Raw genomic sequence first — 285,828 nt, 5'->3', positions numbered from 1 at the left:
TATTACATGACTGTGCAGGGATGCAATATCTATGTAACAAAGTTTGCTTATAGACCCTATTCACAAATGGCTGCCAATTCAAAATTCTTTTGTAAGTATTTAAATTAACCCAACTAACCTTGTTTTTGAGTTGTTAATTCAAAAGAAATTATACTCTAATGAGGTTATTTGGTCTAATTTAAATGCATACAAAAGAATTTTAAATTGGCAGCCATTTTTAAACCAGTCTAAGACTTACTGTGTTTGTTTGATCAAATATATATATATTTAACAGATACTCTCTTTAATTTTGTTTTGGTTTTCAGTTGATTTGTGAGGCTTATCATCTCATGAAGAGTGCCCTGGGCATGTCCTCTGATGAAATGAGTCAGGTATATAATTGTGCCTTTTTGCACCTTGTTTTTAAGTAACTTTCAAAACTGTTTCAATGAAAGTCCTTGATATGTCTATTCCTTTCAGACTAAACTGCCAATGCACACAGATCTCCAACAACAGGTGGAAATCTGAGCCAGAATGTAGTTGTTTGGCATTAGTTTGTGCCCTGTACTAAGCTGACTTAGGTTGTGTTCTATTGGGATCAACTGTTTCAACTGCAACTAGTTTCGGTTGATACCACTGACATTTCTCAATAGAACACTTTTCCAACCATTTCCGGTCAAAATGCGGTAACTCCAGGGAATAGTCCTCGCGTACAATCACGCAACATAATCACCCATTAAAACAAATGCTTTTTCTACTGTTTCACGCTGGTTTGCGGCCAGTTGTAAAAGTTGATCAACCAAACCAACCGAAAATGGGTTTTCCCCAATTATAGAACATGAAAATGCCCAAACAACCAGAAACGGTTGATCCTAATAGAACACGACCTTGATGACACAGTAACTGTTTTTTTCCCTTGAAGGTGCTTGCAGAATGGAACAAGGGAGAGCTTGACTCATTTTTGATTGAAATTACAAAAGACATCCTTGCATACAAGGATTCTGATGGTCTTCCTCTTGTGGAAAAAATCAGAGACTCTGCTGGCCAGGTATGAAGGTTATTTTATTTTTTAGGTGTTGCTATTAAAAATATTTAGTGAGTAAGATCTTGAAATGAAACCATTTTCAAATGTTGTAGATGCTTTGTGCAATATCTAGAATGGTGTCATTGTGAAAGGTTTTAATTTGTTGTCTTAATTAGAAAGGAACTGGCAAATGGACAGCAATCTCGGCATTAGAATATGGAATGCCAGTCACTCTTATCGGTAAGGAATATGCGTTACACTATGATAATAAGTCGCAATGACGCAATCCCACAAAATACTCTACCGTAAGCTGATAAGACTTGCTCATAAGCTGAGTGCAAAAGCTGAGCTCAGAGCAAGAAAAATGTCTATAACATAACAGCACTTGTGTGTAAAGAGTGCAAAGATTACCTAGTCCTATTTACAACCACAAAGAACTTTGAGAAAAAACTTTCACACTGATATGTGTAGTCCGGCCAGATGAATTGTTGTAAGCCAGTCCAGAAAAAAGCCATCCTTTCTCCATCTGTAAGAAATTCATTTAGCTACATGTATTAAAAACAATAATATTCTTTACATTCATCAAACATTTTCACAGCATTCCAACAAAATCAGCTAGTTTAGTCTGGGTAGATCCAAGTGTTTTTCCTGTCCAGCCCTCACATTAAGCCCTCAATAAGTTCAAAACAGACAGTATCAATTATTTAAAGAACACTTACATGTATACTTTACATTTGTCTTAACTCTGAAATCTTTTTTTTTTCTTCATTACCTTTAATTTTGTGTTTTGATCTTTTTAAAACATCTTAAGAATTTTGTTATTTAAGGGAGGGCATCAAGTTTACCAGTCTATGACTGTAATGTGTTTATACTCAGGCAATTAAGTTATTATTATTATATATTATATTAATAGTGGGACATTTTATGAGTTTTAGAGAATTCACACTTATTTTAGTTGATGAGCCCTATGCAACATAATTTATTAAGTATAATATGGCTTCAGTCTTGAAGTTGGTACAACTAGATGAAATCCTAGTCAGGGTGACTATTTAAATGAAAGCAATTCTTCCATGTGGCACATTATGTTGTTAAAGGTGCTTCTACCTCTCACATTTGTGACTGAAACATGAGTGTGTGACTATTCAAGAGAGACCTTTTGAAAAGTGCTATATGGTGCTGCTTGTGTGTTTTTTTTTATTGTTGTTTGTTGTTGTTTAATTTAAACTTTACCAGTGAAAGATCAGTGGGTAATTTATATCACTCTTTGTGTTATATAACTACACCCCCTCACTGACAACTTTCTCCTTGCCCACTCCAGGTGAGTCTGTATTTGCACGCTGCTTGTCCTCACTCCAGACTGAGCGAGTTGGTGCCAGCAACGAACTTAAAGGACCAGCATCTACAAAGTACACAGGAGATAAAAAGGAATTCATTGAGCATATTAGAAAGGTAATGTTAGGTAAAAAGTCCACAGGGTGCTTGACCCATGTTTGGTTATAGATGTGCCACTAAGGGTTGGAAATTCTGACCCTGTTTAGGACAAAAATACTCTAAAAACCCTATCCTGCTTTGGATTACACCCTGTATTTTAAGACCCTGTTTAGTACAAATTCATGAAATTCAATGCATACATGAAGTAATATGTGTAAAGACGCAAATAAGGGTATAAAAATTTTTCGCAAGACATAATGAAATGGAAGATAGCTTTATAGAGACAAACAAGCAACCATTCGCTGTTTAGGACAAGTGCCGACCATATTTAGGACAGAGGCAAGTAAAATTGTACACCCTGTTCAGGACAGTGAGGCCAAAAAACCATACCCTGTCCAGCAGCACGTGCCCTTATAAGCCAAATATGGGTGTAATCCCCCTCCCCCAGGGTAAAAAGGTAAAGGTAAAGTCTGCATACAAGCCAAGAGGCTTAATAGGCCGACGCTTATCTCTGGTTTCTGTAGAACGAAGTGTCTAGGAGTATTTCTACTCCCCCCTGGATGGGGTGCTAGTCCATCACAGGGTTACCCCCAGCATAAAATTAGCCAGTACCCATTTATATGCCTGGGTGGAGAGAGGCACTGTGAGAGTAAAATCTCTGCCCAAGAACACAATACAACATGCCCCGGCCAGGGCTTGAACTCAGGCCGCTCAATCCAGAATGTAGCACACTAACCATGAGGTCACCATGCCCTGAGCTAATGTTATCACTTGTAATTTAATGAAAATGGACTGGTTTAGTTTAATTTAAGCACTATTTGATCCCTTTGAATTCTTTTAATAGGCTCTATATGCATCCAAGATTGTGTCATATGCTCAGGGCTTCATGTTGATGAGAGAAGCAGCTAAGGAGTTTAACTGGACTCTGAACTATGGCGGCATTGCGCTCATGTGGAGAGGAGGGTGTATCATTAGAAGGTAGGTAAATAAAGTGAAATTGCGGTACAGTATGTAAAACAAGTTCTTTCAGTAAGTAACTTGAAATGAATGGCATTCAGATGAGGGAAGATGTATCTCAAAGGAGTAGTGAGCAGCACCATTCACCCAGTAGACTTCAAGTAATCCCTCTTTCTCTTGGTCCGGCGAGCGTGACCATAAATAAACATCAAGGTAAAAATATGGCCACATGAATCCTGGGGGAGAGAAGCGCGTGAAAGGATTTAGCGCAGACATTTTTTTCCTCAAGGTTTTCTTTCGCATCACGCATGACGGACTAAGCGAAAGAGGAACCACTTTATAGTCTATTCACTTACATACGTACATGCATACATGCATCCTTTATTATCTTTCCCCATGGGGGCTTTTCGAACTGACTCAGTTCAGTTCACTTGGTTCTTGTTGGCACTGATCTAAACAAAAGCGGATTAATTCAACAAGAACTGAGGTTGGCAGTCTGACATAATCATATACCAAAATGCATGATTACGTTGAAACTGTTCAAGTAATAACACAAGTGAAGTTAAGATGCCTCCGGGTTTAGTGAACTTTGCTACTCCCTAAGCCACCTTAGATGGCTGTTTTCAAAAATGTTTTTTTGGCTATTTTGGTCGTGGATGCATAAAACATTGACATGAAATATCCAATGCGTGTTAGCCTGAAATGTCAGTCATTTCCCGCTGACATTTCAGGCTTAATGCATGTCTGTCCAACTTGTTTTTCCCTTTTTACTGCCAATTGTTTGTTTGTTTTTGTTTTGTGTTGTTTTGTTTTGTTACCTTCGTATTGTAAAATGTAAAGAAAAGGACTTATTAGTTTGCATCTGTTTTTGTAGTGTCTTCTTGGGCAATATCAAGGATGCATTTATTAAGAATCCCTCTCTCCAGAATCTGTTATTAGACGATTTCTTCAAAAATGCGATTCACGACTGTCAGGTAGGCCACTAAAACTAAATAAAGTATTCCGTCCGTGTCATTAAAATGAGTCTACTGACCAAACAAGATGGAATTCAATTAAAGTTAGAACACGTGGTGAAACTGGTGCTAAGACTTTGATTGTTGTAAAGAACTGTACGAATGTATTCCTTTATTGAGGTTTCATTCCAATTTATTCAGTCCGTCTGTCTGTCAGTCAAGTCAATTTAGTGAGTCAGTCTGTCAGTCTGTCAGTCTGTTAGTCAGTCAGTCATTTTCATTCACTTGTCTGGACTTTGAGCAACCATGTTTTTGTTTATAGAGAGACTTTCAACGTTGGCTGTACGTGCCTTTGACGGCTTTTGGTACATTTCTTAACCGCCCTACTCTTTTAGTACAAGGGTCTAATTTAATTATTTATTTATTTATTTATTTATTTATTTATCTATTTATTTATTTATTTACATTACTTTGCTTTTGCGTAGGATTCTTGGCGTAAGGTTGTGGCTGCCGCAGTGACCCTTGGGATACCTACCCCAGCATTCAGTACGGCACTCGCATTCTACGATGGATACAGGTTAGAGACGCGCACCTATGATGATGTTACTTGATGATCAGGCTATAGGTGGTTTGCAACCTTTCGCGAGAGATACAAATGACAAAGACCTTTGCGGCCATGTTGGATGACAGGAACAATAAAACTTATTAGAATTCTTTTGACTATACGTTAACAGCGTCTAACATGATGGATGAAGAAAAGAGTGTTATTTCAAGAGAGTAGTGTACGATTCTTTGCACGGCAAAATGTGATTCCAGACCACTATATAGCTAGACTACGAGTAGTCGCTCTTTCGCTTAGTCCGTCGTGCGTGACGCGAAAGAAAACCGCCCCCAGGATTTCGCGCGGCCATTTTTTTCTCGCGGTTTTCTTTCGCGTCACGCACGACGGACTAAGCGAAAGAGGGACTACTTGCAGTCTACTATATAGCTGATTTAGGTTGGTGATATTTCATATTTGCACAACTGTGAGATATAAAAGACTGGCAGCTGAAGGAATGCCCCCTTCCCCCCTCCCCGTTCGTCACCCAAGTCTCGGTAGATTTATTCTACAGACACTGGTGGTGAACTAGTAGTAGTTACTAACTTCAATTCTGTTTGCAGGTCAGCTCGTCTTCCTGCCAATCTCATTCAGGTAAGATGCAAAACTCTGTTAACTCGTACTTATGAAATGATATTCTCGGACATTGATTACTTTCAAGCAGCAAGTTGAGAGTTTTTGCTAGTCTGAAAAAAATAATAAAATGTTATGAATGCGTTCTAGACAAAACAAAGCTGTTCTCTAGAACGTTCTAGAATTTTTTTTTTTTGTTCCATCCTTAACGAGTTGTCAAGACTGTCATTTACACGAATTTCTCATTCCTTCATTTAGTGGTTCAAATTGAATCGTAGAGTCTGAAAAAACACTAAATGATTATCAAGACCGTATTAAGTGAATGATATCTAGCACAATTTTCTTGTAGTGACACAGTTAAAATTAAAGCGGTTTTCGATTGACTGTCGTAAAACCAATTAGACTACTCAAACCTCCCTCAAATCGTAGTAAAACCAAAACCAAAACTAAAGTAAATGGCTGATTACTTTCGACACTCAAATGGAAATCTGCCCAGTATTTATCTCCTTTCTTAGTTTCTTTTTAATTTCATCGCAGGCTCAGCGTGATTATTTTGGTGCCCATACCTACGAGCTCCTCAGTAATCCTGGTCATTTTGTACACACCAACTGGACTGGGCACGGGGGCTCCGTATCCTCCACCACATACCAGGCCTGAGCAGAGATGGACCAGGTCCAAGGAGAATACGATAACGACCTGTGATCTTAATCCAGTGCACTGTTAGTTTTTAATCGTCTGAGTCCAGTGAATCTCCAGTTTCTTACGTGTACGTTGAAACAATATAAGAATGGAGTATGACAAACAATTCGTAGATAGGTAATCGTATTGTAAAACAACATTTACAGAGTAAAAGTAGGGAAAAAATCGGCTAGTTCTGTGGTTCAAGTCCAATTAGTATTAAAACAATAAATGAACCCGCATTAAAGAGAATACATGATTTAACTCTTGTATACTTAAACGAGAACATAGCAAGCGTTTTGTAACCACGGGGCTTTCTACTACCATCGAAAACATTTGGGTCTCAATATAATAATTATGATATGGAAACTTTAGTGCAAATATGAAACGCCTTTTTTTTTTAATCGCACTGCCCGCCCAGTAACAAGCACCCTAAACTGACCGAAAGGCTGACCGCAAACTGGCCCAGTAAGGCTGACCAAAGTTACTTCAAGAATGATCCTGCTTTGGATTGTTTTTTTGATGCCTCAGTCTGCAGGTACTTTGTTTGAGTATTTCTCTCGATTCTTCTTGGTAGAAGAAATTCTTGTTTGTCGCGAAAGGTTGACCTGAGAACCGACAACCCCCAGCGTTGGCCACAGATTTCTGTTGCCGTTATAAAGTTAGCAGTTGACTGGTCTTTGGGCTGGTGGGGGTGGAATCATTCGCTGGTTCGCTGAAATGAAATACTCTGAAGAACAGCACCTCCAACAGACAAGAACTGATTTTTCTCACGATTGCAATTTCGCCAACAGGAGCTGTCAAGACAAAAGCGGTATACAATGAGCATAATAAAGTGTATTTGTATCGAGCTTATGGGTTTCAGTGATGGTTGCTTTGGAAATTTTATGCTTCAGAAAGGCAGTTAAGCAGTGAAATCGAAGGAATATGTTTCACGTTACGTACAGCACGACCAAATTTATTTTTTAAAGTAAAAAAAAGTGTGCATTCCATGACCAATGCCTGCTCCATTTTCTCGAGTGTCCCCATGCTTCATATGTTTTGTGCCCATCTTTCACATCTAAATAAACCGTCTTAACAACATTTTCGAGCACCTTTAACTGAATGACATTTTTGGGTGATAGTTAACTGGCAGTCATAGGGAGTATAAAATCAGTGGCGCTTCCCATTCGATGAAAAATTCCGGTTTGAATTTCCAGTGACGAATGGAACTGCATTTTACGGCCGGAAGTTTCCACAAACGAAGACAACCTTGCAAGGTATACCGAAATTTTCCAACATTTCTTACCAGGAATTTCTGTTCCATTTGACTTTTTTCCTGGAATTCCCTAAATTTTAGGGTAAATGGTTCACTTTTCGAAAATTCAACAATTTCAAGATATTCTGGAAGCTTTCCGAGGAAATTTCCGTACCATATGTCCACGTTTCGAAATTTTCGGAAGTTTTGGTTTAATGGAAAGCGCCCCAGGGCTTTCTTGCAAGTTGCCAATAACCCTTTTCTCGCTTCAATTTCAAGTCGGTAACAAAACAGTTTTGAATCATTTTTTACTGGGCCTTTAAATAACATGCGGACGCTAAAATTCAAAGCTCAACCGACAAACGCGTTTTTCGCTACCGAGTAGGGAAGGTTTCTAGTTGCTTCCCTCGAGCGTTCAAGAGGTGCAAGTTCTACATGTCAAACACGCGCCGCGAATATTCGCGAATGTTAAGAAGATTAACGGCCTTGAAAATGTTATTAAACAACAAATCTTTTCTTGCATATTGTGGCTGTTGTCATCATTCTATTCCGCGGAAAACCCCGTTTAATAACTTTTAATATAAAGAACAGCTACTGAGATTTTTTTTTGTTTTTTTTTTTTTAGTTTAAAAATCCCGTTTCAACTGATAAGACTCGACTTCAGCCAAATAGTTTTAAATTGCTTCGTAATGCACGGCGGGTACAAATCTAGGATTCTGGTCTCACTTAAGGTGTTGATGACGAAACGTCACCATTTTTAGCTTTCAAAGTATCCTTTAGGGTGCACTCGAGAAAGTAATAATAAAAGAAACGCTGTCATTTAATTTCTGTTTTCAGGCTTGAATTCCGCTGATCTCTCGAGTACGCGAGTCGGGTCTACAGGTGCGCGCGGGATCCTTTCTTGAACAGTGGCTAGTGATCGAACCCCTTTCGGTTCAAGTGGTATCTTTTAGGGGTCTAATGAAGCTCAAGCAATGTCCACATTAGTCTCCCTTAGGAGTTAAATTCATATTTTCCGACGAGCATCCCTTGCCTTTTCATATGGGAGTTCCCCCCCCCCCGGTTTCCAAATGTCTAACGGGAAGTGAAGGAGTGATCAGTGGAGTGAAATCGTTCCGCCTCTACAACTTGGACGGAGACGGAACAAGCTAATAGCGCGTGAGATCTGGGGAGAGGATAAAGCAACAGGACCTAGTTTTTGTCCCCCGTTTTTGGTCTCCTCAGTTATTCAAGAGGGCGACTCCGCTACCGGACAAAGTGGTCTATTGATTTGAACGCACAAAAAGAGCTGGGTTGTTCGTAGATTGTCAGGTTATTTTCATTGTCTCATGGTGCGGAGCGGGACTGAAACTAACGGTGCCCCCCGCCGATGAATAATGTATGAAAAACCAATTTCAGTGTTTCCACGGTATTTGCGAGTTACTTAAGAAAAATCTCCTCGGTCTCCCGAAGACTAAACAAGAGAGTTATTATGGTCGGACCTCTTTGGTGAAGTCATGGAAATCTTTCAGGGTTTTTGTGGGAGGAGAGTGATCTTTAAAGAGAAGCGCCTGATCACCTGTTAACATGTCAAGGAAATGGTTTTACTTGGGGCTAGCTTTACAACTTACCATGCTTGTCTTACTCTATCGGCTCTTCTCCGAGGAACGCACGATTATTATTCACAGCTCTGCGTCCGACAAAACGTTCCCGCGCTTTCCAGACATTGTCATCCCAAAGGGGTCCACAGTTAACGGCAAATTGCATCAGCGAACACAAAATTTAACAATAGCGATAAACTGGAACGAAATACCACGGAGGTCTTCTCCTCCAGTCAAGGAAATGCACGAGAAATGGATTGTTCTCACGACTATAAATGCACCGACAGATGATGTGAAGAAATTAGCTGATATTGAGGGTTGGAAGGTTGTTGTGGTTGGTGATACAAAGACCCCGGGAGATTGGAGGTACGTTGTATAGAATTCAACTACATTGCTTGATCATTGTGCCGGCTGTCGTTTTAAAATCTTAAAAGACAAAACGAAAATTACGTTGCTAAATTTTGTAAGAGCCTCAGCAGAGACTAGTGGACTTGGCCGAGGGCAGCCAGTAGGTTTAAGTTTATACATCTACTGTCACTTTCATAATAGGCCCACGTGGCGATACGAATATTATAATGTATTCATTGTAACCTGTCCACGAAAATGATTTATGTCACCAGTCATTTTTTCCTCGTGTGTCGGAAAAAGGGCATCTAAACCTTGTTCCAATTGCCAGCTGTTTTTTATTCCTCAAATTATAGATAATTTATTCCATTGACGATACAAGATTTTAATATGCACCTTCTACGGTTTAGGACGTTTCTGAATTCATTTAATTTAATAACTATTTGCGTCAGTCTCTGCCCGTGGTCAAATATATAAGTTCTGCACGGGTTCCCGTACAGATTTTTGCCTTGTGCAGTTCGACATTTCACGGTATTTCTACCGAGTTTAGGACCATTTCCATCTCAAGATATGTTTATTTGATCTTCAACTTGTCTTGTCTGGCCTCAAATATCATGTTCCATGCAGTTACTTTAACGCCTCAGGGTATACAGATCGATACGGAGGTTTAAACGACTACTGGAGTTTGTTCAGAGGACCAATCACTAAATCAGCCAATCAGATTGCTCTATTGCGGCCCAATATTTTCTAAGTAATGGACCGATCCCTGTTTCAAAAGCGGAACCCGTGCAGTTTTGTTGCTTTTTGTTTTGCTTTGTTGGAAGAAGTCTTTTTTTTTTCCAGCTTTCTTTTTCTTTTTTCGTTAAACGGCTGGACCGTAAGTAAACAGGCGGTTTGTTCGCTCTCAACCCGGCAGAATTGCATGATTGAAGTTTTCGATAATTCTTTTACTCCGCGATCGTGGGATTTTTTTTCTAAACATTTTGATATCGCGTAATAACTTCTTAACCACTGAAGCTTGTTCGAACAGTACGGAAAATATCGGCCCTTGGTCATTTTTGCATGGACCTCGTTATGCTTCGGTCTGCACTGTCAAGACTTCAGATTCTCGCAAAGTACGACTCTCGCGCTCTGCCGAGATTAGTCCAGTTCTGGCCCTCTCTCTGTCGCAACGCTACCCTCTCTCCGTTGCACGACAGAGAGCAGGCCAGAACTGGACTATGGCGAGATAAGTAACATAAAATATCTGGAATTATAAAACCAGTGTTAATGAAAATTCCACCGCAACTCAGTCTGAGCGCTTTTTTCTCGCCAAGAATCATCTGTGATGATTGTTTAGTGGCATAATGAGACAAACTAGCAATTCAAAAAGAAATTCCTCCTTTGGAATTAATAAAATAGCTGGAGCAAATGAAAGGGTTTTAACTGCAGTCATTTTTCTCCCCAGTCATCCCAATTGCGTTTTCTTGAGTGTTGAGAAGCAGAAATCCTTGGGATACCGCATCCATGACTTTCTCCCTTACAAAAGTTACGCTCGAAAGAACCTTGGCTACCTCTATGCTATTCAACATGGCGCCAAAATCATCTATGAAACAGATGACGATAATTCTCCAACAAGCGGAAAAATAACTTTCTTCCAGCAAGAAACTGGCGACTTCTTTGTATACAGAACAGATTCTATTGTGGTTAATCCGTACGAACATTTTGGACAGAGTACAATATGGCCTAGAGGGTACCCGCTAGATCGCATTGCTGATCCCCCGTCACACAAGTTCATCAAATGCCAAGGGGTGGACACATCGATACAGCAGGGAGTGGTTAATGGTGACCCGGATGTAGACGCCATCTTTCGGTTAACAAGAAAAGACAAAGACGTGGATTTGAAAGTTGAGTTTGACGCTGATGCACCATCCGTTGTTCTTCCTCCAAAAACAATGGCTCCGTTTAATTCACAAAACACGCTGTTTATGAAAAAGGCATTGTGGGCCATGTTGATACCAACCACTGTAACATTTCGAGTCTGCGATATCTGGCGTGGTTACTGGGCTCAGCGGTTACTGTGGGATGTTGGATCACAGCTGTCATTTTTCCCGCCAAACGCCGTTCAATTTCGAAATTCACACAACTATCTCATTGATTTCATCGACGAGAAAGTGCTTTACCATGATGCTGGGCGATTAGTTGAGTTTTTGATCAATTGGAAATCTGACAAACCAGATCTCTTTAGTAGAGCCCTGGATTTAAGTATAGCAATGGTTGAGCAAGGTTTCTGGCAGCTGAATGATGCCATGTTAACAGAAGCGTGGCTAGCTGATTTAGTAAGTGTTGGATATGAAATGCCAACTATTAACACTGCTCCGCAATCGTGTATAAATGTATTAGGTGGGGAAGTTGAGCTTCTACCGGAAGAAAAACCATCTTCATATCTGCGAGCAGGCTGAGAACTGAAAAATTTAGCTCTGTCAAAGATGTGATCGGACGTTTATAATGTAAAGGATTTGTTGCAAACTTTGTCCTCTTTTATTGAATCCATTTCGGCTTTACAACGGAGTTTATTTTCTAACTGTTTTTGGTAACATCTAAACAGTACGTTATACAGATAAAAAAGACAAATTTGTTGAGACTGTGAGAAGCGCGGTCGCTGGACCCGTTTCGAGGTTGTAAGGCTTTCTCTCAGGCTATCGCTTTTTTCGTTCAGACCACGTGATCCGAAACGGATTGATCGGACTACGGAATTCTTGAGTACAGGACTCAACTCTTCCAACTTCACCCAGGTGTATAAACAGCTGTTTCGACAAAGGTTGGAGAAGTAATACTTCTTGTTTTTATCATACTATTCAAATCGACGTTAAATACCGGCAATAGTGGTTTCTTTCGGAATATATAATTTTCAGCGTTATTGGTAGAATCACACAAATGAGTTATTACTTTACACCTGAAAGAATACTGATTGTGGGTGTCTATGGTAGTAGTCTTATAATATTGCATTTTAGTTGGACATTAGTAATTTATTGTAGAAGAAATTATATGAAACCTAATAAACAGTCATTTAAAATCATGTTAGGCAGTAACACTTTGAATTTTGTATTGTAAAGAATAATAAGAAATTGTTTAGCTTTGTACAAAGTTTGTATTTCGAGGCGGTTTATTGATAAAGAACTTGACGTTTCGTATTCTAGTCCACACACATTTTCAAAAGTGACCGTTACAAATTTTTGAAGATTGTTCAACCTTCATAAGAAGTGGACGCCTATGACGTTTTGATAGCCATTTGACTGTTTGCGTCTAATTGGCTTTTGCCTCTGTTTCGCAGCCATGCCTGGTGCAAATTATATTTATGTTTGATGCTTGTGGCTGAAGCTGCTCCTTTCAATGAGAAAATTTTCATTTTCCCCCGATCACCCGAATAGAACGGTGTCCGAGCCATGGGAGGAACACCATATGATAAGGAAGGGGTGTTCGTCGAAAATTTTGAAAAGAACCCCCAAGAGGTACCAAAACCGCGTTGTTAACCCCTAAAAGGTACGACGAGTACCCCCGTCCTTTTCATATTGGAGTCCCCCCGGGTCCAAGCATAAGACACTAGGTATGTGTTTGAAGCAAGAACCACTTGCTTGCCCCCCCCCCCCCCCCCCTCTCTCAATTCCGCTAGTGCCTACCAAGGTCGTATTCACTCTGTGTTTCAAACAGTTTTCAGTTTACAACACCACGAGCTTTATGAGGTTCTGAAAGAGAGCAAACTTCCCTCTTCACTGTTCACATTTTTTCTGCATTTCAAAACAAATGGTCCTCTTAGTGCTATTTTCAAGTTTAAGCTCAATTCCTTCGCAGATATTCAGCTGTTTGTATCAAGCAAGGCGCTGCTGAGACAGCGAGTATACTTGAAAAGCAAAAAGCTAAATTTGGGTGATTAAAGATTTAGAACTTCTTTTATGAGCTAACAAATTGTAAAAAGTCTGACTACCTTTCGATCAAAAAGGATGCATGACACTCACCAAACGATCTGAAATGTGTTTCAAGGTCAGTCATTTTCTTGCAGGTGTGTGTACCTTGCCTTTAACTGACATCAGTCGAAGTTCTTTAAAACACGGAGAAATCGTCAAAAATAAGTTTGCTGTTTCATTGCTCACTGTCCAGATGTATTTCATTTCTTCAAGGTCAATCAGAGGTAAGCCGTGAAAATTTCAGGTGTCTTCGTTGACTTCGTTGCTAGTGGCTATTGAAGCTCGGCATTGCCAACAAGCGAAGCTCAAAGATTTTAACTCCCTCAATTTCCTTTCTCAGGGCAGGTAGACTAAGGAAAATGTTTTCAAGTTAATATATTCACGAAGCCTTCTTATAGCCTACAGATCATTTTTTTTCAATTCGTTGTATAGGCAGCGAAGTCGGGGTTAAATAAAATTTGAGCTCCCAAAATAAAATACAAGCATCCCTGGCGGCCCCCTGCTCCCTACCTCTTGCCCGCCCCGCCTTAGATTGCGAACGGTCTCTCTTTTTCCCGAAAGTCTGCGGAGAAGAACGCTGAAAACTGAGCGAACGAGCAGCGGCGACTGCGTCTTTCACTCGTCCGTCGCTACTCGTCGCTGTTCGCTGCTGCTCGTACGCTCAACTATTTGCGTTCTTTTTCCGTGGACGGGTTAAACCCCGCCTGGACGCTAAATGGACTTGGTACCAACTAAAAAGGGCTTAGCTTACAGCAGGTGAGGATAAATGATAAGAGAGTTTATCAATCCCTCTTAAGTTAATCTTAGATCACTTAACACCCCAGTTATATCCATACAGTTTTACTCAAAACACCACTGACCCTGAAGGACTCCTGCGGAAATGTAAAATCTTTTATTTTTCCTCTGCGAAAACCGAATTTGAGTAATTCTGAGACGTGTTTTCCTTTTGCCTATTCAAGTTTGTAGATATATTTAATATAGCTGGATTCAATTTTCTCTATTACTGTATATAGGTCTTAGCATAGAAGGGCCATGCCCAGTAAACTTTATCATTATCATTATCATTATCATTATTATTAATGTATCATCATCATCATCATCATCATTATTATCATCCCAGCGGAAACTCAATGGCAGTAACATTATCCGCGTGAGGACTGGATACACTATGATCTCACAGGATGACGTAGTCTTAGCGTTTAGAGTACATATCGTGCAACGTACATGATTTATCTGCGGCTGGTTTACGCACAGGCAGCCCAAGCTCTGTCTATGAACCACACAAGCAACACAATATGGCATCGAATTATAAGGGTTTATATGGGATTTTCTACAAGATATCCATGGAGGTAGTTAAAAGTGAAAATTCTCAATAAAAATGGCTTACCTTATTCCAGACGTGTGTTGTTTGCTCCTGGTGTGGTTATTTTACCGATTGAACTTGATTTAAGCGACTTTTTTGAATTCCGATTTTCCCTTTATAAAGAGAGGACAAGGCGAAACACCTCAGTCGGAACAGCCTGCCGAACGAAGTCAAAAATCCCAGGCTAAAATGTACCCACGGCCACAAATCCACCGCAGAATTCAAGGGCGAAGGTTGATCTTTCATTTCAACCCTCTAGCCACACAATCGCAGCCATGCGAGCGACGCCAGGCGGCTTTTCGTGTCCCCAGTGAAACGACAAAACTATGGAAGAGCTCCGTGTCGTTTGATCCGCGACCCAACGACCGTTGAAATCGGCTTGATAACCTCGTCATGTTGGCAAACCAAGACTCGCGGGGGTACTAGACCGCAATTTGTCAAATTTGTCAAACGTAAGATCAACGGCGAAAGCTCCGTAGAAACTGAGGAGATCATTTTTGAAGTGGAAGTCATGGTAAGTTTTCACGTTTACGCACTTATGAGTTACTTGGTCCTCGCCTCACCAATTTAACTTCATCTCCCCATAATTCGTTAAGAATTCTCCCGAGCAGAACAGAGTTCAATTTGCTTACGGCAATTTCTTTCTCTTCGTATGCTCTAGACAAAATTTTGCTGGCTTCCATTACAGTTTCCTCACAATATTCGTAATTCCACAATACCCTAAGAGAAGCAAATTTAGTTTATCAGCTCGGGAATATTTTATACAAACAAATCAAAGGTGCATAAACGGGAAAACTTACCACGACTTCCACTTCAAAAATGATTGTATCTCCTCAGTTTCTACGGAGCTTTCGCCGTTGATCTTAAGTTTCTTTGGTTTTGAAGCCATTTTGCAAAAGCGTTCTGTACGATTTTTATTTTGCATTGTAAATTCGACCTGAGGGGATTACAAGAAGTTTAGTTGACAAATTGCGGTCTAGTACCCCCGCGAGTCTTGGTTTGCCAACATGACGAGGTTATCAAGCCGATTTCAACGGTCGTTGGGTCGCGGATCAAACGACACGGAGCTCTTCCATAGTGTTATCGCTTCACTGGGGACACGAAGAGCCGCTTGGCGTCGCTCGCATGGCTGCGATTGTGTGGCTAGAGGGTTGAAATGAAAGATCAACCTTCGCCCTTGAATTCTGCGGTGGATTTGTGGCCGTGGGTACATTTTAGCCTGGGATTTTTGACTTCGTTCGGCAGGCTGTTCCGACTGAGGTGTTTCGCCTTGTCCTCTCTTTATAAAGGGAAAATCGGAATTCAAAAAAGTCGCTTAAATCAAGTTCAATCGGTAAAATAACCACACCAGGAGCAAACAACACACGTCTGGAATAAGGTAAGCCATTTTTATTGAGAATTTTCACTTTTAACTACCTCCATGGATATCTTGTAGAAAATCCCATATAAACCCTTATAATTCGATGCCATATTGTGTTGCTTGTGTGGTTCATAGACAGAGCTTGGGCTGCCTGTGGAGAAACATGACTGCAATGTCGAAAACATGGATTTCGGTAGCGCTAATTTCGCAGTTCCTCCTCATTTTAATGGCCTATCATCTCTTTTACAGTGAACCAAGTAAGACTTTGGAGACGTCGTCGGTTCCCAAGGATTTTTTAGTAAATTTGAGAGATCTCCAACAGTCGAATCAACATCAGTCAATTTCAACTGATGAAACAATGGAGGACGCAGCGAAGTTTATCAAAGATATCAACTGGAAAGAAATACCCCGAAAACCAGCGCCTCCAGCAAAGGAGAAGCACGACAAATGGATTGTTATCACCACTATAAATTCACCAACAGCAGATGTGAAGAAGTTGGCCGGTATTGAGGGTTGGAAGGTTGTCGTTGTCGGCGATACAAAGAGCCCGGCGAACTGGAGGTAACTTTAATATTTGTATTTGAACTTCAACTGGTTATTTAGCTGTGAATGTCTCGTTGTGTTTCTCCCAAACATTCTGAATTAAAGTTTGTTGCGCTAAACGTTTCTACTGATAAAAGTGATGCTTTTCGATTCTACATGCTGTACATGCCGGAAAAAATACATCCTCACCACATGAGTTTTGTAAGATACCGGCAGGACTGTAGAAAAAACATAGCAACGATAGGTAAAAATAAACATTTGAAATAAGGCATCTAAAAATCTAAAATCTAGGATAATGAATGAAAGTAAAATAGATAAAATACTGTTGTTTAAGAAACGCTGACAAATTGGAATTTTAAGAGTCTAGAGAAGTTGAGATTACTATCTCCTCTTGGAGCTACCGTCGCTTCCATCTAAGCCTGAACACATGGTGCTGAAACATGCTCTAATTGGTTGTCAAATGTGGCATGATTGGTCATCAAACATTTGAAGTTTAGCAGACCGAATACCATCTCTTTTACTTGGCAAAACGTCATCTGAGTGTATTGCCATCTGAGTGTATTGCCTCTGAGAAATATTTGTTTCCTTTTCACTTGAAATAAAAATCGTCTTATTAAACCATTGGCTTCCAGAGCTTTTTGCCAAAAAGGCATATTTTGGGCATTTTGGATATTTTCAGCCTCAATATGAGCCAAATTAGCTCCAATTTACTCAAAAAGGCATTTGCAACATGTCAGTACTTTTCCACCAATTCCAACTAATATTTCAGCGAACAATAATTGACCGGATAAAGACTGAGCTATCTATCGCGACTGGAAATAGTCAACAAATGCAATCAGACTTTCCCATGGTTAACATCCCAAAGCCAAGGTGATTCAGAGTCATGTTCATGAACATATAAAATAAACTATAAACCACGAGGTAGTCTCTAGCTTTAGAAATAGGCTTTACAATGCTCAGGCTTGCTCAGACTTCTACAAAAACCACAAGGTGTGCGATAGTCTTTGCGCATATGACATATGATGTATGACATTATTCAAAATGTTGCTGAAAATGCAGACATTCAACAAAAAAGTCTCAAAAGAAGTCACCCTTGAAACCACAGGATACCCAAGATTATGAACTGCATTCTGCAAATGCAATGATGCCAATTTTGGTTGAAGGTGTTGACATCAGAAGTAGAACAAAGGTCAGCATTCATTTGACAGCACAGTCGTCATTGGGTTAATAAATGAAAATCGATCATTGATTAGCCATTGATTAATACGTGTTAATCAATGGCATTAGCTAATTAATACCAATTCTTAGAAAATAGCCCAAATAAAATATGTGCATTTCCACTATTGTTTCTTTTTATCAATGAGATTATAAGCTCAAGATTTTTATCACATGATAGTTGATGAGGGCGTAGCCCGAGTCCACTATTATGCAGGGCATCAAAATAACGGCCGGTCAAACTTCACTCACTGGTCATGTTGACCAGTCACGTCATGTTGACACAGTTAATACATAATTCATTCTCGAGTAAACAATCAAATCTTCAACTGCAAATCTCAGATTTTATCTCTGTAAAAATACAATGATGACCTCTCACGCTTAAACACACACTTAAGATCATTCGCTTGCCATTTGTCATGTGTTCAAGATCGAAAGAATGCCATTTGAGTGACTGGGGTTAGCGCCACGTCGCACTAGAGCAAATTCAAATATTTCCACTTTTTGGTGAGGAAAGAAATTGGCAAAAATTTTGCAAGTTCCAAATTTTGGCAGTGATTGCATCAGACCAACATGGTTGAACCAAAACATTACTGATTGAAGTATATGTCACAAGATCTATATTTCCCAATTAAGTATTTTATTAGATTTTATGTGAGCGTTCAACTCTTCACAGATTTTTCTCCATGCTGCATGTTCTTGACTCTCCGCTTTCCAACAACTGGTGATTTTTGGCCCAGAATTGGACGAGCAGTTTTGGCTTGGCTTGCATTTGTAGCTTGCGCCTCTTGCAAATTGCTGCCAGTAACCAGATCCAAGGTGTGAGTCATAAGAATTTGAATAAAAACGCCGCTCATAGTCCTCTTTTCTATTGAAAGAACTGTAAAAAGTGTCAGATAGACCAGGTAAAAAATGATTTTGTCCCACCATTGCATGTACCAGACTGGACTACCTGACCAAAGTTATTTTCTCGCCGTAATTTTATCCAGACATGTTTTAAAAGATATGACAGTTTAATGGTTACAAAAAACAAAATTGTTTGCTTTGCCAAAATTTGGAAGCCTCCGAGGCAGCACTTTGGCTTCTCTCAAAATTGGTGAAATTTTGGCAAACTGCAAAAATTTCTTCATGAACGAAAACTCTCTCTAAATATGACTATAACAGAGTTTAGAAATTTTTTATGGCTTACACTTAAGAGCTTAATCTTAGTTACATCATTAAGAAACTTGTGTAACTGTAGCCATATTTGTAGTAACCCAACAATGCGTTGTGTGTTGGTGTGGGCATGGGTGAGGCTCAAGGAAACAGGAACTTCTTCAGCTATATTTGTTTACTCAGTTATTTTTGAAGGCCAAAATTAGGATCTGTTGATGCATGCTTGGTTTCAATTATGTTTTGATGGGCATAAACACTTTGTAGAACATGTAAACAACAGCTAATTTGATTGAGTACAACGATCACAAAATTCGAAGTTTCATCCAATGTCCATCCATCTTTGGTAGCTGGCAAGAATTTCACTGACAGTGTGCCACTTAATTGCCCTCCTGAGCCCTGTGAAGGCTATCTTTGGTTAAGTTTTAGGTCGTTCTTTGTACTAAACCACTTTCAAATTATATTCTTGGGTTTATAGGCCGTCATTACTTAACTTCTTGACTGGTCAGAAACGAGACATGCCTGAGCTAAAATTACTTTGTCTAGTCAACATGATGGGCCATGGGTCTAAAATTATTTTGAGCCCTATTTTGCAGAGGAATCAAGAGCGAATAATCTCATTGTTTTAGTGTAAATTGTAAATTCTCCAGATTTAGCGGTCTGGGTTCGAGCCCTGGCTGGGTACATTGTGTTGTGTTCTTGGGCAAGACACGCTACTCTCACAATGCCTCTCTCCACCCAGGTGTATAAATGGGTACCAGCAAATTTAATGCTGGGGGTAACTCTGGGATGGACCAGCATCGCATCCAGGGGGAGTAGAAATACTCCTAGTCGCTTCATGGTACAGAAAGTGGCATAAGCTCTGGCCTGATGGACCACTTGGCTTGTTTACAGACATTACTTACCTTACCCTTAGTGTAAATCTAGTAATTGTTAAAAGTTTGATCTAAATCCCCTGCAAAGAAGCAGCCCCCAGTGCACACTGTTAGGCTACTCACTGTCTACAACAGAATAGTCTCACACTGAGTCTGATAGTGAGTAGCATGACCAATCAGAGAATCGCATTTGTGATAGCACACTAGTAGATTTATACCAAAACTCGATAGAAACACGATACATGTGTTCTATTTCTTAACTAGAAGTGCCATTTTTAACCAATCAGTGCAAGTATTTTCTCTGGGCTATTTCCCAATGGTAATTTGCCATTAATCGTTATTGTATAACCATCTGTCAGTTTTGTTACAATGTACATTACACAAGTCATTATATTTGTTGTGGTCACTGCATAATTAGAGACCTTTACATGTAGATTGGACTTCAAGTACAAGATTGAATATGAGTACGAATGTCCATTTTCAAACCAGTGACATTTCTAGAGCCTTTGCTCTTGATGTTGGTTTTAGGTAGAGAGGGTAGCTCATGGGAAGAGATGGGTATGTGATTTGATGATGTGAAGCCTGCAAACTAGAATTGAAAAGTCACTCTCGTGCTTGTACTCAAATCTAAAGTTCCCTAATAATAAAGCTCTCTGCACGCATTGCAGGCCTATGATGAGGGACCATAAGGCTCTCTGCACGCATTGCAGGCCTATGATGAGGGAGCATAAAGCTCTCTGCACGCATTGCAGACCTATGATGAGGGACCATAAGGCTCTCTGCACGCATTGCAGGCCTATGATGAGGGAGCATTGAAGGGGTGAGTGCAAAACCATGCTAAGTGACGATTTGGGTGAAAAAAAAAATTTTCGCGAAAGGGCTTGAATTCTTGCATGTGGTCTTCAATGTAATAGAAAAACGTGGTCCTGTATTTTTGTCGCTGGTTTTTGCTTCGTTTATAAAGACGCCGCTAGGAAAACTGAGTGGTTTTTCTGCATACGTAATATCTCGAAAACGAAGCGAAGCTTAGCGGAAAAACTACGGGACATTGTTAAACATACCTAAACAAAACTGCATGCGAAATTTGGAGCGTTTTCGACAAAGTTCACTTTTGATTAAAATACCTAGCGCCCTTTTCCCGGCGAGGTCTTCAAATAAGCGAAGCCGGGCCTGTTATGATAAACAGAGCCGATTCTTTGTTATAATAGCCAAGCCAAGCCTTTGTTATTAGTCGAAGTCTCGCCTCGGTTTATCATAACAAAGGATCGGCCCGCCGCGTCCACAAGGACTTTGATTTCACTTAGAAAGCAGCAAAATGTCAATTTCACGCAACGTATAAGCTCAAAAATGTTGATTTTAGGTCAAAAAAGGTTTAAATGTTGATTTCACGTTAACGCGTGACAGCAAGGAGGTTGATTTCTCTTAGAAACGAGCAAAATGTCAATTTCACGCAACGCGTAAGCTCAATAATGTTGATTTCGGGTCTAAATAGGTTAAAATGTTGATTTCACGTTAACGCGTGACGGCAAGGATGTTGGTTTCACTTAGAAACCAGCAAAATGTCAATGTCACGCAGCGCATACGCTCAATGATGTTGATTTCAGGTCTAAATAGGTTAAAATGTTGATTTCACGTTAACGCGTGACGGCAAGGATGTTGGTTTCACTTAGCAACCAGCAAAAAGTCAATTTCACGCAGCGCATAAGCTCAATGATGTTAATGTCAGGTCTAAATAGGTTAAAATGTTGATTTCACGTTAACGCTTGACGGCAAGGATGCTAGTTTCACTTAGAAAACAGCAAAATGGTAATTTCACGCAACTTATAAGCTCAATGATGTTGATTTCACGTGAAAACGCGCTATAAATAGGGCTGACAGATTAACAGATTAACCCTTCTCCGCAACGTACGGGTCTCCATACATCTGCATGTCCGCTGATCCCAGAAGCTCAAAACACTGCAAATCATGCCGATTTGAAATAAAATCAACGCAACCTGGATCACAGATCTATGTTACAATCGATTGCTACTTGTTGGCCATTCTTATGTTTAAACAATCTAGTTACCAGTTCGAGAAACGTCCGCAGAACGTGATCGCAATGCATGCCGGGAAGGGTCTTTACACCTCGTGCGCGGGAAAACATGGCGGTCGATACAAGACAAATCTTGTAAGTCTAAAACCAGTTCTCGCTTTCCAAACTTTGACGCTAGCAACGCTTGGCAAATGGGCCACGACTCACCAGAGGGTATTTTTCTTGGGCAAGAACTGCTCTTGGACTTTGCTGCCTGGCTCGATCTGACTTCGAACGCCGATAACACGATTACGGTATATCAGCTGCCCTCGAAGTTTCAGAACACATTTTGATTCTTTAAAACCGTGCTGATGACTTACGGGTTTATCGAGACTTTATGATGCCTCTCAACCACCAGGCAGGCATACAAGGTACTTTAAAACAATGCTTAAGATATTAATTGACAGAGCTCTAATGCGGCACGTCTCTTTTTTGTTCGATGAATTTCGTTTGACACTCGATCGATTCACGTGTTGTGCTCACGTCACAATACCCGACGTAAACAATCTGTTCCCAGATTTCCGCTCTATATATGCTGTGAGATTTGATTTTGACTTCATACACTATAAACAGTCTGCCTGTTTGCTGTTCAACAAATGAACTCCTAAAGACATGGCTAGGAAAAGCCAAGTATTTTTGCATACGTTATAACTCGAAAACGAAGCAAAAACCAGCGACAAAAATACAGGGCCGCGTTTTTCTATTACATTGAAGACCACATGCAAAAATTCAAGCCCTTTCGCGAAAATTTTTTTTTCACCCAAATCGTCACTTAGCATGGTTTTGCACTCACCCCTTCAATTGGTACACAGTCTGGTCCACTTACATATGTGAAAATAATTTACAAGGTTGTATTCATTTATCAAAATGTCTTAATTAAATGTAATTATTTATCCAGTTTTGTTGCTTTGAACTCAAGCGATATGAACAAAAGATCATGTTATTTTCAAAACTTTTTTGAGGATGACTGAAGATTTGAAATGCAGAAGGCCAAACTAAAAAAACAAGAAATCTGAGGACGAGAATGATATAATAGTTCTCTGTATGCAACTACACTTGTCTCAAATCTCCTTGTATGTATGTTTTCTATACGTCTTAATGAATTCTATCAATGTGATTTTCCTAAGAAATTAGTATCAAAATAACTTCACAATTTGTTCTCTATTTAAAATTGCAGCAGAGGACCGTGTCTAACAGTTAAAATATTTTGAAGGGGAAATAGCTTGTGGTTTTCTGTAATTTTTGAAAAAAATAAATGAAAACCTCTTTGTCTTTTTATTATCAACCTGGCCCCAGTTGTTCAAAGGCTGGATAATGCTATCCACCAGATAAATCGCTATACAGTGGATGAGTTTTAAAAAAAAACAAACCAGGCTATCCTTTAGATAGTGTTATCCGCCTTTCGAACAACCCAGGCCTGGTTCACTTCCTGCACCATCTCAAAGAAAACAGTATTAACTTTTGTTGTTTTGTTCTGTTATTTTTTATTTTACAGCCATCCCAACTGTGTTTTTTTGAGTGTTGAGAAGCAGAAATCCTTGGGATACCGCATCCATGACTTTCTTCCTTATAAAAGTTACGCTCGAAAGAACCTTGGTTACCTTTATGCTATTCAACATGGCGCCAAAATCATCTATGACACAGATGACGATAATTCCCCAACAAGTGGGGAAATAACTTTCTTCCAGCAAGAAACTGGTGACTTTTTTGTATACAGAACAGATTCTATTGTGGTTAATCCGTACGAACATTTTGGACAGAGTACTATTTGGCCAAGAGGGTACCCGCTAGATCGCATTGCTGATCCCCCGTCACACAAGTTCATCAAATGCCAAGGGGTGGATACAGCAATACAGCAGGGAGTAGTGAATGGTGACCCGGATGTAGATGCCATCTTTCGGTTAACAAGAAAAGACAAAGGCGTGGATTTGAAAGTTGAGTTTGACGCTGACGCACCATCTGTTGTCCTTCCTCCAAAAACAATGGCTCCATTTAACTCCCAAAACACGTTGTTTTTGAACAAGGGATTATGGGGCACGTTATTGCCAATCACAGTAGCATTCCGAGTCTGCGATATCTGGCGAGGTTACTGGGCTCAGCGATTATTATGGGATGTTGGATCACAACTTTCTTTTTTTCCACCAAATGCTGTTCAAGTGAGAAATGCACACAACTACCTTGATGATTTTATTGATGAGAAAATGCTTTACCATGATGCTGGGAGATTGGTGGAGTTTTTAATCAACTGGAAATCTGACAAACCAGATTTCTTTAGCAGAGTCCTGGATTTAAGTATAGCTATGGTTCACAATGGCTTCTGGGAGATGAAGGATGCCATGTTAACAGAAGCATGGCTAACTGATTTAGTAAGTGTTGGATATGAAATGCCAGCTGTGAAAACTGAACCACAAGCATGCCTGAGAAATACTGTAGGTGGAGAAACTAACCTACACTTTAAGGAAAAGCCGTCTTCATATTTAAGAGCAGGTAAAGAGTTGAAAATTGTAGTGCCGGTAAAAAGTGCCGGGCAAAAGTGAAGTGGACATTTATCATAGGGAGGGATGAGCCAGGTGTGTTAATTTAATTTGTGACTCACAAAAAAATTACCACAATAATTTGATGCATATTGCTAGGAAAAGATGACTGAAACACCAACAAAAACAGCAGTCATTGAATAAACACCAAGCAAAAGCTTCAATTGTCCTCTGCTTTTTTTGTTGTTTTAGTAAAAAACTGAAAACTTGAAAACTTGTTTTAAAACTGAAACTTGAAACATCAAATTTGATATAATAATTATTATTATACCAGAATAATGACAAACTAAATCAGCATTGCTTCTGAACAGAAATGAATTTTCTCTAAAAGGGATGTGGTAATGTATGTTCCAGGGCAATAGTTCTGTCTCCTAACAAAATCGGCATATTTGCAGTATTTTAAACAATAATAATTATTCCAGCCCAATGTCAAAACTGTTTTTTTTTTTTTCTGGTAATATACTCATAATCACTCCCAATTGAATAAAATGAACAGCTTTAATCAGACCTACATAAGTTCACAAACTCGTTCGCCATGTGCTTTTTTTCTCTTTTCCATCTCATAATGTTTTGAAATAGTTGCCAGCCCCCACAGGGCTATGGTTAGGGACGCCTGACCAATCTTACGATTCGGCTTGCAAAACAAAACCATGTGGCTTAACATAACATACGGTATTTTCTTGATTAAACGCCTGGTGTTTATTTTAAACTTGACTCACGGATCAGGCGTTTATCGACTTTTGCAGTTTATTCAAGCCTGCAGTTTATTAGAGTTTTTATTCATTATTTTTAGAGATTTAAAATATCTGATAATTACACCTAAAGCTAACATTTTGAATACCGGTATTGTAGTCTTCACTTGGCAAGTGGTTCCATGAAGGGGATATGAGTATCCCACATCCTGTTTATTCGTGGCCTAAATATTATATCCAGTGAATTCCAGTTGCAAAAAGTAACAGTTTTCTACTTGATGTCCCATTTTATTATATAAGCATCAGTGAAATACCAGGTGAGCTTTTGCACATAAACATGATATCATTACACGTGAAAATAACATGTTATTTCACAAGTGAAAAGATCACCATTATTATGGTTACATAATCGCTTAAAGAGTACTTAGATGTGTTGCTGTATGATCGAAACATCATCAGTTCTTCCTCGGACAATTTCGGTTATCTTCGGCAATCTTTGGAAATCTTCGGAAATTTTCAGAAAATGTTCGGAAACATTTGTCTGGCCTTCGGACAACTTTTGGAGAATCTTTGGAAATCTTCGGAAAGTGTTGGGAAATCTTCGGAAAATCGTCAAAAAAGTTGTCATTAGTATATTTATATAACAAAATAATACATGGCTGCTTGTAGATATGGAAATTTCTCTTCTCGTGTTCAACTTTATATATCACTCGTTCGCTGCGCTCACTCGTGAGATATCAATTTGAACACTCGAAGAGAAATTCCATATCTACGCACACCCATGTATTATCCTCTATTCATCTGATCTTAATATCCCATATCCCATTAATTTTTCTCCAAATATCACGTTAATTTGTTACCCAAATATCCGCTATCCTGAAAACCCTCAAGGGTAAATTTGACAGGAAGGCCATAAACAAATGTTCGTATTGGTTAGCTCTTCACATTGTTGTTGAGAGGAACAATGGCTTTCTTTACTATGAAAACCAGTTACGACAATTTTCTTGAGAAAAAAATGTCGCTTTTTATCAACTATTATTCCTAACATAACCTGGTAGGTGACTGTTGGTAAACTTGTATTCTGACTGGCTTTGCTGGTACCTTCTATTGATCATTAGTATAAATCTCCTAGCGTTCTATCACGAATGCTGTTCTCTGAGTAATGAGTAGTGAGTAGTCTGTTGTAGATAGTGAGCGTCTGCTGGGGGCCGCTTCTTTGTGTTTTCAGAGTGTCTTTGAAGAGGATTTAGATTAAAGTTTTGAACAGCTACTAGATTTATACTAAAATGATTAGATTATTCGCTCTCGATTTCTATGCGTGATAGTTTACTCGGGCTGCACCCTCGCCTACTATCACGCGACAGAAATCTCGAGTTCATAATGTTATTGTTAAGTAGAGAGCGGTTAGGGCACCCTTGCAGTAATGTGTGTGCAGTTTACTGAAAGTATTACAGAAAGCAATGGAAAAAAACCGTTTCATTGTCATTCTATATTGGATTTTGTGAAAGCAATGATTGCAATATAATGGCAAACCGTTCCAGGGTGAAAAGGAGATTTTTGATTGGTTCTTGAGCAGTCCAAATTTTCCAATACAGGCTGCCAAGAACGTTTGTAGAGATTGTGAGAGTTAAACCAAGGCCTAGCAGCTGCAACATTTGATGCAACATGTGAGATGTTACATTTGTTTGGAGGTATTTATTTGGCTTTCGTTTCCGTTAGCCTTCTCTCTCCAAGGATAAAAATCCTCCTGGGTGCATTTATTATTGCAAGGGGAAGTGTTTGTTTCAGCATCCACAAACTAGCTATAGAAAATTTCAAGTTGTTATCAATTCTGTCAGTGTAAAATTTATAGAAAATTTCAAGTTGTTATTTGTGCTGTTGGTATAAAAGTTTTTTAAGGGCTGTAAAATAGTTTTAATCGTGATCAACATACATATTCCCAGTGAGTAGTGTAAAAAAGACAAGACAATCGAATTTGTTCATGCATTTCTTGAGAACTTTGAAACAGCTAAGGAGGTCTTCAGGGACAGCACCCGCGTGGTCGTTGTCATAGTGCTTGCGTACTGAAGATGACGTGCTTTTATGGCCATCCACGCGGGCATATAAACGCCCGCGCGTGTAGCCAACATAGCTCCCTGTATCACACAGGTTACATTTAAACTGGTACACTACGCACTGTTGATTAACCAGCTGCGGTTTGGTCTCACATTCTTGAAGGTCTTGGCCAATTTTCCGACTGACAAATACGGGCTGGATTGTGGTTTGGAGCTTAATGCTAAGGTCTTTCAACTGCGTCTTAACAATGTTAGCAGAGTCTTGGTCCTTGAAGGGTATGACTACTCGGGTCACATCATTTCCCGCCATTAAGCTCCAAACCACAATCCAGGAGATCTACACATGAATCGGACATCAGGAGTTAACATTTGGGAGGAATGAATTTGTTGGAGCTCTTCCTCATTTAAAATAGCACTGATTATTTGTGATGACTGGAAATTCACACAAATAAAACTGTCTAAGATAGTTCTAGACACCTTGTGTGAGAAAAGCATTCCCAGAACGCTCTGTCCATTGTCTCCTTGGGCCAACTGTGGAAACCTTATCTTAGTGGGCGTGTCATCAAGGGTTGACATACCAAGAACTTGAAGAGCTGCAGCAACAACTCGAGTTTCAAATTCAAGGATAAAAAAATCTCTGCATTGAGTGTAGGCTTGATGGACATCCCCTTTAACATTGCGTCTGTTGATTAAATTTCTGTCACTAAACATAGTGCACAAATCTCCAGCTGACTTAGGTGAGTACAGCTTTTGGAAGATGTTCTACAAAAAAGAAGGAAAGGTCTATATTATACAATTGTTATTTGTATAAAGTAGTCTGAAAGGAGAGTGGTCTCCTCCGCTAAATCACTTACAGTTTTAATTAGACTACATGACTTTATTAATTTTTGTTGCCTTACAAACGATAGGGGACTCTACTAGTGAATTCAGATGTAAACAGGATTCAGTCTTGTATATCCATTTCTACTGAGTGTTGCATGCATAGCAAAGATGGGTAACTAAAAATGTGTAATCAGTAAATTAGCTCTAAATTGTACCTTTCATCAAATGACCTCCCCACTTGTCTATTATAGATAAATGGAAATGTTGAGACAGTCACAAATAGATTGGTTAATTCTGAAGTTGTTCATGCAAGGATCTGATAATTATATTGTTTGACATTTCTGAATGGTGTACAGTTGAATTATTTACACAAATTATGACAATCTACTAACACCCAAAAATTTCATGCCAGCATGCCAGTCAGCAATACGAAAGTGGAAGCCTTCCATGCGTTCCTCTGGTGTGTATCCATTTGCCATGGACTTCACAGCATTGACAGCTCGTTCAATGGTCAGTTGATCCCCGACCAGTCCTTGCTCCAGAATAGTGATGTTTTCTCCCTCGCCATCTTTTGGAAGATACTGCTGCACATGTTGGAGCACCTTCACAATACCTTCATTGGAAACTTCAGATTCAAAAATTATACCCATCTGCATCTGAAACAAAAATCAAACACAAAAAAAGGAAGAAAATAATTTTATGGCAAATACAATGCTGTGAGCTTTCCTTACACTGCTTACATGCAATACCAGTAACCCAAATTTCAAACTTATAAAGTTCTTAAACTCTAAAATTATAGTGGAGCTTGTTTTAGTGTTTGAATGTAAGAGAGTTCAAACTTCTGCTCACATTCATCCTGTGGCACTCATGTACATGTATTTCTTACATCACTTGACTAAATAAATACCTTTTTGCTCTTTTTACTCATTTCTTCTGAGTGTTTATGCTTAATGTGTTTTGGGACATTACTTGAAAGACCCTCCAAGGCTGGAATCCTCTTGGTCAAAATTCTCTGAATGTGTACAAGGTAATTGTTGTACAGTTCCTTGTGGTCAGCAATGGAAGGAATTAGATCTTTGTTCTCAACATCCATAATGTTCTTCACTGGTTTGTCATCAGGGAGATGATTGCCACTAAACCGGTTCTCCACAATGTTATGATTAACCCAATGGATGTCAGTGTTTTGATGGTCTGAGGTCATATGCCGCACCTCCTGTTTCAAATCCCAGTTGTCCACAACAACACTGAATCCATTGGATGGATTTATAATGGCTGCATCCATAGGTGAACAGTCTTCACATTTTTCCTGTGTTACTGCCTGACTAGGATTAATGGTATTCAAAAGGGTGCTTGTTTGATTACTGGTGGGTAATTGAGGATCACATGGATTTTGTTGAACATCAGATAACACTGGAATGGTTGTATCTCCATGAGGATGTTGTCTTGCATTGAGAGTCTTTTTCAGCATTTCAGAACCTTGTTGATTTCCTTTATCCAATATGGTGTCAAATGTTTCTGCAAACTCATCCATTTTCTTTAAAAAGTGAGTGCTGGACACTGTTAGCCTCATGGCATTCAAGCGGGACATTAATGCCTAAAAGACAAAACAAAGAGATAAGGCAGTAACTCTGCCTCTAAAACATGCTGATTTTTTTGAAACAAAACAAATTGTTTCCCTTGGGACCAGTCATAAGTGTTCATTATTTTTTCACTAGCCTAGAAGTGATATTAATGGATTATTCAAGATACAGTCAAGAATTGTCTGCATTTGTTCATCTGCAAATCATGCAGGCCCATTGTGTTTACTTGCCTGTGAGCGAGCTCTCAGAAATACAGAGTGCTTGCTCTGGCAGGCTACGTGCTTATATAATGGATATACTGAAGAACAATAAATTAATGAGTTATCACAAAATCCAACAAGCATGTGAGTGGTGCATGTAGGGTTATCCTAACAGAGCCTACACAATAACAAAAAAGGGGAAAAAAAACATGCAAGTATCTACCTGACTGCCACTTGATTTAATGATTGTAGTCACCAACAACTGCATAGCATTCATGCCCCTTGATCTTTCCCTCAAAAGAACTGAGCCAGCCAAAGCAACACTTGGAAGCCAGGTCACAGTTTTCACATCTTTTCTCCTCCCTGACAAGGCGGAAGACATAAGAATGGAATAGAACAGAGGGGCTTTTTCCATCCACTCTTCACAAAGGGCCTCTGGGTTGAATTTTAACATATCATCACTGCTACACCTTCTTAACATGGAGGCCGTTTTGGTAGAACAAATGTCTGAGCATTCTGCTGCAATTGCACGGAGGAGGTATTTCACAAGTTCCATCCTAAGAATCTTATGTTGCCACATTTTATGGGCCATCTGCTGATAAGTCCCTCGTAGCATTGCTTTGCCTATGTGTGCCATGTCCTCAGACAACTTTCTTCTTCTTGTTTCACTTGGCCATACAACTTCAATCTTATAAAAGAGTGAAGACCATCGTAAGTTTATATCTTATTTCAAGAAAATTAAAGTGTCTTCACAATTCATATATTAAAGCTGAACAACTGTGCCACAGATATTAAGTTGTCAAACTATGAAGTTAATGAGCTAATGAATTGAACTTAGTATTAAACTAATATAGTTGACGAATCGCAATATATCACTACTGTCACTCGCATTTTTCCTGTTTTATTTAAAGATACATAAGATTAAACGCAACTCAAATTAATATGATCTTAATGTTTCGATTTCAATTTTCAATTCCAATTTAAGAGTTAGAGCATGAAAAGTGACACAACACAAGCAAGTTTTTCATAGAGCGAAATAAAATTTCTTAAGAGGAATAATAAGAAAATAATAAAAAACGAACAGCCTACCGTGACACCAGGTTCAGTGTCTTTTTTGTGTTGAGGTGTTGGCTGAGGTTGCAAAAACGTGCGTGGAGCTGAAGAAGTACAAGTGGTAGGTCTAACGATGGATGTATGCGCCGATTTCGTAGGTGTGCTAGCAAACGAAGGCACAAAGTCCGTGGGTTTAATATCTTTTCCATAATTTCGCATAATCTCTTCCGATGCAGCGGCGAAATTTTCCTCTAAGGGCTTTTTCTTCTTTAGCTTGCGCAGACAGGGAAAACAAAACGCCGGCAGATTGGAGGTACTCGTATATTTAATTCCTGACAACAGTTCTTTAGTTTACGTTTAATGTTTCTTCTCCTCGATGCTATCTTTTTGTGACTAAATCTAGCGAAAAACAAACCAAGTCTTTTTGACTGCTGAAACCTGACGTGGATTTTATGCCTATATTTGGGTATCGATGTTGCCTAAGCTAATGAACCGTATGTTTAAATAAGGTGGCTCAAAACAGTTTCCAACACTTAGGCCCAGTTCAGACGTCGTGCTTCTGCCGTGCCGAACTAAATTCAGGAATTAAGTTCGACAAAAGCACGGCAGAAGCACGGCGTCTGAATCAAACTTTTGAATTAAGTTCGGCAAGCAATTAAGTTCGACAAGCTCTGCCGTGCTACACGACTCTGGCACGGCAGCGATTCAAACGTCGTGCTTCTGTCGCGCCAAACTAAATCCATAAATTATGTCAATGTGTTTTGGCGAGATTTCGTTCCCTCGGGGAGTTAGGAGGAGAATTGTTACGAGGCTTCAGTAAACCCTGGATTTGATTCGACTCTGGCACGACGTCTGAATCAGAGTTGATTTCCTGCCGTGCTACAGTCGAACCAAATTGCAATTTAGTTCGGCACGGCAGAAGCACGACGCCTGAACTAGGCCTTAGATTTTGATGGGTGGTTTATAACCACTCATTATCACTTGATGCTACAATCGTGGAATCAAAAAGCTGTACAATCATTGGTGAACACATTGTTATCATTTTTGTGACGCAATAGGTTACCATAGCAACAGTATGACCTCCTAAACGTGCCCTTAATTACAGCTTTAGGGGCTTATAATTCAAAAACGGCACGGTGAAATTTTTTTATATTATCAACTTTTGGTAAGCACGATAAGACCCAACTTTTGGCAAAGTTAAAAAAAAAATTGTAGGTAGGGTTCAGACCCACCTTAAAGTTTCAAAAATTGGCTGGCCAGTGGTTTACAAAATGTGTTGATTCTTTTTTCGATTTTCGGGTGACAGTCATATAAGGAGGAGGATCTAGAAAGTTACTTTTTTGCCAACTAAGTCGACAGTTCAGAATTCTGGTGTCACAGACTTGATGAATATGTATATGAGCAAACTTTGAGGTTGTTGTTAACTGATGTGGAGGAATTATGCCCTGATCAAATAACTTTTGTGAAACTGGAGATATGGAGATCCTGCTAGATACAATGGGGAATCTTCAAGAAGCTCTTGATGCTCAAAGCCTTCATGGAGACTGAGATTGACAGGTATGATCCTCCTCTAAGTCTCTCCACTGTAGACCGAATCGGAGAGAACTCGTGAATCTATCATAAGAGTCAATCCAATTACTACAACTTTATGAAATACTAGGCGTGTGGTAAGCAGAGCGTAAACATATATTTAATAATACATACTGAAGGAAGCCCCAGGAATTGAATACGTCTTTGATAGGTTTTAATTTACCATAATGGAGTGGTTTGAATGAGTTGAAATGGGGCGTAAATTTCCATATGCATGTTGCTGATATCACTGAACATATGTATGTAACAACATATGAGTCACTGCCCCAAACAAGGTTGTTGATGCTGTAATCTAGACTTCAAAGCCAGGATGCCACTATTAGCATTCTCCAGAATCCAGTGATCACCAAATAGAATGTAAAACCTGGAAATTGAAATCTAAGGTATGGCTCTACTAGGATTAATTAACTGGCAATTTTTTATGTTCTTACCCTAAAGTATTTGGATAGGGCACATTGAAGCTTCCACTTTTCACACCTAGCATTTTGCAAAGTTGTAGTAATTGGATCAACTGACTTATGATAGATTCCCAAGTTCTTCTCTCTGTATACGGTCTACAGTGAAGAGACTTGGAGGAGTTTCTTACCTGTCAGTCTTCATGAAGGCTTTGACCATCAAGCGCTCCTTGAAAATTCCCCATTGTATCTAGTAGGATCTCCAAATCTCCAGTCGAACAAAAGTTTATACTCGATCAGGGCTTAATTCCTCCACTCTAGCTCACAGCAACCTCAGAGTTCACTCATATTCGTCAAGTCTGTGACACCAGAATTCTGCAATGTCTACTTGGTCAGCAAACAAGTAACTTTCTGGATTTTGCTTCTTGTATGACTCTCACCAGAGGCATCAGAGAATCGGAAAAAGAATCAATACATTTTGGAATCCACCGGGCTGCCATTTTGTCTGTAATTGATGTGAGACAATTCATGAGCACTTACATGTAGTACTTACCACAATATATGTATATTTATTATATATTGTAATTTGGACGTAAATATGGAAACTCGACATATATATAGAGGATATTACACGGTGGCGAGAAGCAGCGAGAAGCTATGAATTTTATGTTAGAGTGGCAAGAACTATATCTCACGAGTTCGCTGCGCTCACTCGTGAGATATTGTTTATGCCACGAGAAAAACAACATTGACTAGTTAAGTCAATGAAGGACAGAAACGTCCATCGTGTTTCAAAGTTTACTCTCAGTTTGTTTTACTTGCCGTGCCGAGAGAGGTTCGGGGCCGAACCAAGGAAAACAAAATAAAACTAGATTAGGCCCGAGGCTTCGTTCTCCAGTTGGCACGGTCATTAGGCTGCAGCATTTTCTCTTGGCTGCGGCCGATAGTTCCGTATCAGAATCGTTTATTCATTTTCGCAGCGTCAAGATTACGGCATGTCGAAAACGTGGATTTTAATCGCTCTATTTTTTCAGTTAATACTGATTATTTGGGTCTATCACCTGCAAAAACATGAGCACAGCAATACTCGGGAGGAAATTACAAACGACCAGCACGCGATCGCTGATGACGAGAAGCCCTTGACAAACGCAAAACTATTACAACTACCAAGAACAGAATTCAACTGGGAAAAAATACCTCGAAAACCAGTGCCTCCAGCAAAAGAAATGCACGACAAATGGATTGTTCTCACGACAGTAAATCCGCCAACAGCAGATGTGAAGAAGTTAGCCGGTATTGAGGGTTGGAAGGTTGTAGTTGTCGGTGATACAAAAACGCCGGCAGATTGGAGGTACTCGTATATTTAATTCCAGACAACAGTTCTTATTTTACGTTTAATGTTTTTTTCTCCTTGATGCTATCTTTTTGTGACTAAATCTAGCGAAAAACAAAACAAGTCTTTCTGATTGCTAAAACCTGACGTGGATTTTATGCATATATTTGGGTGTCGATATTGTGGCCGGGTCGCACCAGAGCGAATTCAAATATTTCCAATTTTTGGCGACGAAAAAAATTGGCAAAAATTTCGCAAGTTCCAAATTTTGGCAGTGGTCGCATTAGACCAACATGTTGGAACCTAAACGTTACTGATTGAAATATACGTCACAAGATCTATATTTCTCAATTAATATATCTTATTAGATGTTTTGGTGTGTAGTATCGCTGTATATTTTTACGAGTTGTGTCGTATTTTGACGAGCTCGTAGGAAGAGTCAAAATATAAACAACGAGTAAAAATATAAAGCGATACTACACACCAAAATATCCAATAAAAGATTTATTATCCGGCTGCTGTAGTCAATAAATTTATCAATGAAAAGAGGGAGGGTGTGACAGTTTTGCGTGCTTTCTACTGCACAAATAACTGTACAATATCGCTGTATATTTGTACTGTTATTTGGACGGTATTCGCTGCTGTTGGATAATAAACTATTTTATTAGATTCCATGCGAGTAGACTGTTCACAGTCCCCTATTTTTCCGTGAGATCGTAGATGTCGATCGTTGAGCTCGACGGGCCGCCATCTTGATCTCTTGATGCGAGTGAAACTGGAGAGAGTACAAAATGCCCGTGGGTAGGGGTGGTGGAGGGCACGCCTGGCGGAAAAAATAGGGAGACTGTAACAGCTTCACTCTGTCTCGTGTTCAAGGGGCGCGGCCGCCAGTTTGGCGCCTCTGTTAATCAAATCAATTAACAATCTCCTCCCCTGAGAAAAAAGCCTGTCAAATCAGGGATGATGATATGAATACACGTTACTGTGTTGTGAATTTCGAGACATTTTGAAGGTTTTCTAAGTTGAGTCGAATGAATGCGGGACGGAAGAAGTCTTCTCTGACTCCAACAAAAGCGGCAAACCCGCAGAGAATTCCAATTATTCAGATGCGTGCCGTCTTTGTGGCATTAACTGTAAAATTTCAGTCGGAAATAAGAACAACCAACGGAGCTTTTAGCCATTTCCTTCGCCAAAACGAAACTTTGATATATTAAACTCTTGCCAAAACCAGTTGGAAGAACCGCCAAAACATCTTTTCCTCGAGTAAACGAGAAACGGCCTCCTTTTGCTCGCGCTTTAACACCAATCCTCCAAGACAAGAAGCAGACAGATGATCAAAATCAAGACATTCTCCAGAAAATCGATGCCATTTTGGCCTGAGCCGCGAAGTGATGAATGTTAGTTTCTGTCACTCAAGTTGTCAAAGCTCTGCTACGCTCTGATGAACTCTATTGTCCCTTCGACCAATCAGGTGTTGCTGTTGCTGGAGCAACTAACGCAGCGAACACCACACAGAGTGAAGCTGTTACAGTCTCCCTATTTTTTCCGGCCCGGTACCCCCACGCTATTAACGCCAACGCCACTACCCACGGGCATTTTGTACTCTCCCCAGTTTCACTCGCATCAAGAGACCAAAATGGCGGCCCATCGAACTCAACGATCTACATCTACGATTTCACGGAATTATAGGGGACTGTGAACAGTCTACCATGCGAGAGTTTAACTTTTCGCAGATTTTTCTCCACGCTGCATGTTCTTAGCTCTCCGCTCTACAGCAACTCGTGATTTTAGGCCCATAATTGGACAAGCAGATTTTGCTCGGCTTGCGTTCGTGTTGTTGCTTGCGTTACTTGCGATCAAAGAAGATTGTCTCGCTGATGCCATCTCTTCAAATTGCTGTCAGTTAACGGATCGAGGGTACGAGTCATAAGAATTTGAATAAAAACGCCGCTCATATTCCTCGTTTGTAATGAAATAACTGTAAAAAGCGTCAAATGGACCGGGTAAAAAATGATTTTGTCCCGCAATCGCGCGCGCCAAACTGGACTAACCGTCAAAATTAATTTCTCGCCGTAATTTTATTCAGACTTTGCGGCCTTATGCGCAACAGAGCGCAAGGAAGATAGGTGAGGTTAGGTGAATTTTATTCAGACATGTTTCAAAAAATATGTCAGTTAGACGGTTAAAAAAAAAACAAAATTGTTTGCTTTGCCTATATTTGGAAGCCTCCGAGGCAGTACTTCGGCTTCTTTGAAGACTGGCAAAATTTGGCAAGTTTATGAAACTGGGGGTCGCACTTATTTCACGCCACTTATTCACTAATTTTTTAATTATGCAATTAAAATCGGCTCTAGTGCCCCCCGGGCCGTTAACGAACTGTTGTGTTTACTGAAGTCACCAGAATATCGCTAAAATTTAAACAGTTTTTGATAGGTTGTCTTCGTTCCAAGTTCATAGTAGCTAAAGTACAGGAATATACGTAACTTTCTATTCAAATATGCACAATTGGTAAAATCGTGATCTTGCCGAACGATTTGACTCACTTGCAGCATCGCAAGTCTAATATTCAAAGTTGCAGTTGGAAAAAGGAAATCGTCATGCAATATTCAGTGATAACTTAACCAGGCGACTAATTAATTCTTGCCATTTTCTGCCGTTTTAGTCTATCAATATTTCACGTAAAAAAAATGCTTACTTTTGTTTGACTGTCAAGATCGAAACAAAGAGCGCGAGCTACTTTTCTATGCGTAAAACTCATTTCACTTAAAACTCTCTGAACAACTCTTACTTGGCTTCAAGGAGATCTGAGTCTTAGACATTACCTCGGTCATTAAGTTCCTATTACCGGCTTCAAAAATAAAATAAGTTTAAAAATGTTTACTTGCGCGTCGAAGCAAGAAGAAGCACTTTGTTCAACGGCAGTCATAATATAACGTCACTTGGAAAAAAAAAATTGAAATATCCGGCGAAGAAAAAAAACCAAGGGTCTGAATGTTCGAGTAAAATACTAGAATCTTAAGTAATAATGTCAAATTGCATCCAGGGTTAACAGCTGTTAATGTTTCACTCATGATATCATCTAAAACGTCTTCTCATTTGTCTGTGGTTAAGCCAAGCTTTCTTTCGAGCCTTCAATATCTGATTGTTTTAAGGACGGTGCCTACTAAAAACAAAGGTTTTTGCGCCAGGTTAGGACCATGCGGAAAAAGTAGATCTTTCCAAGGGCTAATGGAATCCACAAAGAAAACTGGGGGTAGCCACGCATTTTTTCGAGATAATTAGCCTTGAATCACAACAAAAATGCTGACATCAGTATTTTTTGAAAAAAGAAGAAAAGGATGTTTCCTCAGAGATTTCCTTAGAATTCGCCTTTGCATACGGAAAAGCAAACACATTCATAAAGACCTTAAAACTGCATGGTAAATGGTAACATAAAAAACATTTTTGATATGTTTTCAATATCAAAATCATTGCAACAAAGCTCTTAGCGTCTCTGACAGCCTTCCTCGGGTTCAGCTGAAATACAGTCTAAACACCTTTTGCTCACAACCAGAAACTAATCACGCGTTGAATAGGCTTGCAACTTCCATTTCATAACATAAAATGTGGGGGTAACCACGCGTTTTTAAAAGTCATTCATCTTTTTTGAAAACTTTTACGGTGCCCGTTACATTTTTTCCTGTCACCTCCCTAGTAAGTAAAACAATTGCGTATCTCGCACTTGTTTTGCGCGCGCACTAAGTCATCTGCAGTTACGCGTTTATAGTTGGATTTCAGTATAATTTTCGAGAGATAACGGATCGTTTTTCAGCCGGAAGACGGTAACACTTAGTGCTTAGCGATATGCTACTATTGTGGTGTTCCTGGTGTAAGGTAATTCCTCTGAAATAAAAGTGACAATAGATTTTTGTTCAAACTTTGTCCACTGAATATTTGTCATATGATAATTTCAATTTTGAAATAAGATAGGGGGGTGCCCATGCTCATTAAGGAGTAGTGAGGCATTGAGAATGCCCCATTTTGGCATTATTTAATGCTTATTACAAGAACGCATTCCCAGTAATTGTAAAATCTCTATAAGCCCAGACTCATAAGAACACGCATTAAACTACAGTCAATACATTGTGTTGGACACAAATAAACATTTTAAGTTTGATTCAGACAGAAAGCTAAATGTTTGATTAAAAATTCGAACCAAATTTCTTGACGTGGTTACCGACTGCAAAATAGAAAAGACCACAGTGTATCTGCTATTTTTCTTATTTATTCAATTTTCAGCAGAAGAAATTAGATCAGTCTTTTCTCACGCAAAGCTTATGATTAGTTGATTGCAATGACTGGAAAAAAAATTGGGGTGCCCGTGCTCGTTGGTGAGCTAGAGCCATTTTTCAACTGACAGAGCTCAATATCAACGCAAATCCGTCATGTTTTCAATATGTGCGTGCACGAGCGCGCGCTAATGACGCCATAAATTATGCGCAGTAAGAATGGGCGATGCAAATGTGAGGAATGACCTTAAGTACAGGTTCATTAAACGAAAATTTGCGCTTGGGCTGAAAAACAGGCTTACTTCCGGTGAAATAGTAAACCTGTTTACAGTGGTTACGTCATATGTCATGAAATGTCAAGCGGCATGAGTGCACATATGTGGCGTAAGCTGTCAAATTGCAAAAAGGTGAGACGACCTACTTCCATGATTTAACTGTCTGATCCCAATAAACGCCGGACTGGTTACTGGAAATGCGTATACTTTATCAGAACACGAGACAATTTAGAATTAACTTTTGAGACCATCGTCACTGAAAACGGATTTCAGAAACAAATCTGAAGAGCCGATGAAAATTGACTGAAGTGGTGAAACTCAAAGAAGATAAACAATTAGGTCAAAACTTCATTGAATTGAAACATATGGCAGTGGTAATCTTGTTAAATTATTTAAAAACAAAGGAAATGCTTAGGAATTGCGAAGCTAAATGACTAAATGACTGACTGCCAATTTATAGCGGACGGAAGCAGAACGGAAAAGGGCGGGAGGCGGGAGATAAAGGTACGGGAAGCGGGAGAGCAGGGTACGGGAGGCGGGAGGTTCTGACCCCGTGTCGCCCCCCCCGCCCCCCCTTCCCCACTAAATCAGTGAATTGGTATAAGTTCAGTGTTCTATAGTTTAAAAATTTAAAGCCATGCCACATAATACTGTATTTGAAATAACCCTTTGTTGTGTCGTGATCTCTGAGCATTTTTTCTAAGGCAGCAGTTGAGTTATTTGGGTTTAAAGTAGTCTTCAGTGAACAGCACGTGTTTACTTCAAGACGCCATCTTTAATGACTAGCATGCATCTCGCGCGTAACTAACTTGAAACCAAACAGAAGTGTTAGACTTCGACTCAAATGCCGCAATGAAGCAAAACTACGGTGCAAAAGTATTGAGAGCAAAATTTGTCGAATTACGTTATTTGTTCTCGCGAATTTTCGTTCGAAAATTTCGAGCCAACTGATGCGCCCTCTTATATTAAACGAAAATTCGATGAAAATTCTAGAAGGAACAATAAAATCGTTTTACATGAAATATATATTCAGAACCCGTCAGTTTCATATTGTTAAACAATGAAAATGCAAGCTAGAATGTATTGGATATATTTATCTATTATTTACTAAATTATTAAGGGAACACTTGTTTCTTGTAGCAGAAAGTATAAATTATTGAATCAACTATAATGTAATCGTGGGATGTTTCAGGGTGTTAAAAAGTTTACTTAAGGCTAGGTTTCTGATTTATGCTTTCCTATTTCGATGCTGATCAAATTATACCCTTTGTTTCAGTAGCATGCCTGTAAACTAGCTAAGCCAAGTGCTTGAGTAGCTAAGTGCATGACCACTAAATAAGATTTACATTACATGTTTGCATTATGCCTTCTCCTTATATGTATTGTGTTATTAACTGATACTTTAGAGGGAAAACTTCAGTTTATTCATAGTCCATTGAGCACCATCATTTCAGCTGTATTTACCGTTGCCTTGGTTAATTTTCTTGCGGGCGCTACTCGAGATAATGAAATAAAATTGAGATCTAGTTTTTAAACGCGCTCTTCCTGGAAATAGTGATTTTGGATTCCATAACTTATCAGGACTTTGTTATCTAATTTTCTAGCCAAATCTTGGTCATTTTGTGGACCTTTTTGGACGTCGAAGTATGGTTGTTTGATTGAAATTCACATCTCGATCACACTTCATACAAAGTGGAAAAGACACGTGTTCATACCGCAAATAGCACAATGGTTTCTCCTCGAATATTTGATTATTAGCGGGCCGTATTCTCCTGTACGACCCGCTAAAATTTAAAGTTGGTTTTGTTGCCAAACTGTTTCGTGATTTATCGATAAGTGTTCTTAACTTTTATAGCAAGTGAAAGTTTAAAACGTTCTTATACCCTAAATTATGTAATAAAGCGTGCTAACGACTTAAAAACAGTTTCAAACTGACTCGTTTTGCTTTCGAGGTGCGTCAGAAATTTGAAGCCTTTCCGAGTCCGCGTGATTAGAAATCGTTTCCGATCCCGTCAGGCATACAGTAGAGATATAATAAATATCTTACTAACCTCGTCTTCTCGGTCCGTACTGTAAGTTACGGATCCTCGATTTTTCCCCTTCGATTTATGACCCGCGCGCTTCGGGCTTGGGCCATAAATCGAAGGGGGAAAAACCCGGTCCGTAACTTACAGTACGGACCTCGAACTGGGTTAGTACGAGGTATATATGAGAACACGTACAGTTAATGATATGGAACTAGGCGGAGCCAGAATTTAAGAAAGGTCAACCCACGAAGTTGGAATTGTGCATTTTTTTTCTTGTAACACTTCTGCTCTAAGAAATTTTTAACAACAACTTTTACTTTTACTTAGTATGATCCTTAAGTTTTAATCAATAGGAACAAAGATTGCAACTTTTACGTTACTAACGTTACTTTATTCTGGTCAACCACATAGGAATACTTGGTTAAAATCTCAGTAGAATATCTTTTTGTCACTGTGTATAGCTTTGCGCGCAATCGCAATAGTACTTAATGGGAACTGCGCATGCTATAACGTTAGCCTCAAATTAATGAGTTGACAGTTTGACAGTTTGACAGTGATTTGATGGATCATGTGGTTGTCCCTTTAAAAAGAACGTGCTAAGTGAATTGTTCGCAATAGTAGTTGTTGTAATCAATTGAACTGTTGTGAACTAGAGAACAGAGACTGAAATAAAAAGTAACCAAACTTGACGAGTGTGTTGGAGTAACAACTTATTCTCCTCAAAAGTTGCTTCAACAATATAGCTGGAAAGGTAGCAAGTTATAACTGCACTCTGGCGCAAAAAGTTAATTTGCGAAGTTGTATTAAATTGTGTTAGTCTAAAAAAAAATTGCACTAGTAAAAAATATGATCCACATCTGAGATTTCTATATTTCTCGGTCTCCCAGCAAATAAACTACTCCATAAATCTCGCATAGCTCGCTTTCCTTTTCTGGCATTTCCAATCAGCTTTTAAATTTTAATTGATGTATAAATAAATTGACGGTTGGTCGTATCAGTATTGCTAAGACAGTGATGAAAGAGTCACTACAATGCAGTTGTAAAACTCCTTACTAGCTAGCTGACTGAAGTCAGTCAGTGTTCCTAGCTTGTTCCTGGAAGCCTGCTGCTTAAAGTCTGTGCGAAACTTGTTCGTTAACACCAGCTAACAAGGTCTGATTCGGATAAGAAACAATTTCCATGTGATGTGCACTTATTCTTCCCCTAACATTTAGAACGGCGACATCGAGTCAGGTCAGTCAGTGCCCTCCGTAAAACACGGTTAAACAGTACTCTTTTTTAATTTGACTCAATTTTTCGTAGAATACAGAAGCTTGTCATGGCCCTTTCTTTGTACAGTGCGCTGTCAGTATATGTAAACAGTATACACACGTACACATATGCATACTTAAAAGAATGTCAGGTCCAGATATTTAACAGATTTTGTATTAAATCTTGCATATCTTTTACTTTCACAGTCATCCCAATTGTGTTTTCCTGAGTGTTGAGAAACAGAAATCCTTGGGATACCGCATCCATGACTTACTCCCTTACAAAAGTTACGCTCGAAAGAACCTTGGCTACCTCTATGCTATTCAACATGGCGCCAAAATTATCTATGAAACAGACGACGATAACTCTCCGACAAGTGGAAAAATAACTTTTTACCAGGAGGAAACTGGCGAATTCTTCGTCTACAGAACAGATTCTGTTGTTGTAAATCCATACGAACATTTTGGACAGAGTACGATTTGGCCTAGAGGGTATCCCTTAGATCACATTGCTGACCCCCCATCACGCAAGTTTGTCCAATGCCTAGGGGCGGACACATCTATACAGCAGGGCGTAGTGAATGGTGACCCGGATGTAGACGCCATCTTTCGGTTAACAAGAAAAGACAAAGATGTGGATTTGAAAGTTGAGTTTGACGCTGATGCCTCACCTGTACTTCTTCCTCCAAAAACCATGGCTCCATTCAATTCCCAAAACACACTTTTTATGAACAAGGGATTGTGGGGCATGTTGCTGCCAATTACAGTAGCGTTTAGAGTCTGCGATATCTGGCGTGGATACTGGGCTCAGCGGTTACTGTGGGATGTTGGATCACACCTGTCATTTTTCCCGCCAAACGCCGTTCAATTTCGAAACGCGCACAACTATCTTGCTGATTTCATTGACGAGAAAATGCTCTACCACGACGCTGGGCGATTAGTTGAGTTTTTGATCAACTGGAAATCTAACAAACCAGATTTCTTTAGCAGAGTCCTGGATTTAAGTATAGCGATGGTTGAGCAAGGCTTCTGGGAAGTCAACGACGCCATTTTAACAGAGGCCTGGCTAACCGATTTAGTTAGCATTGGGTATAACATTCCAGCAATAAAACCTGTGCCGAGGCCATGTAGAAATACAATGGGTATGGAAACTGAACTAAACTTCAAAGAAAAGCCATCTGCATACTTAAGAGCCGGTAAAGAACTGAAACACGTATTATCCTTGCCAAAAAAATCATGAAAAAGAGGCCGAAATTGATCCAAAACAATATTTATAAAACTCATCATCACATGGATTATGCATAAATCATTTTAGGGATGGATTTTATTTCAGTTACGAAGCAGTCATGTTATTTGTTCATATTGTAAATCGATGGCTTTTTTTATTTGAAAGTGTATGTAGTGTTAACATAGGAATGTCTCCAGATTGGTGCATTGGGGCTTTTAGTCATGTCCTTCTCCATACTGCGCCCCAACTAACTGAACACCTGGAAAAGGTTACAATTTCCTTATCGCAACATGGACACGATATTCCAGATTCTTTTCCTTTTGACCCTATTGTTCATAGTCACGTGTTGTTTGGAGTTTGAATTCATCTGAGGTCATTACGTACTCAGCGCATTAAGTAAACAATTGGCCTTCATAACGGTTGCTCAATGTTTTGAGTTCTACAACGCGCTGGCATCTTGTCTTTTAGTTTGGACTGTGTCATGTCGTTGTCGCGTTACGTTTTCTACATAGTATCAGCCGTGCCTAGTGATAGCTGTTATTGCAGTTATCAGTGGCTTGACACACAAACGAGGCGAAAGGGTCAATTCTGCATTGTATTGGCTCTTCCGCCTCGTTTGCATGCCTTTTCAAACAAAAGAATATTTGACCGCAGACTCAACTGCAATAACAGCTATTGGCTGGTCAGACCTTTCACACAGTACTTGTATCAGCCGAGCAGCATTTTCGTTTACGGTCCCTAGGTAGCTGCATATGATTTGCTTTATATATATAGTGCAGATATGTGTTAATTTCTAACAAAACTAAACCATTATTTTAGCTGGTTTCGTCTTGGCCATCAATAAAAATATGCTTTTTGGGTTTTGAACTTTTGAAGTCATGCTCATCCTAGTGCCCTCTTACATGTAATATAAATTTTAAGAGAGCAAAACTTACTCGCATGTGACTGAAGTTTTGTAACTCTAAGCTGATCACATAATATAAAATTCGCGACACAACACTTACGACCCATAGGGTGTAGTTGGAATTTACACGAAACAGTCTGAGGAGGACTTGAAATGCTTGACTCCCAGCGATGAGTCGATATAGTCCACAAAATTAAATCTGCAAAATCTTTTGCAAATACTAAGAATTCTTTCATAGACTTCGAGCATTTCAATAATCTCATTTTTGTCTGCGATCGGAGTCCCCGGCGTACCAACACCGTATTGCTCCCTTCGTTTGCCTTTATCTTATATTTGCTCCCTATTTTATGGACGGTTTATCACTTAGAGACGCGTAGTGTTAGGGCAACGGACATTTCGAAGTAATCCGAAGAAATTAAAATAGATTGATATCGTTCTCGCCACGAAAAAGAGTGGTCAGGTTTGTGTAAATCGTACTTTTCCTCATAATTAAACTTCATACAGACGTAAGTGGACCCCACGAGCATTTACCTTCCGAAATAAAGGAAAAATTTCGATGAGTTCTTCCCGGTCTTTGCCCGCCTCGACAACGCAACAATGGTTTGGAATTAAGCCTGACTCGATATATGAAGACGGCTGATTTTGTCCTGGGATAAGGAGTTCACAAAACACAATATACTTACCTTTGGCGGGAAAAGATTACAAGTCAGCACGTGCTCGTACGTGTCAAACCCGAGCAAGATAAAAGACATAATTGAACTCGCTTCAAAGCTTTTACTGAAAAGTAAGTTGAAGCACTTAGTACGATTTTAGTAACACTGATTTCTAATGCCCTGTTATTGAGTACCATTTTACCATATCGAGTTAAGAAGATATTATCAAGACATATAATTCATTCTGAATTTGACTTCCCCTGAGGTTTTGGAAACGTCAGTCCCCAGTAACTACCCAGGCGACCACGCTAGATGAAATACTGACACCCCTGGTGACCGGGCCATTTCCCTTTTAACGTAACATCCCTCGCAGGCATAAGTCAGGCATTTGCTCCCATTTCAATCCTGGGGATGGGGCATTTGAAATTTTGGTCGTGTGCAACATGGGGGCAGGGCATTGACCTACCTATGGGATACCTTATTACATGAAATTTTCGCGACACGTTAATTTCGCGAATTTCGCGATTTGAAAGAAATCGCGAAATTTTAGTGACGCGAAAATTAAATGTCGCGAAATTAACATGACGCGAAAATTAAGTGAGTCACATTACGTCAATAATTAAAAAAGCGACTTTATTACCATGACACACGTTTATAAGAATCATTTTGAACTATTCCGTGGTAATTTTCTGGTCCTCTTCATCACTACTGCTTTCCGTCCACTACAGGTAGCACTTCCTTTGTACAATCCTCAAACTGTTCATTTACTGGCTCCTTGTAGTGCTGTTCCACTAGTTGCTTAAACCTTTCAATTGCCTTGTAGACACTATGAGAACATCTTTCTTGTTACTGTTTACATAATCAGTTGCGTTTCTGTTTATTTGGACGTTGTTGATTACGTTGTTTGATCAAATTCAGGCACATGTTAAATAACATTGACAAAGAAATAAAGTGTGTCTCACTCAAAAACGCGAAATTAAAGTGAGTCAAAATGCAAAATTTTCGCAAAATCGCGAAATTAAGGTGTCGCGAAATATGCGAACCTCAAAATCGCGAAATTAACGTGTCGCGAAAATTTCATGTAATAAGGTAATTCCAAAGCTTTTGGCATCATAGGTTTTGTCCTACACTTGTCAGATACCCCATGCATTTTTTTGCTCAGTTCTTTTGACCAAATATCAATCAAATGGAATTAATTTTGATAGTTGATTTCTAAAAATATGACCTGAGATGATGATGATCATTATTCCTTTACAGCCCTGGAGGACCATCGGGCACCCACTAGTACCCTGTACAAGGTTCCTTGCTTATGCTTTGGGCCACCCACTTGAGTAGCCCACTTGTTCAGCTCCTGTAGCGTGTCCAGGGCCATCCTTCTTCATCTCAGTTCACTTGCCAGCTGGTTGAGTTTGCTTGCCTCAAATAGAGTCCATGCATTCCAACCGCTATTCCTTGTCTTCAGGACTTCAGCTGGAGCAAGTTCATTGACATTTAGGTGCCCAGTTGGCAGGAGTTGAATTCAACTCAGTGGCTTCATTTTGAGTGATGACTTGTGCCCACCCTTTTCCACATGTACTGTACTGATTTTGGTTTCTGCAGTGTGCTATTTTATAAAGAGCTCAGGTTGCTAGTCTTATGCCCTACCACCAAGAGATGATCTTTTTCATAGAAATCTCTTGCTTTGTTTAATGAAGGTGAGATCAGGCATCTTTGATTCTTCAAATCGTACATTTAAACATTTTTTTTTTTGAAGAACCTTGATGACAAGCTTTAATATTTTAAAAAATTAAATGTACACTGATGAATGAATTACAAAATAATAAACCTAAAGCGAATTACAAAATATGAAACCTAAAGCAACTGCTGGTTAGTGTTGTCTGGAGAGTTTTTATACGATAATTGATGCTTTGTCAAAAGTAACATTAATGTATTTGAATGACAGATGGACAGACACACTTGTAAACAAAACAAGCATACAAAATAACTGTAACAACCTTTCTCATAGTGATTACTAAATCTTGTGTAGAAAAATTATTAATGTCACCCCTCAGGGAGGTGACAAGCTTAAAACAGGGGCAAGGGGTGAGGGGTGGGTAGTCTGAGTAACACTCTTGTTAGCCTCAAGAGCTCTCCAGTTAGCCTGAATGATATTCAGATTGGCCTGTTCACAGTTAGCTCTCAGTAATTGTTAAGACAACACCCCTCATCCCATGCCCCCTTCTCCCACCCCCATTTGACCCCACCCTGTGAAATTTGCTAATTCTTTTACAAAATACTAATGCCAATGGGTTGGTCCATGGGGCGTGGCACTGCTAGAATTAATTGATGCATAGAAGCTTAAAAAATTGACGTTAAATTCATTTTAAAGTACTACAATCTATACGTCTGGATTAAATTGTCTTGAGCTCTAGTCAAGCACTGTAATTTCCGTAATTTTACTAGAAGCGGGCGTAAAATGATAATTTATGAGTTTTGACACCAGAGTATTGGAGAAACGAAGAATCTTCTTGTCTTTAACATCATAATAGACTGCGTTTCCTTGGTGAATATTTCGGCCGCAAAATACCCAATGTCTCGTGACCAAGTTTAGCAGCTGGTAATGTTCGCACAAATGTGCTAATAATTAAACATTCCCACAAGTCTTACAGCAGCGTTCCTTATTAGTCTCCACTGCACATTGTTCACTTGTCTCGCAGCTGTTCTTTTCCTTGTGAAGGCTAGAGACAACAGACTGAAACTCGAAGACGCCACGACAAGACACGCCGATGACCTCTCCATAAATCCACACGCGATGAAGGACCATAAAACGACGGCCGTTCCACAACTGACCACTGCCACGGTTAACATCAATCTCAGCAAAGGAGCAATACCCATTATTATTAATATTATCTTGAAGATTGGAGGCATTGTAAAAACCTCTTTGTGTATTTGTTTTGATCCAAAGTCCCGGACAAAGCCTTCGACACCTCTCTATTTGCTTTGTCTTTGTGATCTTTGTGCTCTAGTTTATCGGACTTCGATCAAGCGTGACTAACAACAACAACTTACATGGTCAGCGGATGTTTATAGTATCACGTGATCACATCGCACATGCCGCGGGAAGGATCCAACATGGCGTCATTCCATTCTTCTACTACAACTTTTTACTTACCGAATTTGAAAGCTGGGCAGAGATAGCGCTGAAAGAATTACTTAATATAAAAGAAAAATTATCCAAGTAAAGGGATTTCACGATGATGTTTCAGCAACCCCACCAACAATTGCAAAAGTTTGCCCCAAAGCCGCCAACTACTACCCCAGCTCAACCAGCAACTTCGACCGATTCGCAAGATGAAAAGGGTTTCCGACAGCCCATCACCTTTGATGGAAAACGGATGAGAAAGGCTGTTATGCGAAAAACTGTCGATTATAACTCTTCTGTTGTTAAACAAATCGAGGTACGAGTGCTTTTACTGCCGTTGTGTTGACATTCGAGAAAGGCCTCTGATCAAGGGCCGTGATAACTTTTTCTGTCAGATTTGGACTTTCTTTACCGAAGGGACACATACTTTCAGCTTGTCTGTCTTAAGTTAAGTTTTAGGGTTTTTCTTGACATCCGTTCAATGTCATTCGTACAAGCCCTCCTGAGGTACACAGTTTAATTCCCGGATTAATCGATCTGAGAATATTAATTGGCTTCACATTGAAACCAGTTATCGTTCCACAACTTGTTTTGCCCATGTTAACTACTTATGCATGTTAATTTCCGTGGAGAGATAAAATTTTGGAGTTACAAGGCTGTTTTTCGAATCAGTACCTGGCGGTGAAAACATTATTGACTCTAAAGGGTCAACGAAAGGAGTTGATTTCGCCAGTGGAGTCTTGATTACCCTCATATCCGCCATGAAGTCGAGAGTGTTTGGAGGGGATTTTCTAATTTGATTCTATCGAACATTTTTTGTTGACCTTTCCTTTTGGAAATAATTGACCAGTTTACATCCATTTATTCAGAACAATAGGCAGCTAGTGTGCAGACTGATATTTCTATAAATGTTTTGATTGATAAGTTATGTTTTTAAATCTGATCTGGACAGTGTTCTGCTAAAGATGAAGTACTAGCAGTGTTACCTTCTAATATCAACAGATTTTATCAGACTTCTAAATCCAGGGATTAAAATAGTTGTTCTCTTTATTGATTTGTCATAACTTCTACAAAAATATCAGTTCAAAGTGTCTAGTGGTCCATCAAAACAATGTCTATGGTTGACGATATTCTTTTCTTATCGTTTGTGTACCTGACTTTGCATTGATTTGTTTGGTTAGTTATTGTTTTGCAGAGCAGTTACATATAGGGATGGTTTTACCAGAAACAGTTGCTTAAGTTGTTTGCTTTCCTTTTACAGAATAGAAAATGGTTTAAAGATTTAACGAGGAGGAGTGGAATGCAGCCTGATGACAGTTTTTCCTCAGATGTAAATATAAACTAACATGAAATAACAAACCCTGGGCTTACGTTTTTCTAAATGTCTAAAAATTGTTTTTTTTTTTGGAGGGGGGGGGGGGGGGGGGGGGGCGGGCGGTATTTTTGTAAGGAATTTAGCATTCCTAAAATGTTTTGGTGTGGATGTTGCATCTGGGAAATTTTTATTGCATATCCGTATTTATGTTAACATGCATGATAAAAGTCTCTGAACACAAGTTAGGGGGCTGCTAGTGAAAATGCTATATCTTTCTTGTAGTGCAGTCTATTGCTAAAACTAAGTATAATCCTCTGGGCATATATTTGGGTGATGTGGAGGTCGGGGGGGGGGGGGTGTGAATTGATCAGCCTGGTCCATTGCTCATTCTGGGCATTTAATCTTGTAAGATACAGGGCTGTCATTAAGTTTTGAGTAACCTGTAGCCTTGTTCTCCACACCCGTAACAAACTTGTTACTTTGTGGTTGAATTCTATCAACAACAGGCAATATTACCAGTAGCATCTAGGGAAAATCAAGCATACTCAGCCGTAACAGGTGTTACGGTTTACTGCCCTTAATGATAGCCCTTAGGTGTTATGTTTAAATGTTTGTTTCTTTGGTATAAATTTATGGTTTTTTGTTTCCTCTGAAGGTTTATCCACCGGGATGTCTCTTGGACAATCCCATCAACGCTGTTACTACAAAGTTTGTGAGAACATCTACTAATAAACTGAGATGTCCAATATTTTGTGTTGCAGTGAGTAAAATATTGTTTGTCTATTTGAGGGGGGAGTTGCTGTGAACTCATTTGTTTTATAAATGCATGAAAAACAATAAATCTGGTGATCAAATAATCATTGACCAATGAAAGTATTTCATATATAATTTTCATTCTAAACTTAACATGCATCTTACAGCCAATATGATCACAGCTAAACTGACCAGTCAGTTCAAGCAGGCCAACGTCTAACAACATTGACTGACAAACACTTTTCACCTTAGTCGGAGGATTACATCTGCTTAGTTTGTTGAAACATCAGTCACTAACAAGAGTTCTTTTCAGAACTGCCTTCATCCATAGGAGAGAATCTAAACCTGAACATGGCTGTGCTTTATACTTGGTATCTGAAACAGATTTTTGTCCTAGTTATCAGTTTTCATTTATACTTACATGTATGTTTGTTTTCCTGACAGTGGACTCCAGAAGGACGCCGGCTAGTGACGGGGGCCTCTAGTGGTGAATTCACTCTGTGGAATGGACTAACATTTAATTTTGAAACAATATTGCAAGTATGTGGTCCACGATCATACAATTGTTATTGAATTTAGGTTGGGATATTGTGAACTACTGTTAGAATCCCCTTTCAGTCATATTAATTTTCTTACAGAGCATAGCAAAATGTATCTGGACGAAGTCCTGAAATAATGTGTAACAAATAAATGAAAATGTGCATTCTATTAAAGAGCTTAAATTGTGGATAAGACTTTCAAGTGCTTTTCGTTTTGCTGTTGTTCGGTACATTTGGAAAGCGTTATTATCAATTTTGTCAACTGTTGAAATTTTTCAGACTGCATAATCCAGTTTGCTTTCTGCATAATTGACACATTTTTCCGCATTTTCCCACCGAAAATTTCTGCCAGTAATTTGTTATTTTTTGTGCACCCTGTCAGATGGCATGCCATGAGTTTCATCATAATCATAACATATTTTCCAACTGGAAGGAGACAATCAAACCTCGAGAGGAGGCAGTTTGTTGAGCCGGCAACTGGCTGATTTTGAGAAGGCTTTAAGGGGGGGGGGGGGGGTGCAGGGAGAGAAGAGGCATAACTGAAAATGGCTCGTTTTACTTCTTGTGAAAGTAGCAGCACTTCTCAAAGTTGTATCCAATGGATGTTAGAGTTAATCACTGTCAGAAAATTCTGTAAGCTAGAAGCAGGAAATTTTCTTACAGAATTCTCTATACATGGTAGCTCTGACAATAATGTTATGATGGAGTGTCAAAAAACCAAAACCAAACCAAGTGCATTAGAGTCTGAATGTGGTGTGGATTTTAACCCCTGCTGGGGCTATTGAGTTGTGTTCTTGGGCAAGACACTTTATCTCAGTGTCTCTTTCCCCTTTTGGGAAGTGCAGTATATCTAACTCCTGATGTACATCTTTTTTATCATGATAGTTTGCATTGCAACAGCAAGTGTTTGATAGTAAAATCAACTATCAATATCAATAATTGTGATCGCTTGGCGTGACTATCAGTAGTAACTTGCAATAGTGGGCAAGAAATGTTTTCACCACAGTTGCTACTAATCTTGCAATCTGATTGGCTAATTTGCTGTTGTCCATAAGAGTCCAGACAGCACTGCTCGCATCAATGTGTCATGTTCTGAAAAAAACAATTCCTCTGACATTGATATTGTGGTAAAAAACAAATGGAATGTGGTTTAGTGTTGTCTGTATTCTTATCAACAACGATATGCGTCATCCCAGTGGTCAAAATTTGATGTGCACGAGGTGCAGCTGAGTGAGTCCACCACATTTTGACCACTGTGATGATGCGTATCATTGTCGATGAGAATACAGACAATGCTAAACCACATTCGATTTGTGAAATGCATTTTGGCTGCATCATTCCTTTGTTATCCGAAACAGAAATACCTAATGAACGACATGAAATAAATATAAATTCACTGTTAACATGATACAATGCTGCAAAGGGCAGAACATGCAACAGAAATGAGTGACAAGGATAAAAGCCATCTTGGACAATGTTTGTTTTCATACATTCACTGTTGTGCACTGTATGAAGGTTACTTGCATACATGTAAGTGCTCTTGACTTCAATTGCTTTTTTGTGCTAACTGAAAATGGCGATCAAGAACAGACACAATACTTAAATGTGAAATATGTCTGGTTTTGCACCATGGCAACACAATCATAATACAATGATGCACTAATCCCACCTTTTGCAACTTGATTGCAATAATGCCCCATTTAATGTTGCAATAGTAAAATTTTACTCAGTAATCACCCATGCTTTCCACCCCAGAGTATATATGCAAACTAGCCAATTAAATACTTCAGGGTAACTCTCTGATCCTTGCTCTAGCACCCACTCCAGGGAGACATTACCTTATTATTCATTTTTATACTTTGTGTGTTGTCTACAACAAACAATTTTTCCACAGGCTCACGATGGTCCAGTACGTTCAATGGTTTGGAGTCATGCTGATAACTGGCTATTGTCGTCCGACCATGGTGGTTTCATAAAGTACTGGCAGTCCAACATGAACAATGTGAAAATGTATGAGGCCCACAAAGAGCCCATTAGAGGATTAAGGTTAGCAACATTGGTTCCTGGAACTCAACAAAATGGACAGTTTTTAGCAGTTCTTGTCGGTATAGTAGAACTTATAAAACTTTTGATAGAATTAGCACTAGTGCAACAAATGAGCAATGTTTTATCCAGCAGTGGTTGCCAAGAAAATAGCAGCAAATTTGCCAAAAGGTAATATAGAGCTCTGCAGGACATTGCTTGAATAGGCAATTTGCATGATGGCGTCATCTGACTACAACTACCAGAATCCTTCACTTTTTCTGTTTTTTATATGCTAATTGGGGCAATTGTTATTTAAACCCCACTGGGAATTCAAAATTTAAATAATAAAGAAAAAACGAAAGGAATTCTGGTAGTTGTAGTCAAATGACAACATTGTGCAAATCTGCTATTAATGCATTAATAAATTATTTTTTAAAGAAATATATTACACAGGAGTGATAAGTTATGTTAGCAATGTTGATTGCTTTTATAGGTCTTCAAACAATGTCCTGTAGGTGGTTCTGGTAAATGACAAGATATATTAAAAATACAATTTTTTGTAGTTAATGCTTAAGCTACATTAAAAAAGAAAGCATGGCTTAAGCATGGTTTTTCTAAACTTTATAAGTTCTTGATAAATAAAGAAATAAATGAGATTCATTTCAATAAAGAGGGCATGGCTGACGAAATAACACTTTCCCAGAGAAAATAAAAACCATCAATAAAAGTTTTACCCACCAAACCCCTAAACCTCTAACAGCAACCTTTGTCATAAAAACAACCTTTAGCTTTATCAATATTCAACTCAGTAAATGCAAAACATGTTGAGTATGGAAGCATCAGCTTTTCTTACATCATGCCAATCTATTTTATCAATTTCCCATGGTATTCAGGGCTGACTTTCCATAAACACTGTATTCCCCCCTGCCCTCCAGACACACCCATAGACCAATGTACGAATACCACATTACAAATCATGTCTCCGGTAAGAGATTTACAGATGTGTTTTATTCCTGGCCAAATTAATCCTCTCAGGAATCTACCTAATTGACTTTAAATGTCTGTTGATTCTAAACAAACCTGTTGAAATCTCATTGGAAATGTTTCGAATGTAAAATGCGTAAATTGCCAAATCAACCCATAGAAGTACTTTTGGGTGAAGAGTTTTATCTGTTGAACCTTGTAATTCTCCTTTGAAATAACTGAAAAGCAGAAACATTGCTTTGCTTTATCAAAATGTAGTCAAGAATATCACGATCTTATTAATATCTGGAAACATCGTTACTGACATTGTAATGGTGCCACTAATTTCCAGCCTTAAATTATCAAATTTGCTGCAAATGAAACTGAAAACTGTGTCATAAAGCTGCAGGAAAAAAAATTGACAGAAGCCCATGTAGCCTAGAAGATTGAAATGCTAAAGGCGATTATTTTTGTTTCCAGAAGAAAATATTATAAGAACATCAAACTATGATCTGACATCTTACAGTAGCTTTGCGGCAGGTATAAAGGTACTATTTATTCAAACTTGCTACACCTTATGGTATATATTTGATGACAAAAGGAAGGTGATTTTAATGAACCATTTATTTCATCTGAATTGAAAGTTGCTCAAAATAATAATGAAACACTCTATAGTGACCGGTGTAAAGCTGCTGTTGTGTTTTCCCAGAGAAATGATGATGTTCTTGAAACTTAAATCTAGTATGAATAATCAACATTGTTTGTTTGTTTTTTTTTCATCAATACTTGGTGAGAATTGAGTCAAGTTTCAAGTCAATAAAGAGACCCAATGCTCAGGTCTTGAGAGAATTGAGTTTCTAGTGTCCACTTAACATAGGTAACATAACTGAAGCCATATTTGAAGGATATTTGAGTATTTCAATGGACAATAACAGTTAGTATTTTTGGTTGCTTTTGTTTGGCATTTTGGGGAAATGTATGTATGTGTGCAGTTGCAAGGAATGAAGAAATTTTGGTCGAACATTTACCATTTTGAATTAACCAGTTTGGATCACACAAACATTCAAGAATTCTGGCATATAGCATGATATTATGAGAAGAATAGCAAACTTTAAAGGTAGCATGTCAGAATGTTTACCCCAAAAATAATTTTTAATAAGGTACAAATTATAATTTTTTTTTGTCAATTTATTATTTACCAGTGATTATTCCTTGTAGGAAAATTCAAAAGTTCATCAATTGACATTAATATTTTAACTTTATTTTAGGCATTCTTAATAAACTGTGAATATCAGGCGAAAGATTCACAATGCAAGAGAGAAAAACTCCCTCATTCACAAATACTGTGGAATATTTCTTGGTGAACCAAGATCATAATTTTGAAAAAATTAACTTAAATTGAACTTAATGTAATATTTTTGTTCACCCTCATCATTTGTAATGAGTTTGTTTACTTATATTTTCTGCCTCCCTGTCCAAATGTTTCATTGCCTCAGCTCATACCAATCAAAAGGCACTTTTGGCTTGCCTCGTGTCCCTTATTTTAGAGCACGGAGAAGTCCACTGCTAAACCAAACAAGTGTAAAATGCAAGCATAATGCTAGATAAACAGGAGCGCATTTTCACTTCTGATTTTTTTAGGAATACAATTTGATCTGACTTGACCTGGCCTGGTCTAACCCTTAATTCTTGTGATTGATACCTGTTTGTCTATTCTTGGAAAGTGTGCATGTTGTGATAGTTTTAAATCAGGCCATTGTGATCTCTTGATTTTTCTGATGTTGAGATTGCATCTAGTTTTTTGAGACTTCAGTACTTAGGTCCCTTTATCAAAACAGATTGTCTTACAGGTTAGAATGCCATCCCAGGAATGTTCACATGCCTCTTTGTCAAAGTCAACTTAAGGTCATTCCCCCAGTATTGCATTGCGCATCCTTACTGCGCATAATTTATGGTGTCATTAGTGCGCGTTCGTACACACGCACATTGAAAACATGGCGGATTTGCCTTGATATTCTGTCAGTTGAAAAATGGCTATAGCTCACTAACGAGCTCGGGCACCCGAAATTTTATTCCAGTCATTTTAATCAACTAATCATTAGCTTTGTGTGAGAAAAGACTGATCTGATTTCTATTGTTGAAAATTGAATAAATAAGGAAAATAGCAGCTGCGCTGTAGTCTTTTCTATTTTGCAGTTTGATAGCCGTGGCAAGCAATTTGGTTCCAATATTTTAACAAGGATTCAGCTGTCTGTCAAAATCAAACTTAAAAAGTTTATTTGTGTCCGACACAAGTATTGACTATAGTTTGAGGCGTGTTTTCATGAGTCTGGGCTCACAAAGAGTTTACAATAACTTGGAATGCGTTCTTGTAATAAACATTAAATAATACTAAAATGGGACATTTTCAATGCCTCACTACTCCTTAATGAGCATGCACACCCCCTTTTTTATTTTATAATTAAAGTTCTCATATGATAAATATTCGTTGGACAAAGTTTGAACAAAGATCTATGTGCAGTTTTATTTTAGGGGAATTACCTTAAAGTGTTAATCTGTTGTTACTTGCCTTATTTCATGGATAGAAATGATACTGATACCAGAGGAATAGAAAACCAGTCATCAGGGCTGAAAATTAACTCCAGCGCTTCATGGCCAGCCAGGCCAGTTTCCTTGCTTTCTTAGTTGCACGGGTCAAAATTAAGTGGCCCTGGATTTCCACTGTATTTACAGGAATGTACGTTTAACAGATTTTAATGGTAAAAGAACTCAAAAAATTAAAGTGCACAGAAATTGATTAATCAGTAAAATGTCTACAGCTGCCACTTCCTTGCAAATAGACAAAACATTGCATCTTCTTCGAAAACCAGCCATGGTCTCCCTTTCATTCAACTGTTTTAAAATGTTTGTGATCTTTTGTTTGTTTCGTAATTCCTGTTGGATTGCTGCCCATTTTCATTATTCCTAATTTTTTGTTGTTGGAGGTGGCTCACAACCAGAGAGAAATCGCCACATTTTGTTGTCCTTTGCCAGCCGATTTAGTATTCCAAACCTGTTGTGCACGTGGAAACAACTATGTCAAAAAAAGACAGCAAAGTACTCTGGGAAAGACTGGAGTCATGTGATAACAGTAAAATCAAAATGGTGTCTCACATCAGTTCTAGAACTCGGAGAAATTAGAGTCAGGGAAAAGAAAAGAAATGTAGTCCAACTAAACTACTTTCAAGTTCGTACTTGCAATCGCAATAAATCAGGCTGAATTTATATTTTGTATTGTAGTTGCCCATCGGGTGGTTCAACCCCAATGGCGACTGCCAAGTTTCATCCCTGAATCAGGGCAAATCAGTTCTGGGCAAGGATCATAATCTCTCGGTTCCAGGTGATTCGTTCACTTGTTTCGATTAATGAAAGTATGCTAGAAGTGTGACACTCATACTATACCTCATGCTTTAAATAAAATGCAAAGTAAACAGAATACAAGTGCTACACTTCCCTTATCATTACGAATTAATTCAGTCTGGCGTGATGCCCTGATCTGACCCATGTAGATATATCCACAGTGAGATATCATAATTAATTTTTGTGATTTGTACCTGTTTGTTTATTCACAGAAAATACAAATTAGTTGTTAGTTTTTAATTCACTCATTGTGATATTTAGATTTGTCTGCATAACTAAAACTCATCACTTCAATGTTTTAACCTGTCATTTGTTGCCAAAATTGATTAAATCACAAACGAATTTTGTGAACCGGTGTACTGTGGGCTTGGACACAACATAAAATGTTAAAAGCAGCCTGTCACAAATGACTGAGTCTCCAAGGTTTTCATGGTCTTCATGCCAGTCCCCGTTAAAAAAAGAAACACAAAAAATCAAGTGTCTTGAATCTGCACAGTGTAGTTGCCAAAGTCAGTAGCACAAACTGCCATCAATTCAACGTTTTTGCCTGTTTTTCATAAACAAAATTGATTGTAACCCGCAAGTTTCCAGAACCGTCCTTCACAGGAATGTTACATTAGGAATGCAAAGAATGGTTACACAGGAATTTAGCTATGGCCCACATATACCTCGTGTCCACATGACTTTGGTCACATGGACACAAGGCAGAAACATCCCTGCACAGCAAGAACAGGTCTAAAAGACTGACATGTAAAGCAAACTTCAAAAGATAAAAAAGCCTATTGCACAATTTATTCCCTAAACATCATAGAGTAACCTGCAATCAGGTGTTCTTCTTTTCCACAGCAGTGGGAAAGAGGAAAAGTAAGGAATGCCTGATACAGTTGTCTGACAAGTCATGTGCCGCCCCCAAATTGAATTCTGTTTATGGCACTATCACCAATATCATCTATAAGGTAAACAATCAGAATTGACCAAAATTGTATTTCCTATGGTGCAATTACTTTGATAGGAATGCACATTTTCTTGTAAGTCCTTTTTCTGGGATTTTAAAGTGGGGTTGATGTCACTATGCGAGACTGGATTTTTTGTTTTCCACTTGTTGGTGTTGACTTCTTGCACTTGTACTGTATATATATAAAACTGGCCTGTCTGAAAAAGAAATGTGCAGATATGAGTAATTGGCCTACATGATTCCAATGTTGCTGACCTTTCTGCATTTTTTGGCTGTTCTCTGTTCAGTCTCTGACATATTTTGTTTCACTCTGCTTCTTCAAAAGAGCATTTGTATGCTGTATCTTTCGGGGGAGTTGCATAGAGCCATCTTTAAAGTTGTCAAAGAGCTACAACCCCTTTTCTTGTTAGCTGTTGCATCGTATAATTATTTGCTGAAGCATATGTGATGCTGTTTGTGCTCATTTCTATTGCAAGATTTGTTCTAAGCTCTTGCTATGGAAGTACAACCCAGAAAATACTCCTTGAAGATAAAACATCCTTACTCAGAAAAAAAGCTTTCCAACCCACCTGCCGCTAAAAGATAATTATAGTCTTTTTCTAAGGGAACAAGTGATAACTGCTGCTCATGCTTAAAATATGGAACTCAAAGGCAAATTTTTTGATGTACAAAGTCATGACTCATTCACCTGCTGTATTCTGGAGTTCATTTCATCGTACTTCTGTTCAAGATTATGTTTTTAATTTTTTTTTTTGTGACATTAGGCCACTAATGTATTACAAATTCATGCCTAACTTACAATATGTTATATATGTACAATAAACTACTGCCATTCAATGTACCTGCACTTGTTAAGAATTTGGCATATTTGCATTAGTATTTGGAGAGTAAATCAAATGTATTTAGGATGAACTTTTGCAGAGTTTTCAACACCCCTTCAGGTAGGTGTTATGGATAGTCAAATAATTTTACAGCCAAAACAAATGGGACAGAGTTTAATGGGGTTTTTTCCTCTCTTTTTTACACTTATGTCCACAAAAACACAAAGAAAATGTGGTGGATCAGACAACTTTAGAAAATATACAGTTACCTCAATATATGTTTCTCTTGGCAAGTTAGTTGGCAAGGGGAGGAATGGTTTTTAATCATTGACAGTCTAGAGGGTTCAGCAGAGGAGGCATAGTGACATGGGGGCTTAGAAGGGGATTTATTTATCACTTTTATGGTGAGACAAGTTCCTGTTGGGAGACATTCAATATGGTGATCATTAGGGACAGACCATTAGTTTTTTTTTGGGGGGGGGGGGGGTGGGATTGGGCAATTGTCTGGGGCATGATATTTTTTTCTCACCTTTAGGTTGTGCATTATTTTTTTTTTGGTGGGCAAAAGGGTATGCTCCCCTTGCACATTTTTTTCAGCGGTTTTTGCTGTCCAGAATTTTTGGGGGGGTGATTGCCTAACTTCCCCCCTCCCCCTTCAAAATAATAATGGTCCATTCCTTACTTCCATGAAGAGAAATTAGCTGCTGGTTGCACAATTAAGAACTGGCATTAAAGCCCCAGGGCCCGAGGGGTGGCGAATGGTAAATGCGAGACTTTGCGAGACGGCGAGACACGTTTTTCTTTGCGAGCCCAAGACATTTTGACTTTTTAGATTGCGAGACCGAGACTTCAAAGTGTTTTGAGTGCAAGCACTAGACGTTCAGACTCTTAAAATTCGAGCCCCAGATTTAGTTGAGAGCTAGAATGAGCTTGTACAGCCTCTCAGCCAGCTTCTTGGAACTGACTGGAACTGGAAATTCAATTATAACACACTACGTTATGATATCCTAGAGAAAAATAACCGTTTTTTCTGGTGCCAAAACGGACGTTGTGGTAGGTTTTGTACCTTTTTGTGGAATTAAGACAATTAGGAGAAGTTAGGATTAACTTTCTCTCAGAAAATTTGTAAGTTGCTTCATTGAAATTCCATATCAAGTTAAGAGAAGGCGTCATTTATAAAAACAGATAAAGGAACGAATTGGGACTTAAAGACCCTTAGCTTTGCAACAAATCGAGACTCTGAGACAGCTTCGTAGAAAAATCGAGACTGTGAGACGCACATAACCGCTAAAAAACGAGACTGCAAGGTCCGTGAAATTCAACTAAAATTTTACAAGACCAAGAGTTTTTGAAGGACCATTCGTCACCCCTTAATCAGGGGTGTGCACTGTTGTATGAGATTGAGTCTAGCCTGGGAACTGGCTCCCTACTGAGGCATAAGGTGGGAAAAAATTGATGGGCGGAGTGAACCAGGCATTATCTGTGAGAACACACTTTTCCCTCTCATTTGCTCTGTTTTCTGAAATTCTTTTCATCCTTGACCAAAATCGTACTAAGGATTTGGGTCACAAGCTACATTGGGCAGGGGTTAGAAAGTCCTTTCTGGGCTGGGACGGGCATTTAACAAACCTCTGCTCTGAAGTGGGAGTCATCTAACTGTTTGCAACTGGAGGAATCAAACTCTGTTAGTGGGGGTTAAGGAACAGACCCAGACGATTCAGATACAGGGGACTGAAGAAATTGCAGCAGAGGTTAAGCCATTCCCCCCCTCCTATCTCCTCAAACTGAATGAAAATTTCACTTTTCCTGGATATACTGCCTATAGTATTTTGGGAGCATATTATTTTTGTGACCAAAAGGTAAGGCTTCAGAAAATGGACTTTGAGATAATTTTTGAAAATACAAGAAAAAGCAGGGCCTTACACCCCCTCTCCCCTATATCTGCCCCTGGGGTTGGGAACTCTTTTTGCTGTTTGGTTCATCAGCAGATAACCAATACTTTTGTGAGGCTGAAGCAGTAAAACATGCAGTGAAATGTGTTAAAAATACTGAGGAATAAAATATTTGAAAGATGTCCAGGTTAAAGACTTAATGAATGAAAGTTTTATTTTATTGACGGCCAAATGGGAAAAATTAACAGATAAAGTGGTAAGAGGGACGATGAAAGAAATGTGAACAGAAAATAGGCTGGGTGCTGTGTCTGGCCCAAAACAAAAACTGAGTTTTCAATAGAGTGAGGCATGACCTTGAAAAGAGTGTTTTCGTGACTTTTTCCCTCCATTTCACATCTATTTTGAGGTAATTATAACACCTACCTTCCCATTCATTTTGATCACTGAAAACTTGTCAGTTGTTAAAGGAAAGTACTAAAGCTGGTTTCCATATGATCGCAACAATCTTAGCGATCATATGGAAACTGACAGCCTTAATAGTGATATAACCATGTGCCTTGGCAATCTCACTGTTCATTGCACATAATGGGATGGCATCCAAACGCTGTCCGAGATAAGTTGTGTAAGTAAACTAAGTCATTGCTTGGCTATTCCAACATTCACTAAGATGACAGTTTGATTTCCTTTTCTTTGTTTGTCTCTGGACCTCCGCAATCTGGCTTCTTTTAAGTGAAACTTCTCGATTCCTGCTTCATAAAATCGCCAAATCCAATGTCCTGTTCAGAACTCACCCCCCTTTTCCATCAAATCCTGAACCCAGCCTTCAAATAAGCCAAATCCCTGGAAAACCCATTAAGGACCCCTATATGTTACTGATCAGAAGTAGTTATGCTGTGGGCTTTTTGATATGTAAATCTATAGGGTATGATGAGCAGTTAGAGCAGCACAATGTTGTCAATATTTAAGTAACGAAGGTGGTCTGGGAAGTTGTGTCTTTTAGATTTGTCAACACACCCACCCTCTCCCTTGTAATATATCTGGGAGTTTTGTTCACGAGACTGATAAAGAGAGCTCAATGGACTTGTGACATGAATGCCTAGGAGGGAGCGAAGCTGCTCGTTTAGAAACGTAAGGGGATCTGGGGCCAAATTCCTGAAGCAATTTTGAATTTTCAAAATTGTATTAATGCTATCTTGGACATTGGACAGGCAGAATTTGTACACACCATTCGCCGTTGTTCACCATGTTATTCTTTGCTGCTCCTCACACTTTATTCAAAGTGTCCTGCATCCCCTTGACTTTTAGTAATTCCTCCAGCTGTAGCTTGCACGTAAGCAACAAAAACGTACAACACTCCCTGAAATGCCAGATCAAGAGGTCTGGGTTCAAGCCATGGCCTGGGTCATTGTGTGCTGGAGTGACACACTTCACTCTCGCAGTGCCTCTCCTTTTCTAGGTGGATAAATGGGTTAGTGGCCTGGGGGATGGGGTACTCCCACATATAAGATATATGCTATAAGGGTATGGTTTTCAGGCAGTTTAGTCTGGGATGGGGTATAGAAATGCGACAGTTTGGTCTAGAGTAGGGTTTGATTTGCAGTCAGTGTATAAATAATGTAGTTTAGAACGGGTTTCTTTTCCCAGGGTTCCATAATAGAAATTGAAACTCAGAAGTTACTTTGTAAGATATTGGTTTATCTAGCATATGTTGGACTACGATCGTGATAAAGTTTCTGCATTGAGAATAGCTAGTCTGGGATAGGGTAGGGGATTTGGATCCTAGTCTATAATAGGGTTGAAAACCAAGCTGATCATGGCCTAGTATAGGGTAAGGGATTCAGTGCGCCAGTGGCACACCCCTACCCAATGATTTACAGAGTACCCCGTGGGTGGTTAGTGGTGAAATGTTTGGGTAAGCAGACAGAATGCTGCGGGGGGGATGGGGTAACTTGTGGCACACTAGTACCACATCCTGAGGAAAAAGAAGCAATACTTTTCAATATACTTTATATTGCACACACCAGATATGTAAACAATACCCTCCACTTGGTGCAAAAATATGCTCGGATATTTGTCTGCTGACATTATCTGTGCTTGAGGCAACTTCAAGTAAAACCTCAGAGTGTACATTCCTTGCGCAAGTTTTACTGCTACATGTGGCTGAGAAGATTGTTTCCACCCTGTGATATTTAACAGGTATTGTATTTAAGTCGTTTTAATCCTGATGCCAAGACATTTAAAACAAACGTAAGCAAAAATCTGACTCCACATTCTTCTTACAAGTTTTACTACTAGCTCAAAGATTGTTTATTCCCTGTCAGTTATATTTCGCAGAGGAAATCTGAACTCTTTTCAATCCATGATGCAACAAAAACTGTGAGCTTTGAGGGACAGATAATGTGCAAGGACAAATTCCTTGTACATACATAGCCAAGTGTATTTTTGCACCAAATGAAGGCTATTGTGCTTATTATCCTTCAAATGTTTTGCGCAACACATGCAGTTTGGAAAATTGGGGAATATCACTGGTAGAATCCCCAGTTTTAGCTGGGGCATTTTCAGTCATGTGAAGCATTCAGACCAATCATGCCCATTTTCACCATTTTCTTGTTGGAAATATTCTTGCATAAACCAATGGATCAGTAAATTTTGATGCTTGTTTCCTTCCCATTTCATGTTTTCAAACCTTCTCTAGGTAGATGGCCCACTCACCTAACTTGGTTTGTCATACAATTTACTGAACTTACTGAAATATCACAGACTGGGTTAAAACCTTTAAAAGACATAAAAAAACACACAAAGTCCAACAGTGGACATGGGTGGGAAAATTTGGAGAAGATTGAAACATTGTATTGAACTTTGAACGTGAGTTTTAATATTATTATGTTGTCTATCATACAGTTACAATTGTTTGCCCCCACAACTAGTTCCAGAACTTGTCGAGGCAGGGGCAAGAATTTATGTTGTAAAGGAAAGAAGGACAAACAGTAGATAATTTACCATTAGGGTAAACTTGAAAAAAAATATACCCAGCGTTCTTCAAGTTAATGTCAAATTAGAAAAGTGGTATTTTATAATGCTTAGAAATCATCATTGGTTGATAAAGAGCCAGGATTTTATAAATAAAAAACAATAATGTTATGCAGCCAATTTCAAGATAGAACTCATAACTGACAAAAATAAACAATTACCAAACATATTGTGACCAGAAACCCCTTTAATGTAATTGCATAAATTTTGAGAAATATGCCCCCTCCCTACTGCCTGATTTAAGATACAATAAGTTCATTGGTAAATCCCCCACCCCTCTTCCCTTTCACTCCAATGTGCAGTTCATGAAAATATCTATACTCCCCCTCCCCCCACAGAAGGGATTGGAATTTCCTAGGGACAGGGGCGTGAGGATCCTGTAAGGCCAAAACATTCAAAGCAGTGTAGGAAGCTTATTTGGAATTTCCTGAAGGGGGTGTTCTTGGAAAAAAAATCCCTTCTGTGGGGGAGGTATGGATATTTTTTTTGTAACCACACAATGTAATAAAAGATGATACAATGTGTGCTATTAATATTTACTAAGGAATTGTTGGGACAAGCTAACAAAGAAGCAGAGGAAGGCAATTCTGGATATCTGTCTAATAATAATAATAATAATAATAATAATAATAATAATAATCGCATATTTACTCAGGATGACCCTTCAGTACAAAGTACTGTTATCAATGGGGTCCTGCTATTTACTGAAATATCCCGTTTCTCATCCCTTTCTTGTTATTCCTCAGCGAACAGAATACTTTGTAAGGGGGTGGGGGAGAGGGAGCTGGAATAACCTACAGTGAAATAGTGTAAAGTTATTCCACTCAGGGAAAGTAGCCTTTCCATCTAGTCATGTCATGCCACAGACACAGCAGTGTCCTGAGCTGGTTATGAAGAGCTACACTGTAGATAGGTTCTCCTGTCCTTAGGATAGCATCTGACATATCACAAAGTTAACATTATTTACTGTTATATCTTGTTATGATGTGAACCTTATCATCACGGTTAATATTTTCAGCCTCGATATGCATTTAAAATGTACATGATGTACAGATGTGTTACTGAAAATAGTCAATTGTGTAGTTCAAGGAGATATTCTTACCCACACCAAGGTGGTCATTAGAAATTCCATGTGTAGGGGGTGGGTGGGGGATCAAAAGCCAAACATTTTAAAGGAGGTTGTGAAGCTAAACTGGAATTTCTAGAGGGGTGGGAGGGTTCAAACTGAAAAACCCTCTAGGGGGGAGGGGTATGGATTTTTTCCAAGAACAACACATTATAGCATCCTGATTAGATTCACCCACATTACAAAAGTTTGTATTTTACTTTTTTTCCTTCATGTTCATTTCATTACTAAAATAGGTAAAATACTTCTTGAATAAGCAGATTGTTTCCAGGGGGAGATTTTTAATAGGTTTTATTTTTTTTGGATCATCTGACTATGATATTTGCGGTCAATTGTGGATCAATAGCCTTGATCGACCCTCGATTGACATGCCATCGACATCTTGATCAACACTATCAAAAGTTGATCGATATCTTGGTTGACAGTTAGTCAACAGTCGACTAATTTTTGCAGACACGCCATTGAGTGTCAATTGATGCATATGAGTCGGTTGACACTCTGCCAACTATTGACCACTGTCAATCGACAGTCAATTGAGATGTTGATCAAGTGCCAATTTAGTGTTGACCAAGTGTCAGTCGAGTGGCGATCAAGTATCAATCAAAAATGAGATTGAGGGTCGATTAAGGGTATCAATTGACACTTGACTGTCAATGCCTTTTGTACACATGATCCATTTTTTCTAAGTTGTCAAACTTAATTAATACACCATTGTGTTCTTGTTTGAACTTCTGCAGCTCACTGTTTCCAAATTTCCTGAATCTGCCCTAACAAGCTTAGGTTTGACTTACTGATTTGATGATTAATAGTTATTATTGTTTGGCTTTCTCCTTTCCAGTTTTTCGCCAACTGATAATAAGTTTGCCTCTTGTTCTGACGATGGCCTAGTGAAAATATGGGATTTTTACCGCTGTGCTGAGGAGAGAGTACTTAGAGGTAACCGTCCCTTAAAGCAGACATTTGTGCTTGTGTCCAGTATATCTTTTGACACAGGGAGGATGCTGGATGTCTTTACATTGCTGCTATCAGAACTAACTCTGTACTATTTATTTTTCCTTTTTATGATTAACCCAGAAACTAACATTACTAGTAAATAAAGCATTTCACTACATTGACGTTAACTTTCTAAACTTTTTTCAGGGCATGGAGCTGATGTAAAATGTGTTGACTGGCATCCTACAAAGAGTCTTGTTGTGTCTGGCAGCAAGGACAGTCAACAGCCCATCAAGCTGTGGGACCCCCGCACGGGATATGCACTAACAACTCTGTAAGTTTATACAAGATTTATAATGCTGGAGCTGTAGAAACACTTATTCCAACCTTTTCCTCTATTAACTATGCCTTAACTTAGAAAGAAGTCGTTCTTGCCATGCTGTCAGTATTTGTGCTCAAGCTTCATATGACACTAGAAAAAGCCCAGTCGGGCATAAGAACACTACAGTCAGTTTTCTGAAAGTTGCTTTTGCATCATTTAAATGAACATAGAATGTGTAAGCTACTCCTCTGTGAGCTGCACAACAACTGAAAAAATCCCCAAAAATAAAGAACTCAGTGAAGAGAATAACATGTAATACACGTACTGGAAGAGTATAAAACAGTTTCAGGTGTTTTCTCCTTTATCTAATGCACTGACAGTCCTTACATACTTAGCATTTCCCTTGAATTTTCTTCCCTTTCAATTTAATTGCTTTGGTTTATTAAAGACTCTTTTTTTCTTTAAGTCACGCTCACAAGAGCACAGTGATACAGATTAAATGGAATCAGAATGGGAACTGGTTATTGACAGCATCACGTGATCATCTGTTGAAGTTGTTTGATATTCGTATGATGAAAGAAATGCAAACTTTCCGAGGCCACAAAAGGGAAGCTACAGGTAAACATAATCTGAGTTTTTGAAAGCAATCAAGAATTCATGGGCTAGAGTTGATCAGGACTCAGCCTGACCAAGGATCGTCATTGGACACTATTCAAAATGACTGACTTGTTTTTATCATTTTATTGACATAATTTGATGATGCCAACATATTTATTGGAATTTACGGCTGAATAATAATTGTTGTTCAGTTTGATCCCTCTGCCAAAATTAATAAACTTGGGCTTGAAATATCTTGATGCCAAAAAATGGCCATACACTGTTCCTTTCTAAGCAGTGTTTACAGATTAATTTTCTCTGTGCTAAATGAACATTGCGTTTTTGTTTGTAGCAATCAGTTGGCATCCTGTTCATGAATCTCTTTTTGTCAGTGGTGGATCAGATGGCTCCATGATGTTTTGGGTGGTTGGGTATGTTCAGTGCACAGAGAACATTGTAATAGTCCCTACTTTATTTTCAACTCCTCTCTACTTGAATGGAGTGTCTTAGTATGATATCCAGTACTGAGATGGCTGTTGAAAAAATGATGTATGGAAGAGTTTGATAAAACTCTAGTTCTGCCCTGAGTGTTTGATACATCTTCGTGTACTAGTTATAAGGCAAGCAAAAGATGAAAAATCACTCCATTGTCTCTAGTAATTACAGCATTCAGGAAAATCTGGATAATAGTATTCTTCTGGGCTACATGTTGTTTCCTTTAACTGCAACAAGATCTCAGTTACTTTGCTTTCAATATTTATTATGGTCTGAAATGCCACTTTGTTCCTGGTTGTTTTTGTCCCTAGTTAGTTGCTAGGTAACTTGATGTATCATCAGTGCACTGTGCTGGTGTATCAACTTCTGGCATCGTCATTACTAGTAGTACATACAAAGAATGTGAAACTTGAAGTGCTTCAAAAACAATCTATCAACTGCACTTAAGCCTGTAATAATCAGTTCTGGTTACGTAATGTTTAGCCACTTCTGGTCGCATGATCAGGGGTGTGATTAGTTCGTGCAGTGTAAATTTTTTGCATACCTGTGAATTTGCTTGTGTATTAACATATTATTCTAGTTTGTTGAGTCAATGTAACATGATTTTATGATCTCATCTCTTGCCTGATTTTATTGGTTCATAGCTACAACAGTGCCCACAAATCTGTTTGGAAATCTCAAATTTCTGAAAACTGTTGTTTGAATTAGGGCCGAGAAGGATGTTGGTAATATGGAGATGGCTCATGAGGGAATGGTGTGGAGTTTAGCATGGCACCCTCTGGGACATATACTGTGTTCAGGATCTAACGATCACTCCAGGTAAGACAGCATGAAGTGTAGCAGCTATCATACTAGTAGGTGTAAAGTCTGCATACGAGCCAAGTGACCCATCAGGCCGGAGCTTATCCCAGTTCATAACTAGGAATATTTCTACTACCCCCTGTATGGGATGCTAGTTCATCGCAGGGTTACCCCCAGCATTAAATTTGCTGGTACCCATTTGTATACACTTGGATGGAGAGAGATAAGACACTTTACTCTTATGTCCCCGGCCAGGCCTCGAACCCTGACCCGCTTGATCCAGAGTCCAAGGCACTAACCATGAGGCCACTGCGCCTCTACATACCAGTAGGTGTGGGTTGAGTTAAATGTTGCGACTTGGTCATGAATGTGATTGTGACCCAGTTAGGGCAAATATAAACATTCACATGATAATGTTTTCATTCCTTCTAGGTTCTGACTGATTTATTGTAAATTCATTTTGCTGTTATGGTGAATGAGTTCTTTGATTCTTTTTGGTTGACATTTTTGATCATCAAGCAGAAAACTGGCTTAAGCAAATTTTATTCAGGTTTGCTTTCCATATGCTGGTCTTGTAAATTGTTCACTCTTTAATTTGATGTTTTGTTGACTCAGTAAATTTTGGACTCGAAACCGACTTGGTGACAGGATGAGAGATAAATACAATCTAAACATTCTGGACACAGAGGATGACACTGGTGAGTTCATTCTGTTTTTGTTGTTGTTGTTGTTGTTTGGTTGAATGTATGTTTATTTGTTTCTCGTTTGGTTGCTGGTTGTTTTCCAGAAACTTTTGGGTTATACTTGCATTCTTCGAGGTTTTCTATAGGAGAGGGGTGTTAACTGAGTAATATGTATCTCATGTTTTAAATATGGTTGTTTGAATTTGGGGTGTTTTGAAAAAGTTGAGGTTATTTAGGCATTGCATTTTTCTTTTGTGTGTTTTGAGGATGCACAATCATGGCTTCATTTGTCACTTCCTAGCAATTTTCCATGATAGAAATAATCATTTGGCCAATGATGCCATCTACGATGATGGTTAACTGATGTGAAGTTTATATGAAATAATTCATATATGAACTGCAGTTGTAGATGAAAGTGGAAAATGATCATCGCAGTAAATTTTCCAATTTAAGCAATTGGAAAGAAGAAGCCTGAAAAAATCAGGGCTTCAACGGGATTCGAACCCGTGACCTCTGCAATACCAGTGCGATGCTCTACCAACTGAGCTATGAAGCCACACATTGGGAGCGGCTTGGTAGAGCATCGCACCGGTATCGCGGAGGTCACGGGTTTGAATCCCGTTGAAGCCCTGATTTTTTCAGGCTTTTTCTTTCCAATTGCTTAAATTGGAAAATTTACTGCGATGATCATTCTCCACTTTCATCTACAACTGGAGTTCATATATGAATTATTTCATATAAACTTCACATCATTTGACTCTTCACGGGAAGATATGAACTCAATAAATTGACCTCGCTCCCAATGTGTGGCTTCATAGCTCAGTTGGTAGAGCATCGCACCGGTATTGCGGAGGTCACGGGTTCGAATCCCGTTGAAGCCCTGATTTTTTCAGGCTTCTTCTTTCCAATTGCTTAAATTGGAAAATTTACTGCGATGATCATTCTCCACTTTCATGATGGTTAACTGTTATCATTTTTTTTTGTATACAGAAGGTGACCACCCTGGTGTTTTAAGTACAGCTATTCCAGGAATGGACACAGCATTAAACCCTGCAGAAGAGTTGCCAGATATTGATAGATATGACTTGGGAGAAAAAGGCTAGAAATGTTTACATTCTACCTGTCTTATCTTTTAAGCAGACTATTTTCTCCCCTTTATCTTGCCATCTTGACCTCACGCTTGATTTACAATCAAGTTTAACATTAACAATGTTAAATAATGATGAAATTTATGAGACACAGTACAAATAACATGAATGCCTGTTCCTACAAAGTGTAGTAAGGTAACCCAAAACTCTTTGTGGGTCCTAGAAAAGTCTTTCTCACACTCATTAATAATTTATCAAATGAAAACAAAGGAAAATACAATCGTGAAGGAGGTTTGGATGCCCGGTCTTAATTAGCGTAGATTTTGACGATTTTACTTCTCTGTGTACTCCTTAGTTTTTGTTTCGATAGAGAATATATATCAAACACTCGAGACAATGTTTTATTGGATATCCAAACACCTCACATTTCGTTAAAAATACCCGTTTGCATGTCATATTTTCAACTCTCTTCCCAGTGTTTAGATATCCTGATGAAACACTGTCTCTCGTGCTTGATATTGTACTTCTCAAACTCATTAATAATTCATTAAGTTTGAACAAAAGAAATCATGACTGTGGCGGTGTTTGGATATTTGATCTTAATTAGCATAGCTTTTTACGATTTTCTTTCTCCATTTTCTCCTTAGTTTTAGTTTTGATTGAGAAGATTTATCAAACACTCAAGACAGTGTTTGACCACATTTCCAAATACCTCAAAGTTCGTCAAAAACACTCCGCTGGGCATCGTATTTTCAACTCTCTTCGCGGTGTTTGTAAATGTGGTCAAACATGGCCTTTCGTGTTTGAAATATTACTTGAAAGTCAGTTTTGACCTAGGGTGCAAACCTTGCAGGAGACTAAGTTAAGAAAAACATGATATTTAATAGTACTTTTGTGTTACTCTCTGTGGAATCAGTGGTAGTACTTCTTAAGTATACATAGGTTCCTGGGCTGATGAGAAGATAGATTCATAGAAAGCTGATGTGAATATGGCAATGATTTCTGGCTTGGTCTATCATTATTAAATTACTGTATAATGAAATTTCATGCTTGTTCTTCTGTTGCAGGTCCTTTATTTGGACTCAGCAACTCACCAGCAAACAAGACCACACCCATTCGCCCAAGGCAATCAGAACCACAAAATCCAGGATTCACTCTGCCTAATTTTAAAAACAGTCCAACTATTCCAGGGTTTGGCTCACTTGGAGAAGTTAACACAACCGTAGAAAATGGGAACTCCAATTTAAGACCAGATGCTCCACCATTCAAACCTGGAAGGCCAGGAGAAAGGAATCATGTGGGGCAATTTGAGCCCCCAGCCCCTCAGAGACTTATCCAGCCCAACAGCTTTAAAACTGAGAAGGGACCAAGGCCCTTTGATACACCTCAAGGAGACCAATTTACACCTGGAAGACCCAGAGGCGACTTTGAAACAGGAGGACCACGGAGAGAGTCATGGGATGAGCCCAGGGGTCCTTCTGGGGACTTTAAACCACCTAATTGGCGTGAGCAGGGTCCTAACGATTTTGGACATGGCAGAGATTTCAGGTCGGATGATGGAGGGCCAAATTTTAGGGGACCTCCTGGAGACAGGTTTCATGGACCCATGCCTGATAGGCAGGGCCTTTTAGGGTCACCACCAAGGCCTCTTGATATGGACTCACGGCCTGGGTTACTCGGTGCTCCACCAACACAGAAGCCTCCTCAACTGATGCAGGGACCACCTGGATCCCAGGGAGGTCCCACAGGGCCAGGGGGAAATGATTTCCTTCATCAAGGTACACTGACATGATGAACCTCTGTGTTAAAGTGAAAATGATATTTTCCCTTTTGACTGGAATTTTGCAATGTGTAGTCTAGCTTTGCAGATCTACAGACTGCTAACTAGATTGGAAAATGAGGAGGGTCTTGTATATAGTGATGTCAAGTCAAGGTCTGGCCCTCTCTCTGTCACGCAACGCTACGTTTTCGGGAGAGAGATACCCTCTCCCGAGAACATAGCGTTTCGTGACAGAGAGTGGGATAGAATAAGGGCTACTCAAATGATCCGCAGTTTTGCCATGAAATCGTTTATACACTAAACCACTAAATATTCTCTTCCGTTCAATTTTCTGTAATTCAACTTCCTAATTTATTTTGTCCTGTCCGTTAACGTTGATGGGATTCATTACATAGGTTTACTACCGAACAGACAGACCCTTCCTCCTCAGTGGTTTAAGGGTGTATCAAGGAGGGCAAGCTATTTGTATTATAGTACATCTGCTTCACTGACGTAGAAACATTGTGTTCCCGTCTTTGTCTGGTGGAGTTTGGGTTAAAGTTTGTTAGGGCAGGGTTGCTTAAGTAATGATGCAGTCAGAACAAAACGCGGGGAAGCTTAAATGGAGTACTTTTGTTTCCTTTTTTGTGCAGGTTCTGGACCGAACAACGACCCCAGGCAAGACCCGGGATCTTGGCGACCACATCCTAATGAACGTGAAGGTGACAGGAATGAACTATCACCAAGATTTGACATGAACGATCCACGCACTAGGCATCCACATGACCTCAGCTCAAGGGGCTTTAGAAGGGGTGGCCCCCGTGGACGGGGCCATGATTCCCCTCCACATCATGGCCCTGAGATGGAAGGGCCCAACCAAAGGTCCCATCCATTTCTTAACAAGCTTAGTTCAAGAGGTTTCAAGAGTAGTACTCAAGGGATGCATGAAAATAGGGATCCTCGCTGGGGAGGATCCTCAAATGAGCCCCCTCAAGGAAGAGGCCCTGAAGAACCACCTGGTGAGGAGTGTTCATATTGTAATGAAATTGATATAGTGATTGCACGAGCTATGATGCGCGTGCTAAGATGTATAACGGTTGTATTTGTATGTATACTCGCACGAGTTCTAAGACTACGAGACGGTTATATGGCGAGTACACGGAATGCGCAATATACTCGTAATACAGGATATATAAGGGACTCACGTTATGTGGTGACCTGTGTGTGTGAGTAGAGTTGCTGTGTACGAGTAAGCTAAACGTTAGGAGTCGAGTAATTAAGCCGTTCGCTGTTGGGCTCTTAGAGTGGAAGTTGTTGTCGCTCGCGCGTTACAATATTATATCTTTGATCATCACATGTTTCATTCCGTTTAGTTGTCTAGTACGTGAATTTATCACAAAAATGTTAAGTAAATTTACACATTCTTTACCAAGGATTCAAGAAGTCTAAAACTCTTCCTTTTTACAAAAAAAAAAAAACAAAGAAAAAATGGTTTCTTTGCGTCTGTTGCTTTGGTTTCTTGACTTTGGCAGACCTCTGTCTTTCTGGAGAAAGTTTTATGATTATTTTCAACTACTAATGTCGACGTTGATTCCTTCCCATTGTAGGGCTTTTCGATCGCCGGGATAGCTGGGGATCTTCTCACGATCCCCGCGGGCCTCAACGGGAAGATCCCAGGGATCCCCGGATGATGAGGGGTCCTCCAGGTCCCCCAAGGCAGGATCAGAACCCGCCTAGCACGAACGAGAACAAGCCAGCTATACGGCCATTAATGAGCCTCAGTCCCCCACCTCTTCCAATCGGCCAGCAGGGCTTTGATTTCAATCTGGATCTTGATGATGATTCTTGGACAGGAGGAGCTCCGGACAGGCGAGGTAGAAAGCGGTCTGGGGAGCAAGAGAGTTTCAGGGATGGGGATCGAGATAGAGGGCCTCCAAAGGCCTTGCGACCAGAGGACGAGTGGAGAAGGGGCCCAGGTAAGAAAGCCTTCGTCTACCAAATGGAGCTGTTGTTAATTGTGTTTATCTTGCTTCTGCGCCTGTTAAGTTCGCTGTAGAGTACTCTTTTGTTAGTAGGCGAAAGTACATTTTGTGCAGCTTGGTATTATACTATTTTCCTTAGCTCTATTATTCGCTTAAATACTATACATCATGCTCTTACCACCAAGAAAAATCCCGTACTGTTTTTACCGATTCGATACAAAACCAATAGCAGTAATTTACGCACTGGCAGTGATAGAGTCATTAGGCAATGAAGAACATAGCGACTAGCCAGAAGTACTTTGGTTTCGTCTGTACTAGGCATTCAAAATTTATGTTGTAGTTGGACCTGTAGGTTCGTGTTATCTCAGACAGACCTGTAGAAAGAGAGATAGAAGCTATGCATTTTGCTTCTCCTTTAGATCAAGGTCCACCAGATGGTTGGAGAGGCCCGGAAGAGCATTCGGATGATGGGGCCTGGCACGAGGACTTCCCAAGAGGCGACTTTGGGCCTGGGCCTGAAGGAGATGGCGCCATGAGAGGACGAGGAAAGCCAAGAGGAGGGAGGAGAGGGCGGGGTGTAAGGAGATAACACCTGCTACTAACTACCACCCTGCCAGTGAGCGGGAATGATCTCTATCGTTGATGTTAGCACAAAGGATCAAGACATCTACACCTAATTGCCCTCCTCTGTTGTGTTTTACGCAATGCACACGAGGAGATAAAAGGGACTTTAAGGATAACTTGGACTATATCTGGGATGACAACTTCAGTAAGACTTAACCGTGTTGTAAAAAGGCTCTGATGTCGAGAAAGGCTACAGCCGTAAAGTTTTAAATATTTCATTATTTTATAGATTATTATCCTTGCATTTCTTGTATATTCCATCTTTCTTTGGCAGATTTTGTTTTTCAAAACGCTTCTTCACATGTAAATTACGCGATTTTGTTTCAATGCAAAAAATGTGACATGGGTGCCCCGGCTTGGGGAAAACTCGAGATTTATTTGTTGCTTCTTTCTACAAGCGTAATCTTAATTCTCAAGAGTAGTCAAGATGTCCTATTCCTGAACAACACCAATATTATCAAGGAGACAGATGTTGACAATGTTTAAAGATCGTCAACCAGGGGGATTTTGTGTTGATGCGTTGGCAATTAATATATTATCAGGCTAATTTTCTAACTTGGCCCAGAGGCTTAGGGGAATAGAACAAAGGAAATTGATCATTTATCCCTCAACCTCAATGTGATTTCTTTTGTTTTATTCCCCTAAGCTTCAGAACCAAGTTAGAAAATTGGCCTATTTTCAGCACTATCATTCAAGGAGATGTACAGCAAATTAGTGAGGGAAACCGAGATTTTAAGAGGGACAGGATAGTTGCTGCTGAGTTCCGTTCACTGTATTCTGCTTGTGATTTCTTTTATATATGATATATTCGAAATATACCACTAACTATAAAACATCCTCTTGTAACAGTGTGTCCTATTATTATTCAATTAAGAATTATCTCTTTTCTGTTCCCTGCCCTGTGGTGTTCACTGATTTACTCCCTTGTATTTTCCTCGGTATGTTTTCATTCTCGTCCCCAGACGGCGCGCTCCTTTTGGTCCACTAAAAATCGAGACCTCTGGAAAGGTCCAATTTTCTGAGCATGCGCAGAGTAATCGTATTGTACTCTCAACCAATCAGATTTGTCAGACTTGACTCTGCGCATGCGCAGAGTGACGGGAAGTCCGTGAATCGCGGACTTCCGGTGTTGGACCTTCCCAGAGGTCGCGATTCTTGGTGCTGACCAAAGGGAGCGCGGCCTCTGGGGACGAATATGAGTATGTTTTGTGAAGTTTTCCCTTTCCTGTTTTTTTCTGTAATATCAATGAATATTTAACATGGCCCGTAAAACAATTCATTTGGTGAGCAAACCGAGTGACTTCCATTAGTAAAGTAAAACAAGGCGAGTGGGATGTGAGAAAAAATAAACCCCCGTGGCAGGTTGGTGAAGTGGTAAGATTTCAGCCAGTTAATTTGAAGTTGGCGAGTTCGACCAACGGTTTGTGTTCATATAAGTATTGGAAAATAAACATGTTCAAGTCACTAACGTAATGTAAATTTTATTACGTCACTTAACTTGAAGAATCAGGTGTCTTTCTGAAATAGCCTTGCGGTATGACCTCGCGCTAAAATTAGATTGAAAAGCAAAATCATTGGAAGAGGCCCATGTATGGGGATGTGTTCTGTTGAAACCAAAAATGTAGTGCTGTCATGGAAGTATTTATATGTGTTGTGTTGTTATTTGGTAGAATTTATACACCCGACTTTATACAGGTAACCTTTGTAAAAACTATTGATCAGCATTGTTTCGATAGTAGGTTCTTATCCCTTTCCTTCTACTTAGACAAAAGCTGCAGGTCCTGATCCTTTCCTCTACACACTCCACAAGTCCTTGATAAACCTCCTCAAGTTATAGGCTCTCAGGAGCGTAACTAGGGGGGTGGTCCTGGGGTGCCCGTGACCCCCCCTTTTGTAAGCGAAAACGACATGACAATCTGGTGAGTACCCTCACTTTGACACCGTGTGACCCCCGCCCCTCCCCTTTGAAAAGTCCTGGCTACGCCTCTGGGCTCTCGATATAGCAAAACTGCAGCCAAGCCCCCTTCCCTCTTCGACGTACAACACTGCGCAAAAGGAAGGAAATTCATCTTCTTTGTTCTCCGCAAACTGTCAGCAGAGTTCACCAAAATTTTAGAACAAATTAACCACACGATGCCTTTTCAGTGGAATTCGCGAACGCAGCAGTAACAAATATTCACCTAGACAAAAATTCAGAAGAACAAAAATTCAGACTGCTATATAACGAAATTTCAGTCTAGTTGAATTTTGTACAAACAAAATGAAGCAAGTAAAAAATCGTAGTACAATAGTCATCAACGGTTTCAAACAATTGATAGAGTGCATCTAATAATATAATGTTAAATACATTGTGGTCTATAGTTTGTATCCAATGCGGTTGAGAAGACTGCCTTCTTATCCGAGGGAAATCTAGTTCAGGCAGCTAAAATGCGGATAAAGTTTTTTTAAATTATGGATAAAAAGAAAGGAAATGTCTTTTTCAAACGTCCAAAACAGTTTTAATGTGTGAAAACTGCCTCGCGGCGATTAATAGGTCATTCCAAGTTGCCCTCTCCTTCTGTGTCAAAACGAGTCTGCGAAACCATTCATATGAAAATGTGTTCCACCTACAGGTTCATTGTTATGTCGTTGAAAACTCATTTTCATATAAAAGGTTTTGCACGAGGACTCGGTTTGAAACAGAGGCAAAAGGTAACTTGGAGATTTACTGCTGACCACCTGTTTGCTGCAGCCAATTTAGTTTTGCTCTGTTGTTTGTTCTGTTATGCAGCAAGGATCGGGCCTAAAACACCACACGAGTACATACGAGTAATATACGAGTACATACAAGTAAATACAAGTAACGTGCGAGTACATACGAGTAACATACAAGTACATACGAGTAACATACGAGTAACATACGAGTAACATACGAGTAACATACGAGTAACATACGAGTACATACAAGTAACGTACGAGTACATACGAGTAACATACGAGTACATACAGAAACATACGAGTACATACAGAAACATACGGAAATGTACAGGTTATAGACGAATAAATGAGAGCAACATACGATGGCAGGAGGGTAATAAACATTAAACGTACCATTTTTCTCTTTACATTTCATTTTTTCTCGTGCGCGAGTCATGTCTTGCACACACACGCGAGCGCACAAAAGTACCATACACGTGCGCGTACTACCCCATGCCCATGTGCCACATACCTGCGCGCACCACGCCCATGCCCTGTGCCACATACCTGCGCGTACCACACCCATGCCCATGTGCCACATACGTGTGCGTACCACACCCATGCCCATGTGCCACATACGTGCGCGCACCACACCCATGCTCATGTGCCACACACGTGCGCGCACCACACCCATGCCCATGTGCCACATACGTGCGTCCGCCATACGCGCAACACACACGCACAAACAAGCCTGAGCGCTGATGTGATATGATGCGACGTTAGCGCGTCAAATAAACGAAGATTACGATGATTGCACACAAGATTTCGCGCGCGCAAGTGTCTCAGAATTATTTTCCTCGAAATAATAGCAAAGTAAAAACTTCGAGGTGTCTGTGTGGCGTGCTGTTCAATGAATTGAACCCCTCTCCCTTTCCTCAAGTAAGGGGTAAAACTTTCAAATTTGCAAATTTTGCTTACTCTTTTAACATATCTACATTCAACGGTAATCAATCGTTGAGCATAGTTCAGACAACGAAACAGTTCTCGGCAGTAGTCGTTAGCTGGGAGGAGCCGCCGAACATTTGATTGACGGTAGCGAAAAACGCATTTGTCGGTTGAGCTTTGAATTTTAGAGTCCGCATGTTATTGAAATTAAACGCTCGGTAAAGTTGTGTTAAAGCGTTGCATCATGGATTGAAAAGAGTTCACATTTCCTTTGCGAAATATAACTGACAGGGAATAAACAATCTTTGAGCTAGCAGTAAAACTTGTAAGAAGAATGTGGAGTCAGATTTTTGCTTACGTTTGTTTTAAATGTCTTGGCATCAGGATTAAAACGACTTAAATGCAATCTCTTTTTTAAATATCACAGGGTGGAAACAATCTTCTCAGCCACATGTAGCAGTAAAACTTGCGGAAGGAATGTACACTCTGAGGTTTTACTTGAAGTTGCGTCAAAACACTGCATCAGGGACTGATCTTTTTTGTTCCACCTGTCAGTTGTAGGAAACCCTATTGATAAAGGTTCGGAAACACCGCGGCCCCCCAAAAAGCAAATGCAATCCTATAACTCTAGGGAATTCAATGAGCTGATTTGACACTAACATGTAATGCGCACTTTTAAGAGAATCAACAAACAGGTATAAATCACAAAGAATAATTGTCTTAATCGTCTTTAAGAGCCAAATCAGGACAGATCGAGGCAGAATTACCGGAAGTGAAAATGCGCTCCTGTTTGCTCTACGTAGCGTTACACTTGGATTACACTTGCTTGGTTTGGCTATGGATGACACTAAACAAGTGACACGAGCCAGCTCAAGACAAAGGGCCTTTGATTAAGCTGGTAACCAATATGCAGAAACAATTAAAAGAGTGGATCACCCTGTGCAAACGAAGGCAAAATAAACACAAATCTTTGTAAGGATAAGCAAGAGGCAACAATGGACTTGATAAACAAATTTTATAAAGATGTAAGGAAGACCTGAATTTTTTATTTTGGCTCAAAACAAACCGTCATCAGCTCTGAAAGCTTTTATCGCAAGTTCTCCGTGCGTTCCGCTATTCGCAACCCTTCTCTTTCCCCTTGGAATCCCGGCGAGCTTTTTCCATGCAACGGTACAGTGATAAGGAAAGCCGAAGCTTTCTTTTTCATCATAATTGTACGCAATTTCACCGCAAGCACGTGACTCTCTACGCCTAGGACTAGTTACGCAAAGACTGACAAAGTCACGTGGACAAATCTTGCATTTCCCGCCAAAGACGAAATACAACTAGCTTTAGCTAAATTAAAAACAAGGATCGTGACTTAGACAACCTTGCTCTTTGGCCATTTTTTCTGAACTTAAGTAGTGACCAGCCATCCAGCGGTTTTAGTGTGGCATGAGATGAACGGATCGTGGCATGCGAGAAAAAAAAAATTGATATAAATATTTGAAAAATGCCTTTTTGTGATTACACAGTCCATACTATCCACTATACGGGGCAGCCTGGACTCCATTTAAACAACGGAAATCCAAATCAAAGTTCTAGCAAAACAAAGCGTGCAAAGGGTGTTGTTTGTGAAACATTCGTGACGTATTTGTTAGCTGATTGGTCTAATCTCATTTTGCATATTCATGATGACCATTGCTGACATGAGGTCCTTGTTTGTCATTTTACGATGTTTGCCGTCGGAGTAAAATGTGTATTGTTGCCTTCCACACGAGAAACAAATCTGACTTTGAAGAAGAAATGGCGTCGACGTTTGGGAAAGACAAGTCGGTTGTCACCCATTTCTCTCAATGGTTAGTATCAATTTCTTTGCACTCTCCCTTCGCAAGTAATATTTCAACCACGTGCGCTCGCCGGACATTGTAGGTACACGTTTCGTGTTGAACTTCAGAACAACCGTTTGGCTTTAGAAACTGATCTTAAAGCGTACATTAAAAGCTAGTTCAGGAACCACACGAGACGTTTAAGTTCTTAGCGGTTTTTTTTTTTCCACGAGTGTGTGGCTTTCTTTGTGAAAGTGGCGTTTCTTTGTGATACGTTGCCGTGTACTTGTCAACGCCCACTCATGCTTAACAATTCACTGTGAATTTTTTATTCCTCATTTACTCGTTTGTTTCCACACTTGGGTTTTTTCGTTACGCAATTTTTATGTTCTTTTTTCAGAGAGTAAACGAAAGCAAAAGGACATCAACAGGATTCAAGCAGGGAGGATGAAGACAAAGTTGAGAATAGCATTGGAGAAATTGGTTAAATTGAAACCTCTCCGACAAGAAATAGCAGTTTTGAAACTAGAGAAGATACAATCGAGTTCAAAACTTCGTTGTTTAAAATCGTTCTGTTGGTTGAAAGTCTTATGTTTTTTCTTGGCTTAAACATTTGCATTCCTCGAATGACATCCGGGAGCGAAAGAAAACAAATTCGGTAGTGATTGCTAATTCTGCCATGACGGAAAGGTTCCAACCGTTTTCGAGTTATCATTTAGCACATGTTTTCAAATTGAAGGGAGTTTCATTCTTTGCTCGAGTGATCTTCAACTTGATTGAATTAAATTTTTTCGGTCAGCATTTGCATGCTTTACTACGGGTATTTTGTCGAGGTCGAGTATTTTATTATTTTTTTTCGTTTGAAAATTCCAAATTGGTGTACAATCGCTCAACTCCCCTATTAAGTTTGAAAACCTGTTACTAGGCGATAACTTTTGTAGAGTAATTTAAGGTGGCGCTGCATGTTCAAATCAAACCGTAGAAGTAACTATAGGTTACGTGATCATGTCAATCATAAAAACTTCTGTTTTGAAATGGACTGGACAAACAATTCGACACTGAACATCTTAATTTGTCTTGTTCTCCAGAATCGCATTAAGCAGAAAGTTTTACGAAGACCTAGTTTCACTTATGATGTGTATTGTCTGTTGGAGGGCAATGCCCTTGTTCAAAATCAGCATTAAATGATTAGATGGCTGGTCGTGGGAAATTGTTTTAGCTTACATATCAAACTTCATGTTGTCGGTGAATTATTTCTAGTCTTCAAATCTTAGTATTTTCAGATGCGTAATTAAATAAGTGCCTTGATCGATTCTTGGAATGGACGTGAACATTTGTGATTTATTTTTCCTTTTTTCCAGAAAGGTCACGGTGATTAATTCATCTGATGTGAATTGTGTACGTTAAAAGAGAAATTTCTTTGCTCAAAATTAACTAATGACCGAATTGATCTAAAAATGCTGCTGCTTGCATTGAAGTTAAATGAGTGTTCAGTATAACTATCGAACAATTTCTATGGTTTCTTTCTTCGTCATTTGAAATTATGAAACATTTTATCGAATTCCTGGAATAGTTGACGATTCGTTTGTTCGCAGCTTCATTTAGCTTAATTTTTGAATATTTGAAACATTTCTTGACATGATCACAACATACTATTCGCCTTCTTCCTTGTTTCGCTCGTGTTCCTTTTTTTGTTTGACCCCAACATATTTTGACGTTTGTCGTGTATTGACATGTAGAGCTACCTTGAAAATAAATCATTCTAGAAGAGGATATTGGGTTTCTGAATTGATCTTCGGATGCTGAAAATACTAAGATTAATCGACGGATATTCTTTTATACATTTCTGTACGGAAAACGTCAGGTTTACATATTTTTTCTTGGGACGCAAAAAGGTCAATCAGAAACCAAATACATCCTCTTGTTTAACTTTCAGCGAGGCTGCAATGAATTATGTCTGGTATCAAGCAACTCTTTCCATTACCGCTTTTAAAAAATGTAGGTCTTATTATCTGATTTTTCAAATTGTTTTGTCTTTCATTTGTACTATCAGATATATTGTGTTTTAGAAATGTAGCTTCAATTGTCTGAATTTTCTAAAACATTAAAGCTACTATTCGGACTGATGAATATTTTTACCGAATTTATTCACGAATTGATTTGTTGCTTTTCAAAAATTCGTAGCTCCAACTGTTTGATTGTTCTAAAATGATATTGCTTTAGTCTGCAACTGAGAAACATTTTTACTACAGTATTCACTAAGCCATCTTTGATTTTCAAATCTTAGCTCTAGTTGTGTGATTCTTTGAAAATTTTATCGCTATCGTTTGTATTCACTATTACATCTATTATCACGAACGCAACTCCAATTGTCTGATTCTTCTAAAATTAAGTGCTATCGCTTTTGTCAACTATAACATCTACATGTATCATCAGGTACGTAGCTCCAATTGTCTGATTCTTCACAAATTTTATCTGTCTTCTGCTACGTACAAAAATTCACCAAAATTTGCTATTAGCTCTTTTGCTTTTCAAAGCTGTAATTTCAATTGTCTAATTTTCTAAAATGTTATTGCTTTAGTCTGCAACTGAGAAACATTTTTACTACAGTATTCACTAAGCCATCTTTGATTTTCAAATCTTAGCTCTAGTTGTGTGATTCTTTGAAAATTTTATCGCTATCGTTTGTATTCACTATTACATCTATTATCACGAACGCAACTCCAATTGTCTGATTCTTCTAAAATTAAGTGCTATCGCTTTTGTCAACTATAACATCTACATGTATCATCAGGTACGTAGCTCCAATTGTCTGATTCTTCACAAATTTTATCTGTCTTCTGCTACGTACAAAAATTCACCAAAATTTGCTATTAGCTCTTTTGCTTTTCAAAGCTGTAATTTCAATTGTCTAATTTTCTAAAATGTTATTGCTTTCGTTCACAAATGACAAAGTTTTACTACAAGTATTTAACAGAAGCCACGATATACCGTGATACATCTTGAAGCTTGTTGACCAGACATTAATCTCTAACACCTCGCTGGAAGTAATTTCTAGAAGATAACGAAGCAAGCCATGAACATTTTTTGAAACTGGCCTATAATTTTTCGGGCTTTAATTTTTCATCTCGGCTTTAAGTGACGGAAGTCCTAAAATTTATCAAACGCTAGGACGAGGTTGAAATTTTTCCCTCTTTTTTTTCAGTATTTCGATGGAATAATCGGGTTAATGGCTTGCCTTCGCTATCTTCTTGAAATATATTGCATGATGATATCACGTTGAATAGTTAAGCTGTGAATGACGGGCAGCTAGAAATCTATTTACAGAAATAGGACGAGCCAGTTAAAATATCTACAACTGCAACGTTTCTGCACAACATCGAGAAGGCGGCGACATTTTAGAATCGCTATAGTTAAAAGAGTTTACATCGTTGGGACTCAAGTGACCCGGTTATATATACTTTCTTAAATATTGCGATTCAGAAATGTTTCCACCCTCTCAATTTTGTGTAGAAACGTTGCAGTTGTAGAAATTTTAACTTGCTCTTCTCTTTTTTGTTAATAGGTTTCTAGCTGCTTGTCGTTTTTGCTTGACTATTTTTACAAGAAATCATCATGGAATATGCCGTCTTGAACACAAGCAAATATTCACTGGATTCAAAATCTTAGTTATTTGAAAAACTAGAATGATTGGAATCAAACGTTTTCCGTTAGTTTCTGTTCAAGATGGTATATGTTGAAATTTTTTTTTGGCGGGAAAAATTCAAGGGGTACCCCCTTAAAATTTTTGACAAAAAAGTTGTCAGGGGAAACGCTGTGCAAATTTTTCCAATTTTCCCGCCAAAAGTCTTAGTATATATTGGGCAAATTTTTCGAAGACACCTTTGTAATCAATTTAATTGAATTTCACTTAACTAATTAAGTATTGTAAGCAGAAAATAAAAGATAAATAAAACAATTGAAATAAAACAATTGTTGTGAGTACTTTATTGTTTGAAATTTGTATTTACTTACTAATAAAGATTACAAAAGAAATGGTCACCTGAATAAAAAAGATTGCACTTACTGACTATTAAGTCAAGTAATAATCTAGAATTAAATTACATCTTTTGAAAAAAAAAAATTGGCGCATGCGTATTTTAGGCGCCGTATTTTTTAAGTCTTTTGGCGGGAAAATTAAAAATATTTAAACAGATGTTAACAAGAAGTATTTTTTTAAAAAGTTGGCGCATGCGTATTATAAGCGCCCGTATTTTTTCTAAGTTTTTTGGCGGGAAAATTAAAAATTTAGACGAGGGTTACCCTAAGAGTAAATTTAGGCAGTCAAGACAATTTTTCAGAAAATATTTAATAAACAAGAGAAACTGATTTTGTACAAAGCTAACTTTACGAAATAAGCTCGAAATAACTTGACAAAAACTTAGCAGCGAATTTTTTTTTTTCTAAATCTGCTTTTGGTTGAGACATTTTGAATAAACAAGACAATCCATTCTGAAATTGGTCCGTGAAAGGAAACTAGGAAAAAATTGCGATTCTAAACACGAAGGCTAACTATAAAAATTTTTCCTTTGAGGAAAATCAAAGAATTACGATGCTCACGATGCGAGAAGTCGGTGAATCATATGATAGAAACGTACGTGACTATTGAACTACAGTGGTGTTGCGTTACACGAAGGACCGTTGAGGATATAGTAATAAAGTTTTGCACGGGAATTATTCAAATTCATGAAAAGTTGCCGTATTTTAACTGCTAACTCAGAAAGTAAAGAATATAAAGTTTCGTTTGATACCCTGCTGCCTTGCTGTTTGTCTGAGCAAGCCAACAAAATAACACTGAAAAGGCACTTCACAATCTTTATTTGCTAAATTAACAGTCGAATCTCCCGTTGCAACGCCGTGCATTTAAATTTTCGTAAAAAGCCTTATTAACATATTCTCAATGGCCGCTAGTGTAACGCAACACCACTGATGCTCAAGAGTCACGTACGCGTCAGTCACACAATCCTCCAAGCTCTCGCATCGTGAACAAAGACAAAGGATTAAAATAGAATTAAAATTGGACTAGAATTCGTAAAAGCAAAGCTGACGAAACTTTTCCTACAAAACCTAACTTTAAATTACTTTTCGGATCAGTTCATCCTTATAGATTGCCTTCGTATTCTGTTTAACTCTGAGGAAAACATCGCCAATCCTAACGTTTAGTCCACGAAATAAATTTTATCCTATACGTCCTTGGTTTGAAAAAAATCTCTCACAATCTGTCTTACTTTCGTCCCTTGCGTACTTCATGTATGTCTGTCTATAGCGTCCTAACTTCTTGATATTGCCTCCAGTGTCATGTCTTGTCTTTGTCTTGTCTTGCCTTTACCTTCATCTTCCCTCAACCGTCTGGTCACTGAGACTTCCTGAAAAATGAAGCAAAAAAAAAATGAAGCAAAACAGTGAAGCAACTATATGAAGCTTTCTTCATCGTATCCTAAATACATTGACTACAGAATTCCCTTCTTGATGGTTGTCTTTATTCTCATCCCCTGTTTGCTTGACAATGTACTGATTTTGTAAGGAGGAATTGGATTTTGGTCACTCTTATATAAGGCTTTGATGTACTTCCTCATTTTCGTTGCTCTTTAAACAAGAGAGGAATAAAGCTGAATTTGCAGACTATAGCTGGTAGACCATTGTGTAGGCTTCAAACCCAACAACAGAAACACCAGCAGTAAAATTAATGACAACAATGTGATGCTATTTGATTTAACCACTGATTCAACATTTTGCTCTTGTTGTTGTTGTTGTTGTTGTTGTTTACACAGTAACCCAGATAAAGATTAACCAGCCTCAGCAAAAAACTTCCCTTCTGTGTCTACAATACATGCAGTCTCTCAATTACTTTTGCGCTTTCAGCCTAGTAAAACAAACTATCAGGTGATGACAAGAACATTTCAAAGAATTCTACAATAAGTCCCAAATATTTGAAGATATTCCAACAAATTTCAGCTCTAATTTGAAAAAGAAAATCAGTAATTATCTAGTACTAATTGTCTCGTGGAATTACAGTTTGCCAACCAGTTTGATAGCATGATACCATCATTGGTTGGTAAAATCTGGAGTCAGTCAATAACTGTTCATAAGGCTGCTGACATTAAAACATGATCTCTCAAAAAAAAATTATTTGGAGACAGCTATAAGTTGTTGGAAAACATGGTGTTGTGACCTTTTATGAACTAAAGTTTTTAGAGACCCCATAGATTTTGTTTTGATTGGTTCAATTTCAGGCACGTGCAACTATTCGTTAATTAAAACGTTTAAATTTAATGTCACAAATTTAATGTTTAGTGCTGGGGTGTGCCAAATCAAGTGGATTGGGATTTGTTTGAATCGAACTGATGGTGTGTTGTTGTCTTAAACATTTAACAAGGGTTTTAACTGATTGCAGGAAATTTTGAGGATCATCGCAACATCTCCAAAACACATGGTGAGATGAAAGCATGAACTGTACAAGTTAAGGTGACTCCTCAGAAATAATAGTTGTCAAACAATTTTTTTGAAACTTTCCCTGAATGTTCCCTACCAAGCAATGTTTCAACAAAACAGAATAAAAAAGATAGGTCACCATGCTACCACCTCACACCCACTTCAGTCTCCAGACTCATATAGTACACTTTTTTCTTTGTCTTTACATTTCACTGGTATAAAAAACTGTAAATGCACAAGTAAATATATTTATACATGCTCGCAAAAGATCAGCCAATCTTACCCCATTTATGCCTAATCATGTCTGTTAAAATTTTGTTGGTAATCACATCACAGTTTGCAAAAGCTGGAAGCAAAGTTTTCAAAAGGAAAACACCTTGATGTGTAGAAAGTCTTAGGCACACACAACAATGTTATATATAGTTTCCTGTAATATCACACAAATCATTTTAAATGAAATGGGTTCATGATTTGTGTCCTCAAGTAATGGTTTTGGACTGGCTTTTACCTTATCTTTTTTTCCTTCCAAACAATTTTTTACAACAAAATTAGGTATCAAAAAATATAGGTCACCATGCAAATCTGAGAGAAAACGAGCGTTTATTTTGCTGTCGAGCTTTAAAGCATGAAGGAAATCTCTTGATGTTGTGTATGTACAACGTATGTGTCTGTGCATACAATTGTGAGCATGCGCTAATGATGCAAGAATCATGCACAGTAGAGATGCGGGATGCAATTCGGAGGAATCACCTTTAAACTTTGACTAATCTGTCAGTTGTCAGTAAGGATGTTGGAATCAAAACAATGTTTGCCAGTTGAAATTTGAGATAAAAACATGACTTGTCAGTTACATGTAAATTTTGGAATTATCTGTCAGTTGTAAGTAAGGATGCTAAGAAGAAAACATGTTCTGTCAGTTAAAAGTAGGAAACATCTGTCAGTTTTGAATAAGGAAGTGATCACAACATAACTGGTTAGTTCAAATTTGGAATCATCTATCAGTTGTGAGTAAAGATGCCCAACTCAGATCATGATTTGTCAATAAGGATGTTCAGATCAAAACACAATTTCTCGGTGAAAATTTTGAAATCAAATATGATTTTGTCCCTTGAAATTTCGAGTCATCTGTCACATGCCAGAATGGAGGTTGAGATCAAAGCATGATTTTGTCAGATAAAATTTGAAATTATCTGTCAGTTGTCAGTATGGATGTTGAGATAAAAACATGATTTGTCAGTTAAATGTTAAAATTTGAATCATCTGTTAGTTGTGTAAGGATGTTGAGATAAAAATATGATTTGTCTGTTAAAATTTGGAAATTATCATCTGTCTGTGGTCAGAGCAGATGCTGCCATGGAAACTGTATTGCCAGATAAATTGTCAGTTGTCAGTGAGGATTTTGAGATCAAAGCATGATTTGTCAGTAAACATTTGGAGCCATCTGTCAGTTGACAATTTTTTTGTTACAAATTATTTCAATAATTTAACAAACAGACAATGATGAGAATAAGGAAAATCATCAACTAGGAAATATTATATACTGCAAGCAAATTTTCAAACCTCACACCCCCAAAATATATACAATAATTGGGGAGAATTCAAATTTATTTTGAGCCTGGGCACTTTAAGACCTGATCAGTTTATGAAGGTCAAAAAACATTTTTGAACCTCAGGAGAATCTTGAAATTTTTAAAAATGGACTAGATCTACACATTAATCATTGCTTGTCTTAAGATGAAGAAGCACCACTTTTAGTTAACAAATCCTTGCAAAAAAAATTCAAACTTTCTGTCTAATCAATAAACAGCATGGATGTTCCCAAAATGATCTTGACACCAACAAGTGTCATTCAAACAAATTTCTCAAGATTGAATTCCATCTTATAATGGTACTCTGTATCTGTTCTTCAGAGCGATTAAAATTATAGTGATACACTAGTCCACTGACTAGAGATAAAGAAAAACTTTGACTGACCGGCCGTGCTTGATGTATTTCACTTTCTCCACATATCTTTTGGTGTTCATGTGTTTCCTGTTTGCCCTGATGAGAGATACAAATATTTTGTTGAGTAACTTACAATTTCTTATTGTTGGTCAGTACATATTTCTCACTGCACAACTGATGACGGATGATGTCTCACCCGAAACATGTATTTTCTTCATTATAAATAATGAACTTCAAAACCATCATGTGGTTCATCAAAGCCATAACTATAATAAGACTAAGAGTAGTAATATATACAGTAATAGTGTAGGTACACTTGTGAACACCAGTGCAGATACCAGAAAGACAGACTGACCTGATCTAGCTGTATGTGACTCTCCCAATGATCTTAGCTGTCCAATGCTGTTATTTGCTTCTTGTTCGTCTGATAATAAATGAAAATATTTCACTGAAAGACCTATCATTTGTTGTTTACTTTTGAGTAGAACTAATTGCATGCTACATTGAAAATAGCATTAAAAATGAGGTGTTACTAATAATTTTAAGTGATCCGTTGTCAACAGCAGCTTTCTCAAGTATTAACATTTTTCCAGCAATTCACAAATCAATGCATTCTCCAGGTAAATAAGCTCATTATTCAACCTTGTCAACACATCACTTGAGATAATCTAATGTCCTTTTATATGAGGCCTTAAACTACTTTATTTAGTCAGGTCAATTTTCCAAGCTTTTGCCGATTCATGGCATCACTGACTTGTCCAGACTAAATACAGTGGTTTAACACCCCACTTGAAAGAACACTAGATTATCCAGTATGCTAAGTCTGAAGGATGACATTCAAGCTTACGTCAAGATAAGTTTAGCACTCGTAATACAGGAGTTTGAACATTTCTACACTAAGATAATGATGTCATATTCAACAACCATGTTATCCCCAGCGTCATTTCTTAACAGAAAGCATTCCGACTGATAAGTACTACATGTAGGACTTGTAGCTGCCATGCATGCCATGCCATGCCTAATCACGTGTGTTATTTTGTTAGTTCATGTTACATTTTGCAAAAGCTGGATATATATACTCCCTGCATTATACATGTATACAAACAAAATTACCTTTTGAATGGCTCTATCTGATAATTCCTAAAAATAAATAACAATAAAAAAAAAACAGTAAGATAAATTTTAAGTAACAAAAGTGACGAACTTCACTTAAAAATGGACAGATACTGTATTTTTTCAATTATAAGATGCACCATTGACTTTCAGACATAAGTGTATCAAGTTTACAAACTGAAAATTTGTCCTTAATACTTGGTTATAAGACGCAACCTGAATTACAGGACAGTTGTTAATTACACTAACTTCGATAACAACAATATGCTTTCAAATTTGCTAATTATGGTCCCAAACAAAAGCGAAAAAGTCACAAATTACAATGTACCAAACAACAGTGAAATGAGAAACACTTCAAAGTCTTACCCACAGTTTAAGCTCTTTAATAGATATATTTATTTGAAAAAATTATTGCAATGACTAACTTTGACAAGTCTTGACAAGCTGATTCTGCCACAATGTTCAGTGTCTTCCAATTCACTGGCAGTCATGGTTTCCTCTTCGGGTGTTTGCCTTTGAGAAATAACACAGATATAAAACAAATGAACAAAATTTTCATAAACACGAAAAGCTCTCATGCTCTTTTAACTGGAATATACATTGATATTTAAGACTTCATGGAAAAGCAAAAACACATCAACAACAAATGGCAATAGAGCGGTCGGTTTAGTGGCTAAATTAATTAGACAATAACTTTGGTTGTGGTTTTGGTTTTACTTCGGTTTGAGATCGGCTGAGTAGTCTAATTGGTAAGTAATTGGTTTGGTTTTGGTTTTACGACACTGAATTGAAAATCGCTCTAAGTTACAGTTGAATGTGTACTATTATTAAAAACTGGATCACTGGATAATGCAATTCAAGTGTTTTCATTGGTTTAGCCATCATGTTATATGAGTAATTATACCATGCTCTATAAATATTGCAAGTTGCGCGTAATTTTTTGGTGTATTTCTGCCTTTATTTTATTTTAGTTCTCTATATTTTGGGAGTGTTTTTCGTAAAACAACAATCCCGCTTGCGCTTGTTGGATATGAGATGATTATAGCCAACTTGGCACTACAGGCCTTGTTGGCTATCTACTATCTCGTATCCAACGTGCACTCATGGAATAGTTGTTAACTATTATTCAAATTAATCTAGACACGACAACTACTCATGAGTTTCACAGCTAGTGGTTTAGGCAAAGGAACAGTACAATTCCAGTGAATTGAGCAACGTCAATGGCATGGAAGTCATGACACTACAGCAAGCCAATACAATTTCACTATGTAGAGTATAAAAAATCACTCAGAATTGCTTCATACCCAGTATGTAGCTTTACTATGTTACCTAGAACTAGGATCCATCTCACATCAGTATCATCCTAGCAACAGAGCTCTGAGGGTCCACATATGGGCTGGGCGGGATGCGGGATTTGGCATTTTTTCGTGGTGATAATTTGAGATTCGAGCCAAAAACAGAAGCGGGAGTGGGATTATTTCTGTGGGGTTGGGATGCAAGATTCACAAGCGGAACAGAGTGGGATACGTGACTTCATAAATTGACCAGCCCAAAAACTGCGAGCTGGAGGGTAGAAATGAACCTTATGTACATATAGCAGATTTCCAGACAAAAAAGGTGGGATGGCAGGATTAACAGGAAAAAATGGGTGGGAAAGCGGGATCTCAGAACACTATTGTGGACCTTCAGCACCAGCTATCTACTATTTGGGTTTTCAGGAAAATGGCTAGTCCTATGTACATATTCTATGAACAGTCAAACGTATCGCTTTATTATATAAAAACCAATGAAATACCAGGTGAGCTTTCGCGTGAAAGCATGACATCTTCACATGTGAAAAGATCACTGTTGCTACGGTTACACAATAAATGGCATCTTTCGCAGCAAAAGCAAAACAGTTTGGGATTCCACTGGTGTTTATATAATAAATAACACAGGATTAACAGGAAAAAATGGGTGGGAAAGCGGGATCTCAGAACACTATTGTGGACCTTCAGCACCAGCTATCTACTATTTGGGTTTTCAGGAAAATGGCTAGTCCTATGTACATATTCTATGAACAGTCAAACGTATTGCTTTATTATATAAAAAACAATGAAATACCAGGTGAGCTTTCGCGTGAAAGCATGACATCTTCACATGTGAAAAGATCACTGTTGCTACGGTTACACAATAAATGGCATCTTTCGCAGCAAAAGCAAAACAGTTTGGGATTCCACTGGTGTTTATATAATAAATAACACAGGATTAACAGGTAAAAATGGGTGGGAAAGCGGGATCTCAGAACACTATTGTGGACCTTCAGCACCAGCTATCTACTATTTGGGTTTTCAGGAAAATGGCTAGTCCTATGTACATATTCTATGAACAGTCAAACGTATTGCTTTATTATATAAAAAACAATGAAATACCAGGTGAGCTTTCGCGTGAAAGCATGACATCTTCACATGTGAAAAGATCACTGCTGCTACGGTTACACAATAAATGGCATCTTTCGCAGCAAAAGCAAAACAGTTTGGGATTCCACTGGTGTTTATATAATAAATAACACATTACATGGCCACTCGGATATACAAGAGAAACTTCGTCTCTCTGTGCGGCCATGTATTATTATCCTTTACGATATAGATAAAACCCTGCATGTGCTCTGATTGGTCAAAACCAAATCAAAACCCCATGTTTTATCAGAGTATAAAACAAAGAAAAAGCTTGTTTTATTGTTTTTCGGCACATTACCTCTATATCATAAAGCAAATGAAGAAGCCTAAGCCTTGTATTACACTGTGATAAAACACTGCGCACATTTGAGAACACCTGAAAAATGTAGAAAACAGGAGCCTGCGGCTCATGTTTTCTACACTTCCCTTATGTTCTCAAATGCCTGTCGTGTTTTATCACAGTATAATACACGGCTTAGGCCTCTTCATTTGTTAACCACATCTTTTTTATACCTCCCTGAACTGACTGAGGAAGAGGAATCTTTATACATGGTTTCTTTCCCAGTTGGCGTTGAGGTAACTATATATATGAAAAAATGAGAACAACAAATAGGTATCTAAATCTTCACTGGAAATGCAGTTCACTTCCCTATAGACAAAAAATGGTATGATGGGGGAAATTTACGTACCGTGTGGAGCAATTACCGCCCTATCAAGTGATGGTGTGGCTGACAAGGGAGCCACAAAGGATCCAGATGCATGCATATATGGTGATTGATCGTGGTCACTAATGGGAAACACAAGGTAAACTCATTCCAATCCGTTATGAATAGCACCAAGTTTAAATCATAAATAAAAGATTAAACATATATCTTGCAAGTCAGTCTCACCTCGAGGGTTTTTGTGCCGATTCATAATGATCCATGAGAAAATCAGCAAGTTCTTTGTCACTCGACATGTTTAACTTTTTCCGCAGATCACGCCAACGCTGAAAAGAACCCAATAAATTTACTTTCAAGTAATCCCTCTTCGCATAGGACAATTTTCTTCGCCTTTTCTTTTCGTCGTCTGACAAAAGCCGCCAATTTCCTGCGACAGAGGACGTGTCTGCCTGAATCTCCCTACAGTTGGTTCCATCAGCAAGAGTTTCTGGAGTTTGTGTCTGGGACACGTTCAGAAACATTTCTTGTGATGTAGACACGACATTAGCCAAAGGTTTGAAGGAAGAAGTGGAAGTACCTCGTTAAAAGGTGGCGAAGAAGGAGCGAAAAATATTTGCAATGCAAATGAGTCCCAGGGTCACCTGTCGTTCTTAGCTGTCGACCCGGATATCGCTCAGTTAGTACGCGCGCTGTGATTGGTGATTGATTAAAGTTGTTTTTGTTGCCTTTATGGCCACGTCTTCGCGCGTATTTTTGCAAGTAAAACTTTAAAACATTCTTTTACTTCTGAAATTGCAGTAGAAATGTAATTTAATAGATATCTTTGCTAACCTCGTTTTCTCGGTCCGTACTGTAAGTTACGGATCCTCATTTTTTTCCCCTTCGATTTGTGGCCCGCGGCCATAAATCGATGACGGCTCTCGAACTTGGTTAGTAATAGGTATGCATTCTTAGGTAACTAAATATTCTCAGAAATATCCACTTGTTATTTTCTAACTAAAACCTTTGCATTAGTGCTTCTATCGAGTTACTTTTGAACAATGGGAGCATGTATGTTTCATTATGGAGGAATTTACTGAAACTTTCTCTCCGTGAGCCAATTTTTAAGGAGGTATGGAACAGGAAGCGGGGGAGGGGGGAGGGGGGGAGAGACAGAGAGAGAGAGAGAGAGGAGTTTTTAAGCTAAACTGTCCGACCTATTTCCATTGGCAACAACGCTAATTTGAAAGGGAGGATGATCAAGTTGTCTACGCATGGTAAAAAAAAGGACACAGTTGTGCGCGTTACGATTTGGCGTGATGATCCGATCTGGCACCTCTTCCTTATATATTAAGAGTGTATTTCTTAGTAGAAGTCCGTAATCCAGTTTCAATATCCCCCTCCAGCTAGTGTCCCTTTCTAAATAGCGACCCCTTACATAAAAACCTGGCATATTGCAATTGTCAGTTGAGTAACAGTGCCGGATCCGGACCTTGAGCTAAGGGTTGGGTGTGTGTGTGTGTGGGGGGGGGGGGGGGGGGGGGAGGGTGTGCGGGCGGTGTTGATTTGCTTGCCCTGTCGGCTTTTCTTCCTTATGTGATTTTGTCTTTTTTACCTAAAGTAGCGGGGGGGGGGGGGGGCTCCCCTAGATCCGCCACTGAGTAAGGCGCGACGGAGCTTTGGTGACGAACACGTTATTGCCACGGGCAACTTTCCTCGTTTCCAATGGTATCAATATCGTCGCCTGCAATTTTGCGCGCTTTGCTGCCAATGACGTCAAAGGCTGATAAGTTACCACTGGAAACGGAGCCAGTTGCCCTTGACAACAACACAAGTTGAACGTTAAATTGAACGTTAAAACCTGGTCATCAAACTTTCGTCACGCCTTACTCAACTGACAGGGATTGACCAAAAAACCTTCACAGTGCACTCCGTAATTTATTCATGTAATTTCATAAGAACCGTTTTGTGAAGGTTTAAAGATGATTTCCAGTACGTACTGCGCACTCTCGAGAGATTGTTTGCGTTTTTTGTTTTGTTTCATGTAAGACATCACAGAATGTAAACATTTCGCAACTACTTCATTGAAGAAAATTCAAAGTTTCAAAACAACCGACATTATGGATGCGAAGCGGTTTATGCTTCGTTTTCACTCATGTCACTTGATGAAATAACTTCGCAGCTGTAAGAATCAATGAAACTGTTGGAAAAGGAATTTGAAAGGACTCAAAGATAACGCATGTGGTTCGTAACGAATAACATCGATTCGCATTCCATCGAGTGGGATTTATAAAGTTTATAAATATTAAGGTGCTGAGACTGCGCAGTACGGACTAGAAATCATCTTTAATCTTCAGACTTGTATTCAGCATGTGAAGGATTATACAACTTCTTTTATTAAAAACTGGGTCATTGGATAACGCAATTCAAGCTAAATTTTCATTGCCTTAGCCATCATGGTATATATAAACAATAGCACCCATTTAGCGAGGAAATATATTTGTCCGAGGACATCCGCTCTCTGAGAAGCGAACAGTTTCCCGCGAGCGTATCTCAAAGAAAACTTGTGAGCTTGAGGAACTGATATGTGCGCGGACAAATATCCGAGCATATTTTCGCGCCAAATGGAGGCTATTGTGTTTTAAAATTATCCTTCAAATATTTTTCGCAACACGCGCGGTTTTGAAAATTAGGGAATATCACTCGAATATTCTCCAGTTTTGGTTCTGTTCCCTAGTTTAGCTCGTACTTTTAACTAGCCGGGGCTGTAATCATTCAAAACCCCACACCATTTATGTCTAACAAAGCAGCGAGAGTTTAAAAATGTAACTTTATTTGCAGCAGCATGTATATTAATCATTTGTCACCGAGCCATTTTTACATCTTGTTCGCGGGTGTTAAAAGACTTTTCATTCAAAACAAATCAAGGCAAAAATATAAATGATTTAAAAGATCGACCAAACGCGACAAAGTCCAACGTTCTTAGACAAAGTGGCATTGCCATTTCACGAGAAAAAAAAGAATACATTCCTGAGTATTGATAAAGCAGTGCTCTTCATTCTAGTCCAAACAAATCACGTCAGGATCTTTGTCGTTTTTGTCTCCAGTCTTGGCAGTTTGTGTTTGATCAGGTTCCACTTGTGGATCCTGAGTCGTGGCTTGACTCTGTCCAGGCGAGGAAACGCGCGTGTCTGTTGAGGAAGGCGAGCTGGGATTGGAAGAGGCATCGGGCCTGATTAATCCCATAGCTGAGGCCTCTCTGCGTATAATAGAGGTGATCTGGTTTTCCACCAGAGTAGTTGCCTTCTTACTCAGCATCTTACCTATGCCACTCTGCACGGCAGAAGTGGGAGGAGTAGCGCTGCGCTGAGCCTCGGTACCAGTCTTGCCTGTGCTCAGGCTATAGACGCTGTTAATGACAGGAGTCAAGGGTGTGGAACTTACAGGTCCCGCCCCTGGGTGGGGCACTGAGGTCGTCACGGTGGTCATGACTGGTTTGGTAAGAAGTGTGGTGACGTACTGTGTTGGTGTAGGCGAATTCACCTGATGACTGATCAGCGGAGAGCTTGCTTTCGGCACAGACTGTACCAGCCCTGGCTTCACCAGACTGGGTGTTGCGGTAGACGCGGGAAGCAGCAGAGTAGTGGGAGGGGGAGGCCGAACTGTGATGGTCGCAGTACTGCTTGGCATGGGGGGTTGGTAGTATACTGGGGGTACATTGAAGCGGTAGGAAGGTCTTGGCTTGATGTTAGGAGCAGGTGGTAGGACGGTTCCTCCAGACAGCACCAGGGGTTGGACCTTTGGTTGGATAGGAACTGAACCCACCGCTGGGATGGGGGCAGGCTGGATTAAGTTTCCAGATATCGTAACGTTGGGTGGTGGACCTTCACGTTTGGTAAGACGACTCAGGATTCCCCTCTCGGACATGTTAAGCCGAGCTGTAACGGGCGGCATTCGGACAAGAGCCGAAGGGAGCCGATTGACGTCCGACTTCATGTCAGATAGGAGCTCCTCAAGCTGGTTAAGTACTGCAAAACAAACGAAACAACACTTATTAAACAAAACTCGGGTAACTTGTTAACTTAAACTTGCAGTCTTCATCGAGTTAAGATTCATAAGTTTGGGCAAAATTGCTGACTGTAATAGGGACGGGATGGAAATGGTAAACTCTTCAAACTCTTCTCCATGTCGCTGTTCACATCTTTCGTCATTAGAAAACGACTTTTCATATTGAAGGCATCTTGCTATATACAAATTGACTCCAATTATTCAAGGACTTAGTAACAACCAGGCACGTGAGGGAGAAACTAAGGACGTCGATGATGAACTCATATCGCTACAGTAAGATATCCGTACCTATTGTCGGACACTTCAAACCATTGATCACCAGCTCACCAAAATAACCTCGATTGGCAGTATATTTCTTGTTCTGATTTTATTTTTGGGCTCTGTTAGGTTAGGTCGCGAAATGCGAAATGTGTCTAAATTTGCGCGTGCAACTGGCCCAGAACTCCACGCGCACCGCGTTCAAAACCAGAGGTACAACAGCATTTTTGTAATCATTGCGTGAAGTTTTTCTTTTGTGATCTGGCACATTTAGGGGTATAAAAGGGTTTGTCAGTAGGTAAATTATGCACGATAACGGCAGCAGAACGCAGAATTTACTTGCAATAATCAATTCTTGTGCAAAATATTTTCTCTATATATTCAATACTATACCCCGTGTTTTACTATAACTGATATACAGAAAGGACCTATTTTGACGTTTAACGTAAATTCTGTTACGGATAAACTAACAACTTTGTCTTCAGTGTTTGAACAACGACTACTGGAAGACCTTAAAATCCCATATGGCGGCTTTACGTAATCTTCCGAAATCAACTTCAGTCTAAATGTACAAACTGGCCTTCGACAAACGGTAAATGGTAAAAACAACCTGTAGATTGTGCGCACTACAAGCCCTATTTCTTCAACTCTATAGAAACTCAATGGGGGAGTGATTCTTTCTTCCGTCTTAAAATTGGTGACTAAAAAACGTGCAAGATAAAGTTTTCTGATAAACTTGTAAATTCTCACAACTGATTCAATCCTTCAAACGTACGAAACTCGATGCGTGTAGTTCTCTTGAATTCATCAACTTTTATTGTTGCTAGCAAAGAGATAAGCATTTCGTTGTCTTCTTAGAGAAAACGCGACAAAACTACGAATTTACGCTCTTACATTGGCAGTCAGTTCTTGGTCAGTTTCTCAGATACACTGGTAAATTTAAACAACTGTATTAAAGCCAATAAGCTGTTAAAAAAGAAAATCAGTCCTCGGAGATCTCATGAAAAAACAACAAAGTCAAACTGTCACTTAATGTTGATGAGAAAAAAAATGATCGACACGGTCGCCAAGGCCGTCTAGTACAAGCAGGTTCGTACACTTGAAGTAGTACCAGTCATCGCAATAACCATACTCCATTTATGAACTCCTGTCTGAATCCTACTGTCCACCGCACTTCGCACAGGAATATCCGGGCACCTCATCCAAGTAACACCCTCTCACTCTGGCTCTTGTTTGTCTACGCATTCGTTTATTTTTTTTCTCCTTTCACAAGTCTTTTTTTTCCCTTATTTCTTATTTTTCTTTCAAGTATCCTTGCATTAGTTGCAGCATTATGTCGCAAAGGTGGACATCTCGGTTCCAGAGAGTGTAGAAATCACGTGCGGCTAGGGCCTGAGAATTCTGGGGAATCAGTTCCTGCTATTGACGGTTGAAAACTTTCCTTTGCACCCATTCCACGACCCAGACAGCTACAGTAACCTGAACCCTTACAGGAAGGAGCAAGACAAAGTTAGTTTACGAGGACACACGGTTTCTTGCCTGCCTGTCTGCGTCAACAACACCTTGAAATTATTGTAAACTTCGTCAGGTGTTTCATTTTCAAACCCACGGCGAGACCTTTTCTTTTGCTCCCTCTCAATTCGCTCTTCGACAGACACCAAGGCATCAGTTATGTTGCTGAACGGGCAACTTCCCGGAAACTGAGAACAGTGACCCTGGATAAGTCCTGGTATGAGACGATGCGATGACAGGACTTGATGGAGCACTGACTGGTGACTGTAATTCAGGCTTGGACTCTTGCAGTGTCCACCGTTTCGTTCTGGGAAGCACGCTTCGAAACTTCTGGATGGCGTTTCAGGAAATTTTGCCACCACTTCTCCGACACACATCCCTTTTTCACCTCTTTTCCTCGTTTTTCCGCCATATGGGTGGCCAGGCGCATTACAATGTCCTTTCTCTTTGCATATCCATGTTTACTGACAAGCGTAAGATAAAAGGCTGCTAGCTCGGCCTCCTCAGCAGGGTCGAGAAGTGTTTCAGGGCCATTCTTTTTTCCATGTTCTACCCTCCCATTAACACGATTGCCAAGGCTAGATTTTGGGACATTATATTCGGCCGCTGCTTTACGAATTGAAAGTTTCCCACTTCTAACACTTTGAACTGCAGCAACCATGTCCTGTTCTCTCCATAACAAGTTTTTGGAACGAGGCATTGTGTCTGAGGATTAAAATTAGAACCCTTTTGTCAGCCTCCCGGGTTGTGTCGATGTATATCAAGTTTATATTATTTTCTGTATGTTTTGTTTCCACAGATGCGTTCTCAAACAGCCCATATCTCTCCTACGCGGACGGTGCCCCTTAATACCTATTATAGGCTATTATAGTTATTTTTAGACCGTTCCTACCCTCAAAGAAAACATCTCCGTAACGGGCGTGGTACCATTATCCGCGGGAGGACTGGGTACCTTGTCTAAAAATAACTTGCGAGGTTCCTTTCATCTTCTTTTGAGATTGACAGTTCATACTGATCTTCATAAAGGTCAAGGCGAACATTGAGCTGTCCGACAGTAGGTTGTGCGGACCTAAACGAGAACTAGAGCCCAGATCAGCCGCACGGGACACAAAAACGATATGATGAAGGCTACGCAGGCGATCTTTAGTTTTTTCGCTCATTGCATAGGATTGTTACCCCTCGCGTAAGAGAAATTTGAACGGAAAGAAAACAAGCGCCACTTTGCCGCAAGTAAGAAAATTGTTGTAGTTTTATAGAACGGAGAGAAACGAGACAAGACTCGGTAGGTGCAATGACATTTATTTGCTTTAACCTGCAAGCCTTTTTTTTTTTTAGGCTGCTTTTTTTTGTTTTTACATGCTGGTAATCATTTTCTCATTTGTCTGACATTGGGCAGTATCTGAAATTAGGGCGAATACCTTATTTATCAACAGTTCCTACTCATCGCGAAGATTTTTGCATGGGTTAATTTGCCTGAGGAAACAGGGGAGGGGGCACTAAAACGCAATGGCACGTGACAACACTTAGTGAAATCCCTCAATCTCTACAATGAATGAAACTGTACCTACAAATAACCACGTGGGATCAGAAGTGCCCCCTAAATGCCCCCCATCCCCCACCACTAATAATGACGTGGAGAAATAAGTGTATCCAGCACTAACCTTTGTGAAGCACAGCATTGGCCGGCTTGTTCCCTGCTAGGGACTCCTTGGACAAATGTTGATGACTTTCCGCCAAACACTCCAGCTCTGCAAACCTGTAAGAGAAATCCCAACAGTGATCTCCTTAGACCTTCAGTACAATGGAAAACAAGCAAGCAAGCAAGAAAGCAAGAAAGCAGGTGACGAGAATAAAGAAATTCACCAAGAAGGGATCTAGACTTAAGGAAAAAACACCCAAGTCTCTGAGCTAACACTAAAGGGTATTTATGATAGTTCGTTTTCTCCCCGAGAGTTAAGGTGACTGTTCAAGGTTTGGAAAGTAAAGATGATCTCCCCAGATTTTGGTTTAGTTGACATCCGAAGTGTCTTTTTTTTCGCCTCCTACGTAGAAGTAAGCCACGTCACCGACAATGCTATTTTTTGTGAAGTTTCACGTTCGTCATGCCTCTTAATCTTCTTCAGCCGTAGCCAGCCGTGTTAATCTTCCGTTTATTTTTACTTTTTTGGTTCTTTTGTACCTTAGAAAACCATTATTTTCCCTTCACTTTCAAAGTATGTTCGCACACCACAAAAAATGGCTTAAGTTTTCGTGACATAGTTCATTCAGTTGGAAGTTCTTTGCACTGTTTAACTCGCATACGCAGAGCAAGACAGAAGCAGATGAGTTTACCTTGCATTAAGAGCCATGGCTGGGTGGTTAGCATCTTGCCTGAGCTTCATGGAGTCAGCTCTTCTCAGTTGTTCCTCTATCACTAGCGCCTGCTCTAACAACTGAAAACACACCAGCGGTTACTCGCACAATGGCATGCGAAAAGAACTAGACAAGAGACCTCAGGCTGATAAACCAGAAAAACCGCGCGAAAAAAACAAGGACTTTAGTCAGACAAATAACAGCACAAACTTATATTTTATCTGACCCTTGCTACTTCAGAATCGTGCATCATGCAGAACTACAAGTCATATGGGATAATTTTTTGGGGTTCTTGCACTGGAACCGATAGCCATCTTATCCCTTAATGAAAAACTCTATTACAGATAAACAGCAATTATAGAACTACAAATTGTTATTTAGGATAACTATGAAATTATCTAATAATATCATTCAAGACATTAGGACTATGTTAGCCACAAACCTTAAAACGTCGTGCGATGAACCGGTTCTTGTATTCCAGAGTAACTACAACAAAAACAAGTTCAGTGAATAACTGGTCATTATAACAAGACTGAAATAGCCGACAGAGCAATTGACTCAAATCAGTCAATCAAAATACTTTATTTAGAATTACACCGCGCAACTGCTAGTCCTAAACAGTTCTTTTTTGATCATAAAATCGTGTGTAATACTTCTCTTACTGACCAAGCTTACTAGTGGCCGTGGAGGCAGGATATTGGCCCTCGGTCGTTCCTGCACTGACCTCACTGCACTCCTTCCATACTATCACGACTTAGGACCCGTATTCTCCCACATGATACTCGCACTTGGTCAATATTAAAAAGGTATATTCATTCATAAGTGTAAAACACTGAGGACTGAGTTTGCTCATAGTTCAGAGGACGTCGTGGTTAATGGTGAGGAAGTAGAAGACGTTGAGGAATTTGTTTACCTAGGTGCTACAGTAAACAAAGAAGGAGGAGGCAGTAGAGATATTACGAACCGACTGCAGAAGGCACGTGGAGCATTTCAGAGACTAGGGAAGGTATGGACAACCAGAGGAATAGGAAGGAGAACCAAGATACGCCTATTCAAGACTTTAGTTCGACCGGTCCTGCTATATGGCTGTGAAATATGGAAGATCATTAAAGCTGATGAACGAAAACTGAACAGTTTCCAATGCCAGTGCCTGAGACGGATACTGAGAATTAGATGGCAGCAAAGAATTACAAACAAGAGAGTGGTTGAAATGGCAGAGGTCAATGACATAAGCTGCGAGGTACGACGAAGAAGGTGGAACTGGTTGGGACACGTACTCAGGAGAGAGGGTGCGGACGACTGCTTCACAGCATTAGAAGGTCGAACAGCGAGAGGGAGGCCAAAGACAACTTGGAGAAGGACGGTGGAGAAGGAAAGAAACAAGGCGGGGTGGAAGAGCTGGGAAGTAGCCAAAGCGGTGGCATGGAACAGGGAGTGTTGGTCGGAAAGCGTGACGGCCTTATGCGCCTACTGGCGCGAAGAGAAATGATGATGATGATATTCATTCATGCAATTCGTATTATGATTTAATTTTTGTAAAAGTAAACCGCGTGCTCTTGCTGGCTGCCTATCAAGTTTCAACTGGGATATAAACAAGCTCATCCCGTCAGTTTTACATCGTCATTCTCGGATTGGATCGTGAACTTTTACTAGCAAACCAAGCCATAACTACTAATTATTAACAGAGGCTAGTGTAACAACTCACCATTCTTGAAAGGCTCGTTAACCACTGAAAACTTGCGATCATTAGCAATGTCCTGCCACCGACCATAGCCGTGACTAACAGAGTAATAGGCAGTCAAGGAGAGGTTCAAAATAAATTAATCAAATTATCACAACATAAAACGACACACGATACAGGTTTCCGTTTACGAAGTTGGTTTTTGTGGTATTTGTATTTTAAGAATGACTAATTCGTGAAGTCAGCCCTACTGACCGATAGCTTGAAAATAGTTTGTTATGAGTTAGATTTGTAACCAGGCAAATACCAATGGCTCCTGACTACATCCCGAGCTCACTGTCACCTTTACTTATCATCTTTTGATTCGATGATTGGTGTCACACAAGGCCTCACATCCCAAGGTACCCAAGTTTACGTTTTATGATACTTTGCCACATACATGTACTTAACCTAAACCAAGCTAAAACTACAGCTATCTCATCCAGGCTGCCCCCAAGAACGGAATGAGAGATGCGACGACGCAGTAATACAGTATACAAAGATCTCTCTCTGATTAGCCCCTCACCTAACTTCGCCAATCACACATACCATACCCATCCCACACACCTGCACTATCAACCTGTTATGGTTTCCCTTCGGAGTGAAGGAAGTGAATACTGGCACGTTTCTCATGCTATAGCCACACCCCCCCTCCAGATAACTACGTATGTTTGCTGAGGATACGTGACAACTCCCGCTAGCAGCCAGTAATCATGGCATCTCCACCAGATGTCGTCACACTTTCTCTTCTCCTCCACCTCCCACAGCGTGTGTAGCTCCGTGAACCCTCCATCAGCAATGTTAAACATGAATCGACGCCGATCTCCAAGCACACTGCTGCCAGCCTTGTAAGTCACAGTCGTCTTGTCGGGGGATTTCTCTGATTTTTGAGTCGTGGCAGTGTCAGATTTCACCTCAGATTGCTCCGTTTTTGGAACCTCTTCAGACTTTTCTGATGTTTTCTCTGTTGTCTTCTGATCCGATTCAACTGTCTCGCTATTTTTCTCCTGCTTTTGATTAGAGTCCGTTTTCTCAGAAGGCTTTTCGCTACCTTCATCAGATTCGGATTTTTCAGATTTCTTCTCGCTCTCCTCAAGTGGCTCCGTTGGTTTGTCCGATGTGTCATCCGTCTCCATTGGCTCTGAAGCCTTTTCGGAGGGATTTTCAACTTCCTTAACCGTCTCTGGCTTTTCACCTTTTTCCTTCTTGTCCGATGAATCCTTTTCAATATCACCTTTAGATTCTCCTGATTCTGTTTTGGTCTCTTCCTCACCCTCGTCGACTTTCGCTTCACTATCATCTCTCTTTTCATCAGAAGCAACATTATTGTCATCATTCTTTTCACCAGAATCAACATTGTTTTGGTCCAAAGTTTTATCAGAGTCACCGGTTTTATCAACCTTTTCATCACTGTCACCACTGACTTCCTTTTGTTCAGCATGTTTGCCATCTTCAGCTGCCGTTTCTCCTTTTTCCTGATTGTCCATGGGCTCTGTTTTGTCAGATATTTCGCCTTCATCCCGATCTTTTGGGCTTGCCTCGTTCACGCTGGGCGGGTCCACCTCCAATTTAGACTCTTTTTCCGTGTTAGAATCACCTATCAAATGATACAGATAGATTAGCATACATTTACCCAAGAGCCGAAATGGCGGCCCCTCTACATGAACATGTACAATTCAAAATAAGCGCACGCTCTTGATTATCTACTCAAACCAAAAATTTTCAAAGGAAAGCTAAAATGGATTTTAAGATTCGTTAATGCCACAGTCTTACACTGCAATTGAAGATTTCTTTAAACATATATTTTGTGAAACACCACATCTTATGCTTAACACTTTAATGACAAAGGTCTCGAGACAATATCAAGAATGCTCGCTTTAGTGGTGAAACATAGTCAAAGTCGACAAGTGAATTCCTTTGTGATGAATTTCCAAGATAAACTGACTACTGCTTTAAAACTAACTACCGTCAGTTTGGTCCTGTTTATCTTCATCCACTGCATCTTTGCCATCTTCACTTTTATCTGGGGTAACGCTTGCTGCTTCGCCATTTTCTTGTTTCACAGCATCTTTGTCTTCTTTGTCGCTTGTTTTAACTTTAGATGCAAGAAGATACAAGAAGTTAGTAACTTAGCATTATCTAAATAACCTGCCTAAGCTATAGGTTTGAATTTCTCTCCATACTTCATACCTGCTTCATCTTTGTCGACCTCCATCGGCTCGGGTTTGATTTCTTCGGCCTGGTCTTTCTTTTCTGGTTTTGTCTCCGTTTTTACCACTTCCGGTTCAGCCTTCTTGCTGTCGACTTCCGCTACAGGCGTGGAAACACGTGATGATGTCTTACTTGACGGCTTGTCTGTCAAACTGTCTTCCTCGGGATAAGCTTCCCAGCCATTGATATGAGCAAACTCTTCCACCTGTCGACACACATGACAAAACAGAAGCAATTATCAAAGGATATTTTCATCTATTCTGATCATCGTGTCGAAAAGCTCGAGAACAGACGAGATCTTCGAGAAACCAAGAACATAAGTCAGTAACGAAGTGAGGATGGTGAACGATAGTGACGATGGAAACGGTTTGCAATATGAACAAAACTTGAAAAGGCCAAGCCTACACATACAGGCTCGCTTTAGTATCGGAAAAAAACTAGATTAAAACATTTTTCTGGCACTTTCACCACTTTTCTTCATCACGTCTGCTGTGTCAATAACACCATTCAGAAGGCACATACGTAGTTTAAACTGACTCAACACGTGTTAAGATACATTCATCCTTCCTTGCGTACATACCGAACAGAGCGCAATTTTAGCAATAACGATTTTGAAGCTTGATTTCCAAGTAATACTAGACATGCAAAAATATTTTTACTCTTCGCGAATGTTTCATTTAACCATTCTCGTGATGATTAGAAGGAAGTTGTTTTGGGGAGCCAACGGTGTGTGTTTATTTCACTGTCTCAGTTATAGGTTAATATTTCTCGTTGTTTGAACAAATTAGCGTATAAAAAACACGTAAAACAATGGTTGGGTTAAAAAAAATTGCAAAACTGACATCAAAATTCTCGCTAATCCTGGGTTAGCTTAATCGGGCTCTGAACGACCCGGCCCAGAACGTAAGTTAGGATTGGTAGATGGCGCATACCTTCTTCCTTATAAGGCTCATGATGCCGATCCTGGTTAGTACTTGTGTTCTCTGTATTCCTTCACGAGGCACTCCGTCATTAAACGTCTCTCTGTTGTCCGTACCAGGCTCACATAGGTGACGCAGAAACATGGCCACATACGCCCTGCAGAACAATGACACAATAGGTTGCATTTTAACAAACAGAAAAGAGACCTAGACATATGTAGTCACCCTGTGACCAAAATGTTGTGGTGATAGTAAAAGACCTTGCAATCTGGACTGGAAGTTGGCAGGTTTGAGGAAAATTGAGAACGCTTTAACGCCTTCGCTTACACGAGGTAGAGACTTAAACGAACATGCTTTACTCACTGAAATGCTTTCTCTGATTTTCCGCGGAGATCTCTCGCAAACCTAGGAAAGAACAAAGTTAAACTCAGGAAAATACCAACAAATGTCTTCTTCTTAAGGGGAAAAAAATCACGAAACTAACAAGGAGCTCCAATGAAGGTTTTAGTAATAATAAAACAGGAAAGGTATTTATTCAAAAGTACGTCCTACCATTGGGATCTACGAGAACCCTTAGGAGAGGGCAAACCATATCTCATGACTGCATTCAGGAATGCCTTCCGCTGTCGCAGGTTGAAGCCATACACCTGAACAAATAATTACATGACCTTATCAGTAAGATGATAGTGAACGTAAGTTAGAAATAGTTAGGAATGAAAAGGACTTTTATGATACACAACACACCACTTAAATGGCTTCTTTAATTGATGGTTTGATGGTTTGACATTTTCTGGCTTGGTTCATCATCAGTCTTAGAGTTGATAATGTACACGGAACGTATGTTGTTGAATTGCTTTGGCCAAGGGCTAGGGATACTCCACAAAAGCAACAATCAAGTGTTGACGACCAGATAGTGACACTGAGTTGAAACCGAAAATTAACTGGCTCGATATTCTCTCAAACAATCAATATTCTGTAACAAATGAAGCATATTTCAATGGATTCCCCTTAAAGAAGAAATCCGTCAAAATTTGTTTAACAAGCTACCCTTAAAAGAACCGATCCCTCAGGCAATTGACAAATTTGACACTATACCTCCAAGTTGCCTTGAACCTTTGCCAGAAGAGGAGGAGTAACATCCCTATCAGAAGCGCCTCGACCACCCCTTCGTTGACGACCTGCAGTGGAAACTACACGGTGAGAATCAGCAGTAAAACAACAAATGAACAACATCTGTATGGATGCGCGTTACCTTCAGTTTTCTGGTTGAATTCTTCATCAGATTCCTCCTCATCAACATCACTGTACCCATCGTCTTCGTAGTCTGACAGATTATTGGTCCAAGCTACAAACACAAAACGTACTGTCGCTCACTAAAGATAAGCCATTGGTTGAAATGTGCCTGAGCTCGTTACGTTTAGCCGCAACAAACATTAAACAATGGTAATACTCAATATTTTATGCAGAAAGATGTTGAATCTTTTTTCCTTGTTCTCATTTTAAGGGGGAATGTAATCGGTTCTTCTTATTTGAAACCATTTTACAGTGTAATTCGAAATAATTGAATGGTTACGTTGAGAGACACGAAAGAGGCGACAACAAGTAGTTTACACTTGGATATGAGTGGTTAAGACTGGGGAACTGCCCTTGTCTTTCCATTTATTGCACGCCGGGTTTCACTAACTTTAGGAATAAGCACACATGTTTCATATTACCTGATTCTTCCTGATCTTCCATGCCTCCGTCCACATAGCTGACCTGCAAACGAAACATTTGTGAGTCAAAGCGTGAGCAAACACTAAAGGAATAGAGCAAATGTTACACTTTCTACGATTTTCTTGCAGTTGCAAGCTCTATCAATGCGGGAGTAACGAGGAGACAAGCACTGTGATAACCAAGTGTCTTTCCAAAAACAAAAGCAACAATGACAACACAACGACCCTGAACAAGCTGGGACCCAACCATTAGGTCACTGTTCCTTCACACAAGATTGGAGCCTCTCAAAATCCTCTAGAAGTTACCTGTTTTCTGATTCTCTTCCCCTTTCCAAGATGTCTTGCTTCATCTTCTTGGAACTGCTCATAGTGATGACGAAGAAGTTTCTCCCAGTAGTCAGGGTCGGCAGTCTCTGCGTCTTGCTGTTAACGAAGAAAGTTGACAGAAAAGATTAAAAAGTGGTGGCAATACTGCATACCCTGGATGCAAAGCATTTTTTATTTATCATTCTTTTTTTTTTTCTTCAAATACACAAGGTTCTAAGGCTGAACAGTCCATGGAAACACAAGAAAAGCTTCTGATCCGTTAAATGGGAATAAGACACAAACCTTGAGGACTTCAACATCTTCATCCTTCTGCTTCACCACGTAGCTTGCCACCTGATACAGAAAATTTCATATACTTTTAAGTGGCTGACAGCTGAAAAGTTCAGGGAATTTCAAAATCATCATGATTCCAACTTATATTTGATGGGAATCAGTTTACGAAATCAATTCCAGTATTTAGTCACAGTCCATTAATTGAAGGACTAGGATGTTGTCTTACTTACTGTACAACTAGATTCTCCAAACTAGCACTGACAGACATACATGGCGATCAGTGAGGAGATTTAACATTCTGATCTTGCCATTGAAGGAGCTTAGCATATCGTAAGCTACTTGTGGGGCATTGCGACTTTGTCTCAATTTAATACATGCTAAAGAGTGTATTAACCGCAGTCTTAGTGAAGATTTTCTTTCTTCCCACCACCTGTCTGCTTGACACTGTAATGATATCGTCAGGAAAAACAAGAGGTTGATCACTTACTAAAGTGATTAACTGTGTGAACTTATACTACCACACAGTCTAACAGTAAGTCTGTAGGCCATGCGGCTGGTTCGATATCGTGTTAATGTTTGCATGTTTGAATGAAGTGTCTTGATCATATCTTGACCACACACTGAATAGTGGACAAGTCACTATTAACATGCTTATAACTTGAATAATACTGTTTGAGTGATATACTACCCTGTTAGCCTAATGCTAAGGTTACAGGCCCTGTGTACTCATTATTTTAATATTGCATGTCAGAACAATGCGTTTGTACTCATGAAAATAACAATACAAACACTCAGAGTAAGAGAAGTCCTTACAAGAGCGCAGCATAAGAAATGCTGTTCTCTTGTTCTTTCTCTTTTGACATGCGAAGATCATTTTCCCAAGCTGCTGCTGTACAATATTTATTCCGAAAGACTATTAAATGTGAACTTTTTTTTGTTCTTACCTTGAAGGAAGCAAGATATTCATTGGCCATGATGTCTTTTTCTTCATCAGGTGCGTCATCATGGCTGCTCGTCCGATCCAACAACGAAAGCACAGCCTTTTCATCATAATCAATACGCCCCGAGTCACCAGAATCTGAAACAACGTGCAAAGTCACTTACAGAAGGCCTCTGGGAATTTTTCATCACGTGACAACCACGGCATACCAGTACAAGCATTAACTAAAAAGACATCATGCAACAACCAAACAGCACCCGAGTAAGCTCATCTTGCAAACTTCAGAAGAAACAACTTCAAATTTTGTTTATAAATTGAATGGGAAATGCGATTTGAAGTAATCTTGCATCAACTAACAAAAATAATGTATTCCATTGCAGAGTTCTACCATACTACATACAGCAGAGTGCACTGTGATGTTAAAACAAAGAAATGGCAGGCCAAATGAAACCCTTGCAAACCACAAGAACAAGTCTCACCTCCATCCTTGGCATTGTCATCCTTAAAAAGTTCTTGTGTACCAAATCTGAGAATGTCATTCAGCTCACTCTTGGACATCACAGCCGCTTTATTTGATCCCAGGCCGGGCCTTACCACAAGATGCGTCAGCATCATTTTCTTCTTGGCAACCTGCCGAGAAATGCAACTTTAATTTTTATGAATTTAACATTGACCGAATATTCTTAGGTTCACAACCCAGTCAGTCAACTTATTGTTCAAGGAACGGTTATTAAAGAGATTCATGAACGCCATCATTTCATTCTTTACATCAAGAGAAACATTACCTGTGTGATGCGCTCCTCGACACTGGCTCTTGTGACAAAACGATAAATCATGACCTAAAAGAACACAGAAAAGTTTTAAAACAACACAAGGTGTGTTTGTGCTCCAATAAGTAAGGGAAACCTCGACTGGGATTTGTCTCCAGTAAAGCCCAGCAGTGTTTACCTTTCACACCTACTTTCTTTTTCCAAAATATTTTTAAGAGTCAAGCAAACAATGACATATCCTTCTGCCACTTATAGTTTTAGTTAAAAGAAAATATATCGCATCCATCAGAGACAAAATGTGAAGACCACAAACCTGATGAGGTGTCAAATAAATCCAAGAACAAATGATTCATAACGTCCTGTCTGCCGGATATACTTTTTAAAACATTATTATAAAGTAAACGGAAAACAGCTTCACTGGTTTAGCTAGTTCTCCTCTTTGCAATTACTTAACATAAGCCTTTTCATTTTTGACAATTCCAAGCTCATTCCGTTCACTATTAAAGAACGTCCCACAGTTTCCAGGAGAAAAGCAAACATAAAAGAGTGGTTTACCTTGTTGTTCTGGCCTATTCTATGTGCTCTGCTGAATGCCTAAGGTCAAACAATAAAACAAAGTACTGATAAGTGGGAAAGGAACTGTATCACATACATGAATGAATTTGCAAGATTTGCACACCATCTACTGCCCATACATACCAACTTAACCAGTTTAGCTAAACTGGGTTTAGCTTTTTCCAAGTAGTCGACTACCCTTTGAAGTCATTTTGAAAAGACAAATTTCAAATCCCCTTACTTAAATATTTTTATCAAACAAATTCTTACTTTGTTATGTTGTGGGATGCATGTGTAGGGTATGAGCAACTAATTTTTAACCTTGTTTGGTTAAACCACTTTTAAACATGTTTACCATGTTGGTGTGAATATCTAGTTTCTCTTAACCATAAAACAAATTGACTTCTGTGGTCATCCCTCAATTTATTTTGGCTTTACACCCACGTTTAGGACAAATCTTTAGTTTCATTGGTAGAGGTGAATCTAGCATGTATTGCAACCTTCATAACAGTTTCATTCCATACCTGAATATCATTATGTGGATTCCAATCAGAATCATAAATGAACACAGTGTCAGCAGTAGCCAAGTTGATACCAAGACCTCCAGCTCGAGTGGACAACAAAAAACAAAATGTCTGTGCACCAGGAGCTAAACAAGAAAACAGCATGAATAAAATACCAGTGCCATGAGCCTTTTGGGTCTTAGATTCACAAACTAAGGATTACCTTATCCAGTCACTACCTCAATATGTGACAAATCAGGAACAATTACAATTATTGTGATCAGCGGTAATTGTGTGTGTGCAGGGCAGTTTTTGTTTTTAAGATTTCTGTACCTTTTTGCTTAGCAACTGTTAAGAAAAGACCCAAGCTCTGTTGCATGATGGAACTTTTTCAGGCTTTAATTCCACAACTGCTTAAGTTGTGTGCATAACTGTGATGATCAATCATGTCTTCATATCTTTCTCTGCAGTTCAATTATATGATCTTTCATATATTCATTTGCATTTTTATCATCTACAGGTATATTACGAACTCACAACATGACCAGCTCCCAGCTGGCTTGATAGCTCAGTTTGTAAGCAGTACACCAGTATCGCAGAGGTCATGGGTTCGAATCCTGTTCAGGCCTGAATTTTTTTCAGACGTCACAATTATGTCTCCATATCTTTCTCGGCAGTTCAAACATACGATCCTTCATATATCCATTTGCAGAATAGAAACTTTGGAACAACAGAGGGATGAAAATAACTGCCAACTCACCATTAAACCTATCAATACATTCCTGTCTGGCTGATCCATTAACGGTTCCATCAATTCTCTCATATTTGTAACCATGTCCCTCAAGGAAGTCTTCTAAGAGGTCCAACATTCTTGTCATCTAGTGCAAATAAATTACCGTATGTCCACTTTCATCACGAGGTTAGGTTTAACACGACAAGCTCTCATCATTAAGAAGATCAAGACTCTCTGTACATTTAAACAACCAGAGGCTTACAAATGGAAGCAATTTCATCATTTGGAAGCAAGAAGTGAGCAATATTTGCCTAAGTTATCATAAAATGCAACTTTGAAATGGCCAAAGTTTACTTATTACTATCTTCTGGAACATCGTTTTTTTCTTTCTTACCTGAGAAAAGATAAGCACTCTATGTCCCTCCTCTTGTAATTTCTTCAACATCTTTTCAAGCAGCACTAGCTTACCAGAGGCACGGGTCAAGGCTGCTGAATCAAAGTTACCATTGGCACCTCTTGGGGCTTCCTGATGACACAAAACAAAAAATTCCTTTGATAACTACTTTTAAGATAGAGGCTAGCTTTAACTTAATTAAGGGATGGTAGCTCAAAGAGAAATGATGTTTACATATACTTGCCCAATGAGTAATAGCTCAAACAAACTATTTCCTGCCTAAATTATGATTCTAAAACAAAAAGGTAAACCAAGGCAAGCACACAGCTGCTCCAAGCAAGCAAAATGTAAGAGTTGCTTGCTACCAAGAGAAAGCTTATGATATTTTTTCAAGTCCTGTGGTGTTACGCTTCATAACCTGACTCCTAAATCAATTTGAGAGCCAATCGTAGGCCAATCTTTGTGGAAGCATCCAAAGATGGCAATAATACATGTAATTATACAAGCTGTAAAAAGTGCAATAACTCCAAGTATTGTCAGCCAGCATGGCACAATGAGGATATGCTGTGCTGCTTAGCAACTTTGGTGATAGAAACTGTTGAGTGAGTCAATTCCCAGAAACAGGAACTGAAAAAGAAGTGCATCAAATGTACCAGTGCAGCAGAAGAGAACAAGTAAGGATGATTGCAGCACTTCTTGAGCTCCATCATCACATTCAATAGGGACACTTGGTGAGATCCTTTAGTATTGAGAGCCTCAAAGTTTCTTGTTAGAATGTACTTGTAGTACTTCCTGAAAAGAAAAAGTCAAGGAAAAAAAATTCATCAGCTAAAATTAAATCTAAATAAGAGTGGCTGCTGCTAGCAATGGGATTGTGACAATCGCAAACCTGACTGGATTTGCAGTCAGGGGAACCAAGTGCTGATTCTACAAATCTTTCTAGAAGTTGCAGGGATTCAAGGATTTCAATTCTATAACATCAAGCTATATGCACAAATACACACATGAACATTAACCTAAATGTTGGAAAAGATAGACAAATGAGGGAATGACTGTTTAATGTTGACATTTTCAGTGATTTACATTAGCCAAGATGACTGGAGTAATTTTAACTCACTTTTGCTGTGGACTCAGCTCCACTCTCACAATGAGCTCACTTTTGGAAGGAATTCCTTTCAAGACATCTGCCTTCAGACGACGCAGCATGTGAGGACCCAGGATATCATGAAGCTTCTTGATTTGATCTTCTTTAGCAACATCCTCAAACTCTGTCAGAAAACTGTTCTGGTTTCTGCAAATAATTCAGAGCAAAAAAGTGTAGTATCAGGTTTGAGTTGATCTGAGTGTACAGTATGTTTGTGTACTTTTGCATTTCTTTGATGCTTTGAAGACAAACTAATGTTGTTGTTTGTTGTGTTTGGCAACCTTGGCCAGCATTTGTTATCTGCCCTTTGTAGCATATACAGAAAAAGCCTAGTAAAATTTCTGAACCTTTGTATCTCACTTTAGTATGATAAATAAGTATGGTTTTAAGGGAAGCGGTTTTCCTTACTAGCCTACTAATTCAGAGATGTCTGACCTTGTCAGGAATGTAGCTGCAAAAGCTGGCTAATTTAAATGAACTTCCATGTAATATTTGATTATTGTTCACTTTTCTATCATATAGAAAAGAGGTCAAAAACCTACCTAAACTCTCTCGGATCCAAGAAGTTAAGAAGGTTCCACAGTTCTTCTAAGTTATTTTGTAAAGGGGTTCCCGTCAACAGCAGCTTATAGTCAATAGAATATTCACTTAAAATCTTGAAAAACTGAAACACAAAAATCATTTAATGAGAAACAAAATAGCACAGAACATTGTAACAAAGGCATGTACAGTCAGTCCTCTCCCACTCCCATGGGCAGACAGCTCCTGTAAGCGAACACTTAGTTGTAGTCCCAGCGACATACCAACACTACATTTTAAACCTTCCACAAGCTGACACCTCTCAAAGGGGACAATTTGTCTACAACCAGGGGAGTCTGCATAAGTAATGTTGTAGAACTTAATGATAAAACGTCTTCAGAACAAAATGGTCCAACATAATACGCCCAGGATATTTCAAAGGTTCAGCTAAAAATGCCACAATTACAGTGTTATAATTTGACTAACTGTAACAGAGTGTTTCTGGTCTCACCTTAGACTGTTTATTCTTAAGTCTGTGAGCTTCATCTACCACCAGCACAGCCCAGTCAATGGACTGCAGGGTAGTCATATCAATTGAAACAAGTTCATATGACGTCAACAGCACCTGGAACTTGACAGGGTGGTCCTTCTACAAAACAAAGTGCACAGTTTCAGTTTTACAACTCTAAAAGGAATAAGCCTAGAATCCACATTTTAAGTTACCATGACCTAATTTATTATCAAACTCTAATAGGTAGAGTACAAATAAGCTTATTTACATTTAACTCACCCTCCGGGCTCATGAAACTACTTAACTAGCAAAACCATACATTGTAAGGCCCAATAATATTAAACTTGCCATTAGAACTGCTTTAGAATTAATGATTCAATGCTTTAACACGAACCTTCAATTTATGAGGTTTTAAACCAGACTTGACAGAATCTTCATCGAAAGAAAAATCATTATTCCTGAAAAAATGTCATACTGTTATTTAATAAGTTCTACAAACATGACAAACAACTCTGCTCAAACTATTTTCACTAATAAGTATTGCTCATCCAATATTAGTGAACTGCAAATTAATTCAATAGCCAGGAAACTACCCCACTTTTTGCCATCTGTTTGAATTTAATTTCCCCTTTCCTATAGTTTGATCATGCTACAAATTTCTCTGAAAAAATAGCCGGTTCTTCATTAAAACCTGTCAATGATGAAATTTTAAGACGAGTGTTGAGCTACATGTATGCCATTGTTAATCACAGGATTGACTTCACAATTATTAATTAGGTGTCAGAAAGATCATGAGTATCTAAGATGCATACGTATGATTGTGCACTTAACATCATGATGACAAACTAAGTGTAAACACACCTGATGGTTGCCCTGCAGACTTTATCTCCAGCATAAGTGACCACATACATGTCAGGAGCCCAAAATTCAAATTCTCTTTCCCAGTTGATAATCGTAGACAAAGGAGCACTGATTAAAAACGGACCTGGAGAGTGACCCTGGGAAAAGCAGCAAAATTGACAACAGTAATTGATTTGTTAATAATGTTCTTGTATCCTGCTAGTGCATATTTAACAGCATTTTCCCCACTATAACTTGGCACTAGTGAAGGCCCAGATTGTGGGCATGGAGTAAAATATAGTCTACATGTAGAACAATCCCTCTCAAATTCCAGTGAATCGAAGGGGTTGTATTGTCGTCCCCATGAGCTTCTTGTCCCTCTTGGACAGTGGGGTCTTGGCATGAAGAAAAGGTGGTTCTGGAGACATGATTTGATGGCTGGATTCTTGGACTATGAATTTTCCTAATTCAATACAGGTTTCCTTCCTGAAAATAGCCACTGATTGATCTCAATCGAAAACCATTCCAATGCAGCACCTATAGATGGTGCACCTCCAGCCTACAGTGTAGCTCATAAAATCATGTTTCTCCAAAGCCACCCTTTCTTATGCCAAGGCCCTACTGACTAAGATGGACAGGCAGCTCTAGGAACGAAGTAGTTCCAAGTTAAAGTAACATTTGTATGTAACACAGATCAGGCCCTTTTTGTTTGCTTACACTTCAGACTTACATGCAGGGAGCACACTGGTACATTGTTTATAAAGTTAATAAAATGAATTATTGACTAACCTCCTTCCAGATAGAGTACAAGAAGGTTATAGTCTGAATTGTCTTGCCAAGACCCATTTCATCAGCCAGGATAGTGTTTGTACCCTGGGCCCAGGAGAACCGTAACCAGTTTAATCCTTCCAATTGGTAATCATGCAGCTTCCCACCACATGCTGTTATGTAGTCTGGCTGCTCATCATACTTATCACGAGGCTGTTGAAATGACAAAAAAAGGTACTGTAACTTACAAAAGTGTTAAATGTACCTAGTGTCAAGAACCTAATAAATTATGATTTACAGCAGATTATAGCACTTTAACTCTTAAGCATTTTAAATACCAACACAGTCCTTTAGTTACAATACTGTTCGTGATTAAGGGTTCACTTAAAAATCTTAAATGCAAACTGGATAATGAAAGCTTTTGATTTGTGGGGTAACGTTTAAGGTTAGATTTGAAAGAAATATGAGTTCCTCACAGTTTTTTACAGCTATTTGTTAAAAGCAGATGCAAGGAAAGTGAATTTGGCTTTAGCAGGAACTTTGCAATTCTTATGCAAATGTTGGGAGCTTGATCAACTGCAAAATTTATTGAAGCTTTTCCTATAGTTTATTGCCAAAAGTATTTATCTTTTACTTCTTCATTTTACTCTTCCTTAAAATCATGCAGTCACTGATAAAAGAAAGCAAGTAGTCATTTATGGTTTATTACCTTCTAATGGTATGACTAAATCTTTATAGTTTAGAGCCATTTAATTAGCAGTATCTATTGTAAAGTTAAAGTCTACTATTTATACTGTAGCCTCTTACATCGGTTTCAGGTTTATCTGCATTATCAACCTTTGATGATTCAGAATCTGAATTAGGATCTTCATCCTACACAGGCCACAAAATCATCATTAGCAAAAACTAGATATCTACATTTCATAATAAATATTACAGTTATGACAGCAGGTAGGGAATCAACTATGAGTGAGTTTGTGGATTTTGTCACTGAAATCACCAAGCAACAAACACCTCTTCATTACACCATGTGCATCCTGGTGTAAAGTCAGAATAACCCAGACCATGACTATGCACACTCTACATTATTTAAGAAATAGAAAACATGTACCGTGTTTCTATCGAGTTATAGAAACACAAGTGGAAGTTTGGGAGAACGAGAAATGCTGTGGGAACATGAGCCACAGGCGAGTGTTTCCACAGTTTTTTTGAGTTTTCCCAAACTTTCACGAGTGTTTCTATAACTCAATAGAAACACAAAGAACATGTTTTCTATATCTTTTAGAAAACACCCCGACAAAAAAAGAAAAACAGCTTGTTTACTTTATCATCAAAATGTAAATTCTCTTTATCCGAGCCATCATCACATCAACAGCTCGTGCTAGTTCTGTGTTTCTATCGAGTTATAGAAACATGATTTTTAACCAATCAGAGTGCATATTTTCTTGGGGCTGTTTTCTAAAAATCTTTGCATATTGCTTAGCTGTACTCTGCAAAAAAACAACGTGAAAGGACTAAGTTCAATTTATTTTGGTGGGCATGGGCAATAAAATCTCTTCCTTAGTACCAAAGATGCTGTCATTGCTTGAGTCCCCTAAAAATAAATCTGCTAATTCTTCATGAGAAGTGAGTAAATGAAAGATTTGTAAAAAAGGCACATGTTCCTCTGAGACTTCAAAGTTTGCTTGTCACCCATTGCCGCTCTAGTAGATTTCACAAGATTCACTATCCTGTAGGCGACATCCATCAAACTCTCTTCTCCCAAATTAAGGGGAACCAAAATAAAATGAGTGGAGAAGATAAGGTGGCACTTTTTAAAAATTACTCACAATTTCAGGAATGTAAGGACAGTCTGGTACAAATTAATAGCGTAAATAGAGCATTTACTGCTCATAGGCTTTGAAGTACTAAACATCAAAATATCTTACAGATTATTAATCAAAAATTAAATTTGAATGCATCAAGTTGATGTTTAGGTTACCAATTAATAGATGAAATTTCCAGTGAACAGTAAGTTCATACATTATTTCATAATCATGAAATGTTACAGTAAATATTAGTCAGTACCTTCTAAAGTTTGCATTTATTTTCACTGTCTCACTTTTCATAGTAATAATTATTATACACGAATCATTATTTTACAATTAATTATTTCATAATCATTATATTAACACATGTAACATGAGTTATCAAGCTGGTATTGATCAATAAATAAATAAATGTTACCATTTACACTTCACATTATATCAAATTGATATTAAAATGTTTCAATCTTAATTTTCGAACACAGCATAAGAAGGTTAATGATAGTTATAATACAGTGTAATGCTCTGCTACTTGAATTAAATTTAAAATGAATATGATGTCTAAATATGTGATTAAAAGGGTTATTTTTTAAGATGCCAATGCCATCAAATTATGAATTAGCACTGCTAAATTAATACAGAGAACAAAAGTGAACAAAACTTACATCACCAATTGGTGCTGCTTTCTTGACTTTCTTTTGCTTGTGTGGCTTTTTCTTACTGGTGCTGTTTTTCTTCTCATAAGCATCTCTATAGAATTACACAAAGAGACGACCATGAGACAGACAACAACGAACCATCCTTGCTTTTAAACATCCACATTGAAGGAGTAATGGATGGGAGGAAGGGAGTCAGAAAGAGAATAAAGCAGAAAGTGAACAAACTGGAACAATGACCCACGGAACAAGAAGGCCTCAACACAGCCTGTCACAATGTCAAACTCTAGAACTGAATCTGGGCTAACACTACTGGGAAGCAATGAATTGGGTCTACTATCCTCACTGTACACTGACACATATCATACACTGACCACTCAACCTCACAGCTTCAAGGGAAGCATATGTAATGAAATTAATGTTGAGTAAGACCTCACCTGAGTTCTTTGTATTTTGCTATGTGGTCCTTGAAATCACTTTGGAAACAAAAAGAAATTGTTATTTACTCAAACAAACATTATTGGTCCTACACTTAAAACATAAGGTACACACTTGCTACGAAATACGACAAATGTACATTTTTTGAATTGAAAGAAAGATAAGTTGCATTGTAACCTAAATAACTGACCATTATAAAGATCAAACACCCTAAAGCTGTAACTTAACATTTACAAGTAATAATAACAAAAAAAAAAATTTTCAAGATTTTTTTTATTGCATTTTTCATTGCACAAGACAGATTAATGTTCACTAGAATTTTCATCACTTTATTTTGTGCAACATTCAGGAATTCTACACTGGGTGAAGAGAAAAGGCATTAGAGAACAATGTAATGCAGTAATAAAAGCCCAGTTATATATATTTTTTTCTTTTCTGGACAACAAAACACAAACCGAAAAGAAAAATACACAAACCTGATTTGAGAGTTCACAGGATCTTCTGTGTTTTCCCATGTACTCAGGTTATATGGAACATCTCGCCATTTGATAAAATACATTTCTTTGGATTGCTTTGTAACCCTGTATAGGACAAAGTGCATCTCTTAGCCTGAATCGATAGCCACTACACTAGAAACAATGGAAACCTACAAATCTGGAGACAATGTCAAGCCTCTTGCATGTTTCAAATTAAAGTATTTTTCCACACAATTTATCTTTGAAATGAAATCAGTGACCCTCATTTTTTCTTGAATTATGACTTATGTAATTCATTATCTGATTGCAGTTTAAGTTTGGGGAAAATCTATTATATAAGAATATATTTACACAAATTAATGTCCTTTAGTCTGCTGAGCTAACCATTGAATACACCTTAGTTTGTTTTTGACATATGAAACAACTCCTAAGATCTATTTCTTAGCCTGATTTCTGTTTTATAGTCTCAAAACATCCCTGTTGTTGCACTTTGAGTTGACAATAAAATATTATGTAAAACCTCCCTTTTCTCATCACCAGATAATGCAGCACAGAGTAACACACATGCTCTATATAGGTTTCTGACCTATGTCTCAAGATGCGATGAATCTGTAGCCACTCTGGTCGCACTCCATATCTGTAAAACCTTGCCTCCAGGTTACTCTCATCCTCTGCCTTACTGTTTTGTATAACATGTGCTGGTGTCTCCTTGTCTTCGTCACCATCATCAACTGGAGGAGGTTCTTCCATGTCATTCTTACGGAAGTATGCTCGGTACATGCTGGGGTGGTAAATCTCCAGCTACACATTCACAACAATAAAATAACATGTCAGTTCAATGAACCATCTAGGCTAGATGGGGAGGGGGGCGCTTATTCGAGGGGCTGCTTATTTTAAATTTCGGCTGATAGGAGGGGTGCTTATTTGAAGGGAGTACTTATTTGAGGGAGGTGCTAATTCGAGGATTTACGATATTGTTAACTAAGGATGGTTGCCTTCTCTTTTTCTCTTTGATCTCAAAGGATCTCAAAAATCCCTGTTACTAGTAAACTCAAACATATACCTGAAGTTCAGTTATCCATGAACAATTCCAGTAAGACATGTCCACCCATTTGACAAAGAATTCCCTTGTTTCATAGGTCTGAAAAAAAGTTAACGTACATTAAAAATAAAAACCTAAAATTGTAATTTATCACCACTTGTGCCACAAAACAATCTGGAAAGAATATTAACTGCAACTGAATAATACTTGATCTCTTTACTGCCATAAAATATACACACCTCAGGTTCAGTTAGCTCTTCGTTCCCATCTGCATCAAGCACAGTACCTTAAACAAATTGGATACATTGACAAATATTCCCAAGTTAAAAATTAAGGTTTCGATACTGGACTGAAAAAATGTAACAATGTACTACCTTCAACTGGAAGGTTAACATAACGCCAGTGGAGAATTCTCTCAACTTTGCCTTTTAGTGGTTCACTCTACGAGGAAAAACATAATTTGAATTAAATTAGATCAACATTTTCACTATGTATAAGAGTACAAGTGTACAATAGCTTGGACAATCAGATTGCAGAATTTGCATTATACTAAGAAAATTTAACATTCTACTAATTAACAATTAGATTACGAGGTCAAGATTTCTATGAGGTGATAGTTGATGATGTTGAAGGCCGAATCAACTATCACATTATAGAAATCAAGAGCGAATAATCTAATTGTTTTAGTAGAATTCTTACTAAAATTTACTTCAAGTAATGGTTCCAATTATTTCTTGACATATTATTAGACTTTGCCCTGAAAGAGATCGCTTTGATTGACTTGTCATTTAAATTGAAGTTGTGTGCGGGTGCGCATTAGTTTTTTCAATAATTTCAACTTTTTCAAAAGTCAAGAAACCATAAATGTCCTTCATTTAGACTTCTTGGGAATTTAATTATCCATTTGCATCAAAATTTTCCTGCAAAACTTCAGAAAAACAAAAAAAACATTGTCATTTCATAGATGACCTCCAGCCACTGCACGCTAATGGCTGATAGTGTTCAATGGCTCAGCCAATCAGATTACAGCATTTGCATTAGTATACCAGTAGAATTCTACTAGAAGCAATTAGGCAACCACAGCAAACAGTGACTGCTCTGATTACCTTGCATCTTGGACACCTCCAGTCTCCACCAGGTATTTTTTTCATGGGTGGAATCAAGCAGTGCAAGTGATAAGCTGATGGACAGCTGTCACAACAAAGCAATTGTCCGCCATCTTTACACACGCGGCAATAATCGCTGTGCATGTCTTCACTAGAATCGCTTGTCATTTCATCTTCCTGCAAGAGATAATTTTCCTAAGTCAGCACACCATAAAATAAGGCTTAAACAAGCCAATTAACATAAAAATGAAATGGCCAGGTGAAGCAAACCAAAGGAAAGAATTTCTTCAAACTTTTTAAAATTTGCAGTACAGAGGACTTTTATACAGTAGGTCTAACAAAATGGAGGATTAATGGTGGGAAGATTGTATGTTGTCTCTTTTAGCTACTCAAAAACTCATTGAAAGCAAAGTTTGTTATTATAGATTTGCAGAGTCATTCACTTACACAGACAGGACAACTCCAACGTCCCTGTGGTGGCTCATCAAGTGGAGGATCAAGACATCTCAAGTGAAATGACAGTGTGCATGTATCACAGAGTAACAGGTCTCCACCCTCTTCACATTCCTCACAGTAATCCTGATGTTCATCCTAACATGGAACAATTAACATGGAATCTATCATCACCAATGCAAAACATGCTCTGAACTCCTTAACAATTAGTTAACAGTACTTATTTTTACAACATTCAGTGAGGGGTATGCATTAAACATCATCTGGTACAGTACATAGTAAATTTCATTACATTCAAATGCCAATTATCCAAAACAACTATTTTCCACTTTCAATTAACTGTACAATTTTCTGTGGTCAAAAATTCTTATCCCTTGGCTGATAACCATTTGTTTTGCCTACAAGCTGCTTCTCTAATGGCCAGTTCGCTAATATTTTGAATTGATGTACAAGATAAGAGATCAGATTGTTATAAAGAAAGTCTACCAGACTCAAACTCTAGTATTACTACTGAGAGTAAAAGCACTATTTCTTGGTAGAGTGACTACTTTTCCACCTGACCTACTGATGTTTGCAAACTTTTCATCAGCAAAACTACCTGCAAGCATTTAACGACTGCCGATTCCCTAGGCTCTTAATTAATTTTTACAATCTGATTCCTAATTATTCAGGCTACAGCGCAAAACTTATATTATTACTATAATAAGCCAACCAGTTCATACAGCTAATAAGAGTTCTTAAGGCAGCTTCAGTAGCATTTAGAAACTACAGGAATTTGAACATTTATACCCCCAATGAAGGGATACTACTCCTTCATTTCAGGGTACTCCACATGAGAAAATGCACAGTGTTAATAAGACTTACCACACTCATAACGTTATCTTCATCATTCCCTACAAAAAAAAGATCAAACAGTTAAAATGGCACCACAAGTAAAAGATGCTCAATTAAAAGTCAATTGAGTACAGCTTCATCTAAGAGTCTTACCAGTACTTTTCTTCCTTTCTTTCTTCTTTTTGCTGATGATAACCTTTTCCTTTTTCATTTTCAGTGTGCTTCTTGCCTTTTTCTTGATGGGTTTTCCGCTAGCTTGGCTTGTATCACTGTCTTCATCAACTGCCTCATCAGTCTTTTTCTTGTTAGCCTTAGCTTTACCACTTGCTCTGCCATTAGTCCTTTTTGATCTGCTACCTGAGCTGGCCTCACTTCCTCGGTCACTGTCATCATCCTGGATTTTTGCTTTTTTGTCTCCTATGATACAAATCCCCCTCAAATTACTTCTAAGTATCTAACTAGGACTAGGTTTTCAGTCTAAGTTGGGAAAGTATTGACAAGCACTGTAAATAACAATTCACAACTCAAACTGTACTGGAAACAGGGTGTTAAGGAAAGTAAAGAGTGCAAAGCAACTAATGTAAATCAATAAATTTTTGTAAATATCGAGCTATTGAACTACAGTAAAAATCTCTATTTATACGTAAACATGACGGGTGCAGTTTCACTTTAGGTGCAAAATTTTTGTTGAGTTTAGCTGCAAGTTTCAGCAATGTAAACATCATTCTAAATGATCCAAACCCAACTTCAAGCCTTTGACTTTTGCCAAGCTAAGATGTTTACTAAAACTTGAGTATTTTGACTTTGTTTGTCTACATTTTTATTGAGTGGTCTTGACTTTGTTTTCTTATTTTCATTAATTTGAAGAAGTGAATTTTTCATTGACAATTTTAGGAACCAGATGAAGTGTTTTCCTTCAACTGTCACTCAACTGATGGCTCAGCGTTTTTAACCACGCAATAGGATCCTTTGTTTTCCTTCACTGTGCATTGTGAGATCTTTGCAGTCAATCACAAATAAAAGGTGTTCTCACACACAAGTTGTTGTCCTTATGTTATAAAAGAATTGGTTCATGGTTTTAGCTGTGCATATTAATCGAGTTATGGATGCACTTGGGAAGTTTGGAGAGCACTCAAGCTAGAGTTGCTCTCTGCCACACCTTGAGCAACTCTTATGCTTCCCCCATGCTCTCCAAGCTTGCCACATGCATCCATAGATCCATATACGCATGCACGCATGAACCAATTCTTTATTACCTATTACTTCATTCAAACATACCCCTTCTCAGTGAGGCAATCAAAACTGACAATGAACCTCCATTCAAATGTGAAATGTTGACTGGATAAATATACAGTTTCATAAAACAGGGATGTACAATTAAGCAAAAAAGAAAGAGAGGAATTAGCCATCAAACTAACCTTTAGCTCCCTTTGATTTTGGTTTAAAAACCATTTTAATCTTAGTTCTTTGTTTTGAAGTGCCATTCTTTTCACCAACGACTTCATCATCATCCTCCATTTCAGGACCAGACACAGGTTCAGAGTCATCTCCATCTGATAACTCAACAATCTCCTTCTACACAACAGGCATTTAAAAAACACAGAATGATTTAAAAGTATGTTTAATATACCCCACTGCCAGGGCTTGAGACTAACTTTTCAGCTTGCTAGCCCAGTGGCTAGTGACTGGTTTGCTTCACTAACCAAAACAAATTTTTCGCTAGCCAGATGCAGACATTTGCAAACATAGGCCACGATGTTATAATAATTATAGGCATCGCTCAACAATGAAAACCGAAGTTTTCACTCCCATGAGAAATTCCCAGAGAACTTCGCAACTCGCTGCCGAAAATCATTCCTTTCTTTCAAAATGCCAATTAACGATTTCTCATGAACACAACAATTTATTCCATCTTAACTTTATTTACAAACATAGCCATCAATATTATATAGGCACCATTCAAATTTTCGAATAACTGCGAATTTTTTACTTTTTTGAAAGCATACATGACCTCCAGATGCTGCGCGCATGAAACATGATCCCTAGAGTTCCGCATGATTTCATGCATGACTTATCATTAGCGGCAAGCAGTTCATTTTATGTTTGTCATTCGTTGCTTTTTACTAAGGGAAAAAACAAACAAAAAAAGTCAATCATTCTTACACATTTTAGTAATTTAAAGTTCTTGTTTGGGCTAATAAATTATATGACATTTATTACAGCCGATTTTTTAAATTCTGCAGCCTTTGACTCGATTTCGTTTTGTAAAAAATTTGAAAGTAACTTTTAAGTGGTTTCCTCTGGGCCTGCAGTGCTCACAAATTTTCATTTTCACTAGCCAAAATGGCTAGTGAAGCGCAAAAACCACTAGCCAAAATGGAATTTTTACTAGTCTGAGGCTAGTTGGCTACTGTTAGTTTCGAGGCCTGACTGCAATGTAGGTAAACTACACATACAGTGTAATACAATGGCTACCATCCTTGAGACCACTCACTGTAGGGACCTGTAAGGAGGCGCTGACTTTTGGCGGTTAAAAATTGAGTGTTTGTATATGGTTGGGAGCATGCCCAAGTATCTCCTTGTGTCCATGAGTGCCAAATTTGGTTCACTTTGGCAAAGCTAGCCATATGATATTAGCGGAGCTCCAGCAGCCCGAAGGGCTGCCAAGCGGAGCCCCATACTCATATAGGAAAGAAAAGGAAACCCAACAGTTGATTTTCTCATGGTTATCATGGCTAGCAGTATTACTCGTGGGTGCATACACATGGTGACGACGGCGACGGCAGAGTTGCCCAACATGGCAGCCACACTTCAAATAATAGGTTGACAGAGACACGCAGCCTTGGTTTACTGTGTACTTCCTTGATATTGGACATCCATGTTGTGATCAATTGACACCTGTCAAAACAAGGTATCCGCTGACCAGTATCACGTGACCATATCGCGGGCTCAAGTTTACAGCTCCTTGAGGTCATGTGTTTTTTTGAAGTTGACCGCTGACCAAGTGCTGCTTATTGATTGGATCGTGGGCTCATATTGGGTTAGCTTGTTGGAAACAGGGCAGGATTGTTCGGAAGCCGGTTTACGCTAACCCAGGATTAAAAGTTAATCGAATTATAACTTTTTCTTCTATACAAATGCTTTTTGCTGTTTTGTTTTGTGTATATGGTGATTATTAAAACTCAAAACAGAAGGCCAAACAATATACAGAAACCTCACCGCAAAGTTACAAAACTCAAAGCAAAATTCTACCTTTTTCTGGGTCATCTTCATCAGGCTTTGAACAACCCGGCCCAGGAGCAACGCTTTTAGGCTGGCCTAAATCTATATATTACTGTTCACACATCAAAGACAGGCACATTTGCAAAAGGTTACTCCTGTATAGATTCATATATTCACAAGTATGTCAGACCCTGTCTGTATGTTCTGTATGTTTAGAGACAAAGATTACAATATATCAGGCACTTAGCCATGGCTGTTGTTAAGTTTTGAGTCCCCTGTAGCCTTGTTCTCCACACCTGTAGCAAACTTGTTACTTTGTAGTTGAATTCTATCAACCACAGGCAATTTCACCCGCAGCATCAAGGAAAAATCAAGCATACTCAGCTGTAACAGGTGTTACAGGTTACTCAACGGCCCTTTATGACAGCCCTGTTAGCTATTAATCAACTTTAACTTGCTATTCGTGGAGTCTATGCACCATATTCATGCTTACAGATTGTTTGGATGCCTTGGTAGATTTGGATGTGTTTTTCTGCTTCTTAGCTTTTCCGGCTGCTTTAGGACTTGGTGTATTTGAAGAGCTGGTGTCTTTGCCTTTCTTCCTCTTGTAGTCACTCCAAATTGCTCCAAGAAGCGAGTTGACCTTGGTATGTGCTGTTCCAGGATTGGCTTCAACAATCAGGGGTCGTATCAGTTTGTTGAACTTCAAATAGGTCATTCCTTGTTCATTCTCTTCCGAAAGATTCACTTCAACATTGTTAAGACCAAAATGCTTTGCAACTGCTTCGGCTTTTGACTGTTCATCCTGAAAAAGATGTCATATTGACAGAAATAAGTACATGTACTTTTATATTCTCCCAAACTGACTGTAGTATTAGGTCTACAAGCTATTTAAACATACACATATGTCCACTATTCCCTACTCTGTAATGAAAAAAACCTTGTTCTTTATTACTCTTGTATTCAAACCATTATTTGAATGAAATTCCTTCTGTCCCGAGACCTCAAAATTGAGCATCTTAACAAAAATCTTTATATCTATTAAGTGGTTATTATGGTTATTCATCTTCCTAAGGGGTTTTAGGTGGGATTATAAATAAGATGCACTTACTTCCTTGTTTTCATCAGCATTTACATTTGTGTCCCCAGAAAGAGAGTCTTTATCTGAGGCTGCATTTGACTTCTTTACAGTCAGTTCATCATCCAAGACATTTGCATCTTCCTGTGAAGTATCAGGATGTGACAACTGACAGTCATAAACAATACCAATGCATGCTTATTAAAGGTGTACTATCAGAAATGATAACTTCAGCTGCTGACTGTTTCTGGTCCAATTTAAAGTGAACAAGAAAACAACATAAAAAATTATATCCTGATTATATCCTGAAGAAATGTGATGGACTTAGGTTGTTATTTTCTAATTCCCACAAAACTGAGGTATCCTGATCTTAAGTTTGAACTAGAACACAAAGCAAAACGTTGTTCACATGATAATATTATGCTCTGCTTAGCTTGTTATCATTTAACATTCGTGAACTTTCCATTTCTTAAAAGTACCCTTTAATAAAACTTCAGGAGAAAAAGAAGAAAAGCAGCATCCTAAACGTCACTATTCAATTTTTCCAAAATAATCTTCACTCACTCAGTTGCTGTGTGAATCAATACCTCACCTCATTATCATCCTCTCTCTTACGCTTCTTTCCATTTTGGGTGCTCTTTGCTGATCCAGAATCCTCTGTCCTTCTTTTCTTAGCTTGAGGTCTCTCACCATCAGCATCTGCTCACAACATGCACATATTACATCTCATGAACGGAAAATCCAAATAGCAAATAATAGTAAATTGTCACTGCAAGCCTTGATAACGTTATGGTTAGTGTAACATTTGCACTTGAAAAAGTAGTTACATGCATGGATCTACTTCCATTTTTAATAACACCTTTCCCTATGTACTTTGTGGTAAATACTATGGATTAGCATATCGTGGTGCATACACTCACATATTAGCATATTCTTCAGGTGAAATAGCTGTGTTGATCTATTTTCGTAACTCATTGATCCTTTGCATTTTTTTACACTTCCATCAATGATTGACCTTAGCGAGTTTATCTCTATTCACCTTTAAAGATTCAGACAGGAAAAATATCTCCATTGGGGAGGGGGAGGGGGTACTTTCTGGAACAACACAATGGCAAAAAAGGTTGATGCATGTAAATTCAAATGAGTGTTTCAAAGTTGGGAGAGTTTGTTTGGTTGTTAGCAGTTCGGCTCTGTAATAGTGCATAATCTTGTGCTTTGCTGGTCATACAATAACAAGTAAAGCAAAGGAGAGCTATGAAGAAGTGGTGGATACATTGCTTACAAAATGGAGAGGTCTGCTTCGATTAGCTGCTATATGCTTGAACAGGTTTTGAAGATAATATCTTCAAAAGGTCACACAAATAAGTCAATTGAAAATAAATCTGTCCTTGAAGCACAATATTCATGATTTTGTTTCTTACAATTTTAATTATCCACCCTCAAAAGTTAAAATAATTAAAAGTTTTTTCTTGACACCTTTGTGGTCTTTATGAATTTCGCAGCACACCATGCCCTTCCAGGATTTTTGCATTACCCTACTGTAAATAATTTTGTTTTAATCTACTTTTCTAATTGGCCTTCGTACTTTTGGCTGCAGGGGTGCTTTGGTGAGATCGACTGATAAGTTGTGCTACTGTTTCCAATAGCTTTGTAGGGCACAGTTTTCCCAATACAGACCTCCCTGCTGGAAAATAACACATATCTAGTATTCACCTTTCAAAATTGATACGAATCTCAAACTCAAGCAATCAGGAAATTTCTGACCATTTATTTTCATGGCAGAATTTGAGATGAAGCAAGCAGTTTTTTTCCTTCCAAAAATGAGCCACAAACTGGTCTCAAGAGACAGATACGTGGGAGATGCAAAAATGCTCTATGATTCCTCATTCCAACAAATTCCTCAAATTTGGCCACTGCTGGATATTTTTAGTTTACTTTACCGAGTTTAACTGGAAATTAAATTATGTGCAAGAAGCTAAAAGTCACCCCTTCTCCTCTACTCATGCAGGGACACAAACGTTAAGAATCTGAAACAATATTGCCCGCAAGAAATGCCTTACAGAGAGCCTGCGATCCTTTCCCTGCTAGAAGGGGAGCGATCCTTCAACTGTACATATACATTCATTACCATATACTAATCGCCTCCCTAAACAACATAAACCACATAGCATTTTAACCAATTTTACCTAAGATTTGCCGTCTCGATATGACGACAAGAGAACGGAGAAGCCGGCAAGCGGTTTAATTTAAAAAACTATGTTGAGTGTCTTAAAATGCAGAATAAAAATTCCCTATTCTTGACTGTGGCAATTTGCGTTTGTTGACCTCTACCAGACACGATTAGTTACGAGTTATTGAATGGAAATCCAACATTTTTGCGCAGTGAATATTTTCCGATTCTTGCCCAAATCCCACACGGTTCTAAAGCTCGGCGAGACCGGAGCGACTTCACATCTCGGACAGCGCGAACTTTTAAATTCACGAGGTTAAAGCGAGGAAAACTCCCTCCAGAAGGGAAAATGCAGCTAAAATCCTTTTGTTCTTAACAGATTGACCTTTTGGGGAAGCTGCCATCGTAATAATACATGAAGAAGTATAAAACAAGAGGGCATCCCCTAACAAAGCATATGCCATACACTCGACTGTAAATGCGATGAACGCGCCAATTCTCAAAACACAAACATCACGCTTGAAAACATAACATTTTCTTACTCACAAACGAAGTATTTCACATCAAAATTTTAGAAGAAGCAAAAATCTTGCTCATCTAAATGCTTTTACATTCAGTTCCAGACGCAAACGCAACAAATGTCAAATTCACCCGAAATAGTAAGATTATCATAAAGACACATGGAAATCACGGAAATTACGCTACCTACCGTTTGAGCCTTCCGTTGAGGATTGTAATTCTTTCTTTCTACTGTTGGTCGAGGACATTTTTAGTCGTCACATATGGGCAGAAATGGAGCTTAGAAAGCCGGTGAAATAGGAAATAAATTACAGAGAGAAATGTGGAAAAATTCTTAGTTTCCGAAAGATGGCGACTGCGACTTGCGCAGCTGCCTTTGTCGGCGGCCGGTCGCCAACCTGAACTTGTGTTAACTAGGGAGAAACTGAAAGATTGATCAAAACACCGTTGTGTCGTTTAAGTTTTCTCGCGTAATGTTGCACAAAATGAAACAATTTCTTGCAGTCAAAAACAATATATGTACTGGGTATCTTAAGGACCCTCATTCTTAAACAGATAATTTACCGTTTTGGAATAAACGCATTTATTAGGAATGAGTGTTTCTGTTTTCTCCTTACGAATCATCACGTGACAAAAGAGTTTCCTTTTCACTGAGATCCTGCAGAACTCCTTGCTGAAAAATCCTGCTTTTTCACATGGTAACCGGCAAAGTGTACAAAACTCACCACAAAACTTTAGTAACTGAAATGAAGTTTTAGATTTGGGTAACATGTATTTTACTTGAACAAATAAACAGAACAAAATAAAAAATTCAAGTGTTCATAAAAGTTGATCAAATTTTGAATTCTCCTCAACCACCGATTCAAGGAGTTGGCTAAATTTTAAAATAATAGATAGTCCATAATAAGCTAACTCTCTGTGATTGGCTGAATACTTAGTTGATTGACAGAATCCAGCTTTGCAGTTGAATACCACTCCCTTTAGCATCCCCCTTAGCTCATAGTAAATAAAAGATGCCTAATTTATGGAGCTAAATGCAACTTATTGTTTTTGTTGTTTTTTAACTGGGTTGAAAAGGGTAATGCTGTATTCCTTGTAATTTCTTCTTTCCTCAACCTTTTTTCAGTTTTCAACTTTTTAAAAAAATATTTCAGTAAATCCATACCCTCCCCCCCCCCCCCTCATGTAAGATGCAAGGTGTTTGAATCATCCAACCCTTCAGAAATTCCAGTTTAGCATTATACTTTTCTTTGCAATTTTTGGCTTTTAGGACCCTCTCTCCCACACAATTTGGAATTTCCAGAGACCTTCCACGGGGTGCATATGGATATTTTCTAAAATCCGAAACAAATGATCCCCCTTCCACTATTGCAAATTTTGAAAAAGATCTACCTTTCCATCTTAATTTTTGCAATAGTTCAGTGTCTTGCAAAAAAGAAAAAGATGCACAGATAAATACATTGGTGTGAACTGTTTGACCAGGAATTTTGTCTGAATATAATCTTCATTGGATTAATTACTCTGTTACTATGGCTTGACATTAAAATAATACTATCATTCATATATTTCGAAGAACTCGCATGGCAGGATAATCATAACATACAAGACTACTAAAAACCGCAGACAAGCATTTTGTTGATGGAACTTTTTAGGAGTACATACTACACTTGTGAACACTCCTTCAAAACTTAAGTCACCCTTCTGTAGCTGAGTCCCCAGTTATTAGTATTTTTGTACTTCTGAAGCAATGTGCATCCTATCTCCCAACTTCATAAACTAGCCAAGGCAGTAATCTTGAGTCAATAGCCAAGTTCCTTTTAAATGTTTTCATGCTTGGCAAAAGAATGAAACCTTTCATGGGTCCTCCTGGAAACCAAATTAGACCTGTCAGCGATAATCACACTACATCCTAATCACAAGGCTGTGAAACAAGTGCATCAGAACTTCAAGAGAATGCTTTTATCTATGTTTTGAGTGGCTTAAAGCAAAATGTTTATTTTTAGTAATTCAGAGTAATGTTATAGTCAACTGCCACAGTAAGACATCCTTTGGATTGGAATAAGCATAGGCTGTGGAGTGGTATTGTATCTTATGGGATCGCAAAGTATCAATGTTCACATCTATTGTTTGGACCAAAACAGAGTGCCTGATTACGAGAAGTATTGTCTGCCACTATCTTGAGATCAAAGTGATTTTATCCCAAGTTAGAGCAATCAGTATAAAGAAATTCCTTTAGAGTATTGATCAATGACAGTGATAAAGGAAAGCATCAACTGAGGGTATTCTCTTGATGTATCAACAAACTCTACAAAGTTTTTCTCAGAGGAATGAGTATCAATCAACAAGGAGTATTATTTTATATTTCCAGGTGGGATTGAAAAGGTTAATGATGAATAGTTCAGAAAAAAAAGATAGTACAAAAAATAATGGAACACAGTAAATCTTTTAACTATGTCATTTATTAAAATCAATAAATGGAAGACAGCTGAGCCACTTTGATCCTTTTCCTTCTCAAGCAGATGATCCAGTTGACAGCAAAGCTAGCACACCACCAGCTAAGGATGTGGACAGCAGATAGTTTCTAAAATGCTGTTAAGGAAATGCCATGACAGCAAGGTGTACATGCAAATTAGCGACAAATCTGTGAAGTTTAAAACTTGGCTTTTCACTAGTCTCAAACAAGTGACAAAACATTTTCACCTAATATTAGTAAATGAATATGTTAAAATTATCTAATAATATTATTAATTAATATATGATAACCAGTTGACCCTCAAATAAAAACGTCCTATTTACAGACGCCAAAGATAAAAGGGTCTCATGTAATTTTCTTGTAATACTGTTGTCAAAGGTCCACAATGAAAAACGAAATTCACACATTTTTTACTTAAAATGGTTGATATATGTAGAAAAATTAATGCACATTACACAAATGACAATAACTAAGAAGACTTTTTGTTGGTGCTACACGAAGTATACAAGGAAACTGCTGTCTGTATCACTGCAGGCCAGTGTTAAACGTACGCATCGAACCGAGCCATTGAACCACCCATGTTTTGACTTCCCAGATGGATTTAAACATTCTGGATTCAGTCATTTTGTCTTTGTGTTGTAAAATTCATTATATAAGAAATCAAAAAGGGAATGACAAATAATTGCGAGACTGTTTTCATCTCTAATTTAAATCTCAAAAAGGAGGTTGTCCGGGCAGGCAACTTGGTATGTTTTTCTTGTCACCTAAAGATGGAAGCCGGTTACCTGAGGTGAACGGGTGCTGTTAGAGCACAGCCTTGACCTGACAGTGGGAGAAAATCAACAAGCACTTCTACTAAGACTTTTTTCAAATTGAAGGGAATGAAGAACCTCCTGGTTTAGCAGAGCCAGCACTGACAAACTAGGAAGGGTTAGTAATCAAGCCTACCACCAACCTGTCCCTTAGTAACAATTCCCATAAAAGAGGTAGATAATGTAAAGGATACGCAGCAGGATTGAATGTTCGCAGAACATAAAATGATGCTATCAGAATCAAGAATAGGTACAGGGCATTGTTGTAAAATATGGAGAAAGTGATGGCTTCAGTTTCAGCAACCTTGTTCTTTTTCCAAAGGATTCTACAAAACAAAGTCATAACTTAACATTGGTTTTACAACATTATCATTTTACACAGACTTACATAACCATTAAAATTGCAGCCAATTAAATAGGTAAGCACTAGGCTTCAACACACATGGCTCCACCTCCTTAAAGGAACTAATCCCAAGCTCATCTATTGCTGCTGAGTTTAAATAGGGATAAATAACTGTTTTTCTACACTGCATACAGAAAAAGGAACCTTTAACATGGTACAAACATAAACTGAAAACACAAAATCAATGTGGTTTACCCCCTATAATTTGAACTCCAGAGAGCTTGAATTTCCCCTTAACCCAAACCAAACTTGATTTCCCCTGGATTTGCCTCTTTCACGGACTGGTATTACCCTTGGTTACTCAAACCCGTCCAAAATTAAACCTCCTGCTAATTTGAAGCAATTCTATTCTTTCAGGTCATTTTCTCTCAAACTTCATTGGTCAAAGTCCAATTTGTCAAAGTTTTTCTGAGTGATGGGCTGAAAGAGATTAGTGTGAAGTATCAGAGATGATTACAAGACTATTTTTGAGTGGTCCTTTTCTCTTTTTATTAAAACAAATTGTTGCAGCTATGTACTGCAGCAGCTAACCAAAGTATTTGTCTGCTGCTCTCTTATGTTTTATTCTCTTCAGATCTGTTATGATTTATTATGTTTGCAAACTACTGTTCTTGTGCTACTCTTTCTTTGTTATGAACCTTACTGAAACAAATAGTTCTATTTCCAAATTTTTCAGTGATTCATTGCCACCTCCCGATAGCACAATCCCTCAATAACTCAAACTTTCCTTGATTTTCCTTGAAGGTTTGAATCATTGAGAGTCAGTTGTATGTATTATAACACATAAAAGATGTTTAAGCTGGATGAAATTTTATTTCAACCTTTCATCCTTTTCTTGGCGTGTCAGCTTCTTGTTAGAATCAAGCTCCATGCTAACTTCTTTGGTAACTGAAGCATCTCGACGCTGGGCTATCCTGAAATAAACATGTAACACAATACACTTAAAAGCTATAACTACAGTATACATGTACAGCTACAGTTTACATAATGATTGACATTCAACATGGCAAACACATTTAAGCTTGGTTAAACTATTGTATTAGTAAATTTGTTAACCTAAGTATGACCAACTAATTAACAATGATATTTTACCATAATGTATTTATCATCTTTTACTAACATGTAAGGTAGGTTAAGTCTTCATATGAGCCAAGTGGCCCATCAGGCCGGAACTTATCCTGGTTTCTAGAGCATGAAGTAACTAGGAGTATTTCTACCGCCCCCTGGATGGGATGCTAGTCCATTGCAAGGATACCCCCAGCATTAATTTTGCCGGAACCCATTTATACACCTGGGTGGAGAGAGGTACTGTGAGAGTAAAGTGTCTTGCCCAAGAACACAATGCAATGTCCCTGGCCAAGGCTCAAACCCAGACCACTCGATCTAGAGACAAGCATACTAATCATGAGGCCATCGCTCCTCACTCTACCGACATGTACTTCAACCTATCTTCTTTATGCTACATAGCGCAAAAGGATTCATTTATCACTATACTGGAAACTTTCAATATTGTTGATCCTAACAATATGCAGGACAAATGCCACACATGAACTTAGTGCCCTCAGTAGCTTTGTGGTTAGCATATGTCACAGTATATCAAGGGTTGCGGATTTTGACTCCTTGGGGCACACAGAATTTTTTAACCTGGATTGTGGTTGTGTGAATTTGTCCTCAACAATATCAGTTAAATGAGATATATGAAAAAAGAGATATATGTTACCAGTTTCTGTATCTAGATTATCATTTATGTATGCTCAGGGACCAAATCAATCAAACACAATCTGATTACCCAATTGCTATAAAGTTGAGTGTGCCCTGAAACACACTTGGGATAAATAATGTAGAGATTATTAGCACATATTTGATTCACTGGTCTAAAATAATATCGCATTTATGCAGGACTACTCAGTGGCAGATCCAGGAGGGGGAAGGGGGGGGGGGTGCTTGTCCTGCCGGCTTTTCTTCCTTCTTCTTTCTTCATTTTTTTTTACCCAAAATAATTGGGGATGGGACCCCCAGGTCCCTCCCCTAGATGTGCCACTGCTGCTGAGCCAGTGAGGCTCAAAAAAAGCCTGCATGTAACAAAAAAAAATTTGAAGAAATAAATGAATTTAAAATGAAAACCTACAGCTCTTCATCATATGAAGTCTAAAAATTCTCACTTTATCTTCCATGTTCAGTCGCAAAATCAGGGCTAAGTGATTGCGGACAAATAAAATTAGGAAACATATATACATTTAAAATGACCTAAGTGTTTGGAAAGCTATATTGAAGGTTTCCTGTAACCTTATACTCACTTATGTTTCAATTGAAATTTCACGTTCTTGTAGGCAAAAGCCACTAGCCACGTGCTGATCAGAGTCATCACAACAAACATGATACCAGAAGAATAGGGGTCCATCTGGTGAATCCTCCAAAACAGCCCTGAAATCAGTTTCACAAATCCCTTACACACAATTTCTGATTCAAACAAAGAGCACATGCAATAATGTAAAATAGTGAAATAAATACTAAAACGACATGCTTACAGAGGGGAATGGCTGAGACGAAGAACGCGTTGGCATAGAACAATGCTGAAGATTTAGTGGAGACGGTTCTACTGAAGTTTTGCAGCAAAATTTCGTCTTCTTTAGTGAGTTTTTTGCCGACCGCCATGATGAATGAGTTGGCACGGGAAAGAGGAAATAGAAGAGTAGGACCGGGTTCTAAAATACAACTTCTTCACAGTCTCTCTCGGTCATATCATGTGAACTCCTGGCGCAAATTTGTTGTTTGTTGTTGTTTGTTGTTTCCCGCCATTTTGCAAAATTCAGTTCAAGTTACATTATATTTTTTGAGTCTCTATGCAGTTATTTCTCCAAAATGTCCTCTCAGAAAGAAACATGGCAAACAACAAGACCAACCATTAGATCAAGAAGCAAATTTATGTTCAACAATGAGCTTCTGAGTGATATTTCCTTTGTCGTTCCAGTGCAATTGGACGAGAATGAAAACAAGAAATGCAAGAAGGCGATTCCCGCTCATAAGTTCGTACTGGCGATAAGTAGCCCAGTATTCTTTGCCATGTTCTTTGGCGATCTTGCGGAGAAGTCAAACTCTATCACGCTCCCTGACTGCGAGTACGAGAGTTTGCTAGAACTTTTTCGCTTTATGTATTGCGACGAGGTAAAATTGAATGAAGACAATGTTATGCAAGTCCTGTATTTGGCCAAGAAGTATATCTTGCCTTCGCTTGTTGATAGATGCTCTGAGTATCTGGAAGAAATCTTAAATACTTCTAATGTGTTTTGCGTGATGACTCACGCTCAAGGCTATGGAGAGAAAAGTCTGGTGAAAGAGTGCTGGAAAGTGATCGATAAACATGCAGAAGAGGCGGTGAAAATGGAAGGATTCTTCACAATAAAAAGGCCTTTGCTTGAAGAACTAGTCAAGAGAGATTCATTAAACATTAAAGAAGTGGATTTATTCAAAGCGGTCGATGGCTGGGCAACAAAAGAATGCCAGCGATTGGGATTAATGCCTGGTGGTAGAGCAAAAAGATCAGTCCTTGGAGAAAAGATTGTCAAAGCAATTCGTTTTCCTGTCATGACACGGGATGACTTTGATAAAGCTGTTCTTGATTGTAGAATATTAACAATACAAGAAGCTTTTACTATGGAGGCGCATTACAACTCAGTTTCAACCTCGCCAATTGAATTCTTAAAAGTTAAAAGGAGTGGTCTGCGTCAGAGATGTTGCCGATTCAGCTCTGTTGTGCTGGAAACTGGGAACCTTCCTTATCGCTCATACCATCAAGACTGCCTGTACTTTGCAGTGGACAGGGAAGTTGTCTTGCATGGAGTCTCTATGTTTGGAAGCCAAAGTCGGAAATACCAGGTGACGGTAACGCTCAGAGATTCCACTGATGGTTCCATTATGGCTACCAAAACAGGGAAATGCTCTTCTGTGTTCATGGAATTAACGGAAGGATCAGGTACTTTTTATGGCTTCGACATAATATTTGACGACCCTCTGTTTCTAAAGAAAGGCGTGTTGTATTATGTGAAAGCTGCGATGTCTGGGCCAATCATTTGGCATGGAAGTAGTGGTGTCAATTCCATTCAGTGTCCTGGTGTTAAATTTAGCTTCAAAAACCACAAGAAGAATTTGAAAACCAGTATTAGAGAAGGACAGTTCCCTCACTTTCTATTCAGCTTAGAATAAGTAGAATTGCAGCCTACCAATGAGGAGTTACTGTTAGGGCTAATAACATGCATGTACACATGTAGGTTTAAAGCAGGGCTAAAACTTAACTCCAGTGTGCAGTGGCCAGCCAGACCAGTATCCTTGATCTCTAAGTGGCCCAGGACCAAATCAAGTGGCCCTGGAATTTCTGTTGTTGAATTTACCTGAATATTCGTCTTCTGGCCTTTTACTGTTTTGAAATGTTCACACTCTTTTGTTAGAATCATAAATCAGTGTTGGAAATTAGCCCTCGGCTGCTTGCCAATGCAAGTGTGGAAAGCGTCAGGCAATTACAGATCATTGATCACTTGCCCGTTTGGGGAGTACCATTTCCATTTTTGGTTTAAGCTTAAATATTTATACCACTCCTTTTTGTTTTACATTTTGGCAACAATATCTCTAAACAAAAACATACCAGTGCTTTTTTTCCTACCTGTTTTATCTTTCAAGATGCCCAAATAATTTGGCAATAACACACAGTATAGTGTTTCATAAATAGACGAAATGAAAAACGGCTACCTCTGATAATTTACAATACACGTATATGAAGTGATACTGTTGGTCTCTATTTGAGGCGGCAGTAATTAGTACATGAGAATTAAAGATTCGCTTGCTAAGAAATGTATCTCACGAGGATACATCTTGAAATAGAAACTGCTTTGAAAATTAAAGTGCCTCTGTTGTAGTCATCTTTTGGTTTAGGTAGTTAGTAGAATTTTTTATTGAAGGGAAAACATCAGTCTTCTACAGGCCAACAAGCTGTTCACTCCTATGTCTCGATTCCATGGATATATGTGAATTTGGTAACACCAGTTATTTGTTAAACTGTTTTTACAGAAATGTGGAAAAATTTCCAAGAAGTGTCAAAAACTGATGATAAAAACGAGGATAAAACAGTAAAATCAGTCCCCAATCCTAACAAGGGGTCTCCTAAATGGAGCAGAAAAAGAAAGGACAATGCAAAATAGCAAACCGGGCCTCTGTAATTACAAGATACCAAAAAAATTTATGGTTTGTGAATCATTGTGAATATTTTTTTGTGGGGGGCATTCTTCTGGGTGAGTGAAAATTACACAGGGCCAGTGGATTTTGAGAATTACTCACCTGAATGGCAAGTGCCATCAAAATTTAGTTTCCAACACTGATAATTTCGGTTAACTTCCTAAACATCTTTCTTATTCTTTGGTTGTTCGGTCAGCAGTAACTCAGTATCCTGACTACCAGAGAAATCTTCACTTTTGTCATAATTTAATTAAATTATCCAAAACTGTTGTGGAGGTGATAACACATGCGACGAAAACACACTGCACAGTACTCTGGATGAGTCTGGAGTCACATGGCAAATGGTGTCTCAATAAATATGGATTGGCTTGGAATTGTTTATGGATTTAATCCACCTGGAATTTTCCACTAACTAAACATTCAGTAAAGTTGATGAAATTAGAGTTGGTGGAAAGAAAAGAAAGTTAAACTACTAATTATTTTATTTGTATTTTAACTTCGTACTTTGCAATACCTTGTGCTGAATATTTGTAATTTTTGTATTGTAGTCACATATTATGTGATTAAAACTCTAGTTTTGGTCGCCCTTTTAGGTTTTTAGTCACCACTGGCAAGCTGGCAACTGTCACATTTTAGCCCTGGTTAAGCAAGTCTGAGGGAAAGTGCTCAAGGAGAGTAAACCATTATTTAGTTAACCAAAATTACTATGACTCCCCTCCCTCAAAGAAAATCCTCGAAGAATCATTTGCATCTCAAAATGTATTCACCTTAAATCCAAACCCCTCCCATTTAAATGCTATTTCTTATTGCTGAACTCATCTCCCCTCCCCTCCCCCCAAACAAAGCAGAAAAGTTTCCTCACCCCTCCACTCCAAGAATCCCCCTCACCTCACACTCACTTTTATCCCTGAGCAACACTTTATAAAGGTGAATGAATCAATCAAGGTACATGTACAAGTTTGTTATATCATTGACTATTGTTTATTTAAGGTTACATTGTTTTCCCAGGTTCTGTTTGCTTGAAGCTAGTTTATCAAAGTCTCATTTAATCTGTTGCTCAAAGTTTGTTTTTGAGTTTGTAAAATTAAGTGTTCTGCGATTGTCCAGAAATTATTATAAAATTATATGAAAATATTTTCAGATTTATCAAAATCAATAAAGACACTATGACAAAAGTTTGCAAGTTATTTTTAAAGTTACAAATTAACATACATGTAATTGTATACTGAAAACAGATGGGAAATGAAGAGTGTCATTTTGATGTTATGATAAAAAATAATATTTTATATGTTTACCCTCTTCACTTGCTGATAAAGTTAGTTTAGGTTCCTGTGAAGACTGAGGAAATTAAAAAATTGTCACACTATTAAATAGTTGACTTGTATTGTTATGCAATAAAGTTATAATAATTGTTTTCTGACTTGCAGAATCCTGTAAAAGAAGTTGCACTCTTTAGAACCCTGTTTTTCATTTACTGACAGGGGGGCTGTACAAATGAGGCCAAATTGAATTCAGTTTCGCACAGTTTTTGCATCCACCTCTCTCTGTTTTTTATGCATCTTTCACAAAATTTCATGGATGAATTAAGTGATTAAGTGCTTAAACAGAGAGAGGTCTACTTGTAATATGGGTTAGTTTACATTTGTAAGTGAGACTGATTCAATTGTTTCACAAAAAAAGGGAAATCCTAAGCTACTGGTGCATGTTTTTTCAGTACTAAAAACAGTTCTTATTGATATCTTTCATCCATCAATTTCTAACCCAGAAAAATCCTCATATCATAAATTTCAAACCAGAAAGGGCTTTGTATATTGTACCTTCATCATATTATACCTGAGTACTACCTAGACATAAGCCAAAGACTGTACCTCCCACGCTGCCCTAGTTATTATGGTAACTACCATAGTTGAATTTTAGTTACTACACTCTGAGTACAATCCGTGAATGTTATTTGAACATGTGTCTAATAACCATCCATTATGATTACTTTGAAACAGTTCATCATTGTTAGTTGTTGAAACATCTTTATTTCTTCAAATAGGTCAAAGTTTCTTTATGCATAAAAGATAAAAAGCGAAGTATTATTTTACATATAAGCTTTAAAATGAGAAAAAGTAGTAACAAAGTTCTTTAAATTACTGGATGAGGGTGAAAAATTACTTGATATCATATGCTTACAAAGAAAATACTATGAATCCATAAACAAAGGGCTAAGATCAGCTTACAAGGACAGCCAGGTACTACCATGCCCTAAATGTCCAGTCTTATGCAATTATCAGGAATCTAAGACTTTAAAAAAACTCCATAACCAAGCTAAGAATCTATAACAGAACACTTTCATGCAGCCTGCAAGAGAAGAGGCCTATAACACTTTTAATTAATGTAACTTCCCTGTAAGACAAAGTTGAAATATCAGTTATTTCACTATGGTAAACAGAAACTGTGGAAATTGTCCCAGTCTGGGACTGGTACCATTTTTGTCTCCTGTGGCCTCCTTAAAATTGAATGTTACACCTGAGCACTCAAGGGAAGCAACACCATTTTCTCCACACCATGATGGAGGCCCAGATATGGCTGATCTTACACAATGTGAAACTTCGCTTAGAATAACAACTGGCTTGTCAAACAAAACCATAAAACCATCATAATGCAGAGCATTGTCATTGATACTACTGGATGCAAATGTGCCTGACTTACATACAAGATCTGGGAAAGAATTTGCCGCATCTCTAGCAGTCAGGTAAGGATGTTGAGAAATCTTCACATTGAGAGTGTATTTGTTATCTTGGCTTCCAAACAAGCAAATTCCATGCAACTTGATAGACTTGGACACAGAGAAAACTAAACCATCTTGCAAATCAGGGTCATAAAACCATCCACTCTCCTGCACTGAGCCAAACCTGCAACAACGATGAGCATTACCAACTCTTATAGTCTCTCGAAATCGTACTGGAGATGTTAACACTGCACTGTGATATTTCATCACATCATAGACCTCCTTTGATGTCAAAATGTCACTGTCAAGGACAACTGCTACAAACTCCCTCTGCTCCATTATAGGGAAGCGTATTGCCTTTATAATGCGTTCTCCAAGAATTCTTCTTTTCACAGTTCCATCAGCTACTAATTCTTGTCTTTCACATTCCTTTGTTGCCCACTTGTCAACTGCCTTGAACAATTCCACTTCTTTTATCATTAGTGTATCTCTCTCGACCAAAGCTTCAAGCACAGACTTCTCAATCGTAATGAAACTACCCGATTTTACTGCGTCTTCAGCACATTTATCAACCGCGCACCAACACTTTTCCATAAGCCTTTTCTCCTCAAAAATTCGAGAACAATCCATCATACTAAACACATTTGAACCATCCAAGATCTGTCCCAGATATTCAATACATTTATCCACAAGTGCGGGAACAAGAGACTTTTTGGCCAAGTATAACACTCGCATGACATTATTCGGGTTGAAATTCACTTTGTCGCTGTACAGAAAACGAAACAATTCCAGTAGACTTTCGTATTCACAATCCACAACATCAATGGAATCTCTCTTCTCTGCCAGCTCACCGTAAAACATGGCAAAAAATACAGGACTTCCAATTGAAAGCACGAATTTGTGTGCGGGAATAACCATTTTACTTTTCTTTACACTGCACCGATCGTCATTTTCACCAGACGACGTTTGACCACAAAGTTCACGTCGCTTAAAAGTTCGTTGTTAAAAAGATAAGCGCTTCTCTCCCTTATGGTGGGACGTAGAGCTTGCCAGTTGTCCCCTACAACATTCTTAATGGAAGACATCGTCGTTTTGGCAAAGATCGACAGAATATCCTCTTAAGTCTGAAGTAATGAGGCTTGCTGTTCGCTTGCAGAAGTAAAACCGAAATCCGTTAGGCGTTGTACGTTTTGGAGGAGGTCTGGAAACGAATCTAGAGCGATTGACTTCTGAGGTAACATCTGAGGCCCGGGTATCGAGCTAGCCTGACTCAAAAAAAAATTATTGCACAAGCTATTGTCCACCAAAAAAAAAACATGCACAACCGTAGGTAAGAAAAAAAAAATTCGCGTCCCAGAAAATAAAATTGCGAGATCCTGAGGGCGACGCGCTTCTTGCGGTTAGGGACTACTCACAGTCTATCGAGATTCGAGATAAAAAAAACCCTGCATCTTCTTGAAATGCCCAACTTCTGAGACAGACGAGGTAAGGATTAAGGCAGCGAAATACGAGATACAAAATCCTCCAACTTGTCGCGCAACATTGTTTCGTTGCAAGTTTTGTGTCGATGTTTCGCGTTTTTCACCTTGCGTGATCAACTTGTCGCGCAACTAAAACACTTGTAACGGGTTGAAGAAAATTGTTGCGAAAAGTAGAGCGCGGGTCTACTTTGAGCAACAAATTTTGGCTTTGTTGCTCGTTTTTCATCATACTCACAATTTGTTACCCAATAAATTTGCTCGTGTTGCACGACAAGTTGAGGGTTTCTGTATCTCGTAAGAATTTCGCCGACTTTAATAGGAAGCAAATTTTCGCGCAAAAATGCGCGCGAATCTAAAACGTCACATCCGTGTTTACACACACTCATCTAAACGCATCTATCTACCAATGAGAGCGCGCGTAGTATCTCAATTATTTTATGATTGGTCTCCTTACGGGAATTATAAGACAAAAGAATCTCAGAAAACTTACAATTTTAGGCAGAATTAACATTTTAATATATCGAGAATTTCGGAAATTCAAACCGGAATTTTTGGTCGAATGGTACGCACCCTACGTTTACATTGCAAGTTGAAGCTCAATCCATCACGAGTGCTTTATTAAAACTGAAAAACATTTTGTCGTTCGCCTTATTTTAACCCGCGAGCAGGGTCCTATTTTTTCAGGTGTAGTGCGAACTGCCAAGTCGGCTGAAATCGCAGGAAAACCAGAAACTTGTTTTCAGGTCCCGCTAATTTCACCCGGCGGGCACATACAGAACACTTAACGCTGCACTATAAAATGCAGTGCAGTAACCAGTAAAAACTGGCCAACCAAGTCACTTGCCTCAATCATTTTTTTCGTTTTTGTTGTTGTTGTTGTTGCTTTTTTTTTTTTGAAAGGGGAAAGTAAAACACTGCTAGCAAATAAATAAATAAACAAACAAACAAATAACATTAACAGTACATTGCCCCAGTCACAACTTTTTTTCTGGCCACAGCCCTGAAATGAGACTTAGGGAGAGATGGCAGGTGGCTGTATGACCTGCATTCCCAGCTAAAATAAATCTTAGCAACGATTTTGTACACAAAATACTTTTTATTTTCCTTTTAAGGATTCAATCAATAAAAAGCAGATCAAAAAAAGCTTTACAAGAACGAGCTAACACACATTAACTTAACACATTTTCACTTTTGACTAAGTCATTCACACATTTTTGACTCCACATCTAGCAGTGGGTATCAAGAGCGTTTTTGCCACATGTACAACAAAATACTAAGACCACTTTCAGTGGCAAAAAAATTGCAAGAAACAAAGCCCAAGATCCCAGAAATATTTTAAAGGGTTGCATGGATGTTAGTTGTAACTCCCATCAACACTGTCTCTGGCAAACATGTAAAATAACTACACACCTTCAAGAAGGAAAAAAAATGCCATATATTTAAGAAAGTCCCTTTGACACATGATGCACCCCTGCCAAAATATTGGGCCAAGTATATTATTGACAAACACCCTAAAGTATTTTATAAATGCAGACACACTGCAACTTACATACTAAATACTACTGTTAACATTAGTTGCAGTTATTACTACATCCTTGTTGCTTTCTCTACCTGCTCCACAGACTCCATATTGTAACTGTCCTGGAGTTGAAAGTTAAAAGTTCATACAGACATTATATCAGCTAGACTACTTCAGACAAAAATACAGTTAAGTATCTAACCAGTGGACAGAGAAAATCCTTATTGAGGTAGGGTTACTATTATTATTGAAAATTTTGGTGGAAATCCCAATTTCTAGAGCCCTGAATTTTTTCGAGACCTCCCAATAAAGCAAACCAAAGGTTGTTTTCCTTGGATGTTTCACTGTAATGTTAATTTGACCCAAATAACTCGAGCTCTCTCTTCTGTTTCCCCTTGAAGTTCAAGATATTGGGTTTCCAAAGTTTAGGAGTGATTAATATAAACTTCTTGTTTGTGTTTCACCTGACAATCTGGGTGGATTTGTAATATTTTTGTACATACAAAAAAAGCATAAAAAATATTCAAGCCAATTTAGAGAAACAATATAATGAACAGATTAAACTGTTCCTAAAGTTGGGCCATACAGGTTTATATTAATTACATACAGCATTTAAATAATATAATTTAAATTATTCTAACTTGTGTTGATTTGAGTGGTGTCACAAAGTCTCTAAACAATACTGTAATTCTAATTGGTTCAAAAGTTCCCTCTAATTGATTGTTAAGATATTAGGGATCATTATGGGAAAGTCTTGGGAGGATCAGGTTATTACTCCACTGATTTACTTGCATAAGCATCTAATTCTCTTGCAAGTTATGTGTTAACACCCATGTTACACATCTTCATGTTACCTACAGTATTCCGTTCCTTCAAGCTCTTTCTGCCCCCATTTTTCTCCCAACCATTTCCTACAAAATTACCCACTTGTCTCCAAACTACTTTCAAGCTGTTTTAATTTGTCCCTGCCAATTCCTAGGGTTTTAACAGCTAAGTGCATAGACTGACCTATATTGCATTTTCAACTTAGGGTACCTTGGAATAACCAGAATATCACAAAATCACAAATATCTATTTACACTTAAGGTGAAATAAAATATATCTATTTGTACAAATATTCAATATTTAGTAGAAAGCTACTGTATGAAGTAGAGTTCTTGTCCATTTTTTTTCCAGTTTGTGAAGAACTTCATCAATTTCATTTTCTAAGTCGTCTAGGCCTTCAATCTAAAAGAAAGCAGACAGATTAATATGGATGAACATTGTAAGAAAATGGTTTCTTTGCAAGAAGTATTTTGTTCTACTTTCAAATCTAACAATAATTAGCGTTTCATGGTCCTGACAAGTTGTATGCGCCTAGATTTTTCTACCTTTAACATATTCAAGTGGCTCCATAGTGTAAGCATTTATAGTGTAAACACGCCAGCGTTATGTTTTGAAAGTTGACTTTTGCATTCACTTTTACTCCCAGTCCAGTCAAACCTACTTCAAACTGTATAATGATTTTACCACCATGGTTGTTAACTGCCCAAACAAATAAATTAGTTCTCCAGTGTTTGCAAAGAAGGAAGACAGAGAGGAAGGCCTAGGGAAACTTAGAGAATTGTGGAGAGGAAAAAGGGGGAGTTCGGATTCAAAGGCTGGCTGGATGCTTGTACATGTGCTAAGAACCAAGAAGTTTGGTGAGCGAGAATGCAAAGCCCTATTTCCCATGTAGGGAAAAGGTGATGATGATGATGATGATGACAACGACAAGGTTTAGATCCACCATATTGAAAAAGATAGTGACTGGTACATTTTTTTGGTAGAATTTATTATGTCACCTGTATCTATATATACATTTAATACATAAACTTAATGCCTGATAACCCAACCAACAGTATACATGTATAGCATGTTCAACTGTATTAGAATTTGTACTTACAGCTTGACACATTTCACATATATGAAAGGCCCCTACTGTTGCTTCTTCATGGTTATCCTGAATATCCAAGTTTATCACATGCACTGGTGAGTAGCTTTGGGAACCTCTTGACTCCAGGTCTGATTGAAAAAACGAAAATTAATGTCCATTCATGCTACTACAGTTGTGACAATTAAAGTCTGGAGCACAGCCTTTGAAGAAAGTGTTTGGTTACAATGCACATGCAACAAAAGACCATCTCTTTTACAAGCTCACAGGAACTTCAAAACATGGACTAAATAATATTACCTACAGTCATTAATATCAGACAGATATATAACCAAGTAGGCTCCCAGAGGGAGGCTATACACTAGGGACTTCATCAAACGGGCCTGCTAAATCCCACAGGGTAGGAGACCCAGGTATCCCTGTTTAAACAAACATCTTTCAAAAGGTTGCAGCATTCTCAAGACAAATAGCACTGATAAAACAGATCATCTTCTGTAATTTGTGGCAATTATTTAAGCCTTCAACAGACATTCTGGTTTTTTTCCTCATACTCTTCATATTTCTGGCAACTGTTGACAGCTTTGTTTGATTAATTAAACAATACAATAAATAACAGGGATACTTACACTCAATAACCTGGTCATATACCCTCTCCTCAACTGTGACAACAAGATCAAACTCTTCTTCAGTTTCTTGGAATCTCTCAGGGTGTGCTTTTATTCTTCTGTTTCTGTCCAACATATGGAGGATTCCATTTTGTTTATATCTAATAGGCTTCAAGTTAAGGATTGTTTCATGGTTTTGAGCATGAAGATGCTATATGTAATAAACATAATATTATATAATATCCAAAAATGTACGATATCCAATCAAATCACACATTGTCTGCCCAACTAATGCAGGCAAAACTTTTTTTAACCATCACACTTAATAAGATTACTTGTGATCCTCCAAGACTGTAGTTTATACTGCTAGACCCAAGGGCGAAGAATGAATGATGTTTTTAATCTATTAGTAAATAGTATCCACCCGCTTCTAAGGTGGATATAGGGGTGTTTCGTTGAGCCCCCTAAATTCAAAATAAGGGGCATTACAACACTCCGATGTGCCCTCGGAAAGATGGAAATCCCATCTCCAAGGACATCAATAACTTTAAAAATTTTCTGGGGGAAGAGGCTCCCAGAACCTTCTACAAAGGAATGCCTTTGGTGGTCTGTATCTCAAACCCCTTTCCTTAAAATGTTTTATCTGCCCCAGCTCTTCCAGCATCTCATTTCCTTAATGGAATACTGGACTTCAACCCCAATTTTACCAAGCAGAAAGCGAAAGAGATTTTGAAGGGGATTCTACACATATTTACTGACTACACAAATAAGACAACACAAATATTGCTCTAAATCACCAACTTTCAGTATCTCACCACCTTAATATTTTACCCGTTCTAAAGGCTGAGCAAGGATCACCTGGTGCACATATCCTGCTGCACATCATGTGCAACTCTACTAACCTTGTTTTGCCAAGAGATTGCAAGTGCTAATCTGAACACCACCACATTACTGTTCAACTATCTTATGTGCAAAGAAAAACTCAACTGAAACTCCCTACTACAGCCAATTTAGAACCTGTTATGCAAAGGTCGCCACTGTATAGAGCCTGGGTAAAGTGGTGTGGAGTCAGGACACAAAATGCCATTTTTGGATGTTTGAGGCATACAACTGTACAATTATTGTCAAGGGAAATGGTCTCTTGTTTAGTCAATTTTTAGGCTTGTCATGCAACAGTGTGACAGTGTTGAATGACAGCTGCTTATTAACCTGTCAGTAGCAGTGGGATTTACCACTTTTGAAATTTTAGAAGTTCCATAACAAATTCTGGCAAGATAAATATTACTCAATCCTAATCTTGGTAACCATTTTTCTTCCAAGGCAAAGTAGAAGTTTCTACTTTCAAAGCAAAAATGACAAACAAAAACATTGCCAATAAATTTAGTGGAAAAATTCTAGTCAACGTCTTTCAATTGAATGTTCAGATACACTATGTCTCACCCTTGCAATCAATTATGCATCTCTCCACCTTTAGGGAACAAGAATCTTTTTTGGTGGTAAATTAAGCCTGCAGTCAGCAGTTTTCATTAAACTGCCCCTAAGCAACATACCATCTTTACTATCTCTTGGAAATTACAAAAAAAGACAATTTTGGCATTTCCAAACTCTGTTTTTATTTGGGTTTTGTAAACATGCCCCACTTTAATAAAAGTGAAGTAATTTGGTAGATGAATAAATAATGAAGAAGAGTCAGGACATTAGGAAGCACACAAGTCTCTCATAGAAGGAAAAAAATAACTAAAACAAACTTGCATTTATCAAGTAGCATAAAAAAATCCACGGAAAGAACAAAATAATGCAATCCAAAACATGAACAATGAGTCGACTGCTTTAAAAGCAATTAAAATACACAAAACACAAAAAAATGGACTGGGTTGTATACACAGTGCTTAGTACATTTCTATATAGCAGCAAATGCAGAATAAGACATACCCTTTCCATGGTAAACAAGTTATGGCCATTTTCTTAATGCAAAGGTTACTATAGCAACAGTAAGGCCCATTGGAAATATCAACAATAATGATTCTATTTCTAAACAAGTGCAGTGACTCCTTTTTCCTATTATTAACTTCCATTATCAAGTAATTGTGCAAGAGCAACTTTTGACAGTCCTACAAAATGCAGGGAAGGTGTTCAGGACCTCTTTCAAAAATTAAAGGTGGCGCTGAACTTTCCACCACAAATTCAAATTCAGGGACTTCATTAAGGGCCAGGCACCGGGAAAATTGACCGGCTGTGAGGACAATTTTGCCTGCCTGGCTTGATCACCTAGAGAAAAGTTTTATTACAAATACGTTGTTCAAAAAGTTTTACCCGTCTGTGAAAACCAGTTGCCCTCCTGCTGTAAAAGTTAACAAAACCTCTGCAAATTGGTTAACCTTTGCAAAGATTAATCTTGACATGTTAGCTGCAAGTCAACAACCAATTTTGAGGTATTGACACATTGTAAATCCGCCTAAGAACACTTTCACCGGTTAATTACCCATTAACAGAATAAATTAACGCTGGAACTTAACGGATGATCGACTGACAAAACATCATTTGCATAATTTCCCTACCCCTATAACTCCTTCTAGCTATGCTGTCACTAGTCAAAAATGGGGCCACAGAAGTTGTTTTTAAGTTATAAGTAAAGCTAACATTGAGGGACAAACATTTTCAACAGCCCTAGCAAAATAACTTGGATGGCAATGGCATCATATAGAGTCAGTCTCAAGGAGAAGTGATAAAACTTGATCCAGATGAAAAGGTAAACTTTACGGTTAATTTTAAATTCAGACCACTCTTTAGCTCTAAATTACTTAAAAGCCATGAGTCCGCACACGGGGAAGGGTCTTGTAGGAGTGGGGATACTTTGCAACATGCTATGGTCAGTGGTCCTAGTGCCACCTTTCAATTGTGCCAATAACAGCCTGGCCAAGAACAGTGAGAGAAGTTCAAAACATTAACATTGAAGGATGCAGCCTTCTATCAAAATTCCTAGATGACTTGCAATCCAGCTTTTTGCATAGCACGCCTCGTGTCCACTTTAATGACTACCAAAACGAGAATGTCCTTTGCATGTTACCAAGACCTGCATTGAGTTATCTGTGACAAAACTATGAATGGAGTTCCAATGACAGGTGACAAGATCACTTGCCAGATAATTTGGAAGGTTGCTCTGTAGACACACATGCTGAAAGGTTTGGGGCTGTTACACGACTATAAGGGCTTCCTTTTGATGAAATGGAGGGCTTGGTAATGCTGGGAGTTGCTCAGTCATTCAATTCAGACTGCTCATAGAAAACTACAGCTTTGTGGCAACATGTTGTACTCTGCAGTAAAGTGTCTTGAAAGGACAAAGACAAGCCCTTGCTTCTCCCTTTGCCTAGTGGCAAATCCTAATGAATCCTAGGTGATAAGACCACATGCCACATCCTGGAGGTGATAGGACCACATGCCAGAAAATTTGGAAAGCAGCTCTGTAGACACACATGCTGAAAGGTTTGGGGCCGTAACATGACTATAAGGGCTTCCTCTGGATGGAATGGACAGCTTGGTAATGCTGGGAGTTGTTCCGTCATTCAATTCAGTCTGCTCTTAGAAAACTACAGCTTTGTAGCAGCACATGTTGTACTCTGCAGTAAACTGTCTTGGAAGGACAAAGACAAGCCCTCGCTTCTCTCTTTGCCTAGTGGTGAATCTTTTCAGAACTTCTGAGGCAACGTAATGGTAATCTGGCATCAAACCTTACATACCCAAACATTGTGACGCTGCATGTCTATAGCATTTACCGGTACTTACAGAGCAAATCAAGAGTTAGTCTAGATTTGAATGTTGTATAACAAGAAACACATCAGCTGCGAGGAATAAACTACCAATAATAATCACAATTCTCTCCATGACTGACTGCGGCAGAATTGTTTCAAAGGTCAAATTACCAGTCTGTGCTCTTCAGATTTACACGGTAACGTAAAACTATTGAACGGCTTTAAACAGGCCCTCCCTTCCCAAGGTGTCAAAAATAAACCTTTCTAGAGTGGAAGGGGGTAAAGCATCAGCAAAACAGCAATCACTGACAAACTAAGGCAACACGGGACATGATAACCATGTGCAATATTGCCATAATTAAGTAATATTGATGTTCGCCATTTAGAAACTTATTTTGTCACTTTCCTTTTCCACATTGTTCTGGCTGAATTTCCATTGCTGGCAAGCCACACCCACCCCATATAAGGCATTGGGAGGTCAAAATGCATAAGAAACTAACAAATTATCTGGAAATATCATGTTTGAAATAAATTAAAAAGTACACCCTTTAATGAACCAAGTTAAAAAAGGCACAAGTCACCAGACTTTGTTCGTCGAGGTAGGGTGACCCTAGGGATGAGCCACTTACTTTCGAACTGGGCAACTGCACTTTTGGTTTTGTACCATCCATAATTTTCTGGTCTCAAGGGAACCTTGCAGTTGATGAATATGCTTTAACACATCAACACATCTCACCAGGATGGCATTGATCTGTTTACAGAAGCGACTGAGTATTGTCTCAGTTTTGAAAGGCCCACGAAGATGTATTCTTTCATTTCTAGATCTAGTATATCACAAGTTCTTCAATATAGCCTTTTAGGGATTAGCTGAACAAAGAAAGCAAATTATCCCAGACACAAATGTTTCGAAGGTTACAAAAAAATACAAATCCCTGAGAAAATTTTGAAGGTTCTCTGTGGGCTTCCCATGACTACAAAAACCTTTAAAAAAAATTAAGGTAGTTGTATCACAACAGCCTCACCCCACAGGCTAAATTTAGGGTGAGATTTGCATACTTATTACAAAATGCTGTAGTTTTATTGGCCAAAGAACACTTATTTTACACAAAGCAATACAGCCTGGGCAGAATTAACTTCCTAACCTGACCATGTAGTATTGCTTATTTCCAGGCAAGGACACAAAACTATTTCAGCTTGATTGCTTCTTAAGGGTCTAGATCACTTCAAAGTTTACCAATCCACTTGCAGAATGGCACAGAAACTACAGAAATGCGAAAACTTAAGACATGTCACGTGCTGCCACCTGCTATCAACTTCTTCCTAACAAGGGCCAGAACTTGATGAGTACATTAATTTTCCTCAGTTGTTTTCAAGTCTCGGTGAAATGTCCCAGCAGAGCCAAGAAAATAAGGTTCAAGTTGTTTGTCAACGTATAAAAAACTTAAAATTTAACGAGTATTACCTATCCCATTGAAATACAATGAACTTGTGAAATTTTTTTGACACCTATATGGCACAACAAAGTTTTTGACTGGCCAGTCATGGTTCTCCCAATATGCCTAACTGTAAAGTCTTCACAACAACTAGAGGTGCATTTCAAACAGTTATCTGACTCCCTTATTGCCAGGTAAGCAAACAGAGATTGGACTTCTATCCAATTGGCAGACACTTGCTACTTAAATTTGTAGGCCATTTTGTCCCAAATGGAAAGAGAAATTTCTCCAATGTGGTAGCTCTAGTGGCTTTGTCAATGCCAGACCCATCTAGTGTCTTTGGCCAGATCGTTGCAGCTTGCACTTGTCAAAAAATGTGAGTTTTCATTTTAAGATTTCACTGCACAGTCACCCTAACAGACAAAATTGCCATTGTTAAATCACTTATTGCAAAAGAGCATGATTTCTCTTTATTTAGACACCTATATTCTCTTTGTACAAAAGCAACTCAACAGAGTTGACCTGCCTCAGTGTCTGGTCTTACTAGTTCACCAACTATTTTAACAAGTCATCCAATGGGGTTTCTGGCAGATTGTTGTTTTGTTTTTTTGGGAAAACAGTTTGAACACAAATTGAAAAGTAAAAATTACCAATGCATTTCAAAGTTGAACAATCAAGTTAGGTAGTTATGCTGTGCAGAAAATTGGGCTAATTGACAGAGCAATGATCACTTAATCTCTGTGATAAACTTAAAATTATTTCTACCCTATTTATAGAAATATGCAGAAAATGGACATATGAAGAAAATTCAGTATCCAAAACTGCTAACCTTTTGGCCCTCTACAGATGACCCAGACAAAGCTCACACTGTTTAGTCTAGCTATTTGCAATTGCCTCACTATTATACATTTTAAGTGAATTTGAATTAAATGAAGACAACGAAATTCAGTTTAGAATTTTTTTCCAGATACTTTGAAAATAGAATATGCAGTCTTTCATTTGGTAACCCTCTTGATAGTAAGATAATTAAAATGCAACAGAGATTGGCAGGCGGGCAAATGATAATGCCCATTGTCTTGATGACTAGTGTACAAGATATCAATGTAAAATGCTGTGCAGCACCCCAAAGCGTACAGAAATAACAAATGTGGAATGCAGAGTGTAACAAAGCTTGTTAATTCCTCTTTGTAATGTTCTTTCCCCACAAAACCATTGAACAACTGGATTGTTGAGAGGGATGTTGAGTGGTCTGTTTGTAATTTTGCCCCAAGCACCTCCCAAGATCTTGCAGTGGAAGGGCAAAAAGGAATAATAATGCAGAAGTCCCATTTAGTTCATGGTCAAAATGTTTCATACTGCTCTTGAATTCCGCCACATCTTCAATCAGGAGGAGAGTCTGAGTGCTCCTTTACATAATTTTCATCTCAGCATGGACAAATCATCATGAAGATCAGTCTATTGTGGTTGCTGGTCTCGTTTGATTTGAAATGGGCAGTAAATACTCATTTGACTGTTACTTCATTCCTTTACTGTGACAAATCAGCTTCAATGTCTTCATGAAGTGTTCAAAAGGAACCTCTACACTGTTCATTGGCCACTCACTTACTGGGTAAAGTGACCACCACTGAATGCGCTCCGCAAAATGTTTGATCGCAATTTTAAGGGTCATTTCCATATCACATGTAGGAACCAGGTTCATGTTTTAGCAAGGAATGACTTGTTTGGGGCTGACCAGACTAATAGTGCACAACGACTTCCACAAGAGTTTTTGTTACAAGACACAAATCAGGGTTCCCAGAATGAGAATTCTAAACAAAAGCCAATCTCAGCTGATACCCAGTATTTATCTAAGTTTGTTTGCAGTTTCAAGCATGCAGCGCTTTCTAAGGGCCTGATCTTTTTTATCTTCACTGCTCCAGGAAAGGGCAGGTACAACAGTCATGGGATTATTTCTGGAATGAATACTTGGAAATAATGACATATTTATTGTTAGGAAAAGTAGTCCTTTTCAAAGGTGACCAGTCCATTTGCCTTTGCTTTTCTCAAAAAAATTGCACAAAAGTTTGTGTTTCAGTGCATATTTTTTGCAACACAAAGGAGGTTTGTGTGATTTCTAAATTTTGGGGTTTAAAAATGCATAGCCACACCGCAGGAGGAATATTAAAAAGAAGATGTTGGAGGAGCTGGTAGGGGATATTGATTCGGCAGGTTATTTCACTAGTAACACAGTGATCCATACTAAAGATTTATTGACACAAATGCTTTTTTCAAGCAAAATTTCACACTAAAATGTGTCTCAGGAAACAGTTTTACCTTTGCCACAATCAGATCCATTTCTTCTTTCAATCCCGTCTAACATTGTCGAAGTCTGCCTCAACTATGTAAAGCACTGTGCACCCTGATCACATTAATTTTTAATTACTTTTACATAAGCGGTGAGATCATCATGAAAGTTCATTTCATTCTTCAAAATGGTCACACAGGCTTTACACTTTGAGCTGGGACATTCTGGTCAACTTCTTAGTGGGGAGCTGCAAAGAAATAATATTCATATTCTTGTGACGACGCGTTGGCGTCAATCGCGTTCTCCAACCCAACTTACTTACGTCAAATATATTGCCTTCTTGTTACCTACGAAAGCAAAATCCAACCAAACTTGGCTATTACAAGGCTAAATGGAATTTACCCGTGCTTTCCAATTCCCTGTTTTCTAAAATAGAAAATGATTTACCAAAGGGAACTGTTTGAGCGTGTCGTACGTGATGGTATGCAAATAGAATCTGAGCAAATTTCTATTACCGGATTACCGCCTGTTTGCTACTCTTGGATAGCAACAACGCTTAAACTTCGAAAATCGACTGGATACAGTTGTGGGTCTCTTTTCAGTAAATCTTTGTACATTTCATCGTAGGTTGTTTCAAACGAATAAATGTTTGGTCGATCCGGTGCTGGTCCAGGCAGCTTCACTTGCACTCCAGAACCAAAGGATTTCACGTTGAAACCGCGCTTGCTGAAACAAAAGAAACGACATAACATTCCTACCGTTTTTCTTCCCTTAAGAACACGAAACAAACGAAAGTAAATCGTCATTTCTAAACACCTAGACGGTATATCGTCTCTCCAAACGCTTTCCAAGATGTAAACGTTTTACCTTAAGAAATTATGCGCTTCCATACTGCGGTTTTGGTTGCTGGAGCAAACAACGGCGATTCGTAACTTTTGAACCATAATTCTCAGGTTCAGAGGCATCAATGGTGACACAATTAACAAACTATCGAAAACTGGGATAAATACTAAGGCAAATACTATATTATACAAGAAAAAAACCTTTCGTAGAGTTCGATGGAAATGGATTTTCCTTCGCGAAAGTTACTCAACACCCAACAAAGATGGACTCCTCAGAAAAACTAACGACGCAATAAAACTGACGTCATAAAGAGATAATTGGTCAATCGCTATATCCGGGTAATGCGCCAGTTACATCCGGGAGCGTTGGTACTTAGTCCCTGCCGGTATTGTGGGAAAATATGGCGGATGGACTTGCGGAAGAAGAGGCCATCGACTTGGTAAATTTTACTGCAATATTATCGACTGTTCGTTAGTTTTCTAATCTCTAATATTGTCGTACCTACATTAACATTTCCAGGCTCTTGAGGACAATGAAGAATCTACAACTAACTTGGTACGATTCTTATCTTTTAGTTTCTGATACTACACTTTATGAGCTGAGCTACTGCAGCTGTCTGTAAGCGTACATCGTTTTGCGTTTCTTTGTCGGTTTGAAAGTAACAAATAAGCTTAAACTTAAAGCGTTTAAACAAGAATCTGATCAGAACGGAACGAAATGCCAAATAATTCATGCAAAATTTGTTTTATAAAATATTTACTTATCTGTAAATTAATTATCAAGATATGAGCAGACAAAAGATTTCACTTGACTGGCAAATTTTGAGGGATGTAGATAGGTCAGGGCAGCAGCGTGGAGCTAGCCAGAGGAGCAACAGAATGCAAACCTTCACACTTACCTTTCATTGAATGTTTAACTAAAAATAGCTGGAAATGTTTAAAAGTATGCAAAGTTGTGGTAAGTAATATTAATATGAATGCCCTCATATCAGTTTTAGTTTATTCGGATCATGTGTACTAAAGGGATCCACGTTTGAGTGTCAGTCAATATCCTCTATCAATGCCCTCAATTGACCCTCTATTGATACACCATCAACACCTCAGTTGACACTCAATCGACATCTCGGTCAACTAAGTTTCAGTTGATGCACAAGTCAATGGACACTTGGACTATCAATTGACTGTTGATCGAGTGTCGATGGAGTGTCGATCAGGATGTTGATTGAGTGTCGATCAAGTGTTGACTGAGTATCGATCAGGATGTTGGTCAAGTCTTGATTAAGATTTCGATCAAGTGTCCATTGCAGGTCGATCAAGTTTATCAATCGACACTCAACTGATTATCCCTTATGTACTCATGATCCATTGATTCAAGGTTTACAACTAAATCTTCAATTCATTGATGTATTTTTTTCCTTTCTCTACAAGACTGACATTAACAGTGATAGTGCAGAGAAGAGTGAGAAAAGGAAACTTTTAGAGTCATGGCTGAACAAGATCATGAGAATAAAGATTTCTGATGGAAGGACATTGATTGGCTCTTTCCTGTGCACTGACCAGGACAGGAATATTATTTTAGGATCCTGTCAAGAGTTTGTTGGTTCCACAGGTACAGTTCCATTAATTTATTGGATTGCTTCGTTCAGAGATCTGATTAGCATTTTTAGATCAGATTTTCAGTAATCTGATTAAGATTTTCAACTTGCTGAAGGAAGATAGCCCTAACACTAGTTGACAGAAATATGTATTTTCTATTTCATTTGACACAGTCATATCTACAATTCTGGCCGAAATTCCTTGGGACATTTGTCAAAATGCCAACTGGTGAGGGTGATGTAGCAGGTCTTGTAAGGTCTCACATGAATGGCTTGCTACCCTTTGAGAGGACAATGGAACAAACACCAGAAACAATACACCTAGCCCCAAAACAATAACAGCTACTAACAATGAAGAGAATTACAAGCTTACGAGAGCTGCTACACTTCTGACTGGTGATGCTTGATTTTGAAGTGGGAAGTCATTATTCAATTTTCCTTACAATCCTGGGCTTTTGGCTTGTTTATTGTATCGAGAAATTTCATGTCAAAATGTTGCCATGGCAATTTTGCAATTTCACTTGTGAAATTATAAGTTAACCCTAAAATTCCCTGCCAAATAAGGAGAAATTTGCCACCCATGATATCAGACTAATCTCGTGTTTATTCTTCTGTGTGACAGATGAGAAGGAGGAACCAAGGATCCTTGGTTTAGCCATGGTGCCAGGAAAACACATTCTTTCCATTGAAGTTGATGAAGAGTGATCCAATTTACCACCACAATGAATTTACAAGCAAGATATAGTACATAACCTACATCTGGAAGCCTGATCATCTTTGGACCAGGATCTGGCAAGCTTCTTGTTTAAAATTGACAAAAACAATGTATGCTTCAACATTCTCTTGCAAGACAGGATTCTCCGCAAACAGCTTGCTGGACATGTTTGCCATCAAAGGATTGTCTTTCAAAGCTATATAATATACCACAGCAAACTTTGTCATACATGTAGCTCATAAGGTGTAAATGGGTCTCAATTTATTTTTCCAGTCTGTTTGTGGTGTTCATGAATATCATGTTCTGTAGGTAGCCTACTGTAAGTTGGTTGTATGTAATGTGTAGACTGTAATACGTAGATACGTTAAAAAAAAACTTCAGTATGATAAAGGTTCAGCCATTTTCCACAGCTGAAATTTGGAGAAGCTAGGTTCCAGCCCAGAGGATGTAAAAGGCGAAGATAGGTACAAAAAGCTGTGTTATTTCCAAAGCAACTTTGAAGTAGGCTTAACTGTATCTGTATTACTATAAGACCTTACAAAAGCAATTTTTTGGAATGGTACATTCAGAGCTCTTCTCATTAAATGTGTGTATTGTCAGTAACAGAACCTGAAGAACTGAAAATTAATGTGTTTATTTAAAATGATGTGCACAATTTTAACTAAGAGAAAGATATAACCATCTCAGATCATCTGATGAGCTATTTTTTAATTTATGGAGAGTTAATAATGGGTCAGGGAAGGGATGTGGTTACATAGAATTACAGATTACCATACAAAATTTAATAAATTGTCAATCAATTTAACTGATGGTATATTGTAGTATGCCAAAAAAAAAGTGTTCAAATGCAATTCTAGTGGGAGAACCAAGTGGATTAAGCTAAAAATATCTATTTTTGTGTAAAGATGCAACATACATGTGACTAATGGAGCATGGTTCATGACCAATGGTTCTTGTTGCATGTTCTTTTGACTTCATCTCTATTACATTTTAGTTTTGTGTGACTTTCACCCCTAAACTGATTTATTGCTCAGCTATTTTTTACTATTCAATGCAAAAAATATCCCCTTTATAGAACTTCATCTTTAATTTTCACACAGAGTAATAGCCATTAAAATGTTTACAGGATTCTCCAATAAAATAATTTTATAAAGCTAACAATATTTAGTTTATTAGATAAATCCGAGCCAGAAGCAACTTAGAAAAATAGTATGTCATGAACAATAAATTCCAGAAAAAAGTGCAAAACCTTGAAATACTTTATTTTTGAAATATTTTACTCCAATTGAAAACTTAACTCTTAATGTATTGTATTACGCTACCTACAAGAAGAGGAAATAAAACAGGAAGATTTAGGAACTGATGCAAGAATTACAAGGAAAAATACTACGCAAAACCCATCTCCCCTATTTCTGCTTAAACCTTACTTTCCTAAGTTCAGCTGTTAACCAAACCCTTCACTGATAATTTACTAACAGGACTGCTGACAAACTGAAATGTTTAGTGTTGCACTGCCACCTATTAAAGGAGCTGTGACAACGTTAACACTAAATTTTTCAAGTTCATAATTTGTAATCTGTGTTAATCTTCTCCATCCTTAACCATCCTTGTTCCGATTTGGTTTACAGTTGAACCTCGATTATCCGGACTCGTCGGGACCTCGGTAAATAGTCCGGATAATCGAGAGTCCGGATAATCGAAAACATGAATATTAATGAGATAGAAATGTAAACAAAAGGTATACAGCAAAGAAAACATAATTTTAATTGTGAAATCTACACAGCCTGTATGTATTTACAAGTAAAAACTTTCAGTTCAGGTATTTACAAAGGTCTAAAATGTTGAGCCAATCAGATTTCAGCTGAACGCATCAGACTATTTCTTTGTCTTGTCGCACTTGCGAATTTTGAAAAGCGCTCAGGATAATATGCTGTTTCAACAGTCTTTTGAAAGGATTATTGGGCTTTTTGCGACTTTGAGTTTTCAAGATCACAACTAATTAATATTCATGAAAAAATTGGGACCAGAGAAAAAAGTCCGGATAATCGAATAGTCCGGATAATCGAGGTCCGGATAATCGAGGTTCGACTGTACTGTTATCTCTGGTGTTTTCTCTATCTTACTTAACTGCTATTTTCAGGTTTCCTTCAATGTAAATGTAATTTTGTGGACGGCATAAATAACTACAAACAGTTTATAGCATGACTGAGTTCCTTTTGAGCATGTAGTATGCTTTTCCAGTCTGAGAGATTATATAAGGTGACCAGTGGTTAATGTTTTCAGGTTAATGTTTTCCAGAATATATAAGTGCATAATCAAGAAATCCATGATTTCCTTATCACTGCAGGAAACATTCAATCCAAACATTAACAATATTTCATTTCAAGTAATCTTGTATATCTTCAGAGTAACTATCTATTTTGGTAGAAAATGGAAAATATATTCTTTTCTCAACCAAAAATATCTTTCCTTCTCAACAACTTCTTGCCATTACATTTTAATACTTTTCAAAATATCTCTTATCAATGTCATATTTTCTTGAAAATATCAACAATATGTAGTCATGCAGACATGATAATGATAAAGTAAATCTTCAGCTAACTTCTACTTTCATCACTGCCTTCACATCCCTGGAAATTATCAGAACATTCAACAAGCATTTAACAAATTTCCATGGCAATCACAGTAAGGAGAATCAATATTTTAAGCCTGAAACTAGAATGTTAAACTTGCTTACTTACACACTCAGTCTAACGAAAACAAAACCTAACTTACTAACGAAAGAAACATAACAACATAAGAAGGAAGAGGATGCTTGCGGTGTGAACATCCTGACATCATGACATAATAGCAACCTAACAGCATGAACAAAATGGCATAAGGAAAAAAAAAACTGATCTTTTCCATACGTCTTTATGTTGATGTTCACACTACTGTCCTAAGCGATTATTTCATCATGTCATTATGTCTTTATATCATTTAGTTGCTAGTGTGAACCAGGCAAGAGGGGGTGGCTAATGGTAACTAAAAAAATCTTGGGTCTCGGGAAACTTTCGATCCAATCTGGGAAGGCTTTATGAGGAGTTGTGGTGTCTTGTTTTTCTGTTTCATTTGTCTTGGAGTCTAAAATTGTTTAGGTCTCATTCAATCAATCAATCGTTATTTGCACTCACTCTTGGCACAGCTCAAAATAAGAAATTACAACAATGAAAATGTTAAAAGTAAAAATTAGAGTACCAGCTGCCTGGAATGACCATAGGGGCTAGCAGAGCCAGGCAGCCAGTTAACATCAGCATTAAATAGAAATAAAATACAAGTCAGCAAGAAAACTGAAGCACAAATGCAGACATAAACAAAAAAAGAGGAAAAACGCAATTTCTACGCTATGAAGGAAGTCTAAAACAGTTAAATTTATTTTTACTAATATTTTCAAACTAATATTTTACTAATATGTTCAAACGAGGGTCTCGGGGAGCCTTTCTTCACCTCTAAATGGCTCATAACTTTAAAGGGAGCTTTAAAGAAAGACACCTATTCATTCATGACTACTACTTTCTACAGTTACCAGAGAGATTATTTCTGATCAACTGATCCTAGCTGACAATGAGCTAAAAATGGTTTATAATAACGAACCATAACTAATAATAATACTTTTGACTTTATTCTCAAAGTCAGCTTGGTCTTTAAACCATTCACAGTCCATAAGAAGGCTAGCCTACATGTCTCATAATTCAGTAGTTAAGGGGCGTGTTGGCTTGGAGTCTAACTCTGCCGTCATCTTCTGCACGCGTACTGCATTACATTCTTGACACAGAAGGTGATTGTCCAAGGGATAGCAACCACTGCCACCCTTTTCTGTTGATAATGGAGCATTACAGTCCTTAAAAAGAGCAAATAACATGCTTAGTCTGTATCAAAATAATATCTCATTCGAGAAATGTAGAAAACACTCAACTCAAAAAATGTAGAAAACACTCGCCTGCATCTTGTGTTTTCTACATTTCCCTCATGTTCTCAAATGCCCGTCGTGTTTTATCGCAGTTTAGAAAACAGTCCCAAGAAAATACGCGAGCTGATTGGTTAAAAATCGTGTTTCTATAACTCGATAGAAACACAGAACTAGCACAAACTGTTGATGCAATGATGGTGCGAGAAAAGAGAATTTACATTTTGATATTCAAAGTTAACAAGTTGTTTTCCTTTAGTTAGTCGTGCTGTTTTCTAAAAGAAATAGAAAACATGCTCTCCTTGTTTCTACTGAGTTATAGAAACACTCATGAAAGTTTTGGAGAACTCGAAAGAGCTGTGGAAACACATGCCTGCAGCACATGTTCCAAGAGCATTTCTCATTCTACTAAACTTCCACCTGTGTTTCTATAACTCGATAGAAACACGGTACATGTTTTCTATTTCTTAAGTATTACACAGCTTAGCCTTCTTTATTTGTTAAGTAGATCACTGCACATACCTCACAAACATAGCACTTGACATGAAAATCCTTGTTCATTGAAACAATACGAACTGTTTCCTCTTGACCCTGAAATATTATGAACAACATTTCACTCAATTAACTTTAATTTTAATAGTGAACATGGAGTAAAAAATCACACTTTTCAATAATTGATGTTCACTTGTACGGGGCTCTCTTCAGTTCAAAACAAAGTCCGAAAAAGCTGCAGATGTGGGCTGCGCTGTCAACAGATTACATCAAGTTTATGTTTGCAGCTGCTACTTTTTGGAGGGACATTATTCTCAGGGGATGGGGGGGGGGGGTGCATTATTTTCAAAATTTACAAATTAAAATAAATACAGTTATCAAGGTTTCCTAGCTTGTGTACTAATTATATCAGGGTTTACTAAAAAAAAAAAAAATTATTGGCCAAGGATTAAAATTAACTTGGTTGGCAATATTCATGCATCAGCTAGTAACTGTCAGCTGTCTCATGTTGATAAATATGTTGACCTGAAAAACAGTTTTTACCTCGTCAGGAACTATCAGCTGATTGCACAATGCACATCTTGGTGAATATTTCCTGGAATAAGAGAATAGTTTAGAAGAAAGAATGGATATGTGTCAAACGCAATAATTTAGTAAGCCTTGAGTGACAGAAACTTGAGTTGCTTAAAGACAGAACAGCATGTAAGATAAGCTTGATAAACTAATCGGGCTATATATTACACACTGGCCAAACAGTTTATAAATACCTATAATAGTCCTCAATGCAGTGGATTTTGTTAAAGTTGTCAACAGTGAACTGAACGCCATCAAGTTTCTTGTTACAAACTTCACACTTGAAACAGTCTGGATGAAAACATTTTCCAGTGGCTCGTAAGATCTGTTTTAAGGAACAATTTTGGACAAATTTCACTCAGCATTAACATCAATGCAGGTGCTAGTGGAAGGAGTAGGTTGGCAACACATAACTGATTAACCCTCTCACTCTCCAGAGGGCCATGTGGTACAAAATACCATACATGCTAAATATTTGGTCAATTTTTATCAAATTTGAACAGCAAAAAGGTCTTGGGCAGATCTGTCGTTTGAGAGCAAAAATCATATACCCCTCCTACATGAGACTTGATTTACCACCCTACAAATTGTGCAACTTTTTCCTCTTAGCCTTCTAAGGTCGAGTTAATATCTGACAATAACTCACAGACTAAAAACTGCATATTAAGCTATAGTTTAGGGGTATACCTCAACTCTACAAGGAGTGAGATATTATTTAACATTTTTCTTTTTTTCGTTTTGAATGCTTTTCAATTCAAACTGAGGCTTCTTCTTGGCAGATCCAGACCTTGAGCTAGAGGTGGGGGGCTGTTTTTTTTGGCTTGCCCTGCCAGCTTTTCTTCCTTCTGCGATTTTTTTTTAATTATGTACTCACCCGCTCTGTGATATACTGGTTACAAACCCAGCACTTCTCCAGTGTTTCCTGCAATATTACACACACTGGTTAATAATTTTGTTTACATTTATTAGTTCTTGTTGCAATGACAGCATAAAATTGACAAATATTATTGTGGTCAACCTGTAACATTAAAGAAAACTAATCATATAAGATATCACTGTGCAGTTCCAGAAAATATCCATACTCCCCCCCACAGGGGGGATTGGAATTTCCTGGAGGGTGGGGGTTCTCTAAGAACAAAAAATTAAAGGAAGTATGAAGGTTAGTAATTGGAGTTTCCAGAGGAGTGGGCGAGGGGGTCTGAGAAAAAATATCTTCTGTGGGGGAGGTATGGATATTTTCTGGAACTACATGCACATTTTAAAAACAATATGATGCTAAATGCGATATTGACAACTACAAGTGACTTGCTCACCATATAGTCAGCCTCACAAAAACACTGCTCTTCCACTTTATAGAACACCTTCCCAGTTAACTGACATCCTAAAAATGTAACAAGGAAATAGAATCAACTCTGATGAGTCAGCAAGAAAATAATAGACATAAGTCAAGAAACCTGGTGAATCAGAAGTCTGCCATGATCAACCAAATGGATGTCAGCACTGACACACAGCTAACTGACACATATGCATAAATGAAACAGATTGAAGCTGTAGAAACCATGCAACAAAAGAACAATAAAGGGTATGATAAAGACCATTAATGGTTACGCAGTGCAAACCACCACATCTATTATTGGGCAGGTAAACACTTGGCTGATAATTGAAGCGATTACACAGCAATAGATTATTGCTGCATAACTATCGACATCTAAAGAAGGCTGACAAGATTTACTGATTCACTCGTAAGTGGACTGACTCAATTAATCCAACAGAACCTACTCACCACACTTGACACAAAGAAAACACTTGATGTGGAAAAGTTTATCCATTGCTGTACATCCTGTCCCCTCTCCAGAAACCTTCTGACCACATTTACTGCACATTCCTATGCGAGGAATGATAGTTTAGATTAGGGGGTGGGGCATCTTCAATACCTTTCAATAAATTTTCACTTAAGTATAACAAACCCAACACCAAACCTTTTTTGGACAATTCATGAGTCTCTAATTAAAGGCAGTGTTGAGAGGCATGGTAAACTTAAGTTTATGGTGCTGGATTCTAGATTGAATAGTCTAGTAGTTTCAAGCCCTGACCAGGGCTAATAATTTATTTAGATTGTTTTCTTGGGTAAGACACTTTACTCTCGTGCTTGAATTGATCCCAGATGTCTGTTGAAATGGCTTTTTTTCAGGCCGTTTCACACACCATTGGTTTCATTCACGTGATTCCAAAAAAGTGATCAGGTGATGACAAACATCACTTGGCGCGGTTGGCCATAGTTTGCAGCACAGCTGTTGCGAATTCTTCAAAAGTACCAAGTTCAAGACAAATCTTTTCCATGTGATGGATTTTGCATCTGTCAAACTCTACTCTGTGATATCTTGGATTGTATCTCGCTAGGAAATGCAAAACTCAACAAACTTGCAAACAAACTGTGAAGAAACTTCCCCAATGGCAAACATTCATTCATCATATGCTTATGAAAATCGCCATCACATATTCAATTTTTTTAATCACATGAATGAAGCCAACAGTGCATGCAACAGCCTAAAAAAAGCCTCTTCAACAAACATCTGGGATCAATAGTGCATTGGGTACTGGCAAATGTATTGCTAGTCAGTAACCCTGTATTGACCTAGGACCCATTAAGGGTGGCAAGTGGAGGTGGGGGAATACTCCTCCCTCTACCAATCTAGCCAATCAAGTCACACCTTTTCCTCATACCCAACTCCTGGGAATGAGAAATATGCTTAGCTTGGCATAGACAGAAAGTCACAGAAAAATATGCTAAGGAATTGTCAGACCAGAGCTATTGCAGACTCTTGACATTACCCCAAATGAAAAATATTAGTAGTATCATTGTCTGGGATGAAGCACTTGACCTTAAAATGTGACAATTGGGCAAAATATACAAATAAGGCAATTTTCTGCTAATTTATATGAACTATATATATTTTGCAACCGATTGAAAAATAGCAATACTAATAACAGATTGAAGCAATTCTAACTTGGAAATTTTTGGCTCAGAGAAGACTGCAACACCCAGGAATGGAATGTGAAAGATTTTTTTAGAGGGCGACACTCTCATGCAAGTTTGTTGTCTTTTGCCATTCCAATCAAAATTCGCAGCACAAAAGCTTAAATGTTTAATTGCCGCTTTCATATAAGCTTGATGTATTTAACCAATGAAAGCATTTTTTAATGCGGCTTGAACAGAAACGATGTACAGTACTCCAAAAAATTAAGCTTCGCTTAGTCTTATTTCAATCCCTGCTTTTAGGACAAATACTCGTGAAAAGTTAAAATATTTTGAAGTTATTAGGCTTTTCATCGAATTTCAAAAGATTATTGCCATTAAACTAAGTTCGGCGTTGCTTTTAAAGTTGGTTACTATCTTGGATTCTTGCTTTCACAAGATCTGAGATGAATCACGATCTCGAATCAAAGATCACGACCGACTACTTTCTGTTCTACGGTGTACCTGTGTGCAACGCTGAGAGTGAACTTAAACTACATCTGTCTACTCCACAGGATTAGTAGAGCCTTAAGAAGCTACTCTGATTCAGCAGAAAGCTAAAACAAGTGATGTTTTAAAAACAGCTTTGTCCTAAATTCCACAACATCATGTCAAAACTGCAAAATCGACTTCGAGAACAATGTACACAACACACGCAATATAATAGTGTACACAGAAACAGCGGGGAACCATCAACAACAGATTTCAATCACTCACCAAAAAAATCTGGATCTCCTGTATTCTCTAAATTCTTTACAAGAAGATCCGTCAAAGCATCGAGTTCTTCTTCAGCACTTTTCATCCCGCTAGAAGGTTGTGGCGGTGGAGGGGGCCTCGCGCTCGCCCTGGTCAACCTTGTCGCCGTCATTCGGACAGGCTTCGGCGAAACAGGCGGTGGAATCTTTTTGCCTGTAGCTGGGTCTAATCTAACAGGAGTCCTAGAAGCCATTGTTATCAGCAAACACAAGATCACTCAAGCGCTACAATGTATTGTGCTGTTGACAAAGTGAACAGTACCTCGATCTGCTAGCTTGCCTTGTTTGGAGGGCGAATGTAAATGAGCCTGGAATGACAAGAATTCGGATGTGAAGTGGGTGGGGTAGGGTGGAAGGGGGTCACATCCGATGCGTGAGCCGGAGAACCTTGAGGGAGGGCGAGGGCAGTGTTTTTCCTGGGTTCGTGTTTACAGAAATGTAGTTGAGACCAGACGAGAGCATCTGACCGTCATGGTACGTCTGCCAGACGTTGAACGTACAATAACAGAGAACCCTACGACATTATCTGCCATTTTAAAGTTCTTTTACTTCTCATTTTCTTTTCACTAACTGACCGAAACAGTTTATATATGGGAAACTCTTTCAAATTTATACGCTTTTCAGTGATACATAGTTTTTTATGGTTTGAAAAAATAAAATCCTACATGTGAGAATTATTTAAAGATGCCCTGTTTTTCGGGTAACCCTGCCTCAAAGTCCCCTTGGCCAACCACATGTCAGTTTAGAATGGTGACAAGTAAATTTACCACAACGGGCACTATAAGTTAAGGGCTCGATGAGAGTTTTTCATTATTTTCTTCATTGACGCGATGAAAGCAACATCCCATATAAAAGGGGTAACATAGGCTCCTGAACATGTATATCACTTATCTAATAATCTTAGTATCAAACAAGAGAAAATGTTCTCTTGTATCAAACTACTGGTATACTGTGTTATGTAAGCTTGCAAGATTAATTCTGTGGAAATCAGTCAAAAAGCACGGGTTAACGTTGCTGTTGTTGTTATTATCTAGTACTTGTGTGTTTCATTATGTGAATTTTATTGGTGTCCTAGCGTCAGCTTTACCTTTGTTCCCTTAGTGTTGGAAACTTGATACTACATTCACGGCTAAAATTTGCGAACGGAATTCAAACTCTCCGCTGAGTACTTTAGAAGGGCTTTACACCAAGATTTCCCCTCTCCATTATCAATAATTGCCAATGACGTCCAGAGTTTGCAAAAATAGCTGACTTTTTTTACTTTAACAGTTAGTTCAGCAATTGTAGTTAACAACTTATCATTTTCCCGCTCGGGCAATAGGGAAGTAGGGACCACTGATACATCTGTTCCAGCCCAGGGTGACTCTGGCATAGGGCGTTTCGGTTGTCTTCATCATCGAAGTTACGTTGTTGGAAAAGACGAAAAATTTGTTGCATACTGGCTCATCCACAAAGGGCTAGAGATGCTCGTTGATGTTGTTAGGTACTGATTTTGTTTGACTCTACCCTAGTCATGGAGTGAGGCATTTGAGCCGCTTATTCTGCCATCTTTACTGACTGAATGCTTATACTCAGTGGTTGGGCGTTGCCCGACACCACCAGTATATAGTTGTCTCGTATATAAAGAACAAAAACACACGTCAAACTGCCTATTAAGTCCTTTTTAAACATTTTATTCACAAAAATACTCATGAAAAAAATCAGTACTAACGTACTTCATAACTGCTAACATTTTTGATCAGTTCATAGATTACCTTTCAGTGATACACAACTACAAAAAATCTTTACATAAGTGCTGTTCAAACCAAACCTATTTTATGAACCATAAATATGTTTTAAGAGTTAAATAACGGTTAAAAGTCAACTTCACTGAAAGGTCTGTGTCTTTGTTATCTACACCGTATTGTAAAGGAAAATTTTCACGCAGGATTTTGATGTTGTGCAATTTCACTTCACTTCACTCCCACCAGTCTTGCTGCAGGAAAAAGTTTCGCACATTCGTTGGTATGCAACGGCATTTTCTCGCCAAAATAAGTAAAGTCTAAACATTGGCGAGTTTCCCGCGCTTAGTACCGTTGCATAAATTATCCTTACAGTGACTGGGTGGAGTCCTTACCAAATTCTATCATGTACGGTAAAATGAGATTTCTACACCAAAACTGCTCTATAACGAGCTCAGTCTTGATTCCGCTAAACAAAAAGGCATTTACCACTGCTCAACATGTTTCTAAAAGACCTAGAGTAACTGACATTGAATTTTGCCTTACAAGCAGTGTTTTAGAGTTTGAATATTTACAAATTGCTTCTGGAAGAATCTAGGTCCCTTTGAGCGACCCTTTAAGCAGGTCTCGAACTAAGAGGCCCTGAATGGCCGAGCGTAGCCAAATTTCAGGAATGGCAGACGAATATAAAGTACACTCTTTGGCTTTAAATTTTTTCCTTTTTCGAGATCTGCCTTTTATTGCCTTTAATAGCGTGTTAGAAGCACAGAAGGAAAACTTGGACCAAATTTTGTGCCCACGCATCTCAGTGTACCCAACATTTGGCTCAAAGAGCTTTCTTGTTTGGTAGGTCTGTGATTAGGGCTTCACCACTGGTATTGGACTTGCCGCTTGAACCGGAAGTCTGTTTTCCGACAGGTTTGACATTGTGCAGTTTCATGAGTCCGTGATCTGCCATCCGCCACGCATCTCGGTCTGTCGACTCGTTTCTGATGTGAATCAGCACTTCATCCAAGCCGAGCTCGGCAATTTCGTCCCTTGAGGAAACAGAGAAAATAGAGATTACTTTTCAGAAACAAGATATAGCATAGCAATTGTTAATATTTAAACCTTTCTTAAGATCTGTATTTATTGGGAACTATGGCCGTACCACACTCAGCTAGAGTGTCTTAATAGTGGAGTGGAACTGGAGTGTATTTTAAATGTGACCGGGTTGTTCGAGAGCCGGTTAACGCCAACCCCTGCAGGATTAAAAGTTAAACAGAGGATTAATTTTTTTTCCTGCATAAAAATGTTTTTCGGTGCTTATGTTCTGTGAAGTTTGTGATTATTCAGACTCAAAACTGATGGACAAACAATATTAACAGAAAACCTCACCGACAAGGTACAAAACTGAAATAAAAATTCTCGCTAATCTTGTGTTAGCCTAATTTGAACAACCCGGCCCAGCACTACATCGAGGCTCCTTATTATCGGAACATTACGGATTCCTCTAATTTCATGCAGACTGGTGTACCAGGTTTTCAAGAGCCCGTTTGAGACCCAATATTACCAACATGTAATCTATCGTTGGAGTAAAGCAGACACGTAACATAGAGAAATAAAAAAACTAACGCACAGGGGAAAAACGCGAGCTAAGCGAGCGCTAAGCACGCGGGGGTAGGAGCAGAGAGGAGAGTGAAGCGAGCTTAGCGAAGAATCCTGTCAAGTATTCCGTTTTGCGCTGGCGTCCAGTTCTCTCACGATTCTATCCGCGCGTTCAACGATCGACTAGAAATACATGAAAATAGAGCTCTTTGAACAGTCTAACCAAAACTTGCATCTCTAACAACCGCGCATATTTGTCTGGTTGGTTATTTCTTGCACTTGACTCATGGAGTGCCAAACAAACGAATAGTTTGAGTCACAAGTCAAAGAGTCCAACCAAAAAGGCATTATGACAGTCAAGTAGATGACTTACTTGTTCTCGTGTGACTCAATCATAGCTAAAACAATCTTTGCCACTACATTCTGTAGCAGAGGATCAAAACTGTACGAAAACTCCATCAAACAGGACTTCAAGTCGGGAGCCTCGACCAGTTTTTGACAGGCCTGAAAATACAAAGAACAGTGGATGAAGATACCAAAGGGACCAGAAAAAAAAGCCTGTATTAAGTATGCAGCCGTACCAAGCAGGTCGCGTAAACGAAAATGAAAATGTATAACACTGTTTGACACGATTTCATGCTTCAAATTCTATCGACAGAAGGTGGGTTGACCCTCTCATAGATCTTCAGTAACATCCCCCCCGGTCAGTTCAGGGATCTATCCCCTGGGAGAGACCATCAATAGGATGCACAAAGATCTTCAGCAATATCCCCCGGGTCAGTTCAGGGATCTATTCCCTGGGAGAAACGATCCATAGGATGTGCAAAGGATGGACAGTTATTTTAGCGAACAGTTCCGAACAGAAGAGAACAGTTCCTATGTGGAAGCTATAGCTCAACCTCCAAATTCACGAATGCGTGAATGCACTTTATGGACATATGGCCTGTTTGTTGTGATTACTCACCAACTCGTTTTCAGCGTAATACAGAACGATTTTTCCCGCCAGCAGGAATAACTGTTCGTCATCCGTGAGATTTGGAAGAGACAGCAGCAACTCAAGAAGTGAATCCTGTGAAGAAAACGAAAATCAAGTTTTTCCGGTTGCTAAATATACGGCGCGCTTTCAAGCTAAGTCGCAAAGAGATAGTTATAGTTTAGCTATAGATAGTTTTAGTCATAGTTTTCCAACTTTCAGCTGTTTATAAGTTGAAAAAATGACCGCTTTCAATATCCATACTTCAGTATCCAAACTGGTTCTTGATTAGGGTACTACAGACTTTGCCGTCGTTATTGTTTACATTTTGCCTTTTGTAGCCTACGACTTTTCGTAGAGGAGGATCATGCTAGATAGAAATTGACCCCAAACATTTAAAGACATTTCGAAGCTTGTGAAACTTAGTAATTGGTGTAATGTCTAGCTCTTCGGCTGTTACGCACTGAACGAGACTTTGGCTTTCATAAAATTTCTGGGTAGTAAAAGCGCTCATGAGCCTGCACATTTTTTGCAACATTTTCAGTTTTTAAGCCCGCGTCATGTAAAAGGTATTTATACATCGGGTTTATACTTCTTCTGAAAGTTTTAAAATTGTGTCAAGCCCTTTCAATATTTAGAGTTGATGTTTTTGCAGTTCATTAAGAGACTGAAGTGCCTGTGCTAATGAGGCAAATGTTACAAACAACGATTCCCCTTAAGAGTGAAAAGATAATCAGAGACCAGAGCACAGCGTAGTGTCTACAGGCTTTGCCGCTCTGTTCCCCTCACCAGGCTCTATACCTATCTTATGAGCCAGTTTATGCGCTAATCTTTCCGCCCGCACTAACTACTGAAAGTGAAATTAAATAAATTATAGTACTTGGAATAAATCAGTGTTAGTACCTTGTAAAATACTCGAGTGAACGTATAGAAGTGTTACTAATATGTGAAACGCGAGCTTACATGTGTTATGATCACATCAGAATTCTCAATGGCCAACAGCTCCAGTGTTTGAAGGGCCAACCGCTGAGTTTCTGGATCTCGAAGCTTGCACAGGTGGACAAGAGACGTGGCTAGACAAAGAAAAAAAGAAAACAAAGATTAGAACTCAAAGATCAGCTTCAAAACATGTCAGTTAGCTTTCCTGTAAGTTCTTACAATGGGCATCAGAAGGAATGATGGAGGAGATTGATCTCAAGATGCAGAAAAGCGCCTTGATTGTCTTGACGTCATCGTTTCCGAAAAGCTCCGTTTTCAAAATGTTTTCCGTTCACACTAAAACGCAAAGTCGACGTTTTCAAATTCCTCCGGTTTGAAGCGTGTTTTCGAAAAGCTCCGTTTTCGTGACAGGCTAGTGTGGACGGTAGGCCTAACGGTAGAAATAAAGCTGCGTTTTCAAATTTCTCCAGCGTAGTGTGGACGGGGCCTGGAGTACACTTTAAAATTGTGTCAATTTAAAATTCTCAAGCTCATTAATAATTCATCAAGTTCTGACCGTGACAGCATCTTGATATCTGATCTAATTAGCATGGATTTTCACGATTTTACTTCTCAATTTTCTCCTCAGTTTTAGTTTCTATTGAGCAGATATATCAAACACCTCGAAGTTTGTCAAAATACTCCGCTACTCGTCATATTTTCCACTTGGAAATGTGGTCGAACACGCTCTCTCATGTTTGATGTAATGTATCTACACTCATACCTGGAGCACTTTGCTGAGACAGCATGACTCGTATTTCTGCAGTGAATGCAAGTTCAAGGAAGATTGCAGCAACAATGCGAGAAGCTGGAATTTGTACTGAAACAACAAAATAGGAACTTGTTATTAATCATCACTACTCCACCCTTTGGCCAGTAAATAATTATCACACAATTATGTGTAGACCTCATATAAAGACAGGTCTATCAGCCCTCTCGTGCAAACTTTAGCCTCTGTCACAAACCAACTAGCATTTAAGATGGTCTGCAAGGCACGAAAGAGGACATTTAAACTATCAGTCGAACATATCTTACTTCTTTCAGCGACGTAACACAGATCTTCCAGACTGTATTTATGAAAGGAAAAAAAGATTTAATTGTTAGTTATCTGTTTGCTTACTACACATTAACCATCACGCCATACATTGTGGCAGGCATAAAATTTGTTCTCACCCATTTTCTCCGATGACGACCTGCCTGTTGGCTTCACTGTCAGACACTATGTACGAGAGGGCTGTAACAGCTTCGTTCACCACACGGCTCTCCTTGGAATGTAACAAAGCACACATGGTGCGCACTCCACCTAGTTCCACAAATTGGTCCTGACAAGTCAAAGACATTCTATATATAATTTGACAGGCTCACAGATCAAAGATAATGATTAAATGACCAATAAATATCTAGTATGTGATAATCTTGACGTTAATGTTCTTTTTCTAGGCTTTTTTCAGGTTGGTTTTTGGTCTCTTGATTCAAGAATCCACATGCACTCACAAGTAAAATCTTGCCTGATGAAATCTTTCGAGGATAGTTTTTATCTTCAAACAATAAGATGCTTACCTATATCAGTAAAGATCTTTGGAGTTCTCAAGACTCTTGACAAGATCTTCAAACTCCTTTCTAAACGATCTTCATTGATCATCAAGGATCTTGGCAATCCTCGTCAAATCCTTGAAGATCTTGAAGGATCCTCGCAAAGATGTTGACAAATCTCTACCAACTGATTTTAATTCATGAATTTCATAATAGTTTGGAAGAGTCTAATTGTATTCATTTATGATTTACATCAATAAAAACAAACAACAATCTTTATACCTGTATCACAGGGACAGTCAGCAGTTCTGATATAGCTTCAATCGCATATTCCTGAGTTGCCTAGAAAAAAGAGAGAGTTATCCCTCACATAATATCCCTTTAGTACATGATTGCAACAAACTGAAAAAAAAAACTTTCTCAGCAGTTCTGTGTATTAAGCATTAAGCTTTGCAAAATGCAAAAATCAATACAGAGTTGCTGTCAACTGAAAATTCAAGCCATTCAATTCCATTGTGTGCAAACCAAGGTTGCTTCTTTTGTAAGATAGGAGTGATGTTACCCTAGCCAGGAGACTGGTTTTAAATCATGGCTTCTTCACCAAGTTCTAACAACTCTTCCCTTCACTTCACTACCACTGCAACCCTCCACCAGCCCTGCCCCTACTAAGGGGTGCTAACTGTAAAATATCGCAATCGGTAACCATGCTAAGTACTGAAACTTGTAGCTTGGCACCAGAAACAACCTGCATGCACAATGCAGATGATCATTACTCCATTTTAAAATTAAAACACATTACTAGGAATCCACAAAAAAAAAATATGTTAATTAAAATGAGGTTTTGTTGTCAGGACAAGAGTTTTTACCTGGTCTTGTGACAGACATAAATTCATCAAAGCTGGCACCCTGTAAAAATGACATCAGAAGGATTATTTGATTTAAAGGTTTTTGGAGCCCAGCTTTTCCTGGAGCTAAAGTCTGTTTAAGAGAATAGGACCACTGCGTATATACATGTACACACCTCCCTCTTATCTGGGCACCCTTAGGATAGGCTACAAGTACTGCTCTTGATATAAATGTCTGTTTTGGAAAGGTGTCCCCCTTAGACTCTACAATCTGAAGTTTAGCATTCATCAGGGCTCGAAGTTAACTTTTTAACACACTTGCAAAGTTTTGCTGGTAAGATTTTGTTCCACTAGCAAACTGGGAGACATGGGTGATTCTAACTTGCAAATGTTTGCTAGTGGATACTTTTCTCACTCACAGATTATCAAAATCACTCGCATTTTGCGAGTTTGCAGGCGTTAATTTCAAGCCCTGATTCATAATAACTATTTTTGTCAATTTTTGACAAAAATAAACAGAATTGCCCGACTAAATATCACGATTAAGCTATCCCTTAAAGAAGAGCAGTTAAAAGTACCCAGAACCACCCAGGCAGGTAATATTTTGGAATACACAGGAAAATGCAAGCGCAGCAGACCAAAGAACAGCCAGAGGAGGTCATGGGGGCAAGAGGTGCATCAACTGGGGTTGAATTGGACAAAGATTATCTGAATTGCTCAGGACTTTGCTGGATGGCATGAGATTGTGGATACCCTTTATTCCCCAGAAGGACCACAGGGATGCAAGACAAGGTTAAGCATCTAAACTACATACAAGTCAAAATGCCAAAACATTTCCGTTGGGCAAAAATTCAGCATGAACCCACTCCATACCCTACTTTACATGTAAAAGGCACCCATTGTAACACGTTTTCAATAAAATTAAAAGGATGTTGACTCTAAGTAAGTACAGGCTTACCCTCCCTCTTGTACAATCCTAAACTTTGTGTCATCTCCTGTGGCAGCTAAGCTGGCCAGTTCAAAAGCTGCACTTCGTCTTTCCTTGACACTTCCAGTCTTAGCACTTTTCATGACCTTATCAATGTCCCTGATCTGCACAAGGTAGGTCTCAATCAAGTCACCAACCTGAAGACACAAGAAAAACAAACTTTAGCCATGGCTGAATTCTAAAAGCATCTCAAACATTTCCATAGTCAGATTTTAATGCATAACTTAGTGGTAGTAAATGGTCGTTCGATAACTTATTGTCAAGCATGTTTTCATGACAACATCTCAGTCTTGATTTCAATGCAAGGCTTAGAAAGTCTTCGGCTCAAAGAAAACATGTTAGTCTTTCCATTTCTCAAAGTTCTACAGTCCTCACAAGTTTTAGGATTATACAGATGGACAAATTCTTGGTTGCCCTGCATTTAACGGGTTTCATAAATGTATCCACTCCAACCTTTCCATCCTTCCTTCAAAACCTGAGAGTTAGTAATTGTACATGGTTTGCCATCTGCATAAACAACAAGTCCTTCATTATCTTAATGAGTCATTCACTACCACAAGTAAGTAGTACAGTGCGGGTAACGGTCAAGAACAACTCTGACGGATTGCAGAAATAGATTATTAGTTCTGACTTACCTCTGTCTTAAAGTTATGAACCAAAATGGCACAGATCAACACACTACAAACCAGGAAAAATGCCTGGCCAAGGTAGAAGATAACTATAACATAGAAAAGAAATCATCTCATTTTACAACAAATAAATACGATAGAAGGGTGACCATATTCCTATGGTCTAAACTTAGTCTGCTTAAATTATGGTCACCCAGAAATTTCATAATTTTGGTGATTATTCCTGAGACAAGCACAACTATACTCTGCAAACTGAGAGTGGAATGTAGAGATGCAAATCAGAATATAGTCCTGATACCAACCACTGATTTGGGTATGGATTCTATGCATTTTGGAGCATTCTTCTGGTGTGATACACAGTGAATAAGAGTTAACTGAACCTACCCCAAGGAGTATTTGATTTCTCTCAAAAATCAGTATGTACTTTGTATAATGCATGCCCCTGAACTGTGATAAATACTGTAACATTTGTATACTTTATAGTCATTAAATCAAAGGGTAGGATTACATTTCTTTCATTTTTAAACTTTAAAGTAACTTTAAACACAAGTTAATATAATTTGTGCAAACTTAACTTATTGTCAGAAATACTTACTGGACCAATACATTTGCTCCTTCTGCCGTAAACAAGTCTGTTCTTCATTATCACACTCGTAAGCCTGATAAAACAAGGAAGTGAAAGTGAAAAGTCAATATTTTTAGTTTAACTATATTTGGAGTTGAATACATTTTATTGACCTCCAAATATTGTAATTCACCTCAGGAAAACATTTACAACTTAATCTGGCACAGTCAGTTTTCCCTCTTTGATAATTATTTGCCATAAAGACCGACAAGCAAGTCAATAAATATTCTTTCCAAATTTCTTTTTGACAACCAAAGAATGGAAGAAAACTACAGCAACCGTTCATGATTTGTTTTTATTTCACCGCATTACATTCAAGTTTATTGTTAAATTCATGGTTAAGACCCAGTCGCCTCATGGCTAGGATACTTCACAATTGAGTGGTCCAAATTGAAGCACCAGCTGGGATGATCGTGTTATCCCAGTCATAGTGCCTTTCTCCACCCAGGGGTATAAATGGGTCATGGTGAACTGCAAGAGACCTGACAAACTGCTGAGGGGGGAAGGAGTGACGGGGGAGAGGATGTGTTTGCAACCCACCTAGAAAGAGATTGAAGCATTTTACACTTCCAGTTGCTCCATGCCAACCAGATTCTAGGATAGCCTTGGCTACCAGTTAGGTTCAACTTGCAAGTTTACTTGCCAAATGAATCTTACATTATTAATTACACTTAAATTAATTCCACTTGCTGTATTCGAATAATCAAATTCACAAGCACTAACTCACTTACCAGCAGGTCAAAAGTGATGTAGATTCCCATCAAAAGAGATGCTGTTACATTCATGATGGCTCCAACAGAAAATGCAATCACAAAATTATTTTTGCTGAAATAAAACAAAAAAAGAGATAGTTCTTTTATAATCCACTAGTTTTCTTCACAATTTTATTCCCAGAGCATCACCGTTGTACCATCCATGAAGAAGATCTCAAAATGTGCAGATGTAACTTGCTGACATTTTGTTTCGTTAAGTACTATGGATTGGCTAGAACCTGCTCACAAGTTAATGTTGTTCTTGATGTATGATCATCATTACCATCAACATCATCTTCATCAATGTCTGTACATCGTCATCATTATCAAGGCTCAATAAAAAACTTGAATTCTAGCTTGCCCTTTGGATAAGTGGCTCTCGAATTTTGCTTGCCCTGGGCAATTCTTAGTTTACTTTCTTTTATTTAGTTGGCAGACAACCTGGACCCTTGCCCAGTTGGCAAGTAAGACTGAAAAGTTCCTTGCCCGGTGGAAAAATCTACTCGTCCAGGACGACTAGACGGCACTTTTATCAAGCCCTGATTATAATCAACATATTGGTTATTATTTTGTTGACAATAAACTTACTTCATGCCATACTTCCCAACAAAGCCACCAAGTCTAGTGTAATTTGGGGAGTACAAGAAACCAAACAGCATCAGAGCTCCTTCAAAGATCAACAAAACATGTGTTAATGTACATGTGCATGTCTTATGTAGCAACTCATACAAAAAGAGCTAACGATCATGAAATGATCTGATATTACAACTGCAGTGAATGTAGCATTTCTTTACCTGTCCAAAATGACGAGAACCAATAAATAGTTGTAAAAGCTAAAACAGTAGCCAGGAAATGAATCCATAAAAGAACCTGTTAAAAAAACAAATGAATTTGATCAATTCATCAATCTGTAAAACAATCAATCACTTAGTCAGTCACTCAGTTAGTCACAATTTGGAAATTAACACGAACCAATTGTGATTAATGAAAAACATCAAAACCAGTAGAGAATCAAAACCACTGTAGAAAAAGTTGTCAACTGTATTGTGTGACATAACGTGGACATGTTCTTTATTGTGAAAACTGGAGAAAACTGTTAACCTTAAAATTGCCCAGCAATTTTTCCCTCCGTTCAAAAATAGTGATTTCCTTTCTCAAGGCCTTCTGCACATCATCTAACTCTTCTTGCCCCAGTAGATGAGCTCGTGAAGTGAATACGTGTACATCAGAGCCTTCCAGGTCTTGATTGCTTTGTTCTGGGCCATATGTAGTTGCATATGACTGCAAAAAATAAAGGGATGTATATTAAAATTTAACATTTACAGAAATGAATGCTTAAAGACCCAGTTTTGGCCAGGATGCAATGCACGTTGTGCAGCATTAGAAAACAATAGATACCTTGCTACCATGTACACCAAAACAATCACAGATGCACAAAAAGCAGAATGGTCGATATTGAGAATTTCTCAACAAAGAATTTCTCAGTAGACTCCATGCAAAAGTCACTGATTCCTAAACTCCCCGCAACTCAGCTTGGTAGCTCTGCCTACAAAATGAAATTGTTTCAAGTTGTATGGTTTCACTCGATATTCGTCGGAACCCCAAGGGGAGTAATTGGGAATTCCAAGGGGGAGGGGATCTCAATGAAACCAAATTTTTAAAGGAAAGTGTGGAGCAAAAATGGTATAATTTTCAAGGGGGATGGGATGTTCAAGCCAAAAAATCCCTCTGTGGGAGGGTATGGATATTTTCTGGAAAAAACATTAATTTGTAATCTTCTAAGAATAGCGTTTAACTCTATATGTGAAATTTAGTGAAGGTAACACCAAACTACAGTTATATTACAGGAAAGCAATCATGATAAAATATAATACACTTACCCCTCTTTTCCTTTTACTCATTGGAACCATTTTGATGACAGAATTATCAAGAATCCTGTAATCCTAGAATCAAGAGGGAAAGTAATATATTGAATGCTGGCACTGTTAAGGGTGAACTTGGTAACTATTTGCCTAAATTCTTATATGCTCTTGTTGGAAGGATAACCACTTTCAATTAGCTGTAAACATGAGTATGATGTCACATTGCAGAAACCTTGTAGGTGTAAATATTGAAGGAAATAAAAATCCAGGAATAAAGGAAACATTTGAAACTACTTTCTTTTATGCAAACACTTCCCTATGGTTGGCAAGTTAACACGACCTTTCAAATTGTCCCAAACTCCCTTTCATGTATCTATCAGGCCCAGGAGGGGGGGGGGTACCCCCTTATATGGGCTATATACATGTAGGCATGTGCAGCCCCAAAGGGTAGGGTTTTTCAGCTGTTTTAGTCATAAATAGGGTATCAATTTTGGCCATAATAGGCTTAAAAAGGGTATGGTTTTAGCACTCTGGTCTTGAATTGGGTACGTTTCTTAGAAGAAGCTACTTTTTCATCATTGTCAATAAGACTGTCAACAAAAACCCCTCATAACTTATGTTAAGGGCAACTGCGCCAGCTGCAACAGTCATAAATAGGGTATCATATTTTTGGCCAGGTCATAAATAGGGTACCAAAAGTCACAGATTTTGGTTATGAATAGGGTAAGGGTTTTGGGAAATGGGCTGCACACCCCTAACCGACTTTTCTGGGAATACCCCCCCCCCCCCCCCTCAGGCTATCAGGTTAAGTTAACATTAGCAAACATACTAATTTCTGCACTTAAAAGGAACTCATTTAAAATATGTGCCCTGCGGAGCTTCTACTGGTTTTTGTAGGGTATAGAAACTTGGAGTTTTTGATTACTCCACATGGATGGATGCTAATTCATATTTCAATGTAACCCTTTCTTTGGGTTGCCTTTATTAACAGTTCACAGGTCTGCACCCATTTCTTACCTAAGGGAATAGAGATACTAGGAGAAATCAAGTGTCTTTCCCATAAACATAAACCAGAGACCCTTGGTCATGCAAGGCCGCAAGAAAAACCTCTGGTACAGAACAGTTTCATTCACCATTTTCGTTGAACTTTGATCAATTTTATTGGATTACATTTAGACCAATCACAGTGAGCATCTCCCACCGTGATCACATGGACTGGCACATGAAGACATGACACATATTCATGTGACATGACAGATCTGGTCTGGTTTGAATTCATGACTTCTACGGGACTAATGTTCCTAATTCGAAGTCTTCGCTTTCGTGTCTTTTTTTTTTTACCCTAATGCTGTGTGTAATGGTGGATATCACAGCCTTGTATCTGAAAATGCTCAACAACTAAAAATCTTCGAAAGAATCTCAACACTGATCGCTGTCAGTCGGGCCACGTATTCTTTGTAAGATGGGCTAAGGATGGTTCGAAAAATCCAAAGCAACTGTCAAAGAAGTCACAAATTTCAACTGAAAATATTACAAAAAAACTCTTGTATGTTGAAAAGGAGAAGCTACAAACGGTGAAAATATGCATTCAAAATGCTGTTCCAGCTCGCCTGGTACACCGGCATGAGGAGCATTGTGTAGTTCAACACAAAATCCAGTAATTAACTCAACTAACAGCAATTTCTCGAATCTCATTGGCAAAACCGCCAAAACATCCTTGCTGCAAACAAAATTGGCAATTGCATCCCTTTGCTCAGCGCTTTAAAAGTTGTCAACACCATTGAACATTTTGAGGAACTTCTGTTATGGCTTTAACCAGATCTTGATCTTTCACAAACCTTACAGCCCGTGCATAAACATAAACCTCTTTGTAAGACGGGCTACCGATGGTTTGAAAAATTCAAAGCAACTGTCAAAGAGGTCACAAATTTAAACTGAAAATATTACAAAAACACTCTTGTATGTTGAAAAGGAGAAGCTACAAACGGTGAAAATATGCGTTCAAAATGCTGTTCCAGCTCGCCTGGTACACCGGCATGAGGAGCATTGTGTAGTTCAACACAAAATCCAGTAATTAACTCAACTAACAGCAATTTCTCGAATCTCATTGGCAAAACCGCCAAAACATCCTTGCTGCAAACAAAATTGGCAATTGCATCCCTTTGCTCAGCGCTTTAAAAGTTGTCAACACCATTGAACATTTTGAGGAACTTCTGTTATGGCTTTAACCAGATCTTGATCTTTCACAAACCTTACAGCCCGTGCATAAACATAAACCTCAAAATCCACCATCCACAATCATCATGTCACCCAGCGACATTTCACAGGCTCACATTCTCTATTCTTAGAAACCAATCACCGTGTCTGTTAGATTAGAAAACCCTTGGGAGGTTGTTCGGAGCCAACCAACTTTCTAGTCCAGATTCTGGACTAGACAGATTTAAACTGGCTTGTCATTGGCTCAGTGCTGTCAAAGAAATCGCGCACTGCTCCAGAGGTTTTTCGCACGGGTAACAATAGAGACATGACCAACACTGGAAACTGTGCAAGAAAAACCTCTGGCACCCAGGGTATGGTCAAGATGAAAGTTAGTCAAAATGTCCACAAAACAACATAGTAAATAATATAAAACAAGGATTTTGAGAAAGTTGCTGTTGGCTTACCTCAAAGGTATAACCATCTCTAAGATATTCTCCTTTAAATCTAAAGCGAAACTGGTGTTCAGCTCTTCCTAGCTCATATAAAATATGAAGCATCTGTGCTCTTGCTCTTGCAATGGTCTCATGTGGGTTACACACCAGGGTGAATGTCTTGCTCTGTACAATAAAACACAGGTATACAAAGCAACACAAATGTTTTTCAAGGCTTTATATTTGGACTAGCCACTGCAGGAGTTTTGAAATGGAAAACCTGAATAAGATTTCCATGGCAATGATTAATTCGAAAATGGACCAAGAGTCGAATCACAATACAATTCAATCTTGAGCTAAACTTGACCATTTGTAAGCTCTTATCAAACTTACTCATGGCACAAATGAAATGTGCCTTTTTCAATTCGGTAGGTACATTCCTATAATCTTTTTAAGACCAATTATGCAGGTACAGTAAATAATGAAGCTAATTGTGTAATATTCTGTGTGGAAAAAAGAACACATCATATTCAGCCAAATATCAGCTCGCTTCGTGCTATCGTCTCCAAGAAACAAACAAACTAAAACAACATGAAAACATTGCTCTTCTGAGAAACAATGTAGGATTTCAACTTACCGGGAAAGCTTTGCTTTCGACGTAAATCAACATGGCTGCAAATTTTAACCCCAAGATCTGCTAAAAATTCACGGTTTTCTGTTCAATTCTTAGCGAGAAAGGAATCTTCCATCGCCATGTTTGCATCGATTGACGTCAACGCAAAAAGTGACTTAGTATAGTCCCCTGAGTACTCTTCGAGCCCAGACCCATTTCAGACTTTAGAAAAGCGCGGGAACTACCGGGTTATGTTTTCTTCTCTGACTTTCTACAACTATAATCCCTGTGAAAAACATTACATGTAAAATGAAATAGGTAAATGATTTATTCATAAGCTTTGAAGAAGCGCTTGTAAGAAAAGATATCAAAAGAGACAGACAGGGCGGCCTGGGACAGATGGGCGCGCTATGAACGGTTACACGTAAACAAACGCTTCCTAGCGACAGCAACTGTAGTTTTATATCGTTGGCTGCATGAAATCTTTTCTTTCGGAGAGCAAAAAGCTGTGGCCGTATAGTAATGATTAATTACGGGATAAAAGTGAACTAAAGCATGGATAAGGGAAAGTACGGTAAGATTCAGAAGTTTTGTGTGTTTAAAAAATATTATTTTCATGAAAGATACATTACTTGCAAAAAGTTTCGGACGTTAAAATTTTGCACATTTAATTTTCGGACACTTTTTATCTCATTTCCGACAAATTTCAGACAAAAATCTCGGAACATTTACTGAAACATAGGTAAAGTAAATTTACGCCTACAAAACACGAATTAGACTGAAACAACATCTGTAAAAATGATAGTTTTCCACAATCCTCATTTTCCACACTTCTAATTTTCCACACTCCTCGTTTTCCATATCCCGCACTTTTCATCAATTTTATTGTCTACATTACTTGCAAAAAAATTCGGACGATAGTAATTTCGGACAGAAAAAGTGTCCGAAAATAAAACCGTCAGAAATTTTAAGCTTCCGAAATGTTTACAGTACAGTATAAGCCCTTAGTTTCCTTTATGCCAGACTTTATGGAGCGAACTCTAGTTGAGACACGGCTTGACATGCGTAACGGCTTGATAGAATTTGTGTTATTTTCTCGTCGTTGTTCTCGTAAGATTGGCTTGAGACTGCGGTAAAATGAGGAATTAACAATTCGTCAACGAGCACTTGTTGGATATGAGATGGTGGATCGCCAACGTTGCGCTCCGAAAAATCGGTACATCTTGCTAATTTTATTTTGTCGATAGTAAGCATGGCTGATATTAAGAGAGAATGAAGGGTATAAGAGTTAGTTGTTCTTCCATGTACGCCTTATTACCAAATCCTTCTCAAGTTATTTTTAGATCAATCCTGGTTTCGGAAATCCCAAGAGAGTCTAGGAATAGTCAACTCTGTGACGCGGATTTCGTTTCACGTGGACAGTGCAAGCGGGTTTGCACGCATTTTTATCCTCCACGAAAACATCCCCACGTGCGGCAACTTCAATTAGCGGCGGAAGAATGACGGAGGGACTGGCCTTGCGCTATGGCCCAAAAGTAACTTGAGAATAAGTCCAATATAGGGGATCAATTCTCTTACCCTTCGATCATCCTCTCTCGCTGATATTTAAAGGCCGCTAGGCCGATCAAAACTCTGGAAATTTATGCTCCAGATTTTAGAAATCTAAAATGGCCTGTTTTCTTTTTATTTTCCAAATACACACAAATTTTCTTGGTTGTGCATTGCGTTTACATCAGTTTTGTTTTGTCATGTTTAGTACGATCCAAGGTAATCTCCAGCTCTTTGTTTCCCGTCGTATATAAAGTAATTGCAAGGTGTGTTTTCTGGAAAATCTTTCCTTGTTATTCGTCGAGTTTCTAAGGGACAGACCCAAAAAACTTGGAAAAAAGAATGTGAATGACTCTTTCACAACTAATGCGTGGTACACCAGAAATAATCTGAGAATGTTTACTGCGTATTTGGAAACAGTTTCTCTTCGATTACTTTTGTTTTCCCGAACACATCGGCCGTGTTTCGTATGGAAAAATTTAGACCGCTCAGGTAAACAATACGAATGCTCCTTTTCGTCATTGTTCAGTTTTCAGCGCCACAGGAAGGACCTGGACGGCTGCTAAAAGCATTGTTTTGACAATGGATCAAATTGTTTTTCTTTCCTCGTGCTTGCTTCTTAGTGTTTGTGCGACTCTCATATTTGCGTCGCTGCGGTGAGATCCAGGTTTCTTTTTTCTCATCGCATCAATAGGTCACAAAAAAAAAAAAAAAAAGAAAAAAAAAAGAAAAAGAAACTATGAACAACAACGTTTAAAATTCATTGTTTTAATTGGCGACATACCAAACACCAGCTTTAATGGCTGGTTGATCAATAATTTTAAAAATATATGGTCTTTACGCTGATTGAAGGTAATAAAAGCTAAGGGGACGAATAAAAATTTCTAATAAAAGTTATGATAATAAATAGATGCACACATTAAAGCTAAGCAATATATTAATTCTTACACACACTTTCTTGTCGCCTCACTTCACTCTACAATAAATCAACGCACGCAATTATTAATGCTAACGGCTATCGAATAATATTTCGCTGATAAGTTAATCTTTCATTAAAATATTCAGATATTACAAAACTGTAAAAAAATTGTAGAAAGTTGTTAAGTGCCGCTATGAGTTGGCTCATGCGACTAACTATTTTCACTATATGGTAAATTTAGCTTCAGTGTATAAGCCACAAATAAATTAGATTTACAGGTTCATCATTGTATACAGTAAGAGGACTTGAATAGTTCCCAATCATAAAAGAAAACTTTAAACATTTCCAGTTTCACGCCATAGTGTTTTTTCCATTTGAGACTAAAGCCTAGTTTACACTAGTGACAAAACGACATAAACATAACGAGATAAGAGGGACGTTATGTCGTAATGCTTGCAGTGTGAACACGGCCTGACACAATGACATAATAGCAACATAACAGCATGAAAGGAAAACAGCTGATCTTTTTGTTACGTCTTCATGTCGATGTTCACGTTCACAACATAAGCGATTATGTCGTTATGACATTCTACGTCATTTATGTCGTTATGTCGCTAGTGTGAGATTTGACTCGATTCTCGGAGATGGGATTTTGAGCGGTCACTACAGCTAACAAACGTCTTGCGTACACAAATATGATTAAAAAACATTCCGCTAACCAGACTGTGTATCTTGAGTATTGTAACAACTGATAACTTAGAACAAAGTTAAATAAATAATACAAAATGGATAACCATCTCACTCACAGCGGCAGTAGAAATTAGAGCTACTGCAATAAACTGTTACATTTCAATATTCCAGTTTTAAATTTAAGTATCAAATGAATGTAAATATTATATACGGAAGCAAATACCAATTATGTCGACAGTAATTTATTTTTGACACTTTTTGGTGAACTTCAGGTAAAAATATCGCCTTGACATTGTATAATTTATCATAAAAAGGTAAAACAGCATCATGAACGCTGTTGTCATAATCACTATTTTCACAATAAGTTAAGTCAGATCTGAAAAAGATACTACATATTAAGAAAGTTCCATAAATACTTTCTGTACAATGTAAAATTTCTTATTTTATTCGTGATTATAATGGCTGTTTTTCACTAGTGCATAAGCATAAACACATGCAGTTCACGCAGGCGCAGTAAGGTGCTTTTCAGTAACACCTTTTATTAGGAATTTTCCCAACAAAAGACGTTAATTATCAACATCTTACTACTTCCGCGTATGTCGGCTTATGCTTATGCGCTACTCAAAACCAGCCTTAAAGGACCAAACCATTCCCCTTCCCCCGTACCGTGAGTAGCTTCTGGGTCATTTAAGGGGCTATGTATAGTTGTCAGTTAATCAGATAATTTTATATGAAAAAAGACCGTGATTTAACTGTGAGTAAAGTACGTGTAATCAAGTGCAGTTTTTTTCTCTTGTATTAAATATCCTTGTTTCTCTTTGGTGCACTATTGTCTCTTAATTCAGTGCTGTTCCAGCTTGGTAAACTATAAACTTGAGATTTAAACTGAAGGTTATTTCTCTGGTAAAAAGTTTTAACTTAAAACTGCATCACATCACTCCCATAATTTGTTCTTCTTTGAACTAAAAAACTGTAATAATTACTGAATACTTCATAAGAAAACCTTGTGTCGTTTGGCAGATAGCAGTGAGTGTAGTGTGGTTAAGAAGGAATGCTTAAACACATAAATTATCGCACTGTACTGCTCATTAATCCAGGTCGATGTGTACCGTTGAGTGAGCCATTTAATGTGTTACTTCCCATGGTTCTCTCCGGGGATCTGCGCTCAGGGGAGTACAATTCAGGAGAGCCCGACGAAAAGGACCTCTCTAGAGAATCCGCCTGATTCAATCGCGCCAGAGCATTCTTTAGTACTTGAGAGTCAATTGGTCCTGATGCTTTAGGGCTTGTGTAGGGACTTGATAAAAGGGCCTTAAATAAAGCAACAAAACATCTCATTTAAATTCTCCCTCTACGTTTGTTCTCGTTAGTTGGAAGTTCGTAATGAAAATTGCTAACCGGTTAGATTCTCACCAGTTGGTATGCCAAGTTTACGTTTCACATTAGCCACGGCAGTGCCAAATACTCTGACACTCACAAGGCTATTTTTCCCTTGCCACTTTCTAGAACAAAGAGGAAAACGCGAAATACTCGCTAAAGTAGTACTTTAATGACGTCACTAGACTCTAAAAGTGCTACTTTGTTTCCATTATCAATACACTTTTGAGCAGATAGGACACAAAAGTAATGAAAAGTAACAATCAAGTGTTCTCGTCTTGATGAGTTACCACATTCTCAGAACTTACACAAAAGAAGTGAACAACATAGAGAAAGAGGAACTACGTCTCTTAACGTGTGATTGAATGAATTACTACTGTCACCACCAGCTCGTGCACAGAAAACCAATGTTGAAGAACGTGACCATCTCACGAATTCGCCTTGACTGGTAATCAAATTCTCCAAAGGAGAATTATACAGGATATCTGACAAACAGTCGCAAGAATTTTGATGTGTTAAGCTGTTCAAAAACTTAAAACTAGTTAACTGACCTTAAGTTTCTCAAGCTCTCTTGCAATAGCACCCTTTTCTTGTATCAATAAGTTAACTTTGTCGTGAAGTTCAGCGTTCTCTTTTTCCAGTGCATTTAGTGCAGTCTCCCTTTGGCGTAAGCTCCTCAAATGTTCTCGAATGACTTCTTCGCCGTCTGTTAATCTATTTACACACAAAGGAAAAGTAACGAATAAGTTGTTGAACATCACAGTCTATCTACATCTACATTTACTGAGTCAGCAGAAACTATATGTCTGGATTTATGACAAAAAATATACAGGTTAAATAGGAATGTCAGTCTTTTTTTCCCTCCACACTCTTATCTTCCTTTCCTTGCTCTTCTCTCTCTTTTTTCCCATCGCTTGTAGTGATTTTCAGCCCTTTAGGAGAGGTGAAATTAAAGTGCATATGGGTGATTTGGTGCAACGTATTTAGACGGTTTTCATAAATCCAGTCATATCTCTATTAACTATGGTCATATATACAGTAAACTATATAAAGTCTTCCTTAATATGTAAGAGTCGACTGTCTTACTTGGCTAGAAGCTCTCGTTTTTCTCCCATGAGCTGTTTTTGAGCAGCTTGTGTTGTATCCTTCAGTTCTTCTTCCTTGTTCATTCTCTCTTGAGTCAGTTCCAGACTGCTTTGCAACGACAGCACTGTGGACTCCAAGTTTCTTTTTTCACGCGCAAATCGATCCCTGAATTCATAAAATAATCAAACAAAGACACAAATGAACACTTAGAAACTGCGCCAAGGTATTAACTGTGTTTCCTTACTATTAAATCTTTCGGACAACAACAAAAAAACAGAATACTTCCAAAGGTCGCAGTGACAGGAGACAGCCACCTTCTTAAAAAACATTCCAATTTCAACTTATTTTTTTCAGTTTCAAAGTGACCTGTTTTAGTTCTCTTCTTTTTCTTATTATAATTGATTCTTAGAAGCAGCTTTTCGGTGGACTTAACATATCCACTCCCACATATGCAAATTATTTTGATCGAAGGAGAAGCCACTATCAATCTAGTTACCAAAACCCCAGACAGTAACACTTTATTTCATAATTTCCGCTTATGGTACTGGAAATTATGAGTTACAGACTTACTGCTGATAATTCACATGAAACCGTTAAGATTTAATGGTCTCTTATTAGTCTTAATCAAACTTGTTCTTTTTGATTTCCTTTCGCCTCTGCTTTTTTCACCTTTGTTAACTATCATTTAAAAGTTATTTCTCGATTCAACAATACTCTACCAAGTCGCCAGCTTACTTGAGTGATCTAATGGTGGCATGAGCCTTGGTTTTCCTCTCGTCGTTTTTCCTCTGTAGTTGGTCTATCCTTTCCGCAGCATTCACTAATTCTCCCTGTAAGTACTCCACTTCCTGTTGAAGTTCATTTACTCTCTCTGTCAGAGACTTGGCATCATCTTCTTTTCGTTTATGCTGACAGGTTGAAAGAAAAACAATTGTGAGAAACTATACTTTGATTTCTCTTGCAGTTCATTTGTCGATGCGCTTCTCAGTTCATTAGCACCGAGACAGTCCAAAGGCAACAAATATAACGAGGTCACGTTGTGAAACGTTTACGAAGTAAACGAATTTATTTACGCTGATAAGCGTTGTGGGATACGATTTTACGAACGGATGAAGCGTAAGATAAGCGGAAAGTGTGAAGCTACTTTCTATCGAAACTGTGAAAACTAACTCCCTTTTATAAAACGTCTAAGTTAGTTCAAGGGCCAATAACTAAAATCAGCCAATCAGATTGCTCCATTGCAGGTCCAATATTCTCTCAGTATATAATGGACCGGGTACTGTCCCGAATGATCCCACATGATTACCCTTGAAGATGTTTTGGTTGTTTTATGGTTTTTGCTTCCAGGTCTCTTCCCTTCTGGTCTGTTTAACATCAGGAGCTATCAGACGTGAAAGAACGCCTAGTCGGCTTCCAGTCAGAATTGCGCGCTTTTTTCCAGTCCATGCATGATCGTGGCATTTATTTTCTAAACATTTTCAGTCTTGTAAAAAATCTTTAATCAACCAAGCTTGCTCGGCCCTCAGTGTTTTTGGTACGGAACTCGCTGTGCTTGGTCCGTACTCTAAGAACTCGGAGCGATATTCTCCCAGTACGGCCCTCGCGCTTGGTTAATAAGGGGTGCTTACCATTTACAAAAACCATCCAGTTGGAAATTTCAGGCATAAATATTAAACAATTAAATTCGACGTTGCGGGAGAGGGAATCACTATAAAGTATATCCACATCAGCTAGAGAGACTTAAAAGAACAGAAAAATTGCATCACCTCAAATCACAGCCCATATTTTCAGAAGCTTCCCAAACGGAATGGCGCGAACCAGTTGATTTTCCAACTGGAATTTCCGGTTTCCCCATGTAAATGGTAAGTACCCAAGATACATATATATATTTGTTGGTTGATGTGAAGAGGTCCAACCTTATCTCCGGTATTCTTGAGCTTCTGTTTCAGGTCTTCTATCTTGACCTCTTGTTCTTTAACTGTGTATTGCAGCTGACCGTCTCGTTCACGTAACAGTTCAACTTGCCTCTCTAACTCCTGCACTGTCTGATGCTGAATTCCCCTACAGAATACGAAGCAACCCTTTACACCCCAGCACTTTGCAAGTAATGTACTGTTACTTAGTATTATATAGCAGGCGATGTATTTGATTGTAATGTCAGTACAGTATTTTTTGGTTTGTTTTGCTTGAGGCAAAACAAACCAAAAAACACTGTAATGCATTATAACTTATGCATTGTCTAGCAATGTAAAGTAAGTAATGTGTAGGGAACCAACTGTTAGTAAGAGTTGTATTGTAAAACTAGTTCAAGTAATGTACTATCAGTATTGTATAGTAAACAAACTACTGGATTGTTATGTTAATTAGAAACGTACCGTAGAATAACCTATTTCTACATCCGGAGACTTTAGAAAGCAAAACAAGTCCCAGTAAAGTTGAATTATTTTGAGAGTACGTTTTCCTGCATTTAAATTACTTAAAAGAGCAGTTTTCTGATCGAAAGACAACGCGGAGAAAAAAGAAATCACTACGACCGTAATGAAAGTAAAAGCATGAGATGAGTGAGTTTTGTACATGACTGGCTTAGCAGGTTTCCTTACTCTGATTGGTTAAAGAACACTGAATGAATCTCCTAAACCAACCAATCAGAGAGCCCAAAGTAAGGCCAAAGTAATCAAGTGAGCTAATTATTTTTGAAACTTTAAGGCCAGTCGAATCAGAAAACTGCTTTAACTGAAGTTCGGGTTTTAAGGAAATTTTACAGTTAAGTTTACTATTAGCTTTGCTTTTTAGCAAGGAAAAATTAATACCATATTACTTTATGTTTTTTCAGGTTGTCTCAAAGTTTATCTTTAATAAAGAAGTCACTTGTTAAAAGTTAAGCTCTCGATTGAGTTTCGAGTTTTGTTATTGAATATTAAAAGGTAAGATAACCTGATATTTACCTTAGCATGTCCTCAAGTTCTATAACATCACAAGCAAGTCTGACAAGGTTTAGGTACATTGGTTAGCAAGAACATAAGTTAACAGTGAAAAAAATAAATGGTTAATGGTAGATGTAATAAAAGGAAAATAAGGCGGCAGTAAGATTTTAGTGGATTATGCATGTTTTACAGTTTTACACGATTTAAATGTTTCCTTTTGTCATATATATTTAGAAATATTTCTTTAGTAAGTAGGTCAACCAAATATTCACCGTGTTTTTAATCTAAAACAAAAATTACCTAAAAAAATTTATTCCTGGAATTTTAAGCAAATATGACGTTCCATGGTTTATTGAAAACTTAAGGGTTTATAACTATAATTTCTATCATGCAGCTACAGCTGCATGATAGAAATTGGTTTATGATGTAATTAATTGAGATTTGGTTCTTGTTTAACTGATGAAAGAGATTTATATTTTATTCCAGTAGGGTAAGTAAAGTAAAATCCTTTATTTAAAACACGATTATCGTTTAAGCACTTCATGCTCGAGGGGTCGTGTATCTCGTGTTCACATACGTAGTTATCAACATCTTTAATTTTAACAAGTGCACTATTTACAGCACAATTCTCAAATATCAACTACGGGTTGTTATTTGAAGCATCTTGTAATGTTTACTTATGTAATTGAGCTACCAGGATAAGTAGGAAATTTGTCACCAGGTTCCAGTAGCCTGATTAGTATTTACACACAAAACAGTAACGTTTGCCAACCAAACAGTAAAAAAGATGATGTTAAAACAACTTTGTAATCTAGACACACGCCCTTCTAAGGATCGGAAGCTCAGCTTTAACAAAAAAAGCCAACCCATCGACCACCGGGAGACTCCTTTCTATTAGTTCGTCGAGCAAGAAGCAAAATAGAAACAAGAGCAAAACTGGCCGCACGGAAACTGGGGCGACCCGCGCGTCCCACCCCCAGTGTTTACGCGGTCATTTTTTGCTGTCTCCTGTTGCACGACAATTGGGGAAAACGAGGAGGAACCGCTTGTAGTCTAAATGAGGGTCATAAGCTTAGTTCTACTTTTCTACTGAAGAAAAAGTACTACAATGGATAGCGAAAACTAGAGACAGATCATACAGATCTTACAATTGTTGTCAAATCTGTGGTCTGTTTCAATTTTTCCCTATCCGCGTTCCTCTGTGCTTTGTTAACGACTCATTTCTACCTAATTATAGTTTAATTATTTCTTTGAGCTTTCCTTGGAGTTTTGAAATTTTGTTCATCACAAAAAGTAAAAGTAATGTGAGAGCCTAAAAGAAAGAAAACGTGACAGAGTCCCTTATGAGCAGGTTGTTACCAAGCGTGACTGAGGGACCTAACACGTAATAACAGTCACTTTGTCGCACAACAAAAGACAAACCTTTATCATTTCTCAGTTAGTGTACAGCATTAAAGAAATTCTCATTTCTTTGTAAATGAATATATGAGCCCAGAAAGGCAATAACTCACTTGTTGACCTCCTCCTCTTGAAGATGAACCCTAAGTGTGCTGTTTTCTTCAGAAGTAAGCTTCATTTCAGCCAGTTGTTCATTAGCGCTCTTTAGTTCTGATTGTGCAAGCTCCAGCTGGTCACTAATCCCCTCAAACTCGTGTCTTAAGCCTGCCAACTAATCACCAAGCAAGTATTATCAAATATAAAAATATAACCTTTATTTATCCTCGGCAATGTTTATAGCACAACTGCTAGTGACGCGAGCAAACATCTGAAACAAATGATTCAAATTGAACATCACTTTGTTAAGAATCCCAACTGGCCGGAGGCAAACCAGTTGGCTATTTACAAGCGTGGCCGAGGATTTGAACTTGGGGCTATCGAGAAACAAATCCAGGTAGTGGTCAGAGCGGGACTCGAACCCGGGACCGCTGGAATGCGAGTCCGACATGCTGACAACTCGGCCACGCTGCCTCCTCATTTCTCATTCATCCCTACTGAATGAAACGCTCGCTTTTCTCTAGTGTAGATTCTGTCGCAAATTAACCGTAGAGCAGTGACCTTCGTTTTTAAAGACTTGGAACTGGCTCTCACGACTCTGAACTCATACGCTTTCAGTTGAGAATTCATCAATGACATGTGTTTCCTTATAGACGTGACAAATCCAATAGCTGTTTAGGCCAGGATGACACAAGCACGTGTTTACAGGCCCCAGCAACATTTTTGTATAGGTAATCGCATGATGTCCAGTGCAATTTGGAATATATAAGCAAGAGTAAATTTTCCAGAGGCTAACAGAATTGCACAAGCCTGTGAGGTGAACTGCGGGTCACCCTCGACCATCCTCGAAATACCTCGGTCTGCCTCCCAGTCTTCGAGTGTCTTCCCACTAACTTCGGAAACCTTCGTTGTAATTTGCACTCGTATGGTGTCTGTAAAACCCGAACAGCGAATAGCGAATAGTGGCGAATAGCGACCAGCGAATAGTTCCGAATAGCGAATAGCGAATAGTACGAATAGTCTCGAATAGTGCGAATAGTGACGAACAGTCTCGAATAGTCGTGAATAGTGGAAAATAGTGGCAAATAGGGTACCAAGTACCTCCCAGTCAACCTAGCAGCAACGTATGATGGGATTTACCCGCTAAAAAGCACAGACGCTTATCAGGATAAAACGTGTTCTAAACGTAATTTCTTCTGTTTGAACCGCTGCAAAAGCGTAAATACGTCTTCATTAGGTTATCCTTGTGTTTTCTGTTTTCTTAATGTCGGCGATGGACAGCCCTAACCTGGGTCCGGAGAAGAAAAGGTAATAAATTCACTGAAATTCTGTTGCTTATTTGGATAATTAATTAACGCAGGATATTAGATCTAAACCGGTGACTATTGACGACTATTTGTCACTATTCGCCACTTTTCGCGCCTGTTCGCCACTATTCGCACTATTCGAGACTATTCGCACTATTCGGGACTATTCGCTGTTCGCTATTCGCGACTATTCGCTATTCGGGTTTTCCAGACACCCGCACTGGTATTACAACTTCGCACTGGTATTACAGATTTTGCACAAGTGTTACACTTGAATTGCATTAATCTTAGCCAATCAGAATCCAATAATTTTTTCATGTCTATTATGATAAGGTAACAGTACTAGCAAGAATATGGCAATAGCAAAAAGGGCTGCAACACATCAAGTTAAAGACTTCATACCTTAGCTTCTGCCTCCTCTGCTTGTTGTTGAGCTGTGTCTTTAGCCACTAAAACTGCCGTGTATTCTGCCTGCCTTCTGTGAAGAGTACTTTCCGTCTGACGCAACTGTTGTATTTTCTGGTGAGAAAAGATGGAATGTTTGCTATAACCAAAACTGTATTGATTTCCATAACAAACATAACATTAATTTTTATGATATTTTGTTTGATGACGATAAAGAATTCGACCAAAAACGCTGTTTTTATATCTATCTTGTGAAAATAATTGTTTTCATATTTTTTACAAACCTTTCTGAACTTTGTATTGTATCTGGAGTGAAAACGACAGAGTGGCAGTGGACTTGCGACTGCATCCCGATTTAAATTATGCTCTCAGGCCCTTGTGACCACAAGCCGGAGTGGACGTCACAAGTAAGCTTAATGTAAATAAATTATCTGACAGCCAATGAAAATTAACTAAAAGTTGATTATGAAATGAATACTATATTCCTTAATATTCAACTCTTTACTTCTTTTAGGTTCACAACCTGTCACAATCCTCCGTAGGAATAAAGATGGCGGCTGAAAATTTGACCGCAATACCATGCAAACCTAACACGGGCCATTGGGCACAAGGATAGCCTTATTTTTGTCATATTTGTCCCTGAACTAACGACATTGTGCATGCTAGGTTTGAACTTTTTGGAACTTTCCGGAACTTTTCAGTACATTTTTATGACCGTTGATAAGGTTTCCGTGCGTTTGCAATTGTGGGTAAATGTAACAGTCGCCATCCGTTTTGATATCCCAACTGCTCTCCTACATTTTCTGTAGTTGTCGCCAGAATTTTCCATCTAAGTCGTTCCTAATAGCTCAACTACTTGTCCGTCACAACCTTTCTTTCTACGTTTGTTTCACAAATTCCAGGTTGAGAGAAGTTAGTGGTTAATCCCCATACCTTATCTAATTCAATTTCCAGATGTCTCTTTGTTGTCTCCAGCATAGATCCTTTCTCGGACAAATCCTTTATTTGTTCCCATGCCTTACTCAGCTCGGACTCGAGTTGAGCTGTCCTGTTCTCCAGGCTCCCTCGCATTTTGCTCTCAAATTCCAACGCTGTAGAAGCTTTCGTTCCAGTGTGACTTGCGTTTGTGAGTTCAGCACGAAGGCCAATTAGCTCCTAAATAGCAGGTATAGAATTTTGCCATTAGTTAAATGACTATGTGGCTTGTGTCATACTTTCCGCTGAAAGGTAATCACAGCTTTGGCAGCCAATCACTCACAAAAGTTAATCCATTGTGCAGCCATCGACTTCACTTTGAGAAGACTACGAAAGTCGTAGGTTTTGTAGTTTTACTGAAAAAGCATTACCTCGTCCCTTTCTCGCAAGAGAGCACTGAAATCTTTACTCTCCCTCGTGGCTTGCTCCAGCTGACTTGCTAGAGAGTGGCGCTCTGCAGAGGACTTCTCTCGTTCACGCTCAATCTCATTGCGCATGTCCACGATCAGTCTCTCATACTTGGCCTACAAAGACGCACGTAAATTCTATCACGTTGAATAACAATGTATTTGTACAAACTGGATTGACAAACCACAGAGGTAACTTATTACCTCATACCTGGATTACAATAAAATTAAGTATACTGCAGATTGATTGATTTCCTTTCTAGTTTTGTGGAATGGGGCCTAGTTGTTTTTCTGTTCATATGCAAGTGACGTTCTGACGTCTTACAGAGGCTGGGGTGCTTCTAGTAGGACTGTTATGTTCAAACACTATTTGTAGAATTTTGTTTTCATTTTCTATTGGGACCAACCGTTTCAAACGCAATCTCTATAAGCTGATTTCGTCGGAGTGTCTATGGAACACTTCTCTGGTTGTTGTCGGTTCAAATGTTAATAACCGTTTGGTCGCGTTCTATTGCGACCAACCGTTTAAGGTTAATTTAATGTAAGGACCGTTGAATATAAACTGCTTCCACCGAAAATGACTGAAAAGTGTTCAATGAAAAACTTCAACCAAATCAGCCCTTCAACCAAGTTCGATGTCGATTGCAAACGTTGATCAACCAAACCAGCCGAAAATGGGTTTTCCAAAAGAACAAGAAAACCCAACCAACTTAAAACAGATCTCGCAATAAAACTCGATCTTAGACAGTGCCAGGTTCTCAGTCTGTAGAAACCAGAAATTATCGTAAGTCTTCGCAATCCTTGTTATAATAGTGATCTGGTTACTATCTTACCTGACTATCCAGTGAAGCATTGTGCTGTCTAAGGAGCTGAGCAGACAACACTTTTACTTCCTCTTTTAACTGATCTACTTCTTGTTTAGCGGAGCTGCTGCTCTCTTGTGTGAACTCATAACGTGTGCTCAACTCTAAGCAGAAGAAAAAAGCACAAAAATATATAGATATATTATAGTATTATACCAACTTTAAAAGGACAAGGCTATTTTTATATGAGCCGTTATACAAATATGGTAATCGTAGCGTGATTTTTTTTTTTTTTTTGGGGGGGGGGGGGCGCTTTTATTTTTGTTTTATTACTGAGAAAATATATAGTTTAGTTTTCTATATTTTGGGGGCATTTTTTTAATAAAACAGCTATTCCATTCGCGCTTATTGGCTATCTATCGTCTCATATCAAACACGCGCTCGTGGAATAATTGTTAAATACAATGTATACCATGATGGCTAAGCCAATGAAAACTCTTGAATTATCCAGTGATGAAGGTCAGTATAACAGTCAGTACAACCTTAGCCCTTATACAGACACAAACCAGAAACTATAAATAACCCATTTTTTAGAGTAACAAAGAAGACACTATGAATTTAAGATCTGACGATGGTGGTGTATTGGTAGTGCCTGCTCACCCAAACTTTTGCTTTGTTCTTTTTGCAGTTGTTCTTCAAGTTCAGCACACTTCTCATCTAACCTCTCAAGCTAGGAAAGAGCACAGAACAAATAAAAATAGCATCTCAGATAACATTTTAAACCCGAGAACACAACACAATTACCCTGGATATTGCTAAAACCCGAACTGCTTGCTCAGCATTCCAGAGCACTCTGTACATCGCACTTCCTAGATATAAAGTACTGCTTTGCAATGTAAGAACTTTAGTCTCCTGGTAATTAGCGTAACTTTGTTTATTTCTATTATTTTGTGTGTGTGTGGGGGGGGGGGGGGGGGAGGGGGGGAACATTTTGGGCACGCACTTCCTTAAGTTCAGTAACTTATGCTTTGTCAGCAGTTTAGATTTATACTTTGCAAATAATATACACCAATTAAATAAGTTTCCTAGCTAAATGCACTAACATGAGCATTGCTTTTCGTTTAACACCTCAATACTTTCTAATCATTGTACAAAAGTGCTTGACAAAGAGCAATGGTCTTTCTTGTGCAAATACAACAGCATTGACAGTGTTCTTCCATTAACGGCTCTCTTGTCACTATATCCCCAAAACTAGCCACTAGAAGGTACAAAAGATAATTTTGCACATAGACCTCAAAAAAAACAAACAAAAACACACACACACACTCTACGTATTCCATACTCCACACTTTCCAGAACTTCCACACTTTCCAGAACTTCCACACTCCTCATTTCCTATACTCCTCATTTTCCACACTCTGCATAAAACCATGTTCTTTCCCCTTTCTACGAAAGTTCGTCATCCTTATTTTTATATTTTAATTAATCGGTAAATCATAAATATCTGAAGGTTTTCAATACCTTAATGTTCAGATCACTCGATAAATCTGTTTTCTCATATGAATACAACAACACTGAAGGAGCTTTTTCCAGTTGCACTAGCATTGAGCACCACTACTTTTTGTTTAACACCTTGATACTCTGTAATCACTACATCAAAGTATTGGACAAAGAGTACTGGCCTTTCCTGTGTACAAACAACAGCATTGATAGTGCTCTAACATTTTCTAACTAAAGAAGCTCATCAGTGAATCAGAAATATCTGAAGGTGTTGAATATCTTAACAATGAGATCACTACATAAATCTGTCTTTCTTATGAGAATACTACAACAAAGAGGAAGCTCTTTACTTCGCACTTGTTATCAACACCATTACTTTTTGTTAACCACCTTGATACTATGTAATCATTGTATGAAGTGTTTGAAAAAGAGTACTCAGGCATTTTGATTCAAGCTCATCATATTTATCAGTGTTGGATCCAGACCTTGAGCTACAGGGGGTGGGTAGGGCTTCTTTTTTTGCTTGCCGGCTTTTCTTCCTTCTCCGATTTCTTTCTTTTTTACCCAAAATAGGGGGGGGGGTCCCCCAGACCCTTCTCCTAGACCCGCCACTGCTTATTATATGTTTAGTAATTTATTGGTAAATCAGAGATATCTGAAGGTGTTCAATACTTTAATGTTACTATTTTCTTCTGTGAACACAACAACATGATTTGAGGAAGCGTTTTTCTTTGCACTGTACTGAGCACCATCACTTTTTGTTGAACACCTTAGGTTAATATTTTGTAATCATTGTATGAAGTTTTTGACAAAGAGTACTGGCCTTTTTTGCCCAAAGACAGGAAAGCTTATCACCCTTATCATAATATCTAATTTATTTGAAAATCAGAAATATCTGAAGGTGTTCAATACCTTAATGTTAAGATTGCTCGATAGATCTGTTTTCTTATGTGTATACAACAACATTGAGGACGATTTTTTCCAGTTGCACCAGCACTGAGCACCATTACTTTTTGTTAAACACTTTGACTTTGAAATCACTGCATCAAAGTATTTGACAAAGAGTACTGGCCTTTCTTGTGCACAAACAACAGCACTGACAGTGTTCTTTGGTACATTATCTAACTACGAAAGCTCATTAGTAAAACAGACACATCTGAAAGTGTTGAATACCTCAATGCTAGGACCACTAAATAGATCTGTCTTTCTTATGACAATACTACAACATCGAAGATGCTTTTTTCTTTGCACTTGTTATCAGCACCCTTACTATTTGCTTAACACCTTGATACTTTGTAATCATTGTATAAAGGTGTTCAACAAAGAGTACTGGCCTTTTCTGTACAAAAAAGGGAAGCCCATCACCCTTACTATAGTATCTCATTTTTGGGTAAAATATCAGCTATCTGAAGGTGCTCAAAAGTTTAATGTTAAGATTGCTCAATAATTCTGTTTTCTTACGTGAATACAATAACACTGACGGAGCGTTTTTCTTTGCACTTGCTATGAACACCATTACTTTTTGCTGAACACGTTGATACTCTGTAATCATTGTATCAAAGTATTCGACAAAGAGTACTGGCGTTTTGTGTGCACAAACAACAGCACTGACAATGGTCTGACTAACATTGTCCAACTTGAGAAGCTCATTAGTACGAGTAAATCAGAAATATCCCAAGGTTAATGATGAGATCACTAAATAAATCTGTCTTTCTTATGAGAATACTACAAGATTGAAGGAGCTCTTTTCTTTGCACTTGATATCAACACCATTGCTTTTTGTTTAACACTTGCTACACAGCAACCATTGTATGTAGTGTTTGACAAAGACTATTGGCATTTCATGCACAAATTAAGGAAAGCTCATCACCCTCATTATAAACATCTAACAATTTATTGGTAAATCAGAGATATCTGAAGGTGTTCAATACCTTAATGTTAAAATTGCTCAATAAATCTGTCTTTTTTTTTAATGAGAACACAACAACATTAAGGGAGCTCTTTTCTTTGAACTAGTACTGAGCACCATTACTTTTTGTTAAACACCTTGATTCTCTGTAATCATTGTATCAAGTATTTGACAGAGAGTACCGGCCTTTCTTGCGCACAAACAACATAGGGGAGGTATGGATATTTTATGGAACTACACAATACCTTGACATTCAGATCACTAATCTGTCTTTCTTGTGTAGATACAACAGCATGGAGTGAGCTCTTTTCATTCTCCAAGGACTGTAGCTGAAGGCTGAGTTCATCTGTTTTCTTTGACTAAAAACAAGAATAAATTACAGAAATGGAATAAATTACACACACCAGAACTTTACTTCTTGTTCCAAAAAAATTGAGTGAAGTTGATAAAAGTACTATGAAATTGTTTTGTTGGCAGAATATATACAATGTATGCCACTAAGTAAAGAATAACAAATTTATGCAAATGTTCAAGGTTGAATTCTTAATAATTGTTTTACTCTGTGCAAATTTACTCAAGCTTTCTGGATGAGTGAACCTATACACCGTAGAACATGAAGACAAAACTGCAAAAGTCAAAGAAAAAACATCTTGTACCTACCTTGTCTTTTTCTTTATTGATGTAAGATGCAAGCTCCCTAGCCAAATTTTCTTTCTCTTTCTCTAAGACAGCTGTCTGTTCCATGGTTTCCTTCTCTCTGCTCATACTAGCTGCAAGCGATGCTTCAAGATCCTGCAATAACAACATCATGCGTCATACTTTACTCTGAGCGTGATGCATTTTGTGGGTATATCAAGATTCGAGACTTGAAAAAAAACACACACTTCTCAATACCTGATAAAAAGAGTTCGGAATATATGTACAACTGAGTTATCTAATCTAGATATCAAACTGATCAGAAATAATTTCACTGGAAAATATTTATTTGCAGCAAGAAACTCATCTGAAATGGTCACATAAGAATTTAAACTAATTAGACGTGTATAATTCAAAAGATTGCAGCTGTATACAGAGAATTTCTGCAGATACAACTCTGGGTATCTTTGAAGCAATCCTACATTCCTGGTTCACTAAAATCTTGCATAAGAAACCTAAACAAACAGATACCTGTGACTTCATATCTTAATCTAAATGTAGAAGAGGCCATCCTTTGTGATTTTCATCTTCACAGAAACAGTTAAAATGAACTCTAAAACATACTAAATGGCTCAGTAGGGGGGATCAGTTAAATAAAGTGTTGAAATATCCATGCATGTATTGTTTTCTTGATGAAGTAATGACTTCAATTAACTATTGTGACATTGTTCTTCACTTTTCCTCTGAAGTAGATAGCCAAACAAAGCTTAGAATAGAAGAAGAATAGAGTTAAGTTTTCATGTCTTGGTTTAGCTCTGTCATTATTACAAATGGGAGTATTAAAAAAATCATGTCATAATGCCAAATTATTTATATATCTGACTGTTAACAACTAGGTATTACAAACTAGTTTAAAACAATAATTTGGATGTAGTTAACTAACTCTCATTTAAATTTCCGATAGTGACACAAACTTCACAACAACAGAGATTTCCATAAACAGGCAGCACATTAGCATTTTTGAACAAAACCCTGATTTACTCAAAAGCCAATATTGGGACAGATTTTAAATAAAAAAATGTGTAACCAACGCTTCAATGGCCAACGGAAACTCTATTTAGCATCAGTTCAAATAAGGGTGATGGAATGAAAAATAATCAAAAATGCTTTGGTTAGTTTAGGTTGCATTAATCTTCAAAACTTATGAAAATCTCTGAATGATGGTCTGTATAATTACCCCAGTCATGTTATTGTCATTCCATAGGCATAAACTAACCAAGCATATTTAGGATTTTAACATTTAGCAATAATACAGACAGCCATAGATCTTCTTCTGAAATGTTATGATTTTTCTTTGATGCAAGAAAAGGGAAAAGTGTCGAAGTTTAAGTCATTTAAAAGCTGCAATTGCACAACCATGAGATAATATCTAGTGTAGTGACTATTAATTGCAGAATTTCAATAAATGTGCAATCAAATGTAACCAGGTAGATTGTATGTGAAGCAAGAATTCCATGCTCTACGCTAATTAAAAGTTACATGTACTGGTTGCTACATTAAGCTATCATGACTTTCAGCATGCAAAGAGTTATGATGGCTGAGTCTTAACCTTTCTCAAATCAACAATCTGTTCACGTAACAGTGCCTTCTCTTCCTCGGCACTCTTGCTGCGACCAGACTCTGCATTTAGCTTTTCTTGGTAAGTCAACTCATTGGTCTTGTGGTCTGACATCACCTGAAGGCAGCGAGGAACACAACTCAATGAAAGAATTCTAGACAAAAACAACTCAGCAGTACAATAACTAATATCACGTTCTTCTTACAGCATTAGGATATTAGCTTCATTACCACTTGAAAAATATAAGAATGCAAAGTCAATAATATCAAAGCTACATCTACAGGTAAATCTGTTATTGGCAGCCTAAAGTAGTTAATAATTTTACACTCAACTTATCTATTATGTGCAAGGCTCGGCTGGTCCAGCATTAGGAATTGAATGAACTCAAAGGTGTCACAAGTCATGATTCTCCCACCATCAACACTAAGTAATGGAACTAGTGAACTGGGTTGCAGTGTACATAATACTCCTTTGTCAGAACTCATTAAGTATCAATAAAGCAATTATTATGATTGTGTTGTTTCAGAAATATCCATACCCTCCAATAGAGGTTTTTTGGTTTGAACTCTCCCTCCCCCTCCCCCAACCCCCAATCTCTCTGGAAATGCCAGTTTTAGTTCATACTTTCCTTTAAAAATTTTGGTTCGGTTTTTCTTCTGGAACCACAGAATGTTGATGCTCTTCACTTCAAGACAAAAGTATAGTTACATAGCTTTCTAAATCCCCTTGCCTTCTGAGAACAAGATAATAATGCACATTTTAGTTTAAGTACTTGGAACCTCTCACATGTAAGGTGAATACAGTTTTTGTTTGAAAGGGATCTTGACGGTAAGTTACCCAACATAAGTAGATGAAATGAAAGTACTGTATGTTAAGAAATCATTTTTTTAGGCTTTCTTTGCAACTACTTTAATTTATATAATAAAGTTGCATTTCTCATGAACATACATGTATGATTCACTTCATTATCAGATACCATACATGTATTTGCATTATCAAACATAACTATTATAAGTTGTCTAGTTAAAATGCGTTTAACTTGCACAAGTAATGAGTACCTTATCTAACTTTCGTTTTGTTTCAGACAGCTCCTCCTTTAAACTGGATGCTTCATCTGTAGTCCTTGTTAACTTTGCCTTCAGTGTATTAAGCTAATTAAAATACATTTTGAAAAAAAAGCATTAATAGATGTACAACTGAAATATTATAGCCCTTTGTGCATATATAGCAAGTACAACTTTTTGAAAATGAAAGTTTGTATGCAAAAAGATTCAATCCTCCCATTTTGTAAAAGAAACAGGAGAAGACATGAAATACGCTATTTCACACTGTAATCAAACAAGCTGTATAGAGTTAACAGCTGCTAGTAGATACCACCAGCCTGTTACTATATTATTTATTTATTAGATAGACAAGGGACCTGGGTGTAAAACATTTAATACATGCTAGTATGTAACATGGTAAATTACATGTAGTTCATTACTTCAGTCAAAAAGGACTATTCCTGAACACCAGTTTTAGAAACTACAGTAGCCCATAGAAAATATTTGTTCCAAGTGGTTGAGACCCATGTTTTCACTGTGGTGGAAACACAACAAAAACTATTTAAAAGACAAAGAAAACTCAAATATATTAGAACTATAAAAATTTATCTACAGAAATTTTGTCTATAAAAATCAGCAGTAGAAACCACTCATATATGTTTGGGAGAACTCAAAATAACATTTATTAGATAAATAACATTTAGAGAGGAAGATTCATTTATATGAACCCCAGTTGGAGGTGAATTTACTCATTCAAGTACTTTCCTTAGAAATATTGTAAGTTTTGACCTTTAAATGTGCGTAAACTTACATTTGGATTGATTTTATTTTATATAATACCCAAGTTATTCTCCTATTTTGATTGGTTCTCGCCTATGATCTATTAGAGGACAGATGCAAGATTGGCATCATCATTACAAAGTTTTTCCCTCTCTGTTTTTAAAATGGTGGAATGTTCTGAGAATTTAGATAATATTTTACAAGAGTGGGCAAAAGATGAGGTACAAAAAAGTCTTGTCGTGGCATTGAACAGGTACAAGAAGCAGGAAGAAGAAAGGTAATGCCCTTCCTTTCTTAGAAAATGACTCAGAAAAAATACTCGAGCAGTCTCAGTCGGCTAAACCAAGCACAAAATTGGTTTTGGTAAGCCAAGCACCATTGCCCTTATCTTGAATTTAACAAACCCAATTAACAAAATGTGTATGAAATTAATTTATTTAAAAAATTCAACTTCTCTCTGTTTCAAAATAATTGTCGACACACTGATTGATGTCACGAATGACATATCAAAACATCAATTCTTAAAATCAGTTAAAATATTCACTTAACCTTGCTTTCTGATGCGAATGTTTCAGTCCATTTCAGGGCACAGCTGCGAGCAAAGTATAGCTCACTACAGCTCAAGGCCAACTGTATCACAACTTAAAGTATCTCCGACACTATTTCAAACTGATTTGAGAATCACCAACCACAAAGGACACAAATTTCCACTGTCACTAACGCTCCTTTCATTCAAAACTTGAATCGAATGGCCTCCAGGTTGACCTCAACCGCAAGTTTTCCGAGCATATTTTTTTAACTCCTGCAATATTCAAGGCAACATCCAAGTTTTTCGGCTCACAGGGCTGCTCTGATGACAAAACCTGACTTGACTTTCCCAGCATTTTCTTTAAGATTTGTAGATTTCGCAGTTCAACTCTGCTTTTGCTGTAAGTTTTTATTTCATGAGGAGCGACGTTCAAGTCAAGTTTGACAGTGGTGTGATTTTCCTGGACCAATCACAATTCTTTGCTACGCATAGCAACCAATAAGATTGCTTCATTTTGTAGAGACATTAGATTACGTCAAATGGCTTTTTTGTGTTTGCCAAAGTGGGCAAAGACTAGCTTTCGAGTTACGTTGAAAGATTTTGACGAAATAAAAAAGCTCTATCTGTAGTACATGTAGTTTGTTTCATTATTATATAAAACAAATAGATTACATGTTGCAGTGCATCTGTTCAGTAATCAATCACAGAAGATATGAAAATGTGGTAAGAACATCAGTGACACACTCGGCTATTGCCTCATGTGCCACTTTTTTGTTCTTACCACATTTTGACGTCATCTGTGATCTATTACTGAACAGACGCATGGCAACATGGAATCTATTTGTTAAATGTATACCAGTGGAAAGATCTAACACTATGTTTTAAGGCAAGAGAAAAACACTGCTAAATAAAACCTAAGAAAAGATTTCAATTGCTCATTCATCGGATGACAAGGAAAGGAAAAGTTAATTTTCAACCCTGTGTTGCAAAAACACGCAAACATGAGTGGGACAAGTGAGTGTTTTGAAACTCAATCTTGTCTTTTCACCATGTATGCCTCAGGCACTCCTCACTTAACAGTAGTGTAAGTTGCTACAGAAAATACAAACTCAATGGTCATATACCTCATCTTTGGATGCCTTGTCTAAAGATTCCATATCTTCTTCTCTCTCTGCAAGTGTTCTCTCTGCCTCTCCTAGTTGCAAGGTTAAATTCTCAATCTGCTTCATCTGACGTTCAATGGTGTCATCAGCTGTCTTGAGCCGTTCTTGTAGGCTGCTGTTTTCATCATCCAGCTGCTGTATTCTTATTTGTTGCCTATATCAACAATAAAAATATTACAACTAACGGTAAGATTCAACATGTTCATCCCAGGGGTGTTCAGCAAAGGGGCAACTGGTTTTCAGAGATGGGGCAAAATATTTCTTATCTGAACAACAATCAAGGCAGGCAAAATCACCCTCACAACAGACAATTTGCTCAGGGCCAGGTCCTTAATGAGACCCCTGTCATCAGCTGAAGGTCAGGTCAAAAAACCCAACAAGGTCAGCTACAAAAAATTGGCCCGACAAATATATATTTAGGAAATTTATTTTTAACTGATGATGTGGTGGGAGCAGTAGTAATTGACCTGTTGGAATTCCTAATAGACTCCCTGCATTGAAAAATTACCTAGAACCCTGTGATATACAGATCAAATAAGGGTGAGTAATAATTGTTTCCCCACTTTTGTACTTTCCAGGGTTTTCAAATTGAAATACACTAACAGGAGGAAATCATAAGGTAGGCTAAGCACTATGTGCTCGCGATCAAGGCAGCCTTGTGTGGTAGAGTGCTGGAGCTTGTTACCTTGTCCAGCATGAGAGGTTAGGTTGCTGGTCATGAACATTTTTGAAAAATCTGTACGCATTTGGGTGCATTCTGTTGCATTCTGGTGCTTTTCTAGCACACAAAGGTGATTTTGTTGGAGGAAACTGTGTGAAAGACAGCATAGTCTGATTTTTTCCACCTGTTCATTTATTTCCTGAGAAAGATCAGATCATGAAATCTTACATTGATGAAACAAAACTGCGCACGATTTTAATAAACCTTTTGACAAAAAGTACCTAGTTTAAATGCTTGAAGAAGCCGGTGATTTGCCTCAGGTGCTAGCTTATTTTGAAAACCCTGACTTTCTCATGTCGCCAAAGATGGAGCCCAAAATTATAGCTTTTTTGCAAAGGGAAGTTTAATATTAATATTAATCTCCACTTTCTAATAATCCTGAAAAGATGAGTAATAAAAGAAGATTCTAGAAGGCTAGATAAAAACATTTTGGAACATATTCTGCACACCATAGCTATTGGAAGTATGCAGAACAGGGTTACTGTGTTGTGGTTTCATTCTTATTATGTTTTGAATTTTTTTCCATGTACAGCCACAGTTAAAGGGAATGAAAACTTTCAAACTTACTTCTGAGTTGATGACAACACACTGTCCTGCAGATACAGTAACACAAGAATGACAAAATTAACACAGCACTCCAATAACCATGCCACTGTCACCATAAATGTTTCTCTTGAGAGACATTAATTGTATGCGAAAACATCTTGAATGAAATGATGAGGCTTATCATTTTCATTACATTTAAACCAGTGAGTAGCTAAAATCAACCAAATGTTAATGTTCTTCTTACAGGACTCTTCAAAATCATTTAATTTTTTTTTTTTGTACCTGCCATTATTGGGCAATCAGCACAAATCAAACCAGTTTCTGCTTGCATTCTGATATAAAGCTTGCTGAATCAATCAAGCTACTTGTTGTAATGTTACTATCATGTGTCAAAACAATACTTTTTGACAAATATGCAGTTCTACAGTCTCCGTACATCTGTTGAAAGTTAGTTAAGTTAGGAATCAACCTCTAAAGAAAGATGAACATACAGCAAGTTGACAACCACCCTCCTTACGAGTCAATTCCACTGGTTAGTCAGGATATGTACAATATTACCATTACCTTCTCACTGGAAAGCTTTGATTCACGTTCCCTTATGGTAGCGAGATCTTTTTGGGCCACCTGTAGGCGGGTTTCAACGGTCTTCTTTTCCTCCTCACTGGTTTTTAGCTTTACCTGAATGTACATTCAAAGAAACTGCTTTCAAACTGCAGTGCTCAAAAGATTACACTTTTTAAAATGTATACGGGTGTAAGATTAACTTGTCAATGATATTAAATATATACAATATTATACTAAATAAATTTGTCCTGTCATCTGTTACAATAAGGAGAACCAGTGCCAGCAAAGAGGCAAACTCCTGAATCCATGAACTAGGATTAAGAAAATCAGGCTGAAAGTTGGCCAGTAAAGCACCATATATATAAAAGAACCAAATCAGCCTGATAAATAAAACATGTTCTTATACATGACTGTATAAAAAGAAAGGATGCCAGAATAAGAAAGCACTCATATTAAAAGTACTACTGGACGATACAAACTCTAAGAGCCATACAGTGCCTGACAGGAAGGCTAGGACTGTTGACACCATTTTCCTAACAGTTACCTGGGTGTCTTAAGTATCTTTTTTTTTTGGGGGGGGGGGGGGGGAGGATCATGAGGGCTAAATCAAACCTCTAGTAAATGTATATTGTATTGTATTAATTTCTGAAACAAATTTTCAGAGCATTTTCAGGCTGATTTCTCACTAAGCACGCAGTAAATAAGGACTTGATCAACCTGAACCCCGAAATCATAAGTTCTCATAATGGGTGTTTACTGTATTTGCAAAGCACACAGCATGCTAAATGCATGTTTGACCCCAAACATTTAAAGAGCTTGGGAAACGTACTCTTATTGGTGACAGAAATGATTAGTTCTCTGGATTTAATCTTTAAGGAGAAATTAGTGTTCAAAAACTGCAAAATTCTTGAGCTAAGTAACTCAAAAATGGCATCAGGCTTAACATTTCTTGGGTCAGTGCCATGTCCTCAATATTCAGAGTTGATAGTTTTGTACAAGAATGCTTGCTAATGCTGCAAATAATTATTGTAAACAGAGATTCCCGTATAGTACAAGATGTAGAGATCAAGTTTAAAATGAAAAGTCAAAAACTTTTGCTGTTGTTCCTTGTTCAGTTATGACAGTGTATAATTATACATTTGTAGGCTGGAGTAAACACGCACTGTTAGCTATCACTAACCTCAGTTTCCTGGAGTTTTTGTTTAGTTCCAGAGAGCTCTGTTTTAAGTTTCTTGAGTGAAACTTCTTGAGATGCTTTATTCTTATTTAGTTCTTCCTTTTCCTTATCAATTTCTTCTTCAAGTGACCGTACCTGTGGGCAAAAATACAATGTATATAATGAAAAGACAACAACAACAACATTTATTTCTACCAAAAAAAAGGAAAGAAGAATACAATAATTTGAAGCTTATAAGTAAGGTATTAGCTGCCTATAACAACCATAAGACTACAAAAATTACGCAGCTATGTATCCTGATACAATAAAGAGTACAGTCGTGTATTTAGAAATAAATCAAAAGTAACTTTATAAATAGAGATGTAAACATATACAAAGTTAAAAGCTAAAGATGTCTCATCTGCTTCCAGTCTTGAATAAGTCCCATCACCCACCTTCAGACCCACTGCATTCACTCATGTGACACCTAAGACGAAGGACAAACACAAATTACAGCTAGGAACTTACCGTTGTTTGAAGAGTCGTTTTCTCAAGTTCAATAGTTCTCATTTTTCCTTTAAGCTCTTCAACTTCAGCCATTACTTTGTCAGCCTTGCCTACATGAGCTGTTGTCTTTTCTTTATCCTGTTCCCTCTCTTCTAACAACTTGAGTTTTTCTCCTGTTATAAAGGACCACATGTTCAAATCAATCACTACATCATTGACAGTCAATCAATCAAGCAAGCAAGCAAGCAAGCAAATAACTTTGACACAAATACATGCACATAAATGTACACAGGAACAAATTGTTATAATCGCTAAAAATTAAATTATAATTATAATTATAATATTATAATTAGCTAAATGCCATTTAGTAAATCCAGTTTCAAGAAAGGTCAACAAGGACTTTTTTTCCCTTTGATTGATATCTACATGTAGCACATGTTAGGTGGGAATAAAGTTGTTCTGTTTGTTGTTGTCATTGTTGGTCTTCTTGCAAGACACTGGAAAAATATATTACATGGCAGCGTGATGTGAATTTTAATTGTGAGTGGTAAAAACAATGTTTTATGGAAGAGCACGACAAGTGAGTAAAACATTGTTTTTAAAAAAAGAAAATAAAATTCATATCTTCAAGCCAACATGTAATTTTCTTTTTACTATATAGACAAACTGACTGTGTGGACAAACAACCACGAAAAAGTGGGAAATAAGGTCATCAATATTCTCACTAGTGAAGATAACGAAAATATACCACTTGGGTCGCAGATGTAGTTTTCTGTGAATTTTACAAGTGGTGTATTTTCTAGTAAAACACTTAAATGAGTTAAAAATATTACTAACAGCTAAAATAATTCACATATTTACATATAAGTATACTGTCACCAGCAGACATTGAGCAATTTTTTTCAATGGGTTTCTCTGCGGACACTGCTGCAACACAGCCTAGTTAATAATATTTTCCATACATGTAACCTTGTACATGTAACAAACTTGGGCACTCTAAATTGTAATGAGCCTGACTTTTCTGTATTAGAACCAACCTTGGTGTCTGTTAATCAGCTCCGCCATGTCTTCGGTATGCTGTTTTTGGACTTTTTCAAGTTGTGCTTTCAGGTTATCATTCTCTTCAGTAATTTTCTTTACTTCCTGTTCATGAATCTTCCTCTCCTCTTGTTTCACTTGCTTCATCATTTCACGCATCCTGTTCATTTCTTCCTCCATGTCCCTTCTCTCCTCTTCCATAATTTTCATCAGTCGCTTATCCGACTGCTCCGAATCAGAATTCTTCCTGAGTGCTTCGTTATCCTGTTCCAGTCTTCTAACTTTCTCCGAAAGAGATGATCTCTCTTTAATCAAGAAATTCACCTGCTCCTTGACTGGATTAGTGTCTCTTCCAATCTGTGTTAAACCAGACTCAGTCAACATGTCACATATGTCCTCTGAAACATAAGCTCCTGCTTCCTTCTCAACTTTCATCTGTTCAAGTTCAGCCTTCAGCTGTTCATTTTCTGCTTCCAGTTCTTGTGTCAAAGCTTCTCTCTCATCTGATAGTTGCCTGATGTGTGCAACATAGTTTTCAACCTCAATCATTTCTTCTCCATGCTGTTTGCGGAGTTGTTCAACACTGTCAAGAGACGATTTGAGACTGGTTTCTGAACGTACAAACTGCCTCCAAAAGTAACGCAGTTTGTGTTCAACAGGAATGTTTCTTCTGTAGCCATCCTTTTGGAGCCTCTCGTCAATATCTTCCAGCTCTCCTGCATCCTAAGAAAGACAGGTATGGGTTTTGAAAAAGATTGAATTCACGTTCTTATTTCTAACATTGACAAGATTGATCTCTGTGCTTAGAGAAAACTGGATTTTAAAAATTATGCACCTACTAATCATAACTAAAACAACTTAATCTAAAATTTAATCTAAACACTGTTTATCAACACTTGATTACTCCAATAAACTCTGAAATACATAGACAAACAACTTGAAACCAAACTCCACATTTCCCTCATTTTCAGTTTTCAAAACAGTAAGATAGGAGTCCATCATTTCACAAGAACATATTATGAAATGTTCAGACAACTAAATAAGAGCAATAAACTTACACCCAGATCCCTAAGTCAGATATAAACGAACAAATATTGCAAAAAATATTTAATGGTTGATTTGCATCTCTACAACATTCCCCCTCAAATGGGCCCAGGCCAAACTTGGAATAAATTCCTCTGATAATTTTTTTTTCCTGATACACACCTCCCACTGGCAGATTACATACAAGACTCAAGGTATTTTCACAAGTTTTGCGATATTCTTGACAAGTCAGCAGGGCTAATCATAATTTACTAAATATATAAACAAGTAAAAATTAAAATAACACTAGCGCAATGTTTACCACACACCCACATGTAACACACTTAACTGCCTAATAAGATTATTTATCAGAATACAAGAGTGACATGCAGTTTCCATGGCATCAAAATATATATCTTGGTAACATCACCAACTATACCAATATTGATGTTACACACAAAGTGTCAATTTATGTCTGAAGTGAGTCCTTTATACCAAAACTATTTGGGCTAAAAGATTTCCATTCTGATATTTCTAATCAAAACTTCCTCATTCCTGCTTTCCTAATGAGCATTTTCAAGCTATTTAATTGTACACAATGTAATCCACAACTTATAGTTTGTAACCTAGCAATGACAGACACCAAGGGGTCCATTCACATCTCTGGGAGTCCAGTATGTTTATTAGACAGCAGGAAGCTATAATTAATATAATAATATTAATATTTCTATCTGTTAGTTTTTCCTTGTCCTGATTTCATTTTATTTCTACCGAAAGTATATTATTCAACTGCCCCAATAAATGTAACTAACATAAGCTTAATATTGATGAAGTTTTTTGCTGAATGTAAGCTTACATGTAAGCTTATGTAAGCTTACACTGTATGTAAATGAAATCACGATGTAGGTACGTTCCATGAAAGCCTATGTTATCTCTGACGAATTAACGGTCTCCTATTTGAGTTTTCCAAAAATCGAATGATCTGCAAATTACCTCAAAAACTGAAATTACATACCCTCGAAGTACAAAGTAAATATATCATGTTTTGCATTGGTCCATAATTTTATTGGTTGTTTGTTTCCCCGAACGTTGCGCGCAATCAAACAAAGATATCACACCGCGAAGCCGTTGAGCGACACTTCCGTTGAACTCTAAAACGAAAACGAAAGGCACGACGTATAGCTATGTGAAACTCACGCAAGCCTGGTACATACTCTAAAAGCACTTCACCAACAGTACAGTTAAATGTTGCAAGTGAGCTTGTACGCAGGTTCTTCGAAATTTTGTCAATAATAATAAACTTAATTAGACCTCCCGTGAAAGAAGACCACAGAAAATGCAATAGTTTTCCATCGTGGGCCGCGAATTGTCGTGTCAACACAGCGCAATACAAAACGTAAAGATCGAAAGGAATGTCAATAAAAGCCTAAAGTTCATTACGAAGGTAACTTACCGACTCCAATATTATAAGGCTTGACATCTTGAAGACGGAACTTTATCCTCAGTTATATTGCTACCTTGTCATATTGAGCACTAGTAGAAAGGCTTTGCATCCATCCTTTTGGGGGTAGACTTCCGTTATAAATTCAGCTCTAGAGCTGACTGTTAAAAGACTGCAGTTATGAACGTCAACAAAAGAACAACCAAGCTTCCACACAGCGAAGACGCTGAACCGTCTCCAATGAGACTGGGCCAAAAAAAAGTGACGTTATCCCGTCATGCATTGCTGTGCAGCCAGACCGAATGAGTTTGAGAAATGTCCCTTAGGCCCAGTTCGGACGCCGAACTTTTCATCAGCCGAACCAAATACATTGAATTAAGTACATGAAAAGTTTGGCGTTTGAATCAATTAAGAACGGCTATTTGAATTTGGAACGGCCCAGCCGTTCTTCCCGCCTAGCTCAGCCGGGAATTTTGGCTTTGGAACGGTTTTGATACAGACGTCGAACTTTTCATGAGCCGAACCTAATGCATAAATTATCATAACGTATTTTACAAGCAGTTTTCACTTTGCCTGAAAATCGCTATCATTTCGATGTGATTTGGTTTAAACTAAATAAAGTTCCGCGAATTAAGTTCAACGTCTGAATCAACAGGTGTACTTTTGGTAATCTGGGTCGGTCCAAATTCGAATTAAGTTCGGCTCATGAAAAGTTCGGCGTCTGAACTGGGCCTTACTAAATCCCAGACAGAAACCGACAGGAATCAATTACTATTCCCCAAGGTTTGTGCCGGGAGAGCATCCTGGCTCAAAAGAGTGCGGTTTTAGAGCCGAGATTTGCTGGGTAGGTTAAGCTGAAACTGAGTTTTCGCGGGCTGGTCACGGGGCATGGTGGACTGTACAAGCGAGTTTCTTTCGCGCAAATTCATTTTTTGCTTTTTCTTCGTGATGATAGCCCAGGTTATGCGATTTCACTTTAACAAGTCGAATTAACCGGGATAAAACCTGTCTAAATACAAACACTGAACCTTGAGTTTGAATTTGCTTCCCTAAATATTGCTATGAATGAATGAATGAATGAATGAATGAATGCTTTATTTAACGTGGATATACGCTTAGCTTGAGAGCTAGTTTACAGGTATTCCACCTAATAACTAATGAGAACCTAACAACTAAACAACGCTAAAATCACAATTCATCAGGTAAACATCACAAACTATATAACAGCTATAACAGCGAAATGTTAGTCACAGCTTATCTATTTGGACAGAGTTCTTGAATCCAGAACGCGTATTTTCTCGTCGAAAATTGTTACCACCGGCTTCCCGAATGAGGTTCGACGCAAGTACGCCATCTGAACCAGCCGTCGCTCCAAAGTCGCTCTAAAGTCGAACTTAATCAGGTTTGGTTCGGCACATGAGTGGAGCGGCGTTTGTACCGGGCCTACACTTAATAATAGCGCTGTACTTTGTATTTAATAATGGAAATAAAAATGTGGAAATAATAATAATAATAATAATAATAATAATAATAATAATAACAAAATAATAAGAAGAAGAAAAAAAAAAAGAAAAAATTTGCACTCAGCGAACGGGACTTGAACCGCACAGGGTTACCCCCACAGACCTTCATTCTGCACGTCTACCAATTTCGCCACCGCTTCATGCCTGAACACTTTTGGCAAAATATATCGTATTAACGAGTTTCTTTTTCAGCGTCCTTAGCAACTTGTTGTCAGGTGTGATCTTCCTCAAGGGATTTTGGGCGATTGTTTCGCCGGCTCCGAGGCTTAGGGGAATAAAACAAAATACATTAATTATCCATCCTTCAACCTCGATGTGATTTCTTTTGTTTTATTCCCCTAACTAAACCTCAGAGCTAACATGGTATTGGCCTATTTGTATGAATGATTACTATACTGAGTTGGAAGGGTCTATTTCACGGCAATTTATAGCTAATAGCCAAGTATGTCAGCCGCTTTTCCTAACGACAGTTTTCCTCATTTCTTCTGTTCTCTTCATTTCTTCTTCTTCCATCAAAATAATGCACGGATACAACGAAGGTCAAAGAAGATATTACACGTCGGTGCGAAGATAGATATTGATTTTATTTTCGAGTGGCAAAAACAGTATTCTTACTCGCTGCACTCGTTGGTAAAAGATTTTTATCACTCGAAAATAAAATTTATATCTTCAAGCCACAGTGTAATTTTCTTTTTATTATAGAGACAACTTGACTGTTTGTACTAAACAACCGTGAAAAAAGCAAGAAATGACATCATCAATATCTACACTTGTGAGAATAAGGAAAACATCCCGGAAGTAGTTTCGTATAAATTTTAAGAGTGGTGTATTTTTGACTGGCCTCAGAAGTCCTCAAGGGCGCTAAGGGGATAAGTAAGTAGTATTTTCCAGTGAAACACTCGTGTCTAAATAATAGTCTGCTACGATTGGCAACTGATTAGTGTGCCGCGCTATTCAGACTCAGACAACAGACGCAGTTGGTGATACCGTAAATCCTCGAATTAGCGCCCCCCCCCCTGGAATAAGCGCCCCCTTCGTATAAGCCCCCCTCCTATCAGCCAAAATTTAAAATAAGTACCCCCCTCCCCTCCCCCCATTTTGTGGACGAGTAATTAGACAACAAAGGATGTGTAGTTTCACTTTCGTCCAGCCCTTTTTACACAGTCATTAGTAATTGACATCCTTATAATACAGGAAACATCAGTTCTGTTTTTTCTAAGTTGTATCCTACAATTTCTTGTTTCAGTTTGTGTACACGTCAAGTTTAGAAAAAAAAAAATTACAAGTACTAACGGTGCGGCGATCTAAACTTTAGGATCAGCTTTTTATGTCGATAAACAGTTTATGTTGTTATTTACGTGCAGATGATGTATTTAAAAAATGATCATGTCAGGCCACGATTTGGGAAAAATTAAATAAGCGGCCCCCTACCCCCTCGATTAAGCGCCTCCCTCCAATAAGCACCCCCGTCTTCTCTTAAATTTGAAATAAGCACCCCGGGCGCTAATTCGAGGATTTTCGGTGTCATATTTCTGTGTGCTCTGTTTCTTGGAAGCATAAAATTTTAATGTAATAATCTTTTCATAAACTAAGGCAAAGCTACGTAAAATAGGCTCAACATAAGCTGATATGTCACACCGGATTTGCTGCATGATTTAGTGTTCTACTGTAGTGTTTTTAAAATATGAGTTAAAAAGTATAAATTTCGAGCCTCGCTATGTGACTGATTAACCGGTCCCTTAATAAATACTGAAAGTATAAAAGTTGTCTCATGGGCATCTCAAAACAAAGTCTGCAAAATCCAAAGGGTATTATAATCATCATATTTGTTTACAAAATGCCATTGAAGAGAACATGCAATGTACATCGACTTAAACAACAAGCCACTTTTAGAGCGAAAACCTACGTTTAAATATAATTATACTAATCTGCATGCTAAGTGTCCGGCTCAAAATTCAGGTGAATCTGACAAACTGATTTGTTGTTCTGCGACTGAAGAGGTGATCATCTCCTCAGGTAAACTTGTGTCGCTGGTATCCGACACTCGTAGTTCTTTCCGTATACTTGCGATGTCCTCATCGATTTCGTCAATTTCAGCCTGAAGATCCTCTAAAAAAGGATAGAACAAAATGACAGGTTTCATATAAACATTCGTGTAAGTAGGTAGAACGTGGGAAAAGCATAACTGGATGGGGTATTGGGCGGGGAAAATATCTTAACATAGGAATCTTGAGGGGAAAATCAGGCCACTTTACCACAGACACTCTTCTGGCCTCTACTGGGATCACGTGGGCTACACAAAACTTTCAGAATAAGTTCCGTGCGCGAAAGGTCCGAGGTAAGTGATTGTAATAATGTTACGTATTTTAGTTGATTCGTAACCTGTAGATAAGGACATTTTACACCAAATTTTAAGCCTTGAAAATATTACGTCACTCTGCATGAGCTATCTTTCTCTGATTTCGTTTTATTACCCAAAACAAACATAAAGCTGAATAAAGAGAGACAATTATATTGAGTTGAATAAATCAAGGCTCTTTTCTACTTGCCTAAACGACAGCAACGAACTTTAAAGTGGCCGCTAAATGTATATCCATCACATACCTACTAAACTAAGGAACAATCTCGTAGTTTATACTAGCCACAACTTTAATTATTTAAGCGGACAACAAAACCGTTGAATACTATTCACAAACCCTTACCCTGGCAGGATGTTGCTTCCTTTGCCTTCTTTGATGCGCTACCTGCAGATAACTGATCCTTGCACTGTGGTTTTCTTTTCAATGACAGTTTTTTCTTGGGAACAGTCTTCTGCTCGAAAGCGTCTGAGCATGCGACACTTTTGGGCATCTTTTCTTCACGCGCTTCTTTGGGAACATCATGATTGTTATCAGGCTTTACAAGCGTGGGGCTAACAAAGTTAGGCTTCAATAGTTTAGGCATTTTAGCCCGTGCTTTACCATTGTTACCTCCCTTTGTCGCAACGGGAGGTTTAAAAGTAGCTTTCACTAACTTTGGTAAAGATTTCTTCCGAGCTAAGCTGTCTTCATCAAGGGCTACACGGACATCTGTACTTGCGGCCGACCTTTTCAGTGCAAACCCTAACTTTTTAGGTATTCGTTGGTGTTCACACTCTCCATTTTGAGCTAACACGTCAGAACTTGAGGTTCCCGCCCCATTACTCTTGGCGGCTCTCTGGATTTTCGGTTTCTTCATTGTCGAGTCTTCTTCCACAGTATTATCTTGGGAGATGTTCTTTGACTTCCTGGACTTTTTTCCTTCTTGTTTTTGTACTGGGACGCCTAACTGGCACTCGCTCGTCGTCGAAAGTTTGGAACTGTCTCCGCTACCCTTCTTTCCTTCTGAGTTTGTTTGAACCCCCTTGGCATTTTTAACTGGCTGTTTACTATCATCAGTCACGTCCTGGTCCTTATGTGTTGCTTTTGATGACCATGACTCCATAGATATCACAGCACTTGCATTGTCTTTTTCTTGCTCCTTTTGTTTAGAATCTTCCGTGAGACTGTTTGCTAAGTCGTTTGGGACACCCTTGCTCATCTTTCGTTTCTTTCCGACACTTTGTGTTTCAGTTGTACTTTGCCTCCTTTTAACAACTTTTTTTTCTGTGCTTTTCTTTACGGATGAATTTTCAACACTTGTTTTTCGCGGTTTAGTGTTAGTAGCTTTACAAATACTCTTCTCGTCTGTAGGAATGGCTTCCGCAAAATTAAAACTTGTCTCACGCGATTTAGTGGTAGTAGCTTTACAAATACCCTTCTCGTCTGTAGGAATGGCTCCTGCAGAATCGGTTTCAACAGTTGAGACACATGGAACTGGAGGCTCGTGTTCTTTTGTGACCACCACGGTTTCATCATCCCGTTTTTGGATTCTCTCTGTCTCGTGGATAGTCTCACTAATCTCGGTACATACGCCATCATTGTTCTCAGGCAATATTTCTGCGGAAAAAGTGGAAGCAGTAAGATCATCAGTCAAGATGATATTATACACATATGCTTCTCGTGGCAATTTCCCCCCGTTTTTGTTTGGCAAGAGTATCTCCTTCTCTCTACTGACACTAGTTTGAATTCGACTGTCTCGTGTCTAATCCTCGTTTGTTATTGGCTTATCAGAAAAATCTTGGTTTGAAAGTGTTTATGATAACAGTGAATCGGGGCAGATTCTGTGGAGAAGAGGAGGTTAAAGGAAGTCTCCGCCTCACCCTCCGCGCACGCATCGCCTGCTGTTCCTCTGTGTTTAGAAGCTAGAGAAGCTGTGAACAATAAGTTTAATTAGAGCTGGATAAAATGCCGTAAATATGTTCAATGTTCCACTATTAGTTTGTCTAGCGAGAGAGAAACCAAAATATAGCCCCGAGAGCACCGGCCAGACAGCAAGACGCGCGGAAAAAAAACATTCGCCAGCTAGTGTTAGCCAGCCACTATTTCTCCGTTTTCTGTTTTACTTGTCGCTAGATGAACTAAAAGGGAGACTGATCGTAGTGTGACAACGGCGTTTAATTGCTAACTTCAATCCGGTATTATTTAGCATCATTTTTTCCCTTTTGATTACAAGGGATGTAAATGTCGGGTACAAGGAGAGTTGTTGTTGTCGTTGTTGTTGTAACCAACTTTTGTATACCAAGCCAGATAAGTTGTAATCAATCATTGGTTCTAATGAACAACGTAATAGACTTGATACTAAACCATTGTTGTTACTGCTGGTTATCACTGAGGCCTTTGAAGTGGACCCCTTTGCCTTGTCTTTTTTCTTTCCAGTTTCTCTCTGAAGACTACTTGAACCACTTTCTTTAGTCGTTTCCTTGCTTTTGGCTGGTTTGTTTGTAGGCTTCGTTTTGGAAGTTTTAGGTTTGGTTGGGGTTTTTGGTTTAACTTGCTTAATATCTTCTGTGCCGCTATAACTATTTCCACTACTGCAAATTTCCTGGCTCGACGAGTCTGTAACTGAAGATATGAACCAGCATTAGATATCAAATAGAAACACTCGCTCTCTCGTTTCTCAAATTACCACTGCTATCAATACCTCTCGGGCAAGATGATACGTAAAAAAAACAACTGAATACTTTTAGTTAGTCAAGATAAAGGTAGGTGTCGCCCAGCATCAGTCACGATGCTGATCACGTTTAAATGAAAACACTGATATTTTTTGCATGCACGTTCGTATTTGATCAAGCTTACTTAGCTCTTAGGCGTAACGTGTTTAAATAAAGTATTTATTGATTGATCAATATTATCTGACTCCGTTTATTTTTTTCGTCAAAATTTGTTGGAAATTGACTTTAAACACCTGCAGCACAATCAGGTGTCAGTACAAATTGAAGTCCTCCCGCATGCGCATCTTGGTAGTGTTTTATAAATGCTGACGTGAATACATATCGATTTCTGGAAGCGGGCTTAGAGAACTGGGTTAAACTGAGTTAACCATTCTTCTCACCTGAATCAATGAGTTCCTCTACTTTCAAGTTAGCTAAGCGCTCCTTCTCCTTAGCCTTGTCACCAATAGTCCCTTCGTAGCGTGCTGCAAAGCCATATTCTGATAATCGAGTCTGCTGACAGAAAAGATTAAAAAGTTAGTTGTTTTGTCCGTTTGTATCTCCGGAGATCAGGAAATGACCCAATGTCCTTGAATTGAGGTGCAAAATGATGAGTACAATATATAGATTTGTAGTATTATTAGATTAGTTAGATTTATTTAATATTATTTCTCGTAAACCTAGCTCGTTAATTCAGTCTAAGACTTCCAGAGAGTTTTAATAAACTTCTTATTATTAGTAGTATGAAACGACAGCTGTAACAAAAGGAAACTTGTGGTTCGACATCGTCTTGCCATTGAAACTAGAAGAACATGGAGGTAAAAACTGTCTAAATAAGAACAGAAAGCGATCTCTTTCCTGTCCCAAGACTGAACTGCATGTGATTAAGCCCGCTTCTGACCTGAAGAGGCAATTGCGCTGCACTCCGAGCTGCCAAAGTAGCTGTTGTGAGCTGTCTCCTGTAGTTCTTTCCTCTAACGGTAATCTGAAAGGATCCAGAATAGATGAGATGCGCTGTTCGAATTTCAGTGTCTTAGAGATTGCTTAAAATTCCACACAATCAAAAATGCAAGGAAAAAAACGAGCTAGTGAAAAACGAGCATAAAATACTATCTATAATCACAATCACTCTGTTTGAGAAAGTAAAAGAACTTCGGTATATTCTGTGTTCATTACAATCAATAGCTTGTCCTACAAACGCCAGAGATCGTGTAGTAAAGTTAAGATCAGTTTGTGTGAAGTAAATGGCTAAGTATGGGTTTGATAAGAGTAAATTTCTGACTGAAACTAACCAAATCTTTTTACCCGAATTGTTTTCCGGTAAGATAACATCAGTAAACCAGTGTGTCCCAATATTTCTTTTACTTTGAATATCGCCATTACCGGTGAAAAGTGATCGTTGGCTGGAGCGGAAAGTCTAATCTGAATCAGTGAACGCATAGATTACAGATCAAGGTTTAAGTTTAAAATAGCGTATCACGTGTCAACAAACCTTTCCCATATCGTCAGGGTCATCATCACAAGAAAAGTTACGAATGCAAGCAGCGTTGACCCAAGCTCTCGATACTTGTTTATCGAAAAACACCACGTGGTACGAGATCTGAAATGCATAAACTAGCCTCATATCAAGCACTGTGCGTCATGTGAGGGAAACTCGTATTGAAACTTAGGGAAGGAAGAGTCCAGCACAGTCTAGCGACTCACAGAAAAATAAAGTATATACCTATATACGTATGACGATAACAAAGCCTGAATATCTATTCAGTGTATAATTTTATGATAGATATTACCGACTAGATCAAAAAATTATTGAGGTAAAGCAAGAGGTTATCATCTCTTGGGCAAAGCTAAAGAAATTGTTGCGCTACAGAGTCATTGTAAACAGGATGATATTAATTCAATCTGATTTACACACTTACAAACTACACGTTACTGTTGTTATGTATTATTTTACCGGAGTGACATTATCTTCACCAGTTTCACAATAATAACCATAATCTGGGTCATTCTCCATCATTGCTGGCCACCTGTTGGTAGACAACAAGTGCAACTGAATTGTCAGTGAGTCATCAGAAGTACCTCAACTGGCGGAAAGCTGACTAGCATATATGAGGAGTTACAGTAACCACAACGGCATGAATCTCTACTAATCGAATTCAGTTTGTCCGTGATACCACAACTACCCTCTGGCTAACTATGAAGTCCAGCGTTCAAGTCCAAATAGATTGAAATAAGTAAGTAAGAACTTTATTAACGTGTCAATGTATTTAGCCCATGTGGGCTAATTGGGGACACTGTATTGACTCTACCTAAAAATTTTCCCTAATAGTGTTATAAGGTTCTCTCAAAAAAAAAAAAAAAAAAAAATTAAAATTGAAATATTGGCAAACAATGAAAGGAAATATGTAATTTGTGATGATCTTAAATTAGCATAAATTACTATTTTGCCGGCACGGACCAGAGGGCTGGGTACGGGTTTGAGGTGCGCAGTGTATAGTGGGATTTGAGTTTGTAATCGGTGACAGTTGGCGAGGTGAGACATTCTATGGCCAGCCTTTGCCGTGTTTAGGTTAAGTTTGGTTTTCTTTTAATAATATCATCAGTTGTAATCCACTGTTGTACGTTTATTTAGTTCTCTTATTGCTATTATATCGCTGTATAAAGCCTTAGGTTTATTATTCTACAGTACTGATGTTAACTAAGGATACCCTAAAACCCCGAGGGTTGCACCACTGCCTTGGTCGGGGGTACACGTTCCCAATTTTCTCCACTTGCTGGTTTTAGGGTTTTCGTGTCCGGCTTTGGTGCACTTAGCAATTGTCTTTTTATTCATAGCTTGTATTATATGCTGAGATGGAATAAACGGGACGATGGCTTGGCTGGCCAACGCACCCAATTTAATCACTGTCTAGTGTGTCCGGATGTGTAGTGGAGGCAAAATAAAAGAGTATATGTTGTCCTAGGAAACGCCTATGGAACATTCGCTATCGTGACCCGCGTCCTCCAAAAAGCCGAAGCCGGAGTTGACCATTCCCTTTGAAATGGGCTTAAATATGTATAGCATGAAGGGCAGATCCGTCGTTCTATTCATTTAATCTTTCTTTGGCGACTTTCTTGTTTCCTCTGCCGTCGTGATTTATCATGCATATGCTACAATTTCAGTTAAAGGGGTAAGAGTTCCGGATGATTTTGTTTTCATATCAAGTCCATCATCCTAACCAACCCGTGTACCTCCGCGTCCACACCCATGAGAAAACTAAGGAGAGATTATTTACCAGTCAGAAACGGCCTAAATAGTGTAACTAGTATCGTTCCTATAGGTAACGGAAACTCACCACGGGTAGCCGACCATCTTTGCCCACACAACTGCCCCACTTGGGTAAGGTGTGTACATCACGCCTAAGTTACCTTCTTGGCTATCGAATGTCTCGTGTGAAACACTACATGTATTGTAATCATCATCTGGACAAAATGATAACAAAGCAATAATCATTATTTGGACAGAAAAAAAAAAAAATCAGTGTACGGGTAACGACGAATCACACGAATAGACCCTCACTCTGTGCGTTTGACCCATTATTGGAATAGATGTTATGTGTATCCGCTGGTGTCAGGCTGTAGCTGGTCATATATATTTTTTTCGTTTTTGCTGTTTATAGTGATCATTAACATCCTAAATAACTAGGAAGAGAATTTAACCATACATTAGACATTGCCTCACTCAGTCATAATAGACCAATTTCGTTACATTAAAATTCAACCTAAAGACTTTGGGGGGTTTATTCCCCCGAGCCTCGTGCTGAGGTCTGTTATGATAGGATGAATTTTAATACATCGAAATTGGTCTATTGTTTCATGGGCATTGCCTCAGTCATATTTTCTTTCTGGCTGCGGCCCAGGGTGTATCCGGCTATTGATGTTCTTTTTTTATTCTATTGGAGATTTACAGTGAGAACAGTGCCTTACTTTTGTTCATTGAACAGACCCATCTTTCAGGTAACTCCTGTGGATCGACGTCATTTCGAAGGAATCTCCATTTTCCACAACTGGGGATACTACACTGGGCCCACGTTCCTTGTTTTTCTGTGTCTTGAGCCAGACCAAACTTCTTAGAATTCTGCAATACCACCCATAAAAAATCACTCTGAGAAAGCGCAATGCGCTATTTGGCAAAGGTAGATAATTAAAGAAAATAATAATAATAATAAAAAAAAAACCTGTGCGCTCAAACCTTTCTCGTTGTATCTTGTACATTGTCGGCGTCATTTCCCTTCCTGATCTTTTTAGGCTTTGCAAGCTTTCTCTTTCTCTTTGAGTTGTTCAACGTGGTTTGATTGTTCGAATTTGATTGTTGGGAATCATTTTGACTCTGAAATGGTTTAAAAGTTGACTGTGTTAAAAATTGTCCAAAACAGCAAACATCTGTCGAGGTCATCATCCAGGAAAGCAATGTTCCCTTTAACAAAGTCAGATCAAACAGCACTTCAAACTTTAGCTTTGTTCTTTTTTGACGTTTTTGTTTTTCATTTTGAGCATATTTGTGTTTGTTCGTTATGTTTTATTAAAATCATTTTGTTACATAAAAACCAACACCTAACAAAAAAAAAATGCACACACTGAAGAACTGGACGCCGTTACCTGCTGACTTGTGCCAGGATTGTTATGACTGTCTTGTGAAAAGTGATTGTCGTCAAAACTGGTTGGAACGCACTGAACATTTTCCTCACTGTCGCTTTGACTCTCACATACTGACAAACAATATCCTATACGAAGAAAAATGAATTTGCATCAATTTCACAAAGGACAGGTCAGTGGAAAAAACTGGAAACTGTGAGAAATGCGGAATATCATAGCGGAAAATTCTGGCCTCGGGACTCTGTTACGAAAAAATCATGCTTATACGGTATTGGTTTTAACAGTCAAAATAATAAAAACCCAATTTCGCATGATCAGTACAAACTGTTGCGGTATTAGGACATAATTGGGTATGAAAGCTGTTATTTCGCTGATCTTGTAGGTGCCCATAATATTTATTTATTTTTTTATTATTATTCATGACTACTTAGAGTAAAACATCATTGTAAGGTATTTCCCTGTTGAATGCATGAAATGGAAAAATATGCAAGTTAAGATTGTAACACTAACCTTTGGTTAAATGTTAGAATCTGGCTTGCCCATAACATCATGGGAATAATAAAATATAATAGATAAAATATGAACGAATAATGAAATAGAGAGAAATTGCCTTTTGCTCTGTCATCATGTTCTGTGTCACTTTCTTGCATTTTCAGCGAATCTGATAGCTCAGGATAGAGGTCTGGCACCAGTTCACTATATTCGATCTCCCACACTGCTTCTGGTACAGAACTTTCTGGCACAGGGCTAACCAAGGACTTTGAGCAGGAAAGCTCTGACGAATTGCTCTCCTGTAGAAAAGGGAAAATTTATGTCACATCTATCATATAAAGGCAAATGTCCATGTCAGGTAAAAAAGGTACAGTCTGCAAACGAACCAAAGGGCCTAATCAGGCTGGCGCTTATCTCCGGCTTCTGTGTAGCATGAAGCGACTGGGAGTATTTCTACTCCCCCCTTTATGGGATGCTAGCCCATCGCAGGTTTACCCCCAGCATTAAATTCGGCGGTACCCATTTATACACGTGGGTTGAGAGAGAGTAACGTGTCTTGCACAAGAACAAAACACAATTTTCCCGGCCAGGGCTCGAACTCGGACCGCTTTTGGAGGTGCCAGGTTCAAATCCTCATCCCTGCCACTAGATGGACTTGCCTTCGTTGTCCCGAATTTTGTTCTTCAACGTCTTGTAAATTGCCAACTGGTAAGCCTCCAGCCAGTTGCGATTTTTACCAAGTTTTCAGATCTATTTACAATATTCGCTTCATTCATAGTGTCCTCAATTAGCTAAGCAGTTCTAAATACCTTGCCACTCAATAATTGATTTACTTATTATTATTATTATTATTATTCATTTACTCGTTGCTTTAATCCCAGTTTATATAACTGTTGTTATACTTCTATATCATACCTTAGGTAATGTTTTCAACTTTTTCTTTGTTGTCAAGGTTTTCAGTTCTTTTTTAGCTTCCTTGTTTTTACGTTTTCCTGTGAGAAAGTAACATTTTGATTTTGAGGACAAATTTAGCTTACATGTTTTTCTACCTATTGAAAGTAACACAAACAGACTTCACATCCCTTCTACAGTCAAATCCATTGGTATTAAGCTTAAACTTATTTATTGCCAACCATAATTATTCAACCATCTCATATAAAAATAGCCAAAGCTCTCCCAAGATGAGCTTCAAAAACTGCCAATGAGGTTGAAACCTCGCTTAAAGACATTTCAGAGAGTCGATAGCGAGAAATTCGAGAAGCCTCGAAACTGCTGAGATACGCTTCAGGGAGGAATAATCTTATTTCAAGTAAGGCGAACCGAGGCACTTGAGTCGGTAAAAGTGTGGAATTTATTTGAGTTAATTTATTTCAAGTTTCCGTAAGAGGCTATCGAAATAACTCAGTAAAGCATCTTTTTCTGATGTTGTCTCAGTAGCAATTTTTGTCTGTCTACGACCGCGCTTGAAATGAAAAAACCGGCACTTGAGACATCTTCAAATGACCTACATATAAGCTTACCTAGAAACCTTTTTGCTTTTATAGGTTTACATCATAGAAATCATAAAAATATTTGCTCTACTTCAGCGTTATTTACCTAAGATGTTATATGATCATATAGGTGAGTCCTTACCTTTTGAAATCTTCCTAAATGCTGTCAGTTCACTAACGGACGGAGAAGTGGTCGCCATTTCGCATTTCTTCATCGAATTTTCCCGCCAATTTCGTTTGGCAGCCGCGGCAATAAAGAATCACGTGATACTCTTCAAAGGCAAAACTTATTTTAAAAAGTTCTTCGATTCGAGTTGTTTTTAACTCTGAATAGTTTAAAGACGCAAAGTTCTGTCTATTTCTCGTACAAGGCTTGGCGTCCATTGTGACGGCATAAGCAAAAAGCTTTCGTCATAATTAAATAATAATTGACAAGAACGAGCGCGCGCATCCAGCCAAAATAATGTAAGTGAAAAGGTTGTAAAAGTGGTTAGTCAGAGGGGAAAGCAAATGAAGAACCTTTTTTGCCCAAAATCGAGAAGGGGTAGAGTGAAGGGACAAAATATTAATCTGGGACGGTCTCGAGTGCTTATTATTTTCTGGGTAATACAGTATAAATAGGAATTGTTTGACATTCTCAAGTCGTAAAAGTTTAGGACAGAAAAAAAATCTTGAATGGCGCATGGCGTTATAAGAATTCGGGTTGAAAACTGTTCATCAGGCATAAATTTCCGCTTCTTTTGATTTAGCGTAAATTGAACTGGAGAGTCCTCGAGCGTCCTCATTGGCCCGATGAGGATGAGTGAGTGAACTCGATACATAGTACAACGTCTACCATTTATAACACGAATTAATTTTACTGACTTTATTGTCATCTACACGGCTATAAATGAGTATTTCGTTGTGTTTTAACACCAAAAATACAATTAAAAACTAGCGATACAAACCAACGTTTCTGTGTCTTCATGACGCCATTGTCAAGTTATTGGAAAATAGGAAATACATAAGGGGCGTAGCCAGGATTTTTCAAAGGGGGCTCACACTGTCAAAGTGAGGGTATTCACCAGATTATGATGTCGTTTTCACCACCTGTTGTAGGTTGTTTGCTCAAAAAAGGCTAACAAAAGGGGGGGTCACGGGCACCCCAGGACCCCCCTAGCTACGCCCCTGTACATACACCTTTAATAACTCGCAGAATTTGCATTCCTTATTTTTCATTACCTCAGTCTACAATGGCGTCATGAAGATACCCAAACGTTGTGTTTTATCGTTAGCTTTTGCTTGTTTATGCATGCTAAATAGAGATATAAAACAGACATCTTCATCAAAACTTAAAAAACCCTAAATCTATCTACGAGCGTAAAAACAAAACCCGTTTTACTAATAGGACGAAATGCCATGGATAAAAGCAATAAATGTTCACACCTTCTACAGTATATCTACAACCATGGACAAATTGTGTTGGAAAATGAGCAAAAACATGAAACCATAACCGTAATACCTTAAGAATAAGTGTCAGCACCCTCATTTCCCCTTTCAATGTTGGAAAATGGTAAAATACAAAAATTGTGTTAGATGAAAGTGTTATGTCATCATTGCACGTACAGGAGTGGGGAAGGGGTGCAAAATGCGTATAGAATGACGTTTTCTAATTATTATGACCAAGGCTGTAGATACCACTCGTAAAACTGACAGAAGTTGCCCCCAATACCGGGATGATTCCATTGTGTAACTGAACAGGCTCTTGGGCTTTCTGCTTTGAACAATAAGCCAGTCCAAAAAATATATAAACGAAAATGCGAATATAACTTCAAAAAGTCTGAAAGAGGTAAAAAATAAGTCATTGCCTTTAGACCGAATCTTTTCAATATTGGCTTTTGGGATGGACCAGATTTCGAAAATTTCATACCAATCCTCTAGAGTCGCTACAAGTGAGACAGGTTTTACGTTCTGGTTCTATTCTGTGTTGTCTAATCAGACTTAAACTATATCATGATACCCAGTATTTGCTACAGGAGGTACGTCTTAAATGCCATAATGGCTCAGCTTTAATACTATCTAATTTTCCTTACTTGAATAACTATATACCTCCACTACCCTTTTGACGTTTTTCTTCGAGTTCCTACAAGCTCTACGTAATGTTACTCAGTGGGATTTCTTTTTTTCTTTTTAATTAAGCTTTTTTTTTCTTTGTCGCATTTGTTTTTTGTTTGTTTGTTTATTTGTTTTCTTTTTTGAAAGGGGCATTTAACTCAGGCTTCGGTAGAAGCACTCCCTGTTACAGGATACTATAGCCACAATCATTAATTAAATCACCAAGGGGCCTGTTTCTCGAAAGTCCCGGTAACTTAACGGATCCGTAGCCAAATTTTAAGATATAAATCTCAGGAATAGTACTGCGGGTTTTAGCTCAAAAGCCGGTCAATTCTGTTTCGTTTCCTGACATTTTAGTGTGAATGTCAAAACTATTAATACCTAGATCTTGGATGTAAAAACGGCAAACAAAAACCAGCTTTTCGGGATCACTAGCTACCGGGACTTTCGAGAAAGGGGCCCCAGATGCTAGTCCATCACATATCACTATCTCTAACATTTTGTTAGTTATCCCAACCATACCCCAGTACCCACTGGCTCTCTTGGGTGGAGACAGGTACTGTGAGAGTTAAGTGCCTTACCCAGGAACACAACACAATGACCCGACCGGGCTCAAACCAAGATCTTTGGATCCAGAGTTTAAAGTACTGATCACTAAGCCATTGCGCCTCTCACTCGAAATGATTTCTGTGTAACTAACACTTTTTGAAAGCGTTCATACAACATGAAATCTGAAGTCTACTGTACTCATGCTGCTGCCTACTAATAAGTGTCTTAGGGCCTCAACACCGAGACTTTCCGCAAAAATTGCTATCGTTCAGTTGGAAGTCCTAAGACTGATCATAAAATGTTATCCGGCGACTGTATTGAACCAATCAACTATTGTGTGCAGCAAGTGTTTGACGACAAGTTTCCAAAACTTGAAAATTTAGTTATCGACAATAAAACTCAGTACTAGCGCGCTTGCATGATGCACACAACTTTCAAGCCAGTAAAGTGCATCGAACAAGAAACGTAAATTTGGTTCAACAACAGGTGATGTATGACTCCGTCCAATCAAAACATTCACCCACGACTGATTACAGCCCACCGGTTTCCTTTCCATTCACACAGACAGCTGGAGTGAATGGTAGTTACCTTTTTGCTTTCACCTCTTACCTAAAATTTCTAGTTCATAAATGCAGCAAGCTGACAACTGAGACCTTTCTTTTACTGCTTTTGGTTTTAGATTTGTTTCTTTTTTGTTTTTGTTTTTGTTTTTTGCTTTATTCATAACTTTTAATTTTGTTTACGTTTACGGGGTAATGTTCAACTGAACCCTAAGACATCACAAACACAAATATGTACGATTAGGGATAATAGCAAAAATTAATTCTTGGTTTTCGACAACTTCGACATTTGAAATCTTTATAGTATCAATAAATTTAGAAAACGGTCAAACAATTTGCACTTATCTATCAAGTGATCTATCCCTAGCTATATAGCTATCAACTAGGCTAGCAGGCTAGCAACGTTTGTCCATCGAATGTCGCGAATTCTTTTCAAGTACTGTCGCACGTTTTTCTTAAATTTTGCTTCATTTATCGGTGTTAAACTTGCAATACAATACCAGAGTGTCAGTACACGACATGAATATATTTTTTTCTCTAAGCAAAATGCACCTATTATATAACCCGCAATTCAATGCGCCTTTTCCCTGTGTTGGAATGAAGTTACGTAAAGATTGGCCTTTATTAAGGATTGTCACAAACCTAAATCAAGAGTTGTTCTCTCAGGTATATTATCTAAAGTTATCATAATTGGCAAATTTCTACCTAAAACTAAGAAAACCTAGACTATGTGAAAGTTCTTAGAAACATATGAAAATAACTTCAAATATTGCAAAACACGTAACGTAACAGTGGTGCGTTACAGTACTTTACGATATGATACGTTACGTTACGCTATTGTACGGTACGGTACGGTACCGTATGACAGCAAAAGGTCCAGATCACAGGTATGTGATCAAGAACTCAGGATAAGACTGCCCGTTTTCAAAGATGACAAACAATGCTGGATTAGCTGTGTTATCGCAGCACGAATCGTGCAACACATTTGGCTTCGACGGATCCTTAGGTGGAGGTCGAGTCAGGGTACTGTCACCTCTAGCGTAAGAACCCACCACTACTCTAGCCAAGAACATTTGCTTACAACCTCGAGAAACGCCGTGATTTGAATAACGGTGTGAATAGTTGGCTTTACAAGCAAAATAACTTCCCTTTCCATAAGATGTGGCATGTTTTCCACACATTCGCCAGTCAAACCCTTGCTGGCAGATGGCCTTGGCAGTTTCGGGGTTTGTGCCATGGAAAAGTTGCCGCTCCTCAGGTTCTTTGCCAGATTTCTTAGCCATGCGGATTTTTCTTCTGCAAATTGCAAACGAAGAAAAAAGGACAGAGAAAGCACTTTATCACACTAACTATTAATACTGTATGTTAATGCAATAATGTTGCGTTAAGTTCCGGATCGATTCCGAAAGTAACGGTTTCATTGTTGTATGTGAATCTCCTCGAAAATAGCGGCGAGCCCTGCGAAAGTAGTTGCTCTGTGGAAGTAGTGGCAGGAGAAGGCTGCTAAGTCCCTTTCGAAAAGTTTCCTCGGAAGAAATACTTAACCGCCTTATGCACCTCTCTGTAAACAACTGAAAGAACATGTCCTGAAATATGAATATTTTTTTTCTGAACATAAGCTAATATGAAAGCCTGCAAACTGACCGGCCCTTGACCGACTTACTGTACGTATGGAATCCACAAATCCGGGTTCTGCACTCGCTCGATCCTGATGATTTCGTGACTTCCATCCATGGTCTCTTGAAATGTTTTCTCAGTCTTCTTGTATTCATCAGAAATGGTTTGCAAAACCACACAGGAGAAGTCTTTGCCTTCAGGAATGGGCGTCCAATGGGTTGGTACACTTTCTGATTCAGTGGAAGCTGAGCTTGTTGGAACGGCCATGACGGCTGCTCTCCGTCTGATTGAAAAACAAGAGATCATGATTATCATATTCTTTTGAGAAATAAACCATTTCTTATTTTGTCTGCTTATTTGTTTTCTTTTTTTGCAACCTACGCAACACTGCCGCCCTCCCTGGGAGAGTTTTAGTACCTGTTAGGGAGTTCAGGCTCAAAAGGTCCAATTCGAGAGCTTTTGCAGTACCTTTTAGGGTATTGTGCGGAAAAAAAATATGACAGGAGATATTTGATAATCAACTGTACGAGTAAAAGGTATTCGAAACAATCGTCTTTAATGCTATTAAAAATTATGCAAGTGTCAGTTAATGCGTTGTTTTAGAATTGGTACCTCTTAGGGGTGAAAAAAATTCAAGCCACGCCCACGAAAGAGGATCTTGGTATCTCTTAGGGGTTCTTTTCAAAATTTCCGTCGAGCACCCCTGTATATTTTAGATGGGACTTCCCTCGGGCACTGAATTTAATTACCTTTGAACAATGTCTTTCATGTTCTCTTTGGAAACAAACTCTGCAGGTCTTCTTCTAACGGGTCTTTTGGTTTTATGCACATTGTTCTGTTGACGCCATTCTTTAAAGTGCAAAGTGTAGTGGTGATGGCCTGCACTAAATGCATGAGTGTCCTTTCCTGCAAATGAATTGCAGCGATGATATGTTGGATGACTGACACATTCAAGAAAGAACAAACTCATCTGGCACTCCCTTCCATATACTATCGTTAAGGTCATGTCTTTACTCCTTAGTACGTAACTCATGGTGCCCTCGCTTAATTCTTACTTAACACATAGTCCATTCTGATTCTTACCTACCACATTCTTTTGTGTTTTACCTAGTAACCACAGTCCTTTTTGTTTTTGTTTCCTATTTATCAAATGGTGCCTGATACTTCTTTCTTGTAACTGATAGTCCCAGCTCTCATTTCTACCACACAGTCCCTTTTGCTTCCTAGCTGCTTTCACTGATCTTATCCACCACTTTCTTACCAGTACAGTTGTCGTACCTGCTACATAGTCTGTTTCAAAACACCGACTGCTTGTAGTGTTGACAGCATGTCCATCACCAGGAGTGTCATATGACTGCCACTTGCCAGTCTCATCTTGCCAATACCACTGCCATCTTGTGCTAAAAACATGGCCAGCTGCAGCAATTACTGATGATATGGTGGACAGTCTTCGAACCCTTGGAAACTTAGCATTTGAAGCTGATATAGCTAGAACAAAGATGAACTGGTTAGACATCGCCTCTGAGTGGAAACTACTGTCTACAGTTTGGGAGAGCTTCTTTAAGGGGACACTGAGTTTTTATCCTGGTGGACATAACATGAACATTATATTATTGTGCAGTTCCAGGAAATATCTGTATCCACCCAAAGAAGCTCACTGGAAATTTTAATGGGGAAGGGTTTTTTCTTTCTGGAACGACACATTACTAACTTTAGACAGGATAATAATGTCTCCCAAGACCTCCAATACAATTTTATTCAAGGAACGACAGGTAGAGTTTGTGGACACCCTCCTATAGAGAGGCAGTGGCCTACAGGTTAGCTTTACTCCAAGTTAAGTGGCTCAGGTTTGAGTGATGGCCCTAGGAAAGACACGTCACTCTCACAGTGCTTCTTCTCTCCACCTGGGAGTAAAAATGGGTATTGGCAAATTTACTGTTAGGGTTGGGGTAACCCTGCAATGGACTTTCATATCATACAAGGGGAGTAGATCTTCTTCTAGTCGCTTAACTTTCCCTCCCATCATGATCAGGAGGTTTTATATGGTCCTTAATAAGTATTTCCTTGGGAGGTCAATCATGATACATTTGTGCTAAGGAGGGACTTGCTTAATATGTATTCAGCTGGTCTTAAAACCACATGGATACTGGAAATAGGGCCAAGATATATAGCAGTCTCTATAATGCAACCCACTCACCCACCCTGAGTCCCCTCTTTGCTCTCAAATTTACCACGTAGCAGATACATACCAACAAGCGTTCCAGAGCCGAGTGGAACAGCAGTCATGTCTTGAAAACGGACATGGCAAAGAGAACCCTTAATTGTCACAGTTTCCGAAATGTCATTTCTGACATCACAGTAAGCACGCTCCAGTGTCATGTTCAGGTCAATTGAAAAGCTCTCCCATTTGTCATCACCCTGTACAGCAAATTCCCACAAATAAGGTAGTTCTGTGTGACGGTGGATGCAGCTGTTACCATAGTTACATTTGCCACGTAAGTGAAATCCACAAATTTCAGTATCCTTGCCAGTGTTATTATTTGCTTGAATGGAAGGAACACCAATAGCATTTGCTGATGAAGACATTAACTGTTCTGGCCTGTCACCATCAGAACTTGTGCACACAGTTCGCTTCCTTTCTCTTGTTTGGAGACGTTCCAGGACTTTAAGTTCACTAATGTTGCCCATATCATGTTCTTTTAAAATTCTTCTATTGTGTGAATAGGAGAAATCGTGTTCTCTCTTACACTTTTCACCAAATTTGCAATCACCATTAATGAAATGCTCACACACGTGTAGGTAGTGGCACTGTTCGCCGTTTTTGCAGGTTGCTTTGCTGTAGAATTTACAGATCTCTGGTAGAGAGTGAGTGGAAACTGATCTCTGCGATGGTGGTGGCATCGGAAAGTTACCACCAGTATTGCTCACTGGGCTCTGTACCAGACTTCTTCGCACAGGGGTAGCATCTCCTGCTAATCAAAAAACGAAGAGAAAGCATAGAAAGAGGTCAACAAAATGTAGAACAAATAGTTAATTAATGTTTAATTATCAATAAAATGATGTGCAAAATGAAGAGTCCCAGAAAATAATGAGGGGTGACAAATGGAAAAAAACCCTGGTGGGGGGAGGGGGGTGGGGGCTTCCATGTGTTTGGGGATGCTCACTGGAAAATTTGAATTACACCCCTTACACAGACCAATCTGGGTGTGGGTGTGGCTTTAAAAAGCTTTATTGACCGCTAAACTATACTACTGCTTTGAAATGGACAGAGAGCCAGAGTTGATGGTGTAAACCAGAACAGTTGACCTGCACCACGTTAAAACTTCTTTTATCATTTGTTCGTTACGGAACTGCGCCCATTGAAACACGTCGGCTGAAAAAAGTGGGGTACCCGAGATGCTTTGCTCACCCATAAAGCTTTGCCGCTGTTTTCAGTTCCCTTTGACTTCAAAACCAGAACTCCCAAAGGGAGTTAAATAATTCTCCCTCTCAGTCCATTCGAGACAATAGGAGCAATTAGTATTGTGAAAAAGTGTAAAAATGTTCTTTTCAATCATTGCTAGCTATGAACTAAGGAAACAAAGCAGGCTTATGCAAAACTATGCGAAAAATATTTCACTACAAAAGACACGACAATCGACTGCCGCGTGGAAATAAACACAAGCTGCGTGGAAATATACACGGTACTGAGAGAAGTTTAAAAAGCTGTTTTGATTTTGATGTTCAAGTAAAGAGTGAAGCGAGAGGGATGGATTTTTTCTGCAGTGGCCATCACTTAGAAAATCCCGCTGAGAAGGAAACCAGTGGTCACTTTGGTTTGCTGACACCATTTTGTCAAGTAGCTTTAAGTGCTGCATTTGCCAGTTTTTATCACGCTGTTTGGTAAATAACTGGATCTCACAAAAGGAGTTAGGCGAAAAGGATGAGTAAATTGTAAGTTTTTTTCTGTTATTTTGTATAGACTATTTTTGAAGAAAGAAATTAGGTCCACATTTGTTTGTGCTTTCTGTTGTTTGTTAATTTGGTGATATCGTACGTGCATTTGAACCGATGGATATGTTCGCCAAAAGCTCTAGACAAATTGAAAAGTTTATTTGTTTGCTCCAATTGACAATTATTATGGACTTGTTTACGCAAAGCTCTTGCGTTTGTTGAATTTAAATGATGACACCTAAGATGTATTTCTCAACAATAGTAGTTAAATCAAGATGGCCTTCCTAATTAGCACCTACTGTTATACGATGAATAGATTGAGGCTTTGCCAGCAAATTTTAGGAACAATGGTTTTGACATTGACATACACTTGGGATTTTAATGATTGACATCTGTCAGCATCTCTGCATCTAGTTGCACATGCCCTGTTAACTTTTTTGGAAGCTAATTTACATGTTCAATTGACGTGTTCCGTAATTCCGTAATGTCTTGTTAAGGTAATCTGCATGGTCTCTTTTATTCTTGGGAGAAGAAAATTCACAAATGGAATAAAAAGGCAGCATCATCATTGATAAAATATTTAGTCATTGATTAGTCAGTTAGGCCCACTCCATATGTCGCATTTCTGCCCTGTTGAATTCGATTCAACCAATTAAATTGGACAGAAATTTGATGTCTGAATCGGCTGCCGCATTTCTGCTGCATGTTCGAGTGGGCTTTGCACATTATCCGACAGAGATGCGACAGTCATTCAAACGTTGAATTTCTGCTGTGTTGAATCTAATTCCACATTATGTTAATGTATTGAGCATGCGTAAATTTGGTCCCACCAAAGAGAATGAAGAAACTTGGCCACTCTCGTCCCAACGCAACCTGAATATATTGCAAAACAAACTGCTGTATTGTCAGCCTTCTCCTTCTCGATCCATTGGCGGATAATTTTTCGCAAAATTTAAGTCCTTCGTACCTCAGTATCTCAGTCTGCCATATTGAATACTCTGCGTCTGAAACATTTTCCGCTGACTGACATACCCGACAGCATTAATTCTGAAAAAAAGTTCGAAACAAGTGTGACGTATGAAGTGACAGTCGCATTTCTGCCGCACTTAACTGAATTGAATTCAACACGGCAGAAATGCGACGTATGAACCGGGCCTTAACTAATTAACTTAATTAAAATTGTGATTTGGGAGGAAAGGGTACAAGATGAAAGAGAGAAGAGTACCAAAGCAAACAATGTTTGCCAACCCCCCCCCCCTCCCCCAATGATAGTCAAAGGGTTGATCAAAAACTGAGTTATTTTCGATAGAAAATGAAACATCAAATGAATCAACATGAATAAAACATGACATTGAAATTATCATCGATTCTCACCATCAGAACTGGCACTCAAAGTCCTCTTTCTTTCTCTCCCCTTCAGGCGCTGAAGCACTCTACGGACACCAATGCCATCCATATCATATTGTTTTAGAACTGTTCTATTATGCTCATCAGAAAAATCATGATCCCTCTTACATTTCGCGCCGAATTTACAATCACCATCAACAAAGTGCTCGCAGACATGCAGGTACGGGCAAAGCTGGCCGTTCTTGCACACCCCTTTATTGTAGAATTTGCAGATATCTGGTACAGACCGATTTGCTGCAGCTCGCTGGATTTCGCCTTCGTCCACGATTATTTTCAGAATTTTCTGCAGAAGGGAGGAACTAAGAAAATCAAGACGGAAGTGCCTCACCACATGGATCGTGTGCTCGTCGCGATAATCGTGCGATCTTTTACATTTATCACCAAATTTACAGCTTTCTTTGACAAAGAAAGGGCATAAATGTAACTGATCACATCGTCTATCAGTACATCCACCGGTTTCTCCAGCTTGAGGACAAAACTGTAGAGGTACATCCAACTTCACCATTACTTTCGATTTCCTTTGTCTGGTCTGGCTGACCATGAATAGTTGCGGAAACCTTTTCACGAACTCTAACGCGCCAAAATCTGAAACAACTTTACGGCTGCGTAGGGAAAGAAGTAATACTGCACGGCCCAGCTCCAGCTCCCCTCCACTTTCTAAGAGAAGCTTCACAAATTCTTCCAGTGCTGTTTTTGGTGTGCCCGCCTCCATTTCAGTTCTAAGGCTCAGCTTTGCTTTATGGGTTGTTTCAGAATTTAACATAATAGAAGCTAATAGAAAATACTTCCGGGATTTGAGCCAGCAAACGTCCCGTCCCGTCACGGGGTTGGGGAGCCATGAAAGACATGAAAACGCGTCATGTAACCATCACGTTATGTCACACCATTTTAGAGGCGTCGATAAAACGAGGATCGGACCGGATCACGGATCGGATCACGGACCAGATAACGGATCGGATCACGGATCGGATCAAAGAAAAAAACTTCAAAATTCAAAATTCAAAATTTTGTTGAGCAAATTACACGAGAGTGACTACTGTGAGCATAACGTTTTATTTAATTGTTATTCAGTTTGATATTCCTTTATTCTTTTATAATATCAAGCCAACTGGGAGCTGGTCACAGATGAATTTTTTTCAGGCTGTTGGGTTTTGATTGCGATGATCAATCATGTCTTCATCTCTTTTTCCGCAGTTCAACTATATGATATTTCGTATATTCACTTGCACTCTTCACCATCTACGGGTATATTACGAACTCACAATGTGACCAGCTCCCAGTTGGCTTGATGGCTCAGTTGATAGAGCGCTGCACCGGAATCGCAGAGGTCATGGGTTTGAGTCTCGTTCGGGCCTGAATTTTTTTTTCAGGCTTTAATTTCACAACTGCTCAAGTTGTGTGTATGATTGCGATAATCAATCATGTCTTCATATCTTTCTCCACAGTTCAGATAAATGATATTTCGTATATTTACTTGCATCAAAGGTAAACTGTCATAAAACGAGTCAGCATGGTAATAATACGACGAACGTATGAATCGAAGCACAAAAACTAAAAACCAAAAAAAATATTAAACACGTGATGATTTCAAACAATTTCCGTTTTTGAGACAAGTCTATACTTTCACAAGATGTGAGTTTGGAATACGACATTTCGCACTGGAATAAAATGAAACAAACCATTTGTATTTCAAGGAAATATAGCTGTTTTACAAAAAATTATAATAATAACATCGATAGTGTCAACGATAACGCAACCCGAGAATAAACAACATTTTAGGAGTTACGTCACGATTTTTAGAGTCATTTTTAGGGTCGTAAAGAGTTGCCTTTAAATAGAATAAAACCTTAAAATGATCGTGTTCTAGGATAGAAAACACTTAAGAGGCAAAAACAAATCAAAACGGAATGAGGATCGCTAAAGATTAACGAGGACTGCAAATGACGAACTTGAAAAACTAGGCTAGTTTTTTTCAAGATGCGCAAATCGCGACGTAGCTCCTTTAAAGCAAGTCATGTCCTTAAGCTTTCGTACGTAAGTTTTCTCATTAACTGTAACGCCAACTGTAACGCTCACATCTGACACGAAAATGTAGCCGAGAATTAGGTACTGACACTAACAACAATTTCAAGAACGAGAATGGGAGGTTTACGCAAGCTTCAAGCCAACTAACGTTCAAATATAACTACATCTGCCTGTTCATTACAATTTAAATTCGTCGTAAATTAGGCGCTTATGTGGCTTTTTAAATGACCTCTTGTCGTTCTCTGTAATAAACATGTCATTGTGTCAAATTGGGGATTCTTATTTTCATTTAACATATTTTAGTTTTCCACTTTCATTTTTTATTTATTATTATTATTTTTTTTCTTTAAAACTTTATTTTTTTCTGTGATCCGATCCGTAATCCGGTCCGTGATCCGATACGTGATCCGGTCCGGTCCGATCCAGATTTTGTCGACGCCGCCATTTTAGCCCTATCCCTTCTCCTGCGAAGGGGCTCCCAGTGAGCCCTGTCCCGCCCCGATCGCTTCGCTGATCTTCGTTCTCATGATTCTTCTGTTTCGCGCTCGCCGGAATTTTTTTCCAGGCACTAAGCTTCTCTTGATAAGAAATAACACGCAAACTGCGGTGATAAACATGGCAATAAAACGCATGTTAAAAAACAAAGTTCATTTACTTGACGTTTCGTATGTTTTTCGTATGTTTTGACGTTTTCGTAAGCTTCTCTTACGTATGCACTGACCTTTGCTTCTGCACGTCTTCCATAAACTCACAGCTCTTGTTCCGGACACTCACCTATCTCATGCTCTGGACATTTTTAGTACTTTTTAAATGATTTGAAGTCAATTACACAGAAATAACAACGTTAACGTTTTAAATTACACCGTAAAATATCCAACTCACAAGATTTTGGTCGGTGAAATGAAACGAAACTGACAAAACACATATACTATATCACATAATTGAGGTTTATTCCCCCTCATCCTATAACCTCTGACAGTAATCTGATATGATTTGTTTTACTGTGTCCCAGGGCCTGAACAAAATGAAAATTTCCAAGGCAAAATCAGGAAAATAAATTCATAATATGCTCCTAATTAGAATATTGAAAAAAAAAAATTCAAAATTTTCCACTGGACAGAGGCAATTGTCTCGGTTCATGTTACAAGCTATGGCCCAGTCTCCTGTTAAATTAAACTTTCACAAGGCAGAGAGATTGGACTGCATCGAAGAAAAGGCTGCCTCTTTAAGTTTTGCAAATTCAAAATGGTTGCAATACAATCAATTGCTCACTGGCACCCAATAAAACACCTTGCATACACTGCAGGCTGACTGAGATGGGTCCTTCCTGAGCAGGGAGGGATGGGTAAAAGGTATAAGGTAAAAGGTAAAGTCTGCATATGAGCCAAGTGGCTCATCAGGCCAGAGCTTATCCCGGTGTCTGTACCATGAAGTAGTATTTCTACTCCACCCTGGATGGGATGTTAGACCATCCCATGGTTACTCCCTGCATTAAATTCATCAGTACCCATTTATTCACCTGGGTGGAGAGAGGCACTGTGAGAGTAAAGTGTCTGGCCCAAGAACACAACACAATGACCCTGGCCAGGATTCGAACCAGAACCGCTCGATTTGGAGCCAAGCGAACTAACGGTGAGGCCACCGTGCCTCCACAATTTTAAGAAGCCTACTTTTAAGGTAATTCAAACCTTCGCGGGTGTCATCCAGTAAAAAATTCGTACGCGCGCTGTTTTGAATGAAACCCCCACAAACTATATATCAATAGAAAGGTTATAAAATGTAAAATTCGATAAAATTATATTCTTTTTTCCGACTGTTTTCCTAAGGCGGCAGAAGCCGTTAATGCTAAAACGACCGACTGAAATTCCGGCGAATTAATCGGGTATCAAATGCGATCGTTGATGCAAAATAACTGTCCAGTGTTAATCACAAAGCATCAATCTCTTAAAGCGCGTCAGCATTTTCTTTCATTTCTCTTGGTTATCTTTTTATAGATCTGTCAAGTTTCACTATCGAAAAATTCGCGTAACGTGTTGCGTTAGGCCCAGTTCCGACGTCGTGCTTCTGCCGTGCCGAACATAATTGCGATTTGGTTCGACTATGGCACGGCAGAAAAACAACTCTGATTCAGACGTCGTGCCAGAGTCGAACCAAATTCAGAATTTACTGATGCCTCGTAGCAATTCTCCTCCTAGCTCCCCGTGGGAACGCAATCCCGCCAAAATATATTGACATAATTTATGAATTTTGTTTGGCGCGACAGAAGTAAGACGTTTGAATCGCTACCGTACCATAGGCGTGTAGCACGGCAGAGCTTGTCGAACTTAATTGTTTGTCGATCTTAATTCAAAAGTTTGATTGAGACGCCGTACTTCTGCCGTACTTTTGTCGAACTTAATTCCTGAATTTAGTTCGGCACGGCAGAAGCGCGATGTCTAAACTGGGCCTTAGAGACCGCCACGAGAAAAGTCTCTGAGATAAAAGAATTCGCCGACACGTTTTTGTTCCTTATCTATCAGTGAATGTTCTGGCCAAATTTAGAGGAAAACCGTCTATTCTACATACCCTATTAATTCATTTAAAGAGGAGGGATTCTCTCGAAAAACTAATGCAAGTTTATAACATTTATAACATTTATAACATGTTACGCCTTCTCAGGGGGATATGTCAACTCAAAATGCCGCCAGCCAATGAAATAACGGAACCCCTAGCGTTCACAGTACGGAAAGTTGAGCTTCGCGGTAAAGCGATAGTGTTACAGTCACGTTTTAGGCGCATACGTTTTAGGCCGGTGGTCAACAATAAAGGACAAAACGGAGAAAAGCGATGTGCAACAAAACAAAAAGAAACTGAGGAGCAATTGCCCTAGCGTGATTACAAAAAGGCACTCTTGACGGACATGAAATCTCAAATTGAAAGTATTTAATATAGGATCTCTGGATTAAGCCGTTTGCCGCGAAAACGTCGCTGAGTACTCCATGCCGTTGGGGGATTACGACACCTTGACGGTTTATTAACTTTTCTTAAAAAACCTCTTTTTCCCAATAACTCGCGCTCGTTTTGATATTTTATTTTCATTTTTTGGAAAATGTTACCTTGAATAATGGACTTTAATTTGGTTATAAAAATAAAAGTTTGGAAAAAGTAGCCCCGCGAGGGTTTAGAGTAACCTTAACTTTACTCTACATGGATTAGAAAATAATGAACACATAGTCAAGACTGAGACCAAGACATTTATTTCAGAGAACCATATTAAAACATCATTACTAGGAGTAACAACGGTAAACCTGTTTGATTTAAAACTACCCATACATTTAGTATAGGTAAACCAATTACATGAACCTGGAAAAAAAAATGCAACTTGAAATGTATTTTTAAAATGTTGCTTTCCGTCTTTAACCCTTTAACCCCCATCAGCTGTCAACATAAAAATCTCCTATCTAGTCTCTCAATACCACTTCTAATAGACCTAATGTTCTAGAAAATGATTCTTGATCCTGACAAGCTTTTCTTGGGGATCAAGGGTTTTATTCTCCTTACCTGGGGGCTTGATTTTGTAACAAGAAATTAGATGCTCGGTGCTATTAGCAGTGACATGGTTAAGAGTGCTATTGAATGAGTAAAGAAGTCAGAAAAACAGCCGAAAACTATTCTGAGTTACTATCAGGTGTACAATGAATGAAACAACTGTTGTACCTCTATTAAGGTAAGTGGACCTCCAAATAAGCAGACACTCTTCATTTAAAGTCTGGTCCAAAGTTAGCATCTTTCATTTCCCTTAACAAAGAACCCTAATTCAGTGGACACCTCAATTAATTGAGGCAGCCTGTGAACACAGACGTAATTTTCTGGGTTACGAAAGCCGGATATCCATCTGTGTTTGCGGACTACTATCGAGGGGATGTAGAATTGTTAAAACCTCTATAAGCAAATACCAGCCTAAATTTACAGTGCAGTATTAAATTAATTGTAAAGCCATGATTGATGAAAGAGTCAATTGAAAATTGACAAGCCCACACAGTATTGAGAAGACAGATTACACACAACATCAAAGTTGTTCAAGAATTGAATTCAGGATATAGAATGCTACGTAGCAGCTAGTGCAGAAGTTTATTACACGGTGCAACCTTAGTGAAGGTCATGTGTGCTTCTTCTTAATAGAGGTTTCACTGTAATATATAGATTTAGTCAAGGCTAAAAGCGGAGCTCCTGGGCAGGGTTGTTCAAAACCTGATTAAGCTAAACTAGGATAAGCGAGAATTTTTATCATGATTGAGTTTTGTAACTTTGCGAGGAGGTTTTCTGTATATTTTTTGACCTTCTGTTTTGAGTTTGAATAATCTCAAATACACAAAACAAAAGCAGTCAAAGGCATTTGTATACAAGAAAAATTTATTCTTTGGTCAACTTTTAATCCTGGGCTAGCATTAACCGGCTTCCGAACAACCCGGCCCTGTTTACAACAAGTTAACCTGACATGAGCCCGAGATCCAATTGAAAACCAGCACTTACTCAGTGGTCAACTTCATAAAAAGATGTGACCTTGATGAACTCTAAACTTGAGCCCGCAATATGGTCATGTGATACCAGTCAGCGGGTACTTTGTTTTGACAGATGTCAATTGACCAGAACATAGATGTGCAATATCAAAGAAGGACGCTATAAACCATTGGCTGCATGTCTCTGTCAACCTATTAGCTGGAGTATGGCTACCAACTTGCGTGACTCCGTTGCGGTCGCCGCCGTCGTGTGTACACGCCCATGAGCACTACCGCTAGCCATGATAACAATAAAAATCAATTCATCGGTTTCCTTTTCTTTCTTATATGAGTATGGGGCTCCGCTTGGCGGCCCTTTGGGCCGCCGGAGCTCCGCTATTATTGTTTTTAAGATCCTCACAGCAAAAAGAAGACAGAGGATAAAGAAAGTATATACAAATATCATGGACAAAAGCAGTTGAGACACTCCCCGAAAAAAACCTGTTTCGGTGAACGCGTGAGGTTTTCAATCTCCAATTCGCACATTTCGACCCCCTCTCCCCTTTTCAATGTTGTAACCATGTGACAGTGTCCACGGAGCGTATTTCAACATTGAAAACGAGCAGCCTGAGGGGGCTTTGGCTATCAACAAAAAAGATGTTTTTTTCAACTGAATTACGGAAGGACGCCGATAGCAAGCATTTGTTTTGCTCAAATGTGTCAAGACTTTTGTCCATGATTGTAGCTATATACCTAAGCTAGCAACGCCGTAAATCAAACGTGTCGAATTCTTTTCAAGTATTGTCACACGTTTTTCCTAAATTTTGCTTTATTTATCGGTGTTTAACATGCACTGCAATACCAGAGTTGAAGTCCACAATGTGCGTATCATTTTTTCCTTTGGAACATGCACCTATGAGCTTAACCTGCAACTCAGTGCACCTTTTCCCTGTATTGGAATGAAGTTACCCAAAGAGTTATTAATGATTGTCTAAAACCTAAACCAAGAGTTGTTCTCTCAGGTATATTATCTAATCTTGTCATAACAGGCCTTTTTACCGATATGGGGGCTATCTTCAATAAATTAATTGTAACGTTTTTTTATGGGATGCTGAGGAGGGAAACCAAAATTCTAATCTGGTTTATTTGTGTTTTCATCTGGTTGATTACCCATGACACCTAAGGGCCCATTAACCGATTCATGCGTGCGCTCGCGCGCGTTGCTATGGAGGTGAAATTTCACTTCCGGTTACTTGCCTCAGCCTGAGCGTGGAAAACAAAAACAACTCAATAACTTGCAAAGTCGCTTACATTTTAGAAGTGTTTTCTTTGTGTTTCACAAGATGCAAAGTCAAAAAAGTACAAGCAAAGACACAATAAGAGAAAAACAGAAAAACAAGAGCAAAGGAAAGAGAAAAACTGACTCTATGTGGCTTTGTGTGATCTTACCGAAGTCAATCTCGTTCCCAGAGTTTTCGTTCTCCTTGACCAGCGGTCGGAAAACGAGAGCTTTGGGAGCAACCATTTTGAAATAACCGAATTCTGCCCATCCGGTTTCACTGCGCAGTCTGCATCTATGGCGCACGCGAGGCGCACGCCTGAAATGGTTGCTCCCAGAGCTCTCTTTTTCCGACCGCTGGTCAAGGGGAACGAAGACTCTGGGAACAAGATTGCACCGGAGTGCACTGGTAGAGTAAATTGCGTAGGCGTTGATAAGGTGAACTTCCAATATACATCGGGTGCACTTCCAGTTTCTTTAAATATACTAAAGGAAACGCGGTTTTTCATTAAATCCAGCCTTTTTCAACGAATTACGATTAAAGTCAACGTTGAAAGCATAGCACACATTCCTTTTTCGAAGTCACGCTTTTTTCAGAAAATTACGAATTTTTTAATATTTTGGAATTCTCTCAAAATCTGACCTTTTAGAAATGAAACAAAATCTATGTATAGCGTAATGAGGATATAAATTGAAATATTAAATCAAAGAAAAAAATCCCGATAAAGTAATTTGCCTGGAAGCCTTTGCATATTTTTAGTATTAGTCACATCATCAAGTGCCTGGCCTGATGACGTCATCACTGCTGTTCCTGATCATGCAAAAGTTAACACACATGAAATAACTCTGAAAAAGAGATTATCAAGGTAAGAGAGTGAATCCCCCATATAGGCCTTATACCTAAAGTAATCCTTCTTAAGTTATTGTTAGACATGGCACCCAGTTCTTTCAAGGACGTTACTCGCGCGATGCGTGGAGAGGCCAAGCGACTTTCTCGCAACTATCTGAGACAAAATGGCGGGAAATGCCGGAAGTCATTTTATATGTTTTGATCTTCAAAAGACGTTTCATAGCAGAGATATTTTCTGCACTCGGCCGTCTTTTTGTTCGGCTGGGCTTTCATTAGCTTTGTGCTCGTTTGGCTGTTCATTCTTTTGCCATTTATTCGGTTTTAGGGAGTTAAATGAGTAAACCACAATGACAACGGCAACGTGTACAATGGCTGTGTAAGCGTGCGTTATAATTATTTGTTCATTTCTTTGCCGTTCTATACAAAACAGCAACGTGAAATAGTCACATTCTGCATATTGGAGGGAACGTGAACTACGACGGGCAATTTTTAAAATTTCTTTTTCGAATTTTGACGCTGTCTTACATATTTTGTTTGAGCTATCTCTGACAGTGATAGACAAATTGAGTGAACCTAAATTCTCGAGAGATTCGTAGGTTGAATATAAAGTCGATATTTAATCGACAAGTTGGCTTTGGCGTTGTTATGTCTTAACTGCCCTTTGCTGCTTGGGCGCGAACGTCTGTCTGCATTTTTGACCCTCTGTTTGTTCGGTTGCCCAGCGTGTTTGGGCGTTTGTTTGGTTTGCACTCGTTTCTCTAGTCATTTCTCTGCCGTTCATTCAGATGTTGTTGTTGTTTGGGTAGGGGAGACATCCGTCTCTTATTGAAACTCCTATTTAAGTTTCGAAATATATCAAAGCATAGCGAGGGCCAAAGCTCCCTTGCTTGTAGTTAAAATATCAAAGAAGACATTCCCCAGAGCGTGAGAGGTTTTCCTTCGCTTTCCAATGAAACGAAGCGAAACATAAACAGATCCTCCACGAAAACATCTACGAAACGCGCGAGTAACATCCGCGGAAGAACTGCTCACCATGTCTAAAAGTAATTTAGGAGGGATTACCTTGGGTAGAAGTCCTATATGGGGGATTCGCTCTCTTACCTTGATAATATAATGCTCTGAACTAATATGATATTTATTATGGTTATATGAGAATCAATTTTCCTTGGCAACGGCTCGAAAAGATCAGTTAATATGCCCTCAAAGAGGAAACTATACAAATTTATAGCATATGCAGCCCTGTAAACTGTAACCTTTCGCATGCTTGCCCCCTGGGAATCCCATATGCTTTAAATTAATCATGACACCTAGACTATGTGAAAGTTCTTAGGATTGAATGTACTGTTACTAGAGATTATCAAGGTAAGAGAGCGAATCCCGCATAGAGGTCCTCTAACTAAGGCTGATTGGCTCAGTGATCTGAGAACCCAGTTGAAGGCGTTTGTGGGCGGAGTTTGTTTGCGAAGCAAGAGATTTTTCTTAGCTCTGTTTTCTCGGTTAAATTTTTTGTCTTGAAGCGGACACTTTAAAGAGTTACAACTCAAAGGGAATTTCTTCGATTGCACTCAAATTTGGACAGTAGCTAGATTAACATATAATAAACTAAAATTTGTCTGCGAATTGTTTATTTCGAAATATTTTTTCTCCGAGAGCGATTTTTGTACTAGCACTTCACATTTTTTAAATCCTATTTCGAATATGTTCTGTAACTTTTTACTACAATTGAACATGGCAAAACGCAGACACGCTTTTTTAGCGCTTTTTGTCCTTAAACCGGGGGAAGAATAAATTGGCGAAAAACAAATTCGCTTTGACTTGTAGCTTCCAAAAGGTGATTAGGGCGCTCGCATTTAGTGGTCCTGAAAAGATCGGCAATTCATTTCATTTCAAAATGTTTGGTATAGGTTGATAGCCAGCTCTATAAGCTTTAATTTGATATAGGGGTTTAGGAATCTACCGCTTAAACCGGACGCGCTACATCGCTTGGACGCGAGACACCTCTGAAGGTATACGGTAACCTTAAGAAGGATTACCTTAGTTAGAGGACCTATATAAGGGATTGACTCTGTTACCTTGATAATCTCTTGACTGTTACTAATCATTCGCGTTACTTCATGGAACTTGATAGTGACAAGTGCTTCGAGCATATGGAACAATGTGATATATAATTTGTTGAACAAAACCCACAATTTAAACGAAATCGATTCAATAAGTTCGTCGGTCGTTGTTTTCAAGGTCATAATTTGCATCATCGAGTAACGGTTCTGTGCACACTTCTAGCTCATATCTTTCTTTCCTTCCCAACATTTTTTTTAAATTTTTCAACTTGAAGAGAATGAGTTAGTACAACTTTTAATTATTGTTTGCCCACTCCGAATTCGCTTGCCCATTCTCGTCCCCATAGTCCTTTTCGCTCCTCTTAGTCGGCGGGGCCTTGGCACGAGAATCGAAGGGCTCTGGAGACATAGGATTTTCGAATTTTTGATTGGCTGTTTGAAAACAAAGAAATCTTGAACGGAAGTCAGAATGTTCGAGCCGATTGCTGGCGCGAAAATATGAAACAGCTGTGACCAGCGGTGTTGAGCGGTGTTTAAAATGGAGGACATGGAGGACATGGAGGATTTGGGCCATAATTTTTAACTCACGGCTCAACACTTGTCGCTGTTGCAACAAAACGGTTTTTTTAGAAGCCCCAGTTGATATATTCGGCGGGGAAAGCAGCAAAGAGCCGGAAATTTTAAAAGTGCTTGAGTTTTTAACTGGGTAAGAAATTAAGTTTGGCGATGGTTCGAACCATGTAGAGAAAGGTGAAGAATATTAAAGAATTCCGTTCATTGTTGCTTGCACCACTTTCTTCGCAGGAATTGTCGATCGTAGGGTCTTGTGTGAAAAGAGTCTGTGGCTCGCAACAGGTTGGAGAATCACCTTCGTCGAGTCAGCACTCGACCAAGAGTGAACCGCGGAAGTGTAGAAAGTGGTCGGAGGTGTCTTTTCCCTGAGGCAGCTTGAGGGCGATCAACGTCACAGCAAAAATCCTCCTCAGTTTAGACCTATTGCTTCCAAAAATAACACGACTGCACTACAGCGCCTCTCACAATTTTAAAAAATTGGAACCTTTTATAAATGCGGACTTAGGGTTGGTGTTTCAGAAAATATGTCTAAAATATATTAGTTTGTACTTGAAGGAAAACGGTGTGTAAATGGTTTTGTTTCCTGGCGAATAATTGTTAGCATATTTTTTGCTTTGGCATCAATGGAAGGAACCATGGGAAGGCCAATGAGTGATTTCCACTTTTTTTTGCTGGCCCCACTCTCCAAATGGGGAAGTGGAACTGATGATAATGATAATGAGTGGATAATGCTTCAGCTATGTACTGATGCAAAAAGTTAGGATGTGTTCCTTTTGCAGTCATGTATAATTAAATGATTTAGGTGAAATTAGGGTTTGAAAAACCAGGTCTCAGCAAGGCATCAATTTCAAAACAAATCTGTCACTGCATAAAACTATACACATTCAATTCTCAACTCTGATATATGTGCAATTGAAAACAGACATTAAGATATTCTTTTTGTGTTTACCACCTGATAACTGATCACTGAGAGACTTGCAATCAACCCCTAAAAATGAAGAGACCTCTTTACCAACATTGAGGGTAGAAAAATATACCCATTACTTCAAGTCTCGTATGAAAAATTTGGAACAATTCGGGTTTTACTAAATAAATGAGACTTGATTTTTTCATTTCATGGGTACTTAAAAAATTAGTAACTGAGGAAATGTAAACATTAATAGTCTTATATATAAAGTTTAAAAGTTTACAGCGGATTAGAAATTATACAATGTGTTCATCACTTACAAAATGGGGACTAAGCAATGAAATTTTCACTTTTCAAGAACAAGTGGTCAATCTAGAATTTCTCCTTTATACGGTAGTAGTAATACATTTTCAAGTAGACAGGCCAAGTCAAGAAAATTATCAACCTAGGGATACTGTTTTGAGGTCACATTTTCTAATTATATTGTCAATGTACAATGTTCACAATAAGAGTACGTAAATTGGAGTAAATCACTGTTGGGGGCATCCTCTCTCTCGTAACTTGTAGTTTTGCTATGTACAGGAGAAGCAGCACTTTGATTTTGCCATCACTAGTGTGTGGTCATGTTGAACATGTGTAGAAAATGTTCTGCTTATTGGGGTTCACTGCAATGATTTCTGGATCCTGACCATTCCAAGGGAACTTTGTATAACATGTATAACATAATAACAGCAATAATATGTATGACATTTTGTTTGCTCAGTTATTGTTGCAGTCATTGCAACTACAGGCACCATTGCAAATTTGGCACCTAGCATAACTAGTTGGGCATATGCAGGCCAAAAACTTTTCTTGTAAATACGATGTTTGCAAATGTTTGCTGATTTAACAATGATTATAATTAGAATTTCCACATTTTGCACTAATATATACTAGTATATCAAATTGTCACAGACTAAATTTTACAGTTTGAAAGCCACTCATACAGGATTGGGATTGTCTGAGTGCATCAATAAAATAGAAATGATGTTCACACAACAATGCCACCATTCACTGTAGTAATTTGCAACCTAATCAGAGAATTCCACCCTCAATTAGTGAAGGTGAGGCAAGACTAAATAAAGAAGCCAAATTACATTTCTTGTACACAAAACGTCATCTACAAGAAGACATGTTGACTATTTCAAAAAAGGTACAAAATTTTATTTGTCACATTCGTTCGCTTACAAAGCCCTATATCATACTGTAGTACATGGGAATAACTCAAGACAGATATTAAATACTTGCCATTCTACAACGAGATATGCTTCATCAGTTACGACAACTCTCATATTGCGTCTCACATCTTTACAATCCAATAACTTCCTTAATTTTCCAACAAATGCGTCCGGGAGGTCATAAATTATTGGATACTTCGATTGCTTGATATCTTCAATTTCAACCTCGCTCAATGTCTCAGTATTCCGAACCATTAGACAGCTGACCTGCAAATCGTTTTGCTTCACGGTCTGATCTCGCATTTAAAGGTGAAACAACGAAAATAAAGGATTCAGTTAATGCATGCCAGGAGTCAAAAACAAAGGATAATAACTGAAAAATCAATGACTTGCCAAAGCAGGTAAAAAATAAGTGTCTTTCTTCAAAACAGCAATGTCCCTTATCGCCTCTTTCTGTTCAACACGGAAGGAAACATTCTCTAAATTGATACCACTCAAAGATTCCTCGAATCCTGGCTCGACGGCCGCCATTGACAATCCCATACAGTATGTAGACATTACGACTGCATACATGAAGACCGGAAGTCCTAGAATCTAGGACTGGAAAATCCATGGAAAATCCTATGTCTCCAGAACCCTTCGATTCTCGTGCCAAGGCCCCGCCGGCTATGAGGAGCGAAAAGGGCTATGGGGACGAGAATGGCACTTGCCTAATTCACATTATAATATGAAAACAAACATGGCGGCTATCGTGAATAAGCTCTATTTGCTCATAGAACAAAAGCCAATGGAATGCCGCTCTTCTGAAAATGACGCCAACCATCGGGATGAGATTGAATACAAGACACATGCAAGTAATTCTTTACACTTCATCGTGGTTAGGAGTGGAAAATCTAATGCATGCTTGCTAATATTTCACGTGCAAATTTGAAGATTTCCTCCACACTGATCTGCAAAATTCAAGTGGATATCCAGACCACCATTCGGTCTTGTTGTTTAGGCTTGACGCTTTTATCCGACGTTAATTGAAATAGCTGTACATGAAACGTATTTTAGATTTTTCAAAACCTTACTTGACAAGTATCTCTCCACGCATATGTTAACCGCCATACCATGCCATACAAAATACTCGACGGTATTACACTCAACCTTCGTATCGTCCGCAGCGCTTAGCTCGTATTGATTGTGCTGGCCACTGTATTTTCTATGGCATGATATAAAATATAGTTACGGCTGAAGGCTTGATATTGATATTCTACGGTTTCGGGAATTGCGGGACAAAGAAGACTAAAAAATTAGATAGAATACTCTTATATCGTCTTATGTTGTTTATTGCCTGGAACTGGTTCTTTAACATCCTTTTGTTATCGGTAGTTGCTCTTTCTATGGAAAATATTCATCATCAGCAAGGCAATGTACCGATACATAAGCCATAGTCAGGCAGGGTGCAACGACAATTTAGCTTATCGCAGAGGCCAGCCATCAAAAGAGCTGAAGAAACGCAATACTAAAGGTAATTCAGGTTGCGATAATTTCTTAATTAAATTAGGAATCTTCCCATAACATCTTTATCCAGTTCATTTAGGTTTAGCTTTGTTCCATTTAACTTACTCTTTCTGTCAAAGAGTGAATTTTAATCAAAATTTCCTTTTTAGTTGAGCTATAATGACGGGAACTCACTTTACTCATGCGGTGAAAAACAAAATTAAAGCGCAATGCCTAAAGTTGTATGGCCGTGCGAAGTAACGGCAAAAAATGACGGAAGCATTCATTTGTTACCACAACGAGATCATTTGCAGTAATGCTTTCTCTTGGCTCGGCTGTAGTGCTCTTGTCCAGAAGATATTTCGGCCTGACCCATCCACCCATAAGCTTGTTGAAGGGCAACGAAAATCAGCCAAAACAGATATACATCTGAACTGTTCCTTACGAACAGTCAAAGAACGAAAACAAACTTGCATCATTTAAGAGACGCATCTCAAGCCGTCCTTTTCGCATCAGAAGTGTACGTAGCAGCCCTCGTAAGCTGCCATTCTTTTATCATTGCAGCAGCTGTTATTGTTTTAAGGCCAGGGACATTGTTTCTGTTGTTTGTTTTATTGTTCTCTCAAAGGCTATCAAGCCATTTATGTCAAAACTTACGAGAGCTGCCTCCTGGTCCTTTCACATTGAGGTCCACCCAAGCGTAATTACTTTTACAATTTGTTTTGGTTTTCTATCTCATTTGACTTATGTCCGTGTTTTAAATCTTCGTTCAAGGCCGGCTCGAAAATACTAGTTCTCTTCAATTTCCACCTCCTAAATGGTCCTCCTGACTGCTTTGTCTAATACTGAAGATAACGCTTAGTTTATTCTTTCAATATTTTATTAACACGGGCTTGGCGGACAGAATAAGAAATAATTTAGAAGAGAATATCGTTGGAGGAGCATCGTCTGCCATATTGTTTCCTTAAGTGAATGGCAAATTGATTCGATCAACCTTTTTTATAGACATGGGATAATTATTGGACTCGCTAACGCCTCTGAAACGCATCATCGTCTATCTAGTCGATATAATCTTATAATTGTCCACGTTCTTGAGTCATAAATCGTCGAATAGTTTCTGTGTCCTTTCGGTTGCCAGGCAGCAACATGATAAAAATTCCGCATTTGATGGTTTTTGGGTTGGTCAGCCATAAATCTGGACTTGCCCCGGCTATGAAAGGTTAGTATAGTTGCTTATTTACACTCTTTTTTTTTGTTATAGCAATATTGTTTTTCCGACCGAGGCTGAATATTCTTTTTTTTCTGCCAATTTTAGGCTAAAAATATTCTTGTGAATATTCCTAGATTATAAGCCATTATAGCGTAGGACATTTCTGTGTTCGAGTGTATTTGGTGTCTGGATGGTAGTAAAGTAGGTTTAGAGCCAGCATTTGTCTATTTATTTTAAGCATTCAATGACTGACCCTAAGGGAAACAGCTTTGTTATCCCTGGACCCTCAATTAAACTCTCTGTTTCCGTTGAGGCCAGTCATTAAGTGTTCTGTTAAACTCTCCAGTTCAAGATAAAAACAGAATGCAAAAAAAAATATATATGCATGACGCCGCGTGGCACACAAATTTACCGTGGTTTCAAGGCGTACGCCCTGATCACGCGCAAGTCGAAAATTCAAGTTGTTGTTTCCCTAGGGAGTTAGTGAGTTTTGACCCATGACACGTGATTCGTTCACCTCAAATCAGAAAACGTATTTGAGTTGGGAGGTAGAACAAATTTATTTGTTCATTTATTTATTTTTTGGCTTTCTGTGTGTAGACCGCATTAAAAGTCAGTCATATAAGATTTGCAAAGAATATCTTTTCTCTTTCAACCTTCTCATAGGCATGGGCGGCATGTATTCCTATTACATATGACTGATACATATCAATGCATCATTGCAACGAGCGCGCATCTCTTTACTATTTCCATTGGCAGGTCGACACGAAGCCCATCTTTACTGCCTAGATTGCTTTGGAGGATGGGAGAGTGCACTGAATACTCAAGAAAGTTGTGACAAAAACATCGTTTCCGAGGATTGAGAGGAAGAAAACTGGGTGTGTGGGGTGGAAAGTTTCCAGGCAGAAGACGGTTTTGAATTTAATTGTGGATGTTAGACCAAAGAGGAATATAAAGAATACGCAGCTGAAAGTGCAGCCAGCACTAAAGGAACTTCTGTTGTAGCAATGTGTGATACCACCAATTGTAGTCCTGATGAACTGTCTGTAACTGGTGCTAATTAAGGGCAAGAATTTGTTTGGTAAGTGCCTGTTATAACAGAGGAAGTAAAATTGCTGAACGTTAAACATTTTTTCCGTTTATTTAGCTTGAATCTTCTAACTTTATTATAAGGTACGAAAACGTGAGGCCCTTTTAGAACTGTTACTAATCTTCAGTTGTTCAACAATCATTGCATGAGGGTAAAACACAAAATGATATCACTAGAAATTCAAACAATGTACACAAAATACGTTACACGACACATGACAATGTAAGCATATTACAACCACTAAATTCGGAAAACATTCGCATCTAGGTGTTCTCTAAGAAATACTTATTCTTTTCACTTTTGAATATTTAATTTGAATATTCTTATTTTCTGAAATGACTAAACTGTTGTTATTTCCTGAATTTACTATTAATTTGTGATAACTTCTAAGATTCTCAAAATCGCCCTATAAATTAATATGTTCAAGTCTATAAGATAAAATAGTAGTTTCGAATATTGCGGATTCATTTTTAAAATTATGTTTGCAAAAGCCTTTACGGATACACAATGATACGACTCTGATGCTATATAATCAGACGAAACGCATTTTCCTACAAACTCAATGTTGGCCAGTTAGCTTTGTACACTAAAAAAGCTAATAGTATTTAGCAGTCACGTAATAACAAATCAAAAGAGTCTTCCCATCAGTATTGATAGATGCACTGAACAATCTAAAAGGTAAAACAAAGCAACACTGTTAGCTCCTATTCAGTGCAACGTTTAATCACTTTATTAACTTTCTCTCAAACTTTTGATAATTTCATTTCCTTGCAGGAACAAAGAAAAGCGTCAAGGCGACCACAAACGCACAACGCAAGTATTTTAGTATTTTACATGATAGATTTGCACTTTTGAAACACGTTTTATGTATCGTGTAAATTAATTCGGTCATCTCAGATTTTCAAGAAGTGCCAAAGCATTGTGATTGGTGCGTGACAAAGGAAACTGCACCAAGTCGAAACTTCAATAATATTACTTAATTTCCGATTGTATCATCTCGACATTTAACAAACACTTAAGTACCTTTAGATATATTAAGGTTCATCTAATCGCCTTTAGCAAAGTCTAAGGTAACATCATCACCGATGAGTACAAATGGAGCCCAGTGCTTCACTTCGCTAAATATCTCAGACTCTCTCAGACACGCCATGGCGCGGTTCAGAGATTCACCGGCGCTTCTTCCTTCTGCTAGGTGAAGGTAGAAACTCTTCATGAACTCCAGAGTGGCTTCGTCGTCAATTGCCCACAGGGACACAAGAACAGAACGAGCACCGGCACCCAAGAAAGCTCGTGCAATTCCAACCACACCCTCAGCCTTAATCTCACCACGGCCACTATGGCAACAACTTAGCACAACCAGTCCTGCTCGCATTTGAACTTTCATCACATCACTCATTCTTAGCAAAAACTCTTCTTCAACAAGGATGTGGGATGCTCGCGTAGGGTTTGGTGCCAGAGCAATTTCTCCTGTTTCCATTCTACCATGTGCTGCAATGTGCACCAAAGCAACTGAGGGGAGTTTTCTCAACACTTGGGCTTTTGTTGCCTCTTTTCCAGTGAGGGGAATAGTGTTAAGTATTTTCCCAATCATCTGTACTTCCATCTTTGCAAATGGCAGCTCTTCTAGCTTTAACCCATAATAACGAACTTGCTCTAAGCATGGATCACCCACAAGCAGCGCCCCAGACTTCTTGTGGTAATCTGGTAAACAATCTCTGATCAGTTTCAAACTATTCAATGACGGAATGACCCGGATTCTGAAAGACTTCCTTAAGTACTTTGAATTAGAATCCATGAATGCAGCATAAGGAGCCAAGCATAATGGACCTTCGGGAACAAATATCAGTTCATTGCCATTAATCAAGTCTTTGATGGGGCTAATGATAACGTCATACAGTGTTCTTAAAGGATTGGTATCTGAGTGTGTTTGAGTGTGTTGATCCCCCTTCTTTAACAGGTGTCCCCCGCTTTTCCTATCCAATGAACGATCTTCGCATTTCACACTTCTACTGACACCAATTTTCTCACGAGCATCGTGAATTAAAGACTCCAACACTCTGCTCGCATTTTCCTTCGAATTATTATCACTGATTTGTTTTCTTCTTAATTGAACATCCTTTCCATTTTGAACAATCCAGAAAATTATTTCTCTTTCGTGAACTGCCATAAAGACTGTATCTGAAGGGAGGCAATTTAATGTGTCGCAAGTCATTTTTTCCCAGTATGTGGTGTTTTAGTTTCGTACTTTGAATTCATAAGATCTCTTAGAGCTTGCGCACGTCCTTGCTCAGCAGCAAACAAAGCCTCAACTACGTCACCTTGTTTTAAAATCAGGCGCCATAATCTGGTATAAACCACATTATGAACATTGCGGCAGCTAATTGTCCACTCATCTTTACCTTGCAGATTCTGCCTAAGATCATTGAACAATCCGACGCTAGAATGATAACAATCAAGGGCTTTCTTCAGAGAACATTGAGATTCAAAGCAAATACCAAGATTATCATAGGAACTTGCTTCTCCAGCTCTGTCTCCCACTTCTTTGGCAATTTTTAGATCTAGTTCATGGTACTCGATGGCTTTTTTGAAATCTCCCAGACGCCAATAAGCATTGCCACGATTACCATAGGAGCTTCCTTCTCCAGTCCTGTCTCCCACTTCTTTGGCAATTTTTAGATGACGTTCATGGTACTCGATGACTTTTTTGAAATCTCCCAGACGCCAATAAGCATTGCCAAGATTAGCATAGGAGCTTCCTTCTCCAGCCCTGTCTCCCACTTCTTTGGCAATTTTTAGACGACGTTCATGGTACTCGATGGCTTTTTTGAAACCTCCCAGTCTGTCATAAGCATTGCCAAGATTACCATAGGAGCTTCCTTCTCCAGCCCTGTCTCCCACTTCTTTGGCAATTTTTAGATGACGTTCATGGTACTCGATGGCTTTTTTGAAATCTCCCAGTCTGTCATAAGCATTGCCAAGATTACCATAGGAGCTTCCTTCTCCAGCCCTGTCTCCCACTTCTTTGGCAATGTTTAGATGACGTTCATGGTACTCGATGGCTTTTTTGAAATCTCCCAGACTGTGATAAGCATTGCCAAGATTACCATACGACCTTCCCTCTCCAACCCTGTCTCCCACTTCTTTGGCAATTTTTAGATCTAGTTCATGGTACTTGATGGCTTTTTTGAAATCTCCCAGACGCCCATAAGCATTGCCAAGATTACCATAGGAGCTTCCTTCTCCAGCCCTGTCTCCCACTTCTTTGGCAATTTTTAGACGACGTTCATGGTACTCGATGGCTTTTTTGAAACCTCCCAGTCTGTCATAAGCATTGCCAAGATTACCATAGGAGCTTCCTTCTCCAGCCCTGTCTCCCACTTCTTTGGCAATTTTTAGATGACGTTCATGGTACTCGATGGCTTTTTTGAAATCTCCCAGACGCCCATAAGCATTGCCAAGATTAGCATACGATCTTCCTTCTCCAGCCCTGTCTCCCACTTCTTTGGCAATTTTTAGACGACGTTCATGGTAATCGATGGCTTTTTTGAAATCTCCCAGACGCCGATAAGCATTGCCAAGATTACCATAGGAGCTTCCTTCTCCAGCCCTGTCTCCCACTTCTTTGGCAATTTTTAGATGACGTTCATGGTACTCGATGGCTTTTTTGAAATCTCCCAGACGCCCATAAGCATTGCCAAGATTAGCATACGACCTTCCTTCTCCAGCCCTGTCTCCCACTTCTTTGGCAATTTTTAGACGACGTTCATGGTAATCGATGGCTTTTTTGAAATCTCCCAGACGCCGATAAGCATTGCCAAGATTACCATAGGAGCTTCCTTCTCCAGCCCTGTCTCCCACTTCTTTGGCAATTTTAAGATGACGTTCATGGTACTCGATGGCTTTTTTGAAATCTCCCAGACAGCGATAAGCATTGCCAAGATTAGCATACGACCTTCCTTCTCCAGCCCTGTCTCCCACTTCTTTGGCAATTTTTAGATGACGTTCATGGTACTCGATGGCTTTTTTGAAATCTCCCAGCCTGTGATAAGCATTCCCAAGATTAGCATAGGAGCTTCCTTCTCCAGCCCTGTCTCCCACTTCTTTGGCAACTTTTAGATGACGTTCATGGTACTCGATGGCTTTTTTTAAATTTCCCAGATGGTAATAGGCGTTGCCAAGATTACCATAGGAGCTTCGTTCGCCAGCCCTGTCTCCCACTTCTTTGGCAACTTTGATGTAACAGGTTCCTTCTTCTGTGTCAGCTTTCATATCTTTGGTAGTATTCGGTGAAGTGGTGGTATTTTTCTATGAGACAAAAACTTATGTCAGTTAATGACGAAAGCATGAATATTTACCCAAAAAGTGTACAAAGTGCTAAATTTGGGATTTATATAGCTGAAACTATCCATACCGTTCCAAAACAACGCTTTGGTGGTTAAACAGGTCTAGCCTGAACCAATGAACCGGTGAAAGTCTTGGGAATCTTTATTTCGTGTGATAGTATGGGCAATGAACGGAAGAACTTTACTAAGAAAGTGGATAATCTTAAGCCAAAACCTGCAGCTTGGCGTTTGCGTGAACGTTCTCTGTTTGGGAGTGTCTCAAATTGTTTACTCAGCTTCCATGGATGACACTCCAAACAAATATACATCTCTAACCCAATCGCCACCTTTCCAATTCTTATGGAAAAACAAAGCAGATAAAAACAACAGAGAAGTTTTATATCAGGATTATGGCGATGGTGGTTTGCGGTTGAAGTTAAGTCCCTGCACTTAACGTGGCCCCTTAACTGATGACGAAGAAGATGATACTTGGTCAACAATTCCAAAATTTTATTTTATAAAATATGGGTTTTTTAACACGTTTTTTTTTTTACCACAATTCCGTTGAAATGGGTGTCTTTACGCTGCATGATGTGATTGACGCCCACGGTAGTTTTTTACCAATTGAACTGTTCCAACAGCGTTATGGAATTAATTGTAATTTTTTCAAATATTTGCAAGTAATCTCTGCGTTCCCGAGCGCCTTACGGAAAAACGCCAAGGAGCGTGCTAAGCCTAATGTCAACTTTTTATTCGGCAGCACGTTATTTCAATTATCCTCGGTCTTGACCATCAACTTCTTGAAACTTAGCTGTAAAGACTATTATTGGCTTTTTCTCAATGAACGGAAGCTTCAGGCCACTGTTCCAATAAAATGGGACCGTAACTTTGCTCCGACGGCTTTGCCATGGGACCAAATCTTTAATAGAGTGAAGGCTATTTGTAGAGAGAATCAACTGAGAGAATTTTACTTTAAACTAATCGATCGCATTGTCGTTACGAAGAAAGAGTCTATGGAATTACAGAGAACAATAGATGTTTCTACTGTGGTGAGCCTGACTCAGTTCTTGAAACATTTCAAAACTGTAGTAGAACAACTTCTTTTCACAATCGGCTGTTGAACTAGTTCAATGAGATGCATAACAACTCAATATTCTCGGCAAACTACGCATTATTGCTTGGTATGGCGTGTGGGAAGGGTAATAACAATGTTAGAAAATTTAATCTATGTTTATTATATGCTAAATATTATCTACATTATCACAAGGTAAATGAGAGGAATCTTGACTGGATTGAATTTACTACAAAAGTAAATTACAAGTTAAGAATAGAAAATCAAGTTTCTGGTATTCTTTTATGATGCTTCTTCGCATTTTGTCCTGTTAATGCTTTTAAAAGGCATCAGATTGATAAAAGGACATGCCATTTTAAAGATAAGGGTAATTTGCAATTTGAAAAATACATGCATTGCCGTTACGAATTTAAAGCTCCTTAGAATAATTGTTAAAAGTAAGTAGGGTGAAGAAGCTGTCTTGTACTGCAAGTCGTGTTTATAGCTCTGTTGTATTGTAAGTAGTGTACGTAGCTTTTGTTATTGTTTTAGTGTAAAGTAGCAGCAAAAGTATCTTAAAGTGTAAGCAAACATAATAAAATAAATCCATAAAAAAACCAAAGTATATTAATTTTGCCCTTGGATTGCGATGACTTTGTTTGAAGTCTAATGTTAGAATTACAAAAATATAATTATGCTGACAATTATTCCAGGGCGCTGCCTATCAATTTACCCTTCTTCTGTATAAGAGTGGCTGGTTATAATATTAATAATCTTAATGTTTTACTTCCTTAGCATAGAGGAGAGACGTCAAAATGCCTTCGTTTTGCTGAATGCGGCCTTTGTATAGTTTAACAATATAGTTACATAAAGAGTGACAAAATTGTAAATAGTAAACACAAGGTAAGATAATATATACATGTACTCGTTACAAGATAAAATACCCCTCTCCCCTAATCACTGATGAACTGGCCCTTAACCCGAAGCGCACCATTTTTTCTATCAATAAAATGGGGGCAAGGGGTGGTCTCAATTTTTCATTTAAATTGTCCAACATTGTAAGTGTTGAAGTAGTTTGATTAGCAATGGTCGCTCCCAGTAGAAACCATGCCTTGTCGCATTTCCAAACAGCGAGAAGAGAGGTGAAAATGTGATGCGGAGCGGAGTGTTGCCGAAGATCTTCATACATCTTCATGCACGTTCTCGCTGGCAAATTGACGTAAAGATGAGCACGTACGTATCGCGGAATTGATAACTGCCATAGTTTCCATTCTCTATCTCTTCGATACAGTAAAAAAAGATTGCGGACGATGTTTATTCATATGCTTATGCTTTCAGCAGCGCGTTTTCATTTGATGTAAGCACAAGCATAAGTTTTCCTTTTTGCGTTTCCATTTGACAATCACATCATGAGCTCGAGATTTCAATGACTTGCTAGATGACGAGGGCTCAGCTCCACTCAGCTATCTCGCCTACAAATCGAGAGCGAATAATCTAATTGTTTGAGCATAAATCTACAAGTTGTTAAAAACTTTATCTAAGTTCTTTTCACGGACACTTCGAAAAGATAAAGAAGCGGCCGCCATTTTGTTAACAACCGCAGGCTACAAGAGTACTCGCACTCTACAATTAGATTATGAGCACGAGATTTTTTATGAGGTAATAGTTGATGAGGCCTTCGGCCTCGTCAACTATCGCCTCATAGAAATCGAGAGCGAATAATCTAATTTTTTTAGTAGAATTCCGACTGAAATAAACGCAAATAACGGTTTCTAATTATTTTTCTACGCTGTGACGATAAGTTTTTCCTGCAACACTGTAAATTCGGACTGAACGGACACTTGAACTGACAACTGGGGGAATCTAACTCCGGAGAGCACTGCTTGGCTGCGGGAACGGAAATTCGTCACGATTTCCTGGTACACGAGGACCTACTTCAATGGTCTTCCCTACGGACGTCAAGGAAGAGACAACTTGGTCCAACAGTAGTTTATTCTGCACTCTAACGTCGAGGGTGAAATTGACATACTCGGCGGAGTAATCGATGTAATCGTAACGATGTAACCGATGTAATCGAAAAAGCTTTACAAACGTACTTGCTTATATATCATCCTTTACACGACAAGTGTTTACAATATGCTAATGTAACTTCAAATATAGAATACGAGCGGAAAGTACTTAATTAAGATAGCGAATTCTAATCAACACCACGAGGCTTCCAAAATTAAAAATAGAGTGCTAGGATTAAAATTACACAGGCTGAGATTAAGATAGAACAAACTTAGGAAATTAAAAGCGAGATACTTAAATTTGAAATTCTGAATTGGTGTTACCGACAGCAAGGAAAAATTGTCCTATGAATAGAAAACGTTAAAACTCCATTAGTGAAAAGTAGTTCAGCTGGCTAACTTCCGAGAAAACTAATAAAACTTCATTAGTGAAAAGTAGTTCAGGCTGGCTAACTTCCGAGAAAACTAATAAAACTTGATTAGTGAAAAGTAGTTCAGCTGGCTAGTTTCTGAGGGAACGGAAGGTATATTTCAATAATAAAAAGAAACTCAAATGACCCGATAACGAACAACTTGTCTTCTAAATGAAAGTTAGTGAAACAGCGTTGCACACGCTCAGGTATACAAAGAATCGGCAAAGTACAATGAAGAACAAAACTTAAGATCTCTAGCTGTTAACTGAAAAGAGGCTACTGTCGGTTTTTTCCTATAACTTTCCAAATAATAAAGAATCGTCTGTGGAACGGCGAATTTTCTCATAACAACGCATTATTGAACTTTACGTTTCAACGAAATCAAAAGTTCAAAAACTTCGGAAAAACGTCCACAATAGTATAAGAGTAGCTCAGCCAATCAGATTGCAGCATCTGCATTAGTATAATAGTAGAATTCTACTAAAATAAAATAGATATTAAGTAGCGTAGTCAATAAAGAGAACAGCATTAGTGACAGAATGCTTGTATATAGAGAGAAAACGGATACAAACAAAAAGATGTTTTCTATTTCGTCTTATTTTAATTCTCGAACTGTAAATTATCTTTGCTCGAGTCATTGTTACGTTAACAGCTCGTGCTAGCTCTTTGCTTCTAATTAAGCAATCCACCACTCTTTCTATTGGTTTACTGGCGCAATAAACTACGCGGGATGTTGGGAGAACACGAGAAAAGTTTGTAAATCACTCGCCTAACGGCTCGCGATTTACATACTTTTCGAGTGTTCCCCCAACGTCCCAAGTGGTTTATTGCGCCGGTGAACCCAAAGAAAGAGTGGTCTATTGCTTTTATGAAATAACTATGGAAAAAGTCTGTCAATGAGGAGAAAATTTATTGTACTTTCGCGATCAAGTTGCTTATTGTCATCAAATTCATGACATGACGCGACAAACCAATCACAGCGCCTGAAAGAATGAAAGCACAGACTCCGCCCCCGATACGAAATCCGCAGAGCAAAGCGACGAAAACATTTCACGCTAAGAAAGTTTTAAGAAAGGAAAGGAAAAGGTTATCGGTGAAAGGCAAAAAACATATTAATTAACTCCAAGGAATCGGTGGACTCGGTCATCACGAAAGTAAAAGGCTGTACGAAAAGTGTGCAAATAGTCCAAACTTCATGTGCTGCGAACTTATTCAACGCAATTTTAAACCATAACTTTCCAAAGTTTTGCGAATGGAATAAAGGTTAGAAACAGAAACGCTGCCTCCGAAATTTATTCAGAATATATTTACTTATGCTGGAGGCTATGAAGTCCGTGTTTCTCTCTGTATTTTGTTAAATGAAAACTATTGCTTGAAAGCTAAGCTTGTGGAAGTCAAATTCATTTATCCTGTTATGGATGCATCCATTGAGTTTAAACTCAAAATTTCTGATAGGAAGAAATCTTTTCCCTGCTTTTTTGACAACCCAAATTGATCAGTCAAACCCAGATGACTTCGTCCTCCACAGACCGTGGAAAGTGCCGAAATAGGGGTTTAAAACGTCCGTAATCTTAATCTCAAGCGTAACCGAAGTCGGCGTAAAAGTTTTGCCGTGGAAAAAAAGATAAAGCTTTATATGACCAACTTCTGGTCCTGTTTTTCCCTGCAAATTTTCGTGTATATGTTGAATGAAAAGATATTCGTGTTATTGATATCTCAGCCAGCGAAAGGCAAAACTGTTTATTACATTTGTTATCGCTAGAGTTCCGAGTTGTCTAGTTCCCGCGTAGAGCTGCCATAGATCGAAAACCGTTGTTTACCGGTACAATAGAACATAGGTTTAGCAACTCTATTGACCAATCAGAGCGTGTGTAGTATCTCAGTTATTTATAATGAGTAATAGAAGTATATCTCATTGCACGTTTCCGTACAAGAGTTTTCTTGTACAACATATATGAAGTCCGGCATTATTTAATCTCCCCTTTAAAGCCGAGAATATATCTTCCTCTAGCATTACTTACCTGGCCCTTCACGGAGAGAGTTTCGGGATTGCTCTTTGCTTCTTGTAATTTAACTCGATCTCCAACACACCTGGCTCGTAAATCTAGTAATGTCTTGTTAGTCTTGTCAATCTGCTTAGGGTTAAGGCACATGACATAATTAAAATATAACGGGTCAAGTGACTGAATATTCCCCCTGCTTGGGGAATATCCGAGAGATGTTCCCCAATTTTCAAGACTGCGCGTATTACGAAAAATATTTGAAGGATAATAAACACAATAGCCTACATTTGGCGCGACAATATGCTCGGATATTTGTCAAAGGACATTATATAATAGCTTCTCGGAGCAGATAATGTCCGTGGAAAAATATTCGAGCATACTTTTGCGTCCAATGGAGACAGTTGTTAGATATACTAAGAAATTCGTTTAATAACTTCTATTTATGTTCATATTATTTATTGCGTTCGACGAAGGAGAACGCATAGTATTCCCAGGGGATTTAAAATGTCCCGCGGTTATCGATCGCGGTCGATGCCATATGATTTCAGGGTTTGGACGTCATCTTGGAGTGGCTGCCTGGCTGGCTGCGTGGCAAAAATGGCCTCGATCTCATGTGAGACTTTTTCGGCCGCCGGGAACTGGTAATGGCGCGTTGCGTGTCAAATCTACAAATCAAAGGTCTTGTTCTCATTCATATTAAACATGGACAAATTATTGCTTTGAGATTTAAAATAGAAAGGAAAAATACAAATCAATGTTCACGTGGCTTCAGAATGGAAGATCAACGAGTACAGAGTCCTCAAACCATAACGATCGGTTGTACGTTTTCAAGTAAGTTAAGTTCTGAATATCGATCGCGGAGTTAAAGCAGTTTCCCGGACTTTAGAAAACAAAAATAGTAATATACATTATTGTATGGCCAGCTCTGTGAGCGGGCAAAATGAATCAAATCCTGCGCTGTGATTGGCTACCCGAGTGGGCAAGATGGAGCTATCTTGCCCGCTCGGGACTACCCGCCGTGTCCCGCAAGAAAAATTTCCCCGAAAGCCACATAGTAAATCCTTTATTGACCAAGCTTGTTCGGTCAAGATAACTGGATATTGACCTCGTTCTTTTTTTGCGAGGTTATGGACCTCGACTCTGTCTCAGTCCATAAAGACGCAAAAAAGAACTTGGCCAATATCCAGCTATCTTGACCTCACACTTGGTCAATAACCCATATGTATTACTTCGAAGTTGAATTTACCTTTTGGAACAATTGCTAACGCCACGGCCGATAAAATGAATGCAACAGTCGGAGACGTCGTCGGCAAAAGCTCAAGCTTTCGCTTTAGTGTGAAGAATTAATTTGAACATGCTGCTGTGCAGTGACGCGCGTTAGCGAAAATTTTGAACATTTTTTGCTTTTACATAGGTTTCTTCACCTCGGGTGAATAAAAATTCATTGTTATTGAGCTTGCTTTTGCATTTCTTTTCAATTGGTTCCGTGTATTTATGAATTTATGAATTTAGGATTTAAAAGTGAACAGAAACTTGTTGCACGCTGGATTGCTGCATATTTAATTTACGGCGACCTCCACGCGGTTTGTTTAGTTTATTCAGTTTCATTCAAATATATTTTTTGGAGTCTTATACAGCTATCACAGAACTGCTGAGAAAAGAACTAAGTGGCCACTAATTTAATACCGTTGAAATACGATTGATCTGAAAAATTGGCTTGTTTTTGTCGCGTTTTTGATTTACAACTTTCATCTTTCATTCGCAGCGCTGTAATGTTTCGTCACGCGGCGAAGAAATTATTTCATTTCTTGTTTTCAAATTGGTTTTTACTCGTGTCTTTCGCTTTTATTTTCCTTTGTTTTCTCAAATGTTGGCCGTTATATATAATGCAATAATGGAAACTTTTCGTTTTGTCCTCTGAAGTCAATGAGTTAAAACTTATTTCCCCTATTCAGTTTTCTCGGCTTCTGTTGGGCATTTTGTCGCACGGCAATGAAGTAATATAATTTCTTGTTTTCTTATCAGTTTTACACATCAGGTCGAGTTCTTTTTGTTGATATTTTTTTAATATTTTAGCTCTTTATTTATTCAACTTTAAATAAGCGACGTCGACTTGAAACCTGATCTTGTGTGTGTGTGGTAGTTTTACATACCAGTTTATGAACAGTGTGCCAAACACCTCATTTATCATGAATTTGTGTAAGTATTACAATTAAGTGTTCTTTTGGTGTAGAAGTGAACACTATTATTCAAAATATGTGTTCGTCATGAAAATCAACAAAAATAAATCGGGTTTCAAGAGTAATATTTATTCTGAAGACAGATCCAAAGGTTTTAACTGTATTGACTCGAACGCACTCAGCTAATCCATGATTATTACTAGTATTATTTATATCAAGAGGGCACGGTAACGAATCCTACAATCTGAGTGATTTTTTAGCGTGGTCCGGATTTTCCTATCTCTAACTTTGGTCTCGGTAACGTTCTCATATCGGGTGTTATCGTCGTGTTGATCAATTTTCGTGAGTGAACTAACTGTAATCGTGTATCTTTGCCCTTTTGTACACTTCGATCGACGATTTATCAACACAAGGCAGTGGCGGATCTAGTCCCCGGATCTAGTCTAGTACTTTTGTTACAATTACACGCTTTAATCTTTAAGTTGTTCAATGAGTTGCCAAGCAACTGAGCGTATAAAAATTGGCTTTCAAACTGTATATTATTTCCTAAAACTATTCTTCCTTTAAGTCGGAGATGGCTACTCGTTTCTCCTGATGAGAATTTCAATCAAGTAGCCCCTTGAAGTAACAACTCAAACTCCCAAGATTGTACAATGGAGAAGGGGTTTGATAGAAGCCTCCTTAGATTTTTGCAATTACAATTTACTTTGAAATCATTGTGACTTTTGTAAATAGCCTGAAGCTACCATAACCACAGCTAGAGGGCTTCTTGACGGCCTATTATGCTTGGCGGGATTTTAGCGGCATTTACATATAAGGCAGACAGAACACAACTTTTTCTAATGTACCCCTTAACAACATTCGCTAAAATCGCTGTAGGCGGGTAACATAATAGTTCCTTTTACAGCTGGCAAAGAACACGAATAATTGATGTTATAAAGGATACTACCAATCCCTTCTCACACCACGATATGGCGTCTCCATAACACTCTAGGTGCTCACAAGCACTTGCACCTACGATAAATAATTTAATATCAGGTCAAAAATACTATCTACAATGCGCAGGTGGAAACATCCAAGACCTGATTTATTCCTGTTAAAAGCCATATTCGTCATTTGGTATTGGAGTCGAAATAGCTTCAAATGAAGGCTCATGCGAGGGAATATCGTTGAAAAGATATTAATGTCATTTGCATTTGAAGAGTTCGATACGATAGCTGTCGACTTAGCAAATTGAAGCACGTTTTTCATGCGTCTGTCCTGCTATTGATCATGAATTTCGTCATAACATTGTCAAAATACCTGTGGATCCACGAGGTGATAGCCGAGTGGATCCGCAGACTGGCTACTTTGACAATGTTATGACGAAATTTATTGTCAATGACAAGACAGACACATGAAAAACTGGCGTCAATTTGTTCTTTTACAATAATAAATTGTCAAATTCCGCTCAGCCGCTCTTGCTCCTCGCGTCAACATCGCATAAGTTATAAATTCAGGCGTCTCTTTGCATCTTGACAAAGAAAATTAGCCAACGAGCGCGCGATAAGTTCTGCAGTTATTGTAAAATTCATGTTATAAATCAGTTGAGTCAAGGATTTTACCTGTTTCTATGGCCTTAATCAAAGTTGGTTCCAAATTGACGGCAGCCGTTACATCATTCAGGGCCTCGTGGAAATTCCCTGAGTAATAGAATTGAAAAAAACATTTCATGCACAGAAGACGAAGAAGTAGCGAAAAAGTAAAAGCGATAAGAGGTCACGAGATTGTAGAGATATGCAATGTGCGTGTCTTCTTTCAATGCTCAGACCCCTCTCAACTTAGTGGCACGCAACGGATCTGTTCCGATCCTTGAAATACGGATGACTCCCGATAACTCAAACCTCCTTGGGGGCACGTTATGGGGAGTCATTGGGGGATGGGAACAAACGACCGGGTAGTAGGGAATAAAACTGTTGCGTTTTAATCAGGTTTGATACTGAGAAAGAGTAAAACTTGAACGATTCTTCGCCAACACAGCAGAGTAAATTAGATCTGAGGGTAATAAAACATGACAAGCTAAACCGCAGACCAAGAAGGTTTTGGATTACCATGGCGTGAAGCGAGCTGAATTGCAACCTTTGTCAAAGGTCGTCTTAGATTGATAGTAGGGACATTCCAAATACAATTAACATATTTTTTATGCAGCAACATCACTTAGCATCTCTCTTGACTTGACAATTAAGTATTTATTTCTAAGGACTAATAGTTTTCTCCGGAAAGTTAGTTTCCCAATATAATCTGTTCAAATGATAGTTTCTGTTATAATTATTGAAAGGCTGAACGCAAAGAAAGCAACAACTTCTTTTGATTGTTGGATAAATTTGAAACTGACAAGATCAAAATCTTACCGAAATGGTAATACGCTGTTGCCCTGTTGCTGTACAGCTTGGCACTCAGCGGGAAATCCTTACAGTTCACATGAATTCCTTCTGTGTAGAAGTATATCGCGTTACAAACTTCTTTTCTTGCGAATTCTTTGTCACCTTCCTCCTGATAGACTTCTGCAATCGCTGAAAAAGCAAAACAGATTTGATTAGCAACTTATTTTGTTCGGCTAAGCATTGTTTAATTTGTTTCCATTACATCGTCCATTTTCTTGCAGAGTGAGACAGGCCTTATGCGCCACTTTGGCGCAAGGGGTTAGGTGAACGTGAGGAGAACACAGCTATGCACAGCTAACATTATATATTACCAGATTTTATATCCGACCCTGACTTAACCCTGAAAAACACGTCTGAATAAAATAACTTTTAAATCTTTTAAGTTCTTTTCTGTGAAACGGTCTGGGAGTTGTCACTTTGTTGCAGTAGTAAACATTTTAAACTAAATATCAAATCTGTAAGTGTTTTATCAAAAAAGGCTGGTTTACACTAGCGCAAAAGCATAAGCCGACATGCGCAGACGCAGTAACATGTTGATAATTAGCGACTTTTGTTTGGGAAAAGACGCTAATAATCATCATCTTGATGCATCTGCGTATGTCGGCTTATGCTTGTGGGAATGCGCTAGTGTAAACCAGCCTTAAGTCCACCCCAGTCTTGTTACACTACTACGTAGTGGAAGATAAAAGCGGTCAACGTGAACAGTTGTTTTCATCTCGGTGAAGCTTTACATGTAAACCAAACGGTTAATGATTTACTCTTTTGTTAAAAGGAAAAACAAGATATGAAATCGCTGATTAACGATCTGATGTGGTCAGCTTTTGGGTCGAATTAAAATACAGTTTAAGTGGTACTATGATCAAATTTTTGCCCCTTGAATTTTTAGGTTAATCATAGAATTCTACGAAAGATTAAAAATACCGTTTACCGTATGCAGATATCTGCATTGGTTCTGGTGATATTTAAGTTTGAAAATGTGTTAACTACGCAAATGAGAGGACTGATGACGTCATACACTCAACCAAATATTACATCAAGTATATAAATAGAGCTATCTCGGTCCAATTGCAGCAAAAACCATTGAAACTTGGTAAGCTATTAGTTCTACATGCAACACACCTATGACTATAATAATTTCAGTTCCCACTGAAACCCACTCTTTTCCAGTCCCCTCCAGCCTAATTTCAATATTTTAGTCATTTTTAGCTCGAAAAACGTTAAATGAGGCCATGAACTCCACCTAAGATATTCATATGCCTGCTAGATCATATTGATCAGGTACAATTGGCAAATATCAATACAGAACGCTACAGATGGCCAGAAAAGCCTTCAATATCAGGGAGACCTGGAACCAGTACGTTGCCATGGTAACAAATATGTTAGGTTCATATTGTGGAGCACCTGTATTAGAATCGTACTGCCAAGAATCAAACATTACTGATTAAACCTAGCTGAGATATCTTTGTTCATCGCATTTGATCAAAATATGGTTGAGTTTATGACGTCATCACTTAGCCAATTTGTATATCTTAAAAACTTGAATGTCTCTGGAACGAAAAGAGATATTTGAAAATAGTAAACAGCGTTTTTCTTCTCGCAAAGACTACTTGTCTAAGTTTTAAAAATAGCTTAAATAGGAAGGATGCGATTTTCTTCATAGTACGACTTAAATGCTTAATTGTACCTTTTTGGTACGCTTCAGCTTCGGCGATATGGCAGCCCGTTTGATCTCGTCAATAACTAATCAAAAAAATATTATTATTTTTTGTTATCCAAGGGTTCCCCCGGCGATCCAACCGCTGACCGCGGGGCTTGGTTCGTTGGCCATTGGCCATTTCCGCATCTCCCATAATACACCTTATTTGCCCCCCAAATTTCTCCGTAACCTTTGCTTCCCATTTCTCCTGGGTATTACAGTCGTCCCAAGAGAAAGTGAAGACAATACTTATGCAAAATTTTGGGGGGCAAACAAGGTGTATTAAGGGGGATGTGGAAATGGCGAATGGCTCAAAATCCCACCAAAACTTACCCAACAGGTTCGATTTGGTGTAAAACTACTAATGTATTATATAATAAACTAATCGGCATTTATTTTCTTACCTCTTAGAGTATCATCATCAAAATCAAGTTTTTCATCAGAAGGGCCTGGGCCTGGAGCTGGGCCTTGGGCTATGACTGATAATACGTCGGGAAAAGAAACTTCACTTTTTTATTGAAAAACTCTTTTATAGAGCGGTTTTCATTTGAGTGTTGAAAAGTAATTGGTTTTGTATAACTATACCCTACACGATTGGCTGAAGAAACTTGTGCCACTTTTACAGCCAATCAGAAGAGAAACCAAAACCAATCCTTATTCGTTCGCACACGTTTTCCCGCGCTTTGCTTCAGTTACATGTTTTTACTTAGTTTTGATTGGTTCACTGGATTGTCTGTGACCTTTGTAATTGGCTAGAGTGATTACTTTGGTTTAGGTTTAGTAACGATACTCAATTGAAAGCTGCTCTATTTCATAACTACCAGCAATAACTTAAAACGCAATTAACATTAATGACAATTACTAACAAATAACGTTGCAAAGCAGCAAAATAGTTCTGTAAAAAAAGGTCTTGGGTCTGTCTTTTGTCTTGTTTCGCCTTATTACATCTTAAGCAGTTTTTCTCTTTTACCGTTTCCAGGTATTAAGGGCATCCAAGCCTCATAAATTACAGTGGATGATATTAGATTTCCACAGTCTGCATTGTAGACCTTGTTCACTACAAGATAACATTGCGCTTCAAGTTCCACGACTATTTTAAAACCAGTTAGTTTGCTTTGAAATATTTCATACGTTTACACCAGCCGCACACTGAAACTGATGATAAATACTCCATTTCTTGTCAAATGTATATCCAGGTTTTGCCTTCTTACCTGCTAAAACATCTTCATCAAAATTCACCTTTGCTTCACGTGACTTGATTTCACTTTCCGCCATGACTAAAATACAAAGGAAAACAAATATTCGTATTCTTTTTGTTCACATTATCCAATCTAGCCATATCAGTCTTTTTCTAAACCTCACTACCAAACACCATTTACGAACATGACTGTCTTGAACTTGCTTAAAGTCAAACAATCCCGTTTCAATAATCTTTCATGACAGCAGCCCGCCAGACTCGGTCAATTACAAAGATGTTAATTTGCTTCTTAAGAGCGTGTACAAAGGAAACAATTCTAGAGCGCTGATTTCTACAATAGTAAAAATAGGTCAGGCGATAGGGGTGCACCTAATATTTAAAACAATGATGTGCCTCGTGACCATACGAAAGTACGACCGTAGTACACGTGACAGAACGTTCTATAAGAGAACGATGAAAGTTTCCAACAGAGCCGTCAAAAAATTGTATTTAGCCTTTGGCAGAAAGGCCAAGTTTTGAATGTAACGGCTGCCTGACTTGCATAGAAGTCACAAGTAAGAGTTACTTAACTAAGCCGGTCGTTTTCAAACACAAAACCGAAATAGAAGATACTTTTACCTTGATTCATAACATTTACATCGGCACGGACAATAAGGCGTAAAAGAGGTGAGATTAAAGAAAGAAGTCAAAACTTATTTCTTCGAACACGCAGAAAGTTTGCCCCCCCCCTCCCAAAAAAAAAAAATTCAGTAAACATGGTTGACTAAACGTTTTGCATATGCGTTCTTAATGTCAGCAAAGGAGACTGCAATTCTGCACTTTCGCTGTCGTCCGTTGTTTACATTTTTTATCTCGACAGAGGGTTCAAATCAGAGAGCTGAGCAATTACTTTGCATTAACTAATTAACATTTCAAGAGTGCGACCGAATTTAAAATACAGATGATGAGTACAAAAGAGTCAACGAAGATTATGAATAATCATATAGAATACCTACCTCAGGCCTTCACCTGGGCTAAACAGAAAACTATAATTCAGATGACTGGGTAGTCTATGGAGAAAAGTTTACAGCAATTACTGCACAATCGTTGAGAAACATTGAAAAAGCTTGAGTTTCTGCATCTTCGAAACTTACGGAAAACTTACGTTACCATGCATTGTAAAACGAATGAATGTGAAACCAAAAGTTGAAGGACAAATAATCAAAAAGACGTTTTTCTCTCATTCCATGAAAGATCAGCACATCTGGCTCTGGCTTAGTGAAAGAGCATTGAACTATACTCTCTCTCTCAGTTCTCAGTCACCAGCGAGTGACGTCATCTACAAAATACACATTAACACCGCTTTAAGTCGGATACAACATAGCTCCACTAAAATAACTTAACTTGCCTACTTCCCCTTTGAAAAACACACAGTCACCCTTTGAAAAATGAATACGAAACAACTGAATACTCGGGTGTAAAGTCGAGGCCGGAAAACACGTTTGATACGGGAAGTTGAATGACCTTCAATAAACTTCAGTGATATCAAGTGATTAGTGTCGAAATTTCTGGATATTTTATACAGATGACTGAGTTACGTTGAGAGAAAACACATACAACAGCAGCATTTTGAAATATTAAGCAAAACTTGAATACCTCATTCCTCACGAGAAACCAGATCTAAAATATAGACAATGCATGTGGATTCAAAATGCGTCAACAAAGATTATGCATCTGTAATGTATCGAATACGTACCTCAGCTCAGACCTTCACCTCAGCTGATCAGACAGAAAACTATCATTCAGATGACTCGGTAACCTGTGGAGAAAAGTTTGCAGCAATTACTGCACGGGTCGTTTAAAAACATTGGGAAAGCTTGTCTGAGTTTCTTAATCTTCGAAACTACTTCGAAACTTAGGTTACCATGCATTGTAAAACGACTGAATGTGCAACCAAAAGTTGAAGTACAAATAATCAAATAGAGGTTTTCCCCTCATTCCATGACACATCAGCACATCTGGTTTTGGCTTAGTGAAAGAGCACTGAGGTATACTCTCTTCGCAGGGGCACCCAACGGATCGTTTCGGTAAATTATCTGTTCGGAAGGCCTTTAATCTCCTCTGATTTTCTGAAGAGAATTGTCACCTCCAACTTTCGTGATATGAGAAATTTAATGTCTGTTGTTTTCGGGGAATGGACAAAAAAACCCTAATAAATTCCAGAATACTCAAGTTCCCCTAGAATAACCGAAAAAATAAAATTTTTTTAGCGCAACCTAAAATTAACACACAGAGCTTTAAAAGTACCCCAGATAGCCTAAAACAGCGTTTAAAAGCATTTGAGAGAAAACGGTCGTTGGGTGCCCCTGTCTTCGAACCGAAAAACATTGTTATCTTCAAACCGTTGTTAATTAAGCTCTTCTGTCAACTATCGTTGATTATTCTCGTGTTTTGATGATATTCCTTTGAGCTTCAAATGCATCGATCTTAAAACAACAATCAAGGAAAATAAATTTTTTTGGCTTTCTCAGTGAGTCAAACTGGAATATTACCGCATTTGCTTTTTGAGTCTTTAATTCGAATACACGCCGCATCATGATGCGTTTAGTCGAGACTGGCGTTCATTAATATTTCTGCTCTAAAATGCGGCCTTTATTCGAGTGCGGCATTTAATCGAATAAATACGGTATTTAACTAAAATAATTAATTAAACACGGTAACTAAATAAACACCATATGACTGTCAGCCATGTTAATTTGTGACACATCCTGTCTAGTTCTCCTTGTTCTGCTTTCCTCATCCTGCTCAGAAGAGCTGTAAAGACAGCTTCCTCGCAGGCTGCTTCGCGAATATTACAAAAAAACCCACAACAGCAGATGTCTATCACAGTTTACTGTTCTCGTTCAGACCTTTTCTGTTTCACTCTTGATTACTTTTAAGGATTAATATCGTGACAATGAGCAATTCTCAGTCACCAGCGAGTAACGTCATCTACAAAATACACATTAACACCGCTAAAAGTCGGATGCGACATAGCTCCACTAAAATCACTCAACTTGCCTCCTTCCCCTTTGAAAAACACACAGTCGCCCTTTTAAAAATGATTACGAAACAATTGAATACTCGGGTATAAAGTCGAGGCCGGAAAGCACGTTTGATACAGGAAGTTGAATGACCTTCAATAAACTGCAGCCGTGATATCAAGTGATCAGTGTCGCAATTTCTGGATATTTTATACATGTGACTGAGTAACGTTGAGAAAAACCACATACAACAGAAGCATTTTGTAATATTAAGCAAACTTTGAATACTTCATTCCCCACGAAAAACCAGATCTAAGATACAGACGATGTATATGGATTCAAAATGCGTCAACAGAGACTATGCATCTGTAATGTATCGAATACGTACCTCAGCTCAGAGCTTCCCTTCAGCTGATCAGAAAGAAAACTATGATTCGGATGGTCTCAGATGACTTGCTAGCCTATGGAGAACAGATTACAGCAATTGCACGAGTCGTTGAGAAACATGGGAAAAGACTGAGTTTCTGAATCGACCAGGCCGTTACCGTGTATAGAAAATGACTAAAAGCGAAACCAAAAGTTAAATTACAAATAATCAAATAGGGAATTTTCCCTCATTCCATAAAAGATCAGCGTAATTGTCTCGTGACCTCATAATATTAATCTGGCTTGTGCACGTGAGCAATAGTATAAGAGAAAGGATTCCAAAAGTTGCCTGTATGTTACTTACTTCATTACTTGGTATTTTTTGTTAGTTTTTCATCTTTGATTACGAAAATAACTTTATTGCGCAAGTATTTAAACACCAAATGACTATCAGCTATGTCAATCTGTGACACATCCTGTCTAGTTCTCCTTGCTCTCCCTTACCCCACCCTGCTCAGAAGAGCTGTAAAGAAAGCTTCCTCCTAGGCTACTTCGCGAATATCACAAAAACCCCTACAACAGCGGAAGTCTATCACAGTTTACTGTTCTCGTTCAGACATTTTCTTTTTCACTCTCGATTACTTTTAAGGATTAATATCGTGACAATGAACAATTCTCAGTCACCAGTGAGTAACGTCATCAACAAAACACACATTAAAACCGCTAAAAGTCAGATACGACATAGTTCCAGTAAGATCACCTAACTTGCCTCCTTCCCCTTTGAAAAACACACAGTCGCCCTTTTAAAAATGAGTACGAAATAAGTAAATATTCGAGTATAAAGTTGAGGTCGGAAAGCACGTTTGATACGGGAAGTTGAATGACCTTCAATAAACTTCAGTGATATCAAGTAATCAGTGTCTCAATTCTGATATTTTATACATGTTACTGAGTAACGTTGAGAAAAAAGACATACAACAGTAGCATTTTGAAATATTAAGCAAAATTTGAATACTTCATTCCCCACGAAAAACCAGATGTAAAATACAGACAATGCATATGGATTCAAAATACGTCAACAAAAATAGCCTGCGAACAGGCTCCCAATGGGGCAACCCGAAAACACTGACCCCCGGTCCGCGGATCCCCACTACGGGCTGGGTCCGCGGACTACCTATGGACCGGTCCGCGGACTACCCCTAAGGATCTCCTCTACAGACCACCCCCCAAAATAGAATAAAAATAAGAAATAAGTACTTCACCAATGGGTTGTCTTACAGATTGTGTCGGCGAAATTTTGAGTATTACACTGTGCAAATGTAATGAACACCCCACTCACTCTCCAGGTCCCCCACCAAAAAAAAAAGCTTACAAGCTGTTTTCAGCGTAAGGAGATGCCGATGGCAAAAAGAAGGAAAATTGCTACCCTCCATTCGTGGTTCAATCTCGCCATGGAAGATGTGTTGTTTGGTCGTTCGAGCTTGCTTGTATCTGTAGCCTAGAACGAGCTCACGAATACACAGGAGACTGGGCTGATCAAAATGGTGGAGGGGAAGGAATACAAATTTCGAGGCTTCCCGGAGGCTTCCTGGAGGCCCGGGCCTGGAGGCGTTTACGGTCTTTCATATGCAGTATGGCTACATCAAAAGAAATGGCAACGTATAATGATATAACTTGCACCCGAGGCTGAAACCAAGAATGTCACATTTGCAAAATCTAACGTTCGAAATTTCGGCTACCCGATCTTTTAGACCAACCTCGCTCCCAGGGTCTCTCATCTTACCGCCCCCAGGGTCTCTCTTCGCTCGCTTCAGGGGGCGGTAAGATGAGAGACCCTGGGAACGAGGTTGCTTTTAGACAACCCACAACTGAAATATTTACTTCTTATTTTTATATTATTTTGGGGGTGGTCCACAGAGGGGGTCCGTACGGGTAGTCCATGGACCGGTCCATAGGTAGTCACTACCCGGTCCGTAGTGGGGTCCGCGGACCGGGGGTCAGTGCGGTATTCACACTTATGCAAATTTTGCATTAAAGTGAGACAGTACTATATAAAAAAAATTGTGCGAAGACCTTTATTCTGTAATGCAAAATGTGATAACATTATAGCTTCATACATTTAAAAAATTTAGTGCGAGGAAGTCTTCGTCCTGTCCAGTTCTCTGTAAAAGTATAGTTTTGTCGCCCTGTCCAGTTCTCTGTAAAAATATGGTTTTGATACACATAAAAAATTTAATGCGAAGAAGTCTTCCCCCATGCCCATTCTCTGTAATAGCATTTCAGTTTTCATACATATCAAAGATTTAGTGCGAAGAAGTCTTCGCCCTGTCCAGTTCTCTATAATAAAAAAAGTATATTTTATACATGTGAAAAATTTAGTGCGAAGAAATTTTCGCTCTGTCCAGTTCTCTGTGATGAAAATATAGCTTTAATACATATAAAAAAAAATTAGTGCGAAGAAGTCTTCGCCATGTCCAGTTCTCTGTAATATAAAAATATTTTTTATACATACAAAAAATTTAATGCGAAGAAGTATTGCCATGTCCAGTTTTCTGTGATAAAAATACAGTTTTAATACATATAAAAAATTTAGTGCGAAGAAGTCTTCGCCCTGTCCAGTTGTCTGCGAAATAAATATAGTTTGATGCATATAAAAAATTTAGTGCGAAGAAATCTTCGCTCTGTCCAGTTCTCTGTGATAAAGATACAGTTTTAATACATATAAAGAATTTAGTGCGAAAAAGTCTTCGCTCTGCCCCGCTGTCTGTAATTGGGTTGGACTCCCCCTTACATATTTTTCATAAACACGCTTATATTGTGTAGACAACTGTCAAAATGTTTTGAAAGCCAGATGAAGCTAATCCGGGTGAATAATGTCACATTACCTTCGCCAGTATCTGGGCATGAACAATTTGGTGCAAAAACGGTTTTCCCGCAGTAGTCAACAATTATTCACCGAAGTGGAAGTGAATAGTCCACCACTTTCACCGACACAGTTGAATAATTGTTTTAGTATGTAGACCACACAAGTTGAAAAATCAGCCGATAAAATTGGCTCCTCAGTAAGCGAAGCGGAACTGCAAGCCATTTTGTTTTTTCTACGTTTGCTCATATTTGCTCGTAGGTGAATAGTACTTACTACTCACCTCCGAGCTTGCCGATCAGAATCCGCGGAAAGCACTATTCACCTGTGTGGTATATACTAATACTATATAAAGTTCTTATTATATTAGGTGTGCAAACCCTCCTTGCTTTGCTGCATGAATGATACAGCAATCACTGTTAATGTTTCTTTGTGCAAATCAGTGCATTTCACAGTTCAGAAGACATCCACTTTCAGAAGCTTAGAGAAATATTATGTCATCAGAAGGTATTTCTTCCACTGCAACTTGTATGTTGTGCGAACTGTCAAAGCCATCGAAAGTTATCGTACAAGTTCCTTCTTTAACTTCTTTTATTACTCCGATGTACCACTTTGTGGTTCCTTCGTCATGTTCCTCGATTTCCACATTAACTCGTCGATTTAGCAAGTCTGGCCGCTCCTTATCTTTGTCTCCTACCGGACAACAAAAAAGTAAAAGAAAACATCGATTACACTCTAACTTGAATTTTCATCTTTAAACCATGAAGTGACAAGAGCCATTGATTCAATGGAGTTGATTCGAGAGTGTTTGCTGTTTGTAGAGGTTATCAAACCATTTCCAGGGCAATTTAGAACTAATAAATAAATAAATGAATAAATAAAGAAATAAATAAGCACAAGTAAACCACGACTGCACCATTACCATTGCCTCCCATAGATTCGGGTAATTGATGTGTATCCACTATAATAAGCTGATTTTCTGTAGCCAAAATACTAAATGAAACAGGTGTTTGGGTGTAAATCGCAAAACCAGGTGCATTATCAGCGAGTTGGCACAAGGCGGTTTCTAGGGCAGCCGCACTCTCCGGGTAACCGTAGTCGCTTGTAAGCCCCAGAAGTCTTTCCTCTAACTTGTATTGAAAAGTTAGCATGTCATACCCTTGTAACAGAGTTAAAACTTCGTCTACGGCCATAAACTTTCCTTTGTCACGAAACTGATTGATATATTCCGGAGCTGTTTTCATAGTGTTTTTCGCTATACTTTTGACTTTCGCAATGTCAATCTCATCGCTACTGACTAGTTTTTTGAGATTGTCTAAGATCAAAAGCGATAAAAAGACGCAGGAGTTCGTGCCATCCCTAGTTTCCAATGTCTGGTCAATTGCTAATCGAAGCTGAGGTGTAACGTCTCCAGTTTTTTTAATCGAATCTGCGGCTATTTCACTCAATACTTCCATGGCTGTCCCCTGATGTAATTCCAAATTAATTAGTTCTTGCGGATGTTCAAATTTCGGTGCAGTAAATGAACTTTTCTCGACGGTAATGTTTTCTGAAAACGATGGAACAATCACTCTACAGATCTCTTTTATAGAATTTAACAAAACTTGGCCGTTAGGTCTTTTATCTGGATCTTGTGACCAAGCTTTCAAAATGGCAGAAGTCCACAGTTCGTACTGTTCTTTACTTAGTCCATCGACGCTTAAAGGCAACGTCGGTCTTACTCCCCTAGCTGCAGCTTCCACTAACACAGAATTTGGGGCAAGTCGCCATCAAACGGATGAATTCGTTTTGGAAGAGTGAGTTCGACAAGGAACATAGAAAAAGCATAAATGTCACTTGCAACGTTCGGCTTCTGAGTTGGGTCTGTTCTCTCGGGCGCCAAAAACGCTGTCGTTGCTCTACAGACCCCTTTCTTATTCGGAGAGCTTTGTAGGCTGGAAACCTGAGTACTCGTGAATTGCATAAACTCAAAAAGACATTCTCCGAAATCGCCCAATTTCACTAGCCATTTGTCCTTTTCATTCCCGCCTCCCAAAAAAACATTACCGGCTTTGATGTCAGCGTGAATAATCAGCACGAAACACTACGTTGTTATCCTAGACATGACGTGAACACTACATTATTGTGCAGTTCCAGGAAATATCTGTATCCACCCCAAGGAAGCTCACTGCAAATTTTAAAAGGGATGGGGACTTCTGAATGAAAAACAAAGGGCCGATTATTTAAACGAAGTCTCATTGTTGAGGGCTAAGCCGCTGTTTAGATGTTGTCTCGATAAACAAGGGCTAAACGATGTTTAAAATTCATTATTGAAATGCTACTGACCCGTGTTTTCTCGAGTCAATGGCTAAACCATGTCTCACTAGGAAATGCAGTGTCTGCGAGGTTATTTTGCATGCAAATTTCTAAATAGTGGTCACGTCTCTGCAACATGGCTTCTAAAACATGTCGCACTACAAATTTCAGCGAACGAGAAAAATGTTTTTGAGACAATTCATTTCCTAGTGAGACATGGTTTAGCCATTGACTCAAGAAAACACGGTTCAGTCGGCGAATTGGGTAGGGACTTTTCAGAACTGAAGTGGAAAGCAAAGTCTATGACAGTAAAACGTTGGCAAAAAAGGCAAAGGGACATTGGGACATTGTTGCTACAGCAACAATGTCAAATGGAACATCTTCATCTTCAATGTCTTAATCAAAGTCTTGTTCTCGATGCATTAGGGCGAAATTCATGCAACACTGCGGTGGCCACAATAATGACAAGGGTATTCTCCAAGGCGGTGCGCAGTCCCAAGTGCAGACCAGGAAAACGTCGTTTTAGCAATCCAAAGCATCTCTCAATAACACACCAAGTACGCCTATGTGCAGTATTGTAGCGCACATCTCCTGCATTCTTTGGCTTGAGGATTGGTGTCATTAAGTATGTCCTACAAGCGCATCCACTGTCACCCACAAGTATGCCATCAAGAGTATCATTCCTTAATGTGTCTGCGATGTTGCTGTTCTCAAAAATGAGTGAGTTGTGAGTAGACCCAGGCCAGCGGGTTACGTTAGTAATAAAGGCATCGCTATCACAAACGGCTTGGACGTTAATGGAGTAAAACTGCTTTCTGTTAACAAATGCCATAGCATTTTCTTTATTTGGACATATGATCCCGATGTGGGTAAAATCGATGGCTCCGATCACTCCTGGAAAGTGCGCAACGACATAAAACTTTCTCTTGGTATCACCCAGGTTCTCTGGGAATGACAGGAGTTTAGCCCTTGAAACCTTGTGGATGACTGTGCATGCAGCAAATACAGAAACACCAAATAAATGGCCAATAACCCTCTGGAAAGTTCCTGTCACATTGAATCTTAAAGCACTCAGCACTTGCTGCATTGGTGTAAGCCGCAGACCTCTCCTTGATCTTTAATTTATCAAAGATTTTTACGAGCTTACAGACCGAGTGCTTTCTAAGGCGAAAACACAATCGAAAGTCTTCGTCGTCGTGTTCCTGTAATGGGTTAAATCTATCCCTAAGGTGCCGAATTTGTCGAACATGTATATTATGTCAATTAGCATAGTTTCTTAACTGTCTGTAGCACAGAGGTCTCCCATTTCAAAATTGCTGACCATGAAAATATCGTTAAACAGCGTTTAAACCTACCTTTGATCAGGTCTAACTTACTATTGTTCCTTAGTCGGTGTTTAAACACTATCTAAACACTGTTATGGAAAAACAACATTTAAATAATCGGTACTCATGGTTTAAACATGGGTTAGACGATGACTTTCATAAACTTCGTCCAAACTTCGTTTAAATAATTGGCCCAAAAAATCTTTAGTAGGTAAATATGGAAGGGTTCTTTCTGGAACAACACATTACTAGCTTTAGACAGGATAATAATGTGTGCCAGGTTCTCCAACAAAATTTTTCCAAAAGTCTTCAAGAGGCCTACTTGGCGAGCAAAGTCGAGTGTGGATACTTTTACATTAAAACTAAACATGGAATTCATCAGTCTTTTTTTAACTAGAATAAGGAGAAACACTTTTCAAAACAGAAGAAAGAAGCGTCTAAAGAGGCTGCCATGTCAGATTTCGGCAGTTCAATTCGCTGGTAATTCCACAGCAATCAACTTGTGTGTCAGAAGAGGACAATGACGAAACATTCGCACGCAATTTGTGCTTGCAAGAATGCGCAGAGCGTGAAAAATCGCCTAGCCTATTGTTTAGGAGAAGAAAACAATCAACAAAGGCGAAGATTTCTGTGTGAGAAATTGCAAGACGCTAGGGGTAAACATAACAAGCAAAATACGAGGCCGTGGATGAGATTACCACATACATTGTTACTGCTCAAGTCAAGGGTAGACAAAGTAGAAGTATTGAATTTGGTATGAAAAAGATATTTTCGACAAAATGGGTCCCTGAAGGCCTACAGTAACCTTAACTCTGAATTGAGTGGCCCAGGTTTGAGCAGTGGCCTTGCCCCTGCCCTAAGCATTTCCTTAGGAGAAGGTCAGCCATTCATTTGTGCTAAGGAGGGACTTGCTTAATATGTTTTCAGCTGGTCTTAAAACCACATGAACTGAATACTGAAGATAGCATCAAAATATATCATAGCAATCTCACTTGCAGTCTCTAATGATGCAATCCACTCAACCACTTTGCATCTCCGCTTTGCTTTCAAATTTACCATGCAGCAGATACATACCAGCAAGTGAGACGAGTGGAACAGCAGTCATGTCTTGAAAACGGACATGGTAAAGAGAACCCTTTATCGTCACAGTTTCTGAGATGTCATTTTTGACATCAAAGCAAGCACGCTCCAGCGTCATTTTCAGGTCACTTGAAAAGCTCTCCCATCTGTCATCACCCTGTGCGGTAAATTCCCACAAACAAGGTAGCTCTGTGTGACGGTGGAAGCAGCTGTTACCAAAGTTACATCTGCCACGTAAGTTAAATCCACAAATTACAGTATCCTTGTCAGTGTTATTATTTGCTTGAATGGAAGAAACACCAGTAGCATTTGCTACCGTAGACATTAACTGTTCAAGTCTGTCACTATCAGAACTTGCGCTCACAGTTCGCTTCCTTTCTCTTGTCTGGAGACGTTCCAGGACTGTAAGTTCACTAATGCCTCCCATACCATGTTCTTTTAAAATTATTTTATTTTGTGAATTGGAAAAATCGGGTTCTCTATCACACCTTTCACCAAATTTACAAGCACCATTAATGAAATGCTTACACACATGCAGGAAGTGGCACTGTTCACCTCTTTCGCAAGTTGCTTTGCTGTTGTAAAATTTATAGATCTCTGGTGGAGAGTGATTAGAACCTGACCTCTGTATCGATGGTAGTGGCATTGGAAAGTTACCACCAGTATTGCTTACTGGGCTCTGTACCAGATTTCTTCGCAAAGGAGTAGTATCTTCTGCTAATTTTTTTTTAAAAAAGAGAAAACACACAGAGAGGTTGTTATGGATAGCAGACGTGAATGCTTAAGTTTCTGGAAGCTTCTAGAATGTCAAGTCACGCAATGTTTGAGCCAGAACCCTCTACTGTCACGCTATGGAACAGTTTAGAGCATTGTACTAGATGATGTAATTATGATGTAATGCTATATAAATAGAAGCTCCAAGAACGTTCTAGAATATTAATTAAATGTGTATGGAGAATCAGTTAGATAGTAGTAGGTGTGGTAGTTCTCGGCAGAGACCGAGTGGGAAGGCTATAGAGAGCTATTGTTGTTGGAAAAACTATTGAGGAAACTTCTTTCAAGGTCAAGTGGATCGAAAGGAGATTTCTTTGGAGACATCGAGATATATCGTGAGTTCGTGTCAGTGGTGGCTAAAGTTTTAGCATTAGGCTTAACTTAGTTTGACAGCAGATTGTATTGTTCAGAAATTGCTCCTTTGTAACGAAGATTATTATTATATAATTATTATAACGAAGATTATTATTATATTACGTATTGTTAAATAAATAAGTTGGTTCGTTGAAGAGCTTCGTAGTATATCTTTGTGTCGGTCGAGCGATACCGTAACAGGGTTAACACAATGCCGAATACATTTTCAAATAATTATAAATTATCAATAAAATGATTTACAAATTAGCAGTCCCAGAGAATATTGAGGGGTGACAGATGGAAAAACCCTGGTGAGAAGAGAGGGTGGGGGGGGGGGGGGGAGGGGAAGGTCTCCCGTGTGAAAAGTTTGGGGCTGCTCACTGAAAAAATTTTGATTAAACCCTTACACAGACCAATCTGGGTGTGGCTTGAGCTTTAGGGTGGGCCATAGCCTAGCCGTAGTTTTTTGTACACCTTCGATTACTGTCACATGAAAACCACTCTCGATGCCATCGCTATGACGTCGAGTGTTTTACTGGAAAATACCGGTACCACTCGTGAAATTCATACGAAACTACATCCGGGACACGGGTGCCATATTTTGCATGTTTTTTACCAGTGAAGATAGCGATGACGTCATTTCGCAGTTTTCACGGTTGTCTGTGCAAACAGTCAGTTTGTCTTGATAATAAGATGAAAATTACGCGATGGCTTAAAGATATGAATTGTATTGCCTCGTGTTAAAAACAATATTTTACTCACTCGCTGCGCTTGTTCGTAAAACATTGATTTTTTCACTCAGAAATAAAACTAATATCTTTGCGCCGGAGCGTAATGTTTTTAATGTTCTACCCCAGCGTAGCAATCACATACAAACAGGTATTCGTAAGATCGCTCAACGTTTTCTGTAGTGATCACAACGATCACTGCAGCCAACTTACCGATCATACAGAAACCAGGCTTAAAGCAGCAAGCAAGTTACCAGGAGATCAGAAATTCCTTTAACAGAATGCTTCAACAGTTCTTCGCCACAAATTCATGTTTCACAAATCAGTAAACTATGAGACTCTTCATATGAGTCCTGTAACTGGGCTGACTTGGTTATCGGGACGAATTTTGTTGTCTGTTCATATGGAAAATTTAAGCCCGGTCTGCCGGGATAAAATCCAAGAAACACAACCAAAATGGTGGAACATAAACTCGTATCGTTCGCGGCCATCGTAGCTTTGTGGACTCTTGTAACTCTACTAATAAAGCTAATTCGCATACTCCTTAAGTGGAAATACATACAAGACAAAAATTATGCCATTTTGGCTGCTATGTTGCGAAAGCGAAGCTATTTTGTCTAGAAAGTTTCGTCCCAGTTACCCGGGCTGGAGTGTTCATATGGGAAAATTTTCATCCCGGTTACGGAGATCTCGGTCGCAAAAACCGAAATCTCGGTAACCGAGCCAGCCCGGCTTCTCATATGAACCCACCGACATTTTTACGAAGGAAAGTGTGGCAAGGCGAGATCTCGGAAACCGAGCCACCCCGGAGCCAGCCCGGTTGACCGGGCTCATATGAAGAGGCCCCATGTTACCTTATTGGTTGAAGAAGATTACTGCAGGCTGGAAAAGGCGAAGTTTCGGTTCAGTATCATGATACAACGCCGGCAGTGAAATTCTCTCCACAGATGAATTATCTCTGCGTCTGTGTCTCTATTGACATTTTCTTTTGTCGTCTACTTCAGTAAACGTAATCATTTCTGACTTAAGGTTCATTTCAACGCAATTAATTTGCTAGTCACAGTAGCCAGCTGCGGTGCCGAAATTTGACCCTGAACTTACTTTACTTTAAATTTGACATATTCAAGGAAAATGGCATCGTGCGACACAATTATCTCGGACCTTCCCCTTAAATTAAATAGTTCAGAGCCAGAATTCTAAGAAATATAGACCAAATTAACGGACAATATACGAGGAATATTTCAGGACAAACTCCTATCTCGCTTTCTTTCCTCGCGAGTTTCATTCAACCCACGCGCAGAACACAACGACACCGTCTTTGGCTACGCATAGATAAAACTGAAACGTCGATTTCAGGCAATCGACTCAGATAATTAGGAAAAACAAGAACGAATTATTATAAATATTGAAATAAGCAGTGAATAATAAGACAACAATGTCATTTTTGCTTGGAGGATGCGAAATGATTACAACCAGCTCAGTGAATATTTCACAATTAAAATCCTACCAAAACAGTTTCACTGACGGACTCCCAAACAACCACTGCCATTCGATCACATCACATTTGAAACTTGTTAAAAAACACAAACTAATTCATTAAGTAACTTATTCGTTATTCTTATGGTTATAATTGAAAGGCGCGTACCCAAATTGGACGCTCCCTAACTCATGCCTTGCTTAAGAATGCAATTAAAATTGACCACTACCAATTCCTTTGAGTCGCCTGGTTTTAAAAACACACTTTGAAAACATGGGCTTTCAGTTTTGAGGATGGGCCTACTTTACTTCTAACTTCTCTATAAAATATCCTATAGGTATAGATAACACTATGGGAGTAGATAACAGCGCTTTAACTCTGTACAACAGGCTGTTAACAAAACCCTTTTCTCTATAAACCTCAATGGAAGAAGGAGTACAAGTCGCCTACAGGTACATTTATTCTTCAATCCTTTGTCAATTGTTTTGCTTTAGTATCTGCTGACTAATGACCGTTTTATTATATTTCCTTTTTTCATGAACAATATTATATGTCCAATTCACATGCAAACGTTTCCAATAATTTTTTTTTGGAATAAAAACACCCACAGACTGGTTTTTATAAGCGCACAAACACAAATATAAGTCGAATATGCTGATGCGATAGACTTGTTTTAATCGGCGCCCTTTGTTAGGAAATTTCCCAAACAAAAGGTGCGAATTATCAACAGTTTACTCACTGTATACGTTATAATCTTCTCATGGGCCAAAGTTCCTAATTTACAGACAAAATTACCTCGATGATGATTATCGACGAGTTTCGGTGTTCTGCAGTCTACCACCGCCATCATCATCGTCATCATCATCATGATCATTGTCATCATCATCATCATCTTTTATTTGCCACATCATCAACACAAGCATATACAATAATAACAAAAAAGAATTGACGGGGCGAGGAGACTTCTATATTGGAAGCCACGTCAGTTGTTAATATAGTAGTTTTAAGTTTTGTGTCCACGGCATGACCAATTCAGCATTACTTACAGAGTGAACTACCTCTACAGGCTGAATCACATCTTCAGGCTGAATTACCTCGTCGTTGATCATCGGCGAACTTTTGGATCCTTCCTTATAGAGAAAGAGTTATCGGGTAGTAGCTTTTCTCTCGACTCGCGATTTAATTTTGTTTGCTACACAAGCAGTCGGTATTACTTCGCCGAAGATCTTCGGCGAGTTTTAATGCTCTTTCTTATTTTGTGCGCTCCAGTTTCTTATCGTATACTTCTGGACACCTCGCTTTAGGGAACATTGCTCGGAAATAAGGAATGCCGTTTCATATCTACGCTAATGATTCTCCGATCGATTTTTCAATACGCCAGAGTTGGTTAACTGGATGTCCTCTAACAAATTAAAGTTGAAATCTGATGAAACATCATAATTTCCTCCCAGGCCCTAGTAGTTCGGCCGCTTAATATCTGCGATGACCAGATCAGAGTTTCGATTTCGGCTAGAAATATTAGTGTGAGTTTTGATTCTGATAGGAATTTTGAGTAGCATAAGTGTTACATCTTTCTTTCACATTGTTACGAGTATCGTTGAAGAGCAGGGTTGTTTCCAGACAGAACTCAGGATCGCTGGTAACAGCAACAAACTAATTTATTTCCGTAAGGTAACTTCACGAGTTTACAGCACTAAGCTTCTTCAAATTTGAATTGATCTCTCTCACAGAAGGAACGCTCGCTCTAATATACATGAGGCTTAAAGTTCTAGAAACTTCTATTTGGAGCTAAATTAAGTTGTTTGACACAGTTTCTAATCTGAGTAATTACATAAAGATCAGAATGTTCTGGAATGTTCTTATTCAAATTGGTCACGGCTGAATGACTTCCGGTTCTAGATTGTTCTAGAAATTGACTTCGACAATTTTTCGTAACACACATTCGCAATGTATCTCGTATAAGAAAGTACTTAACCACGGAGTGTATCATGTTTTAGTTCATGCTTTCGTCACGTTTAGGTTGGATGGCAGGAACGCGTTATTGCACCGACTTCTAAAATAACTTTTGCAAAACCTCAAGCTGCTATAAACTGTGCTGCTCGTCTAATGTTGGGTAAAAATAAGTATGATGATGTCACTCCAGGGTCGATCGGGCTTCATTAACTCCCATTTAGCAAGCGTATTGTTTTTAAGTTTCTACTATTGACATATGAGGTGCTTAATAGGCCTGCACAAATGTATATAACTGATCTGTTGAATAGCTATGTCCCATTTTGGTCAGGACTGGAAAATCTACTGCATCCTAGCTAATATTTCACATGCAAATTTGTAGGTTTCCTCTAACTGTATACAGGCAAAAACTAACGATAGACAAACCCGACGTTTCGGCGACATCTTGGCGCCATTGTCAAGGGAAACTAATTAAATATGCGATTTCAAGAGTAACTAAGAGTTCAGAGTTTCTAATTTGCATAAGTTAGACAAAGACTTTAGCGCGAACTGAGTCTGATTGTACATTTAAACACGGTC

At 38.5% G+C, this 285,828-nt stretch overlaps 20 protein-coding genes, 1 long non-coding RNA gene, 2 other non-coding genes and 1 pseudogene across 28 annotated transcripts in view; 8 read left to right on the top strand and 16 right to left on the bottom strand.

The window, feature by feature from the left end:
* The window catches only part of LOC110059549 (6-phosphogluconate dehydrogenase, decarboxylating-like), a 12,577-nt gene extending 6,132 nt beyond the window's left edge, over window positions 1-6,445 (top strand). Inside the window, exons 10-18 of the mRNA XM_020766258.2 lie at window positions 306-371; window positions 902-1,027; window positions 1,180-1,243; window positions 2,322-2,452; window positions 3,279-3,412; window positions 4,266-4,365; window positions 4,830-4,921; window positions 5,506-5,536; window positions 6,053-6,445. Of these exons, the coding sequence (XP_020621917.1) occupies window positions 306-371; window positions 902-1,027; window positions 1,180-1,243; window positions 2,322-2,452; window positions 3,279-3,412; window positions 4,266-4,365; window positions 4,830-4,921; window positions 5,506-5,536; window positions 6,053-6,172 (864 nt within the window). The 3' untranslated portion in view covers window positions 6,173-6,445. The remainder of the gene's footprint in view (window positions 1-305; window positions 372-901; window positions 1,028-1,179; window positions 1,244-2,321; window positions 2,453-3,278; window positions 3,413-4,265; window positions 4,366-4,829; window positions 4,922-5,505; window positions 5,537-6,052) is intronic.
* A 2,384-nt stretch (window positions 6,446-8,829) lies between these two features.
* Window positions 8,830-12,413, top strand: LOC110059471 (uncharacterized). The gene is made up of 2 exons (XM_020766163.2): window positions 8,830-9,376; window positions 10,803-12,413. Exons 1-2 carry the CDS (start codon window positions 8,997-8,999, stop codon window positions 11,794-11,796), a joined length of 1,374 nt encoding a protein of 457 aa, XP_020621822.2. The 5' UTR covers window positions 8,830-8,996; the 3' UTR covers window positions 11,797-12,413.
* Window positions 12,414-15,299: 2,886 nt separating this feature from the next.
* Window positions 15,300-15,578, bottom strand: LOC149117285 (uncharacterized). The gene is made up of 2 exons (XR_016205608.1): window positions 15,463-15,578; window positions 15,300-15,382 (listed from the first exon to the last, which is right to left on the bottom strand). It is a non-coding gene; the product is annotated as an uncharacterized LOC149117285 (long non-coding RNA).
* Window positions 15,579-15,690: 112 nt separating this feature from the next.
* Window positions 15,691-24,576, top strand: LOC110059561 (uncharacterized). 2 transcript variants are annotated; one of them, XM_089282921.1, is made up of 3 exons: window positions 15,692-16,040; window positions 16,272-16,583; window positions 23,374-24,576. In XM_089282921.1, exons 2-3 carry the CDS (start codon window positions 16,381-16,383, stop codon window positions 24,413-24,415), a joined length of 1,245 nt encoding a protein of 414 aa, XP_089139047.1. In that variant the 5' UTR covers window positions 15,692-16,040; window positions 16,272-16,380; the 3' UTR covers window positions 24,416-24,576. The 2 variants fall into 2 exon arrangements, with proteins under 2 accessions (XP_020621935.2, XP_089139047.1); XM_020766276.2 differs by having other exon boundaries at window positions 15,691-16,583.
* A 2,145-nt stretch (window positions 24,577-26,721) lies between these two features.
* On the bottom strand, window positions 26,722-30,704 carry LOC149117284 (uncharacterized). The gene is made up of 4 exons (XM_089281229.1): window positions 29,984-30,704; window positions 28,888-29,574; window positions 28,358-28,636; window positions 26,722-27,920 (listed from the first exon to the last, which is right to left on the bottom strand). The coding sequence occupies exons 1-4, from the start codon at window positions 30,395-30,397 to the stop codon at window positions 27,468-27,470; spliced, it is 1,833 nt and encodes a 610-aa protein (XP_089137355.1). The 5' UTR covers window positions 30,398-30,704; the 3' UTR covers window positions 26,722-27,467.
* Window positions 30,705-33,483: 2,779 nt separating this feature from the next.
* On the top strand, window positions 33,484-44,046 carry LOC110059486 (uncharacterized). The gene is made up of 2 exons (XM_089282920.1): window positions 33,484-34,149; window positions 42,159-44,046. Exons 1-2 carry the CDS (start codon window positions 33,794-33,796, stop codon window positions 43,189-43,191), a joined length of 1,389 nt encoding a protein of 462 aa, XP_089139046.1. The 5' UTR covers window positions 33,484-33,793; the 3' UTR covers window positions 43,192-44,046.
* A 3,769-nt stretch (window positions 44,047-47,815) lies between these two features.
* On the top strand, window positions 47,816-74,805 carry LOC110059483 (uncharacterized). Its single transcript, XM_089282919.1, has 16 exons — window positions 47,816-48,173; window positions 49,119-49,187; window positions 49,828-49,932; window positions 50,370-50,465; window positions 52,359-52,510; window positions 65,514-65,611; window positions 65,816-65,942; window positions 66,397-66,548; window positions 66,880-66,958; window positions 67,731-67,841; window positions 68,439-68,521; window positions 69,497-69,604; window positions 70,662-71,372; window positions 72,007-72,372; window positions 72,961-73,329; window positions 73,755-74,805. Exons 1-16 carry the CDS (start codon window positions 47,970-47,972, stop codon window positions 73,922-73,924), a joined length of 3,000 nt encoding a protein of 999 aa, XP_089139045.1. The 5' UTR covers window positions 47,816-47,969; the 3' UTR covers window positions 73,925-74,805.
* Trnat-ggu (transfer RNA threonine (anticodon GGU)) lies at window positions 68,990-69,062 on the bottom strand. Its single transcript has one exon. It is a non-coding gene; the product is annotated as a tRNA-Thr (tRNA).
* Window positions 69,315-69,387, top strand: Trnat-ggu (transfer RNA threonine (anticodon GGU)). The gene has a single exon. It is a non-coding gene; the product is annotated as a tRNA-Thr (tRNA).
* Window positions 74,806-83,346: 8,541 nt separating the features above from the next.
* LOC110059503 (uncharacterized) lies at window positions 83,347-92,670 on the bottom strand. 2 transcript variants are annotated; one of them, XM_089282917.1, is made up of 7 exons: window positions 92,245-92,670; window positions 92,044-92,141; window positions 91,868-91,934; window positions 89,342-89,429; window positions 88,917-88,943; window positions 87,834-87,899; window positions 83,347-84,793 (listed from the first exon to the last, which is right to left on the bottom strand). In XM_089282917.1, exons 1-7 carry the CDS (start codon window positions 92,535-92,537, stop codon window positions 84,698-84,700), a joined length of 735 nt encoding a protein of 244 aa, XP_089139043.1. In that variant the 5' UTR covers window positions 92,538-92,670; the 3' UTR covers window positions 83,347-84,697. The 2 variants fall into 2 exon arrangements, with proteins under 2 accessions (XP_089139043.1, XP_089139044.1); XM_089282918.1 differs by lacking the exon at window positions 83,347-84,793 and adding an exon at window positions 88,159-88,227 and having other exon boundaries at window positions 87,871-87,899.
* A 2,136-nt stretch (window positions 92,671-94,806) lies between these two features.
* Window positions 94,807-129,241, bottom strand: LOC110059501 (ATP-dependent chromatin remodeler CHD4-like). Of its 3 annotated transcripts, none has more exons than XM_020766194.2 (47): window positions 129,018-129,241; window positions 126,731-126,837; window positions 126,172-126,282; window positions 125,554-125,865; window positions 123,257-123,413; window positions 121,992-122,255; window positions 121,869-121,897; window positions 120,999-121,142; window positions 120,552-120,728; window positions 119,820-119,886; window positions 119,685-119,731; window positions 119,467-119,544; window positions 118,990-119,204; window positions 118,404-118,508; window positions 117,927-117,965; window positions 117,499-117,583; window positions 115,836-115,901; window positions 115,050-115,241; window positions 114,282-114,418; window positions 113,815-113,878; window positions 113,421-113,558; window positions 112,933-113,054; window positions 112,364-112,537; window positions 111,900-112,038; window positions 111,247-111,378; window positions 110,880-110,997; window positions 110,141-110,265; window positions 109,617-109,655; window positions 109,077-109,130; window positions 108,771-108,921; window positions 108,296-108,429; window positions 107,361-107,411; window positions 107,058-107,174; window positions 106,752-106,794; window positions 106,289-106,381; window positions 106,132-106,214; window positions 105,589-105,683; window positions 105,400-105,441; window positions 105,049-105,193; window positions 104,096-104,321; window positions 103,872-104,000; window positions 102,590-103,502; window positions 101,891-101,964; window positions 100,628-100,671; window positions 100,165-100,265; window positions 99,495-99,589; window positions 94,807-96,023 (listed from the first exon to the last, which is right to left on the bottom strand). In XM_020766194.2, exons 1-47 carry the CDS (start codon window positions 129,073-129,075, stop codon window positions 95,056-95,058), a joined length of 6,999 nt encoding a protein of 2,332 aa, XP_020621853.2. In that variant the 5' UTR covers window positions 129,076-129,241; the 3' UTR covers window positions 94,807-95,055. The 3 variants fall into 3 exon arrangements, with proteins under 3 accessions (XP_020621853.2, XP_020621854.2, XP_020621855.2); XM_020766196.2 differs by lacking the exon at window positions 94,807-96,023 and adding an exon at window positions 96,635-98,538; XM_020766195.2 differs by lacking the exon at window positions 115,836-115,901.
* A 2,027-nt stretch (window positions 129,242-131,268) lies between these two features.
* Window positions 131,269-135,214, bottom strand: LOC110059552 (translocon-associated protein subunit gamma-like). The gene is made up of 5 exons (XM_020766261.2): window positions 135,044-135,214; window positions 134,813-134,939; window positions 133,337-133,429; window positions 132,307-132,438; window positions 131,269-131,408 (listed from the first exon to the last, which is right to left on the bottom strand). Exons 1-5 carry the CDS (start codon window positions 135,168-135,170, stop codon window positions 131,339-131,341), a joined length of 549 nt encoding a protein of 182 aa, XP_020621920.1. The 5' UTR covers window positions 135,171-135,214; the 3' UTR covers window positions 131,269-131,338.
* Window positions 135,215-135,274: 60 nt separating this feature from the next.
* Window positions 135,275-139,161, top strand: LOC110059550 (BTB/POZ domain-containing protein 6-like). The gene has a single exon (XM_020766259.2). It carries the CDS (start codon window positions 135,378-135,380, stop codon window positions 136,716-136,718), a length of 1,341 nt encoding a protein of 446 aa, XP_020621918.1. The 5' UTR covers window positions 135,275-135,377; the 3' UTR covers window positions 136,719-139,161.
* A 584-nt stretch (window positions 139,162-139,745) lies between these two features.
* Window positions 139,746-141,838, bottom strand: LOC110059551 (BTB/POZ domain-containing protein 6-like; annotated as a pseudogene).
* A 1,176-nt stretch (window positions 141,839-143,014) lies between these two features.
* LOC110059504 (RNA polymerase II subunit A C-terminal domain phosphatase SSU72-like) lies at window positions 143,015-154,558 on the bottom strand. Its single transcript, XM_089282916.1, has 5 exons — window positions 154,308-154,558; window positions 154,023-154,166; window positions 145,996-146,135; window positions 145,382-145,500; window positions 143,015-144,684 (listed from the first exon to the last, which is right to left on the bottom strand). The coding sequence occupies exons 1-5, from the start codon at window positions 154,403-154,405 to the stop codon at window positions 144,583-144,585; spliced, it is 603 nt and encodes a 200-aa protein (XP_089139042.1). The 5' UTR covers window positions 154,406-154,558; the 3' UTR covers window positions 143,015-144,582.
* Window positions 154,559-154,641: 83 nt separating this feature from the next.
* On the top strand, window positions 154,642-157,840 carry LOC110059505 (N-alpha-acetyltransferase 38, NatC auxiliary subunit-like). Its single transcript, XM_020766201.2, has 4 exons — window positions 154,642-154,722; window positions 154,803-154,838; window positions 155,711-155,891; window positions 156,500-157,840. Exons 1-4 carry the CDS (start codon window positions 154,684-154,686, stop codon window positions 156,580-156,582), a joined length of 339 nt encoding a protein of 112 aa, XP_020621860.2. The 5' UTR covers window positions 154,642-154,683; the 3' UTR covers window positions 156,583-157,840.
* A 1,895-nt stretch (window positions 157,841-159,735) lies between these two features.
* LOC110059519 (lipoma-preferred partner homolog) lies at window positions 159,736-165,679 on the bottom strand. Its single transcript, XM_020766215.2, has 8 exons — window positions 165,337-165,679; window positions 163,387-163,488; window positions 162,917-162,984; window positions 162,478-162,525; window positions 161,798-161,928; window positions 161,574-161,625; window positions 161,061-161,129; window positions 159,736-160,472 (listed from the first exon to the last, which is right to left on the bottom strand). Exons 1-8 carry the CDS (start codon window positions 165,566-165,568, stop codon window positions 160,317-160,319), a joined length of 858 nt encoding a protein of 285 aa, XP_020621874.2. The 5' UTR covers window positions 165,569-165,679; the 3' UTR covers window positions 159,736-160,316.
* A 1,347-nt stretch (window positions 165,680-167,026) lies between these two features.
* LOC110059518 (uncharacterized) lies at window positions 167,027-181,289 on the bottom strand. Its single transcript, XM_089282915.1, has 19 exons — window positions 181,135-181,289; window positions 180,531-180,683; window positions 177,886-177,948; window positions 177,107-177,286; window positions 176,800-176,875; window positions 176,594-176,672; window positions 175,985-176,078; window positions 175,224-175,287; window positions 174,635-174,717; window positions 173,970-174,136; window positions 173,033-173,072; window positions 172,449-172,508; window positions 171,807-171,955; window positions 171,669-171,700; window positions 171,358-171,453; window positions 170,619-170,728; window positions 169,647-169,751; window positions 169,056-169,186; window positions 167,027-168,132 (listed from the first exon to the last, which is right to left on the bottom strand). Exons 1-19 carry the CDS (start codon window positions 181,165-181,167, stop codon window positions 167,922-167,924), a joined length of 1,926 nt encoding a protein of 641 aa, XP_089139041.1. The 5' UTR covers window positions 181,168-181,289; the 3' UTR covers window positions 167,027-167,921.
* A 2,121-nt stretch (window positions 181,290-183,410) lies between these two features.
* LOC110059529 (uncharacterized) lies at window positions 183,411-211,478 on the bottom strand. Its single transcript, XM_089282914.1, has 22 exons — window positions 211,232-211,478; window positions 208,755-209,478; window positions 207,739-207,890; window positions 207,235-207,366; window positions 206,055-206,168; window positions 205,512-205,537; window positions 204,185-204,377; window positions 201,767-201,859; window positions 200,700-200,825; window positions 199,115-199,246; window positions 198,700-198,813; window positions 195,706-195,775; window positions 195,076-195,209; window positions 194,207-194,359; window positions 193,794-194,015; window positions 192,858-192,974; window positions 191,166-191,323; window positions 188,647-188,791; window positions 187,466-187,638; window positions 186,731-186,895; window positions 186,196-186,358; window positions 183,411-185,578 (listed from the first exon to the last, which is right to left on the bottom strand). Exons 1-22 carry the CDS (start codon window positions 211,256-211,258, stop codon window positions 185,336-185,338), a joined length of 3,576 nt encoding a protein of 1,191 aa, XP_089139040.1. The 5' UTR covers window positions 211,259-211,478; the 3' UTR covers window positions 183,411-185,335.
* Window positions 211,479-213,861: 2,383 nt separating this feature from the next.
* Window positions 213,862-225,036, bottom strand: LOC149117281 (uncharacterized). The gene is made up of 14 exons (XM_089282913.1): window positions 224,552-225,036; window positions 223,835-223,911; window positions 223,038-223,218; window positions 222,431-222,540; window positions 222,024-222,161; window positions 221,759-221,900; window positions 221,128-221,254; window positions 219,747-219,819; window positions 219,285-219,392; window positions 218,694-218,777; window positions 218,194-218,305; window positions 217,446-217,703; window positions 215,445-216,698; window positions 213,862-214,851 (listed from the first exon to the last, which is right to left on the bottom strand). Exons 1-14 carry the CDS (start codon window positions 224,622-224,624, stop codon window positions 214,691-214,693), a joined length of 2,898 nt encoding a protein of 965 aa, XP_089139039.1. The 5' UTR covers window positions 224,625-225,036; the 3' UTR covers window positions 213,862-214,690.
* Window positions 225,037-225,241: 205 nt separating this feature from the next.
* Window positions 225,242-235,846, bottom strand: LOC149117280 (protein mono-ADP-ribosyltransferase PARP12-like). 2 transcript variants are annotated; one of them, XM_089282911.1, is made up of 6 exons: window positions 234,537-235,846; window positions 231,479-232,201; window positions 230,508-230,717; window positions 229,979-230,135; window positions 229,276-229,512; window positions 225,242-228,908 (listed from the first exon to the last, which is right to left on the bottom strand). In XM_089282911.1, the coding sequence occupies exons 1-6, from the start codon at window positions 235,330-235,332 to the stop codon at window positions 228,494-228,496; spliced, it is 2,538 nt and encodes an 845-aa protein (XP_089139037.1). In that variant the 5' UTR covers window positions 235,333-235,846; the 3' UTR covers window positions 225,242-228,493. The 2 variants fall into 2 exon arrangements, with proteins under 2 accessions (XP_089139037.1, XP_089139038.1); XM_089282912.1 differs by having other exon boundaries at window positions 231,479-232,198.
* A 15,920-nt stretch (window positions 235,847-251,766) lies between these two features.
* LOC149117279 (tetratricopeptide repeat protein 28-like) lies at window positions 251,767-253,952 on the bottom strand. The gene is made up of 2 exons (XM_089276925.1): window positions 252,764-253,952; window positions 251,767-252,411 (listed from the first exon to the last, which is right to left on the bottom strand). The coding sequence occupies exon 1, from the start codon at window positions 253,950-253,952 to the stop codon at window positions 252,786-252,788; it is 1,167 nt and encodes a 388-aa protein (XP_089133051.1). The 3' UTR covers window positions 251,767-252,411; window positions 252,764-252,785.
* Window positions 253,709-269,112, bottom strand: LOC149117278 (uncharacterized). The gene is made up of 7 exons (XM_089276976.1): window positions 269,049-269,112; window positions 268,242-268,316; window positions 266,109-266,270; window positions 265,323-265,400; window positions 264,665-264,732; window positions 261,557-261,667; window positions 253,709-256,045 (listed from the first exon to the last, which is right to left on the bottom strand). Exons 1-7 carry the CDS (start codon window positions 269,110-269,112, stop codon window positions 253,949-253,951), a joined length of 2,655 nt encoding a protein of 884 aa, XP_089133102.1. The 3' UTR covers window positions 253,709-253,948.
* Window positions 269,113-285,677: 16,565 nt separating this feature from the next.
* Window positions 285,678-285,828, bottom strand: part of LOC149117277 (uncharacterized) — a 1,602-nt gene continuing 1,451 nt past the window's right edge. Inside the window, exon 1 of the mRNA XM_089277133.1 lies at window positions 285,678-285,828. This exon is cut by the window's right edge and continues 1,451 nt beyond it. Coding sequence (XP_089133259.1) covers window positions 285,776-285,828 — 53 coding nt within the window. The 3' untranslated portion in view covers window positions 285,678-285,775.

This window comes from Orbicella faveolata, unplaced genomic scaffold (assembly GCF_042242905.1).
Source record: "Orbicella faveolata isolate gen_17 unplaced genomic scaffold, um_ofav_v1 contig_12, whole genome shotgun sequence".
NCBI classification, from domain to species: Eukaryota; Metazoa; Cnidaria; class Anthozoa; order Scleractinia; family Merulinidae; genus Orbicella; species Orbicella faveolata.
Note: the sequence above shows the minus strand (reverse complement) of the source record. Positions and strands in the feature narration are given on the sequence as shown.

What these genes read in the sequence shown, in the direction of transcription:
- LOC110059471 (XM_020766163.2), top strand. Translation starts at nt 8,997, where the DNA reads ATGTCAAGGAAATGGTTTTACTTGGGGCTAGCTTTACAACTTACCATG. An exon ending in AAGACCCCGGGAGATTGGAG is followed by an intron (nt 9,377 to 10,802) that starts GTACGTTGTATA and finishes TTTTCTCCCCAG; the next exon opens with TCATCCCAATTGCGTTTTCT.
- LOC110059561 (XM_020766276.2), top strand. Translation starts at nt 16,126, where the DNA reads ATGCCATATTGTGTTGCTTGTGTGGTTCATAGACAGAGCTTGGGCTGC. An exon ending in AAGAGCCCGGCGAACTGGAG is followed by an intron (nt 16,584 to 23,373) that starts GTAACTTTAATA and finishes TTTATTTTACAG; the next exon opens with CCATCCCAACTGTGTTTTTT.
- LOC149117284 (XM_089281229.1), bottom strand. Translation starts at nt 30,397, where the DNA reads ATGGCACACATAGGCAAAGCAATGCTACGAGGGACTTATCAGCAGATG. An exon ending in TTAAATCAAGTGGCAGTCAG is followed by an intron (nt 29,575 to 29,983) that starts GTAGATACTTGC and finishes TTTGTCTTTTAG; the next exon opens with GCATTAATGTCCCGCTTGAA. An exon ending in TGGGTGTTAGTAGATTGTCA is followed by an intron (nt 27,921 to 28,357) that starts TAATTTGTGTAA and finishes TCTTTTTTGTAG; the next exon opens with AACATCTTCCAAAAGCTGTA.
- LOC110059486 (XM_089282920.1), top strand. Translation starts at nt 33,794, where the DNA reads ATGTCGAAAACGTGGATTTTAATCGCTCTATTTTTTCAGTTAATACTG. An exon ending in AAAACGCCGGCAGATTGGAG is followed by an intron (nt 34,150 to 42,158) that starts GTACTCGTATAT and finishes TTACTTTCACAG; the next exon opens with TCATCCCAATTGTGTTTTCC.
- LOC110059483 (XM_089282919.1), top strand. Translation starts at nt 47,970, where the DNA reads ATGATGTTTCAGCAACCCCACCAACAATTGCAAAAGTTTGCCCCAAAG. An exon ending in CTGTTGTTAAACAAATCGAG is followed by an intron (nt 48,174 to 49,118) that starts GTACGAGTGCTT and finishes TTCCTTTTACAG; the next exon opens with AATAGAAAATGGTTTAAAGA. An exon ending in TGAGGAGAGAGTACTTAGAG is followed by an intron (nt 65,612 to 65,815) that starts GTAACCGTCCCT and finishes AACTTTTTTCAG; the next exon opens with GGCATGGAGCTGATGTAAAA.
- LOC110059503 (XM_089282917.1), bottom strand. Translation starts at nt 92,537, where the DNA reads ATGTTTCTGAACGTGTCCCAGACACAAACTCCAGAAACTCTTGCTGAT. An exon ending in GCTTGTCAAGACTTGTCAAA is followed by an intron (nt 88,944 to 89,341) that starts GTTAGTCATTGC and finishes ATTTATTTTTAG; the next exon opens with GAATTATCAGATAGAGCCAT. An exon ending in CAGATAGAGCCATTCAAAAG is followed by an intron (nt 87,900 to 88,916) that starts GTAATTTTGTTT and finishes ATCTCTCATCAG; the next exon opens with GGCAAACAGGAAACACATGA.
- LOC110059501 (XM_020766194.2), bottom strand. Translation starts at nt 129,075, where the DNA reads ATGTCCTCGACCAACAGTAGAAAGAAAGAATTACAATCCTCAACGGAA. An exon ending in GTTGGAGTTGTCCTGTCTGT is followed by an intron (nt 120,729 to 120,998) that starts GTAAGTGAATGA and finishes TATCTCTTGCAG; the next exon opens with GAAGATGAAATGACAAGCGA. An exon ending in TGACAATGCCAAGGATGGAG is followed by an intron (nt 108,430 to 108,770) that starts GTGAGACTTGTT and finishes ACGTTGTTTCAG; the next exon opens with ATTCTGGTGACTCGGGGCGT.
- LOC110059552 (XM_020766261.2), bottom strand. Translation starts at nt 135,170, where the DNA reads ATGGCGGTCGGCAAAAAACTCACTAAAGAAGACGAAATTTTGCTGCAA. An exon ending in CGTCTCAGCCATTCCCCTCT is followed by an intron (nt 134,940 to 135,043) that starts GTAAGCATGTCG and finishes AACTGATTTCAG; the next exon opens with GGCTGTTTTGGAGGATTCAC. An exon ending in CGAACATTCAATCCTGCTGC is followed by an intron (nt 131,409 to 132,306) that starts GTATCCTTTACA and finishes ACAGCATTTTAG; the next exon opens with AAACTATCTGCTGTCCACAT.
- LOC110059550 (XM_020766259.2), top strand. Translation starts at nt 135,378, where the DNA reads ATGTCCTCTCAGAAAGAAACATGGCAAACAACAAGACCAACCATTAGA.
- LOC110059504 (XM_089282916.1), bottom strand. Translation starts at nt 154,405, where the DNA reads ATGCCTCTGAACCTGAGAATTATGGTTCAAAAGTTACGAATCGCCGTT. An exon ending in GAAGCGCATAATTTCTTAAG is followed by an intron (nt 154,167 to 154,307) that starts GTAAAACGTTTA and finishes CTTTTGTTTCAG; the next exon opens with CAAGCGCGGTTTCAACGTGA. An exon ending in ATATGACCAGGTTATTGAGT is followed by an intron (nt 145,501 to 145,995) that starts GTAAGTATCCCT and finishes TTTTTCAATCAG; the next exon opens with ACCTGGAGTCAAGAGGTTCC.
- LOC110059505 (XM_020766201.2), top strand. Translation starts at nt 154,684, where the DNA reads ATGGCGGATGGACTTGCGGAAGAAGAGGCCATCGACTTG. An exon ending in AAGAAGAGGCCATCGACTTG is followed by an intron (nt 154,723 to 154,802) that starts GTAAATTTTACT and finishes TAACATTTCCAG; the next exon opens with GCTCTTGAGGACAATGAAGA. An exon ending in AAGAATCTACAACTAACTTG is followed by an intron (nt 154,839 to 155,710) that starts GTACGATTCTTA and finishes TTTCTCTACAAG; the next exon opens with ACTGACATTAACAGTGATAG.
- LOC110059519 (XM_020766215.2), bottom strand. Translation starts at nt 165,568, where the DNA reads ATGGCTTCTAGGACTCCTGTTAGATTAGACCCAGCTACAGGCAAAAAG. An exon ending in TTTTCTTTGTGTCAAGTGTG is followed by an intron (nt 162,985 to 163,386) that starts GTGAGTAGGTTC and finishes TTACATTTTTAG; the next exon opens with GATGTCAGTTAACTGGGAAG. An exon ending in AGCTGATAGTTCCTGACGAG is followed by an intron (nt 161,130 to 161,573) that starts GTAAAAACTGTT and finishes ATAATATTTCAG; the next exon opens with GGTCAAGAGGAAACAGTTCG.
- LOC110059518 (XM_089282915.1), bottom strand. Translation starts at nt 181,167, where the DNA reads ATGTTGATTTACGTCGAAAGCAAAGCTTTCCCG. An exon ending in GTGTTACGTCGCTGAAAGAA is followed by an intron (nt 171,454 to 171,668) that starts GTAAGATATGTT and finishes TTGTTGTTTCAG; the next exon opens with TACAAATTCCAGCTTCTCGC. An exon ending in CTGATGTGATCATAACACAT is followed by an intron (nt 169,752 to 170,618) that starts GTAAGCTCGCGT and finishes TTTTCTTCACAG; the next exon opens with GATTCACTTCTTGAGTTGCT.
- LOC110059529 (XM_089282914.1), bottom strand. Translation starts at nt 211,258, where the DNA reads ATGTCAAGCCTTATAATATTGGAGTCG. An exon ending in GCTGATTAACAGACACCAAG is followed by an intron (nt 207,891 to 208,754) that starts GTTGGTTCTAAT and finishes CCTTTATAACAG; the next exon opens with GAGAAAAACTCAAGTTGTTA. An exon ending in CAGAGGAGGCAGAAGCTAAG is followed by an intron (nt 191,324 to 192,857) that starts GTATGAAGTCTT and finishes CTTGGTGATTAG; the next exon opens with TTGGCAGGCTTAAGACACGA.
- LOC149117281 (XM_089282913.1), bottom strand. Translation starts at nt 224,624, where the DNA reads ATGAAGAAATGCGAAATGGCGACCACTTCTCCGTCCGTTAGTGAACTG. An exon ending in ACATGATGACAGAGCAAAAG is followed by an intron (nt 222,541 to 223,037) that starts GCAATTTCTCTC and finishes ATTGTTTGTCAG; the next exon opens with TATGTGAGAGTCAAAGCGAC. An exon ending in GTGAAGATAATGTCACTCCG is followed by an intron (nt 219,393 to 219,746) that starts GTAAAATAATAC and finishes TATGCATTTCAG; the next exon opens with ATCTCGTACCACGTGGTGTT.
- LOC149117280 (XM_089282911.1), bottom strand. Translation starts at nt 235,332, where the DNA reads ATGTTAAATTCTGAAACAACCCATAAAGCAAAGCTGAGCCTTAGAACT. An exon ending in ATGAAAGACATTGTTCAAAG is followed by an intron (nt 229,513 to 229,978) that starts GTAATTAAATTC and finishes TTTTTCAATCAG; the next exon opens with ACGGAGAGCAGCCGTCATGG. An exon ending in TTGTGGATTCCATACGTACA is followed by an intron (nt 228,909 to 229,275) that starts GTAAGTCGGTCA and finishes TGCAATTTGCAG; the next exon opens with AAGAAAAATCCGCATGGCTA.
- LOC149117279 (XM_089276925.1), bottom strand. Translation starts at nt 253,952, where the DNA reads ATGACTTGCGACACATTAAATTGCCTCCCTTCAGATACAGTCTTTATG.
- LOC149117278 (XM_089276976.1), bottom strand. Translation starts at nt 269,112, where the DNA reads ATGGCGGAAAGTGAAATCAAGTCACGTGAAGCAAAGGTGAATTTTGAT. An exon ending in AACAGCGTATTACCATTTCG is followed by an intron (nt 265,401 to 266,108) that starts GTAAGATTTTGA and finishes TCTATTACTCAG; the next exon opens with GGAATTTCCACGAGGCCCTG. An exon ending in CTCTCTCCGTGAAGGGCCAG is followed by an intron (nt 256,046 to 261,556) that starts GTAAGTAATGCT and finishes TTTGTCTCATAG; the next exon opens with AAAAATACCACCACTTCACC.